This window comes from Equus asinus, chromosome 14, assembly GCF_041296235.1.
Source record: "Equus asinus isolate D_3611 breed Donkey chromosome 14, EquAss-T2T_v2, whole genome shotgun sequence".
NCBI classification, from domain to species: Eukaryota; Metazoa; Chordata; class Mammalia; order Perissodactyla; family Equidae; genus Equus; species Equus asinus.
The window spans coordinates 28309616-28583322 of record NC_091803.1 but is presented as its reverse complement, the minus strand read 5'-3'; the positions used below and the strand labels follow the sequence as shown (position 1 = coordinate 28583322).

The window sequence follows — 273707 nt, the reverse complement described above, 5'->3', positions numbered from 1 at the left end:
TGGAAGAATGAAGAACCACTGTTACCTTTTCAGTAAATAACATCCAACCATAACCCGAATCTCCTCAACTCGTCTCTTTCTTTCTTCTTTGTCCCCAGCACTATGTATGGTGTTAAATACTTTTTCCAATGAGTCTCCAATGTCATTGTCTTTGCTCTGGCTGTTGTCCTCTCTCTTACCCTGTTGCACTAGCTTCCTCACTGGTCTCCTTTCTCCTTCTCCTCTTTCCCTTCCTCCACAATCCTCACTCCACCTTCCCCCAGACTTGTGTTCCTAAAGCACCAGTTTTCTCAGGTTTCTGCATAGAAGGGCTCCCCAAATTCTACTGCAGAGGTCCTCCAGCTGTGATCCCCCCAAACTGGCACAGAAGCTTTCTAATGATGGTCTTCCCCATATGAGAACAAAGCCAATCAATGCTGCCTGTCTCCAAAAGTTGGTCTTCACAGTCAGTGGTGGTCATATATTTGTGTCCTGCCATCTTGTGGTGGTTTGGGGAGTATTATGAATCCTAGTGTGTCCAAAAATGCAAAAGCAGTCAGAGTTTTGAAAAGATTATAAGAGGAGATGAACAAGTATAATGAAAATTAAAGAACTTACAAGTAACGGTGTGGGAAATGATGCCTCAAGAGATTTTCAACATCCTACAACAAAACTGTCTCTTTTGGGGAAAGATGGCCATGAGTTTATGCTAAGCAAAACAAGTTGAGAGTGCTGCTTTTAAAGTTTTTTAAAGCTTTGAAGAACCAACCTACTCCTTCTATTGGATGGAAATGCATCCAGGGGCTTCTGAGTTAAACACCACAGTCACTCTGGACTTGAGAACATGTGGATCTATACACAGCCATTCAATACCTAACTTAAAAATAAAAGCTGGGTAGAGTTTTTCTGCTGCTAAGAATCAGATATTGTCTTTTTCCAATCCATAGACAAAAAATGTTAAGTTAAAGGATAAAACTGCCAGTGTGTTAGGTCTCCCCTAAGAATTTTTCTTCCCTCTTGGAATTCTCTATCACCCCGCATCTCTACCCGCCTGTTAGCAAGATTGCCCAAGCGTCACATGTCAGAGAAGCCTTCCCTGAGCCCCAAGCACATCTCAGAGACCCCGTGCCTGTGCCCGGCTCCCTCTATGCTAGCCCTCACCAGATCTAGCAGAGCAGAGCACTTTGATGAACTTCCTCAAGGAACAGCTGGGCAGGGGTTCAAGCGGCCACTCCAGCCCGTGCATCTGCAAGTATCCAATGACCATGTGAAATCCAAGCTGGCTGATTTACAGATGTTCACACTGACAGTAGACAGGTACCTGGTAGGTGCTTAGAAGAATTTCTGTGCAGTTCTGAACATTTATTTGCCTGACAGGTGACCCAGGAGGTGTGGTGACATTCAGTGCACTGGGGCACACAATGCACTAGGGCAAGTGTCGGCAACTCTTTCTGTAAAGGGCCAGACAGTACATAGTGCCACACGGTCCCCGTGACAACTACTCAATTGTGCGGCTTAGTGCCGGACGGGGCACCAATAAACCTTTTTCATAGAACAGGCAACAGGCCAAAGGTGGCCGACATATAGACTAGAGAATACCGGGAAAGGAGGCCCATTTCAGGATGAAGTTCAGGAGTTCAATGATAGCAGGACATTTAAGGGAGACGTCCAAGGCAGAGATCAATGTAAGGATGAAGAGGTGCCAGGGCTGGAGGCAGAAAACTGGGAGCCATCAGCCACGAGGTGGTGTTATGGGGCTGACATCACCTAGGGGTGTGGTCTGAGAAGAGAGGAGACCAAGGACACTTCCCTGTCCCAATACAAGGGTGGATACGCAATATCACTTCCCATCACGAGGGCCCTGGAAAGGCAGGGACGTTATTGTCTAACCTCCCTCAACTCAAACTTTGTACAAAGAGGCTCCTTTTTAACTTGGGGCTTTCATTCCCTTTTCCAAGATAAGTAACTTGAAAGTTTCAGATTCACAAGTGAAAAAGAAAACTTCCCACTGGCTAGAAAATAAGGCAATTCTAAAGCAAAGTGTCTATCGACTTTTTCATGTTTTCTTTTTACTGTGAAGTCTTTTACACTCAAAAACTTCTAACCTACATGCAAAGTACGATGAGTCACGATAAAACACACGTCCCGTCCCCATCTCAAGAAGCAGCTCATTACCTAAACACGACTGTCCAGGCTTTCACATCGGGAGAATTAGTCTCCAGAGCAGAGGTCAAAGCAGGCAGCCCAAGGCCAGAGAAAGCTTGCAGATATGTTTCCTTTGGCCTCCACAGGGGATTTTTCTTTTTAGTTGACAACATTCAAATGTCAAGAAACTTTACGTGGAAATCAGCATTCTGGGGGATCGGTGAAAATGGGAAGATGTGGCTACATTGTGTGAACATTCCCCATGGCAACAAGTGGCTAGAGCTGAGAGCAGCCAGCTCCTGCAGATGGACACGGACCCACTAGCTCATCACAGTCCTCACTCACTACTGTCTTCTAACCAACCGCCCACTTCACTTCTTAATTTTACCTGCCCTGGCACTGGAGTCTGTGGCCCCTGCTTACAGAATATAATTGTGGCTTCCAACTTCCTGGAGTATGGGAAACAGCATTAAAAGTCTAAAAAGTTCACAGGCTCTGTCTATTGGAACATTACTGAAAGTAAGACGGGTCCATCTCCCTTATCCAGCATTTTGAAATCTAAAGGACAAGTTCTTTTTATACCTCACTAGGCAGCGAAACCAGACCTGAAGTAACACGAAGCTATTTATCATCTTTATGTATTCCATTCGGTGTGAGATACATTCATATATTTTGCTACAGAAATGCTAACATGTTTGGCTAAGGGCTGCTGCCCCAGACCCTGCTGGAGACATTATATAAAAACGACATATACACATTATTACTTTTCCAAAATCTGAAAAATTCTGAATTCTGAAACTCATCTGACCCCAGAGATTTTAGATAAGGGACCGTGGGCCTGTTGTACTTTTAATATCTATGTTGGAGAAAATACACACACACAAACACACAAGGCAGACAGAAGTGCAATAATATTTTTAAATGAATTTTCAGTGGATTAATTACTGTGGCATCTACCAATATGTGAGAAACATAAATAGAATGATGTATTCAAATCATCTGCAGTCTGACAGGAATGTGAGGTGCACATACTGATTCTAGGGCCCTGTGCCCGAATGTCCAGTCCCTGAAGGGTCTGCCATGCCCACAGTGGGAACGGCAGCCACAAAGGGAATTCCAGGTTAGAGACACATGCTGCCTTCACATATAAGAATGATGCTGTATGACCACATCCTTTTAGGATTCATTTATTTCTCAGTAAAAGTGGGTTTTCACTTGTCTATACATACCCTGTTTGATATTCTAGGACTTCACACTATGTCAAGTAAATAAAAGGCCCGGGAAGATCGGATCAGAAGGAGCTGCAAACATCCTAGATTTCTTTCCACTCCAGAACATGCTGCTAACCCATATTAAGCGTCAGCTGAATGAAATCCAGCTGCAAGTGCTCAAACGGTCCAGGGGGAGGAGATGTGAGCCTCTAGGGATAGAGTTTTGCTTAATACACTATGGTGGGGAAAGGAATGCAAAAACCCAAAAGTGGGGTTTGCCAGGGAGCCAGAACCAAGCAGCTGTTTGGGGTTTCCCATAGCCCTGACTGTTTGTTTATGTACAGCCGCTATTTACACACTTTAATTCCTCTGATTCAGGACCAGACAGTTGCCGTGTTACAAGAACACATCAGGATAATGAAAGTCTGGCAATGAGGGGCTATTCTTTGCAGAGACAGAGCGGACTTCATCCACATATGCCAGTCTCTACAGATTCTGATGTTGCTGCCTTTGCACGAAAGTCAGCTAAGGCATTTTCCTGACGCTCAGACTCAGTCCTCGCAGGGTGGCCTCAATTTTGATGACAGAGACCCAGTTAAGTCTGATGAGTTTCCTTTCTATGAACCATTGTCAGAGTAACTATAACTGAGAAAGGACTTAAAAAGGCTTCATTATACCGCAGTTGAGAAAGGAATTTGGCCATTTCTGTGACATACAACATTTTAAGATAATAATTAGAGTTATGACTGATAACATTATATCAGGACACATCAGATTTGTAGGAATTTCACATAATTTCTAGAATATTTATATACCTATGAAGATACAACATAAAGAAGTCTAAATGTTATTTCTTATTTGAACATGCCGCCCATGTAATTTAACTTATTGAATAAGCCTAATTAGTATCATATCCCTCTTTCTATAAGGAGAGAGAATGAGTCCTTAAGATGTTCCAGGGATCCTCTGAAAAATCCCAAAGTTAACTAGAGGTCGAAAAAGACTTCATTTAGAATTTGATTTTCAGAAGTTCATCAAAAAATCTCAAATCAGTTTTAAAACCCTTGGTCAAATAGGATCATAGGTCACTGTGAGCTAATACTCAGTTATGCCTTCGACCATGGTGACAAAGACTTTCAGACAAATAGATAAAGTTAAATGGCCGCAAGAAAACCCTTAGCTCTCGCAATCAAAGACCTGATAAAAGCAACACGGGAAATGATTTTGAAAACATAAAATCCCTTTTTTGCCTTTTAGGCAGACTATCAAATGTAAAGAGAAGCCTTTCATAATCTCTTCATCAAGAGCAGACTAGAAGCCCAAGAAAACCTCATCCTTATAACAGTGAGAAACCCAAGTTTCTAATTTTGCACCAGCTTACTTTTGGTCTTAGAAACGCTGACTTAATTAAATTCCTTCAATCTTTGCCAGCTTGACTAGGCGGAAAACTTCTTTTCTTGGGGTTCCTTTTCCACAAACCTTCAGAGACTTTCTTACTCATATTCAGAGTTTGTTCTTTCCTCTTTCCCATAACCACTTTGACTTTAGGACCAATTTACTTTCTTAAAACATCTCCATTCCTTATACTTTCTTTTACTGAAAACATACATTTCCTTATAGCATAAATTTTTCAGTGTGGCACAAGACATGTTTACTAATAGACCCAAACATCTTTTAGGTTTTTTGTTTTTAATCAGAAGCTGAAAGTAGATAAACCTATGTTTAGTAATTAATGTTTTACTATTTTATCTTATCTGGAAATGATCAAGATACTCAATAAATTTCTAGCATTTAACTTAATTTAGTAAAACTCTAAGGTTTCAAGTTACCAAGAGGTTTTGAAGTTATTTTTAAGTACTTATACCATAACACATGATTATTATTAAAAAGTTCAGCTAAAAACTTTTATCTTACTTACATCATTTACTTTACTTGTTCCTAATAATTTTGTTTACATTACCTACAAAAACTTAATGAGACATTAGACAAAGGCAGCCGTCACTTTTCTGCCGACAAATTTTGTAGCAGAGATAATGTAAACTTGTTTGATTTTTAGTAAAGCTAGGTAGAACAAGTTTTCTATTTTATGCTGGTAACTCTCAGGACATGCCTATTTTAATTAACCCAACAAACTTAGACAAGCTTTTATTTACCAAAGATTATTTTATATCACATTAACTTGACAAACATTTAGATTAGTTTCTATTGTCGACGAAAAATAATCCATAACCAATCTATAAATGAAAATTTTGGTGAGTTTATTCTGAGCTTAAATCTGAGGATTATAACCTGGGGCCTTTCTTCCCGAAGGAAGAAAGGGCACCAAAGAAGTGGGGTGCACAGACTGGTTATATACCCCCAGAGAGGATGTTTCACATAGGATTGAAATGTCCCTTTTACAATAGTCGTGAGACTGCTCTGTCGGCACAGAGATTGATGGAAACAGCAGGTAGGTCTGCTGTCTCAGTGAACACAGCAGGGTGGCAGTCTGTTGTCTCCAGCTGAGTGGCCACAGGTGAGCTGGGTGGTCAAAGGTGAGTGCAGCAATCAGTTCCTAGCCTAAGGAAAGATGCTTATCCCTAAGAAAATGCTAATGTGGGGGGAAGTTGCACCTTTTTCTCAAGGGCCTTTGTTCTGGCCACAGGAAATGTCTAAGCAGATATACAGTGCGTGCTCAACAGCCACAGTCAGGCCCTTTTGGAAAAAACAAAGTCAGGCCGAATTACGTTTATACCAAATGGCTTCCTCATGTATTCCAATATACCCTATTGCTTGCCATTTTTATTTGTCATTTCCCCCTTTTGATCTCTAATCTTTTGATAGAAAGCATTTATGATCAAAATATTATCCCTCAGCCCCAGGGTGGTTGCTGCCTGCCCTGGGTCCATCATGTCCCTCGGTGCTAGGCTTTGAGCTCATTTATTTGCCTAGCTGACCATGTTGGGGGGAAATAGTGGACAAGCATAGAGTTATATATATATTAACAGAGGAAGTATTTCATGTCATGTAATTTCCAATTAATTTTAGATTGTTGCACAAACATTGTATATGTGCTTTTCTATGACAGTTCACATTTACATTGTATATGATTATAGAACAAGTACAGTAACGATAATAACTCAACATATTTGAAAGGATTAGTCTGAAATGAATTCTTAGTCATAGTCCCTGTCAGAAAAGGAAATTTGTCCAGGGTTATAAGACAGATCGACCATCTCAAGCCGTTGAGCAATCATTACTTTAGTTGGTATGCTACTCTTATAACACTGAGTAAAGAAAACAACAATTAGTTTGAATATTATGACCAGTACAAGGATTCCAATAAATAATAGAAATAGGAATTCCAATCCGGATCAAAAAAGGGAACTGATACTGAAAAGGGAGCCAACGAAACAAATCAAACTAGGTGCAGGATCGCATAAGGCATCCACCTGCTTCTTCATGTGCTTTAGCAGAGATGACACATTGGAAGATTCATGACGTATAAAAGCACAGCATTCAGTCTGAATGATTGTCTATGTACCACCTTGGGATGCAGTAAGAATATCTAAAGGCATTCTGTTTGGAAGGACAGGCCTTCTCATTAAAGACATTTCAGTATTTGAATAAGGTTATTCCTGCTTGACTATCATTAAAGGCTTCTTGAGTAAATTTAGTCAGAGCTTCCAAATGTAATAATGACATCTTTTAACTGCAAAGAAGAAGCAAATATAGCTGCAAATATAGCCATACCAGTGTAACACTGAACAAGCCCATCTGGCCTTAAGAAAGGGAGATTGACATCAGGTTTTAACTCAGCCTGACTCCTTCCCTGCTTTTAAAGGAAGCTCAGTGTGCAGTGTCTTAGCCATACAGGCAGTAGCCAAGGCCAAAGATTTGTTCCACATAACCATTGAGTTCCATTAGGGGTCACTCGATAAATTCCTGGCCTTCAAGATCAGTCTGTTCCAAATTAATCACTTTAAGTATGATAGCATTCCAAACAAATTATAAAATAGGTATACAGTTTAAGCATAACAAATGTTTAAATGAGGAGATATAAGGTTGGGAACACAGGCCTGGTCCGGAGTCTTGGGACAGCTGTCTACAACAGATGTCGTCTTCTTCTCCTCCTCGTACGGTCCTTTCCAATAGGGCTGCAAAGAGTCTTATTTGATGTCTCTTTCAATAAATAAATTCTTCCGGTTACAGTCCATGATCTTTAAGTTCTGGGACTTCTCTGTGAAAGAATCAGCTACAAATCTTTCATTTCTTTTAAGCACCACAATAAGACCATGAAAAGAATGTAATACATCCCTTAAGCAAAGCTGGTTCATATATTTCTTCATCCAATTGCATAGGCTGTTTTATTATTATTTCAAAATGAGACAGCCAATGTTTATAAAAAGTATAGATCTAAGATTAAAGAGCACTAGCACAAGAGCTTTTGGCCGTGAGAGAGTAAATGTTTCCGAAAGCTTGCCGATTAAGTTTTGGTTGTGCCGTTAGTTCCTTTTACCAATCCTGAGGATTGAGGATGGTAAGCACAGTGGAAATGCTGCAATATTGGCCAAACATTACAAACAGATTTGAGTTCCCCAGTCATTATGTAACTCAGTAGGAATTCCCCAAACAGGAATTATTCTCTCTAATAGTAATTTACCTACTGTTAAAGCCGTTGCTCTTCTGCAAGGAAAGGCCTCAATCCAATGTGAAAACCTGCAAATCATTACCAAGATGTATTTATATCCTTGAGATGGTGGCATTTGGACAAAGTCCAATTGCCATACCTCAAAGGGTCCCTTAGGAAGGGGAAAGTGGCCTTGTGACCCATGGAGTGGGTTTCTTATTGGGCCCGAACCACATCTGCGAGGGGGTGTCAAAAATTCCCCCTTTTGACTGCCATATCTGTTTCTCTTGTTCCGTGGCAATTTCTTGAGCCTGTAGAAGGAAATCTTTTACTGGGTTAGCAGAGTTAACAAAAAGTAGCAGGCATTCTTGAGGCTAGACAGTGTAACATCCTCACTTATCATTTAAGTAAGACTCATTTGTAAACCAAATTAAACAATAGAATGCAGTCGTGGTCTTCTCTCCCTTGTGATGTTGGAAGCAAGGTAACAAGGTTAATGGTTGGAGCAAATTATAAATTAGTTCCTGCGTCCAGGGGGCAGACAGTCAAGAAGACTTCTAGCTGTCAGAGTCAAAGCATCTTTTTGCAGCTTGATAGGTCTCTGATGACGTCATCAGGCATTCAGGTGTCTTTGTGAGTGGCTTCCAGCTTACACAGCAACAGACAGGAATCTCTCTTAAGTTTCTATCAAGTCATTCAGCTTCAGTTTGCAAGGTTTCAGGAAAAAGAGCATGTTCAATTCTCAATGATTCCAGATGAAAATGAGGGAAAATTGAAAACATTAGTTTGGAGGTTTGTAACCAGATATTTCAGTAGAAGAATTCAGGATCCAGTCCAGCTCACAGGTAGAAAAAGCCTCAAAGACAATTAACAGAACTAGGATCTAATATCCACAAATGTGCATTATAGTTTTTTCACTGAAACATAATTCTTCTGTCTAAAATCACCCTCATTTTTACCAAAGATAGTCAAATTAAGACTAATTGGTTTGCAATATAAGTTTAGTTTCAAGAAACTTGGCCCAATTATTTACATAAGTGCAGCAAGAATAGCAATTGATCAGATAGGCTCTTAAATTTCCTTTGCTGGAATTTTTATGAGGAATCTCAGATTGAACTGTAAAGACGTCTCGAGGCCAGGAAAGCCAAGCCAAGGATTTGTGCTATCAGGCCTTGCCTGCAATACCTTAGATTTGGGTGAATTCCTCTCTTCTTGAGGTCCCCCAAAATATTCCGAGGTTCCTTGCACCTGCCAGATAAGCAAGCTTCCTTACTTACCAGGTAAGATTGCTGGAATCTCTCTGTAAAGCAAGGTACCAGGCCCATTTTTCCAAGTGGCTTTATTTCCAGAAAGTCAACCTTATTCCTCAAACGCAGTATTGCCATATCCGAGTCTGTATGTTTCTCTCAAATATGACATTCCAGTCAAAGCTTGGCAAGATAACCAATGTCCTGTTATAAGGAGAACAGATTCTTATTGAACTTATGCAAGTAACTATATTGCCGTAAAATAACCATACTGACAAAGAGTTTCCAAACTCTCGAGGGATCAGGTAGGGAGAAAAAGATAAATGTCTCAGTTTTGCTCACAAAGGTATAACTTCACTCAATTTCACTAAATTGCTATAAGTCATAGCTAGCATAAGAGAAAAGAGAAAAATATTTTCTTGAACCTGAGAAAACAAAGCAAAACATCAAAAAATCAACAATATTTCAAATAAAAGTCACAAAAATTATCACCCTCAGTTCATTCAGTCCTGTATAATCTGTTCTTGATCTTAATCTTCTGTTAGCAGTTTTATGAGGTCATCAGTTTCTCCTTTAGATTTCTGTAATTTCTTACCCAGTTCAGTTTTACAATCTGAAAGTTTATCAGAAAACTGTAATCGAGAGTAAGTGTCAGAGTCTTTTCCATGAATGTCTCTGAAGATAAGACATATTTGCAAAAGCAAAAAGCATCAGAGTAAAACAGCAACTATCTGTAAGTGGACAAAAGACTCAAAAGGGCAATTGACAAAGAAACTTGGCTACTTCTGTGACGTGCAACACTTCACGATAATAACTGGAGTTATGACCGAGAACCAGGACAGATCAGAATTTTAAGAATGCTATATAATTTTAAGACATCTATATCAATAGCATTTACCCACATGATACCACTTAAGAAAGATTATCATCGCTTATCTGATAATGCTTCCAATGTAAATTAACATACTAAATAAGCCTAATTAGTTTAGTATTTTCCGCCTTATAGGAAGAGAGAGCAAATTTCTTTGAGAAATCTCAGGGGCCCTCTGAAAATCCTCAGAGAAATTCTCTTCCTTCATTCAGGTCAAAGGAAAACCTTTATTTAGGACTTGAATAATTTTTTTTTGAGAGAGAAACTTGTCAAAAATATCAAAAGGTTTTTAAAACACTTATTTAAACAATGCTCACTGTGAAACAATGCTTAGGTATCAACAGCAAAAAAAAAAAAAAAAAAAAAAAAAAAAAGCCGTAATAGAGAGACCTCTGTCTTTTGCACCTAGGAAACATAAACACAGATACAACAAAACATAGATCTTTTGTAAACTTACTCAGAAGGAAAAACCTTTTATAATCTCGTTATCAAGAGCAGACTAAGAGTTTAAGAAAATTATCCTTTTAAGAGAGAGCCAAATTCTAATTTTTGTACCAGTTTACCTTTTTTCATATTAAAACCCATTTACTTAGATTCATTTCAATCTTAACCAACTTGACCAGGTACAAAACTCTTTCAGAATTTCTTTCACAAACCTTCTATAACTTTCTTTTTGCCTTCAGAATTTGTCCCATGCTTTCTTTCTTCCCTTCTAGTACATTAGGACAAATTTATCTTTCTTAACCAACCAAACAAAAATATTTCCATTCTTTATACCTTCTTTACTGAAAACTTACTTTCCTTGAATGCAGAGCTGTTTTCCTTATTAATTTCCAATAGCTTTAATTATATATGTTAACTAGAACTTTTAACCATTAACAGACCCTAGTAAACACTAAAAAGGTAAGCAATTATGAATTGTCTTTTATATCAGCATTCTAAACACTTCATAATTTCTAGGAACACATCACTTTACAGTAAAAGGCCCAAAGACTTTTAGCATCTCTGCAATAAAAACCAAAAGCAGATAAACTTAGATGTTTAGCAACGTTTGTTCTATCCAATCCAAAAATTACCCAGATACTCAGATTTTTATCACTTAACTTAGCAGAACTCAAGATTGCTACCAAAAAGAATTTGGAAGCTGTTTTTTCCTCCTCCCCCCCCCCCTTTTTTTTTCTTCAGTCTTAGGAATTAATGATTGGCTAGGTAGTAGTTCCTGGAGAGGGGAGATGATAATCCTTTTCGAGATAAAGGAACTGGGTGGAATCTGAACTGCCTCTAGAGCAGTATTTCCAGTCTTGCAAGGATTTTCTAAGCACAGTTGCTCTTGATTTCCCAGAAACTGGGTTGTAACTCAAACTACATTCCAGGTTGATCTACCTGTCCAACTGCATCACAAAGGCACAGAGAAACCCAAGTTTTCGATTTTACAGAAGGTCCAGGTTCTGGTCAGGTCCAGCCTGAACTTAACCTCGACTTGGTGACAACAGAAGAGATGATGAGCAAAACAGACAAAGAAAAGAAGAGATCAGGCGTCGCCCTCATGGCCTTTTCCAGAGGGTTATCAAGATAAGAGTCACACAACAGTTCCTATGCTGGGCACACAACCCCAGCAGGACAGTTCACAGAATAAATCACACGTCTCCTACCCTTATAACTGATTCATGTTGACGAAAATAATCCATAACCAATCTATAAATGAAAATTTGGGTGAGTTTATTCTGAGCTTAAATCTTAGGATTATAACCCAGGAGAGTCTTTCCACAAAGGAACAGAGCACTCCAAAGAAGTGGGGGTACACAGGGCGGTTATATACCCTCAAAGAGGGTGTTTCACATATGATTGAAATGTCCCTCCCACAATAGTCACAAGATTGCCCTGTCGGCACAGCACTTGATGGACACAGCAGGTAGTGGGTCTGCTATCTTGGTGGGCATAGCAGGGGGCAAGTCTATGTCTCAAGCTGGGCGGTCACAGGTGAGCACAGCAATCAGTTTCTAGACTAAGGAAAGATACTTAATCCTTAAAGAAATGCCAACATTGGGAGGGGTAGGGAAGTTGCACCTTTATCTCAAGGGCCTTTGCTTTTGCCATAGGGAATCTCTAAAGCAGATATACAATGCATGCTCAACGGCCTCGGTCAGGCCCTTTTGGAAAGACAAGGTCAGGCCGAATTAGGTTTACACCAAATGGCTTCCTCATATATTCCAATATGTCCTATTACTTGCCATTTTTATTTGTCACTAGCCTCACCAACATTTTCTCCTGCTAATCTAAATTTAGAAGAGCAAAAAACTCACCACTCTTGCTTCCATTGGACTCTGTAGGCAGAGATCCTGGAGGCTGACGTGGTAAGAACTCTTACCTCTTGCCAGCTCTTGTCAGGGGTCCGGGATCTCTCAGCCGCAGCAGTCCAGGAGCAAGCAGTGCCCAGCCAGTGAAATTTTATCCTGCCCACTACGCCAAAACTGTAGGGGAGGAAGACAGTTCCTCTTCCCAAATGTGGGTTCGTCTGGCCGAAGAACGAATTAAATTCACATGAGACAGAAAAGCAAGAGAAAATTAAACAAAGCTTTATGAGGAACCATGGCCCGGGGCCTTTCTTCCCGAAGGAAGAAAGGGCACCGAAGAAGTGGGGTGCACATAGTGGTTATATACCCCCAAACAAGGTGTTTCACATATGATTGAAATGTCCCTCCCACAATAGTCACAAGATTGCCCTGTCGGCACTTGATGGACACAGCAGGTAGTGGGTCTGCTATCTCGGTGGGCATAGCAGGAGGCAAGTCTATTGTCTGGAGCTGGGCGGTCACAGGTGAGTGCAGCAATCAGTTCCTAGCCTAAGGAAAGATGCTTAATCCTTAAACAAATGCCAACATTGGGAGGGGGAGGGAAGTCAGTTACAGGAGGTTACCAGACTAGCACAATAAAATGCAGATTTAAGTTCTTGCCTTTGGTACTGATTAAGAGTTTCTAGAGAGAAGGGCATCTTCTTTCTTCTTCCTGGAACAGAGAGGGAGGCACATTTTACAGATGGAGATTTACCTTACAAATGTAAACGTGTCCTAACAAAGGGCAAGTTCCATTCCTCAGAGCCTTCTTCCCTGTCCCAGTTTATCAAAAGCAATCAGCTTCAAATAATCCTGATACCAAAGAGACATATCTTGGGGTGGCCAATTTCAGGTCCCTACACAACCAAACTTTCAATAAAACTATTGTGTAATTTTGAAGCCTTTGCTTTTAACTGCATGCACTTTTAAATGATAATATCAAGTCAGGACGTTCCTTCTACTGCCAATTGTAATTTCAAATCATCCTTAGTAATCTTGGTTCACTGGGATTAAAATTTACAAGAGAAGGGACCATATGTTTTCAACAGAAAACCAGCTGGAGATCCTGAGGGAGGAACTTCTCAAGGAACTTCAGGAAATAAAAGTCCCATGTTAAAGAAAAGGGGGCAAACAAAACAGTAAGAATGACAATAGGGAAACCCATCAATTATGTCAGAGTGCTCACCAAGCAGGGGGGAGAAAACTCTGCAAGGGAAGTCCTTCCTGGGGCAATGACCTTGAGCCAAAAAAGCCACACTGGCACTGAGACAATTGTCTCATAGGCAGTCAACCATCCCCAAAAAGACACTGAACTCAACCAAGTGGAAGGAGGTCAGAACCTGGGAGGGCTCCCGATTGCAGGAGCCACAGGTCCCTGGAAACCGTCAGCACAAGGGGCTCGTGTAGGTACCATATCCGGTTCCTGAGGATGCCGGTCCACAAAGGGGAGATTGCTTCAGGTCCTGCTCCTGGCACATGTATGTTAACGTCAAAGCAAAGAGCCATACTGAGAGGCAGAAAGGCGTTCATTTTGGGTTCAAAGAATTACAATTAGGGGTACACAGATTTGAGCAGCAACTGGAAATAGCATCCCACTGGGACTAAGAAACCAGGGCTTTTAAAGGCAAAAGAGGGAGATTTGCATTACAAAGAACATTAATTGGAGTCGGTGACAGAAACTTAATTTTGATTAAACATAATTAATTGCTAAGGCTGACTACAAAGAGGCAAAAGTCTGTCACTGTGACAAGTTGCAGGTTTATTGCAGGATTCTCAGAATATTTGAGTCTTGACTGAGTTCAAAAGATCATATTCTGCCCAATGAGGACGTGCATAAGACCCATTTCCATAATGGGTTTCTGGCTCCATTTTAAAGCCCTTAGACATAAGTGACCTGTTTTGTTTCCTATTTCACACTGGAAATGTTCAGTGTCTTCACTAGGGTCGTGCTTATCCGCAGGTATAGATATTTGTCAAAGCGTACTGAGATGCAATTTTAAGGCGGATGTGCATCACTATGTATAATTTAATGCAAATTGAAAAAAAACTGTGGCATGAAGATCAGCAGCTGAAGGACAACGTGACGGTATGGAACACATAGTAAAAAGCTCAGAGGCAATGGGTACTTTCTATTAGCACACCTGCTCACACATGTACAGGTGGAGGTAGGTTGGAGATGACAGCCTTTAGAGCAGCTATCATGGCAGCTGACAGTGAAGTGGCAGGAGTGGCACCTGGCACTGGGAAAGTCACTGAAGCAGAGGGAGAAGAGCCCAACCACGGTGGTTGGAAGAAGTCTTCTGGAAGAACAGAGGCACCTGGAGGGATGGGTGACTGTAGATGAGGTATTAGTAAGGTCCCAGGTAAGGCCTCAGAGTTTACGGGCACACCCTCCCTGTTGGAGGGCCCTCCCACAAGCTGGCATTGGCTGAGAATGCCTCATAGTGCTTTGACTCGTAGCCACATGCAGTCACCAGTGAGCTGACACCTGGTGGGACTGTCCGACTGGGCTGGACACTCTTTGCGGAGTGCACCAGGTCAGTGCTGTGAACCACAGCGATGGCCTTCTGGTTTGGTGGCCTCGGTTCCAGCTTAGGCCAGTCCCTTGGGCAAGTGGGCAGCAGTGTGGCTTCCCTCACCAGACACATCACTAACTTCACCAAAGATGTGCTGAGAAAGGGGACGCAAAAGGTGGAAGAATTCCCTGAGTCGGGGTGAAAGGAGACGGAAGCCATTCAGGCAACTGTACCACCCGAGAAGGAGAGACTGGAAACTCCAGCTTTGAGAGACACCAAAACTTTATAGGAAACCCTAGAGGAAGAAGACACAAGGCTTGCCTCCCTGAAAGAAGAAAACAGTCACCAGAAAGAAGAACTGGAGCGACTGAGAGAACAGGCTCCAGCCACACCTGTGGTTGACCCTAAAATGCTAGACGCTATTACACAACTAACATGTGAGGTCTCTGAGTTGAATGTGATAAAAGGTCATATGGAGGAGCAAACAAAACATGGTCAAAGGATAACCGAAGAGCGAAAGCAGAGGAAGACACAACGACTTCCGTCTTTCCTAGAGCAGAAACAGTAAAGGGATGATCTGAAATACCAGCACAAGCAAATGCATAGGAAACACACACAACTCTATTGAGCCAAACATGAGGAAATTGACAACTTGCAAAACACGACAGAACAAATCAAAACACAGTTGCCTGAAAAATCCCAGCACATTCAAACAGAACATTCTGAGATTCTTTTAAAAACAAAAGTTCAGGGTCTTACATAACAAGTGGAAGTGAAAAGTATAGTTTCTGTAAAGCTGAAAGCAAAAGATTAGAAACAGAAAGAAAAGAGCAAGAATGGGAGATGAAACTTCACATTCAAAAGACAATCCCTTTAACTGAGGAAGAGGATTGGGAGAACCCTTTTTCCTTTCACTTGCGCCCGGCGCCTGCATCCTGCTCCCGATTCCAAATTTCGCGGGGTCAACAACTGGCACCGCTACTTCCTCCTCACCCTGGGCTGGAGGCAGCACCACCTCCCGCTTCCCTGAAGGCCCAAGGGAAACGCACGCACCGAGGGGATCCCACCGGCTGGAAGCCCCTTTACTGATTTCCTCTGTCTGCACTTGGACCTCAAGGGTCTGCGCGGCGAGCCCTGCCCCCACGACCACCCCACGCCAATCCTTCCTCGCCCCCCACCTCGCCCCGCTGGAGCCCAAGGCTGAGAATCCGGTCCCAGCACCCGCCACCCCGCCGCGCCCTCCCCCCCACCGCCGCCGTCGCCGGTGCAGCCGCACGCGCCCCAGGGATGGGAGTGGTGGCTCCAGGCAGCCAGCACGCGCAACGGGGTCGCCGGCAGGACAGGAGAAGGCGCAGGTCCCTGCTCCCGGGGGCGGGGACCGGGCGGTGGAGACCCCGACGGGTGCATGGAGGGAGGCGGCCGCCCAGGGCCCTCACCTGCCCAGGCTCTGGTGGGCCCGCGGCCTCCCGCAGTGCAACGGCCACTTCCTGGAGGCGGCGGCGGCGGCTCCCCCGGCCTGCGGGGCTCGTGGCGCGCGAACCGGGACGGCCTGGCGGCTGCTGCCGCGCAGCCCGGTCGAGGCGGCGGCGGCGGCGGCGCCCGGCTCCCAGGCCCGCGGAGCTCGGGGCTGGCTGACCGGGACTTTCTGGCCTCTGCGGCGGCGGGTCCCCAGGCCGGCGGGGCCAGCCGCGCTGCCCCCGCGCCCCGCGCCGGGGCAGGAGCGCACGGCAGGCCCAGGGCGCGGCGCGCAGCCGGGCCTCGGCCGCCGGCCCCGAGTCGGGCCCCGAGGACGGCGTTCCGCCAGGCTCAGCGGGGCTGGGGGCCGCGCGCTCCACGAGGACCTCTGGGTCCTTTCCCCGCTCCACCGCCCGCTGGACGCATGGGGAAGACTCCCTTCCCCGACCAGAGCTCGCCCCGCGCTGACAGAAGCGGGCGCACAGCGTGCACGCGATGTGCCACACCCCGCCTGTGGCGCCCTAGAGCCCCCAGACTCCTCCCGGGGACCGGTTCTCCAGGCAGGGCCACAGGAAGAGGGGGGCGAGGCGGCGGGGCAAGGACCCGGGCGACTGTGTGGGGGATGGCAATAGTCAGGGTGCTCAGGAGGGTCGTGCTTCGGCGCAGGGGGCCGACGTGTGTCCAAACACACTCGTCGGAACTCTGCAGGTGGAGGCGGGTCCCCACGTACCTTGGCCCTCCGAGTGTTCTCCAAGCCGGCTGGGAAAATCCCCGGACGCAGGACAGGAGGGAGCGTGGGAGGCGCTTGGCGGCAGTCAGAGCCCTGGGTCCTTTCTGCCCACACGCGCTGCCACGCGCACAGGTGGCGGTGGTGTGGGGATGGCGGCCTTCAGCGCGGCGGTCCTGGCGGGCGGCCCCAGGGGGCAGGAGGGCTGCCTGGCCGCCGGGGGCGGCACTGAAGCAGAGGGAGAGGGGACCCACCGCCGTGGTGGGAAGCCCTGGGGATGAGCGGAGGCCCACGGGGCTGGCGGGGGGGGGTGGGGGGGGGAGGAGCGGGGCGCGCGCTCAGGAGGTGGCCATGGGTGAGGGCCAGGCGGCAGGCCTCGCGGTTGCGGGCAGCCCCTCCCCTCCCGTCCCGGAGCCCGAGCCCAACGGTAGGAGCCCGCGCCCCGCCCAGGACCCGCCCAGGACCCGCCCCCAGGCCGCCAGCCCGCCGGTGCCTAGCAACGCCTGGCTGTGATTTGACTCTTAGCCTCGTGCGGCCACCGGGGCCCTGACACTTGGCGGGACTGTCCGACTGGGCTGGACGCTCTTCGCGGAGCGCACCAGGTCAGTGCTGTGACCCGCAGCGATGACCTCCTGGTTTGGTGGCCTTGGCCTCGGCTCCGGCTTAGGCCATTCCCTGGGGCGAGTGGGCGGCAGTGTGGCTTCCCTCCCCGCACACCTCTCTGACTTCACCAGAGGTGTGCTGAGGAAGGGGACGCAAAAGCTGCCAGACTTCCCCAACTCGGGGAGAAAGGAGACGGAAGCCGTTCAGGCGACCGGACCACCCGAGAAGGAGAGACCGGCAACTCCAGCTCGGAGAGACACCGCAACTCTGCGGGAAACCCTCGAGGAAGGAGACACGAGGCTCGCCTCCCTGCAAGAAGAAGGCAGTCACCTGAGGGAAGAGCTGGAGCCACGGAGACAACGGGCTCGAGCCGCTCCTGTGGTTGACCCGAACACCCTCGACGCCGTGACACAACTAGAATCTGAGGTGTCTCAACTGAAAGGGATCGAAGGTCACCTGGAGGAGGAAACCCAGCATCCTCCAAGGACCACTGAAGAGCAAAAGCAGAGGAAGGCACAACGCCTTCCATCTTGCCGAGAGCAGAAACGGCAAGTGGGCGATCTTAAGGAGGCGCCCGAGCCCATGCCTAGAAAACGCGCTCAGCTCTCTTCAGCCGAGGAGGAGGAAAGCGAGACGGCGCAGAACACCACAGAACACATCCAAACCCCGTCGCCCGAGAAGACCCAGCCCGTGCAGACAAAACCTGCTGAGATTTGTCAAGCAGCAAGAGTTGCGGGTCTTCGTCGGCAAAACGGAAGTGAAAATCATGATGTAACCAAAGCTGAAACCGAACCTTTAGGAAAAGGGAGAGAAGCAGCAGAAAGGGAGATGAAACTTGGGACCAAAAAGACGATCCCTCTGACCGAGCGGCTTGAGGAGCTGGACGAAGATGAGACCGGGCCACGAACTCAGACGATCCAGCCGCAAGACTGGGAGAGCCAGGGCCTTCCGGGTCGCCTAGCTTCGGCTGCCTCCGTCCAGGATGCGGGGGGCCTCCAGCAGCAACTGCAAGCCTATGCTTTGGAAAGGGAACGAGTGTTGGCCGTTTTCGACGAGAAGGTGAGGGAAAACAGCCACCTGAAAAGGGCGTATCACGCAATGATGGACCTGCTGGTGGCCAAAGAAGCAGAGCTCGGGAAGCTGCGAGGCGAAAATCAGACACGGCGCCCTCGATCTGACAGCGGCGGTGAGGACATGTTTCAAGAAGCGATCCGGCACTTATCACGCCTCGTCCGAGCCAAAGACATTGAAATCGGTGCCTTGAGCCAGAAATGTCAGACTTTACTGACCATCTGGCAAACGTCCGACGCCGGCCATGAGGTTCGGGGCGTGGACGCGAATCAGCTGGAGGAGCTTCTCCGGGAACGGGACACGTTGAAGCAGCGGGTCAACGTGCTGGAGGAGTGGCAGCGGCTGGTGCTGACCGAGGTGCACAATCTGCAGCGGGAGTCATCCCAACTTCAGAAAGAACTCCCACCACTCGAGGCACGGGCCTTAGTGGACAGCGAGGAGAAGTGTCGGCGACAGATGCACTCTGCCGCCCCGTTCCCCCGTCCTCAAGGGGATGCGACCCAACTCCGGCTCTTGGGGAAGAGACTGGCACAGATGCAGCTCGGCCTAGAGCAGCTCTGCAATGCCAAGGAGGTTCTTTTGGGTCCACCTGACCTCACGTCACCACAGCCGCCCGCCGCATCGTCGCGGACTTCCGAGGCAGCCGGCTCTCAGGAGGCAATTAAGTCCGAGGCGCTGGGCGAGTCTTCGAAAGGGCCGCCAGCAGAGGTGGAAGCCTTAAGGAGAGCCACGGAGGAAAAAGACGCAGCCATCAGAAGCCTCCAGGAGGAGACTGAGAGACTGTCCGAGGCGATGGCCGCCACCTCGGAACTGGAGAGAGAACGACAGGCGCAGACGGATTCCGAAATTCAGCAGCTCAAGGAGAAACAAGAGGCTTTACAGAACACGCTGGAGGACAAAGAGCTCTTAATCGAGGCGCAGAGGGAGGAATTCCTTTCTCTGAGGGAAAACCTCACGACCCAAGCGAGCGAAAACCAACTTTTGAGGCAGGCGGTGAGAAACCTGAAGGAGAGAATAGTCCATCTGGAAGCGGATGTGTGCCAAGTCAAACAGGAAAATGCAAAGCTGCTGGAAAGGTCCAGGGAGAAGGACACCGAAAACCAAGCCTTACAAGAGACGAACATGCGCCTCTCTATGATGCTGAGGGAGAAGGAATTCGAATGCGTCTCCGTGAAGACGAAGGCTCTGGCTTTTGAGTGCCTCCTGAGAGAAAAAGAACAGGGCCGGGCTGGGGAATTAAGCCAGCTTTTCAATGCAGTGACCTCCATGCAGGAAAAGAGCATTCTCTTTCAACGGGAGAGAGATGAGGCGGCGCTGGCGCTGAGACAGGAACGAGTGGAAAACTGCGCCCTCCGGGAGGAGGTTCACCTTTTGCAGGACAAGGAAGCGTGCTTAAGCCAGGAGCTGGGGAGGTCTCGGACGCAGGCTTCAGAATGCCAAGACTCGCATCTCCGGGCAGCGCGGCTGGCAGAAGACAGAGCGGCTCAACTCAGGAGGAAAGTCACGGCGCTAGAGGAGAGGCTCCTGTCATCTTCCCACGCCATGCAGAAGGCGAGCCAGCGGGCCGCTGCCCGGGTCGGGTCCCTGCAGGAACAACTGACTGCGGTCACCGAGCAGAAAGAGGAGACTGCCCTCCAGCTGTCCGCCTCCCGGGAAGCAGAGAAGCAGCACGCCGGAGCCCTGGCCAACCTGAAGGTGGTCCTGGCCGAATGGATGCAAAAGGCAGACGGTCTGGAAGGGAAGCTGAGGTCGCTGCAGGGACGGCTGGAGAGAGCGCAAGCCGCCTCGCGCCTGCAGGAGGAGCAGATCGGAGAACTGCAGCGACAAAACGAGGCCCGACAGGAAGTGCTGGAGGACGTCCAAAAGAAGTGGACCGACTTAGTGAGCACCCTGGAAGGAAAAGCAGACAAGGCCCTCCTGAGAAAGCTCTTCACGGACGCCTTGCAAAGCGCCAGACACGAACGCCGGGAAGCGTTCCGACGGATGGGAAGCACCCTGGGTGTGGAAAGGGAGGAAATGGAGCAGTTGCTGCAGGAAGAGCAGGGCGGCCTTACCGGATGGGGGACCGGGCGGCTCGGATCCCACAGTGCCCCCGACACGCCTCGGAGACCCAACCCGCAATCCCAGCTCAAGAGTTCCTTCTCGGAGCTTTTTGTGAATTTTCTAGAAGCTGAGTCTCAGGGAGCTTCTCCACCACGACAGCTCCCCGCTCAGCCCAGGAAGCGTCCCGAAGCACCCACCAGGAAGAGACTGGCTAAGAACGTACCACCTCTTCTGAGAACCGCCCTCGCAGCCACCCCCAGGAGATCGGACAGGAATCCCTGCTCCCCAGCCGTGTCTCTCATCAACCCACCCGGCCCCGGAACCGGAGGGTCTGGGCACCTTCTCTTAGACGCCGTGACCGACGTCGTGCCCACGGGCACACCTTGGCTTCTGCCACCCGCCAAGAGTGCTGCCGGGCTGCTCCAAGGCCTGTCCAAGCCCTAGAGGCTCCCCAAGCCGCAGAGGAGACGACGGCCTTTTCAGGAAAGCCGGGCCCCCGCTGGGGGTTCCTTAGCACAAAGTGGCCTTGTGCTAAAGGTCACAGGTTTCTCTGTGGCTTTACTCGAGCTTTCAAAGAAATAGCTATGGTTCACGCTTTCAAAAGGGTGTCACTGCAGGTAGTCACCCAACTTAAAGCGGACGTCACTTCTCAGGAGAGCAGGCGCGGCACGGGTGGGATCGCAGGCTGTGGGCCAAGGACACTTCCGATTCTATCACGCTGTCACTGTCTCCGAGGACCTGGGAGGGTGGGGTGGGGGGTGGGGGGTGGGTCTGGGAGGTGGGGGGGTGGGGGCGGGGGGCGGGGGGCGTGGGGGTGTGGGAAGGGTGGGGGTGGGGGGAGGGGGCGTTTATTGAGCTTTCCCTCGGGGAGCGGGGGAACCTAACTTGCCTTAGTGCTGCAGAATCAGAAAGTGTGCAAGGGCGCCCACTCCCGGGACAGTAGGAAGAAAGAGGAAGGGCACCAACGTGCAACGGGCATCCAAACTTCACAAGGAAAGCTTGGTTTCCCCTGGCTCGGCTCGGTCCTCCTCCTCTTTCCACTGCCTGGGAAACCGCCCTCGGGTGCTCTCCGGCCTCTGGGACAGACAGGAAACCTCCTAAGCACGGGAGGATCTTATTCCCTGACTCGCTTTTGGTTGAAAAGCCAGTCACCAGACCTCAGAGATCTTTGCAAGGGTTTATAAACTGCATCTTGTTGTTTTCCAAAGCAGCGGTCTGTGGTCTGTGGTCCGGACGGACACCGACTGACTGAACCGGCGCATCGCGATGGGCATGGAAGCCGCTTCTGCCTGCAAGCCCATCAGAGGGCCGTGGTCAACCCCCCCCCCCACCGCCCCGTTTCCTCAACAGCCCCTCCAAATCTCCATCGCCCGCCTCAAGCGGGATCCTCCTCATACCGTTCGGTACCGGAAGAGATCAGAGGCCAGCTAGTCAAGAACTCTCCGTTTCCCGCACCTCCCCCACCCCCGTTTGAACGTCCCTCTATTTCTCTCCACCCACCCCTCCCCTTTCCCTTTGGTTTTCCAGGAAGAGGGATTCAGCTTGGCAGTTCCAGGGTCCTGGCTCCACGTGGGGTGCCCTGGGAACCATCTGCTCAGCCTCCCCCAAAGATCTCATTCCCTCAGTTTGCCAGCTGCTTTCTCTTCGGCCCGTCTCTTTCCTTAATCCGCTGAGCACACCCAAGTCTCTCCCAGCATCCACACCTCTCCTTTCTGCTCCTCCACCACCGCCTTCTCTCTCTACCTTTCACGGCTAAGCTGCTGCCAAAAGACCTCGACTCCTCGACAGTCATCCAGTCATCGCCTCGTCTCTCACCGGCTCCTCGAAAGACTCCCGGAATCTCGTCACCGTCACGTCCTAGCAAGAGGCCAGTGCACGCCCTTCGGTTCCTTCGTCTTCCTAAACTCTCTGTGGTGTCTGAGGAATGCTGCCCACGTCTTCAGTCTCTGCAAGTTCTCTCCACCCTCTTTCTCTGGGGGATGGCCCCCTCCCCAGGTGCCCTTCCTAACCTCAGACCCTTCTGTCTCACTTTCCTCTGCGGCTTCTCCTCCCGACCACTTCTCAAAGGGTTCTGTTCTCGAAGGCACGGCCTTCAGGGAACAGGAACCCCTCGGGTCTCAGAGCAAGCTCATGTGCTCCTACGATTTGACTCGCCCCCGGATGCCCAGGGCTTCTGAGTGCGTACGACTGGCGTCACCCTGCCCCTGACTCCACGCTGCTTTCTCTAACTGTCTGCTGGACGCACCTCTCAGGATGTCCAAAGGCTTCTCAAAACCGACACGTCCAAAAGGGAGCCTGGTATCCTCCAACAAAACCCTCCCCTTCCTCTTACCTTCATCACCTCAGAAGACCTCTGCCCATCTCATCACCCGAGACGAGAGGCCTCAGGGCCACGCTTGAGCTCTCTGTCTCACCCACTTCGCAGCCTACCGACTCCCAAAGGGAGCCGAGCGCCTTCCCTTCTTTGCCGTCCCCACTGCTCTGCCGCATGCCTTCCTGTCTCTTGCACGCAACCAGCCCAGTAGACTCCTTACTGATCTTGCCGGCTGGCCTCCGGGCACACCGCCCCCCAGCTCCCTGCTTGAATCCATCCTCCACACTGTTGGGAGGGTGACCCAAGAGGAAAACCCTGCCATTACTGACACGGTGCCCGGCCCCCACAGGGGTGGACGTGGGCAAGAAAGTAACCAAAGTTTCTGAGGTTGTTTTGCAGAACAACAGGAAGACGGCAGATCAGAGAGCAGCTTGATGGCAGCACCCCGGCCCCGGCCCGACCGGACATCGTGCAGAGGCTTGGACCAGCTGAAATGACGGATCGCCCACTTTCCGCGTCAGGGACGGAGATCCTCGGCGTGCAACATGTCGAACCCCACTGACTTCGCACTTGTGACCCACGAAGAATTACGAGCGACAGTCGCACCTGAGCAGAGGACTCTTCAAGCTTCACCCCCAGCGCTCTCGTGGTCCCGCCCCTACCCCGAACCCCAGATAAATGCCCCAACGTTTTGTTTTCCCTTTGAGGAGGCGGGTTTGAGTTTTACTCCCACCTCCTTGTCTGGCCGCCTCTTGATCATAAACCTCTTTCCTTGCTGCAACCCTAAAGTCTCACTGATTGGCTTGGCTGCGAAATCGGGTACCCGGACCTGAGTTTGTGAGTGGTCCCATCGCTTCCCTGCTTGAAAGGAATCCAGGGTTCTCCACTGCCTGCAGGCCAAACTGGAGCAGAATCTCCAAGGCCTCGCCCCTGCAGCCTTCCTCCCTGCTCCTCACCCACACGCGGGCCACCCTCCCGCCACGTGGGACTCTCTGCAGACCCCAAACAGGTTCTGACTCAAACGACTTCAAGCCCATCGAGCCTAATCGTAGCAGGGTAGTTCCTTCAATCCAGTGCACACCAGATGTCTTTAATTTGCCTCTGCCTGACCTCGATGGTGAGGGATGGATTCCTATCCACCTTAGGTTGATGGGGATTTCCGAACACTGCACAGGTGAGTTCAATGGCAATTTCTTATTCGTTTACACAGGCAGCCTATGGGAGGACACTCTAAACCATGTGGAACCACATAGGAAAGTGCACTTGGGGAGAGAGTAAATAGGCAAGGCGGTGGGGGACAGTCTTTGTAGCAACAGGAGAGTTGCGGTGTCCCCTGGTTCCCACAGGAAGGTGGGACTGGCTCATTTGAATAATTTCACAGGTGAGCAGGGAACTTGAAACCACTACTTGGGGAGCACCCATGCCTGCTCCCTGTGGTGGAGGGGTTGTTTGGCGAGGGGATCTTATCTCTGGGAGCTGTGGAGGAGGGAAACTTGCAGGTAGGCCATTTGAGGCCCTCTTCGTTTACCAGATTTCAAAGCAACACTTCATATTGAATCTTCATCTCAGGCCTCATAGTACAGTTGTCTCTCTGATGCCTTGACATCGTGTTACACCCTGGTGATATCTGACACATTTAGGGAGGAGGAGAAATGATTCCCTGGGAAACAATGTTGGCAGTAGACCAGGAGAGAGAGGGGGTCATCGACAACCTTGAGTGTATGAACTTTCATTGATGTTCACTCGCTTGATCCCAAGAGAATCCCTAAGCAGCCAAAGGTTCTGTGGGAGAGGTGACATCCTGCAGCTCCATCATATTTGGCAATGGAGGGAGGACAGGGGAGGGCACGCCATCTGGCAGGTCGCACATGCCACAGGGCCCAGGTTTGGATCCATCCTGTTGCAAGGAAGCCTTGGTAACCTTCCCGCACCTGGTTTTGTTTTGTTTTGGTTTTTTTTTTTGAGGAACATTAGCCCTGAGCTAACTGCCGCCAATCTTCCTCTTTTTGCTGAGGAAGGTTGGCCCTGAGCTAACATCCATGCCCATCTTCCTCCACTTTATATGTGGGACCCCTACCACAGCATGGCGTGCCAAGCGGTGCCATGTCCTCACCGTGGATCCGAACTGGCGAACCCTGGGCCCCTGAAGCAGAACGTGTGCACTTAACTGCTGTGCCACCGGGCCGGCCCCATCTTCCCACACTTGTTGGATGCTACTTCCAGGACTAAAGTGATAAGAGGCAGCTGGGGATGGAGGCTCAGCATCTGGGAGAGATTCTGTTTCCAGGAGAGGCCAGTGCGTGGCCAGTAATTGCTGCTCTAATACGGCGGAATGCAGGGCCAAGGAGGCAGGCTTCTTGCATCAGGAACTCACAGACAACTTATGCACGTCCTGGGTTTTCCAGAGACTCCAGGAAGCATGAGAGGAGGTTGCCGAAGCCTCTTCCCCACAAGAGTCTCTTAGGGCTCTAGTGGGAGGGCCTGTTGATTTTAATTTGGACAGTTCCTAGAGTCCTTTGTTGGAGGGGGTCCCCACTGAAGCTGGGCTCATTTATAAGTCACAGCATAAATGGCCTTAAGTAAAATTTGTAGACAAGGACTATATTGCCTCCAGAAGCAAAAAGGGATTACATGATATTGGATTGTATGTCCTTCACAAGTGTGTCAAACAAATGTCCTCGAAGGAGGAGGTCACAAAGGTCATGTCATGCCTGTACTCCTGGAGAAAGAGGGATCCGGTGAAGGTCTTGTCTGCAAAGACTGCCTGTGAGAGCAGAACGGCTTAGTCCCTGTGGGTAACAAGGCAAAAACATGTCCCCTCAGAGGTGATGGCAAACTGTGGCTGGGAGGATGTTGAAACAGGCTCTGAACAGAGCATATTAACCAAATCTGTAACAGCAAAATATTCAGCCACGTGTAAATGTAGTTGGGCCCAGGAGGTTTAAGTGTACCAGGATTTATTTCCATCAGATACAGTCAGACACAAAGATACAGAAATAACTGTCACGAAGGAAGAAGCTTTCTCTCCTCACAGATTCCGAGCAACAGAAGGCAGGGTACACCATGGAGGGCCACACAGGGCAGCACCAGGGTCGGTCAGGAGACAGAAGGAGCGAGGGGAAAACGTGGGCGAGAGCCTTTCGTGTGGATTCCACGGGAAGGAAGGAGTGAGGCAGGGTGAGCAGGTGTTGGCTTGGCTGGTTTGAATCATTTCAGTGGGCTCAGGGCACAGCAGTGTCCCTGGTTGTCTGGTCCCCGTCCCTGGGGTGACGAGGGCAAGGGAAGAGTGGCCCAGAGTGGAAGGGCCTGGGAGAGGAGGGTGTTGAGGGTGTTGCCTCTAGATGATTACGTATGAAAGGATTGCTCAGAGGAGTCATTTACTATCTGTAGCAACTAGTTAACCCTGGCGGGGCAGTTCCTCCAAGGTTGCTGAGGCCTCAGATGTCAAAGCCTTAAATACAGAAACTAGAAAACATGCTCATTTCACTAGGTATAACCATAATTTCAGCCCTTGTGTAAAGTCTATGAAGGTTTCCGAACTAGGGCATGTTAGCAGATGTTAAAGTTAGCTCAGAAACTATGTTGTGGAGGCACAAAGGCCAGTTAGAACCCTTTATCTTTTTGCCATATAAATCAGTCTAGTAAATTTTCAATTTCTAATTGGGCCAAATTGTGAACCTTTCTGGAATTAGTTCTTTTGTGTGATTGCTTCCTCCGCATGTATCCAGGTTTCTCTCCTTTATTTATCTTTTGATTGGTCTGATGGTCACAGGATGCACTTGGGGCTGGGGCAGTGTCTTTCTGCTCTGCTCTTGTTTATCAGTTTTCCCTCCAGAGAGGCTCAGGTCGGGAGCATCAGGGTTAGGGCCTCTCTCACAGCAATGGTTGTATTTAAGTCAGGTTTGAATTAACACCTTCACTGTGCCACAGGGGTGCTGTGTATTGTTTTCCTCATAACCCTGAGGATCAGAGTTTTGTGCCATCCCGCCTTAGGTGACAGGGTGCAATGGAGGAGCCCAGGGCCCCCACCATGCAGACGTTGAGGGGTGGAAGCCATCTTCTGCTGCAGCCGTACCTTCTCCCCACTGGGCACTGCTTTCCTCCCCCCACCTTCTCTCTGTACTTATTCCCTCGGGATATTTTTGCCTGGAGAGTCACAGTGTTTGTGTTTCTCCATTGGATGACATGTGGGCAGACCTTCTGGGTGGTTATGTGGAAAGGAACCAGGTGTAGGGCCTCAAAGACAAGTGTCCTTTTCCTCCAGGGAATGCCAGTCAATCTCCCCAGTGTTGAAGTCCACATCCAGGAGGTCATTTTGTCTATGGCCAAGGTGGGGGCCTCAAGCCCCTTGATGACCAGATTAGTCCTTTGGCATGCTGGTCAGGAACAACGCTAAGCACAGCCCAAGTGTGCTGGTTCAGAGTTTTGCATTGGGAGAGCAGTAGAACACCACACGCTCCCCCATAGACACTTGTTTGTTTTGATCTGTGCCTGGGCCATGGGCTCCCATGCTCATGGACCTCGAAACCCTTATGGGTCTGGAGAGCCCCTGACAGCAGCATGATGAGCAGCAGCACAGGAGATGGGTGAGCTCACTGCCTTTGCCTGAACAGCACTGACTCAGGAGGGAACCAGGGAGTCATTCTGAAATCTTCGGGGGGTCATGGCCTTCTCCTTTCCTCAAGCCAAACAAGGGGTCATCCCCAGGACTGTGCTGGGGGGACACTTTCCCAAACAGTGTCTCTGTGATCACCCCAAGCAGCCACTGATGGTCATCAGACTAGACACAGTGACTAAGGAGCATCAGCCTGAGATTCAGGAAATGGAACTCAAGCATCCACCAGTTAGGAGGTTGTGTTGTCGCTGCCCTCTGGTAGGAGGCTGGGAGACCACCTGCCAGACACAGGCCACACCTGATGGCACCTCACTCTGGGATAGAGTCAACTAAGAATAGGTCTCGCTTTCTGGGGAAGAATGAGACACTGGGGTGTGGAAGAGATGGCAGCATCCACTTGAGAGAACAGAACATGAGCTAAAGCCCAAGCTGGCTGGCAATGGGCCCTCACTCCCCAGATAGTAACTGCTGCCAACGACCCCGATAGTTAGCAAAGGAGTAGTTAGTGAGCACTGCCCAGGTGTCCTCAGGTGAGGTTGGGCCATCCTCCTTGTGATGCCAACTGTTTTAGTCACCTCCACTTCACTCCATTGGTGAGAGGGAGATTTCTACCCTAGACTCATGGGGGTGGCTAAACACAGTACACTCGACAGTGGACAGGTGGAATGGACAGCAGTCTTTTAGTTTATCACACATTCTCACAGCCCGGGAGGAGGACAGCACACACCATGCAGGGCCACACGGGGACTGCACTTGAGAGCTGACTGAACAAGCAGGGGTTTGGGTAATAAGAGGACTCTGTGGTAGCAAGAGGGTGAGGTGAGCCCTGGTTCCCACAGGAGGGTGTGATAGGCTTGTTGGAATGATTCTGTGATAGGGGACTGAAGCCTGAGGTCAGGAACAAGCAGGCACTGTGTCTGCTTCCTGTGATGAGAAGGGGTGTTTGGCCAGGGGACCTTATCTGTGGGAGAAGAGGAGTGGTGAATTGCAGTTAGACTATTTGAGGTCCCCTTGATTTATCAGATGTCAAGACAGGTCATAATATTGAATCTTAATATCATGCTTTATGTCACAAGAAGTTATTAAAAATAATTCTTGGGTCTGGTCCAGTGGTACAGAGGTTAAGTTGGTGCACTCAGCTTCGGTGGCTCAGAATTCACCAGTTCGGATCCCAGACACCGACCTATGCATCGCTTATTAAGCCATACTGTGGTAGGTGCTCCACATACAAAGTAGAAGAAGATGGTCACAGATGTTAGCTCAGGGCAAATCTTCCTCAAAAAGAAAATTAAATTAATACGTAATTCTTCCTAGAAATGATAATTGAGTTCAGCAACATGCTAGGATAGAAAATAAACATGTAAAAGTCAGTTGTATTTCTATGTACTAGCAATGAACATGTGCACAGGATACCAAAATTAAAAGTACACTTGGGATCACTAATAAAAATAAAAGACTTAGGTGTGAATCCAACAAAACATGTCCAGGACTTGTATGGCGAACTCTACACAACACTGATAATAGCAATGAAACAGCTAAATAAGTGGAGAAAGATACCGTGTTCCTGAATTGGAAGACAAAATATAGTAAAGATGTCAATTCTCCATAACTGTTATACAGATTTAATGCAATCAAAATCCAGTAAATTGGTTTTGTAGCGAGAGACAGAGTAATTCTAAAATTTATACAGAAAGAGAAAGGAATTAAAATAGCTTAACTCTGACAAGGAAGAAGCGGGAGTAATCAAGCTACTCAGTTTCACAACTTATTATACAGGTACCGTGAGCAAGACTGTGTGATATTTGCAGAGGGACTGACACATAGATCAATGGAACTGAACAAAGAACCCAGATATAGTCCCAACAAATATGCCCCACTGATTTTTGACAAAGGAGTAACAGCAGTTCAATGGAAAAAAGTTGGTCTTCCAAGAGACTAGAGCTACTTAAGGCCTGGGAGCAAATCACAGGTCAAAACTTAGGCAAATGGAAACACAAGGAAGGAAGAAAATGGTTGACTGAGGTACTACCAGGTGGTGATGGAAAGGGAGGGATAGTTGGCGCCTAGCTCAGGAGTAAAGTTGCAACTACCCAATGACAGCTTATTTCATCTTTCTGAATTTAGCTGCTTCTGATTGACCATTTCCACAGGTGCTGGTGATTTTCCCGTCAGCTACCACACTCCAAACTCAGGTCACCGCTAATTGTGCATATGGTACCCCAGACTCCGTTAGCCTTCCCATTAGCATCATTCTCAGGCTATATGAGATGGCAAGATGGCTCTCAGTAGCTTCAAAGGTACATCCTCCCAGGTTCAAGTCTGGCCAAAAAGAGAGCTCTTCTAGACTTAGTAACTCCTGGTTTGGTTCAGCTCCTTGGATTCGTTCAGATGGGACCCACCTGGTCACCGCCCTCCCCCACCCCAACACACACATATACACACTCCTAAAGTATCACTGGGGTGTTCTGGGTATCATTGCCAGGCTGCGGTAAGGTTCTGCCCCCCGTGCCAAGCATGGAGCCTCACGTGATACAAGTGGACTGAAAGGAGAGTTTAGTTCTTCAGAATAGACTCTAGCTGTTGTTCGAGAAGAAAGCAATCCTGGACAGCCAAGGCAGCAAATGTCCACTTGAGCCTCTTGGGAAGAAAGGCCATGGTTCATGCCCAGCTTTCTCTCCCAACATTAGTGTTCACAGGGATCGAAACTCCAGTTTCTCTTTTCTTGACTTCGTCAGAGGAGGCAGATTAGCCGGCAGCCACCTTCTCTGGCTGGGACATTGTTCATGGCTCCCCCAGTACAGTCGCAAACTTGGAGGCATCATGCAGCTTGAGATGGTTAAGCTCACCATTTCCAGACTCTACTGCTATGTCCTAAAGTTTCAGCCCCTTGATCAGGAGCTTAAATGGAATGAGCTGGCCCTGCTTGAGGGAAGCCTTTGGGGTGGCCCCGCAATGAAAAACTGACCAGAGTCCTCTGAATTACCAGTTTTTCTGAATCAGAGGCTCAGCAAAGAACACAAGAATTCTTTGCTCATCGATCAACAGAGGTGTATTGGTGCATCTGCCTCCACCTTCTTCCAGTCCCCCTCAGCCTCCCCATCTAGACCAATGGGATCCTAACCTTCTACTGTGTGTTGTTGACACTTCTTACCCACTCACACGTGTGGACTGTGTATGCTGCCGAGCCCGACGACTATGCTTGTTCAGTGGCTTGCAATACCCTCTAGGCTGAGGATGAGTCAAAGAAAGTGGTGTATTTCATCTCCTAACCTCTCCCCATAGCTAAACTGCCCCACCTCAGCCTCGCCCAAGGTCATTTCTACTTTGCCTATCAGTGACACCCATCCGTTCCTCAACTGAATGAATAGTAAGCAAGCTTTTAATATCTGATCTCACCCCTAGGGAGACAGGGGTCGTGGGTTTCTGTTGTTGTGGTTGGTTGGTTGGCTGGTGTCCATGTCCGCCAACGGAGGGGGGGCGGGGCAGCGGCCGGGGAGCGTCTGGGCGGCGGCGCGCGCGAGGAGAGGAGCGAGGAGAGGAGCGCGCGGCTGCTGGGCCGCCGCCGTCGTGGGAGGCGTCGGTGAGAGCCGCGCGTGCGGAGCCGAGCCCAGCCCGGCGGAGTCGGCCGCGCTCTGCTGCTCTCTCCCGGGCCGGGCTCGTCCGTGGACGCCGCTCCGTGTCCGCGGTGGGCACAGCAGCCCGGGCCCTCCACAGCCACGGCCGGCCGCTAGCCTGAGGAGGCCCTCCTTCAGCTCCCGCTCTTCCTGCTCGCCGGACGCGGACGACCAGGGCGCCTGCGAAGACGATTCCGTCTGGGAGAGGTACCCGGGGGCGTGGGCCTGGGGGCTGGTGGGAGGCGAGCGTGTACCCGAGGAGCAGGCTTGTGCGCCGAGAGGTGCCCGTCAGGTCGCGGGACAGCTGTGCGGCGCGCGGAGCGAGGGGTCTCTTCGTGCGCTTCACGCGTTCGTGGAACGGGCGGTGTGTGCCGGGCACGGGGCCAGCCTGGGGACGCGGTGCCCGGGAGTCGGGCGCCGAAGCGGCCCCCGTGGTCTTGGCTTCTTGGAAGGACAGACGCGAAGTCGGTAAGCACACTGGTCTCGCTGCGTTCTGAGGAGTGCAGGTCTCCCTCTTTTAGAGGATACGTGCCATTGGGGGTTTTCATGAAGCCTGTTGTGCGCCTGAAGCTCAGGCCGGCTCAGGGGAAGCGGCCTGTCGAGGGCCACATAATATCTGTGTGCAGAGCCAGCGCTTTCCAAAGCCCTTGACTGCGCAGAAGTCTACCCGTTAGTGGTGCCGTGGGGGCTGTCCGGGGAGCACTGTGAGCACAGGTATGTGTCCCACACTTGAAAGTATGGAAAAGAAAGCGTGAGGCTCGAGGGTGCTCCCGTTCGTCCCGTCCTTCCGCAGAAAGTCTGGAGAGTTGACTTTGTGACGAGTCCTTCCTCTCCTCTGGTCGGTGCGTGTTCAGTGGTCTGGACACTTGGTGAGCAAGGCTGACAGGGTGTTTGACGTACTGGACCTCACAGCCTAGTTGGAAAGGACAGACAGGCAGCAACTGATTACCTGTGAGATATGTAAAAACAATTTTGTGTTGAGTGTTGAGAAATACAGCATTTACTGTTCGACTTTGCGACTTAGGCAGTGATGTTTAAGCTGAGAGCCGATGCCTAAAAGAAAAGGAGGACTTGTGCGGGAGAGCGTTCGGACAGGGCAAGGGAGGAGTATGGCCTGTGAGAGGAGCTGAAAGCGTGCCCTGGAGACTGGGGTCGCACAGGGACTGTAGGGTGGGGAAAACAAAACTTTTCGATTAAGGCTGGCACTTTCTATAGGTTTTTGGAGACTAAGCGTGGTGATTCAGAACGTGGACTCTGGAGCCAGACTCTGTCAAATGGGTCCTAGCTCTGCCACCTACGGGCTGTGTGAACTTGGGCAAGTTACCGTACCCTTCTGTGTGTCAGTTTCCTGATCTGTAAAACGGGGATGATTATAATACACACTCCATAGGTGAGTGTAAAGGTGAAAGGATATTTCGTATCCGTAAAGTACTTAGAGCAGCGTCTGGCCTTTAGTAGGCCTTAGGAGAGGTTGGTTAAATCAATGGATAAATGCATACAGAAGTGTTAAAGGCTTGGAGGCTGTCCCTGGTGGAACGTGTGAACTTGAATGGATTACACCCAACTTTGTTTCCTTTCCAGCTTGCGGTTGCTACTGACCGCATCTGTAGCACTGTGGAATTAGAAGTAATCTCTCTCAAATTGGCTGCTATTGGTAAAAGAATCTAATGCTGTCAAAATTATCCCAGGGAAATAAAAGCCTTTTCAGTAGCATAGTAGGGTTAGGCTTATTTAATATGTATTGCTTACATTGGTTTGTTTAGTATTTGTTGGTAACATTTTTTTGGCAAAGCTGCTTGGTTAAAAAAAGTAGATTAGCTGTAAAATAGGTCAGACACAGAGAAAAGCAGAGAGTTGTGTAAGCAGAGCACGCCTTTCCTTGACTCTCTGTCGAGAGCTTTTGTGATTCCAGCTGCTCTCTGCCTCAGACACGATGCCCTCTGCATGTCCAGTCATCTAAACGGTGCAGGGTCTGGAACCGTGGAGAATCGAAGGCAGTGCAGTCATGCTTTGCTTAACAGTGGGGATAAGTTCTGGGGAGTGTGTCATGGTCAGGCAATCTCGTGATCGTGCAAGCACCACGGAGTTCCTAAACCTAGATGGCAGAGCCTCCTACACACCTAGGCTCTATGGGACTAATCTTATGGGACCCCCGTTGTTGACTGAAACGCCCCGATGTTGGGCATGGCTGTACTGCCCAACTCCAAGGGCACATAAGTGTAGCCTGTGGGGCTTTTTAAAAGAACGGAGATGCTCAAGGCCTACTCTGGACCCACAGACTCAGGATCTACTGGGATGGTTCCCGGCTTTAAAGACCAGACATATTCCTCATCTGGAGACATTTCATCAGCGGTTTTTCACACTGGGTTTTCCCTCATCTGAAAAAACACGCAAAGAGATTGTGAGGATCCATAATTAGTGTTTTAATACATTTTGCAGGACTCAGTGTTTTTCACGTTCTGTGATACTGTGATCTGCATCTTCACTGTGATGTGTTGAACCTTTAAATCTTGTCAAAAAGTCATGTCGTTAAATAGAGAATCCTTATGTGAATTACAGGCAGATTGCCATCTTTCTGCTTCCGTCTCCTCACCTTTAAAATGGGGAGAGTAGCGGTAACCCAGCTTTTGGATGTGAGGATTAAATGAGGTAGTTGGTGCAAAGCAGTTAGCACAGGATCTGGCACAAAGTGAAGCCTTCAGTAAACTATTATTATTATAGTAGTTTTGATTTCCCTCCAGTCGGAATATAGTTTAGTTGAAGTTAGTGACTGTGTCACAGCTGTGTCTCAGGCTGACGTCTGCCGCCCTGAGCTTAAGCCATAGAAATCCCTAGAATAACTTTTCAGAAGCCTGTTAGCCTCTTGAGGCTCCTACACTTCTTTATTTTATTTTATTTTATTTTATCTTATTTTATTTTTATTTTATTGCAGTAACAGTGGATTATAACGTTCTATAGCTTTCAGATGTACATTGGAATATATTTCGAATTCTGTGTAGATTACATCATGTTCACCACCCAGAAACTAATTATAGTCCATCACCCCACGTGTGAGCCTCATCGCCCCTTTTGCTCTCTCCCCTCCCCCCTTCCCCTATGGTAACCACCAATCCAATCTCCGTTGCTCTGTGTGTGTTGGTCCTTGTTTTTTATCTTCTGCTTATGAGTGAGATCACACGGTGTTTGACTTTCTCCCTCTGATTTATTTCACTTCACCTAATACCCTCAGGGTCCATCAATGTTGTCACAAATGGCCGGGTCTCATCATTTCTTATGGCCGAGTAGTATTCCATTGTGTGTATGTACCACATCTTCTTTCTCCATTCCTCCCTTGATGGGCACCTAGGTTGCTTCCCAGTTTTGGCTGTTGTGAATAATGCTGCAGTGAACCTAGGGGTGCATGTGTCTTTCTGCATTTGTGTTTTCAAGTTCTTTGGATAAATACCCAGCAGTGGGCTAGCTGGATCATATATATGGTAGATCTATTCTTAGTTTTCTGAGGATACTCCATACTGCTTTCCATAGTGGCTGCACCAGTCTGCACTCCCACCAGCAGTGCAGGAGAGTTCCCTTCTCTCCACATCCTCTCCAACACTTGTCTCTTGTCTTGTTAATTAGAGCCATTCTGACCAGAGGGTGGTGACATCTCATTGTAGTTCTGATTTGCATTTCTCTGATGGCTAATGATGTTGAGCACCTTTCCAAGTGCCTGTTGGCCATCCGGCTATCTTCTTTGGAGAAATCACTGCTCAGATCTTTTGCCCGTTTTTTTTAATTGGGTTGTTGATTTTTTTTGTTGTTGAGATATATGAGTTCTTTCTGTATTTTGGATGTTAGCCCCTTATCCGATATGTGGTTTGCAAGTATCTTCTCCCAGTTGTGAGGTTGTGTTTTGGTTTTGTTGATGGTTTCCTTTGCCGTGCAGAAGATTTTTTTACTTTGATGTAGTCCCATTTGTTCATTTTGTATTTTGTTTCCATTGCCCAGTCAGACACGGTACTTGAAAATAGGCTGCTAAGACTGATGTCAAAGAGCATACTGCCTATGTTTTCTTCTAGAAGTTGCATGGTTTCGAGTCTGACGTTCAAGTTGTTGTGGGTGGGTGGTTGGTTGGTTGGTGGTTTTGCTTGCGTGTGTGCGTGATCTGAGGTTCTTCAAGTCTAAGTCTGTGCATTCCCTGGTACCCAATAGGAGATGAAATACACAAGCATACTTCTTTTATTTATTTAGAAAATATTTTACCATAAGTCCAGTACAAAATGCGTTGTGAGCCTCTTCAGTATGCACAGTTGTGAAACAAACACAAGTGAGCAGAGCCCAACTTGAGAAATCGCTGGGGTGTCTCTGTCCTCCTCCCCCATTCCCGTTCTTCGGTCGGCCAGTGTCCTACCCTCCCCGCTTCCTCAAGGTGACAGATCCTGGTTGCTGTTTTTCCCCCCTCATTCCTTTCCTTTTCTGTGTAGTATTTTTCCTCCGTGGATGTATGTTTCTCTAAACGACATTATTATTGCTTGGTTTGAACTTTACCAGAATGTCCTATTTCTTTCTTTCACCGGATATTCTGTTCCTGAAATTCGGCCCCTGATGCTTGTAATGGGTAGCTCTAGTCCATTTTCACTGCTCCCTAGTTTTCCGCACAGTCCTTGCTTCACAACAAAGGCGAGCAGCTGTGCGAAGCCCACAGCACAGTTCCCGCCGTGAGTCAGCGCTCAGTCAACATTTGTTGAATGGAACTGAGCGCGGACTGACTGTAAACAGCGATGCTTGGTTCCCCAGGCTGCATTCTCTGTCCTTCGTGCCAGGGCCAAGGATCCTTTTTAATTCATTTTGAGTTGATTTATGTGCATGGTGTAAGTTAATGGTCTACTTTCATTCTTTTGCATGTGGCTCTCCGGTTTTCCCAACACCACTTATTGAAGTGACTCTTCTTGCTCTATTGTATGCTCTTGGCTCCTCTGTCGAATATTAGCTGTCCATAAACGTGTGGGTTTATTTCTGGGCTCTCAGTTCCGTTCCATTGATCTGTGTATCTGTTTTTGTGCCAGTACCATGCTGTTTTAGTTACTAGAGCTGCTTAGTATACGTTGAAATCAGGGAGTGTGATACCTCCAGCTTTGTTCTTTTTTCTCAGGAATCCTTTCGCTATTCGGGGTCTTTTGTTGTTCCATATAAATTTTAGGATTCTTTGTTCTATTTCTGTAAAAAATGCTGGAACTTTGATAGGGATTGCGTTGAATCTGTAGATTGCTTTAGGAAGTATGGACATTTTAAATATGTTAATTCTTCCAATTCAAGAGCACAGAATATCTTTCCATTTCTTTGTGTCTTCTTTGATTTCCTCCAACAATGTTTTACAGTTTTCGGTGTACAGATCTTTCACCTCTTTGGTTAAGTTTATTCCTAAGTATTTTGTTATTTTTGTTGCAATTGTAAATGGGATTGTATTCTTAATTTCTCTTCCTGCTACTTCGTTGTTAGCGTATAGAAACACAACCGACTTTTGCCTGTAGCGGATCAGAACACTCAGCCAATGCAGGCTGACAAGTAGCCTGAGGGCTTGTTGTTGGGTGGGGCAGGTCCCTAGGGCCGCCTGCCTGCCCTGGCTGAACTGGATTCAATCTGTGCTCTAGTGGGTGTGGCAGCCCCCTGGGCTAAAAAGCCAGGGGAAGAACCTCAGTGGTGTCTGCTGGGGTCTGAGTTAGCACACCTGGACCATGTCAGAACAATAGCCCCCAGCAACGTCTCAGTGTCAGGAGAGGTCTATTCTTTCACCGAGATGCCCCCAGAGCCCACCAGGTGAGTCTCTTTTCACCAAAGGACTGTCAGCCTTCTCTCTGGTGATTTTAGTTTGCTGAGACTGGTGAGTTTGTGCATGGGTCATTTAAGACCCGACTCTTTTCAGTTTTCATCTGATAGCTTTTCTGGGGGTGTTCCCTGCTGCAGTTAATAGCCAGCGAAGCCAGATACTAAGACCCTCGTCTCAGTTGTGCTGAGTCTAAAGGATGCTTTTAGTAGTATTAGCCCCTGCTTTGGACCTCACCCCTCCAGGGAGGGCTGCATACCCTAGGGTGGCTCCCTCCTGGCCAGCTGAGAAACTCCACTGCTCCCAAAGGTGACTTTTTTCTCTCCAGCTGGAATTTCTGGCCCTTCTGCCTTTGTCAGGACTGTCCCTTGTTGTGGGGGTTCTTTTTATCCAGTTTTCAGTTTTCTATACAGGGTAATTTTCCCAAAAATAATTGTAACCTGGTTGCGTTCATGGGAGGAGATGAGTTCAGAGTCTGCTTACACCGCCATCTTGACAAGATCCGCCACTTCTACACTTCTGTTACTTCTGTTTTCATTTTCTCCCTCCTTTGGTACAGAGCCCATCTGGGGACCCTATTGAGGTCATCTGTCTCATGGGGGTTGTGAGGATTAAATGTGGAGTGCTTCCAACAGTACTTGGCACACAGTAGGTGTTCAAGTTTGGTAGTTATTGTCATGACCACCACCCCCATCATCCTCAAACCATCACCATCGCCATCACCATCACCATCATCATCATCATGGCCTCGTGCTGTCACTCCTACAGTCTGATAGTTAGGACTCTTCAGGTTGGATACACTAGATTTATGCCTAAGAATTCCCCTTGTTTCAGCAGATATCTGTTGAGTGCTTACCATGATAGCTAAATTCTCCCCACTCCCCATTGTCTCGTCTCCTTATCTTACCATCATGCTGCGACCCTAAGTCAGCTCTCCACTCTTAATTTTTTTAACAATGACCCCCCAAAGCCTCACAGTGTCCTTGAAATTACCACTCCATAATCGCCAGCCTCCTCTATTTCCTCAACCTCTTCTTAGCCCTTCCCTCCCTCTCTTTGCCTTGGCCCTGGCCCTGCCTACGGAATATCCTTTTCTTGAAGCCCTGTCAAGTGGTGCCTGCAGATCTCAGGATTAGGGGGTATGAGATTTATGTCCTCTCTGCTCTTTGCCCTCCCACACCATTTCTTTGAGATCCATAGTCCCCAGCTGGAGCACCCTCTCCTCCTCATTACTCTTTTCTGCCTAATTAGTCCCCTATTTCATTGAAGACTTGATCGCCTGGCCCACAGCTTTCCTCTCTGCCTCAATTCTGGGTGTCATCCTAGTTGACTTCAGTGTGCATGCGGAGGAGTGAGCCTGCACATGGGGTACTCATTTTCTTCAATACCTCATCTGTACTGCTGACCTCTTCTCATCCACCTGTCCCCATTCCCACCATAATACCCTGGATTTGCATCCTGATGCTGCCCCACCTCACAAATGAGCAGTGCAGCACCCTCCAGCCCTGATCTCTTCTTTCCAGCTTGCTTGGTCACTTAATTCAGCTGTGCCCTCAGCATATTTTTCCTCAGGCCCTCCATGGTGTACTCTATCCTTTAGATGCTTCCTCTATGCTGTTACCTCTCAGTTGAGCTTGGACTTCACAGTCCATCCATGATTAATTCTCTTGGCAATGCCTTCCTCTCCCTTGCCCTTCAGTCCCAGTAAACCCAAAACCAAACTACCCATTTTTGTCTTGAGTACTGGAGATAGGACTCAGAGCAGGGCAGCTGGGTACTACTTTGAGTTCATGTCATCCCACCTCCCCTGTGCCCTCACAGAGCCTGACCATTCTAGTAGGATTCTCTTGTCAAGTCACTCTCCCATGCTCCAGAATATTTAATTCAGACGTTTTCCACAAACTTGTTATTTACTCCCCCCAACCCTTCATTCTCAGGATAATATGGGTGATGTTTTGAGTATGCTTAACATAGAAAATAGAAGCCTTCAGATTGGAACTCCATTCACTTCCTCCAAGAAACTTAACCAACCTATCCTACTGTTAGAGTTGCAATGTCCTCCAGCAAAGACCACCAGAAATACATCAGTAGGCAAACCAGTTGGGTTTAATTACTCTTTGTAATGAGGGAGGCCTCACATCATGGGGAACTCTGGGGCCTATCAGGATGAGGGCGTTAGAAAGAACTTACAGGATTTGGGCTTTGGTTGGATAGTTTGGGGAAGGTTCAAGGAAGCAGGGATTTGCTCTGGACTGGGTGCTGATGGGAGGCAGGGACAATTCTGTGATTGTGTAGCTCAATCAATCCTTTCTAGAAGGAGTTGTGACTAGAGTGAGACAAACGCTGTAATTCATAAAGAAGCCACAGTTGCTCGCTTCAGGCAGGAGAGAGGGATGTTTGGTATTTTCTGGATGGCACGACGGCCTTGTGTTTGTCTGTTTAGGCAAAATGATGAAGTGGTCTTGTTTTGTCTCACGTCATCCCTGTTGCAGCGTGACCTTGTGCTGGTGTCTGTGAGAAGTTTATGTCCAACAGGTGAACAGCATGGCTTGTGTGAGCACGAGGCCGGCTTCTAACAACAGGAAAGCCTGGCTCATGGTACCGGACCAGCTCCTGGATGTCAGCACTGCTTTTCTTCTTTTCACAGAGGAGGAAGTGTTTTAAAAAGATAAATAGGTGTTTGCCAGGCAGGAGAAAACAGCATGAGCTAAACAGGATGCAGATCGAAGCAGAATACTGGGTTAGGGGACGTTGACATCGGGTGGGGGAATGGGTGGCAAGAGAGAATTCCATTGAGGTTGTCAGAGAATGAGATGTAGAAGGTCTCAAGGCTAATGGAAGGTCGTGAGGGTTTTTAAGTGGAAGAACTGACATGATCTGGTGTGTGTTGTAGAAACTCCCAGCAGCTGTGGGGGAGATGGGGTGGTGACAGAGGGAAGGTCTGTGCTCTTTTCCGTCCCCACCGCTGCAGCCCTTGCTCAGGTCTGTTCTCTCACCTGGTCTATTGCACCACGGCCTTGGTGTTGGACCTGCTTCTGGTCTAACCCCCTCCCCCAGCCCAGTGATCATGCTGTGGCCAGGGTGATTTAGCAGAATCACAAATCTTATCCTATCACTTTGTCAGTTACAACCTTTGATGCCCCATCAGCCATGAGGTAAAAACCTACAGGACGTTGCATGACACACCACACCTTTCATCATCTGATCATGCCACCTCGATACCCACTGCCAGTTGGGAAGATCCATTAGGATGTCTCAGAATGATCTCAAATTCATTATTTCCAAAACTGTGCTCTTGCATCATCTTCGCGTGTTCTCCTCCTTGTTACCCCACCCCAAAACCCAGTGAATGGGGCCGTTGTTCATTCAGTTCCCAAGTACCAAATGTAGGAGTCAGCTTGGAACTGCCCTTTGGTGTACCACCTTATGCGATCAATCACCCAGACCTGTTGATTTTATTTGTTCGATATTTCTGGAATCTACCTCCTTTTCTCTACCTCTGCTTCTGCCATCTCAGTCCAAGCTAAGATCACCTGTGGTCTGAGCTATGGCACTAGTCTGCTGACTGAGGACCCCAGTCACTGTTCCCTCCTCCAAACCCATATCTCATAGTGAATCCAGAGGTTTGTAAAGGGCATATTTTATCCTGTCACTCCCTAGTTTACTAGCTTCTTGTGGCTGTTGTAAAAAGACCAAAGTTCCTTATGTGGTCTCCACCGCCCTGCCTGCTCTGTCCTACTTCTCCAGCCTCCCTTCACACCACTCCTCCCTTTCCTAAGGGGTCCTTTCTGTTCTTCAAATGTGCCCTGTTCCTGCCTCCCTTGGCGCCTGTCAGCACAGTTCCCTCTGCCCGCAATGCTTTCTCCCACCCTCCCTGCCGCAGTGGTTCCACGTATTCTCTCAGATGGAGGCAGCCGCTCAACACTCTTTATTGAGTGCCTACTCAGTTTCTGGAGACAGTGTTCTAGCATGGATACAGAAGTGAACAAAACAGACAAAACTGGAGCTCTTAGGCAGCATTTATTCCAGGAGGGAAGACAGCCAGAAAGACAATAAGGAAAATATTTGGCGTGTCAGGTGGTGATAGATGCAGTAGGAGTGTTGGAAGGAGTTGTGACTGGAGATGGGAAGGCCAGGGAAGGCCCCAATGAAGTTAATGCTGGGGAAAGACTTGTGGAGGGTGAGGGAGTGAGTCCTGTGGATATATGGGGTAACGGTGTCCAGGCAGAGAGAACAGAGAGCAGAAAGGCCCTGAGGCAGGAGCTGGCCTCCCCTGTTCCAGGAGCCACAAGGCCAGCCTGAGTGAGATGGAGAAGAGTAGCAGATGGAATCTGGGTGGCCATGGGTACAGATGCTGCAGGCTCTTGTAAGGCCCTAACTTTTCCTCTGAGGTAGGCACCATTGGAGGATTTTGAACTGGAGAAGGAGGTGACGTGACTTGAGTTTTCACAGGATCACGTCAGCTTCTCTGTGGAGAATAGGCTGTAGGAGACAAGGCTAGAAAAGGGAGATGAGTGAGTGGTACTGGAATATTCCAAGTCAGAGATGCTGTGGCTTGGATCAGGATGGTAGCAGAGCAAGTTCTGAGAGTCTGTCAGATTCTGGGTCCATTTTGAAGAGCAAATGAGCTGATATTATGTGCTGACAGACTGGATGTGGGGGAGACTGAGGAGTCAAAGATGACTCTAGGGTTTTTTGGTTTCTCTCAGATATGGATCCCTCAAGGAGGCCTTTCTGACACCTGCAGTCAAGATCTTGCCCCTGTTATATGTCCTCATGACAGTCTGCATTGCCTTGGTGGTCATCAGCTCAGTTGTAATTCAGACATACTGTTTCATGCTTTTCTGTCTAAAAGTTCTTGGTCAGCCGTAAGAATCTCCGCGGCCTCTCGAGGAACCCGAGGCTGCAGTTCCCCGAGAGCATAGCGGTGACCCTGCGTCCCTGTCAGCGCACCTTCCAGCTCTGAGAAGGTCAGAAACGTGTGGGCGGGGCCCCAGGAGTTCTCCCAGGAGGGTGTCCCTGTCCGCAGTCCACCGCCAGAGGGGGCTACAATTTTAAATGGGGTTGTCAGGGAAGGCCTTTCTGAGATGGAGACATTTGAGCAGAGACCCAGTGGAGTGAGGCAACGAGTCACACAGATATCTGGCAGAACACTCCAGATATAGGGAATGCACTTGACACTTAGTAAGTGCTCAGTAAACACCAACTCACAATAATGAGACAGCTCTACAAACGGATGGCATTTAGTCAGACATAAAGGCAAAATTCCTGTCCATGATGATAAAATGCTAAAGGAGCATTGAAGCCTGGAGTCTCCAAAGCATTTCAGGAAGAGATAAAAACTGTCCTTCCTGGACTGTTTTCCTTGCCTCTTGAAGTCCTCAATGACGTTTTCCAGTGAAAAGTTAGATGCCAGTCACAGCCTGACAAAACATACAGTGGAAATGTGAACAGCTCTTCTCCTTCGTTTATTCATCACGTTAGCTCTTCACAAGAGATCAGTACACTTAGAGGGTAAGGAGGCAAGAAGTGGGAAGTCAGATTAAGAGAAGGTAAAGGGCTTATTGGAGGTTGAAGAATAGATACGTGCGTTGTGGGGAGTGGGCTCAAATGAAGACTGTAGACTCTTTGCCTGGGGCTCTCCTCATTTAAATAGTATATTTACTCATTTGCTAAACCCTTCATTCATCCCTTTGTTCCCCGTTTACTGTATCACTCCTAAGACTGAGCATCAGTGGGACAGAGATGAATGAGACATTCCTACTCCCAAGGAGCTCACAGTCTAGTGGAACACAATGGCTCAGAGAACTGAATCGCAGGGTCTTAAGTGGCATTGTAGAGTGTTTAAAGAGCAGAGGATGTGACAACCAATGCAGCCAGGGAATTATGAAGGAACATTGGCATCAGGTCTTTAAGCATGAGTACTATTTTGCAGGAGAAGGAAGGATCAGTGTAGGGAAGGTGTTTCAAGTACAAGGTACATAAAAACTGTGTTGGGGATGATGACAAACCAGTGTGATAGGAGCATTAAGTATGCAGTAGTTGCCAGGGAGGAGGCTGGAGGGGTGGCTTGGAGACAGATCGTAAAATCTTTATGTGCTAAGCTGAGGAATTTGGAATCTAGACTGTAGCCTATAGGGAACCAGGAAAAAATATTTTATTGGTTTTCCCAGCATCTCTTTTTGGATCATTCTCTCCCATTTAATAATTATGTTTCCCAAATCATAAGGGCAAGGACTGGATCTGCCCCATCCTCAGGTGTAATTTAAGCCAGACTATGAGAGTGCTTTAGATCTTTGGCCACAGTGATTGGTTCCTGAGTGGCCATGTGACCCATTTTTGATGCAGTTTTTAGGAAAACGTTTCCTATGGAATTGTTGAGAGTGGTGTAGGCTAGACTGCAAGCGGTCATACAAATATCATGTGAAAAGAATCCAAGAATGATAACACTCTTGTCATGTGAAAAGAGATGAGTGGAGGTGAAATATTGGAAGACAGAGAGGGTGTGGGAGAGGGGATTGGAAAAGAGCAAACTTACTGTTATTAGTAGGCTCCTGGATGCAGCCATACCTTAAGCCAGTCACCTTTTGGAAATCTCAGTTACATGAGCCAGTACATTCCCTTTAGTCCTTAATGCTGTTTGAGTTGTGCTGTCTGTCACTTCCAGTTAAAGTGACAGATTAAAGTGGAGGTTAAAAGTTAGGGATTCAAGGCAAAGTAGGAAATGATGAGACGTAGGTGGAGGAATTAAGGATCATACCACAGCTAGTATTTCAAATTTACAATAATAACAATAACAATAACAATAGCAAGCCTATTGGTGGTCAGGGAACCACACCACCCATCTGTTGATTGTCATACTGCATATTGCATACGGCTGTGTTTTGCGGTGATGCTGAAAGCTCTGCCACTGGTATTTCAAATACCCGCAGGGGCACCCATGGCAGACAGGTTTCAGTAGAGCTTCCAGACTAAGACAGACTGGAGAGAAGGACGTGCCCACCCACTTTCAAAAACATTGGCCATGAATAGCAGCGGAGCATTGTCTGATAGAGCGGGAGAAGGGGAGAGGATGGCGCAGAAGGAGGGGCAGGGTTCCCTCTGCTGTGCTCAGGGGCGGGAGGAGTCGAAATCCACTCGATGGCACTGACAACAAAAATTGGGCTGTTTCTTTTTGCCAGTTCCTCTTTTAAACTTCCTGCACATATCTTCTCATTTAGCCCTCAGACTGTCCTGACAGGTGGGTGCCATCACTGTCTCCATCTGAAGGATGAGGGAACTCAAGTGCAACGAGACGCAGGGAGAGACTACCTCAACTTTCTCCATGAAGCCAACGCCTTTGACCAAGGGAACAAGGGGAGGCGATATGGGTAGAAATAGAAAACTTAAAAAAAGGTGGAAATCTCTGAAACAAATACAAGGGACCTGGCCAAAAGAGCTGCCCAGGGGAAAATAAAAGGAATGACTAGCAGAACTGAAGGCCTAGTTGAGGTTAGAAACTAGAAATTTACAGAGATCCCAATCTGCATTCTCTGCCAAGAGCACCAGAGCAGAATAAATGCATGACGGGATTCATCCTGGCTTGGGGACTGGTCTGTGAGTCCATGATTTAGACTCAGTCCTCGGATGTGCTGCCTGTGGCATAAACAGTCCCCATTTTATTTTTCTGCTTTTTCTTTCCTCTCAGCAGGATGGCCAGTGTAATGAAAGCCCTTATTTCCAAGGCCCTTCCCCTAAGCATTCCCAGAAGCACATCCTCTCCCCTGGCACCCTTTATAGGCATTTCTACTGGGATAAAAACTAAGGAAGTTTTTCTTCCTTAAATGATGGAAAAGAAGCCATCTTCTGCTCCATCAGAAAGTCTCACCTTTGATCGTCAAAGCCACAGTGGAATCTGCAGCCATCGTCTTGAATGCTACGTGCTCTTTCCTCTCGGGATGGAAGGAAGCAAACTGATTGCTAAATATTGCTTTTTCCATGAGTTATCAGAAGGAACACACACCACTTTTTTTTCCTTTATATCATTTATTGTAGATTTTTTTTTTTTTATCATCCTAAGGCTGTTCCCGTGATCTTAGGAACAAACTGATGACAAAAGCTCAGCCCCTAAAGACATGTACATTTAAGGAGGAAATATCCTTTGTTACAGAGACACTGGTATAATCGAGTTGCAAGTGAAGATGTGGCAGAGATGGATCTGCCAAGGGGACTGGGGCTGGCTGAAATTTTTTAGGGAAGAAGACTAAATCCTCCCATCCAAGACGAAGCTGTGCGAAGTGCTGGGTCCTGTCCCAGCCTGGCCTCTGCGGGCCCACCGACAGGACAAGCAGGATATGAAGCGATGTGCTCTCGACCTTTCAAGAACCACAATTTGTCATTTCCCCAGCCTGGTTCCAGCCTAATCCTGCAATTCCAGCTTATGTCATTCCCTTTTTTATAGGACATTTTGTGTTTCTTCCAGTTAGGGCGACGTTAAAAAAGAAACAAAAAAACTTAGCTGCAAGTTAAGAAGTTAGTTAGAAATTCTCAAAAAGCTTAATATCAACTCTTGTCTCAAATTCAGACCTAAAGGAAGGAGATATCCAGTATCTTCTACAGCCCAAGATCCCTTTAATAATCAAATTCCAGAACTTAATGTGTCCTGGGAAACCATCCTATCCCTTCTTGCTTACTGGCTGGATTGCTTCTGTACCTTTCCAGACAGAAGGGCGTCTTTCTCCTGTTAAAGCTTCATGAGAACAAATAATGGGACTTCTGGTTTACAACCTTTCCCTAACACCTAGCACAGCTATGATACATAAGTGCTTGCCAAATAAATGATGGAATGGAATAAGTGGTGGGAATTTCACAGCCCACTTGGTTTGCTTTAACAATCACTGCTGCCTAAAATTTCCTTCTTGGGTCTAATTTAGTTGATTCTGGATAGAAATGATTCCCAATGAGCTCCTTGGGACTTCATGTTGCCCCTTATCCAAAGGTCCCTCTCCTGGTTGACAGACTAAATGCAGACTTGGCAAAGAGCAATGGAAAGCTATGTGTACCGGCCAAACACACACGCAGGCCTAGGTCCTCCTAAAGATGTGCTCCTTCCAGAACTCTGGAACACTCTCAGCCCAGCATGGTTACCATCTCATAAGGTGGGGCCTCTGACTTTGGGTACACCACTAGGAAAGGCTGAACTGCACTCAGAGGAGGTGAGCCTGGGGCACATTCAGAATCAAGCATCAACTCAACACTTGCTTCCTGAAAATTCTCCCTGTTAGCATTGGTAGAAGCATCCCATTTCTGAGATTCACCTGTTAGGCAAGGCTACTTTTGAATACCCTTGGTTTGTCTTCTTAATCTCTGAGGTGAGGATAGTGGAAAGTACACTGGGTTAGAAGTCAATTGACCCAGGTTGGAAACCCGGCTCTTCAGCGTTACATTAAGTGAAACAGGATGCTGCCAAATTTTGTGTCTATCAAATGAAGACAGAAGACACGAACTCTGAGGGTTCTTCACACCAAATTTCTCAGCCCCACTCTGGACTCCTACATCAACTTTTTCTAGTTCTCAGAGCACCCCTAAATGTTCCCCCTGATTTTCCATTGCCTTTTTTCTCTGTATGGCCTACCCCGGAGAAATGCTACAGGACCCAGGTTCCTGAGGCAGATGGAATAGATAATGTGGCTCCCTGTAAGGGGAGGCTTGTCTCAGTAGAGACAATGAGATATGTGGGCATTGGAATACGAGCAAAGAGCAAAAAATTAATTAGGGAAATAAGCTGTCCAGGAAAGATCCATGGAGGAAACCTACAAGGAAGTACTTCCTGGAGCCAGTGGCTAATGAGAGAGGTGTCTACTGCTCTGGGTCTCAGTGTGAATGTAAATCTTTATTTAATTTTGGACAAAAGGCCAGGGAATGGGTTCACGATGCTTGACACTTGCCAGTGAAAAGTGTTAACCCAAATAAGCTCCATGACTCACATTCAGTCCTACTTATGCCCCACAATTATCACAGCAGGGTATTATGAGCCTACTCAGAGCCAGAAAGAAGCTGCGATGAAGATCCTTCTGTACTCCAAAGACAGTAAACTGTTCTAGCTCTAGTCCACTCATGGCCTCAGGGGTGAGCTCCTCACTGGTCATTATTCTATTTCAAAATCATCCTTTTCCAGGTGGTCCAGAATGATTAGATGGAATCAGAGCTATTCAAACTGACCTTTTCTGGGCTTTGAGAAAAGATTCTGAAAATATCCTTTGAAATCGTGTTTACTGCTATTATTCAGGGCAGGCTGTCCTGGCACTTCTCTCTCCCACTAGCCCCAGGGCAGCAACCTGTTTTGTGGCTTTCCTTTGGTCATTACACTGCTGTGGAACTTTAGGAAATTCCCTTAAATTCTCAAACCATGGCAGTCCCCATCTGTAAAATACAGACCCTAACCTAAAGGACAAGTCTATATCATCTTCTAATCCAACTTAAGATGTGTGAGTGTGTAAGCATGTTTTCATCTGAGCTATTATTGATTTTAGCACATTTTCAAAGAAGTTGGATTTCTATTGGTTTTGTTTCCTTCTCGCTGTATGTGTCAACAAGTAGCTGACAGCTAAGTGAAGAGGGTTTTCATCTGACCTTGGCCTTAGACAATGCCAAGGAAGCTATGGGTGGTCTCTGGAAGGATTTATGTTCCCTATTAATGACTTGGTTATAGTCATTTAAAGAAAAGACCACAGCAGCTTCTCTTCTGAGAAAAGATTATCCGTGATAGCAATGGCCCTCATGCACACTTTTCTTTTTCTTTCCCCAAATCGCTGCCGTATAGCATTCTTAATCACCCAAACTTGTACTTTTTACATCTTTCATTTTGCTAGTGTCTACTTCTTTGTGCTTTAGTCTAACTCTGGAGCGTGAGAATAGTCCTATGATTGAGGCAAAATGCTGCTGAGGATGGTCTTTAATGCCGCAAGGACTTGGTGGCCTCTCCTTTGCCTTTGTTAGTTATCACCACTCCCCCCCCACCCCAGTTTCATGTTTCCACAGCACCCTGGGCATCCCCTCTGGTAACTCTGTAAACCTCTACCGTACCTATTTCTTTCACGTCCATCTTCCCTACTTGGCTGGGAGCCCTGTTGAAGCAAGTCAGCTTTGCTCTCTCCACATCTCTTTCAATTGCCACTTGGTCACTCTGTACATATTTGTGGAATAAAAGCCTGAATGAAACATGATTGACTCTACAGCAGTGCTGTTTTCCTGTACCAGGGACACTGGAGATTCTTGCCTGTTTTCTATCAGTGGACACACATTTCATACATTTTCTCGGCCTTTATTTCCTACCTTGATGACAGATGATGTACTATTATAAGATATTTCACTATTAAAAAAGGGGTTTTATGTACATCTTATATGTGAAAATGACACATCCTTACCCCCCTGAGAAGCTGGAAATCGTATGAACTCATCTCTCCCCGCCCCGATTTGTTACACAAAGAACCTGAGGAGATTCCCCAACCCCACTTTATTTTCAGAAACGTGTGAGACCTGCTCCCAAGCACCTGCCCTGGTTCTCACTCTTATTTGTCTTCCATCTAAACTTTTAGGAGTCAGAGCTCCAGGTACAGAATTCACAGCCTGGAAGCCTGAAAACTTCGCCCCTATTGCCATCTCAAGAGGATCTGCTTGGCCCTGTGTGAATGAGCCTTGGTGCCTCGTTGTATCTAAGAGAACCTTGAGTGTGGAGCGAGGGAAAGGCCAGAGTGAGAACCTGTCTGTGTGTGGGGTGGGAGGAGGGTCCTGACCCGGGTAGGAAGAAAGTTGTGTATTTGAATGCCTGAAATCCAGCCAGGTCAGTGCTATGTATACAAAACTTTGCTTCTGGCCCTAGCTTTGAGAAAAATCGGCGGTGCTTCACTTTCTCTTAGCATTTTCATAATTGTCCAGTTTGAGTAAAGACATACCCTTGGAACACTATAAAGACATATTGTTCTGGAAGGGGTATCTAATCTCCTCCCTTCTCTCTTCCTCCTTCTTCATCTCCTTCATGATCATGATTATGATCATCATCTTCATCACCATCTCCTCCTCTGCCTCCTCCTTTATCTTCTTCATGATCATCATCAGCATCACCATCATCATCATCACTTCATCACTATCTATTGAGTCGATGAAGTGTTTTATTCTTTTCACATGTCTTTTCATCTATTAATTCATTTTGGTCATTACAGAAACTCTCTATAGTAAACCAGTAAGGATTAAATATGCCTATTTTAGAGATATGAAAATTAAGGATCAGATAGATAATGCTACTTGTCCAAGACACAGATAGTGGCAACAATAAACCCAGCTACCTTCCTCCTGACAGTAGTCACACAGTTTTCTTTGGGAACAAGGAGGTTGAGGATGGAAAATGAGAAAGGGCAGGAAAGACAAGCAGCTGGAAGAACCAAGGTATTGAGATTGTAAAGAAGTGAGGCTCAGATTAGGACTCCTGGTCCAGGGTACTGAGCAGGCCACTCTCCTGAACTTAAAATTTGATCTGAGAGGCCCCTGAAGGTTGCAGGGAATTCTCAGTGAACAGCCACATCTCTACCACTTTGAAGCTGTGGTTTTCATATAGTCTAAAGATAAATGGGGCTGCTGAATGTATTTGTTATTATCGTTGCTATTTTTTGAGCTGGTAGGCCTAAATACAAGGTCAAGGCTTACATACCTTTGAGGTATAGAACGATACTGGCAAAAAGAGATCCATACAGGAACCATGACAGCTGCACCATTTGGAAGGTTGACTTCTCCCTTTCTTGTCTCTGAACCACATGCAGCAAGCTTTCCAGAGCTGTGAATCATCCATTCAAGGGAAGGGAGGAGAACAGAAAATTAAACATAATTATGCTTTACTAATTGAAATCAAATACAAAATTCAATCTCCTATGAGTTGCAATGCTCATGTTTAAGTAGGGTGGAAGTATTATTAACCTGACTCTATTTTAGCAGGTTGACTTAGCTTTTCTGGATAGGAAATAATTCTTTTGTTGAATTTCCCTACTGAAGAAGGGGACACGGCTTAGTGGCTCACTCTGAGTCACAGGGATCAAGCTAGAGCAGACCATTGTGGAAAACAGAACTTAAACATGTCAGGTTTGCATTTCTTTTCAGAACCATGAGCTTTCAACCATATCGCCAAAAAGACCTTTAAAATAAAAATCCTCAAGATCTCAAAGCTTAGGCTTCTGCTCGATTTCTCCAGAGAATTTTAGCCTACGGTTACATGCAAGAGTGTATGAATACTTTAAGAGGGATCCCCACTTTTATTTCCCAGGTCAGAATGGCTTATTAACCATCAGCCAACCATATTAAAAATGGATTTGCTTGTCATATTTATGTGAGGACACGTACTTACTAGGTTTGTTTATACGCAGCACTTAAGGTCTTGATGTTCTGGGTTTACGGGGACAGGTAGACAGCCAGGGAGGTGGAAAATGGAGAGTAGGTGTGACTGAGAGGCTGAGTCAGTGTGTGTCTATTCAGGATAGAAGAGATGAAGCTAGCCTAGAGTAATGGTCATTCTTAGCTGGCATAAAAGCATCTGTAAAGCTTTCCTACAAGAGATGCTCCTTTGACCCCCTAAGGGATAATCTCACTCCTTACCTAACTGCCACTGAACTCCAAAAGAGCCCATGTTCATCCAAGGAAGCCAGAAACCCTGAGGGCCACTTTTCTTGGAAGTAATCCCCACAAAAGCATAAAAGGATGGGAGGGAGGATGAGAGGACAAAGAAAGACACAGGTAAGACTTTCTTCCAGTTGTTCTCAATCCCAGCTTCCATAAGCATATTTTTGAAAGGACGGATGCCTGGGCCCCACCTAGAGATTCTGATTCCTCAAGAAGTCTGAAATGGAGCTCAGGAAGCTGTCGCTTGAAAAGCCACACAGCTGACTCTGGTGTGTAACTAGACCCACTCCTTTCTCTGCTCATAAAACAAGGCCCCAAATGAGCCAGCCCACAGGACACTCTTCTGAACAAGAAGGAATTTTCTTCCTTCAAACAGGGGTATGTGTGTGTGTGTGTGTGTATTTTTATCTATATCTTCTTTTACTTTGGTAGTGAAGGAATATATGTTACTTTCAGTTCAATATCCACTTTCTTATCTGGAAAAAAATTATGTTTAAGGTTGTCCCTGACTCAGGCCTGTCAGTCCATTCCTTGCCGGGACTGGTTAAGATAAGGAGAGCAGTACCCCTTACAGGGACCACTTACTTTGTGCTGTTTCAAGAATCCTCCTGCCCTGCAGACAGGATTCCCTGGAAGATTCTCAAATCTGCGTCTTTCTCGCCATATCAGAGACGGGATACTCCCAGAATTCGAGGGATGGGGGTAGGTGTGGGGATGGAAGTGACAACACAAACACGCCATCAAAACCCGTTAATCAGGTTGCATTAAGCTTTATAACAACACGGTTTTCATTTAGCAGGAGAAATGACAGTTTAATAACAGCTGAACAGATTACCTCCCCCACTCATACATATTTCCAATTTTACTAGAACAGTTCCCAGTTTTGGAGATCTCTGCACAGTGCTTCATGTCAAATGCTGTGTTTTGATGGAATCGAATGAATGGAAGGGACACTTTATTCAGCAGCCCTTGATGGGGTGTCTGCAGACAGCCCTTGTGCTCCCCCACCCCATAAACTGCATCTGACAAATGGAGTCAGCCCTTTTGTCACTGCCCCAATATGTGCCAGCTCTGAAAACAGCAAAGGAAGTGTGAGACGACTGTGAGGGGGGAATGGTGGGGCAAATAGAAGACAGGTGACTGGTCCCCTCCTCCTTGTGCTGCTAAGGGTTCTTCATAACAAAAGATATGCCAACTTTCGGGTCCTTGCCCCTCTGGGAACCCTAAAGGACAGAGCCCACCCCAAAAGCATGACTCAGAACCATGGTGCTGAGAGAGGGTCTTCAGATGCAGAAAGCTCCCACCAAGAGGACTGGCTTTCTTTTTTCCCTCCCAGATGTGGCACTCGTCTTTCCCAACTTCAGGGCTCTGAGGTCAGCTGCAAGCACACTGCTCTGAGAGCAGCCCTGCGGGCCTCAGTGTAACACCAGGGCATATGCTGGGCTTCTCCACAACCTGGGCTGCTCATGAAGAGAGAGACTCAACCCTCCTTAGAGGGCTCTTAGAAAGAAGGCTTCCAGGGGTATTGGCTTTTTTTGGTGAGGAACGTGCATGCCTCTGCCTTCATAAGATGAAGAGAGAGGAAGTCGAAGGGTTGTGGGATGAAACCTTTAAAGAGAAGGCTAGACACACCTTAGAGGGAGGACCTTGCTCCTTCGGAGTCCTGGAGCACTCAGCCACAATTAACATTCTGGGGAGACGCCAGAGCGGACGTTTATACAGCAGGGGCCTGTGCCAGACACAGGGCTAGAACTCAGGCTTCCCAAAACAAAGTGAGAGCCCCCAAAGGGAGACCTTCCTTTCTTTTTTATCACCTAAACATTCATGGCACTGTCTCTGACCTTGACAGCTATTTGTTCCGTCTTCAGACTCTATTAACTAGCAGAAGACGAGAATTAGCAGTGGATTCTGGTGGCCATCTGGTCAACCAGATGCTGCTGGTTCCTCTATGAGGATGCCATGGGATCCATCCCTTTGCCTAAGCCAACAGCATTGGAAGTATTCCTTACTGGATAAAGGAGGAGATCTACTTGGCACTCTAGCAAGGCTGAGGTTGCAGACCCTGGGAGATTCAGGACTCAGGTAAGGAGCCTTCCCTCCACATCTCTAGCCTCATTTGTCACCCTCTTCCTGTTTCCACTTCAAATCTTGGCCAGTCATTTGGTAAAACATCATGTTGAAGGGTTTGTAGAATTTCCGCAGTCTGTGGATCACATCTGGGTCGATGCGGGGATGAGTCCGACCTTTGCTCTTGCCTAAGCACCTCGGGGCACTGCTGTCTTCCGGCTTCTTTAGGCAAGGGAACCCCTTGGTCTTGTTGAAATAGAAATGTTTCTCAGTCACAACACGCTTGAGGCCTAGAAAATCCTGTATTTTGGCCATTTCCCCAGCGGGGTCCACTATGAGCCGCTCGCCACTGACGAAGAGGATCTGAGACAGCGGGAAGTACTGGAGCCAGTTTTCCAGGTGCAGAGCGTAGATCCCGATTTGAATGGCGCTCCAGGAGGCGTCCATCAGCCCCAGGGTCCGGTTTTCGAAGGCAAGCACCTCGAAGGTGGGGATCTCCGCTTTCTTTGACAGTGTCTGGGTGTAGTCAGAGATGGCCCTGGTCACGGGGTCTCTCACCACCACGATGAGTTTGATGTCCTTGGCCATGGAGTGGATGCGCTTGGGAGCCTCACTGGTCACAAAGTAACTTGGCGTCTTCTCCATGGTTATCTGTCTATCCAAAGTCTTAGGCATCACATTTCTGGAAGAGGGAAGAAAAGGAAAAACCCTGGTTATTCCTATCCAGAAATATTTTAACTTTGGTACGAAATGTGTGAGATAAATAGCCTAGTGGGGAGCTACTAGATAAAATTCATTGATAAACACTTGGAAGTTCTTTTTAACTATATGTCTCAGTATAGTTCTGACTATAGTATTATCAGAAAAGGCAGCAAAAGGCTTACGCGTTCATTCTCGGGAACCTTATTCACCTGGCATAAATTGCCGCTCCTCCTCTGACCAGTTATGTTTAACCCAGATATACTCTTAATTTCTCTATGTATTAGTTTTATAATCTCTGAAATGGAGATAATAACACCTACTTCACACGGCAGTGTAAGGATTAAGGGAGATCATGCTTGTAAAGCGTTTAGCACAGAATCTGGCATGTCTACGAGCTTAATAAATCAAGGATATTATTATTGCTGTAGTGGCTTTCTGAAAATGTTTGAGCTCAACAAGACCTCAAAGATTATCTAGTCTAGGGATTGGCAGACTACAGCCCGCCTTCTGTTTTTGTAGGGCTCGCAGCTAAGAAGGACTTTTAATCTTTTTTTTTTAAAGATTGGCACCTGGGCTAACAACTGTTGCCAAACTTTTTTTTTTTTCCGGCTTTATCTCCCCAAACTCCCCCTGTACACAGTTGTATATCTTAGTTGCAGGTCCTTCTAGTTGTGGGACGTGGGACGCTGCCTCAACGTGGCCTTACGAGTGGTGCCATGTCTGTGCCCAGGATCCAAACCCTGGGCCGCGGCAGCGGAGCGCGGGAACTTAACCACTTGGCCAGGGAGCCGGCCCCTAGGACTTTTAATCTTTAAATGGTTGGGAAAAACCCCCAAATAATAATAATAACATTTTGGGATGCGTGAAAATTATACAAAATTCAAATTTCAATGCTCATAAATAAACTTTCATTGGGACATACCTACACTGATTCCTTTATGCGCTGTCTGTGGCTGCCTTTGCAAGGCAACAGCAGAGGGGAGTAGTTGCAACAGAGACCATATGACACACAAAGCCAAACATATTTACTATGTGGTTCTGGAAGAAAACGTTTGCTGACCCGTGACCTAGTCCAAAGGCATCATTGTGCAAATAAGGAAACCGAAGCCCAGATATAGAGAATCACACGGGCTTCGTGACCTCAGGAAATTGAATTACATCCTCGAGCCTTATTATCTTCATTTGTAAAATCCTCAAACTTACCTCAAGTTCAGGTGAGACTAAAATAACATATAATATGAAAGCATCTAACATAGGTTTGGTTCTTTTTTGGGATTTCTTCTTTCTTTGCTCCCAAAGTTCCCCAGTGAGCCAGTGGCAGACCCCACACTGGGGCCCACGCCTCTTGGTTTCCTTGCCCAGGTTGCATTTCTAAACCCGCCCCTCCATCCTTGTTCACCTTCAGAGTGGCCTTGTCTTATCTGGAAGCTTCAAGATATTGAGGGAGTTTGATGCTCTTCGTCCCCCAATCCCGATGTGGCAGGCCTGTCACCGACACAGCGAGGCTCAGGTCTATGACACAGTCAATCTGCTATAGGCACGTGCAGACCAACGTTGATTGACGATAAACCTGTTCAACACCTGTCAGGGCAGCAGGCCATCTGCCCCATGCGCTCCATTAAGCCTATTCATTTCCAAGCCTTGCACCAAAGTGCTACGTTTAGGATTACACAGGTCCTCTTTGTTACGACGACATGCTTTTAAATGTCTCAGCTAATAAAACTTAATGCCGACGCACATCCCTCAGCTTCCTCTACCATAATTAAATTTATTTACTATTGCGTGTGTGGAGAAAGAATGACTTTTCTTTTATCTCTAATTCACATGCTCTGTCAATAATTAATTGCTACTGGGTTTTGAGCTTTCTCAGCAAGCACTTTTATGAGGCAAGAGGAATTTGCCTGGTAGAGAAATTCACACAGAGCTGGAAGTCATTAGTGTATAACAGCTGGGCAGCATGAAGCTTTCAGATCAAAGCAACAGCCCCGGCCGGAATCATGCTCGTCCTGGACAAACATATTCTCCAAAGTATTTTGCGTGTCTTTGCGTTTGTGAGTCTGTTTTGCTCTCACCAGATTTAACTGTCTCATTTGGAGGGACAGGCCCAAGGAACATGGCCTTGGAGAGCCACATCTGCTCTGACTACCCATGTCACCTGGATGAAGGTACTCAACCCACTTTGAATCTCAATTTTCTCATCTACTAAACAGGGCTAATAAGAGTCCCTCCCTTACAGGATTGTAATGAAGATTAACTGTGATAATGCAGGTAGATCACTTAGCATAACGCCCAATTAATGTCAGAATTTTTTTAACTTAAGCCAGGTGCACCAGATCATTGGCACAAAAATTCTTAGAGAAGAGCAAGGAAAAAATATTTACATTTGACTAAATGGACAAGCTGAACAATCGGAACTAAGGAACTGATCTAGCAAAAAAGTATATTCTGACTCAAGCTAATATCATCAACCACACTTTCCGATCTGGAGGCTGGTGACCAACGAGGGACCTTCTATTAGCTCAGCTGGGACTGAAGGAATACACTGATGTCCTACTTTTATTTCAATGGAAGCAATGTATTCTCGTACTATGGAACTCATGTCATATTATGAAAATATTAAATAAATGTTGATGCAAAAAATACCTGAAAATAGTTATTTTTGCACGGCCCTTTCCAGATTTTAGTCCCTCAGATGTATTTTAGCTTGTATATTTTTTTTTTGCATTTTTGTTTAGCGCAGGAGCAGCTGCTCGGTTTTTCTTCCCATTCGTTTCTCTGCTATTCATCTCTTAGACCTCAGTGTTTGTCTTTACCCTGTGCCCTGTTTGAATTTATCTCCTTCACTTCAGCTAATTGCCACAGTCTCTCAAGATCTTTGTGTATCTTGGGACTTTTATCTGAAGCAACTAGGATGAATTGGTACCCAGCCTATAAGCCAGTGTGTGTAGGAGAGTAAGTGCATGCCTAGCCCAGTGCCCAGTGCAAAAGGGAATGAGAGGAGCTGAACTAACTTTGATCATCATGTTACAGATGAATTAAACCATGCAATTTAGGAGAGCTCCTCCATTTGGGGCACACATGGTAAGACCATCTCATTGAGCCAAGATACAACTGTTGTGGCATAAATTACCCAGGATTTTTGCCAGTAAGAAGATACCCTTAAGCTTCTCAAAATCTGTGAAGTAGCAGTATCCCTTCCCAAAACTGATTCTGAATCAGTTACATTCATTCACCCATTGGTTCCATAAATGCTCGCTTCCATAAATGGCAATATAATAGTGAACAAAACAGACATTGTCCTTTCTTCCACGGACCTTCCAGTCTAAGTACCACATCAGATAAACGTAGAGCTCTTTATAGCATCACATAAATAACTATTTGAATCAACAGAGCAGGCATCATTATTATTCCAGTTTTATAGAGAAGGAACCAGGCTCAGAACCTAAAGATATTTTTCAAGGTCTCACTGAGTGCGTATGTCTTTGGTTTCTAAGCTCAGTGGTTTAGCAAAAGTCACTCAATACCAGCGTCAGTGCCTAGCACTTATTCCTGGTAAACAGCAGGTGCTCAGTAAATATCTGTTGAATGAATGAACGAATGAATGATGACAAGCCATTCATCTCCTGTCCTAAGGCGAGGCTTTTGTTGAGATTGGCTTTGTTGTCTTAATCTGCCTTTTCTCAGCCCTTATCCCCTCGCCAGTCTTCTCACCTGGCCCCTCCATCCAGCTTCTATTTCTATTTCTACACCTCTCCCAGTCTGCCTCTTCCCCAAAAACTAAAGGACGCAGCTCTCCTACTGGATGAGACCAGGGCAGGTAACAGATGGTGGAGGGCGGCCATGGAAAAGACACTGGGTTTTATTCTATATGTGATGAGAAGCCACTGAAGAATATAGAAATGGACACTGTGATATGATTTACATTTTAAGAGATTTGTTTCTGGCTGCTTTGCTGAGAATGGACAGAAGTGGGCCAAGAGTGGAAGGAAAGCCATCTGCTAAGAGGCCCTTTCAGGAGAGCAGGTTAGAGATGGTAGTGGCCCGGATGCAGGGATAGAGGGCAGCGTGGTAAGAGGTGTGCAGAATTGGGATGCATTTTAGAAGTAGGGCCAGCGGTCCTTCATGATGGGTGGGATGTGTGTGCAAGAGAGAGAGTGTCACGCAGATGACTCCAAGGTTGTTTGGCTGAGCTAACGTTTAAACAGTAGTGCAGTGTATTGATGTGGAGAACACTGGGAAAGAGGCAGGTTTCGGGGGAAGGTACCAAGTCTGACTTTGGACTTGTGATATGAGATATCTGTTCCATACCCAAGAGGAGGTATTGAGTAATCATCCTGATACAGGAGTCTGAAGTCCAAGGGAGACCCAAGTTGGAGATGGACATTTACGTCATGTGTCCACTGTCCACCTGCCAGGGACTAGGGAGAAGGAATGTCTGACTCTCTACCTTCGCCAGTAGAAGAGGGGACCTGACCGTTGCCTATTTTGGGAGGAAAGGTATTTAGATGCTGGGCGTGCAGAGAAATTTTAAAAAATCCAATCACAAAGATTTTCACTAATTCTTTTTCATTCCCAGAGTCCTTGATAACTACCTCTACACAGAGCTTAGAATAACGTCATAACGTGATTTGTTCCCATGTCCTTCATGACTAGTCTCAGTTCTTCGAAGGCACGGGCAATGTTTTATTCACCTTTATGTCCCCAGGGCCAACAGTACCCGCCCCATGGTAGCTGCCCCATAACGCTCTGCGTTATTGGCTGAAAAAATGAACGGCATTCAAATAGGGACGTGGTCCCTGGCAGCCGGGAGAGCCGGAGCACTTTGCAGGGCATGGCCCCTCTAAGGAGGTTCTGCACACGGGGGTTCGGCGTTTGAGTTCCACGCCATCCCCGTCTGAAGACCATGCACTTCAGCGTGCACCATATGGTGAGAAAACACGACATCTGGGCTTGGAACAGCTCGTTAACAGTATCTGGGGTGCTCAGAGCAGCCGTGACATCAGCGTCAACACACAGTCCTGAAGCGAGAATCCTTCTGCAGGATCACACAGCTGCTCTCACAGCCCCGAGTGTTTACGAGACACTCTCCAATTCGCTCGCCCTGCCCCCACCCCGCTCCACGGAGCGGGGCGCTTTGCTCAGCACAAGCCCGGTCCAGGTGTGGGTCAGCATCTGGCAGCCTCACAGGAAACCACAATAACGGTAGTAATCATGACAATATTTATCATACATCATTTACTGACTGCTCACTCCGTGCTGTGTTTTGTGGTTGAGAGTTCAAATTCTGACGCCAGACCAACTCCTGTAAGCAGTTTCAGACATTGGACTCCACAGTCTAGCGCTTGAGAACATAGACTCCAGACTTACTGAATTTGGATCCACGTATTAGCTGTGTGGCCCCTGGCAAATCACTTAACCCATGCAATTTGTGTCTCAGTTTCATTATCTGGAAAACAGGCATGATGTTAATCATACACATTTCATAGGGATTTTATGAACATTAACTGAGTTAATATCTGAAAAAGGGCCTCACGTACAGCAGGTTATCAACACATTAGCTGTTAATTTTTGTGTGTGTGTGGAAGATTGGCTCTGAGCTAACATCTGTGCCAGTCTTCTTCAATTTTGTATGTGGGATGCCGCCACAGCATGGCTGATGAGTGGTGTGTAGGTCTGTGCCCAAGATCCTAACCCTTGAACCCCAGGCTACCGAAGTGGAGTGTGCAAACCCAACCACTATGCAACCAGGCCAGCCCCTAGCTGTTAATTTTTAAAACAACTTTCTTAAGAAGGTGCTACTGTTACCCCCACTTTAGAGATCAGCAAACTGAGGCCCAGTGAAATTATTAATTTGCCCAAAGTCACAAGAGGTGGAGTTGAAATTCAGTGCCAGCTCTGCCTCACACCACAACCCAGACTCCTAGTTACTGCCCAACAATGCTTAACCAGACTAGAGAGGCTCAGCAAGATTACACAGCTGGCCCAAGGTCACTCTGCTGGTAGGTGGTAAAGCTGAATCTCAAAATGAGACTCATTATGTGTGTTGTAAACGTGGGCTGTCACCGACTTATTATTGGGAGTTACAGAAACCCAGGCCAGAATCCCTAGAAATTCTTGCCAGATCAAGCTACATCGTTCAATTTGTGATCTCTCTCCGGGGCCTCCTCCACTGAAGCAAATGGATACCATCATGAATGCCGAGGGAGAAAGCGATCACCCGTGTTAGATGTTAAGTGCTCATTCTCTCCGGAAGGGTCAGCGGCACGGCTTGCCTTTGGCTTGCCTGAATTAGAGGTACGTGGACACCTCACATTTTCCCAAATGCATTATCCAGGGGAACAAATGGTGCATAAATTAGCAATATTTTCTGAGTCTTCCTGATGAACTGTAACCCAAGAGAGTGGCGGTTAGAACAAGGGCAGGAGGTAGGGCCATCTCCTCTGCACTGAAGAAAGAAACTCACTCAGAAATTCAATGGAGCACCTGCTCAGCTGCCAGCTGAGCAAGGCAGTGTCACGTGTTGTCCCGGCTGAACCTTGCAAGTACTGATGGTTCACTGAACCCATTGTAGAGATGTGGAAACTGAGTCAGAGAGACACTGAACCGTGTCCAAGGACACACAGCCGGGACCTGGCCCTGCCCAGTTCTGTTGGAAAGTTCATTGTGCTTTTCAAACCCAAATTCATGAATCCTGGAATCCCTGAAGGCAAAAAGCCAAACTATTTGCAAACTACGTTTCTTCTATAAAGACACCAGAAGAGCAGCATGCCTGGGGCCGCATGGCTCTCAGCCAGACTGAAGCCGAGGGAGAAGGGATGTTGAACTGATGCTCTGACCTAACAACTAACTCACTGAGTGAATTTAGGAGGAACTTTCCCTCCTGGACCTGTACAAGCAAAGGGCTGTGTTAACATGAATTCCCTCATTAATTCTGTCGAGTATTTATTGGTGCTTATTATGCAGCAGGTGTTGGGTATAGAGTGAGATAAAGCACACATGGTACCTGCCCTTCAGTAGACTAGAAGTTCTTTGAAGGATAGGCCTGAATATCCCAGCTTGCAGAGTGGTCTGTGGTTCACATGGGGCATCTCCGTGGTGGGCAGACATCTTTCAAAGAAATCCTATCCGCTGAGTCTCAGCCGCATTCCTCTGTGCCCATAAGAGGGAGGAGGGAGAGACAGAAGCAGGGGCAGGGGAGAGGAGAGGAGGAAGAGGAGAAGCAAAGGCTGAAGGAGATGAGAAGGGAGAGGAGAAATGCAGACCAGAGGGAGGAAAGAAGTGAGGAAGAGGAGGAGCAGGAGGAGACAGGGAAGATGAACCTGGGCTCTGAAGATACGCAAAGAATCTAAATGACCGGAAAAGAATGAGGAAAGCGTTCCAGTTTTAAATGACACACGACCAGCAGGTCTCAGGCGTGTTTGCTGTTTTAAAGTTTGGGCCAGGCAGGTACAGGTATGTTAGGACTAGAAGGTTTGTGATGGTCTTTGTGAGAGACACTTCGCTGAGGTGGTAAGAGCACTAGCCCTACTAAAGTAGGCTGAGAAGGGAGACACTCATTGTTCCTCATATTACCAAGGAGTAAACTGAGACTCAGAGAAGTTAAGTGCCTTGTCTAAGATCACACAGCACATATGTGGCAGCGTTGGGATTTGAAATCCAGCAGAGCCTGGGCTCCTCACCACATTCAATATGATAAAAGACTGGAAGGTCCAGAGTGGAGCTAGAGCATGGAGGACGGGATAGGACAGCGACCTCCGGTGGAGAGAGGAGGGTGCAGCAGGCATTCGTACTGCGGGAGAGAAGCCCTGGTATCTGCAGGCGTGGACGTTGAAAGGGTCTTGAGATTTGGGAGCTGGGATGTGGGAGAGATCAGAGAGATCCATATTTAGGAATTTCCTGCCTAATGGCTTTGACATTCCCAATGACAGAGGAGTAAGGTCATCTGCTAAGCTTGAGGCCTCGGGAGTGGGGTTAGAGGACTCAGAGAGAAGAGAATGGAGCTGGATGAAATATTAATGATTTACGGATTATGGTGACCTGTTGAGGAACTTTCCTGTGTTTTTGCCTCTGGAGACTCATCTGGAAGAAAAGGCAGGCCACTCATCACGACTCTCACTCCACCACCATCAGACATCCCTGTCTCCACAGAGGGTAGCCAGTCCTTTATTCCCAAGGCTTGGCTAATTTGGATCCCCTGGGGAGGGGAGCAGTTTATGCACAGACTGAAAAAATATCCGAGTGCCCTGGACAAACCCATTGACTGAGAAGCCGTTACGTTTCAAAGACCTAGGCCTCCCCCGGGGTTCCTGTCTCAGTGCTGTCAGCACTGCGGGACGGAGGGTTCTTTGTTGTGGGGGGGCTGTCCTGGGCACTGGAGGATGACGAGTAGCATCCCTGACCTCGACCCCCTGCATTCAGTAGCAGCCCCCAGTCATGCCAACCACAAATGTCCACAGACATTGCCAACTGGCCTTGGGGGTCAAAATCACCCCCAGCTGAAAGCTGCTTGTCTAACCAAACTGCCCGGGTGTAAATTTGGGCACTTATCATATGTAAGGCTTTGGACAAATTACCTAACCTTTCTGTGCCATTTTATGGGTGAGGATGATAATAATTGTGGTAGCAGTAGTGCATATCTCATTAAATGAGTTCCTGTACATGCCGCCTTTATTGCCTGACACATGATAAGCACCATCTAAGTGTCTGCTATCATTGTTGTCGTGGGTGTTACTCCACTGAGACAATGAATCTGCAGTAGTCTGGAGGCTGGGTCCCAACTCCTGGAATGGAGAACATCCGAAATTACTGAATACACTGGATCTGGGAAAACTGTGTAGGTGTTTGTGTGGATGGGTGCTATGTGCCGAGTCTTTGAAGACCTTCCAGCCAAGCTTGGCACAGAGAGGGTGGGGCCACCAACAGTCAAATCCCATATGCCCAAGATTGGGGCCATTTCCTATGTCCCTGGGCTGCTCCACAAGAGGTGTCACAGGTAGTTCTGAATAGTGATCAATAAAGGACTTCTGTTCAAACTAGCCATATGGGTTTCAAGCCAGGTTTAATTTGTATTAGAACAAAAAATTTTCTTGAAACCCAAGGGTCAAGGAGTAATTTCATCTGTTTGACACAAGAGAATTATCAACGGGCATTGAGTGCCCAGCTGAAGCTGGAAACCATAATTTGAGCTGACAATTATCTACTCAGTGCTCAGGGGCCAGGTGTACATTCAGGGATTGTGCCAGGCAGGTGTGGCAGAATGACCAGAAACAAGGAAATTGAGGATGCCTGTGAGCATTTGAGCCTTAGGCCATATTCATGTCTCAACTAAGTGATGACTGGAGAAGCTCGGTGGGAGCTGAGGGACAGGAAGACAATGGGCAGCAGAAAGCACTAGAGGTCTTTATGCAGACGTTGGAAATGAAGAGTTGACTACTTTTCTGGGTGTAATGTGAAGAAAGCACTGAATTCTCATATTTTTTCCTGATGATCCTACTAAGGCAAAAACAATACAGATGGATTTCTGAAGATATTATCACAAATGAATAAGGTGAGCGTGCAGGGCGTCAGTAGATGACAGCAATCAGAAAGGGGGAGAGAGGAATATGAGAATATAGTTCACTCTGGGAGGAGAATTTACTAGGAAAAATGATGCCTGTTACTCTCTTCTGAGGACCTCGAGTGTCCTGAGGCACTTGGGATGGAACTGATCTCAAAGAATCAGAAGGTAACGACACTGCCTATCCTAGGTAGTCTTTTGTGGCCAGAGACACAATACAAGACAAATAAAAATGGGAAGAAAGGAAGACCCCTTTCAGGCCACTTCCAGCTCCACAGCAGATTGGCTCACAGCTTTTCAAAGGTATCTCTTATTTTCCCAAATGAGTACAATAAGGACTTCATTGTTTTTTGTCAATCTCGTGGTGTTTTCACTCCCTGAGTAGTCAGGAGCTGGTCCCACAGAATATTAAGGTTCTCATATCCATGTTCTTGCCTCAGGACCCCAAGAGAAATTGGTCTGGTGGATTCAGGCTCGCAGCACCTTCTCTGGAGCTCAGAGGAGGTTTAGGTGTCCTGGGTGTGTCCAACTACCCCTGGAGGGCGGGGAAATGCCAGTCTATCGCGGAGGGCTGAATGCCTTCACTTCCACGTCCTCAAGTGATTTCCATATTGACCTCTCATATTATACATGTTTCCCTTCATGGGATCTAAGTTTTGGAACCAACTTCACTTATCCAAATAATTATATATTTATTATTTAATATTACATATACCAGAACTATGTACAATTGCTTATTAGGGTTTCTTCACAGGAGAAAATAAGGATCACTACACTGAAACAAATTTTAGCCAAAAACAAAAAGAGAAAAATATTCATTTGTTCATTAATTTGTCAACTATAGTTGACAGGCACTGTGTTAGTATCGGGAGAGAAAATGAAGAAGATCTCGCCATGAAGAAGTTTGCATTTTTTGAAATAGTAAAAGTAGTTGGAAAGGTCTACCCTCATCTCTTGGGATTCACAGAGGTCCATGAGTTTTAGGCTGGGAATCACTGGCTGAGGGTCAACTCAATTCCAGGGTCCACAATCACCTCCTTTGGAAGCTTGTAAGCGCATGTTCATCCGGACCAAGATGTGTGGCTAAGCGCTGGACTTCGGGGTTCCGTCTCTGGACTGTACTCGCTTTGAGCAACTCACTTAATGTCTTTGACCCTCAATTCTGTCATCCATCAAATTGGGACAATAATATCTGTTCATTCACAAGAAAAGGTTTCAGGCATCCTGGCGCAGAGCTAGTACTGGTAATACTAATTAGTGCATGTGCTCTCTTGTTATTACTGCTAGAGTCACGTAGCACACAGTAGGTACAAACAAACCTATTCGCTGAGTGATGGAGAACAGCCCTGCTCAAATCTGAATCTATATGCCTATCACAGGCTGCCTCACATATGCACCGCTCTGTAAATGATGACTCTGGGTCTCACAACCCAACTCTCAGACGGCATTGATAAAACCCACTCTTAGAGCACCAAACAGCTTCAGTTTGGCATAGAGTCCAATGAATTACTAGAAATCTCTTTCTCCTTGCTACCCGCAGTTGCCCAAGCATTGGGGAAGCCTCACTGCTGAGCAGACCGTGGCCACATTATAGGGCCTGTGCCTCACGTTGCACAAATCGTAGGCATTGCTTTCATTTCTCCCTGTCATCCCTGACTGTTCCTGGCACGATCATCCGTCTCAGCATCAGTAGATCACCATGTGACAGAAGCTAACTTGTTCATATGGTTTGATTTAGAAAACACATATGGACAGAAAGCAACTCTGAAGTCAACAATCCTGTAAATGAACTCGTGATTGAGTCATCACCATTGAATCTACATTTTTGAAAGGTTTGTGTGTGTGTGTGTGTGTGTGTGTGTATTTATTAGAGATTTTTATTGATTTAGTTTATTATACCCAATGTTTGGTATCTATAGGGATGTGCAAGTCCCTTGCAATAATTCTCAAGCCCATAGCTTGGGAAGCACGGTTCTAAAATCTACAGCGTTGCCTGCCTGCAACCTCAGCTTCCATCAGCGCCTTCTTACCAACAGCTCTTCCTCCAACCCTTTCTCTTTTGTTACTGGACCATCTCACCCCAGAGGTTCTAAGACAAGATGCTCCCTGGTTTTGAATTAACGAGATTACGGAGCATACGCTTCGCCTGCCCCTGACTGGGGGTTTCACCCAGAGTGTGCTTCTCTGATCCTTTATTCACACTCATTCAAAGAGTGCCCCACCGCAGAACACCAACTTCGATTAGCGGGGTTGTTGTATTTTCTCTCCTCGGGCTCAGTGTTTCAAAGGGCAGATGCCACAATTAAATGATGATTACGGAGATGTCAGCATGTCTGCACAGGCACCTCGCGCTGACGATTTAACAGACAATGACAGGAGAGGGCTCCTCCCGGGAAGCCTGTGCTCCAGGTCTCTCTACCTCATGCTTCACTCTCAGCTGTGTGCCAGCCTGTCACCGCCTCAGGGATGCTGCCAGCCCCGCTTCCTTCTCACCTGCATCCTGCTGCTGATCCAAGCCCTGCTGGCTCTTGCCCAGTCTGCCTCTGCCTCTGGCAACCCTGTACATGTCTAAGCCCTACCGCCTCTAACTGTGTGGGTCACCATAACGCTCAGCCTCGAAGTGACGAAGGTGCTGCTCTTCATGAAGCTGACTGCCAAGACGCCAGGTTCTCACTCAAGCCTTGCCTTTTCTCGGATTACCCTGTGCTTTGTTCCACCTGCCTCTCAGGACACTCGCATGTCCTTGTGGTGGAGGCCCATCACCATCTGCTTGCCTAGAGCGTCACTGGTGGACCATTTGTGGCCCCGCCTCCTGCCCACTAGGCAATGTCCCTCAAGCCGCTGCAGCTGACACTCGCCGTCTGCCCCCGGGAGCCTGGCTCTGTCATCCTCACTCTAAAGGACTTTGGGAAACCCATTTAACCATCTCCAACCTCCGTTTCCTCATTGTCTACAGTGGAGATCACAGGCAACACCAATCTCAGAGTGTGTTTTCTCAAGACTGAAAGGGCTGGTGCTTATGATGCTGCTATAGACTGAACATTTCTGTCCCCCCAAAATTCCTACACTAAATCCTAATTTATGTGTGATGGGAGTAGGGGGCGGGGCCTTTGGGAGGGGATTAGGTCATGAGGGTGGAGCTCTCATGAATAGAATGAATGTCCTTATAAAAGGGACCCCAGAGAGCTTCTTGCCTGCTTCTGCCCTGTGAGGACACAGTCAGAAGATGAGAAGACAGCGCTCTCTGAACCAGCAAGCGGGTCCCCACCAGACACTGAATCTGCGAGCACGTTGATCTTGGAATTCTTAGGTTCCAGAACTGTAAGAAATAAATGTTTGTTTAAGCCACCCAGTTAACGGTATTTTTGTTACAGCAGCCTGAAGAGACTAAGACAGACACACTTAGTGCAGTGCCTGAAAGGAATCAACTGCTTAGCACAAGTGTTCATTATTACTGCTGTCACCAGTGAGGCCCGTTTCTTCACTGTGCATTCTCAGAGAACACCATCTCAGGACCTGTGCTGACAGTGAGGTCGTTTGTTACCTCATGTGCTTCCTTAAAACAAACTTTGCTTAGTAAATCATTTGTACGTATTTCTTCCTTGTGAGTCGAGGAAGCTGGTCAGCTAGACAGATAACGCTCAGTCAAAGCACTTGATGTTTTATTGGTGAAAGGGTTACCCGGTTCGACTCATGCCTGGCCACAGAAACTTGTAAAATAAATCGATCAAGATGGAAGCATCCATCCATATGAAGGACAGGTACGAATGGCGCTATGAAGAACAATGTTTTGTCACACTGCCATGCACCAGCTCCACTGTTTGGTTGCAACTGAAATATGGTGTCGAAGGAAACTTGAACTGTCAGCTGAGAGAATGCAGCCTGGGAGCCCCTACTTCCCGACGTTTGGCCAGGATGCCAGGACAGCCTCTTCTATGAGGTAAGAGCCTTCCGTGTTGTCCTTGAGATATTTCCTACATAAAGTTGCATCCCCAAACTAAGATCTCTAGCTTCAATGATGTTAAACTACAATCATAAATTAATTAGTGAAGCCTACCGTGCCTGTATTTAGACCTGACTTTCATAGCTTGGGGCGCATGAAACACTAAACAGATTTTCAAACCAATCAATCTGATCATCTAACAGATGGAGAAATGACAGATAGATAGGAAAGAAGATCAGCGCACACCTAGAGAGATACATACACACACACACACACACACTATGTTATGAAGATTGAAGATTCCTATGTTATCTGATATTCATGCACACCAATCCCCTACAGAGTGTCTCCCTCTGTCTCTGTCTCACATACACACACTCACACTCACTCACACACACACACACACACACACTTCCCTCTGATCTTCCCATAATTGATCCCTTCTCACGATTCAGGTGTTGGCTCAGACATGAGGCACTCAGAACTCAATCCCCTTCCCCGGGCGCCATCTGAACATCACACTCCTTCACACCATCCTCTTTTGTTCTCTTCATAGAGCTGACTGTTACCTGGAATTATCTTATGTGTTCATTTTCTCATGTACAGTCTGTGTGTCCTCCTAAAAAAGCACGCTCCAAAGAAGGAAGGCAATCTGACACTTTGGTCTGCTGCCATATCCCCAGCACCTCACACAGTGCCAAGAATCAAACGGGTCTCAATAAATATTTGCTGAATGATGGAAGAAGTAAAGGAAAGAAGGAAAAGAGGGAGAATAGTTGGAAAGAATAAAGGAAGGAAAAAAGGAAGGAAAATGAGCCCAAATTGAGGCACAGAATTACACCCAATCGCTTTCCTCTGCACACCACACCGCAGCCTCCGCCCTTCCCCATCAGCCCAGCTGTTATCCACTCCCAGTCTTCCCAACCTCAGGAAAAGGCACCACCATCCACCCTGTCACTCAGCTCAAAACCTAGGAGCCATCACTGACTCTTCTTGGCCTCACCACCCATAGCAATCCAATTACTTAGGAAGCCCTGTCTGCTGCCTCTATTTCTAAAACATATTTTAAATTTAACCCCTTCTCGCCCTCATTCCATCATCCCTCTGGCACTTCCCAAGTCCACAGCACTGCCATCTCTTGCCTCTTCTCTGTCCTGTTCCCTTATATACCATTATCCACCCTGAGCAAGAGTGAGTTTTCAAAAGCTTGTATTAGCTGAGAGGGAGGGGATGCAGCATGGCGGTTAAGAGGGTGGACTCTGAGCCAATTGCCTTGGTTCATACACTAATTCTGCCACTTGCAGACTGTAAGGCATATTATTTAACCTCTGTGCGCTGAGTTTCCCCATCTAAAAATGGAGATTTCAGTGATAACAAAAATATTTCATTGGTTCTATTGACGATTGAGGAGTGAGGAGTGAATTATACATGAAGGCCACTTATTAAATCTACCTAAACTTTAGCTATAATTATTATGATTATCATTATGATTACATCATTCCCCTGCTTAAATCCTTTCAATAATCTCTCATTATATTAAAAAAAAAAAATCTAGCCTTCCTTTCATGGTCTATAAGGCTCTATATGAAATGTCCTCTAAACTCAATCTCATTTCCTCAAAGTCCCAGCAACACTTGCCTTCTCTCTGTCCCTCAACACTCCAAACTCCTTCCCTCTGCATTTGCTCTTTCCTTATCCTGGAATAGTCTCCCCCAGATCTTTGCATAGCAGGCTTATTCTCATCATTCAAGTCTTATATCAGGTGTCTGGCTCTGTGCTGTCCAATATGGAAGCCACTAGCCACATGTTTCTATTTAAATTTACATTAATTAAAATTAGATAAAGTTAAAGATGCAGTTCCTCAACGACAGTAGCCACACTTCAAGTGCTCAATAGCTACAAATGGCTAATGGCTACTGTGTTAGAGATGCAGATGCAGCATATTCCATCATCACATAACGTTCTACTGGATAATGCTGCTCTGGGAAACCATCTCCTGAATAAACCATTTGCTATACTGTTTGTGACATCTACATACCACTTAAAAGTCATGTCTCAGAGAGGCTTTCCCTGGTCATTCCACCAAAAATAATGCCTGTTGCAAGTCACTCTCTATCCCACTGTTCTGCTTTCTCTTCGCATTTCGTGGCATTGGTCAAGATCCGGAATTTTCTAATGTACTTATTGGTACACATGATTTCTGATGCCTCTCTACCTAGAATTAAGCTCCACAATGGCAGAACATTCTCTTAATCACTAGGTATTATGTCTATCTATAATGGGGCGTGATACATAATAGGTGCTTAATAATGAACAATGAAAAAATGAACAACCCTCCGGATATGCACATTCACATTTTCACACACATAGACGCTCATTTCATACACCCAAAGAGGCCAGAAGCAGAGCAAGGGAGGGGAAGTCGGTTCTAATCTGGTGGTAGGTAAGCCTCCATCTCTTTGTCTGCAGGTGGTGAGAAGGTAGGAAGGCTGAGGCTGTCCTGCTGATGCTGCTGATGCTTACTCTTGTCCCTGGCCAGGGCGGCAGGCAAAGTAGAACTAGTTAGAGCTGGTGAGACCTCAACCACGAAATGCACATGTAACATGGAATCACGTATCTCCAGTCTTCGGAAAGGCAAAGCAGAGGAAGAGTTGGGGCTGGAGTTTGAACCGAAGCTCAGTGCTAGAGTTCATGCCTGAGGTCACACGGCAGGTCAGGCACAAACTTAAGGATTAAGAACAGGGACGGCAGCTCACTGCAGGGCTCAGACTGTTCCTTCTTCAGAGCCAACCACCTCCCAGGAGGCTCCATTCTCTGGAGAAGAAACAAGTTGAACTTGCTGCTTTGTTTGTGGTTGTGGGGCTGGAGGCCTGTATCGCCAACAATTTTTCCATCTGCAGTTCTGCTGCAAATAGATTGAGACCCTGAAGTCCCCACACCAGTGATCGCAACTCTGGAGGTGCATTAGAATTCCTTGGGCCCCACAACTGGGGATTCTGATTCAATTGGTCTGTGATGGTGCCTGGTCAGTGGTATTATCTGAAAGCTCTTCAGGGGATTCTAATGTGCAGCCAGGATTTAGAAACACATCACTAAACCAAATTGCTTGAAAGACAAGAGCACCTCTTTTCCATCCCTGTAACCGCAGAGGACAGGGCAGGGCTAGAACTAGACCCATGTTGTTCCATGAATAGATGGACAGACAGACCGGAGGACAGGTGAGATGGTTAACTTTATGTGTCAACTTGACTGAGCTAAGGAATGCCCAGATAGCTGGTAAAACATTATTTCTGGATGCGTCTGTGATGGCATTTCTGGCCGAGATTAGCATTTAAAGCAGTAGACTGAGCAAAGATTGCCCTCCCCGAGGTGGGTGGGCATCATCCAATCCATTGAAGGCCTGAGAAGAACAAAAAGGTGGAGCAAGAGTAAATCGCTCCTTTGGTCCGAGCTGGGACATCCATCTTCTGTCCTCGGACTTCAATGCTCCTGGTTCTCGGGCCCTTGGACTCAGACTAGCATTTACACTATCGGCTCCCCTGGTTCTTAGTCCTTTGAACTTGGACTGAATTATACCACCAACATTCCTGGTTCTCCAGCTTGCAGATGGGCAGATCATGAGACTTCTCTGCCTCCATAACCCCATCACCAATTCCTATAATACATCTTTCTCTCTGCTTCTCTGTCCATCTCTCTGTCTTTCTCTCTATATCTACATCTGTATATTAATAGCTGTATCTATATTTATATCTATATATTATCTCTATATTTCTATGTATATATGTGTATATGTATATAGGGAGAGAGAGATGTCCCCTTACAGAGCTCAACACACATTTGATATGCTGCCTGGGGGGACAGACTTCCTCGTTCCCTGCCAACCTCCATGGATATGTTCTCAGTAAGACTCAAAGCTGTGCCCCTTGAGTTGGGATAGATACACTACTCTGATTCTAGGGGAATAAAATGTTTCCCTTTTGGGGTCAAAATGAATGGCCTAGTGCAGAGAAAAATAACTACCATTGCCTCCTCTCTGGATAGACGTTTCCCCAATTCCCACGGCTGCCCACCTGCTTTCAGTCACCCCTGGCCCTCCTTCCTCATTCGTCTCCTGGCTTCCCACTGCTGCACAGAGCCCTGTGTCTGAGCTAAAGTCTTCTTTTGGGTGAGTGCATGTGCATGTGTGGGAGTGTGTTAACACAAATAGTATCATACCCTATTTAGCATGCTAAAATTTGGGTTTTCTACTCAATAATACGTCTTGAGATCCTTCCATATCAGTGCAAATTTCATTTAAAAATGCATGTTGAGGGACTGGCCTGGTGCTGTAGTGGTTAAATTTGCACACTCTGTTTTGGTGGCCCAGGGTTTGTGGGTTCAGATCCCGGGCGTGGACCTGCACACCACTCATCAAGCCACACTGTGGTGGCACCCCACATACAAAACAGAGGAAGACTGGCACAGGTGTTAGCTCAAGGACAATCTTCCTAAGCAAAAAGAGGAAGATTGGCAAACAGATGTTAGCTCAGGGCCAATATTCCTCACACACCCACACCCACACACACACACACACACACACATGCATGTTGCACTCTATTGTATTTGCAAACCACCGTTTATTTAGTCATTCCTCTGTAGAGGGTCCTTTAGTTTGAACTAATTTTCTATTATGACAAATAAGGCTGAAGTGAGCCCCCTGGCATGTGCCTCTGTCTGCACATATTTGAGTACTTCCGAATATGCCCCTAGAGAAGTCGGATTGTTGGGTCCTGGGAGTCTGTGTCTAAAGGCTTTAATGGAGACTGGCAAGTCACCCTCCATGGTGGTCGTGTCAAATTCTGCTCTCACTCACCATGCATGGGAGTACCCATGTCCCCTCACCAGCTCTTAATGGTACTGAACCTCTTAATGTCCACCAATCTGGTGCCAATAACCATCATTCAGGACTCAGCCCAAGTGTCCTGTTTTCCCAGGGTGACAGGATGCCTCCCTGCTCTGGTCTCTGCTCTATTTCCGATTGACCCATCACACCATATGGCACGCATGTGTTTCCTTGTCTTCTCCACTAGCCTGTGAAGTCCTTGGGAAAAAGGCCAAAACAGACTCCCAGGAAAAGTGTGCTTAGTTGGACCAGATTAACCCCCCGCTTTTTCCAGATGCTACAACACGTCTTTGCCAGGAGTTCTTGTGCCCCTGGCAGCACCAGGAACAGGTGGAGTTTCACATGAACTTTTGGCATCAAGAAATATTTATGTGAAAATAATTATGCATGGAAATTAATGTGGTTCAGTGTAAACGAGCAGAAATAGGAGAGACAAAACTCAAAGGAAGGGTCTGCTGGCAAGAAGAAATATTATCCAGGCCCTGCATTTCAGCTCCTGAGTGAGGAGTGCTGTATTCTGGCCACAGTCCTGCCACACGCCTCCCACAATCTGCATTTGAGCCTCTTAGAACTTCTTGCCATTTTCTGGGTACACTAAATTTGGTGGTGTCTTGGATTTTGCATATCATGTTCCAACTTCCTAAGATGCCCTTCCTTTCCTGCCCACTGTCTGGGCCAACTCTTGTTCATGGCATGTCTGATCCAAAGGCCTTCTCCTATACAGCTTCCCTGGAATGCATATATAATATATATGAATAAATACATATGAATCCATAAATTACTGATGTCATTGCATCTATCTGTGTGAAGCCCCCCACCATCTCAAACATTGCCGGGTGTTGTGCCAGAAGGATGGATGAGAGAGAAAGAGGGAAAGGATAAGGGGAGGAAGAGCAAGTATGTGAGCTTTCTAGAACATATCACATTGCCAATGAAATGATCATCCTGGAAATGATTTTCATCATTTCTGCCAATTGACCAAAACTCGTCCTATGATCCCCACCCACCTGCCCACAAGGGAACAAGCAGGCTGAGAGCTGCTAGAGAACTGCCCTAAAGAGTAAGAGAGTAAGACACTACTCTACTGAATGCCGTGTTTATCATTCTCCCATGGGTGTATATATCATATGTTGCATTTCTAAATAATATGCTGTTTTGCTGTTTTTTGAAAAATGTCATAATGTTCTATTATGTTAATTTAAAAAAAATAAGCGATATCTTTGTAAAAGTGTATTCACACTATTGCATTTAGTGTTAGTCAACTCATTTTTACTGCTGTATTATATTCCATTGTGTGAATATGGCATTATTTATCCGTTCTTTTGATGATGGGCACTGGGATTGTTTCTAGACTTCTCATTTATAAGGAATGCTGCTGTGTAAATTCTTGTGCATGCCTCCTGATAGAAAAGGGCAAGAATCTCTCGAGGGTATTTTCCAAATAACAGAAATGCCGAGTCACGTGCTCTGTGACACTCACCCTTAGAAGATGATGACCCTTTGTTTTACGAAGTGCTTGGAGCAAGTTACACCCCTCGACCTGTGCAGAAGAGTTCACATTCCTCTTCCTCATGAGACTTAGCTTGTGCTACTGTGCTAATTTGAATTTCTCTGAAATGAAGAAATCAAATGAAAAGAGAGATCTTTTTTCTTTATTGGTGACTTGTGTTTCCTCCTGGCTGAAACATCTATATCTTTTGCCTATTTTTCTATTAGATATTTGTCTTTTTTTCCTTTTGATTTTTAGAAGTTCTGTGTACATTTCAGGTGCTACTCCTTTCTCCATTATATACATTGCAAATATCTTCTCCCAGTTTATGACTTAAACTACCCTCTTTATGTCTTTTGATGGTCAGAAGTTTCAATGTTAAAGTATTTTAATGTATCAATCTTTATTTTGTGGCTAACACTTTTGTTTCTTGTTTACAAAATCCTTCTCTACCTAAAAAGCTATGCGGCTCTCTGGTGGAAGCCTGATCTAAGCAAGCAGAGGAAACAGTTAGTGCAAAGATCCTGAGGTAGGAGTGTTCTCAGTGTGCACACAGACCAGATGGAGGCCAGTATGGCTGGAGATAATGAGAGAGGGAGACCGTGGCAGGAGATGAGATCAGAGAGGCAGTGGGCAGCCTGATGATGAAACTTATTCTGAGTGTGATGGGAAGTCCTTGGAGTTTTTTGAGCAGAAGACTAAGTATCATGATCTAAATTACAATTTTCAAGGACCACTTGACCTGATGGATTGGAACTGACCGCACCCGGATGCAGAAGCTGGGAAACGTGTGAGGAAGCAATCGCAGCAGTGCGGGTGAGAGATCACAGTGAGGGTGGGGAAGTGGGCAGATTCTGGACATATTTGGAAGAAAGAGCTAAGAGAATTTGCTGATGGCTTATATGTAGAGTGTAAGAAGAGAGGTGACTCCAAGGGAATAGGCCCAAACAAGTGGAAGAGTGAAGTAACTGTTGACTGAGTTGGAGGAAGACGTGAGAATAGACTTGGGGGTGGAGTGGGGAGAAGGTCAGGAGCTCTGCTTCAGACATGTTATGTCTGAGATGCTGCGTGGACATCCAGATGGAAATGTCAGATGAGCAGGGGGTATATGAGTCTGGAAGAGATCTGGGTGGAGAAATATTTGGGTGTTGACAATATACAAATGTTATACACTAGAGGGTATATAGAGATAAGAAAAGGTCCAAGGACTGAGTCCTGGGACCCTTCTACATTGACCTTGTGGGCGGGAGGTGTGGGGAGATTGAAATGCCAGGAGATGAGCCTGGGAGAGCAGGTGCCTCCAGATGGACAGGACATTTCTTGCCCAGCTCTGTGCCAATTCTGCATCCCAGGTCTGTGATACACTGTCAGGGAGCCAGTGCTGTGCTTGGTTGCTCCCACCCATCTCTTCTTCCACCCCTAGACGAGTTACTAGCACTAGTAAATATTTGCTCGGGCTCATAAATGCATAATGCCTACCACACAAACCCCAACTGCCTGTAATCGAGACTCAGGCACGTGCAGAAAAGATTGTGCATGTGGAAGATATAAGTGACACTGTAGCCCGAGGTTGCTGCAGGAAACAGGGCCATGGAAATGGAAATTGCATCCTGCATTTACTACCAAAACAACCTGCCTCCTTTGCCACCACCACCCTGGAAGGTAGAAAGAATTCGTTGTAAATATTTTACAGTTGGTAATTTGCTGGAGTAAATCACAGTGCCTTTTGCGAGAGAGTGCACTGGAGAGTGCGAGTTTCTTTTTCTTCTAGGTTATTTGTGATGTCATCTTCCTGGTTTCATATGGCATTTAATTTAGTCCTCAACATGTTTATGTCGTTGTAGTCTAAATTATTCTATGTCTCCTGGGTGGGCTGGAGCGGTGGGGTGGGACGGGAAGGGGGCAGGATCCCTCTTAGTGCTCCAGGATTAGGACCCATTGGGCACCAATACTCATCTCCCAGCAATTGACGCATTTATTTACTAAGCAATTTCTGACTCATCACTTACCAGATACTCTGCTAAGTCCTAGAAAATGAGGAGCAATATTGACTGTCCCTGTCATCAAGGAGTTCACTGCCTAATTGGGACACCTCTGGTATCTAAATCTTACTCATATCTACTAATCTTACTCATATTTACTAATATCTAAAACTTACTCATATCAACATATGTTCACTCAATGTTTACTGAAATCTTACTGTAAGGCAGGCACTGTTCCAAGTGATTTACAGGATTAAACTCATTTAACCCTTACAACAATCCTCTGGGGTGAAAATTACTTTTATCCCTATTTTACGGGTGAGGAAACTGAGGCACAGGGCAGTTAAATGACTTGTCCAAGGTCACACAGCTGGCAGAATTCCAATAAGGCAGCTCCCTTAACCACTATTCAATGCTACCTTTTGATATGCAAAAAACCAAGGGGAAGATGGTTAATTATGATTAAACATCTATTACATATGCTTTATGATGTAGATTTAAATTTAGATCTATGATGCTTTATCATGTAGATCTGTGTTAGGTGACTTCTATGACAACAAATCCTTTCATTTCTACTTCTAGAAAATAAGCTCTAGGATTTTACCAAGAAAAATTAGGCTCTGAGAGTGACCCCCCACCCCAGGATACCCAAATAATATGCCACCAGGCTGAGATATGAATCCAGCATTTTCTGACTCTCTATGCCATACTCTTTCCATGCTTCAGGGTGATGAGAGTTGATGTAGACCAAAGTCTGTTCCAGGCACTGTGAGGTCAGAAGAGAGAATAACTAACCCTGAGAGGGTGAAAGGGGGCAGCTGGTCTACACTGTGAAACAAAAAAGAACATTTTAGCTGGTCAAGGACTGTAATGGCAAAAAAGGCAGCAGAACAGCACGTGCTCATGTGAAATAGCAGTCGTGGAGGTTTCTGCTTTCCTAAGTTCTCCCACACAGGGCATGGCCAGTCCTGCACACAGCAGAGGCGGGGAGATTAAGTAGGAAGGTGACGCAGCAAGGCTGAGGGGAGAGGGCGTGGGGATAGTTCCCGTGACGTCTTCCCTTCTCTCCCCACCTGTGCCAGGATATCAGGCCCTGAAGAGAGGTATCTGGTTTCACTTTCCTCCTGCTCTCTGATTTTCTGTGAGTTTCCAAGCAGGTCAACGGTTGGGCCTTTATTTGCCCTCATTGTTAAATATTCCCAAAGCTGCTCAAAGGCAGGGAAGGGCTGAACGCCCTTCACACGGCATTTAAACTTCACATGGCATTTCCATCAATGTTCAGCTCTTGGCTTTTCCTTCAACTTATACACATGCTTTTTGGTCCATCTTTTCGAACACTGGTTTTCAACAAGTGAGCAGAAATGTTTCCAGCTAACCATTGTAAAGTGGAATTTACTCAAAGGACGTGTGAGGTGACTCATCAGGAATAGCTTGGGAACAGGCCTGGAAGAGACAGGAAGTGGGGGAATTCTGGGAACAGAGGCTGCAGGACCTGATCCAATAGTCTCGTTAGGCACCACCATACGGAGGGGTCCGACTCAACTGTCTCCTTTCTCCTTCATTATCTCCTTCTTTCTTTCCTTCTTTATCTCTTATTCTTCCTCATCTTTCTCTCCCTCTTCTCTTTTTCTGTAGCACTCCTCTAAAGGTCCAAATTCCTGGTAGGAAACCTCCGACTGTTCTAGTTTATCATCCAAGTGAGTGACAGTCTCGAACTACAAACAGTGGGATAGAGGCGATTCCCCGTGCGCAAACTGGGGCACTTTTAACCAGAAGACAGGGTTCGAGGAGATATCTGAGCAGGGAAACAGAAGAAGTATGAAAGCAAACCGCACGCAGGAAGGCTGAAGAAAGAGCAGGTGCAAAATTCTTCAGTGCAAGTGTGTCTGGCGTGTCCAAGGATCAGGGAGAGAGGGGGCAGTGTGACTAGAAAGAAGTGTGATTGGGAGAGTGGGAGGGGATGAGAGCAGGACAGTAGCGGTGGCCAGACAACGTGGAGCCTTGCAGGCCACTGGAAGAAGTGTGGATTTTCTCTTGACGAAGTGGGAACTATTAGATGGTTTTGAGGAGGGGAAGGACACGGCCAGACCTTCACATCTGAAAGATCATTCTGATTGCCAAGTGGAGAAGCAGCTCTGGGGTAAGTGTTAAAGAAAGAAGACCAATTAGGAGGCTACTGAAACCATCAAAGTGAGAGGCGGTGGGGGCTTGGACAAAGGTTAAATGTGATGGGGGTGTGATGAGATGTGGGGGCTGCAACAGAATTTGCTTGTAGATGGATTCAAGGCATGAGAGAAAGAACGAACCTGGCATGGCTCCAACGGTCCTGCCTTAAATAAAAGGAAGAGTAGAGCCAACATTTTCTGATAAGAGGAAGACAAACAGAGGAGCAGAGTTTGGGGGCGCTGGTGAGAAATGAAGACTTTGCTTCTGGACATGTTAATTTTGAGGTGCTTCTTAGACATCCCAGTGGGAATGTTGAGCAGGCAGTCAGATCCACAAATCTAGAGTTAACAGGGCTGGCCTGAGAGCTATAACTTGGAAATCAGCACAGAGGAGGTATTTAAAGCTTTGAAACTGGCTGAGCTCATAAAGGGAGCAGGTGAAAATAGAGCAAATGTCTGAGGACTGAGTTCTGGGGATCGCTGGGAGCCTCGGCTACAAAACTCCCCAAAAATGGATCTGCTGATCCTTCAACAAGTGGAAGCGGCACAGAATGGTCATATTTCGGTTACTTACTAAAATCAGAAGACTGAGTCCAATTTGACTCCAACTTACTTGGCCTCCTGCCCTTTATGAGCCATGTCAATCACAAACAGGCAGGGCCACCACAGGCGGTGTGCATCAAGCCTGGAGACACAGTGGAGACGGGGATGGATGGTGGGAGAGGGGCTGGGTTCTCAAGCCTCCATTAGGGCAGTCTGGTCCCTGACAGACTGCGATAGGGTGACTGGTTAGGAGTACCAGAGGAAGGGACACCTTCAAACAAGATAATACTGAGGTCTACAAATGACTTAACTGAGCCCGTTTATCTACACCGACTACCATTAATGAGCAGCCCACGGAGTGGTCAGGCCAGGAAACTCACACTGCCTTTGAGGAGTTCTAAATCTAATTAAACGTATTGTTCTTTTTTTTTTTCCTTTAAACCACTTTTATGGCATTTTAAGAATCTAAACAATATGTTTAAAATCATTACAATTTAACTTTGCATTTCTAGTTTGTATGTGTGTGTGCGCGCACGCATATTTATCAAATTTGCACATTTTATGAAAGATGGGTTTTCTCTGTATTGGTGTGGGTGTTTTCTTATATTTTAGCTACTTTTAAACACTTTAAGTAGTTTTTAGTGACACTGATAAAAATCTCTTCTTTAAAATTTGGTTTCCATGGATAAAAAGAATAGGACATACAAATGGATGTGAAACACTCAGGGTATTGAATTGTAAATGATATGGTCATTAAGTGAATTTATTGCTGGGCAAAATGGTGTTAGAATAATTAAGCTGGGGAGGTTTTGATTAACCATGTACCAGAAGTCTCATTCATGGGGATCAAATTAAGTAGCCAGACAGATTCATTTGAAGGAATAAAGTCAACGTACTTATAGAGAAGATGCCTGGGGATGTAGGAGGGGGACTGGGTAGAGAAGTGCCTCCTAACCGAGATGGCCAGAGTAGCCCTGTCCATTCTGTGAGGCCAGTGGGGAGTTTACTCTATACACACAGCCATCAACAGTTTTCATGGCTATTTTGTGGGCTCCAGAGTCAGACCTTTTCCTTCCTTAGTGAAGAATTGTGATCCCCTGAGAAGAAAACTGAGTTGGAGTCACATGGATCTAAATTTGAATCTAGGGGCTGGCCCCATGGCCGAGTGGTTAAGTTCGCCCGCTCCGCTGCAGGCGGCCCAGTGTTTCGTTGGTTGGAATCCTGGGCGCGGACATGGCACTGCTCATCAAACCACGCTGAGGCAGCATCCCACATACCACAACTAGAAGAACCCACAACGAGAAATATACAACTATGTACTGGGGGGCTTTGGGGAGAAAAAGGAAAAAATAAAATCTTAAATTTGAATCTAGCCCCTACAATGTGTTCTCTGGCATTTTACTTTATGTCTTGGGCCTCAGTTTCCTCATTGATGATGGTGATAATAATGCCTATTTTACCCTACTGTTGTGGAAGTTAAATAAGGCAATTATACAAAAACACCCAACTCTGGGTGGCTGAGTTAGGCTAGCTACTCTCCAAAACCCATTTGCTCCTTCTCCTGGGCAGATGAGTAGACTACATTTCCCAGCCTGCCTTGCAGCTGGATGTGGTCACGTGACCGAGTTCTAGCCAACAAAATATGAGCTAAAGGGACGCGTTCACTCTCAGGTCTGCCCCATAAGCATTTCCCACTCATGATCCTCCATGTTCTTTCCTCTTCTACATGGTGGATGTTTACAGCCAGAGCAGTCTTGGAAGCTGGAAGTTCAAAATGGCAGAGCCTCCATCACGGTGGGCTTCTGAATCACTAACCTTTCCTCCCTTGCCCCATAACCTCCAATCCCCTTGACTATTTATGTGAGTAAAAAATAAACTCCTCCTACGTTAGCCTGCAGCAACTGATATAGACAGAATCTGACATCTAGTATGTGCTAAATGAATGTTTATTTTCTTTCACCCTTATCCTCAAGAAAGAACATGAGCAAATGAGCTAAAACCCAGAGAGAATAAATCACCTAACATTCTACAAGGGAGGTGGCAGGTAGACATAATGCACGGCGACTGTTGGATGGAGGTGGAATGTATTTGTATTGTGCGTACCAGATCCTGAATGGGATAATGAGCCTCATGCTGCCCAAGGGACAGCTGCTTCAAGGAACGGCATTTTACTTTGTTTGATTTGTTACCATGTGAGGAAGTGGATAGGAAGAAAATGGCAACACCAGGGGAGAAAGAAAGAGAAATGGAGGTGGTACTGACAAGAAACCCAGAGGCTTGTCCCTGAAGCAACAGAGAGAATTCAGAGCACCACCTTTTGCAAGCCTGGGGGATTAATGAGAAATGCTCCGGCAGGAAGGAAATATCAGAACTAGGGATCCTGGTTGATGATGACGCCAAATACCTTGGAGGCCTTCTTGATAAGAAAAATCCTCGCTGTGACTGAACCAAAGGACCTTACAGAGACTGGATTTTTGCATGACTTCAGGATTTCTAGTGTCATGGGCCAGTTTTAGAATTGCTATATTGACCCACTCACCCTCAATTTAACCACTTTCTAGATCCGTAAATTAAAAGTGCTTGCAGGTGGGATGTGCTTTTGTATCACACAACTTTTTTTCCCCTTATATCCTTGGAAGAAGGGAACTAATACCAAAAGAGATGTAATACGCTCAGAAAACAGCCCACATTACTGCAGTTGGGCTCTACTGTTGGGGTCACATAAGAACTTCTTGTCTGTTAAGAGAATACAACCCTGAAACAGATTTCGAAAGGAGATAGAGAGGATATTGCAAAAGGGAAAGGGTGGAGGGCAATCACAAAAGGAATATAAGGTTGTTTACTTGGTTATGAAAAAAATAAGAAAGAAAAATATCTGTGTGATCACAAAGTAAAAAGCATATATCCATCCATCCATCAATCCATCCATCCATCTATCCATTCATCCATCCTTCCAGCATCCTTCCATGCATCCATGCATCCATTCAATAACTACTGATTGAGGACCTTCTATACCTAGGTACTATGAAAATAAATGCAAAAAAATGAGGAAAATTAATCAGGAATCATGTGGAAAAGAAAGAGAGGGACATACTGATTATTCAAATATGTAATCAATGTAATGTCTCATTTCACCCATTTGTTTAAGTTCATTCATTTATTCCACAAACGATTACTGAGCACTGGCCGGGTCCTGGGCACTTGGATGATGGACATGTTCTCTGCCCCCATGAAACCTACATTCCAGTGGTGACAGGGGGTGTGGTGGTACAGACCATGAACACATGTAAACACACTGCAAAACAGAGGACTAGTAAGTTATAAATTTTAACGAGGGAGGTGGTCAGGAAACATGCCTGCTGGGGTGACAGACATTTAGGCTGAGATCTGAAGGAAGAGGAAGCTGACCTCAGGAAAAGTCAAAGGCAATAGTGTTCCAGGTATAAGGAACAGCATGTGTTTGGGCCCCGAGTCAAGGAAATGGAGTAGCCAGCTGGCCACAGCATTTCCGGCAAGGGTGAGGGTTACAACATGAGGCTGGAGAGGACGGCTGGGTCCAGGTGGGGCCCAGGAGTCTGTACTTCGTTAGAAAGCCCTCTAAGTAAAGCAATGACTTGAACTGAGTCCGTTTTTAAGAGTCCACCCAAGCTCTGTGGGGGGCCTGGAGATGGGAGGGTGAGAATGGAGGTGAGGAGACTACTTAAGGAGAAAGAGAGCAGCTTGGCCTGGGGGTGGGAGAGGAGATGAGGAGGAGTGAGAGGGCTGGAGACATATATTGGAGTAAGCGGGGTCTGCTGACAGGCTGGATATGAGCAGTGACGGACATGGTGACGGCAAGGAGGACCCCCAGGCTTCGGACATGGGTAACTGAGCAGACGGTGGTGCCGTTGTACAGAACAGGAAGACTGCTAAAACCGGCCCTCATCGCCCAACTTGAGCCCCAGCTGAGCTAGGGAGCTGCCATTGCTCCATCCGCAAAATGGGCATGATAATACCTTCCTTAACCACCTCACAAGACCATTAAGACTATTAAGAGGATCAAACGAGCTAATGTGATAATAATGAAAATGCTAACAAAGGAGTTACGGGAAGAACAAGGCTCTCTATGATGCCAGATGGCGGTTCAAGTAAATTTCTTTCAGGCCTGTACTAATGATTCCAGTTCGGTAGGGGGAGATTTATGAGGCAGGAAAACAATGCAATGGGACTAATTTTCATAAATCAGAGTGGAAAAGTTGTCTCATTATTGTACTTGCACCACGGATCGGGAGCAGGCGTAAGCGAGGGTGCAAATGAGAGACTCAACCACACCCTGAGGAGCCCTGCAGTCCTCAAAATCTGGGGCAACTGAGTCAGTCATCTTTAGAAGCCTCAGGGAACTGAGAAGACACCTGCTCAGGAGCATGGATTTGGAGGATCTGAGAGGCCCCCATAGCATTTGTGGCAGAGGGTATACGGGCTTGTTTGAAAGACACTGCCACTCTGTGACCTTGAAGCAAGTACCCAACATTTAATACTCACACCTTTTCATGCATAACACCAGGAATAATGATGCCTTCCAGGCACGACTGTTGTGAGAATGAGATTACGGAATAGATGGCAAGAGCCTTCCCCCAGATACCACCAGAACCCTCCACAGTTTCTGCACTTTCTCCTTCACAGGGAATCCCCTCTCTTCACTGAAATAGGTCTATCCCCACATCTTTCACTCTATCTCATCTTTCTAACACTTATCACCATTGACTCATGAACATGCTTATTTATTTACTGTCTGCCTCCCCCGCTAGAATCTAAGTTCCATAAGGGCAGGGATTTTTTATCTCCTGCTCACTGCTCTCTTCCCAGTGTCTGGCTCATAACTGGCCCTCAGTAAACATTTGATGAATGGAGAATAAACGAAAGTGAATAAACTTCTCGTGGCATCTGACGATGACAGACGTTGAGTCCATGTTGGCTTTGTCTTTTTTATTCCCCCACTGACTGTCAGAGCAATGTTTGCTCCAGTTCATCCCAGATCTGTCCTTCATCTCAAGGTTTGAGTATAAGAATGGAGTCTGACTGCCTGGGTTCAAATCCTAGCTCTGCCTCATACCAGATGTTTGACTTGGAACAAGTTATTTAACTACTCTGTATCAACACTCTCCCTTCTTTCCTTTACCCATCAACCAATCCATCCATCTGTGCATCTGGATATCCATCCATCATCATCCACACATCCAAACTTTCATATGTATATCCTGAGAATTCATCCATCCATTCATTCATTCAATAAACATTTACTGAGCACTTACTATGTGCCAAATCCCATGTCATATTCTAGAGAAGCTGAGTACGTAAGTGTGATGCTTAATTTCATGTGTCAGCTTGACTGGGCCACAGGATGCCCAGGTATTTGGTTGAACACTATTTCTGGGTGTGTCTATGAGGATGTTTCTGGATGAAATTAAATTCGAATTGGTAGGCTGAGTGAAGCATATTGCCTGCCCCAATGTAGCTGAAGGCCTGAATAGAACAAAAAGGCTGAGTGAGAAAGTACTCCCTCTGTCTCTCTGCCTGACTGTCTTCAAGCTGGGACGTGGTCTCCTTCTGCCTTTGGACTTGGATTCAGACTGAAACTTACACCATTCATTCACCTGGTTCTCAGTGCTCCAGACTCAGGCTGGAACTTACATCATCAGCTCTCCTGGGTCTCCAGCTTGCTGACTACAGATCTCGGGACTTCTCCGCCTCTGTAATGGCATGAACCAATTCCTTATCATAAATCTCTCTCTCTCTCCTCTCTCTCTTCCTCAATCTCTCTCTCTCAGTACATAGAAAGACAGATGATAGGTAGTTAGATAGATACATAGATACACAGATAGACAGATAGATAATCTCCTATTGGTTTGGTTCTGTTTCTCTGGAGAACCCAGACTAATACAATAAGACAATGTTTCCATCGCAGGGTCTAAAGCCAGGACCTGGAGCCTCTACCCAGCCAGGTCTGAAACAGTAGTGACTGGACATGGAGCAATGGGAGCCACATTGCTTAGCTGTGGCAGGTCTCTTAGTCACATTCTTATGATTCCTGGACAATCAAATTTACATTGCCTCTCACTGTAAACCAAACAGAGCTGGGGACGGTCCCGTGGAGAAACCTGTTATGGCCAATTCTCTGCCATGTTTTTTCCGCCAGGAGAAACGCAGCCATGAATGGGGTCAGGGACATGACAAAGACAGGTCCTAGAACAACACCTCAGGAGGAGAGCACTAGAAGTCACAGAATATCATTTCCTGTGCCCCCCGCACCCCAAAATCTGGCTCCTTTGAGCGGACCCAGGTTGCCCCATGCAGTGTTGCTCAGAGCATGTTAATAATTGCCAAGGACCTCAGCTCGGCATTTCCAGATGTCATTGCAAACCTCCTACCTCCTGCTGCTTTATCCCTTCTAATTCTACGATGTGATCCTCCAGTAGAATTTAAGCCCCAGAAGGGCAGGGTTTTCATCTCTCTGTTCAAGGCTGTGTCCCCACACCTAAAGCAGTGCTTGCCACATGGCAGGAGTTCAATAAATATTTCTTGAAAAAAATACATTCTTGAAATTTTTGCTTTCTTGATCCCACTTTTATTTGGAGTCCTTGGTTTGAATTCTCTAGAGGTAAAGTTCTTGGCACACAGTGGACACAATAAATACCAATTTCTTCTCCTCTTTCTCCTTACGTGTTCATGGTATCGCAGGATTAGCATCTGGGATTTTGGAATGGCAACCTGAATGTTTCATTACTAACTTCGTTTTGGCATCTCTTCAGGGTATGGCACCTTCCCTCTGTGCCTGTATCTGGGGGTCAGTAGCTCTCTACTTCAGTTCACCCTTTGCACAGCGGTCCCCAGCAGCAGAGTCCGGAAGGAGGGCTGGGCAACACGGTGTATCTAAGGTGTCAGGAAACCAATGCCCAAGGACATGAAAGGTGGGCTACAATGGGCCTTGAAAAGGCAGGAAGCAGCTGGCTAGGTTCTTCTCTGCTACTTGAAAAAAACAGTGTGTATATGGATCTGGTCAGGCAAGATTTATATCCAATAAGCATTCATTGAACATCTATTATGTGCCAGAGCCTATGCTAGATGTTTTCAATATATCCATTGATTAATCCACTCAACAACACACCTGCTAACATGTATTAAAGTTACGGAGGCTTAGTATTACCATAGATCAAGATAAACATTGCAAGTAAGGAGAAACGCATCATCAATCCCCATCTGTTCCTCTTCTTTATTAGGGACTGGTTAATTATCTGGAAGGAGAATGGTTTAAATGTCTAGACACCTGCATGTAGACATTGCTGTTGCTTCTCTCTTTAGTCTAGCTTGGTGGTTCTCAAACTTTAGTGTGCCTAAGAAACCTTTACAGGGTTGTGTAAATAAAGCCTCATAGACTGTACTTTATGGGTGATTTAAGGAATTCTCAAGGGTAACGTTGACTCTACATGCTGAGTGAGCCTGACGTCCTCCCTTCAGGACCTAGCCTGTTGACCTTGAGGCTCCATGCTATCACTTCCTCTTCCCACTGTGGGCTCCTCACAAGTCCCATGACACATTTTCAGGCCAGGGTGAGGGGGGACCAGAGTGGTGAAGGATCTCCCAGCCCTTTCTGGCATCACGCCACCCCTTCCTATACCTCAGTGTTACTGATTTTCTTTGTTATGGCTTGTAGGCTTAGCATCTCCAACTTCACATCTCTTATGACTATTTACGATTGTGTGCCCTTTGGATGATGGTACAAATCTTCCACAAGGCCCCCTGGGGTCTCCACGGGGAGGGCTGCAAGTGGCAGTGGAGGATTCTCAGGTCACCTTTAAGAAGCTAGGTGCGGGGCCAGCCCCACGGTCGAGTGGTTAAGTTCACACACTCTGCTTAGGCGGCCCAGGGTTTCACTAGTTCGGATCCTGGGCGCAGACATGGCGCCGCTCATCAGGCTATGCTGACGTGGTGTCCCATGTGCCACAACTAGAAGGACCTTGAGGATGATCCCATTCCCAGGGGAAATCAGGGGCACCCCTCCCATGCTCCTCTGCAGAAGGAAGGAATGGCCAGTTCTCCAGGAAGGGCTCTCTGCATGCCCTGTATACAATCGTCCCCAATGTCTGTTGGCCCACGTACCTTGGGGCATTCTGGACAATGTGGCACAGCTCAGCAATTACTGACTTTTTCAGGGTGGATGGAAGGATCATAAACATCCCAATGCCAGGAGGTTTCATGTGATTTACTCAGCTCTTCCTCTCAAGGAAAACACTGGCCCTACAAGTGGATTCCATTCCAGTCCTGCTCGTTCCAGCTGTCAGGTCTCGGGAAAGTTTCTCTACTAATCTGAGTCGCAATTTCATTTCTATAAAGTTGCCTACAGCAGAGTTGTGAAAATCAGGGGAAAGGAAAAGAAGGTACTAACATTAAGTACCTACAATATGCCTAATATTTTATATATATAATTTCATGGGAGGCCTATTAACAATATTATAAAGTAAAAATTAATAAAAATAATGATAAGAATGAAAATGTATTGTTTACTATGAGCCTGGTATCAGGCCAACTGTTTTCTATGCATTTTCTTAAATGGTTCACAGGGCTCTATGAGGTAGGTAGTGCTATCTGTTTACAGGAGAAGACTGAAGCACAGAGAGGTTAAGTAACTTGCTCAAAGTTGCACAGTCCAAACTTTGGGAGCCAGGACTCAAACTAACAATTCACTGGCTCAAAAACCTATGTATGATAAGCTATCTCATAGTACCATTGTTCCCATTTTGTGGATGTGGAAATTAAAGCTAACAGAGACAAAACAACTGGCCTCACGTGACACAGCTTGTAAACAGCAGATCCGGGGTCTGCCTGCTCCTGCAGCACACTGTCTCTGCGAGTAAATACAACCAAGCGTGTCAATCCAGCAGACCAATGCCTGGCCTGAAAGCAGCACTCAGCACACGTGAGAATCCTTTCTTCTTTCCTTCAAGCGTCCTCATCTTTCTATCTGCTCTCCAGACACTCTCTGCAGCGACACTTTGCATGGTGTCTGTTTTTGCAAACCCCCCCTGACCTTTCCGGCTCCTGCGGCAGACCCTCCTGCTCCACCAGCTTGAGGACAGACTGCGGGAGTCAGGCTGGACACACCTCGTCTCGGTACTGGCAGGCCATACCTGCTCTGCTCTCTGCCGCCACAGGCTGGGGGTAGCTCTTTGACCTCCCAGCTTGAAGAAGTCAACCTGCACAATCTGGAGATGCAGATGGTCCCATTCTGATTTCTAGGGGTCCTCAGGTTGCTTCCTCAGACACGCATTCTCTGGGAGGGGCTCAGGGGTGCCGGCTATAGGCCTTCTAGGAGCACAGTGGGGCTGGGACCACCACGTTACACCTGCTCAGAAATCTCCTCCTGCTTGGCACGTGTGTGCATGTGTGTGTATGCATGCACACACACACACACACCACACACACACACACACCACACACACACAGACATGAAGCCCTGCAGGAACCCTGGAGCAACTCTACAGGCAGACAACAAACAATAGGAGACACTACTGTCCTCTGGGCAGACTTTCATTCAGGGACCAAGAAGCTTCTGCTGCTGTTTCAAGAAGAAACAACAAGCCAGAAGAAAATGGCTTGATGAATCTTGCAGAATTTATAGGCTATATTTTGGATGGTCTGACTTAAAATATAGCCTACATAGCTCAAGGAAAAACTAATATTGGGGATCCTTGTGGAAACTCCAAATAGAAAGGCAGGGAAAATGAGAGGCTGAGTGACTGCTAAGGAGGCGACAAGGCACACTTGCTTCAATGCCGGGGCAGATAAAACACGCCGACTGAACGTAGGAGCCACGGCTCCCAGTCAGTGGTGTGGGTTTCAACGTGCAGCCCCTCACACGCACAGTCACACGCCCCAGCTCCTCCCCTGTTCAGCCATGCAGCGTGACTGACATGGACAGGTTTGGGGAATTTGTACCCTCAGTCAGAGTTGTATAGGGCTCATCAGCATCCCATTCACTCCACAACCAGCCAGCCACTACCACAACCAACTAACCAACACAAACAACCAGCCACTACCACAACCAACTAACCAACACAAACAACCAGCCAGTACCACACCAACTAACCAACAAAAACAACCAGCCACTACCACACCAACTAACCAACACAAACAACCAGCCACTACCACAACCAACTAACTAACACAAACAACTAGCCAGTACCACAACCAACTAACCAACACAAACAACCAGCCACTACCACAACCAACTAACTAACACAAACAACTAGCCAGTACCACAACCAACTAACCAACACAAACAACCAGCCACTACCACAACCAACTAACTAACACAAACAACTAGCCAGTACCACAACCAACTAACCAACACAAACAACCAGCCACTACCACAAACTAACCAACACAAACAACCAGCCACTACCACAACCAGCTAACCAACACAGCCAGCCACTACCACAACCAAAGAATTAATGCAAACCAAGAACCAACCCAAGAATCAGCCACCACCACAACTAACCACACACCGTTACAGCCAATCAATCACGACGACCAACCAATCATCATACAAAACCAACCCCCACCACAGCCCACCTTCTCAACCGTCCAGCCACAACAACCAACCAGACAACACCACAAATGGCAGATTTGGAAATTAAACCCAGGCACTCTGGCTTGAGGCCAAACATGTATCCATTAAACAAAAATACTCCGAATGATAGGTATCATGTACTGAGCACCTACTCATTGCTAGGTTCTGTGCTAAGTACTTCCTATGCATTGCCTCACTTAACTCCTTGTCATCCCTAAAAGGAAATACTATGATCTAATTTTTTAAGGTGGAAAAATAGGGGATCATGGAGTTAAAGAGACTTGCTGAAGGCCACAGAGAATGTTCTGTTTAAAAGAGCAATAAGGTTTGTCTCGGGGGCTTGAAGCTGCCTTGGGGCATGACCACCCCCAGGAAGATCTGTTCACTTGGTGGGGACCTCTCATCAACACCATGCCTGTGCTGAGCCCCACGGTAGGTACTGGGAGAGGCAGCCCCCACGGTAGGTACTGGGAGAGGCAGCCCCCACGGTAGGTACTGGGAGAGGCAGCCCCCTATGGTAGGTATTGGGTGAGGCCCAAGTAACCCTGCATGTTCTTGCTGAGTGTGCCAGACCACAAGACTTATGTGACACTGCTTGGATACTGAGCCATTTTTATAGCTGGTCACCCAGGCAACTTAGGAGGTCAAGGCAACCATGGTGTGGCTACTGTGTACCTGCTTGTACCCAGAGGAAGGGGCAGCCTCATTGATGCTTCCCTCTGAAGGTGCTGGGCCCTTGGCCTCAGGTTCCTCGGTGGCGGAAGAGCATGGGCGGACTCTACCTGGGCCATCGCATCATCCGTGGGACTTGGGAGCAAGGGAAACCCACGTAACGATGTTGATGCTCCCACTGTTTGCTGTGCTGTGAGTAAGAAGCTGTCCCACTCTGACCGTGAAGTCTCCCTGTGTACTCTCAGGGTTTCTCTGTGCTGTCCTCCGTATGGTCCTGTCCTGCCCTCAGGGAGCTTAAAGTCTAATGAGAGAGACAGACATAAAATCCAATAACTAAATAAATGTTAAATTATAATAGTTACAAGTGCTGCAGAGAGGAAGCTCAGAGAATTGTAAGCGCCTGTAATTTAGGGATGTGACCTGGCTGGGGGAGGGGAAATGCTTCCATGAAGAAGAGCTGCAGCTGAGCTGAGGTCTGAAGGATGAAGGTGTTGACTAGAGGAACACGTGTCCCGTGGATTGTGTGGCCAGAGCGAGCAGGATGGACTGAATGTCTGGAGAGGGCCAGTGTGGCCGGAGCAAAGAGACAAATGGGGAGGCCGGGGCTGAATTTTCCAGGACCTCAGAGGAGGCCAAGTTCATGAAGGATTTTATCCCCATCTGGAGAGAACTGGGACGCATTGCAGGATTTTAAGCAATGGGGATGTGAGGGGTATAATCAAAATTATTTTGTGTTTTTAAATCATCACTCTGGCTACCATGGGGAGCATGGTTTGGGCAGAGTAGCCAGAGTGGAATGGATTGAAGTGAGGATGGATGTGGTCAAAGCTATTGCAATAGTCCAAGCAAGGGATGTCTTCAGCTTGGCCTAGGGTGGCGGAGATGGTGACAAGCTGAGAGATCTGAGAGTTATTTAAGGGTTTAAATCGGGGGCCTGGTGATGGCTTTGATGTTAGGGGAGCGAGGAAGCCAGAGGTGTTAAGGCAGGTCCTGGGTTCGGGGTTGGCTCAGCAGAATGACAAGAGTTCCCTGGTTCTGTTAGGAAGCCTTGAGTCCCAGTCCCAGTCCCAGATTGTCCCTTAATGGGAAGGAAAAGGCCCCCGCAAACCCATTATTTACTCTCCAGCGCAGCTTGGCGCTGGCTCTAACCAAGTCAAGCAGATCGAAATCCTATTCATTGTAAGTAAGGACATCTGAGCCGCTCAGAGGTGCCCACTCCGCATGGCCACGACGTGCCTGCCGCTTACTTGAATGGCCACATCACATAAACTCAAGCCCCATCAGGAGCTCGGGAGAGAGACGTCAGCACACTCTTAATTACCCGGCTCTTCCAGGTGTCACAAAATAAACAGATGCGGAAACTGGAACCCCAAAGTGTTTAAAGAATAATTAATCAGCACGTTCCACATTACAGGCTTGGAGAAAATTCCTTTTCCAACCGAGGTGCTCCGGGGGAAGAAACTGTTCGCTTAACAATGACAGTCGGGGGAAAGCATAGGGGAGGAAGGCGACCCCCAGGCAGTGCCTACTCTCCATCTGGGCCATACGTGCAGATGCTGGAGACCCAGCTACACCACAGTCGGGTTATCAAAAATACAGAAAAAAGACCTAAACGTGCACTTACGAAAGATGCAATTGGGGAGTAGCTGGTGGTGAGAGAAAGGAGGAAGAAATTAATATTTATTAAGGTCAAAGGGCTTTCTGCACTTCATTCACTCAGCAGGTATTTCTTGTACACCTAGTAAGTGCTGGGCATTGTTCCAGGTGTTTGGAAAACAGATGCAATCCTTACCCTCGTGATGCTGACTGTCTAGTGGGATGTAGAGATAAGCGCCCAATGATGGAAGATAAGCACATAAATATGCGATACACTCGCACGCCATTATAAGGTCTATAAAGAAATATGAAACAGAGGATAGAGAAGGAGTGTGCTATCATAAACAGAGCAATGAGGAGCTGCCGTGTGAGCAGAGGCCCTGAGGGATGCAAGGAAATAGGCGTTGGGATTAACTGGGAGTTGAGCATTCCAGGCACATCCCTGATAAACTCCATTTACTGCTCACCACCAGCACGTTTTATGAACCCATTTTACAGATGAGAACATTGAAGGCCAGGGGGATGAGTTGATGTGCCTTGGGTTGTAAAGCTTGGGATTGGCAAAGCTGAGGTTTGAACCTGGACTGGCCTGACTTCAAAATCAGCTCTCAACTACCTGTCCGCTGTTACAGTTTATTTAGGTTTCCATCAGTCAATGCAGGAGTTCAGCTCCTCAAATAAGTAAACATGGGCAAGGCTTGCTTAAAGAACTGGGTCTCAACTGAGAGGGAAAATGGAGGAGAATGAAAATGGACAAGACATAGGCCCCCGAGGAGAGGAGCGGGGGTCCCCATTGCTACCTGGATTCACACACGCACCCTCTAGGAGATTCAGTTCTCTCTGCTGCAAAATGCGCCTACCTCCTAAGGTTAGGAAGAACATGCAGGAGATCAGAGCTGTAAACTCCGCATCAAATAAATGACAGCTGTGACAATGGCTGGCAGTCTGTGACTTGTTCTTTGAGCCCCAAGCCAAATGTCACCCCCTTAGTGAGATTTTCAGGATCCCGCCGACCAGAATTAATCTCTCCTCTTCTCGTTTTACAAATCACTATTAAAGTATTTATTTGTCTTTAAAGAGATCCATAAAGTGTGCTTTTCAGAGGATGAGATTAGAATCCAATCTCCGTGTAGGACAAGATTGCACTCTTTGTAAAGGCTGCTGTGAAGGTGAAATAAAATAGTGCACGGAGAGTGGTCAGCACAATGTCTAGCATAGAATGAGTGCTCAATAAATGTTTGTGGAATAAATAAATGGACAAAATCGTAAGAACTTATAATGTTTACTACGTGCTGGACACTATTCTAAGTCACTGCATGTATTAACTCATTTAAGCCTATGAGATAAGTGGGAGAGTTTTGTTCCATTTCATAAACATGTTCTTAACCAGTATACTATACTGCCTCTCGCGTACAAGAAGAGAAGTTATCGTCTCTTGGGTGCCATCCTAAAGTTCGAAGACTAAGGACACCATCACACAGATATTTCTTCTAACTATGTCAGAGGCTCTAGAGACCCCCAGTCTGATGTCAAGTATCGGAATTGATGCCCCATATTCTGTACTAAAGGTATAACCACCAGCTCATCAGCCAGAGGGCAAGATTCCAGATGGCAGGTAGAAGATGGAACCTCCCTCTTCTAGATTACCTTATTCTCCTGAGAGGTAATAACCCCTCATCTACAATCCTAGGTAGTCTGAGTCGGAGTGGCCCTAATAAATAGTTCATCCAAATATTTTCTGAGAGCCGAGGACACAGAGGCCCAGAAAGGAAAGACACTTGCTCAAGGGCACATGGGAAGCGAGTGGCCCATCTGGGCTGAGAACCCAAGCCTTCTGGTGCTGAGGTTTCTACACTACTCTGTGCTGACTTTCTCACACAATCCTTTCCTCCATGTTCGATTGTCCTTCCTTCAGTTACATCAAAACCCAAAGAAAGCCCTGGTACCTTTATTTGTTTTGTGGTCCCAAGCCCTATAAGTAACTGATAATATATAATAGAACTTATAGATAGATGCAAAAGTAATCAAATAAAATAATTAAAAACATATTATGTAAAGATAGGTTAATTTGCAACTGGTCGGTGGTAGCCTTATGCTTACCTCAAGGTATGATAGAAGTCTGGCACTGCCCCTTGGCCAAAATAGGAATGCAGTGTCCTACATAGTGATGCATGATGTGCTATGTAAAGCTCAAGACTGCCCTAGAGGCATTCTGTGGCATCTTGTTTACCATGTTTATTAAAATTATATAGACTGATAGTTGGCACCTGATTTGAGCAGTTCCACAACCTGGCTTTGCTATGTGACCAGCGAGGAAGAGTGAACATGTGCCTTGAGACAGAAGTATCCTGTAAGGTTTGTAATCTGAAGACGGGAGAACACAGGGACTGAGGCAGGGTCCCCAGGTGCACAGAGCAACTGCGAAAAGACTAAGGAAACTGCTTCTGGAGGTCTCAAAGCACTCTGACGTCTGCCCATGCTTTCTGTATCCTGCTGTACTACCCACTTCACCTTTATTAAACCCTTATATTAGCACATCTTATTAAAAAAATCAGAGATAGCAAAGGTGGGGCCCATCAGAGGAGAAGGTGGGAGAGGCACTTGGCCCAAGTCACACATTGCCATTGGCCTCATTTGAGACCTCTGATGACTGTTGTGAATGAGGTGATATGTTCAGTAACAGTGATAGGTTAACATGACCGAAAAAGAAAGGGTGCCTTCCAGAAGGGCAAGGATTAGAGGGAGGAAAGTGAAGTGCGGGGGGCACAAAACTGAAGGGGGCTTGATCCTGAGAGTGTGTGCTTCCTGAACTTTGACCCTTGGGTGCCTCACATGCTCCACCCTAGGCCCAACCCTGGTGCACCCCACGATTTAAACCTGAGTCCTCCGACTGGCCTTTGGTGTACTTTTAATGAATGTGTTTGTAAATAAACCCTCTAATTACCTCATGAAGAGCACGACTATCTTGCGTCATATTTTTATTAGTAAAAGCATTAAATGTAAACATTTGGTAAATGCCACCATTTTATAACCGTTTTGGCATTTCACGATTTTTTAATACAGCAAAAGCCTCCAATAATGCCAGTGCCCTGGGCTTCTCAGCACTGGAGATTCTCCAAGCAGAGAAGCACCTTCTCTTCGCTCTGGAGCCTGCTTTGGACTCATGCCTCAGCCCCTCCCGCCCTGCCCGCCCTCCTCACCCCTAGAGCCGCACTACGGCCTCAAGCCCCCTCCACTTCTCTCTCCCGCAGCCCCTTCCCCGTGGCCTTCCGAGCCTGACCCCGTTTCTCCTCACCCCTCATCTCCTCCCACGGACCTTCCCCTCAGGTTTCACGTGCCTCCTCCTCAGATCACAAAGAACTTCATCTCCAGGGTTTGTGAGCCCTGGGTAGGGCACCTATGGGGCCTCATGCATAATTAATGACAATTCAGCTACACATGTTTTCTATGAGCAACTCAGGCTCTTTTAGGACTTTTTTAAACACACTTTGCAATTCGCCAAAATTCTGAGAGGCATTTAAACAGGAAAAATCCATAAGAGCACAGAATGTCTGAGGTTTCTGGAAGGAGGCTTTAATGAAGAATTTCTCCCCAGAGGAGCATTTCCTGAAATGCTTTTCGCTCTGTACCACAAGTTTCTCTAGATGAGTACAAGACTAAATCACAGGTCTCCTCAAAAACAATGTCAATGGAATACATTTTAAAAAAATGGTCCCAGGTTACCATAACAACCAAGGTTCCAACATCATGTTGACTAACTGCAAAGTGATACGATCAGGAAGACCAGAGCAGAGAACAAAAGTATCAGGTTGCCATAGCAACTGAATATACAGAAAATGGAGTTGTTTCAATAGGGAAGTTTTCAGCACCAAAGAAAATGTAAAGCATTCTTCCAGGGTGAATGGTCACCCAGGAATTTTTTACATTGGTCAAGGGTTATCTCATCATTTTGTTGGGTTGGCAAGGCTTTAAGAGAGAAGCTGTATCAGTTAGCTATTGCTGTATAACAAATAATCTGAAAAACCTAGCGACTTTAAACAACAACCATTTATTTTTTCTCGTGAGCCTTTGGGTTGGCTGGGAAGCTCTGCTTACCTGGACAAGGCTCGGGTTATCTGCGCCAGGCTCATCTGATTTCAGCTGGGCTTGTTCAAGATTCTGCCGTCTGCCAGCAGGTCAGCTGGGGGCTGGCTAGGGTAGGAAGGCATCAGCTCAGATGACTCAGATTTGCTCCTCTTAGTATTCCACCCTCTAGTGGGCTACTGCAGATTTGCTCTCATGGTAGTGCAGGGATCCAACGAAAAGCCAAATCTCAGAAGACCTCCTGAGCCCTTGAATCAGAACTGGCAGGCTATCACTTCTGCCACATTCTATTGGCAAAAGCAAAGCACAAATCCAGCCCAGATTCAAAAGGTGTGGAAATAGACTCCATTTCTTAATGGGAGAGACTGCAACGTCCCATTGCAAAGGATGAGGGTAGAGGCAGGAGTGAAAAATTGCAGTCATTTTTACAAACAGTATACCAAGACGCCAACTTTAACATACAACATTCCCTCGAAATCACATGCAGAAGTTGAACATGCAGAGGTCAAATGATCTACCTACATATTAAAAGGCGTTTGGCTCCCAGAGAGCAAAACAATATCATAAAATGCCAAATTAGAGCTCATGTATTAGACACGATATTTGACAATGTATTTTCAGGATTTTGTACTTATTCTTTAATTTCATTTCCTTCCTTCAAAATGGAACAGAGTCAAGTGACCACTTGAGCCCAAAAGGGCATATAATTGAGGCTGGATACGAGATTGCCTGAAATGCTCATGCATCAGCTGATGGAGAGAGGCAGTTTGCTGAAGTGATTGAAAGAGTGGGCTTTGCAGTCAGATTGTCTGGGTTCAAACTTCCAAACTCTGACTGGTTACCTGAACTTGGGTAAGATGTTGACCTTTATGATTCCCAGTACCCTCATCTGTAAAATAAGGGTGGAATATTTTATTGATCTATTTTATTGACCCTAAGATATACTTTTCACTTCTTAATGTCTCTGAAACTGGGGTGCACCATACAATCGATGCCATGTGAAAGTCAGACATAAAAGTGTTGTGCATCCAACTGATGGCATCTTAGATTCAGTGAGATTCAGTGACTATGGCAGGGCCTTCCTCAGAGGGTTGAGTTAATCTATGCTGACTGATTAGAACAGTGTCTGTCCCCTGTAAGAGTTCTCAATATATGTGAGTTATGATGAGAGAGAGGAGGAAAATTCATATTTGGCATATTTGTGGGAGGTTTAGGAAAGCAGACATACAATGTCTGTGCATTTGAGTTGTGCACAGTTTGAATATCTGAAAGAGAAGGACAGCCTGCCTCTGCTCCTGCAAGGTGTCTTTTCGGGAGAAGTGAAGAAACTGAATCTCCTTGACTACCGACTAGTGCCAGCAGCAATTTTTCCTGATTGCACATAATTTTCACATCAACCCTGGGAAGACACTATCATCTGCCCATTTTACTGAAGAAGAAACTGAGAATCTGTGACGTGGGGGGAAAATGTGCTTAGGGTCACAAAGTCAGTTAGTGGCAGAGAGAAACTGAACCCAGGCATCTCTGACTCCAAATTGTCTTCATTCATCTCCCCTGGCACAGGAACAAGCAGAGAGGGCGGCGCGAAGGAGTCTGTTATTTCGGTGCTCAGAATTATTGTGTTAAATATCAAGGAGGGTGGACAGTCAGTCAATGCTGATTCAGAATTTTTCTCTAGAAGCTGCTCAGAGGCAGTAATCTGGTTGGAAGTGGGACTGGAGACTTGCTCTGTACTATGGAATGAACACTTGTGTCTCCCCAAAATTCATCAGTTGAAATCCTATAGGAGGTGAGGACATCGGGAGGTGATCAGATCATAAGGGTGGAGCCCTCATGAGTGGGACTAGTGTCCTTATGAAAGAAGCCTGAGAAACATCTCTTGTCCCCTTCCACTATGTGAGCATCCAGCAAAAAGACAGCAATCTAGGAAGCCGTCCCTCGCCAGAAACTGAGTGTGCTGGCACCTTGATCTTGGACTCCCCAGTCTCCAGAAGCGTGAGAAACAAATTTCTCTTGTTTATAAGCCACCCAGTCTACGACATTTTGTGATAGCAACCCGAAGGGACTAAGACAGTCCGGAAACAATGTTTGTACAGGAAGCACTGATTGCATGTTTGTTTGGGGGTGGTTTGGAAGTGTTGTCAATAGAGATTATGAGGGCCAAGCTACCCCTCAGGGCAATCATTGCAGCCTGTAAAATGCTACTGAATCCCCTCTGCCTCTCAGATTCATGTGCTTATGAGGACCTTTCTGCCCAATCAAACTCCTTGGAGTCCCCATATGTCTTTATCCATGTCTGCGTCCCTGCTGATTTATTTGCCACATAAAATTTGCTGATGCCTCAACAATCCCACAGGAATTCATTCCATCTACAGACCTAATGTCTAAGGAACAGACGTCCCTGAACTTCATATACTGCAAAGGGATCTCCTTCCTTTGGTCACAGAGAGAATCTAGAGTGAGACTCTCATTCCAGTGTGAGGAGCAAGAAATCATTTGGAACTCTGCAGAGCCAACTCGGCAAGAGGAACTCAGCAGTGTATTCCCAGTGCACTTCTGCAGGTGCATGCTGTTTTTCTGTAATTAACCTTTCACGTGTCTCGACATTGCAGCTGCTCGTGGTGAGTCTCATCTCAGCTAGATTTCCACTTGCCTGAGGGATGGGTTCCTGTTGGGAGTCATCCAGGTTTCTTGCAGATGCTCAGTGATTGAGCAGATGGCAAGAGGAAGGAAAGGACAGAGAGACCAAGGGAGAGAAGGAAAGAAGACGAAATGGACCAAATGAGGAAGAGAGGAAAACTTTCCACCTTTGTTCATTTTTGATGTAGAACATTTCATTTCCTCAATTAACAAAGATAATACAAAATGACACAGGGATGGTATTCTTTCTCTCAAGGGACTGTCTTAGTCAGTCCGGCCTGCTCTAACAAAGTACTACAGACTGGGTGCCTTATAAATAACAGACATTTCCTTTCCACAGTTTTGGAGACTGGAAGTACAAGATCTGGGTGCCAGCCTGCCAGAATCTCACCGGGTCTGGTGAGGGTCCTCTCTCTGGTCACAGACCACCAACGTCTCATTGTATCTCCACATGGCAGAAGGAGAGCAAGCGAGCTCTCCCGCGTCTTCTTATAAGGGCACCAGTCCCATTCACGAGGGCTCCACCCTCATGACCCAATCACCTCCCAGAGGCCCCACCTCCTAATACATCATATTGGGATTCGAGTTTCAAGATAATGAATTTTGAAGAGACACAACCATTCAGTCAATAACGAGGACCATCCACTAAAACGTTTACGTCTCTTGCAGAATGAATGTCCTTCCCTTCACCTCCCATTCCCTCTTGATTCAGAAGTCTGTAAGTATTTTATTCTGTCTTGTGTTAGGCACTTACATATCGGTTTGCCAATATTTTGTTGAGGATTTTTGCATCTATGTTCGTCAGTGATATTGACCTGTGATTTTCCTTCTTTGTGTTGTCCTTATCTGGCTTTGGTATCAAGGTGATGTTGGCCTCAGAGAATGTGTTAGGAATATTTTCATCTTCCTCAATTTTTTGGAATAGTTTGAGAAGAATAGGTAATAAATCTTCTTTAAATGTTTGGTAGAATTCTCCTGAGAAGCTGTCTTGTTCAGGACTTTTATTTTCAGTGTGGTTTTTGATAACAGTCTCAATCTCTTTACTTGTGATTGGTCTATTCAGGTTCTGTATTTCTTCTTGATTCAGCTTTGGGAGGTTGTAAGAGTCTAAGAATTTATCCGTTTATTCTAGATTGTCCAGTTTGTTGGCATATAGTTTTCATAATATTCTCTTATAATATTTTATATTTTCGTGGTATTTGTTGTATATTTTCCTCTTTCATTTCTGATTTTATTTATTTGAGCCTTCTCTCTTTTTTTATTAGTGAGTCTAGCTAAGGGTCAATTTTGTTTATCTTCTCAAAGAACCAGCTCCTTCCAAACTGGTTCTTTAGAAGAGAAATGCATTATCTGATTTATCATAGTCCCCACCACTCAGACAACACACGTGTAATCACCAGTGCCACTCCCTCGTGTATGTTACCCATCTAGCTTTTTATACATTTCAGTAGTGAATCTAAATGAAGCCCTAACACCTAATTTAAGAACATTTTCTCCTTAAGGCATATCTTACTTGTGTTTTAGTTGTTTCTTTGAAGAAGTATGGGATGTTAATTGTTAATAAGGGTAAGAATGTTCTAATTTACCGGGTACCCACAGTTTTGGTGGAATCCTAGGGGTTCACAATCGGCTTCCAACCAACCCCCTCTATCTCCAGCCCCATTCAGACAGCTAGGAGTTTTCTCACAGGAGTGGAGTCATATTAGATGACCTCCAACATCTTTTCCAACTCAACTCAATATGGTTCTGTGAGCATCTCACCCACTCGCTTTCTCCCTATCACATCTCATGAAAGGCTGAGCATGGTCTTAGCTGAAAATTGATGGGAAAGACGGAATAATCAGCAGCTAGTCGACGAACTGAAAGGGTTGGAGAAGATGTCAGGAATGATGGAGACAGTTAGATCCAGCTCTAAGCTACAAGAGAAAGTCAGAGTAACCAGGAGCTCTGTAAAGTAGGGACATATTCATGGAATAGGGTCAGCATACGGTGTAGGAGTCTCAACAGTGTGTGAAGCATGGCAATGAAGATGCTTCAGAGATTAGGCAGGTAGGTAGGTAAATATCAAGTCAGCTGGCAGGGCTGCAGGCACCTAGCCAAAGTTCCCGTATAACTATCTCATTGCTGGGGGCAAAAAGAGATAGGTAAGAAGAAAGCAGGTCTTCATTTGACTGACAGCACCGAGGAGGTTATCAGGGCAGAAATCTAGATGGGAACAATGAGCCAGATTCCCATTTATTAAAGTTTATTGTGCACTAGTGACTGTGCTAAGCACAGTGAGAAAGTTATTACTACTCCCATTGCACAGATGAGAAGACTAAGGCCCAGAGGCAGGAAGCTGCAAATTAGCACTGGATCCAGGAGTTGAACCAGATCTATCTTATTCCAGTGTTCCTTCTCTAACTTCTCTGAATTGGATCTGAGAGGTTTGGTTGGATTTGGATTTGGGGAACCTTGCTCTGTGATAGAAATTTAACGATTGGATAGTGGGTACATGTTCCTTTAATCACTCAACATTCAGTAACCTCTTTCTCCCATTTTCTGCCCACATACTTCAGGTAGAATGCCATCGTCAATTCCAGAAGGAGGAACACATGACCCGACTTAGTAGATTAGGATATTTCCCCTCTTTAGCCCCATGATGATTTGTTCAAGGATAAGCATGGGACCTGAGCCAATCCGATCAGGATGAATCTCAGGAATTTTGTAGGAGCTACTGAGAGGGAAAAAGAGCTCCTTTTTCCCGTGCCGTCTGAACCTGGGAAAATTTGAGGCTAAAGCTCCTGGTTCCATCTTGTCACCATAGATCAGAACTGATCAGAGAATGAAGTCAACACAGAGAGGTGAGCCCTGAGATGGAAGGAGAAAGAGAAACAGAAACAGGGTCTTGATGATATCATTTGAGCCTGAGTCAAACTGCATTTGAAGCTGCAATGACTCACATTCTTCATATTCCCGAGCCAATAAGCCTCTAGCGGCTTAGCCCAGTGTGGGCAGGTTTTCTGTCACTTACAATGGAAGAGTCCTACCCGAGTTCTGGGCAAGAGGTAAAGTTAAAAGTATGCCAAGTTCCAAATGATCTGGCCAGGATGTCCTAAATCCACTCTCCTTCTGGTCATAATTGTTCCAAGATGCTGGTGAGCAGCCAAGATGGTGGGTGGAGGTCGAGGTGAGCTTGAAGAAAGAAGAGAGGTGTGGAGACTTGGAATTAGGTAAGAGCGGATGTTCTCCACCACGACCTAACAGTGCACTTTACGCCAGTACCATACCGTTCAGCAGCAAGTGCACGCTGTGTAATAAACAATCTCCTGTTAGAGGGAGGCAACACAGTTTCCGTAATTATGCTCAACTAATTTATTAGAGCTTTTTGAGCCGGCACAGGCATCTGGCTAAAGGAGTCTTAGGAATAATTTAATTAGACAAAAAAAAGAAGAAAAAAGGTAGGAAAACTTTTGACAAATTTTCACATCAAAAATTGTCCAAAATACTGCGTTACCATGGGGTTGGGAACAAATGTGCATTTTGCCAATAAAGAATTTGCTCAGAAACCAAGAACAGAGGAGTAAACAGGTCCTTTAAAGGATGGGGACATGTAATAAATGGTGTTCCTCAAGGCTCCAAGATAGCACTTGTCTTACAGAACATCTTTATAAAAGATTGAGGATTCATTGTAAAGTAGAAAACCCCAACACGTGGCTAACGGTGAATTCTTCCAGTTAGTGAGAAGCCAAAGGGAAGAGAAAGGGATGCCAACTAGAAACCCCAGCCACTCAGTAATCAATGACTGATCAGTTAATTACAAATCCAAGCTGATCAATTGCAGAGTGATGTTTGAAACTACTCTGCTGTTGTGGGTATTTCTAGACTAAAGGGAACTAGAAACTGTGGCTTTATTCCTCAATAGAGTATCTGGTAGCATGCTGAACACATGCTGGGTGCTCCATCAATATGTGTTAGTTGTTATACCAGATTTCAGATGACAAATATGCCATACCTTGGCTATCTCCCATCTGGTGGCTAAACAGAAAACTGTCGAGAAAGGGCCCCAGCCCCTGTCACGGTGAAGTGTCAGTGTTATGATTGATTAGCAATGTCTGCTATGGAAAGAAAGAAGCAGAGGGCAGTGCAAATACGTTGAGCGTCTAAAGACTGTCCCGACTGCGAGCTATGTGAAAGCAGGAAGCAAGATACTCAAGCAGGATTGTACTTCAGCGACTTAATGGCCACCAGGAAATTCTCAGAGCGAGGGAGGAAGACATCAGCTATTGCAGAGCTGAAGGGGGTATACTTCGGTGGAAAAGGTTCCAACTAACGTGTCACTGGTGTTTATCCCACGTGATCGGCCACAGACACCCTTAAAGACGCCAATGAAAGGGGGGCATAGGTCAAGTTCAAATTGCTGCACCTACTTCCCAAGGCCTCTGGTTCCTTGGACCTCTTAGGCAGCTTGAGTAGTCATCCAATCTATCTTTTTTCGGGGGGGGGGGGCAAGGCTGGGTTTCTCTGAATTGGCTGTAAGGAAAACCCCTAATGCACAAACTCAGGGCTCTGACAACAATCAACACAATCACAAGGAACATAATAATAATAATAAGAAGAAGAATTTTATAGATTTCAGAATGCAACGCATTCACCTTCCTAGAGTAACTCTTTTAATCCTATCAAAATCCCAGTAAGGTGTGATCACTGTCACCATCTTCACAGCTCATGCTGAGAGTATTTGTGTGTTCTGCCTGCTTCACATGGTGAAGAATGGAGCTGGCAACCTAGCAAATATTAGGCATGTTTGTGAATCAATGAATTAATGAGTGACTTGGTTAATTAAGTCAGCTTTTCTGACCCAAGGTTAGTACCTTGCCTATTTTTTCAATAAGGATTGAAAGGATCCTTCCCTCCCTATTCTGTTCCTTGTTAAGAATAAAAGATAAGGATTTTGTGAAAACAGTTCTGCCTCTCCTGGCCTGGTAGTTTTCTGTAAGAAAACCAGATCTCACATCTTATGGCCAGTATTCAAGAAAAAGAGAGAGAGAGAAAAGGAACAGCCCAAATAGCCCAGTATTCATCATCCTGACCCTGTGACTTGGACCAGGCCTTTCACTGCTTCCACATCTTCTGCCACTGTCTCTTTATAGGTTCCAGGTGTCTAGCTTTGCCTCATCCTTTGAACTGGAGGCTAGGATTGCTTCTCTGCTTCCCGGTTTGATGCTGACTTGAACTCATCCTTTGGATCACACTCTTTCAACCTGCTTCAGAAAGGTCTGGCCCACAAGGCCTCCCACCTCAGCCCACGCCTTCACAGCCAGAATCCCCCCACCCTGCAGCTTTGAACTTGGAGCATGAATGGGGCCGAGCAAATGATGCTCCCCCGACACTTGTTCATTTGAGCCCATTGTCAGGACACCAGGGCCCAGATCTGCAGCTCTGGTTCTACCATCTCATTCATTTCCCCTCCCTCTTTGGGCCTCAGTTTCCCCATCTGTACAGAAAGGGCCTGGTGAAATGTTCTCTGAGGATGCCTCCAAAACCAAGATTCTGGAATTATCTGCTTTCATGTGGAAGAAAGCAGAGGCAAACAATGTAAGAGAAGTGATTTCCAGGCCCCCTGAGCAGGCTCGATTCTGCCTTAGGGAGTGAGAGGGCAGAGCAGGAATGCAGCGATTCTTCAGCGCTGCTAGAAGCCCAAGACGTGATGGACAGGAAAGGATCCTGTAATCACAAAGCAGGAGAGAGCACAATCCATTAAGACCTTTTAGCCAAAGCTGCCGCGGAGCTGTCCACCTCCTGCTGCACTGTGAGCCGTGTCACTTCCCGGTTTTCAAGGCCAAGGAGCCCTCTCATGCTGGCCCCTTTAGCTTGCTTATGTTGCTGCCCTGCCCCAAAGCCCACATTTAAGCCAACCAAAAGGCCTGCATGAAGCAATGCAATTTAAAAATATTACCATCACTTGGAACCTGATTTCTTTTTCTTCTTTTGACAAATGTACAATCTCCAGGGGTTGCTCTGAGCTGATGCCCAGTTGATGCCCAGCTGATGCCCAAATAACTAGGACAACCCCTCGATCGGCCCCTTCCTCCACAGATGGGGAAATCGGGCTTCAGAAAGGTTTGGTGACTTGCTAGAAATCACACAGCCACAATTACATAGCTCAGAGAACATCTGTAATTCAAAGCTCTAAGAGGGCCATTTTCTGGCAATGACTTGTGGTGCCTCCCACTTTTCACAGTTAAATTCCTCCTCCTCCGTCAGGACCTGCTTAAATGCCCCTGTCTCTGGGAGGACGTCTCAGATTGCCATCAAACTATATCCTAATTCTCTCTCATACTTTCTGGGCAGGACTGTGCTCTTCTATTTTGGAGCCCCAGTGAGATGTGCCCTCCAACTCAAACAGGCTCCACAATGAGATGGAGACCTCACCTGGTCCCAGGCCTCTGCGTCCTCCTCACTCAGCCAGATGCGGGTTCAGATCACTCTGCCTGTGTGACACTGGATAAATTACTTAATCTCCATGGACCTTGGTTTTCCCACCTATCAAATGGGGATAATACCAACTTCACAAGGTCATTATAAAGATTAAATATGACAACATGATGTGAATAACTCAATAAAGTATACCTTGTGCTAATTATAAACATGAATACATCGTATAATACTAATAATGATCCATGTATTGAACTTGTTATCTCTAGGTATTTGCATGACTGAGAATGCCAAGTTGATAGGTTGAGCTGTGTTACCATGATAATCAAGAAAAAAACAATAAACAAATAAATATCTGTGTGTCATGGCTCATTATTGGGGGAAACACATGGTGCCCATTGTGATATTTTTAAGAGGCTGGGTGGAGGGCAGTGGCAGAAGCTCCATTTAGTGAATAAGAGCGGAGGCCGAGAGCTTCAAATGGTGAGCACAGCTGGATAAAGAGCCTGGTCCCAGAGAATCCTGCCCGAGCACCCTGCTTTGCTCCCTTGAGCTGGCCTGCGGAGCGCGGAGCAACTCCGAGCCCTCACTTCCTCACTATGCATTCATGGAACCCGTGGCCACATTTCCTGCCCTCAGCTCAGGCATTCTCTTGAGCCTTTGGACTCTGATGGGATCTCTGCCCTAAAATAATGAGCTGGTGCAGACCCACTCCAGCTTCCCGTTCTCAGCATTCTATGTTATTTCAGTGAAGATAGCCATTCTTCTTGTGTGACCCTTTCTTGACCATTAGCTCTCAAAAATTTCCACCTTGGCCCATTGGCCACAGTTCTGATCATTCGGCTACCCAGTTTTCCTGACCCCCTGCTAGAAACTGACAAGGATTCATGGGACAGAGGCATTTAGCCTTTGCACTGGTAGGTAAACTGAGTCAATTCAGAGGGCAAGTCAATGTGAAATGACAAGAGATAGCATCCTTCTGAAAAATCAGGGATCTTGATTCTCTCTTTCTTTCTGTCTCTTGGAGGTGAAGATTCATTAAGATGTAAATCCAACCTGTCAGGTATGGTATTGTGTTTATACTCTGGGGGGATCTTTATCAAATGCCTAGTGGGCCTGAACCATGTAGACAGACAAGCCAGGTCATCTAAAACTCCTGGCCAAACCGTAAAGCTTCACTGTCTACATGAATCAAATCAATCTGATGGTTAGCACGTCACTTTCTTCTGGTCTACATATATTCAACTGTTGGGAATTACAGTTCACTAGGATGTTATTCTCTCCAAGAACATCTGAGATGGAAGAAACAGAGCTGCCATGTGCATCCTCACATAACGGCTCTCTAGAGTGGAAGACATTTAGTGAAGGGAAAGTGACTAGGTTCAGAGGATTCTGAAGTGAGAAGTTTGGGGATTCTCATATGGAAAATTTTTCTCCAGATCTATGACTTGGGCACATATTTTGCAGCCTTAGCTCAGTCAGCGGGTAACACCTAGAACAGGGCTGCTGCCATTGGTCCCAAAGCAGTCACACCTGAAGCTTCCCTCCCTGATAGCCCCTGTACTGACCAGATCATCGTGTTCCCCAGCCCCCTTCACGATGACCAAACACTGTGCCTGAGTTTCCCCTAAATCACCAGCATCGCTTGAATGCCTGCCATGAACTAGGCAAGGGACAGCGCTTTGCAACATCGCCTCCCTTACCATCATGACTGAGAACTGAGCCTCGGAGAGGCCAACTCACTCAGCCAAAGAAAGCCACACAGCTTCTCAACACCAGAGCTGAGATTCTTGGCTGGTCCAGCTTCAAAGCCCGTGCCTTCCTCTTTAACCTCAGCAGGCTGCCTCCCTGCTGGGAGCCCAGCCCCTCTCATTAAGGATTCACATTACGGAGCAATTGTGGATGATCCAAAACGACCAACTCATCAGATTTAGGAAAGGATAATGGGGATGTGGCAGGGCTGAGTAACTCTGAATTCAGTCTCATAGGAACAAAATAGAACGATCAGATCTAATCTTCGTCAGGTCCTCAGAGAACATCTAGTCCAGGGGTTGGAAACGTGTGTGACTTCAGGGGCCAGCTATGAGAAACTGGGGTGTCAAGATTCTCTGCTGAATGGGGGAGCAGAGGTCTTTCTGAGGTTAAAGGTAGGGGCTTTCACAAATATTTGCTTCTCTTGCTCTGGGTGCATGGTAGGATCCTGTGTCTCCACCTACTGAAACTCAGGCATGGCCATATGACTTGCTTCGACCAATGCAATGTGGTAAGAAGTGATGTGTCAACTTTAAGAGCCAGAGCATTTCCTGCCACCCTCTCCTTTCTTTGCTTCTGTGGTAGCAGAAGTTGTGTTACAAGGGAGACTCCATCAGCCCCGATCCGTGAACCCCTATGCTGGGCAGTGCACCCCTGCTGACACACAATAGATGTTTTCTGAATGAGGAATAAACATTTAAATTACTGAGATTTTGTTGTCATTGTTACTGCAACGTAACCTAACCTATACTGTTATACTTGCCTAAGCATCCACAGTAAATGATAATAATAATGATGAATATGGAAATAAAGAGAAAGACATAGAAAGACAGACAGATAGATGACTATGGTGCTTAAAAGAATAAAATATACACGTTAGATTTTGGGTTTTGGGTCTTCAGGCAAGTAAACTGGGTCCAGAGACGTAAGTACTTGACCTGGATCGTGCACAGGGACGTCCGTGGTGGTCCCCAACCTACAATCACGATCTCCTTGTCCCAGGTTGATGAGAATCACACTTCCTAAAGTCTCAGTTTTGTTCTTTCTGGGAAAGAATGATCCACGTTCCCTTTGCATGTTCTGGAGTCAGGTATATTTATGTTTCTCTCTACAATATTTCTATGACTTTGGAGTTTCATGCTGGATAAGAATAGAAACAAGTGCTAACATTAATTAGTTATTCTAAGTTCTGCGATATGCATTTAAAATGACTTATCTCACTTCATTTTTGTAAATGAGAGACCTCAGACTTCCACCTGCTCGCACAGCTCTTTATAGAAAAACAACATGCTGTCGGGGATTTATGCGGGGATGTGTATTTCTGAGGGATGTGCTTGATGTTGTCAGGATATCCATGTAGATGGTGGAGCTGGCGGGGTGCCTAGAGAGAATCTTCTACAGATGGGGAAACTGAAGCCCAGAGAGGCGAAGAGTCTGCCCAAGGTAACACCACAAACTAGTGGCCTAGAACTTGAGCCCAGGCATCCAGTCGTGCGGTCTGCTTCACTTTTTCCAGCAAACTTCATGGAATCATCTGAAGGCAACTAACACATGTTACATATGATGAAAGAGTTAGAGGAGCTAGACAAGCGTGTTTTTAGGAAATCAGAAGTCCCTATCGCAAACCAGAAACTCTCCACAGAGACAAAGGTCTCTACCCAGAGGCAAAGCAGCAGGGAGTGCCAGGAAGAACATAAACACGCGTTCTGGCTTCAGGGTCTGGGAAGCACTGGGAGGGTGGGGACCATGGCAAGGCACCTGTCCCCTGTGAAACGGTCTGAAGCTCCATGCTCCAGCTGTCACCGTGGAGTCATACAGCGCTGGCATTGCCAGATCTTTTGAGTCTTTCAGAATAAGTCAGAATTCTGGATCTTCTGGGTTTTGTTAAAAAAATATGCAGTCTCCTGACTTTTAAATGCTGCCACTCCCCTCTCCCCCCCAAAAAAGCATTGTGTAAGACAAACAGAAAACTTTTCAACAACTGAAAAGCAGAAGGCTGGGTGGGCCAGTTCAAGGCAAAGGGAAGGGGGAGGAACAGAGAGCAGGGGATCCAAGCGTCAGGTCCTGTCTGCTAACAGCCCCTTGCCAACACATGCAAGGTCTCTGCCTTGGGCCAGGAAGCTAGAAAGGATCTGTTCCCAGCTGCCTCCTCTCTGAACTCATCTCCTCCCAGTCTCCCCATCATTCACTCAGGCTCAGCCACATGGACATTCTTGCCGCTCCTCAAACACACCAAACTCATTCCCACACAGCACTACTGTGGACTCAAGGTTTGCGTTCTCCCAGATTTGTATGTTGATGCCTCAACCCCTCATGTGATGGTATTTGGAAGTGAGGTCTTTGGGAGGTGATTAGGTTTACATAAGGTAATGAGGGTGGAGTCCCCATGATGGGATTAGTGGATCTTATGAGAAGAGGAAGAGACATGAGAGCTTTCTCTCTCCAGTTGAGAAGGTAGCTGCCTGCAAGCCAAGAAGAAAGCCCTCACCAGGAACCAAAATGGCCAACATCTTGATTTTGGACTTCCAGCCACCAGCACTGTGAGAACCAAATGTCTGTTGTTTAAGCTGCCCTGTCTGTGGATTTTTGTTACAGCAGCTAAACTGACTATTACAGGCACCTCTGCACCTGCTGCTTCCTCCACCTCCACCTCACAGTACAGGCTTCACATAGCTGCTTCGTTACTCCATTCAGATCTCAGACCAACTGTCACCCGGGCAGGCAGGCCTTCTACGGGCTTCCACTTCAAAACTGCCTGCTTGTCATCACTCCCATCACCCTTCCCCTCCCTGAACTTAATTTGCCTGCTCGTTTATGTGATGCTATTTTTGTTTATTTCTCATCTGTCTGCCCCAGTTACAATGTAAACTCGTGGAAGCAGGTGGCGCATCTTTTTCATTTCTGTACCCGCAGTGCTTAGATGAGCATAGACAGGAATCTCACTATATCTGTTGAAAGAAAGAGGAAGAGAAGAAATGAAGAAAGGATGGAAAGAAGGAAGGGACGAAGCATGGGAGGGAGGGAACGGGAGAGGAAGGGAGGAAGAAAAGAAAGAAAGAGAGAAAAAGGGAGGAAGGAAGGGAGGGAGAGAAAGCAGAAAGCGGGGTAGTAAAAGAAGAGACTAGAGAAAAAAGCACCGAAGGAGGCAGTGGAGATCGGGTGGGGCACGGCACAGCCACATGGAATCCTGGAGGGAGTATCGGTTTTGGTCGGACCAAACTGAGTTCTATTCACATCTGTCCTGTTCCAACCCAGGAGATCCTAGACTTGTCATTTCACCTCTTTAAGCCTCAGTGTCCTCCTGGTCAATAAACACAAGAACGCTGACCTCCCAGGGTTTGTTCTGAGATTAAAAGAGACACCCCATGAGAACATACGATTAGCCTCACTTGCCCTGCGAAGGTGGGTTTCCTGGAATAAAGCTCATCCTTGTCAGAAAGCTTGCGGGAAGACAGCTGTGTTCTGGGGGGAAGAGAGTCTAGGAAATCTGCATATGGCTCCCGCAGTTGTCAGTCTCTGCTGGAGGTTTGCGGGGTAATTAAAGGCACAGTAGGCAGGTGTCATTAACTTGTTAACCTGAAGCTTTCTCCCCACCCCCACCTCCACTGGAAGAGAGACGGCAGGTGGGCTCGGATGAAGTAGGTCTGCCTTAGCTTCCTTTCAATTATTCTCCCTGGAGCCCTGCACATTTGTTGGGCTCGTTATTAAAATTCAGGGGCTGCACAGTTTTAATCCACAATACCTCTCCCAAGTGAACACACAGTGGATGCCGGGCTCCTTAAAACTCTCTCTTCCCAAAAGGAGAGCCCTGCCCTTCACACCACCTGGTCTCCTCCATCCCGGTGGCCCCTGGTGCGGAGCCTTTGTAACATTACCAGCGAAACCGCCCAAGTTATGCAATGAGGTCTTCTGAGTAGCAGCTCTGTCTTTTACATGCTTGGAAGGCTGTAAAGGCAAGGATTCTCTGAATGGCACTTTTGAAACACAGAATGTAAGGCTCAGGGTAATAATGCTGAACACATGCCTTCGCACAGTTGGCAGAATGTGTTCATACACCTCAGCTCATTTATCACCAGGGCTGATAAGCGGGGTATGTCTCAGCCCACTAGACACGTGAGGAAGCGGAGGCTCAAAGAGTTCAGAGAACTTGGCCGAGGGCACCTGGCCAGTAAGAGGTGCTACTGGGAGTCATGGGCAAGTCTCCGATCTCTTAGCCAGGACCCTGTCTGCCTTAATCCCTGTTGTAGCTACAGCACCTTGCACAGAGCTTGGCACATGGAAAGTGCTCAATAACTCTTTCTTGGTAACTATTTGTTTCCAGAGAAACAAGCAGAATTCATACCATGATGTACTTGTGAGTGTGTGGATGTATTCAATTCTGCCTGGAGAGAGAAACGAAGCCACAGCCAATCTTGCTAACTCATCTCGGTTGATGGGACAATTCCAGGGTATGAGAAAACACACAAACACACACACACACACACACACACACACACAATGACATCATTCGCCAGATCATTTTCCCAATAGTTGTCCCCATTTCCTCCCTCCTTTTCCTTGCCTTAGCCCATAACAGTATTCCCAGGCTTCAGGCTTTTGCTTTCCACCTTCAGAATTTTTGCCATGGCTTATAAGAGTTATTTTCCTATTTTTCCAAGATTTTATTTAAATTAATTCACTTTTTAAAAAGACTTGGTTACATCCAAGTAATAAAGGCAAGTTTTATATTATTATTGCAAGTGGAAACCCAGAATCACCTATCATAAATGAAAGGCAAGCATGAAATTAAATAAGATTAGAACAGACTGTTCTCAAATGCAAGCTAGATACTATTATCTTCCAAGGCTCCTAGGCTTCCTCTTTGCTTGATAGGGGACATTAGCCAAAGTGAGAGAGGTGTGAAAGACATATTAGCACCAACTGAGATCCTCTCCTTGAAAAACTGAAAGAAAAATGAAAAGGGAATGACTTCCTTGCTGTGGAATTCAGTGTTATGTAATGTTGCATCCTGGTACCACTTAAAACCTTGTGCCACACAATGACGCGTGTTCATGTTCACACACAATCAGTGGTATGTGTTCCATACATGGAATAGTGACCTAGAGGAGGATTAAGTCCCAACTCCTCCACGTGGCATTCCAAGTGTTATGCCATGTGATCTAGTCTTTATCCACAACCTTTTTCATGGTGCCACTTAGACATACCATTGATTCTAGCCCATTAGGGGCTGAATTGTGTCCATCCAAAATTCATATATTGGAGTCCTAACCCCCAGTACCTCAGAAACCCACTGTATTTGGAGACAGGGTCTTTCGGGTTTTTTTCCCCTACAAAAATGTTGGTAGCAATGTAGGCAAAAACTGGATAAAACTCAAACGTCCATCAACAGGAGAAGTGATAGACAAACCATTGTATATTCATATAATGAATGAATACTCTGCAATAAAAACAACCAAACTATAGATAAGGCAATAACATGGATAATCCCTCCAAACAGTATGGTCAGCAAAAGATTCTTATCAAAAAAATATATATATATATTTTTTTGGTGACGAAGATTGGCCCTGAGCTAACATCTGTGCCCATCTTCCTCTACTTTTTATGCAGGACGCTGCCACAGCATAGCATGATGAGCAGTGTGTAGGTCTCTGCCAGGATCAGAACGTGTGAACTCCAGGCCGCCAAAATGGAGCACAAGAACTTAAGTGCTATGCCACAGGGCCGGCATCCCAAAAACTATTTTTAAACACTGGGAACATATCCATTTTAATGTACCTTTCTAATACTCCTGTGTGACTCTATTTCCATGAAGTCTCAGAGCAGAAGAGTGGTTTCCTCTTTGAGATATCTTGATAGGAACCTGCCCGCGTTGGTGGAAATGTTCTATCCATTTGTCTGGCTGAGAGTGACCAGGGCTGATACATTTATCCCATCTCACTGTACGCTTTTTATGTTTATAATTTTAACATCCAAAATAAAGTTAATTATCTTTTAAAACTAGAGAATTCTCAAAAACAATATTATTTTAGCTCTTGGTTTTACTCTGATATATGGATTTTTTTACTTTTGTGTATTCTGGAGACAGGGTCTGTAAAGAGGTAAATTAAGTTAAAATGAGGTCATGAAGGTGGGCCCTCATCCCATATGACCGATGGCCTTATAAGAAGAGGGATTAGGACACAGATGCCTACAAGGGAAGACCACGTGAGGACACAGGGAGAGGGCGGCCATCTACAAACGAAGGAAAGAGGCCTCGAGAAACCAGATGCAGACACCGCATCTCAGATTTCTAGACCCCAGAACTGTGAGAAATACGCTTATTTGGTTTAAGCCACCCAGTCTGTGGCACTTTGTCATTGCAAACCTAGCAAACTCATACGCAGTCAAGGCAGAAGCTGCAGGGCTTCCCAAACTTGGCGTGTTCTCCTGACACCCTGCCTGTGTCACGTCCGGTTGAATCAGGAGCCATGCCCCTCTCCAAGCACCACTGCGAATGCCTCCTTCTTCATGAGATATTTTCCGATCATCCACACCAGTGTAATCTCTGCTTTTGCCCAAACCCCGCAGCCTCTGTTCATGCTGTTCATTGTCCACCATGGACTCACCGCTTTCCATCTTTTTCTTCTCATCATGAGCTTCTGGAGCACGAGAGTCTCTGTTCTACAAGAGGAGCTTAGTAAATCCATCTTCAATAAGATGGAATTAAGTAAATGAAATAAAATGAGCCGCCTAGAGACTGGAGGATGTGAGTAAAGGCTGAGAAAACAGGGGCCTTGGAGAGGAGATCCCCACTCGGATTCTGTCTGCCTCTGTTGTTTGCTACCTGTGTGACCCTCAATGACTTGTGAAGCACCCTGAGTTTTCGTTTCTCACCTGTAATGCAGGGTTAATAACAGCACCCTGCGACGCTGTTTGAAGGATTAAAGTAGATACTAGGGACTTCCAGGGCAAGCTACCAGCTGGCAAATGACTGGATTCACTTTCTACCAACTTTCTACTGAAATATACATGAAACTACACACACCCATAATTGCAAAGTTGCTGCAGTCCTGGGAACAAGAAATACAGATCAAAATCTTCCGGGGTCCTTGAGGAATTTCCGCTAATCAAAGAAGGGAGGGGTCCCTGACGCAGAAAGATAAGGCCAGGCCCTTCTGTTACAACTTCTCCGCCACAGGAGCTTAGAGCCCAGGGCCCTGTGCCAACCAGAGGCAGGGGGCTCCGCCAGCCGTGGGAACTCTTTCAGGAGGTGCCTACGGATACTTCCTCCTCCCTTCCTCTAATAAGTTCATGACCGTCTGTACTCATGCAGGACTACAATGCTCAGTTGAGGAACACAACCATCATGTCACTTCCCTTAAGTAGGAAAGGAAAGGGACAGAAAAATCAGAGCAGCTGCGGTTTTCCATACTTATTTTCTGGCAAGAAAGGGAAACAACAAAAACATATATATATGTATATATATATATAGCTACATATATATAGTTAAGAGATAAACTGAGGCATATTAAAAATTTTAAGACTTTGAGCAAAAATCAACCTGAATGGGGCAGCATCCAAGCTAGCAGAAAGAAAGGAGTGCTGGGGAGCTGTAGCAAATGAAGGACTTTTCTAAGCAGGAGGGAGTGGGAAGAAGTTGTACTAGGCAATCAAGCAGGTCAGTTACTGCACAGTTCCTTCACCGAGGGGACAGCAGGGGTCTGTCGGGCTGTGCTGACGACTAACTAGTGCTGACCAGGTGATTCCTGATTGGCTGGTTTAAGATTCCACGTCTGGCAGAGCAGAAACTGTAATTAAGTTAAGTCTCGGTTTGGTGACGTGGGGCTGAGCATAAGCGACTCCATTTTGGGCCCGTTTTCTTGTTTTTAACAATATTATACACACACATATATAAACATACACATATATACACACACAAACACATAGATTTCTCTGCATGAAGCAGAGACAGCAGATTCCCCCTGAGTCTTAAAGAAACATACTGGCTAAGTGTTTGATGATGCCAGAAATTTGGTTCAGCGTGGTGAGCATCAGAGAGAGAAGAGAAGGTCTAACAAGAAGCAGAAGTCCCATGCAGCAGGACTGAATGAGGGCTTTCTTGTCTTTACACAAGGAAATGTCTTCTGAGTGCAGCCAGAGCTTGCCCAGCAAGAAAGAAGGACGCAGCACTCACACAGCACAGGTGGAACACGGCCGGGAAGAAGACACACGACAGGGAACAGAAACACATTCTTGAAAGCATACGTTTTATGGTCTCTATAAAGTTTCAAAAACAAAAACTCAAACGAAAGAAGAAATAAAGCTGAAATGATAAAACAATGAACTGAAATGAAAAGTGTTGTTTGAAATAAGCTAGACTATATGGAAAACAAAAATAAAATAAGAGGATTAAAATATGCATTAGGTGTGGTAAAGGAAAAGGTAATCTTCAATGCATAAAAATATAATCATTAATGCGAGAAAAACTGGGATGGTATAAAAGTGCCAAGAAACAGCAACAAAAGATGAAAATGTTGAGAGATGAAAATGAATGAATGGCAGTTGTCCTGAGGAAAAGGCCAGAACACAAAAAATCAGCATTCAAAGACTGGGAAAGATGCCGTGCTGCGTAAGTTAGACACGATGCCTGCATTTGCAGAGCTCATAGGAGCTCACCGTCTAGTGGGGTACCTGGCAATCAGGTACAATTCGCCAATGAGGGCAGTCTACACTGGTGAGCCTGCTCACTCTCCATCTTCTTATGTTCTCCAAGTTCGAGTGCTGCGTTCGACTGAATCACTGTTTCCCAACTGAATCCTGAGGGACACTCTTTGCCATGCTACCGACTCCGCTGCATAAAAACAGTTCTCTGGTCAAATAAGTTTGGGCAAGAATATGTTAAACTAAACTAAAAATGGATTTTTTACTACAGAAATTTAATGCTAAGATGCATTATGAATTTTGAAGACCGTGATGTATTATGCTGTATTTTCAAATTCGGAAAGAGTAGAGGTTATTTTTTTCTGGTACTTTTGACCACGATGCCAGCCTCCTGTCTTTTTCATCCCTTGTAAGAGCTACTGACATCTCTCAGACACGGTTGAGAAATGCCAAGGTAGACAGTGAGCAAGCAAATGCCAGCATCATAATCTGTCAGGCCCTCACAGATGCACCCTCAGAGCTACACCCACGGCCTTTACAGCGGCTTGATATACAAATTACACACTCACACAGGCTGGCAGTGTCTTTTGCCAAGTCATGGCTGGGGAGACCACAGTCAACCTTTCAGCGAACGTCGAGCTCCACAGATTGGTCAGCAAGCAATGCTGTCCTGGACCTGAAGTGCCTCAGTTTACTTTTCCTGCCACTCTAGTGCCTATGACCACAGGGCATGGGAAAGCCCTGGGCCTCGGCTTCAGAGTGGCTGTGGCTTCACGGGAACATGGATGATCTGTCCCTGTGGTACCACAGCATCACGTCTGCCTGCGATCCTGCTCTAAACCAGCAGCCTCTGTTACTGCCAGAATCCAAGCATCATCCCCCCTGGCAGTTCTTCATGCCAGGCCCCACCCACTGGACCAGACTCCTGAAATGCTGAAATGGACCTGAATCCCTACTTTCTCCATCCCTAGTTCAGCCTTCTCTTTTTATACGTGGCCCATGTCAGCCTCTGGACAGCAACCACGATGCACTGATGGTCTCCCACCTGAACTCATTTGTACATTTCTGCCTGTTCCTCCTTCACCCGCTCTCTTCCTGCAGAATGGCTTGGCTGCTCCTTGGAGCTCCTGCAGGATCGATGTATCAGTTAGAGCAGCTCTAAGGAAACATCTGGTGAGGGGGAAACAGGACTCACTCGAGGCAATTACCAGATGTAGGAGGCACTGCCAATTTCCACAACCAAATAATGCACTGCACCAAGCTCCAAGGTAGGAAAGGGCAGAGATCCTGGAGCCAGGCTGCTGAGGTTGGAATCCCTATAACACCACTTACTAGCTGTGTGATTTGGGGCTCTTGATTGAACCTCTCTCTGTCTCAATTTTCTAATCTGTAAAACGGGGCTACTAATGGATCATGGAGGATCCAAGCCGAAGATACTGAAATTGGTTAAGAGGTTCTTGCGTTAATCCAGACAAAAGACAATAAGGGTCTGAACTGAGGCAGTGACAGGGAGGATGAAGCTGAGGAGACCGAATTAGAAAGTTATTTCGGAGGCTGAATGGCACAATTTGGTACCAAGCGACCATGGGGGATCAGGCACGAGAAGAAGGGGACAGGTAGGAGGAGAGAGAAACCATTTAAGTGTAGCTCCTAATTTTTTTATGAGGGCAGCTGAGTAAATGTGGATGCTATTAACATTGACAGTTCACAAAAGAGACATATTTGCTGTGTGCGTGGCAGGGAGGGGCATATTCCAGAGAGTTCTGTTGTAATGATGACATATCTCCTTTCATTTTCATCACCACACTGTGGTTCCAATCCTCAGATGACGAAAGTGTGTCTGCAGCCTGACATTTGTTACCTCACTTAATCCTCACACGAGCCCCATGAGGTAAACGTGCTGCTATTATCTCTGTGGTACTTGAGTAACAGGGTAATTGAGTCTCAGAGAGGTAAAGCAACTTTCCCAAGATCACACAGCACCTTGGCTGGGATTTAAATCCAAGAGGATTGGACTCCTTGAGCTATCAGCCTTCCAGTATTGCACACTGCCTCTCAAATACACTCTTCCAGAGAGGCGTCCTAGATATTTTCATCTGTGCAGTCCTCCTGCATGAAATAGTTCAGATTCTTCTACCTAATTTTCATTTGAAACTCTCCTTGTATACTCTAGAATTTGTCCCAGCTAGTGAAAAGGTGTTTTACCATATTATATATTTGTCACAGCTGCTCTATAAACCTGCATGTGTGCACTGTGTTGGCACGGTGTGGTTTCTGTGTCTAATTACAGCGTTGAAAGCTACTACATGCACAGATAGATATGTCTATAGAGATCAGGAACACAGAGCGGTTCCCCTTTCACATAAAAGTGCATGTGCTGTAGAGGAAGAATGGCATATTTTTAACTCTTGAGCACTATTTGCTTAGCTGATAGCTAAGTGAAATGAGGGGGTGTTAGAAAGCTGTGAATAATGTTCAATATGAATATTATAGGTTACCTGGGAAAAAGGGGTTTTACAGTATAAAATGATACTGCCAAAATCCAGCAAAAGGCTTAAAAGTCCAAACCACTCTAAACATTCATTTGACTCAATCGTGCAATTTAGAACATTCCATTTCCCCAGAAAGAAGTCATTCCTGAGAAAAACTGTGCAAATGGAATGTAAGAAGGAGAGAGAAGAAAAAGTAAGATTGCAGATCCACAATGAACAGCGTCCACTTTCATCTTTTGGGAAATTTATTTCTATCCCTCAAAAAAAGAGAGCCGCAAATAATGGTTTTCCCGATGAAACCACCCCAGCTGCATCATGCTAAAAAGCTTTCAGGAGGGAAGCAGTAAGTAAATTCAACTGTTCAGATGCATTTGGATGTCATCCTAAAGCAGCAGCCCCAGTAATCGCCGCGCCATCAACAACTAAAAGGATCCAGACTATTAGATGTGGACAACAGAGAAATAATGGATGCTAAAGAGGTCGGAAACAGAAATGATGGCATTCACCCACTACATAGCTTCAAAGCGGATGACGGGAAAATGGAGGCTCCATTTTCTAACTACTGAACTATTAAAACACACACACACGCACACACACACAGACTGATAAATGCCAGTATCAGTTTTATCACGTAGGTGGTTAAACAGTCACTTTCTCCTTCAATATTTTGAAATATACAAGGACTTTGGTCTTCTTCTAATTTCAGAGTTGAAGAGGCAGGACGGCTTCCTTCTCTGCCAACATGCAGACTGGGAAGATTTGATGCTGGGGCACCAAAGGTTCCAGAACCTTGGAGGCAGGATGCTGGAACATAAGGCAGGCAGGGACGCACAAAATGTCTATCCGTGAGCTTAAAGAATTTTTGGATAAGAACCAGTTCTGCTTCTCCAGACAAGCTTTTTTACTTGCCAAGAACATTATGCTTCGGTAGCCCAGTGATTCTTGCAGTAAGGACCCACGAAGTCTGCTTACATCAGAATCAGCTGCATCCCTTGTTGAAATGCAGATGCCCAGGCCCCAGCCTACTGAAGCAGAATCTCTTGAGGTGGGGCAAGGATTCTCATGCCACTGTCCTTGAGACTTAGCATGGTAATTAATGTGACCAGATGTCGTGGTTTGACTGGGACAATCCAAAATTCCAAGATCTTCGAAGTATTATCACATAGACTAGGGGTCCACAAACTACAGCCCATGGACCGAATTTGGATGCCATTTGTTTTTGTAAATGGGTTTTAATTGGAACACAGTCATGTTCGTTCATTTTTGTCTTTGGCTGTTTTGACCCTACAACAGCAAAGGTGGATAGTTGCCACAGAGACTGTATGGCAGGCAAAGTCTAAAATATTTACTATCTGGCACTTTACAAAAAAAAGCTGGTTCACTCCCAATGTAGACCAAAGGTTTTCAACCATTTCTGCACATCAAAATCACGTAGGGATTTTTATAACACCACTTCCGCAGACCTATTCCCAGAGTTTCTGAATCAATTGGCCTGGGGTAGGACTGGATATAGCTATCATTTAAAAGCCTGTTGAGGTGATTCTAATGCGTGGCCAGGAAGAGGCCAATTGCTCTAAGGGAGACTGCACATACTTTGGAACCAGGCTGAAAAGATTCTGCTCCATAATCCCTCCCTTCATAATCCGGCTGAGTGTCCTTGGGCAGCCCGTGTAACTTGCGTGAGTCTCAACTGCTTTATCTGTAAAACAGAGCTACCAATAGTCACTTTGTTGGGCAAGGTCTTAGGAAGATGAGAGACAATATACACACACCTCCCGAGACAGGGCTTAGCATCCTGTGAGACTAAATAAATGGTACTGGCAGTGATGAGGAGGATGATAATGATGATAACCATGACAGAGGGTAATGCCTATGGCTTCAATAATGCAATTGGATATACATTCATTAAGCACTGTGCTCTGGAAGGGGAAACCTTGATAAATAAGATGTGATGACCACCTGAAGGAGCTCACGGTCAAGTAAAACAAACAGGCACGTAAGATAGTGACAGCAAGAGAAAAGAAAAACGGGCCAAGAAGATGGAAAAACGAGTCACAAAAGAGAAACTAAATTCTAATAAATATAGATAAACAGGTAAACTTCAGCAATAATCAGGGAAATGAAAAACAAAACTCGAATGAGACATTTTCTCCCAGCAAATAGGCAAATATTGAAAATATCCCACTTTCCCAGAAGCGTAATTTTTACAGGCTTTCTAAAGGGTGAATTGGCAGGTTAAAATCTGCACACTTTTCAAATCCTCTATTTCCCTTCTAGGTATGTAGTCTGGAGAAACACATATGCTCTAACAGACCTGTGTAGGAACTTTCACTGTGGCATGGCTGCAGCAATGTGAACCATCTAAATACCCATAAGATGGGGAATGGCCAACTAAATCTTCATGATTCCATTCTATCTAATTCAATGCTAAAGTATTTTTTAAAGTGATTTAAATGCATACAGGTACAAAATGGGCAATCACCCAAAGCACTCTGGGTCAAAGATGCAAATCATAGAAAATGCCAGAACATAGGTATAATAAAGCACACACATGCACACTCAAAACAAAACTTTACTTTTTTATCCCTGTATGTGTATGTAAATTCCCAGACAAGATTACTTCTGGAAAGGAAAGGTAGATTCTGAGAGTAGCCTAGAGGAGATCTTTCACTTACTGTATTGTCTGAATATTTAATAAAGTGCATGTATTCATGTACTGCTTATGTACATCTTCAAAAAGAAAAACACCACCGGACAATAATTGAATGTAGTGAGTATTGTTAGAGAAGTATGTGTAAAGTATGATGGGGGAGCCAAAAACAATGCTGCTGGGGTGGGATGGAGAGGAGGAGGTGCCGCAGAGATAGGGTAATGCTGAGCTAGGCCTTGAAGGAGAAGATGATGGTGGCATCCCAGAAAGAGACGGGACCATATGCAGGGGCTCAGAGGCATGGCATGTATGCTTTCATTCATTCATCCCATTATTCACTCAACAAACATTTGTGGAGTGTCACCTCTGAGCTCAGGAGTGTTTCAGGTGCTGGAGACACAGCAGGGAACAGACAGACAAAGGTCCCTGCCCGCACGTTGCTTCTCTTCTAGTCTGTCTAGATAGATAACATGCAAGAAACAATCAAGATGCATAGTGTGGCGGGGAGTGCTGTGTGGAGAATAATGCAGGGAAAGGAGGTGGGAGATGCTGCGGTGGGAACGGGGTCCCCTACTTTAGTTGGGGTCACCAGAGAAGATTGTGCTAGGAAGTAGCATAAACAGAGAGCTGAAGGAGCTGAAAGAGCTAGCCACGGGGACAACCAAGGGAAGAATGTTCCAGCCACAAGGACAGCAGGTGCAGAGGACCCCATGCAGGGCTGAGCTTGACGTGTCCCAGCGACCACCAGAAGGACAGCATGGCTGGAATGGGTCAGCAAGAGGACAGAGAGACGGTGGATGGAGGCTGGGATGTGTCATGCAAAGCTTTGTGAAATGTGGAAAGGATTTTGACTTTTCCTCTGGGCGGGGTAGGTGGGGATGGGGAGCCGTCACCGTAGGCTTTTAAACTGGGAAGTGGCTTGATTCGTTATATGTTTCAAAGATACCTCTGGATGCTCGACTGAGAAGACTCCAGGGGGCGAACGTGGAGGCAGGGAGACAGTTGGGACCCTCTGGCATTTGCAGGGTCTGCTCAGGGCCTGGGCAGCTGAGTCACAGGGCGCTGGGTCACTACATACAGGGGTGGGAACACGGAATCTCAACAGCACGTGGACATCACTGGCCTCTTCCTCGGGTAGCAGCATCCTGATGCTCTTTGACCGACCTGCCTATACCCTTGCAGGACCCAGAGGAAGAGTACAAATGAAGGGCCATATACCACATGCCCAGGGATTTGAAAGTTGTAAAGCAATCTATTAAAGTGTCATTTAAAATATGTACTATCCTCCTATCTTCATAATGACCTGGAAGGCCATTTGGAATCCTCTGACTTCTCAGATTTTCTTGCCAGAATATAGCAGCATGGGGAGAGCTGGCTCCTGGCTTATGGCTCCCGGATCCCTACCCTCAGCCTGTTCCCCACTTCTCTTCCTACTCCCAGCTCTGCCCATCACTGTAGTGGCTTTTTGTACGTGTGTGAGTACATCATAACCTGCACAGTGAAAATGGGTGGACAGCAGTCTTTACATCCCCTCTGGCTTTCATGTGCCATGTGCCCTCAGGAGGACAGATCCAGGGAAGAGCCAACTTGGGCAGGGAAGTCCAGGGTCTCCGCGACCAAGAGAATGGTCCAGAAGGGAGGGTGCAGGTTGAGGTGGGCAAGTGCCCTTGGCCTGTGGCCTCCTTATCCCCTGGGAAGACGTGATGGGAGAAGGACTAGAGAGGAGACTTCTAGGGTGGATGACTCAGTGCAGGGATGTTTTCTGCATGGGCTTAAGAATGGCGCTGCCCTCCGCAATCAAGCCGGCTGAGCTTAGGCCACTGCTCCTTACCCAAGGGACGTGGGACACCTTGGTTGGTATTTCTTCTAAGAAGCAACACAATGTTCGTGGGAGGTGGTTCTTAGGAATTTAAATCATGAAAGGACGGGTTGAGGGAAATGTCTTGGAGCTGGTTTGTACCAGCCACAGGGTCTTGAAGAGATTGTCGCTTAAGTCCTATTCTCTGGATTATTGGAGGTCTCCTGGTTCCAGTCCTTTCTTAGGCTTCTTTGATCAGCTATGCCTTCCATTCCGTGAGCTTTCTAAGGCTTGCACCATTCAGAGATAGTTACTGTGCCTGTAACCAAGAAACCCTACACGATGCAGGCCGTGTTACAAAGAATTCCATGTGCCACATTAGAGCAGTTGAACTTTAGTCTGCAGAAAATTGGAGGCTTTTAAACAGAGAGCTGGCTTTTTTTTTTTAATGTCTCTAGAGAGACATGGAAGATGGGCTGAAAGGGAAGAAACTCTGTCTGGCCTTCCTTGCTCCTCCAGCACTTCGAACGGTGGATTAAACAGAGGCACCTATTATGAAATATAAGTTCAACTTCAAGAAAGAAAGAAGAAATCTTCAGGGTAGGTAGGTGAGAGAGACACCAGGAGACTGGCGATGAGCAATTGAGCTCATTTTCAGGCAAGAACAAAGATTCAAGGCTGACTCCCAGGAGTTAGAGATCGGGCAGTACAACATCAAATCCCAGTTCAATTCTAGAAGACATTACAGAACAGGTGGTTTCTGAGCAGGGAGAAGCCAACGGAGGTTCAGTATGAGCAAGTCATGCCAGACTCCTGTCAGCCCCAGCCTGCTCCTGTGTAGCTCCATGAACTGGAAGTCTTCAGCAGTCAGATGCATATTAGGTGCCTTGGCCTCACCACTAGTGTGGTCTTACTAACGCTGCCCTAAACTTGATATACGTGCCCTGATTCCACTCAGTCAGCTTTTCCCTAAGCCTATAAGGTCTCTTAGTCTCTTGCTGGAACCAGTATCTCAGCCCACCTGTACAGGGTCTTGAAATCCTGTTAATCCCTTGCAAAGTTCTTCCTTGAGAAAACTCTCCCTTGAGAGACTGCCCTTGTGGTGGATGTCTGCTGTCTCTCCATGACCAGCATCCACTTCCCCTTGTGCTGTAACAGCTTCGTATCTGGCCTTGATAAAGGACCCTTCCTCCACTCCCACTTCCGTGCTCAGCTGGGGGGAGCTCACTTTGTCTCCAGCTCTAGAGCCTATCTTTATCATATGAGCCAGGAGCCACCACTGAAGAGTTTTAGTATGCCCCTATGAGGACAGAGTCAATGGCAGGATGATGTGATCAGAGATGCATCTGGGGAGAATCCCTCTGGGTGCAGGGTGAGGAAGAAACTGCATGCAAGAAGACCAGCTGGAAGACTGCAGGGAGTTTTGAGGAAAGAAATGGCAGTTTGGACTAGCATATTGGCAGGAGGTGGAAGAGAAGTAGATCGACTCGAGTGACTTTTGGGAATTACAGTCAACAGGCTGGTGATGAATTGGATATGGGGGATGGAGGGAGAAAGAGATGTCACAAATGATTCCTAAGTTTGCGCTTTGTGCAAGTGAATGGATCATGGTGACTTCACCGATAGAGGGAAATCAGAAAGACAAGCAGACTCGAGGAAGGGAGTCATGAAGAGCATGGCTTCAGTTTGGAGCATTTTGAAACACCTAAGAGAAAGTGTTAAGAGGCAATTGGATATACAAATATGGAACACTGAGGATGTGTCTGAGTTGGAGATATTAACTTGCCAGTCCACGTAGAAAGCCAAAGATGTGCATTCTATCAGTGAGAGGAGCAGAGCGAGCCAGAGACCAACCTCATAACTGCCCGCTCTGTGTTCCCTCCGACAACTCTCTCTTTCCATCTTACATTTATGCTCTTGGTTTTTCTCCCTCTCAAAATGCACGCACCCATGACTTGTTCCTACTTAAACCCAATCTTACCCCCCTGCTAATTTCTGCAGATGGTATTTTGACTTTGTTAAATATTTTTCATGGCAGAATCCTAGCAATGCCTTGCATAGAGATGGCAAAAGAGATCTGGGCAGACGATGAGGCTAATTCTATTTTGTCTTTTATTGGTTCTTGAAATGGAGACACCAGGCATCTGGAATCTGAAACCCTGTACTCTATGCGTCCAGACCTCCTATTCCATACTTCATGAAGCATCTCCAGTTTGGGAGATTACACATTAGGACAGGAATGGATGAACTAGTTTATGTCCTGTGGACAAGGGTCCAGCACAGAGAGCAGGCTGGAAGCCATGCAGGATGGGGAGCAAGGTAACTTGGGGATATTATCTGACTTATTCCATGTGGTCCCAAGAATAAGGGCAGGATCCATGACTTACACCTCTTGTGTTCTTGGGCCAGGACAGGCCTGTTACAAAGCGGGCTTCAATAAATGTGTGTTAATAACTCTGCAGATGATGAATATACGGAGCAGTGATGAGGCCTGGCTGAGGATGCTGAAGATGTCATTCAGACATCCTGGCACATTACCCTTAAGTGCTGCCTCGGTGGTTGGGCATCTGCACTTAGAACCCAGCAGAGTCTTGCCCCTGATATCAAGATATCCATGGGCCTGCCTCCCGCCGTCCCTCCCTCACCCTACCCTCCGCCCAAGAACCTGTGGAATTCAGTCAGACACCAGAGACTCCAGGAAGGTCCTAGAGAAGAGGCGATCAGGGGTGAGACTCTCTCAATCATTTATTGCAGCTCTCATTGGCTTTCCTAGAATCAGCCAGAGCTGAAATCTGATTGTGGAACCTGGGATTCTGGATTGCGGGGGTATGGACCCAGGGAACATTTATTAAGCAAGACTATATGTAATGTCCACTTAATTCTCACTGCACACTGGCGTTCTTATTACTTTTGCTTAGAGATGAGGGAACTGAGGCTCAGAGAGGCTGAGATTGTCCAGCCTGCAAGCAGTGGAGCATGCATCAAATCCAGACCAGCCCAATTCCACAGCCTGTGTTCATTCCAAGGACTCGTCACAAAGTCAACTCTCCAGACTTTCTGTGGAAGGACGGGACGAACGGGAGCACCCTCGAGCCTCACGCTTTCTTTTCCATACTTTCAAGTGTGGGACACATACCTGTGCTCACAGTGCTCCCCGGACAGCCCCCACGGCACCCCTAACGGGTAGACTTCTGCGCAGTCAAGGGCTTTGGAAAGCGCTGGCTCTGCACACAGATATTATGTGGCCCTCGACAGGCCGCTTCCCCTGAGCCGGCCTGAGCTTCAGGCGCACAACAGGCTTCATGAAAACCCCCAATGGCACTTATCCTCTAAAAGGGGGAGACCTGCACTCCTCAGAACGCATCGAGACCAGTGTCCTTACCGACTTCGCGTCTGTCCTTCCAAGAAGCCAAGACCACGGGGGCCGCTTCGGCGCCCGACTCCCGGGCACCGCGTCCCCAGGCGGGCCCGTGCCCGGCACACACCGCCCGTTCCACGAACGCGTGAAGCGCACGAAGAGACCCCTCGCTCCGCGCGCCGCACAGCTGTCCCGCGACCTGACGGGCACCTCTCGGCGCACAAGCCTGCTCCTCGGGTACACGCTCGCCTCCCACCAGCCCCCAGGCCCACGCCCCCGGGTACCTCTCCCAGACGGAATCGTCTTCGCAGGCGCCCTGGTCGTCCGCGTCCGGCGAGCAGGAAGAGCGGGAGCTGAAGGAGGGCCTCCTCAGGCTAGCGGCCGGCCGTGGCTGTGGAGGGCTCGGGCTGCTGTGCCCACCGCGGACACGGAGCGGCGTCCACGGACGAGCCCGGCCCGGGAGAGAGCAGCAGAGCGCGGCCGACTCCGCCGGGCTGGGCTCGGCTCGGCACGCGCGGCTCTCACCGACGCCTCCCACGACGGCGGCGGCCCAGCAGCCGCGCGCTCCTCTCCTCGCTCCTCTCCTCGCGCGCGCCGCCGCCCAGACGCTCCCCGGCCGCTGCCCCGCCCCCCCTCCGGGCGGTGGACTGCGGACAGGGACACCCTCCTGGGAGAACTCCTGGGGCCCCGCCCACACGCTTCGGACCTTCGCGGAGGGGGAAGGTGCGCTGACAGGGACGCAGGGTCCCCGCTACGCTCTCGGGGAACTGCAGCCTGTGCTCCTCCCAAATGCTGGCTGCCCCAGGAAGCCCATAGTGATGTGGTTCCTCCATCCCTTCGAGTCCCCTCCTGCCTCCTTGTGACAAGAAAGTTGCCCGCTTGCTCCCCCCAATGGACCCCTTGATCCTGAGGGGCTGGGGACCTTCACTTGGTAATCTTGAGCTAATTTAATGGCTAAATGTCTCTGGTCCTATTTCTGTATTTACAAAACAAGTACAGCGACCAATTTTACTGTGCCACTGGGAGGACAGAACAAGAAAATGAATGTAGAAGCATTCTGTGTATTCTGAACAACATCCATAGGAGCCTCCCACAACAGATCAGAGCTCTGCCCGGCTAAAAGCTGCAATTAGCATCTCAGTGCCAACCAGCTAATGTGGGACAACGTAGGCTGGGGGTCCTCAACACCCATCACAATCCAGCCTCTACCCTCTCTCCAGGTGCACCTCCCACCAGTGTCCTCTGCACACCCAGTGACAAACACCACTCGGATGTCATGAGCACAGGGTGCTTCCCTATGCCCATGTGTTTCACGCATGTTGCTTCTCTGCCTAGAATGTCCTCTTTTTTATGACCACATGGGTAAATAAAAGCACATAGGATCCCATTATTTGAAACTGAGAAACAGTTCAACTCAAAGTGAAATAAGAAAAGTTAAAAGTGAATGGACAGGTTTGTGTAACTAAACAATCCATGGGTAACATTTCAAGCACAACTTGACCCAGGGTTCAAATGCTATTGCTGGGCAGAATCTCTCTCTCTCTGTTTCTTGTCTCCCATTTCCTCCATCTGGATTCCATTCTAACTCCCTAGAAACTCACCACCCAGTTGCAGCAGTTCCTACACCTCCTTTCTCTCTTGTCGGCAATCAGGTAGGCAGATGTTCAAATTCCCTGTTAACCCAAACACAGTCCCATAAAGGTATTGCCTTCTCCCTACTTGGTCTGACTTGGGTGGCCAGAAGACAGATGCCCTGACTATCTGCATCAGTCATGCATCCCACCCTGAGGTTCAGGAGATGAGTCAACTTCATGGAAAGCACAAGGCCTAAGGGATGCTCAGGGTCTCATAATGCCAAATGCCAAATACCGGCAGCAAAAAGCACGGCTATCTGCTACTGCTACTCTGGCAACCATACTCTCCGTTTGTCTCATGGAAAACTCCTATTCCTCCTTCAAAAGCTCATTTTGTTAAAAGTGCTTATCACAAGCAAAAAAGAAAAAAATGTTTGTAACTATGTATGTGATGAATAGTAACTAGACTTACCGTAGCCATCATTTTGGAATGTATACAAATATCAAATCACTATGTTGTAAACCTGAAACTAACATAACGTTATATGTCAATTATACCTCAATTTTTTAAAAAACTCATTTTGCCTCCTATGTGAAATTATACAAGGCTAGAAAAGCAGCCACTGTATATTCTGGACTCCCATAGTGATTTATAGAAATGCCTTCTGTAGAATTTATCCCATTAGACTGTAGCGTAACCGAGTCTGTTGCTGGGAGGGACTCAAGAGCAGACACCCAGCCCTATTCATCTCTTTATTCCCCGGATGTAGCATGTTTCCTGGCACAGAGAAATGCTTAGTAAGAGTTGATGAATGCATGACTATCGATATATTTTTGAACTCAGTTTTTTTATTACCTTTATCAAACTGCTGACAATATTCATCTCGTGGTCAAATTCTCTCAGATCTTATTTTTTTTCCCCTTTTACATGTATACATTCCAAATTGGTTTTTCTTCTCACTGGGTGAGCAAGCAATTCATATTTTAGACCTGAAAACAAGACTTTGCCTAGCCCCTACTAAATGTCAGCTTACTGGTCTCTCTCAAGCTTTCCAACTTGAGCAGATGGTTTTGAGTCCTGATTTCATCATGCCTCCACAACTGTTATCCTCAGCTTTGTATGATCTGCATTTCTGAGTCGTAGGCCTGCTAGGTCCTCACCAGATCACCTACCAGAATTAAAATGTTTGGTAGGACAGAACTGAACACAGAAGATCATTAGAGGACCTACGGATCACGAAGGGAAGTTCTCTCTCGTGCAAAAAGAACTGTGCGTCACATCGCAGGGTGTGACCAGCTGGAAATCCACGTAATGATCGTCAACTGAAAACATCACCATCTTACCAACAGGGGCATCATGGAGAAGCTCCCTGAGTTATTCAGCAGAAGTCAAGAGATCCTGTTGTACCAATGTGCTTTGTGGGTCACATAAAAAATTTTTTTTAACGAGTTGACATTTTTCTATTGGGAGATTTCACATAAAGATCTCAATTTCTGGCTTTTAAGAAAGCCCAAGGGGCCAGCCCCGTGGCACAGTGGTTAAGTTCACGCACTCCTCTTCTGCAGCCCAGGGTTTCACCGGTTGGGATCCTGGGCGTGGACATGGCACCGCTCATCAGGCCATGCTGGGGTGGCGTCCCACACAGCACAACTAGAAGGACCACAACTAGAATATACAACTATATACAGGGGGTTTCGGGGAGAAGAAGAAGAAGAAGAAAAGATTGGCAACAGATGTTAGCTTAGGTCCCAATCTTAAAAAAAAAAAAAATCCCAAATACCTGGCAACAGGAGGCCCAGGCTACGAAAGGGCAGCAATGGGCTGACGCTCAGTTTTGAGGGAAAACATCCTCCAGTTTGCCACAGTCTGCATCCAGCCTCTGCATTTACCTGCCTGGCCCATATCAGCACTGGAATTCACAAACCCTGCTCTTGGGCATCTCTCTAACGCACTAAATTGACTTGGGAGATGGGGCTTGGGAGATGGCCATGTCCAGATTCCCATGCATATACCTCAACCAAGGCGCAGGTACGAGAGCAAACAGCCCAAACAGGCCCAGCATCGAAGAGCCCGCGGTGCCGCAGAGCCGACTCTGACTTTTCTAACAGAGCCGATCATTAAGGTTCTTTCTCATGAAGAGATAATCCTGCCCTGTCCTTTCTCCATTAGATGGGATCCTGTCCCTTGGAGCCACGCTGTAAACCGTGGCCACTTCTTCCACAGGCCGGCGCATCTATGTTTTGAGGGCTTTGCCTCCTAGCTCCCTCCGGGTGAGAGTGAGTCTTTCCTTTTCCCATGAAAATAACCTCAGTCCCTTCAATCATTTTAATGGGTAATGGTTTCTACACCCTACCTATCAGCTGCTCACCTACTCTGAACTCATGAATGTCTGGCAGTATTCAGAGGGCAGAACAGCATCGAGAGCTGAGCAGGGGCAGACACTCAAAAACAAGTCAAAAAGATATCCACCGGAGAAGCAATAACCTCCTGCCAGGAATTATCAAGGAGTCTCAAGGTTGGAAGGACCCTCAGGAATCACCTGGCTCTTTCTAGGACAAATGCAAAGAGCTCAGGGCACTGGGAAAACGGGTGTGAGTTACCACCCTTGAGGCAGGCAGAAGAAACAGCAGATAGACGCTGACAACGCATGACCTGGTGACAACAGCCAGACAGTTCACAAGGCAGGGTCACCCTTCAGCACAGCATCTAAGATTTGTTTTCTGCCCTGAGACACAGGAGAAATACAGATTTTTCAATGGTGCTAAACCTCACTTGAAACGCAACTGAAGGTGGAAAACCAACGCAAGATGCCTTTGCTTGAGCTGAAGCTCCACCTGGGAACCAATTATCACCAGGAAGAGTGTTAGAGAATTAGGGAAACTAACCTTTTCTAATCCGCTGTCTCAGAAACCTCTCGGCAGCCAATCAATAAGGGCTGTGGTGGAGGGGCACCTGAGAAGTCTCTCTTCACCTTCACGGAAGTAATTAAAGCCAGTTTAATGAGACTGCCTGAGAGCTGGGTGTCTGAGTGCAGGAGAGCAGACAGCAGCGTCGAGTGAGGAGAGCCACAGGGCCTGAGTCCCCAGAACCTCTCCTGCAAAACGTGGAATGAGGAACTCTGCGAACAGGCCCCTGAATAAACAGAAAGGCTAGGACTGCCTGCCGCAGTTGACAGCCAAGGGAAGGAGAAATAGAAAAGATCCACGTTGACTGAGATCTCCTTGTTCCCAGCTTCGGAGAGAACTCAGCTTCTAATTCTCACCCTCCCTTTACAGAGTGATGGAAAGCGCTCAGGTTTAGAAATGAGCCTGCGCTGAATTTAAAGGCCAGTCCTGCCACTGACAAGCTGTTCTATCTTCAACAAGTCCCTCCACCTTCTTAGCCCTCAACTGCCTCTTCTGTAAAATGGGACCGTAACAGTACATACCTCTGAAGGATTTTGCGAGAGGTAAGTGGGATCGTGCATTTAAAGCGGCAAGCACAGTGTCTGGCTCCCGGCGGGTATTTAATGTATGGGGTCTGGTCATCAGCTGTTGTCATCCCTCAGAGTCTCAGGTTCCTCATCCAGGCAAAGAGAGTAATAACATCCCACACGAGGATGCTGTTAGGTCGACATGAAATGCAGAATATGAAGGTCTTAAGTAAGCCCAGCAGGAAGCAGCCACAAAAAAATGACAGCTCCTAGTCTTTCTCTGCAGATGGGACATCAGCAAAGAATTATGAGGTGGGAACCTGCATTACAGAGTGGATACGCTGCAATTTGGGGGGGGTGCAGGGAGCAAGGAAAATCGGGGGAATGAACTTTCAATACAGGTTTCGCTCCTTTCCTTTCAAAAACCTCCGCTATAGGGAAATAGCCTTTGGAGAACAAATCCCTTCCAACAGAATTTTTTCCCCACATCCACCCGTTGGAAGCGGTGAGGTGGCCTTCTGCCATGATACCTCCCAGAGACAGAAAGCCTTGAAGGCAGAGCGGCAGCAGCCAGGGGTGCTGGCGGCCCCCACACAGAACCATATGGCTTGCTCCACGTCCCAGATAAATTACCTTTTGGCACGGAGCTAAACAAAAGAACTCAAAATAATTCTGCACTTTAATAACAGCCTCCCTTTCTGCAGCACTGTCTCCACCAAGCAGAATCCATCTGCATATGCCTGTGCCAAAGGCACCCTGGTCAGCTGCCTCGTGATTTAAGACCAGCCACTTCTTGTCTCCATCCTACATAATAGAGTCAGTCACATTTTATTGCCAAATGGCCCTGGTAATGCCTCTGGAACTGCCCATCGAAGGTGCTTTGGCTTTCGGGAATAAAGAACAAATCTGAATTTCACCAAGATAAACTTGTGACTGGGTCAATACATTGAATGGTTATCGTTTGTGGCCTGCACTTTATCTATTTTCAGGCCTTGTTCCTGCAAGGAAATAAAAATGTATTACCTGAGTGCATAAGAGCCACGGGCCTGAGGGAGGGGGCACATCCGTGAGCTGTTTTCTGTTGAGCAGGGGCAGCAGAAGGAGCAACGTCTTCAGGGCTGGTAGAAAAAACGCAGCACGGATGGGTGGGAGGCAGGCAACAAAAAGAAGGAAAATCACTGACTCTGACACCACCTTTGCATCTTACAAGCCTTTTTTTCAATGGGTGACATTCGATCCACCAAGAGTTTCAAGTGATTAGCCTCATTTTACACAAGGGGAACCTGAGGACCAGCAACGGAAAGGGGCTTTTTCCAGGTCACCTGAGGATTCCGGATCTCAGATGGAAACCATGCTTTCAGTTCTCTCTCCTTCTAGACACGGGGCAAAGTCACACTCTCCTGCCCTCTTGGAGTTAGGTGTGATCTGTGACTCATTTTGGACCATGGAGTGTGAGCAAAAGAGAAGGGTGTCATCTCCAGGAGAAGCTTCGAGAGCCAGAGTGCAATTCATGACTTTCTCTCAGCTGTGACAAAGCCAATATTCCAGACAATGGTGGCTGCCCCATCAGCTGGGTCCTGGAGTGAGGAAATATGAAGCGGAGCTCTGGCCGAGCCATGATGGACACAGAGCAAAAACGAGAAAGAACACTCTGCTGTCTCACGCCACTGGGATCTGGGCACTGTGCGCTATAGTGGGGTAAGCTCGCCGCCCCCACCCCGACCCTCAACTCCACCGCTGGGCTTTTTGCTCCACTAAGCAAAGCCAGAATTGGCTCAGGCACCCAGATCGAAGTTCACAACTTTTCTTTGGCTCTCCTTCTTCCATTAGGAGTTCCTCCATTTTTTACCCCTATTTGGTAGAACAGGAAATTAAGTTTTGGAGAAGTCACTTGTCTGAAGATACAGCTCCAGCAAGTAGCCTCGTGACATCTCCTTTAGCATCAGAGCCCCTCTCAGCTGCTTCTCCTTTCACTTCCTGTTCCCCACCTCACAGGAAACCAGACAGTCTAGTGATCAGTGGCAGAGGCTGTGGAGTTGGCCTGCCTGGATTCAAAGGTGACTTTGAGCAAGCATCTACCCTTTCTCAACCTTCATTTCCTCATCTGTTAAAGGGGATGCCAATAGGAACAGCGCCTATCTCATGGGGTTATTATGACACGTGTACAAGTGCTAGCACAGTTCATGGCACACATTAAGCACGCAATGTATGCTCACCAGGACTCTCCTTCACCCATCCAGCAATGCTTTAGTACTCCTAAAGTGGGCCAGCTTTCTTTGGGCACAGTTACTGCTGGCTCTCCCGCTGTGCCCAGCAGCCTGTACTGCTGAGATGCCAGCAAGCCTGGCCCTAAACCTCAACAAGCGCAGGAGGGGGACCCTTGCAGTAAGTCCCCTTGGGGGAGCATGGGCAGACGGCTTCTGGCCTTGGGCCAAGTTTCCCCAAAACTTTATCCTCCATTGCTCATTCCACCTCACAAACTATAACCATATGTTTTAACACTGTTATCATTACTTCCAGATCTCTAAAAACTTTCATTCCTTTTTCTGCCATCTTCATTAAATATTTACTGAGTGCTTGAATATGCCAGGCGTGGTGCTTGGTGGTCGGAATATAAATGGCAATTCAGACACAGCCCTCAAAGATTCACAGTGTAGCAAGGGAGGCAGACCCCTGGGAGAGAACTCTAAAATGCTCTGATCGGCACTTACAATAAAGGATGTATATATAGGGGGTGATGGGAGCATATTGCTTTATCAACAAATATTTTTCGAGCACCTTATTCCGTGTCTGATACTTTGCTCAACATTGGAAATCCAGTGGTAGAAAGGCCAGGCATTATCCATTCTCAAATGGAGGGTAGAATCTATTATTTGTGCCAGCATCCTTCTCCCCTATTTACTGCCTATGCCCAGTCTATACGGCTTTGGCATGGCTGACTCCACTCTATGACTCCAAGGATGGGTTTATAATCAAGGCTTGGGCAATAAGAGCTTGGTTACAGTCACTGGCTCAGGAGTGGAAATATGATCCACGATGTCCATTGAGGGTCAGCACCTGGACGTTCGCTGGAGCTACTGAAAAAGAGATGATCTCATTTTGCTGGGATTCCTATATTGGTAGGATATAAGCCTGGAGTGATCAATGTATTTTATCAATATTTAGGGAGGACCAGGCTGAGGATGAAACCAGCAGATAGGAAAAGAGAGGCAAGAGATGGAGAAAGAAAGATTTCTCTTGACATCCTCTTAGCCAAAGTCATACTGAATTATACTGGATCTAGCCATACTTGAAGACATTAGTTATACCTTGGACATTTTCAGTTAATTGACCACTTTCTTGCTTAAGCCAGTTTGAATGGGTTTCTGTCACTTTCAAATGAAAGAATTCTACTATACTAGGCAAAGAAAGAGAAAGTAGAAAGTTCTGTGAAGAGAGGACAGCATTTCCTAGACCAGGACTTAGCAAATCTCATAGCAGGGTTGGGAAGTGAATTTCACTTCAATGTTTCTGTAGCAAAAGGATCAGGATAGGAGCGGCTGGAGTTTTGACAGGGCTGACCCAGAGACGTCTATGGGAAGTGCCGGGTCCACCCAGGCCTCATCCAGAAACACTGACATCTTTAGGGAAGACCACTGCCCCGGAGCAAATGTCATCAAACAGGGCCATATTCTTGCCTTCTCCTTGTCAGACAAGCTGAACTCAGCTGTTTCTTTTCTCTTCCTCCCTGGCGCCAACCTTCTAGGTGGTCACCCTGGCCCAGCCTTCGAGATTATAGTGCTGAACACTGAGCTTCCCAGTGCTTCCTTGGAATGAAGCCCAAGTCACCTGAGACTCGTGGCCCCAGAGACAGACCTTGTGGGCACGTCTTCTTGAGGGTCTTTGATCCTCACTGGGGCAAGGGGTCCAGGCAGGGGGGCTACCACAGTGGTGGGCTGGGGTCTGAGATTAGAAGGCAGAAAGCTTGGGGGGATAGTCCTGGCTCTTTCTGTATGCCCTTGAAGATGACCTTTAACCTTCCTGAGAAAGTTTCCTCACAGGTCATCTGCCAAACAGGGCTGCTGTCACCATCTGCGTCCTTTCTAGTTTTTCTGCAGTTATTTCCTTCTTTCACTAACTCTCTTGAGTTTTACCACGCTTAGACACAACACAAACCATCCCCACCCCCACCACAGCATCACCTTTGCACCTGACCTTCTCAGGTTCCTTCCTGGCTCCAGTAAAGGAGGCCTGGACCCTTGTACCTCAGCAATGCTCACACCCCAGGGTGGGCCATGAGGACCCCCAAGTGGGTGCATTCCTCATGGCCCTGTGGGAAAGCTGGAGCAGAGCCTTTGGGGTATAATGTTTGAGCCCTGGGACACTGGACCAAGAACCTCTCAAAAAGTAGGAAGAAGGACAATTGCTACACCCAAGTTCGTAAGAAGACGTCAAGGGAGATCAGAGAGACCAGCCTGAGGGAAAATACCGAGGTTATTAAAATGACACGGCTCCATCTTGGGGCAAAGTACAGGAGGCCACATGAATCCTTTGCAGGGTTGTTATATTTGAAAGTCTCCTATTTAGAATTCTGGATCTACATTATCATAGGGGCTCTTGTTTGCTGTTATTTTGTTTGTAATTTGGGGGTTTGTTTTGTGCCAGGCCTGGTATGACCAATCCTTTTCACTTGAAAACTGGGTCCTTTGATGCCTGTTCACAAAATTGCAAAATTAAGTGTGCATGTTCCTTTCTCAGGCATTAGAACAGAATTCCTTTACTAAGCTGGTAAATTTTCTCCACAGAGCAGGCTGAAGTTTGCCACAGGCACGTTTTGCAAGGTGAACCCACACATTATTGGTGGTTTGTGCTCAGTGGGCAGCATGGTATGGGGTGGGAAATAGGGCTGCTCCAAAGTTTTTCAAGAGACAGGGTGCCATCGAGCCAGGTGAAGCTCTGGATACTGATGGGGAAAGAGCCCACCTACCCTCGCAAAGTGCGTAGCTGCAGCCACTATGCAGCAGATGCCTTAGGGGGGAGGGGAAGCTGTAGATCGGCATTGGCACCCCATGTGGAGGGCAGGAAACAGCATGAAAGCATCCATGGCATTCAGGGCCATGGCAGGGAAAAGGCCACTTAGTGCTCCAGTGATCCCGCTGGACTCAAAGGCCTAAGCCAGAGGTTGCAAACTCGTGTCCTGTGGGCCAAATCTGACCAGCAGATATGATCTGTTTGTTCCACACGTTTCTAACTGACGAAGCAGGACAAAGGCTTTGTCTTTTCTGCTCAGCTATAGGCTCAGCATCTAGAGCAGGATCTGCCACATAGTAAGTGCTCAGTAGACACTGAATTGACGCATGAATAGAAAATAGAATTATGTGATTTTAAAATAAACATCCAGATTTCTAGCTTCTTTTCAAACAACCAGGAAAATGAGGGAAACAGAAGAATTAAGAAAACAGTGAGCTGGGGCTAAGCAGCAGCTGTTCCCTGAAGATAGAAGCTACTCTCTTCATCTTACCACAGTCCTTATCACTCCCTATTGCCTCATACTGGGCCCACTTCATTTCTGCACATCACCTGCCAGCATGTAAGCATTTATGTTTGCTGACCTAAGCTGCTGTGACAATTTTCCAGGTTGTCTACCCTAGTTCCTGAAGAGGGTGCAGCCAGAGAGCCCGGGTTATCACTCGTATTACTAGCCCCAGTAAAATTCCTTCTGAGAGAACTGAGTCCTCACTTATTCTGGTGTCTCCAGGCCATAGGAGGACAAAATATCACAAACCCATCCCACATCTCGCTCTTCCTCTGCTTCCAACAGTTCAAAAATGTGGAACATGAAACCTTCAAAATTCAAAAGAATCTAGTTCAGTTTTTCTAGTAAGCTCTCAGGCAGTTCCCCCCGGGCCCCAAAATGCTTTACAAGGCTAAGTTTGTTATCACTACCTCATATGCCACTGGGCCATTGGCTGCCAGGAATCAAGTGGGAAGGAAATCACGCAGCTGATTGAGCTGATCAGGAAAATTAAATGACTTCACACTAAATTAATCAAAGATCTTAAAGTATTCTGAATGGTCCCATTCCTTTCAGAGGGTCCCCAAAGTAAAAGCAATGGGGGACACTCACTGACAAAATCACAAACTAAAGTCTAAAAGGTGCAGACCTATTGAGATCCCAGGGAACCCGGGAGACACGGTTCTTGTGGACACACTGTCAGCGGCTGCGAGGCATTGAAGTTCTGTGCTTAAGAGAATGGGTTTCTCAGCTACACAGAACCAGGTCTGAGGCCTGGCTCTGTCACTTACTATCTGAAAGTCCTTAGCCTCTCTTAGCCTCAGCCTGCCTATCTGCAAATGCCAACAACAAGAGAAGTACTTCGTCCATTGAAGTGGAAGTTAAATAGGGATTATGGGGTTTCAATATTAATATAAACACTTAGCAGAGCATCCAGCACACAGCAGGTGCTCAGTAAATGCTAGCCATGCTATTCTTAAAGCTTGCCCCAGATCAGGAAATAAACTGAATTCACGCCTGATTGCAGTCATGCATATGGACTGTTCTAGTCCGGCTGCCATATGCAGGCGTTCTGCTAAGCCCCAGGTAAGAGAGTGGTCTTGGTGCTTAAACTCTACTTGGAGATACATATGCATAAACGACAATGACCAGATCATCATCAGAGTACATGCACAGCATGTGAGGAGCCTGGAGGACAGAAGGACTCAGCCAGGGGGAGTCCAGAGGTCACACAGAGGCAAATCTAGAGACGCAGAGAGACCAGTGGTCGCCTGGGGTTGAGGGTGGCAACTGAGTTGAATACAAAAGGGCTTGAAAGATCTTTCGGGGGAGAAGGAACTGTTTTAAACTGGACTGTGGTGATCGTTGCACTACTATGTAAATTTGCTAAAACCACTGAGTTGTACACTGACAACGAGTGAATTTTACTTGTTTGCGTGTGTAAATCACATTTCAATAAAGGGTTAAAAACTACAAAATGTTCACAGAGGAGGTCAGCTCACATTTACGCTAAGCCTGCAGGATGGGCAGGATTCGTACGTGGAAGAAGGATTCGGTGCCCCCGAAAGACAGTGGGCACTTGCATAGGAGTGAAGGCAGAGAGCCAGCAGAACTTACCTACTCAGGAAGCAGCCGCGTGGCAGGTGGCAGGAGAGACGGCTGGAGAGGCTGGCTGAGGCGTCCCGTCCAGTATGAAACTCAGGGCGTGGGGCTTCCCTCGGACAGAGACACAGCCGTACTAACCCGCCCTCAGCACGGCCTGGCCTCTGCTGTTCCCATTCCATCTCCTGCACTAATGGTGAGCTTTGGCTTTGCAAAAAAAAACCATCTGAGCTCACTGTTTGAAAGCAGAAATCCCCTCACAGGATATGAGAGCAGAGCAAAGTGTTTGACTTCTCTGATGTTTCCCCAGTCGAAGCTTCTCCTTCGCTGGTACTTAGGGGATTTGTAGCTTCTTTGTGGAAACCGCACAAGAGGTTTCTCTGCTTAATCCCCAGATCTTTAGAGTTTGAGCTGCATTCGGTTTACGTTTCAAGAGTGCCATGGTGTAATCTGTGACAGTGAGCTTCAAGCTCTCTGAGCAGGAAGCGAGCTGGGAGAAATCAAGGTGCCCGTAAAGGTCTTAAAGACGAGAAAGCTGAGGCCAAGAGCAGCACCTTTCAGGGTTTCTGGCCAGGCCTCAGTTTCCCTTCTAGCTGGCCCACATGCCACCTTAGCAGACAGGATTATATTCTCTGACCCCACCCTCCTGACCTACAACGATTGGATCCCTGGGCCCAGCTGGACTATTCAGATGACCTCTCCAAAGAGTTCAGAACTGAGCTGAAGAATGTTCATTCTTCTGGGCTGGTCAGTGGACTCGCACCCATGTAGGACTGGGAGCTGTGTGTATCCTGAAGCATTGACACCTGGTCGGGAGAAAGTGATGCAACTGATCTCCCCACTCCATCTTGACTGCTGTCTGGTTTCTGAGTGCAGTTTTCTGTGAGGATGGGTTCACTTTACTATACCCTTGGGATTTATTAGATGCTCAGTATGCTTCTAGTAAATTCTTATATTTTTCTAAAACAAGTTGCAAATGGATTCCTTTCACTTGCAATCACAGTGTCCTGAGTCAGAGAGTGGCTTGCCGAAATCACAATGCAAAATTAACACCAGAACCCTTCTGTCCTGCCTGACCAGGGGTCTTGATGTTCATTGCCCAAGATGTCAGAGGTTAGCTGCTCATCAGTGCGGGCACCCACACAGAAGTCACCGGACTGTTCCCAGAAGCAGATTCCTTTCGAGTCCAACCTGAGAAGGACTGCATTTCACGAAAGGGGAAAAGCTTGTAGACGGAAATCGCAAATCCAAAGACAAGCCAGGAGAGGCAGCTAGGGGTCCTATTTGCACAACTTTACGGCCACCGCAACAATTTTGGTTTTGCTTAAATGGGTTAGTACAGGAAAATGGGTTGAAATATGTAAAACACAGAACAGCACCTTATACAAAACAACTACTAGTTACTATTAGTAAATGATAGTGATTCTCATCCCGAGGGGAACGGTGGACACTTGAAGGATTTTTAGCATAAGTAACATCACTTGTAGATTTGGAAAGGTCCCCTGGACGTGGGGTGGACAAGGGATGGGTCAAGAGCCTCCGAGGGTACAGGAGGCAGACAAAAGGCTGCTGCCATCCTCAAAATGAGAGAGGATGGTATGTTTAACTAGAGTGGTGTTGGTGGATACAGAGAGAAGCTGAGAGGTCAGAGAGAGACTTCAGGGGTAAAACTGACAGGACGTGGTGATAGACTGACCACGTGGAATAAAGAAGCAAGCAGCTCAGGGATGACTTTTAAAGTTTGGATCGAACAACTGAATGGCTGGTTGTGTCATTTAACTGGCACAACGAGCACTAGAACAGGCCATCTCTGCCCTTGGTCTGTAACCTCCGTTCCCCGTCCCCTGACGTCACAGCCACCTCTGATTCCCAAGCTTGCATTAGATTTGTAACATTACAGGTGTGAAAATGGAACGTCAAATTCTTCTCACTCCGTCTCAAAGAGAATGGTGAGACAGTTAGAAAGGACGAATTCCTCAGACTTAAATGCCTCTCACTTTTCAAAGACTCTTTCTAGAATTTCAAATACACTGGGCCTCCCTGGGCTCTACTGGCTTTTACCGTTTACATTTCCATGTTGCAGCTGAAAGGTTGGGATTTGGGGTAAAAGCCTGCAAGAAGACAAAGTAACTAATATTTGCTCAATCCCTATTATGTGCCTGAAACAGGCTAAATATTTGCAGCCCATTAAAATGCTGCAAGGTAAGGATGGTGATCTAAGTATCACAGATGGGAAAAGTGAGGATCAGAGGGGCTCAGTAACTTACCCAGGATCACACAGCTTAAATGCAGAATTCAAACCAGAATAGTTGACTCCAAAGCATAGCTCCTTTCCACGACAACCTACGAGACCCCTTTAATGATACCTAAATGGGCCAACAGTGAGGCACTCGGAGTGATGCTATGCATGACACTGAACAGACAATCCTTTCTTCAAGGCCCAGTTTAAGACTGTGGCTTGGGCAACTAAGCTAATCTTGACTGTGATAAGAGCAGCCCAATTATCATCTTCCAGTATTTGTCATAACAAGAATCCCCTGAACACAGGTCAGCAAGCAACAGCCGGTGTGCCACATCTGCTGGCTGCCATGTTTGCAAACAAAGTTTTATTTCACACTACAGTGGCAGAGGTGAGTAGTTGACAGAGCCCACGCAGCTTGCAAAACCTAAAATACTTGCTATCTGTCCCTTTACAGGAAAAGGTCAGCCAACCTCTGGGCAAGAAACATTGTTCCATCGTCCACTAAATGCTGTTTGAAGCCAGAAGGTAACAAAGAGGCCGGGAGGGGGCCAGAATGATACAAAATCATCAATAAAACCATACTGAGAACGGTGATGGGTAATCTTGTCCACTGGACGGGGCTGGGGAAGGGATGCCCAGATACCTGTAGAACATTATTTTGGGGGTGTCCGCGAGGGTGTTTCTGGAAGGGACTAAAGCAGACGACGGAGTAAAGAAGATCTGCTGTCAGCACAGCGGCTGGGCAACTCCACTCGGTCAAGGGCCCAAACAGGAAAAAGGGGAGGGAGGGTGAATTCCCTCTGTCTCTCAGAGCTGGCAGGTCCATCGTCCCCTGCCCTCGGACATCCGAGCTCCTGGTTCTTGGGCTTCAGACTCAGACTGAATTCCACCAGCTGGTTTCCGGGTCTCCAGCTTGCAGGTGGCAGAGCACGGGACTTCTCAGCCTCCATGACCACGTGAGCCAATTCCCATAACAAACCTCCCCTTAAATATGTCTCTATATATCCTCTTGGCCCTGCTTCTCTGGAGAGACCTGACTAATAAAAGCACTGTCACATGCGCTCAGTATGTCTGCTCCTGTGCTCCAGGCTAGGCACCAGTGAGACAGGGACTCACCCTTGGCACCTGGGCACCTATTACCACCCGCCACTGGAGTAGGTTCTGGGAGAGTGACAAACCACACAGTCGGGTGAGATACATCCTTCATAATCTCCACTTCAAAGGATTTACAACTCCATGGGGTATACAAATTATGACAACACAGTGTAAGGAGGGCAGTAAGAGAGTCTAAAGACAGCAGGGTTCCAGGGGAGGAGGCAGAGAGAAGCAACTAGCTCTTTCCATGGAAGATGATAAAAGTTTCCCAGGGTGACACCTGAACGGGGTGCTAAAGCATGGTTTGCTGAGGGGAGAAGAGGAGAAAAGGTGTGCGAAGCAGAGAGCTGAGGTTGTGCAAAGGTCCTGAGGTAGGAAATCATTTAGCATGTTAAACCAACAGCACTGAGCCATCCTGTGGCTGGAGCAGACGAGACACTGAAGAGAGAACAGCAGAGGATGAAATTGCAACATGGTAAATTAAATGATGGGTTCACTTCTAACTGTATCAATCCTGGTTCAAATCCTGGAGGTAGGATCGTGGTCGGTGACTTCCATACCCACCTTTCAGAGTCAGTGTGAGAGCCCCAAGTGAAAATTCATTTAAAGCACTTAGCACAGTCCCTGCCATGTCATAAACACTGACTATTCACTTTTATGATGAGTAATGTCCTGCACACTAACCGCTCTTCACGAGCTGCAACATTCGGCCTCCACGGACGCTGTAAACGGCGGAGAGAAAAGTATCAGGAAACACGCAGCCGTATGAAATGTATCAACATAGGCTGCAGCGCAGAGTGTGTTCCACTTAAAAGAATGGGCTGAGCTCAAACCCAGGTACCACCCCTCCCCCACTGTGTAGCCTGAGAGAGGTTACCTAACCTCTCTGCACCTTTGTCTCCTGATCTGTAAACTGGAGATGCTAACAAAAGCAGCCTCCTAAGCTGGTTGTGAGGACAAGATGATCACGTGACGCACCCAGCCCAACGCCTGATGTCTAAGGAGTGGTCAATAAAGGCTGGCTATTCACTTCTCCTCAAGGCCATCATGACGGGAGTGAAAGGAGAATATGTTTTCTTTCTCGCACTCTAGGAAGGCCCGATGGAGGAGCAAAGGCTTTTATTCATCTCTTGGCAAAAGCACTTTAGATTCTAGACATCTCTAGTAAAAGCAGAGAAAACTATTCACCGGGTGGGAGGCATCTACGAATCTGGAAACTTCTAAGTTCCAATCCAATTTTAAACACTCTGTCCATCATCTTTCCTGGAAACCACTGGGTTACCAATGCAACAGTACTTCCTAGTCTGCATTTTGTTCTTAGAAATGCAGCAAAAAAACCTTGGCATGACCACCAAAACCACGGCAATCAACTAGAAGGGAGAGGAAGCGGCAGGACAAGAGTCCACGGGGGAAGGACCGAGGAGAGGAGAAAGCCCGCATTCGCTGACCTCTCCCCACTCCCCGCTGTTGTCAACAACCTGTGAAGAATATCAGGTCTGTCCCCAGGCTGGGGGGAATTACCCGCGGAGGCCCCTTTCATCAGCTAGGAGAGGCATCAATTAGAACACTGTTTGCTTGTTGGAAGAATATAATCCAGGCTGCTTTTCAAGCACCAACAGCTAAATAGGTGCTTATTTAAAAATCAATCTAAAAGTCAAGGTTTCCTTTTCAAATCCTTTCCATGAAGGAGCAATGGTGGCAGAATAGAGGGATAAAGCTTTGAGTGGTCCCAGCTGCTGAACACGCGCATCTCAAGGAGACTGCCACGGATTTCAGAGCATCGCAGATAGAAACGGATTGTGAGAGGCGAACAACATGTAAAACACCAAGATCGCCAGCCACTCAGAGGGCCCCACCACGAGAGTGAGGATGCCTGGTCCTCCCGGCACCAATGAGCAAGAGGTTGCTCCCCAAGCCTGAGAGCCAGAGCCGAAGACAGCAGAGATAACTGCTTGGTAAAGGGGAAGATGGAGGGAGACGGCAGAAGGATCAAACCTCCATGCCCTGCACGCACAAGTGCACACACAGGATGGATGCAGGTGTGCGCACACGCACAGGCACAGGCACACACACACACACAGATCTTCCCCCAGGCACAGATAAAAAGTAAAAGGGTCTAGGAAGATCCAGCAGGACTGATTTTGCTCCTGGGAGCGATCTTCTGTTTGGGGGGAACCAGCACGCTGATTTTCACCGTCAATCCACACTGATGTCAGGTGAGTTGGAATGCCCCTTTCGCGTTCTGACCAAACACAGATTTGAACCTGTGAGCACAAACTCAAATGCCTACAGGTGTCAGGGAGATCACATCAGTAAGTGCAGTGGGCCAGAAGTCAACAATAGGGAGCGATGGGGACTGTGGCAAACTAGACAGCCCCTGTCTAAAGGAAGTGCCACACTCAGCACCAGGAGTCTGTGACCGGGTAACACTGGACTCAGTGTTGTTCCATCTTTTGATTTTTGTTTTCTAAAGAAGCCAGAAACCGAGATCTTTGGGTGAAATATCCCAATTTTAAAACATTAGCCATTAACTCAAAATGGTCTTAAAACTCTCCGGGCCAAACAAATCAAATCTGATCTCTGATGTAAACACATCCCTTCCCTCCACTGAGAAGTGTCCCATGATTGCAGGTTGGAACCCAGCCTATGATCCAAAATACCCTGGCCAGCGGGCGTGCTTGGTTTGGCCCACACTATGGGTTTTATTTTGTTTTGTTGAAACTGAACTAAAATTTAAATTGAAGATATTGTGCATAAAATCTTGACTTGTGTTTCTCTCAAATGACGAACGCTGACAACATGGCGCACCCTCCACACACGTGGGGACTGGATGGCGCTGAGTCACAGCTGCCCCCAGAGGACGCACGCTCACTCTCGAGGTCACCAGTATTCCCACCAGGCCCCCTTCACTCACTGTCACACCTGCCTGGCCCCACTGGGCATCTGCCTTGCAGCCCCTGACAAACCCTAAAGAGAGGAGAGGAATTGTCAAGAATGCTAGCCTAGGGGGCTGGCCTGGTGGCCAAATGGTTAAGTGCGCGTGCTCCACTTCCACAGCCCGGGGTTCGCAGGTTCAGATCCCAGGCGCAGACCTAGCACCGCTCATCAAGCTGTGGTGGCGTCCCACCTAAAGCAGAGGAAGATTGGCAACAGATGTTAGCTCAGGGCCAATCTTCCTCACCAAAAAAAAACAAACAAAAAAAAGAATGCTGGCCTAGTGTAAAATTCCAAAGGGAGGGAAGACGTTTTAGAATAAGGCTGTGAAGACGACTATGGCATTGCTTTATCCATAAGGATAAATATTTGCCTGGCAATTTGAGAAGCTAAAGTCCCCTGCACCGCTCAGAGAAAGTGTGCTATGGGAATTTAAAACCAGAAGGGAAAGTAAAGGTAACCGAGTCAGCTATTTTTTACCCCTTGCAACTCATGGAACTTCTTAAGGTTGATTTACAAACTCTTATTTTGAAAACCTTCTCTTTTTTTCTGTCAGTTCATATTTCTCCCTTTTCCCAGGAAGTTACAGTATGGGGAAGTCAAAAGAATGCAGGATGCCAAGTCAGGCAGCTCTGCGCCAGACAGGCTGTGCCCACCTGGTGAAATCGAGGCACCCCCGCCCCCCGAGTCTGACTTTTTTTGTCTGTAAAATGGGATGATGAGACCCTCTTCCATCACAGAGGTACCACGAGGATAAGATGAGGCAGTGCACACGGAAGCACATTAGACTGTCACCGTCTGCCATGAGTTAGCTTTCATGTATCATCTTTTGCACCCATGCCTCAAATGCAGGCTCTATGAAGTCGTGGGTTTGTTTTCTTCATCACTGTACCCCCCGTGCCTGGCAGATATTAGGCATTCAAGAAATAATTCTTAATTAAAAAATGAGGTGTGTGTACATAGATGACTGATAGATGGAACAAAAAGTAGATGAGAGAGAGAGAGAAGTGACAGATGAGTGAGTGAGTGAGCAGGAAAGACAGACAGACAAAATTATCACCACTGACACTCTATATCTCTCCTCTCTGGACACTGACCTAGAAAGTTTGGCCACCGTCTGCCAAGCTCTTTTGGCTGCAGTAACTAAAATCCTTATGTAACTTATATCCCACTCTCTTGCCCCTGGGTGGACACACTCCTTCCACAAGTGACTCTATGCTGAAAGGTCCCTGGTATTTCACTGAAGGAGATGAAGGCATTACGTGCCTCCTGGGTACCAGATGCTAGGGGAGGTACCTTCCTCACCTCATCCTCACAACCCTGGGAGGGGGCATTGTTGTTGGTCCAGCTCACAGCACGAGAGGTGAGGCTCTGATTGGTTAATCAAGCTTCCGAAGACCACGCAGCTCAAGTGGTGGTGTCTGGTTTTCAATCTCGCCCTTTGACCCAAATCCAGAGAGATTCCCACATCCCTGACAGAATAGACTAGAAGAGCCAGGAAAGGTGTTTGCACCATTCTGGGATTCTTGACTTGCTATTCAACACACGTGCTCTTCCTGGTCCCACTCTCTAACACAGCAGCCAATTAACACACCAGCCGTTAACCAGTCTGGTAACTTAGCTTTGAGCCAAGCCCTTGCCCCTGACAATAGATACTGGGAGTGTGCAAGTCAGCCACGGTCCACCCATTTCAAACTCCCCCTCCCAGCACTGCCCACTTGGCAAAGTAACATGGCTTTGTCTGAGTTGGTCACTGACTGGACTGGAACAGAGCATCTGACTCAAAGAAGATACCTCCATAGGTTGGCCAACGATTACCATGAGACTTCGTACAGAGGGCTCTGCCCACTAGGGGGCGATGGTACTTAGTTAAGCCAACAGGATGCTCTCTCTGGACTAGTCCAAGTAAATTCACTGAGAGACGCAGAGAAGACAAGAGCCCACGCAGGGCTAAAAGGGACAAGAAGATGGTCACAACCTTGAGCTGAGGATGTTTTCCAGTCCCGAGTCCTACTCGCAGAGGGTGGAATTAACACCCAGGGAATCTCTCTGGTCAAAGCACTGACAGCCCCTCTTGCTTCGATCTGATTTAGAATCTGGCTCATGTGCTCTCACCCCAGCTCTAAGCCCGGTCTGAGCTGGCCCCTATTTTAGGGACATTCAGGGAATCAGCATTTTCAGCCCCAGTCCAGGTCGAACAATGGCAAGCAGCAATCAGCTGCTCAGAACTGGGTCTTGACAAGCCGAACCCCTTAGAACAGCTTCTCAGCAGCGTCTATGGTTTTTCATAACGTCTTGGCCCACCAAACAGGAACATCTTTCCGAATGAATTCAGTGGAACAGAATCTCATGCCAGGATTTGTTTCCTTTTCACACACACACACAAAAAGGGTCTGCTTCCACGGATCAAAACATAACTTTTAATAAGGTTACGGCCTCCGAAGCCCAGGGGCTGTGGCCTTGCTCTCTGCTATTTCACAAAACATTTCACGTGGACTCCACTCTGCCACGCTCCAACGGCCCAGAGTATTCACAAGTATGGCTGTGCTGCCCATCTCGGCTATTTATTTCTTCCCCTCTCTTCCATCCTTCCTCTTAAGCTATTTCTCTTCTTTTATGTCTAAGCTTTTTTCCAGGTAAAGGAGACAGCTGTCAGGATCAGAAGGTGGTCTCTCGCAAGGTTACTCTTACCTCAAATAACACCGCGGCGAGTTCATGCACACGCAGCACTGAGCAGAACTATCTTCTGATCTCTCGTTCTTCAGCAGAGAAGCGATTTCACCAAGATCTACGCTCATGGCCACGGAAGCTGCCCATATAGCAGGGTGCAAAAAAGGAACCCTCTGAATCTAGCATTCACCACGCATGGCTACATTATGCTCCCTCCATTTGCCTGTCCATCAAGCTAATGCCAGTTTGAATCCCCAGCTCCAGTATCAATGTGCCATCCCTATTCTAGGGGCAGTCAACGCTAGATGTCCCACAGAAGTAAGCCAACGATACGCGCCAAGTTGGCAAAGGCAACTGTGATATTTTCAAACACTGGCTGGCACAGGCATGAGTGATGACAGGACTGCCTACTGGGGAAAACACACACATGCACGTGTGCACACACGCACACACAAACACACAAAGGGTGTGGTTCAAATCTCAGCTTGGGTACGAAGCCCTGGATGGTCCTCAGCCTCTCTGCGCCTCCGCCTCCTCGTCCGTGGAGGCACTCCCGTTCTGCAGCAGGCACTGATAAGCCCTTCGCACCCTCGCTGCCTTGCAGCTCTGCAAATCACCTCCAGCCCAGGTGGACTGCTGAGCTCCAGGCCGCCGAGTCCAGCTGCCAGTGGGCACCTCCCTTTCATGTCCCAACATGTCCTCAACAGAATGCATCATCTTCCCCCACAGACCTGCTCATCCTTCTGTGTCTCCTGCATCACTAACTGGGACCTCCTTCTACCCAGTCGCCTGAGCCAGAAGTCAGCCTGGAAGCTGCACTCTCCTTCACCGAGTGCTTAGAATCATCGTCATTTCTTGACCCCTCCCCTTCTTTCCATCCCGGCTTCTGCATCTCTAATTCAATCCAGCCCATCACCTGTGCTAGTTTTCAAACTGTTCTTCCTGAATCTTTTCTTGCCCCCAACTAATCCATTCTCCAGCCCCACACAGCTAGAGTAATTTTTCTAAACATTCCAATCTGAGCAAGTCACCACCCTGCTTAGAATCTTCAGTGGCTCACTACTGCCGTCAACCTAAGAGACCATCTGTTTACGTACTGCGGCTTAGGAAACCCTTCATCGTCTGATCTTCCTCACCCCCTGCACCCTCACTTCTTACTCCTCCTCCTTGCTTTTAAGATCCAGGCACAATGAATGTCTTTCTGACACCTTGATTTGATAATTAGTTGGCAGAATTAGTGACTGCGACCCCAAAAGTCTTCCATGAAATTCTTCTTTTTGTGATATATTTATTCAGAGAGTAAATGGAACAGAGAAAACTCATCCTATCCAATCTCTACCTGTCTTCCCAAAGCTGGTCTGAATCATTCTCTGGTTTGGAAGCTTTCAAACAGTCCCAGATTTAATCTTAGGATGAAAAAAGAAAAGAAAATGGAAGCTGTGGAGTAGATTTAAAACTTCTAGTCACAGAAACACAGTGGAAAAGCCATTTTTTTTTTTAACCATCTAATGCATAATGACTTTGGGACTTCCTTCCATACATCTTCGGCTGAGATCACTGCTGACGGCAGCAGAACCAGCCCTTTCTCACTCTGCCTTCCAGCAAATGGTCTAATCCTCATTGCCCACCAATACTACCACTGTGTGTGAGCCAAACAGCAGAGGAAAACAGGAAAGACAATTACATTTAAATCTAGTCCTCCTTAATCCCTACCAGTCCTTTTTTTTTTTTGGCACTGAGATGCTCTTCAGTCTAGTAACAAACATGATTCCTGTTTAGCACAGTGTGAAGCAGGAATGTAATGCAGATCTGTTAGCACTATTCAGTTACCTGATGACATTTCAAACTCCTGAAAGGGGACTCTAAACATAGATTACTAACAAAAACCCTGAGTGCTTTGTAATTATTCGTATGTCATTCCTACATAATCAATGTCACTCACCAGTAAGGGTACTTGTTATTTTTTGGTTCTGAAGCATTGGTGCTCTGCCACCACAGGTTGAGAGGCCTGTCCTGCATGGAGACAAACCAAAAGTCTCGGCCTGTAGAAGGCAGCAACAGCTCAGGGATGCAACAGGTGCTGTCCACAACCCATGGTGCTGAAAATGAACCATGTCTCTGCCTTCGGAAATAGCACTCTCGGCTATGTGACCGTCATGTCCGCGGCCTCTACTGGCCAGAAATCTATGGAAAGAGGAGTAATGCTAGTATCAAAGAACAATGCAGAGAGTATTTTTCCACACCAGCCATCAATTTCTATCACTGTGTTCTGATTAACTGTGATGGTTAACATGAACTTTTGACTGACAGCTTGATCCCCTCCTTGCTTGCTACACGCCACATGCTCTGATCACTGGCAACACTTCCTTCCTCCTCAAGCAACTTCTATGCACTCATATCTCCATGTTTTTGTGCACAATGATTGCTTTATTCAAGATGCTCTAATCTCATTCTTTGCCTAGCAAATTTCCTTCAAGGTCCAGATGACAACCTCCACAAGTCATTCTCTGAATTTCCTCAGCCACATTCCTTTGCTGCCCTATAGCACTTTTACATCATATTATAACAGTTGTAACAAAATTCTGTGTTCAAGTCACTTGAAAAGACTTTTTCTCTGACCAAACCAGATATTGTCATAGGCACTGGGGATTCGATAAGGAGCAAAGAAGAGGCACTGGCCTTAAGAAGCACACAGACTAATGGAATAGACATGGAGTAAGCTTAGAATCAAAAGGTAGGTCCATTGAACAATGTAGCATATGTAATAACCAACTCATGCATGATAAGAGGAATGAAGAAATGACTTAATCAGAGGAAAATGCAGGGGAAAGGCTGTATGCAGTGGATAGTTTATGTTTCAATATTTGCCGAACACAACATCTGACAAATTGTCCCATGATATTACAGAAATCAGATGAAGAAATTAAAACCAAATGAAACAATGGGTAAGACAGGTCAGAGCTTATTTTTATCAAAAGCATGTAGATTAAGGGCTGGCCTGGTGGCATAGCAGTTAAGTTCATGTGCTCTGCTTCCGGTGACCCAGGGTTTGCTGGTTCAGATCCCAGGCGTGGACCTACGCACTGCTTATCAAGCCATGGTGTGGCAGGGGTCCCACAAAAAAGAGAGGAAGATGGGCACAGATGTTAGCTCAGGGCCAACGTTTCTCAGCAAAAAGAGGAGCGTTGGTGGTGGATGTTAGCTCAGGGCTAATAGTCCTCAAAAAAAATGCAGATTAGTGAATCTCAAGTTTTAATGGTATACAAAAGACTACATATTATATGGCTCTTTTTATATAAAATCCTACACAAGGTAAAAATAAACTGACATAAAGTGTATTTCTTGGGGCCACAGTGGCGGAGGGGACGGTAAGGGGCACAAAAGAACCTTCTTGGATGATGGACATGTGCTGGACATCTGGATGGTGCACTTGACTGCACACATTCATCAAAACTCATCAATGTCACACTTAAATTTTGTAAATTTTATTGAATGTAAATTATGCTTCGATAAAATCAATTTTAAAGGGAGTAATCAAATATTGAATGTGTATAAAAATAGAGGACATAGCCCAGGGTTCTGCATCCTCAATAAGCATCTCTAGCAAATCGGATACAGATGGTCTGAGAACAAACATTTCAGAAATGCTGATGGACTGATCATCTACTCAGAGCCACACTCAGGAAGACCTCTAGCTGTGCAACGCATGAGCCAATGCTTGACCTTGTTCAAAATGTTATCACCAACACATGTGTGGCCAAGACTGACAATGCGCAACTCACCTTCTCTCCTTCGCCTTTAGTAACAGAAACCTTATTTTTATCTGGGTACATAGCTCCTCAGCCAAAAGACTGTATTTCCCAGCCTCTTTTGCAACTAGACATGGCCATGTGATTAAATCCTGGCCAATGAGAAGCATTTTTCAAGATTTCAAGGAAAACTCCTTTAAAAGGAAGGAATTTGCCTTTCTTTGGCTCTTCTCTATTCCTTCAATTAGAATATGGATGCAATGGCTGGAATACCAGAAGCCATCTTGAACCCTGAGGCAACATATTAAAGATGGAAAAACACCTGCTAAAAGGAGCCTGAGTCCCTAATGGCATGGAGAAATTACGGACTACGTTAGACCAAGCCTAACTCTGGATTTCTTTTATTGAAAACAAAAATAAACTTCTGTCCTATTTTAAGTCACTGTTATTTGGAACGTTTCTGCTATATATATAGCAGCTGAACTTAATCCTAACTCATATCTGCAGCTTACCAATCGTGCACTTCACATCAAGCTGGTTGCTTATCCAGTGTGCTGGGCAGCAGAACCAAACTTCAGGCAAATGTCTAGACCCACTGAAAAATGCAACCATAAAAGACATTTGGTCAAAATCTCAACAAATGAAAAAGTATGTCTCCTAGGGGTCTTAACTGACCACAGAACTCAATATCAGTCAACAGTGTGATGTAGCTGACTTAAGAAAGGTAATTCAAAGTCAGGTTATATTAATGGAGGTAGCGTATAAACAACAGAGAAGATGAGCCTTCTAATAGGCTTTGCAGACAATAGATAGAATATTGAATTCATTTCTGCACACTTCATTTGAAGAAGAATGCTGGCAAAATTGAAGGGATCCAGGATGCAACAGAGAGAGTGGGCAAGTGCCTAGAAAACGTCAACCAAAGAATTTAGACTACCTAACCTGAAGAAGGGAACCCTGAGATGGGATGATACAGATGACGGGAAATATTCGCAAAGCCATCATGTTCTAGAACAATAAGACATTCTGCATAGCTACAGAAGAAGAAAGTGGAGCAGGATGTGAGAGTCAGAGGGAGTCAGTAGTACAAGAAGACCCATCAAACCAAAGAATGAGCTGTCTTAAAGGATATCAACTTCCCTGATACACTGATTAATTGATTTACACCTCATCTTGCTCCCAAAATAAATATCTAACATTTTTAAAGTGATTATGTGATAACACTATTCTGAGTGCTTTAGATGTATAATTCATTTGATTCACACAACACTCTTAAGTAGTTACTAATATTATCCCTATTTTTATGGATGAGCTAATTGAGACAGAAAGGTCAAATAACTTGCCCGAGGTCACACAGATGAGAGGATGGGTGCAAAGCCAAGATTCAAAGACAGAGTTCTAGCCCTCGGAGCCCATGCATTCACCACCAGAAAGCTACACTGTCTCTTTCACGCTGAAACATGCAAGGTTCCCATGATTGCCCCATTACTGGAGCACATCTTAACAGTTAACTGTCTGAGATGTTGAGGTGGCAACTGGGAACTGTGGACCTCTCTGGTACCTTCAATGACCTGGGGCTTCGGGGAAGCTCACTGGGATTCCGGTTTTGTGGAACAGTTGATATCCTGGGTTTGTGACATGTAAACTTTGATGTGAAGATAACACAACTGGAAGGTGGTTCAAGAGAAGCGTTAGATTTCAGAGGAACATATTTGTCAGAAAGGTCAAGGCTAGAGATAAAGAATTCGAAACCACCCTTTGCATATGTGACAACTGAAGCCATGAAGCATTCCCATTTGAGAAGGTAGGAAGCAGAGACAAAGGAAGGCAGATGCTAAGGCTCAAACCATGAACCACACACTGTACACAGAGAGCAGAAAGAGAACCCAGTGGCTGATAAGCATGGAAACAGCCTAATGCTACAGAAGATAGTACATGAGCCTTTCAAAAGGCTGAATGACTGAGAAGCATGACAGACCTCTGTTGCTTTTACTTGCCCAGGTTCCATTCCCCTTTATTCTTCTAACAGCAACCTACTTTCCTCTGGGAGCCACCCCTCTCTGTCATGTTTTCCTGGTGTAGTTGACCCCATTCCCCAGAACCCAAGGTTACTCATGTTTCAGACTTGGCCAATAAGCATAGCCTATTCTCCTGATCACCATGGTTGGCTTAGGGTGAACATAAGACCCAACTGGGTCCAATCCAAATCAATGCTGAAACTTTTCATAGAATCATTAGTAAAGATGCTTGCTCTTTACCACCCAGGGTCCCTAAGCCAGTAAGATGAATGCATAGAGCTGCTGGAAACATCTTTGCCGCTGTGAGAGAACTTGGCCACAAATGAAGCAACATGAAGGAAAGAAGAGCCAAGGGACTGACTGGGGGGCAGGGGGAGCATCTGCACACTCAGACCCAGCTATTTGAATATTTACACAAACCTCCTGATTTTCCAGTTATGTAGGCAAATAAATTCTTTTAGTTGGTTTCTGTCACTTGCCACTGAGAGTGATGGCCAACATATCACCACTATGCTTCAGAGACACCTTATCAGAACACGCACTTCTTTATGTATCCACGCCTCTCTAGAACACCACAAATTCCTTGAGAGCAAGAAACGTGCTTCCCCCACATGGCAATACCTAGTACAGGGCCAGACACATTCACGGTAGAAACGAACCTCACTGAATGAAGCTGAATCCACTAAAGGAAATAATACAGACAAGAGGACATGAGAAGCTGCAGAGCATATTTTACTATGATTTCACACAAAGATGATACAATAGCCTCTTTTCACTTTTAAAACTTGATTGAATCTGAAGTTCAGTCAAGTTCACTGAGAAGAGCTCTTCATGACTGAGGACTTTATATGGCTACATAGAGTCCTACCAATCTGGACCCATTGCTTTTTTTTCCCCTCCTCTTTCTCGAATGCATCCTTTAAGGAAATGCAGTGCTGCTACTTAAAATCAAATCTTGGCAAGGTAAACGCTTTCCTTAACACAAAAACAAAACAAAAAAGACTGAGAAGTACATCATTTAAAGTAATGGAAAAAAAATTTATGATCCATCTCTGATGTTCAAATGCAAAATGGAACGGAAAAATGTCTGTGTACAATGAATTTTGCAACATTTGCTAAAGTCCTGCATGGGAAGGAAAGGAGACAAATGATTCAAAAATAGAAATCTCTTCAATTCAAACACCTTTTGCAAAAGTAAAGCGCACACACACAAACCGTATAGTGTAATCAAAAATGTAATAGTGACAGATTTGAGACAGAAACTAAAAATCTAGTAATAAGAAAATCTCACCATATCTTTCAAATATATTTACTCATACATTCTTTCTTTCCATGGATCTTGGTAAACAGAGAGATTAAAAAGTAAATATTGGTGGGAGCGGGAAACCCCATCCACTACAGCAATTAAGAATGTAGGTTTGGAAGGGCAGGGAATATGTGAGTCCCTGGCTCTACCACTGTGTGACCTTGGACAAGTCATTCCACCTCTCTGAGCCTCAGTTTCCTCATCTGCATAAGGGGTAACATAGTAGTGTCCTCATAGGTTGCTGGGATGGAGGGAGAAAACAGCATGGAAAGTGCTTACCACAAAGGAGTGATCATTGTTTTAACTATCCTTTCATTTTGCATGGTTTGAATCAGCCACCACAAAATCAACAAGACTCTTCTACATGAAAGGAGCCACAACCAGAATACCTAGTTGCTAATCGTGGCTCTGTTTCTAATTACTTGTCACTTTGACAATTCACTTTGACAATGATGAGCAATGTCACAGTTCCTTAGGAAACAGGAGCAGGAATCGCAGTCACTATGACAGCCAACTATTGGTGAGTCTTTTGAGTTGCTTGTTCCGTGTTTTTTTAAGCATGTCACTCACTAAAGAGGAGACAGGGAAAGTAGGAAGATACAAATAGCTGCTGTCTAATTGGAGGCTTCAGATAACTAGCAGACAATTCTAAGTCTTCATTTGTTCATTCATTTATTCAATAAATATTTATGAAGTGCAAGGTTCTTTCCTGGATGCTGAGGATACAGCAGTAGACAAAACAGGCAAGATCCTTGCTCTCCAGTAGTATATGCACTAGTGGAAGGACACAAACAAACAATAAGGAAGTAAGCAGATAAACAAGGTGACTTCAGGCAGTGGCAAGTGTACAACAGTAATAAACGAAGTGGCATGATAGAAAGAGACCAGGGCTGGAGGAAGCAGGGGTGCAGCCTGTGGATGCAGGCTGTGCTCTGAACACTTCCAGAGGAGACCATTCATGCTGTGAGTAAGTGAGAAGAGGGAGACAGCCAGGCAAAGCTAAGGGCAAGAGCCACAGAGGTGCAGCTTTTCTTGAAGGGGGTGCTATTGGCATATGGAGTGGGGTTTTTTTCTTATGTGGGTCTGTGCTGAGCGTTGCAGGACATTCGGTATCTCTTGACCCCACCCACCTAATATCTCTATGGAAGGTCCCCTCTGTAGTCACTGGGGCAGCTGAAAATGCTCCCACTCACTTCCCAAGAGGAAGGGCCATAACTGCCCCTGTTGAGAACCACTGATGAAGGAGAGAACAAAGACAATGACCCTGAGGTAGAGCGGAGCGTGGGCTTTTAAATTAACAGAGAGAGACAGCCAGTGTGTCTGGCACACAGTGAGTGATGGGGAAAGAGGGAGAGCTGAGCTGACAGTCATAAAGGCTTAGCTGTTGTACACTGACTTTGCATGCTGCCAGCCGGGAAGATTTTCTGGAGGAGACACAATAAGCAGAGGACAGAAGGCATAGTTACCCACACACTTTCTGCACATATCAGGAAAGGGCATACAATTCAGCGAGCAATATAAGGTTTGCTGTCCTGGTGCTGCTATTAGCAAAGATGGGAGAGCAGAGAAAAGTGAGCAAGATACCATATTTCATCAATCTCAAATGGATATTTTTATTCACATTTCAACCTGTCTGAAATAAAAATGTGTCTCGTAGTCGTCATGACATATTATTACTGCCTGGGCCTGTGCACCAAAACCAGTAACAGCCTGGAAGAAAATCCCGGGGACCATAAGGAGCACTCTGCAAAAAATGCTGCAAGAGCAATGGCCTTGATGGAACTATGAACAGTACTATGAAGAGCATGCCAGGGAAGGACACTGCAACCTGGGGGTGACTTAGAGTCGAACGCCGAAAAGGAAACTTGAGGAATACATGAACCAACTCAGTGCATTTACTTTTTCCAATACATGAATCACAAGAGTGATAGAAGATAATGTCCAAGCATAGCAAGGCTCTTTCAGTAAATGCAAAATGTGAAAATTCTAAATGCAAAAGGATTGTTATGGTTTAATTGGCAATGCTTTATTCCTAGTGATCACACAAACAAGAGTGCACTGTCTAGATTCGAGGCAATCTGAGAACACTTACTGAGTATCCAGTGAGTGCTAGGAATCTCATTTGTGCAGTACAGCAAGTAATCTCACAGCAACCTCCTCAAAATTCATATGATGAATACTACCTCATAGATGTTAATAAGCGACTTCATATAGCACAGTTTCTTTTCTCCCTTCAAATGAATCATACGCAACATTTAAAGAGCCAAGGTCATTCTGTAAGGACATTATGACCAAGAGTGGTCACATCCTCAACGACATGCTCTTCTAACACTGTTCTGGACCACCGCTCCAGTTAGCTCCCTTACTATGCCTTTGTGATGGTTAATTTTAGGGGTCAACTCGACTGGGCTAAGGGATGCCCAGATAGCTGGTACAACAGTGCTGGGTGTGTCTGTGATGGTGTTTCCAGAAGAGAGGAGCATTTGAATCAGTAGAGTGAGTAGAGAAGATCTGCCCTCACCAGTGTGGGTGGGCGTCATCCAATCCGTTGAAGGCTTGAATAGAACAAAAAGATTGAGGAAGGGCAAATTTACTCTCTCTGCTTGAGCCGGGACATCCATATTCTCCTGCCCTCAGACCGCAGCACTCCCGGTTCTTGGGCCTTCAAGCTCAGAATGAACTACACCATCAGCTTTCCTGGTTCTCCAGCTTGCAGATGGCAGCCTGTGGGACTTCCTGGCCTCCATAATCACATGAGCCAATTCTTTATAATCAGTCATTAGCTTTCTCTCTCTGTCTCCTATTGTTTCTGTTTCTCTGGAGAACCGTGACCATGACAGCCTTGGAAAATATCTTTTGACTTCTGCTCAGACACCATGAGGAGGCCTATTTGGAGACAACTCTGAGGCATGAAGGGATGAAAGCTTAGACTAGGAGAGACGGAGGGGCCTTTGTGAGAAGCACTGCCAAGTTGAACTTAGTGACTAAGGAAATTAAACTTAGTGACTAAGGAAATTAAACTGGTCCAAGATCTTAGGCAAAGACTTGACCCATCAGAGCCTCTCTGCCTAACTTTTATTCTTCCATCTTGTAGTAATTAGTGCCCCAGTTTTCCTTTGGGGACATCCCTCCCTCTTCTTAGTCTGTGTTGTTTGGGGCAGGCCGCCTTCCCCCTAGCTCCAGGGGCGGCAGGAGGCCCAGGGCTATGGGATGCAGCCCAACTGGGGCCAATGAGAATCAGTCTTGGAACGTCCACTGAGTCTACTAAGAAAGAAGCATTCCCTTTCCTCTGCTGTGAGCAGGCCATTTCGAAGTAAGCCTGGAACTATTGGCAGCCACACGTAAGGGACACCTGCCTGAGAAGGAAGCCAGCACAGAGCACAGCAAAGAACTGGAGAGAGACGGAACACTGATGGTTTTGAGGCTCTGGGTGCAGCTTGGCCTGAAACCTCTGGACAATGTTGGTTTTTCACTTAGTTGAGGAAATAAATTCCTTTGTGGGTAAAGGGGATGTTACTTGCAACAGACAGAGTCCTGACTTAATCGAAACACCACAGACTACTATGTCCTGTAATGCTGATGGCCTAAATGTTGGGGCAGGTGGAGCATGCTGGCTTCTTACCTAGGCTTGGAATGAGACTTCTTCTGCAAGAGCTCAAGGGGCTGGTGGCCAAGTTCTTCAGTGCACGGACATCGGGAGTGCACTCATTGCAATACTCTGCTGAGGGTTTTCTAAACCAACGGCTCGTTCAGAATCCGCAAAGCACACTGCATTGTAGACAGGCTCTTGGTAGGGTCAGCCCTCCATAGCCTGGCGTGGGTGTCCCAGGGGCAATGATGTAAGACGCACAAGAAAATTCCACTGGGCCAAAGTAGCCATTGGCCCCCTCACCTGCCCATAACAAAGCCTGAAATCCCCACCATCAGGTGACCCCTTCAGCTTCTAGCACTCTCTCTCTCAAAGACTTCTGTTGGTATACACCTGTGTCACACGGGAAAGGCCACCTGAACTCACTACCTCACCTGTCCTGATCACGCAGGTCTGCTCGTGACACTCGCTGCGGCCTCCTAGGGAAACCAGAAAGGCCTGGGATGGTCCGCTTGCTTGTGGCTGAGTGCTCCACCATACTGTAAATTCCTTCAGAGGGCAAAGTTGTATCTTTCCTGGGCCCCGCTGTACCCCGGCACCTCATACAGTGCCGGGAACAGAAGCACACAATCCGCATGTGTTGAGTAAATGGTTGTATGGCAAGCAGCCCTGGGCTTGGGAGTTAGGGGCCTGGTTTCCAGTCCTCGCTCTCCCCCAAGCCTACATGCTCACAGTCATGCTGTGCCCCTCTGAGGGCCTGAGTCCTCATTCCAACAAACGAGGAGGTAGGCCTCTGAGACCTGGCTGGGAATCCTGCACCGATGGGTTTGTTTGGCCTATCCTCTGATTTTATACATTTGCAACAATCTAAAAAACAGGGAGGGGACCAGTTCCGTGGCACAGTGATTAAAGTTCCAAGCACTCCACTTCAGTGGCCCAGGTTCACAGGTTTGGATCCTGGGCACAGACCTACACCAATCATCAGCCATGCTGAGGCAGCGAATCACACACAAAATAGAGGACGACTGGCACAGCCGGTAGCTCAGGGCTAATCTTCCTCACCAAAAAAAAAAAAAAAGAGAGAGAGACCTGGGAGATTTCATAGAAAAGTTCATATCTCTGGTTTTTCTTGAGAAACATAAGCTCTGACAACACTGAGCCCACAGTGCAAAGGGCAGCGACGGGCCAGAAAGGAATCAGGGCTGTGTCTTTGGGTGGGGCCCCAAATCTCCCAGCAGCCACAGTCCCATTGCAGTCCTGCACCAGCACCATATGTCGGCTGCCATTTATGATTACATGGCCCTATGTCTTTTCTTTTAGTAAATAAACATCTATAAAGACATACCAACAGAGCCACGTTTTAAAAAATTTTGAGAGAGAGCACATTTCTTTGTAGGAGTGAACTTAATCTTCACACACTTAATAATACAATCTATCATCCATGTAGCACTTATTATACATGCCAGCTACCATTCTAAGCACAGTACATTTGCTTAACCCATTCAATCTTCAGAGTAACCCTATGAGATAGGTACTATGAGTATCTAGATTTCAAAAAAGAGGAAACTGAGGCACAGAAAGGTTAAGTAATTTGTCCAAGGTCACACAGACAGTAAGCAGCCAAGCTAGGATTAGAACTTAGGCAACCTGCAAGAACCCATTACACACCACTGCCCAGTGCATCTGAGCTCAAAGAACCCAGCCTAACTCACACGCAGACTGCTGCAGTCACCTGTTCACTAATCTGGTCTCCCCCGCTTCCCCACCATTTCTCAGAGGGGGATGCTGACACCCAGAGGTGGGAAGTGATTTTTTCCCCAAAATTCATACAAAAAACTTGAGACAAGACAGGAACCAGAATCCAAGCCAAATGACTTCCAGCCCACTGCTCTTTTTTCAACACCATGATGTTTAACCCTGGACCCTAGACTGAAGTCAAAATCTCATATAGCTTCTTTCTGCACCAAAAGAATTGAGCCATTTGAGAGAGTTTCACTCACTGCTTTGTAACATGTGATGCCCGTGACCAGGCGTGATACTCGGGGACACGGGGAAACAGCCCCAAATACAGAGGGATGTCCAGCGTCAGCTCATACAAAGCGTCCACTGGCAGACAGGTGACTCCCCTGTCACCCTGCACCAAGATGCTTGATGAGGAGACTATCCAACAAGTCCAGTTATCTGAACCCAGGTTCAGGATGGAGAGAGTCAAGATTACTCAGTTAAATAATAACCAAAGAGGGGCCAGCCCGGTGGCGCAGCGGTTAAGTTCGCACATTCTGCTTCGGCAGCCTGGGGCTCACCAGCTTGGATCCCAGGCACAGACCTACACACCGTTTGCCAGGCCCTGCTGTGGCAGGAGTCCCACGTATAAAGTAGAGGAAGGTGGACACGGATGTTAGCTCAGGGCCAATCTTCCTTAGCAAAAAGAGGAGGCTTGGTGGCAGATGTTTGCTCAGGGTAATCTTCCTCAAAAATAATAAGAATAACCAAAGATAAAAAAAAGTGTATCTCACATCACCATTTTTTTTAATAATAACATGCAGTGCTTCCGTCTTGATAAACTCCAGAATATGTCATCTACTGTCTCCATTTCCCCATGTCCTAGAGGAAGAGGAAGCCTAGGTAGAAGGTTCTAGAAATTCCCTACATGGGATGGATCTCAGAGACCATCTATTGGGAAGGCACCTTTCACCCATAAACTTACAAGGTAGGTGTCGTGATCCACGGCTGCATCAGAATGTACTACTTTTATTATTACTATGAATGTTGCCAACAATAACGCTGCCATTGTACGGCTGTTTACCGTGTGCTAACCACCTTGCTAAAAGCCTTCCGTGCTCTATCCTCCTAATCAGCATCACTATGCCAGGAAGTAGGTACTATTGCTACCCTCGTGTGACTGATGAGAAAACGGAAAGCCTGAGAGGGTAGATGACAGGCCCAAGGTCTCACAGCTAGAAAAGAGCAGGAGCAAGACCAACAATTAAAACACACGGCTTCTGATAACCCAGCTGCAGTGCCTCCCTCCGGAAAACTAACTGATCCTACCCAAGCAGGGGGGTGCCTTTGAGGTTTTGTTGTTGTTATTGTTAGATCGGTCGAGACTGCACAAGACTATTGGCAAAGCCATTTCTTGAGGCTTCTTCAGGGTGTCAAGAGCTCCATGGGATCACCCAGGTTCAGACCATCCTTTGTGACAGCCAGAATGTCAGCTGAAGGTCAATGGGTGTCACTGAAAAGCTAGAAAAGGAAACACCTGTTGCTCTCCTGGGCTTCTTAGCATGAAAATAATCATGCATTTCCTACAGTTTGGTGGCAGATTTACAAGGGTCAGCCTAAGAGATGGCATATCAAGGTGGCTCATCAAATGAGTCGGTGAGGATGAGAATATCAATTGATTTGAGCAGACATGTGTTGAAAGGACTCATACAATGTAAAAAGGTAGCCGAAGTAAAGTGCCTCCAAAAAGCGCGGCCCACTTGGCAATTTTTCCTGATGCTCACCTGGTCCCTAGGGTTTGGGAGGGCAGGGAGAGGAGTGAGAGGAAGACGAAAGGAGGGGGGAAACTACAATATTTGTTTTAAAGACATAAGTTTGAAAAACAGAAAGCCTGATCCAGTTGCTGTGACTGAAATGTTCCCTGGATTCCGAGAAGGCAGGCCATCTCTAGTCACATCGCTTAAGGATTTTGTGACATTTCTCTATCCCAATCTTGGATCAGGAGAGGCCAATTGGAAGTGCAGCAAAATGATTACACTCCCTGCTCCTTTGAAACATTATGAAAAGGTTTCTCCCTCCAAAGTAGGTCCTAAAAACATTGTTTACTCACTGTGGGATGGCCAAGAGAGAAGTGTAAATCTTCTATTAGTCCCAAGGAAGTTCTCAGATTTGCATATAATAGAAGGAAGCATCTTTACGTTCTCAGCAGCTTGGACTTGCCTGACCTCGAGTCGTGTTGGGATGGCAGCGCATGTTAAAGGGTCTGCTCCGCAGGCGTGGGATGCCCAAACCCTGCACATTCCAAAGAAAGGACTGGCCCTTGACCATGTGCTGGAAGATAACCTCTGAGCCCTTGGAATATGCTGCCTGATAAGAGTGTCTCACTGGACCGCACCAAATAGTTTATGCAAACAATGTGTTTGACAATGAGAAGCTGTTTCTGTTTTCCTGGCACCCTGGGCCAGCCCATATCAGCTTGACCTCTGGAGGGTGGAGGACCTGGAGACTGAGTGGCTAAAGTCAGTCATGTGGGCACTCCAGGCCTATACAAGTGACCTTCAACACAATTCCTGGACTCCAAGCCTCAGAGAGCTTCCCTGATTGGCAACACTCAGCACGTTTGTCACACACCACTGCTGGGAGAATTAGCACTGTCTGTGCCACTCCACTCAGATGGCACAACTGGAAGCTCGGGTCTGGTTTCTCCTGGCCTCTGCCCAGCGTGTCCTTTTCCTTTGCTGAATTTAGTGTGTATCCTTTCACTGTAATAAACTGTAACTATAACAGCCCAAAATTAACCCTTTGTCCCTCTTTCCAGGTTAAAATACTCAGAGAGATCATACACCTGTCCCAAGTAGATCTTTATAGGTTTAATAAACATGTGGCTAGACTGGTCCCCACTTCTTCTAGCAACAGAACCCTTGAACACCTCATCTTCATGGGGAAACTATTCCCTATGGTCTCAATGGGACTAGCCCTGGTTGCTTACTCCCCCCACCACTCCAGGCCAAACGGGTGGCTACATCAGCCAGGCCCGATCAGGGTACTACACAACGGCAGCTTTAGGAAGGAGCACATGACCCAACCTGGACCAAAGGCATCTCCAGGAATTTCTTGCAGAAGCTCTTAAGAAAAATTATTTCCAAATCACTATCTACTCTAAGTTTTGTGTAGCCTCATTATTAGTTATCCCAGTTATCAGACGTCACAAATGTGAACTTACATTTATAAGTTAAGTACTTTGTTCAGTGTGCCCAGACATCTTTAGATCAGCAAAACTGTACTCATGAAAATATGGGTCTACGCTTCTCCTTTGGAGGCAATCCATCACAGAATCTTCCTGGCCTTTGGGAACTCAGCTTTTCTTGAATGTGCAATTATTTCATACGGGTCTTTGTGGTGGAGCCTTATGTGTTTTAATGGAGAAGTTATTTCCTTCTCTATGGTTTACTATTGCCTTTGGTTGAGAGTATTTTTACGTGAATAGAGCTAGCTGAAAATTTTCAAGAGACCAAGAAAAGAGACTATAAAATTTAGAAAATTTTATATTTCTGGAATTTTCAATAGCATTTACAATTCAACACAATGCAGAGGAAAACATTACACTAGAGACTTCCGTAATGGGGTTTAACAATTCTGTAATTTGGGGGAAAGCATAAACCTCTCAATTTAAAAAAAATGTATTACTTCCAAAAGAATTAAATAAACATATAATGTTTGTCTCGGGTTGCTGCTTACCATCTTGCCTAAAATGTAGTGAGAAAACCTATCTGAGAATGAGGCAAGGTAGAGACAAACCCGGCAAAGAATGGAAAGAGACAGAGACCTTGTCAAATCATTCAAGCCCCTGGATTCAGCTTTTCCTGAAGCCACTTACCCCAAAGACTTCCTAATTACATAAGCCAATAAAGCATCTTTTTTTGTTGATAATAATTGAAGCTCAATTTCTATCATTCACAACCAAAAAAGTATTGCCTAATTGATGTGTTGCTTTGTTTCTCTGTAAATATGCTTTACACATTCTTAAATAAAGATTGGAAAAAAAAAAAAAGCAAAGGCAGACAACCCTAACTAGTGAGTGTTAAGAAAAAAAAAATCAACTGCTTGCTTTTAATGAATGGCACCATGGGCTGAAAAGCTCCCTTAGTGAATTATAATTTCAGACTGAAATTCCCAAGACAGTTACAGAGGAGCTTGTCAAACCGCAGAAACCAGTGGAATCAAGACATTACTTTAAAGATCGTTGGTTCAATCAGTTTCAGAAATAGCATCCATTATGTAAACCCAAAACCTTTAAAACTGTCTAACGTACAACCCTGGCAATCTCTCATTCACCTAAAGTCTCAAGGCCCCTCTCCTGACTCAATTTAAAACTAAAAATGCCTGGTGTGACTTACAAAAGTTAAAATAATTAAGTCATGTTATGATGGCAGGAGAACTCCAGGGAAAGTGGCCAAATCGCAACGTAGGGAGTTTGGCGGGGTCTGCCAGAACAGTCCTGCCTTCTCCAGTGCCTTCAGCTCTGCAGAAAAATGGAAGGCAAAGCATGCCCTCGGCATTCTAAATACCTCAGTCCCTCTCCACTGCAAGCAGCCTCCATTCCTACTGTGGGCTCAAGAAAATGTGAGAAGGAAAGCCCCGAGAGCCTGCCCCCTTCCATACCCCGTCCCCTTAGTGGAGAAGGCTGGCTGCAGGTACCCCAGGAAATCAGACTCTTCTCCTCCTTCGGCTCATGTCACAGTAGACCAAATTCTGGAATCGGTTTGGATTATTCTCTGGAGAGCTACTTAAGATCCGCTTCAGGGTTTGAAATCCCTCATTCAGACATAATCTTGAAATGAAAGACGATTTGCTAATGAAAAATGCATTACAGCTTTCTCTGTAGGGCCTTCCGTACTGATAGGCAGGATAAAAGGAAGGAATTGAAGGAAAATGAAGGAGAAATGCAAAGGAAAAGGAAAATTAGGAGAGAGAGGAGAGAAGGAGAAGAAGAAATTTATCATGTCACACACTCTGCGTGAGGGCACTTTTTAAGGGCCACTTCATTTCACCCTCACATAATCACTTGCAAGTAAGTAACACTGAGCCCATTCTGCAGACAAAAAAATGGAGGCTTGGTGATATTAAGTAACTTGTCTAACGTCACACAAAGAGGATGCAGCGGTTTCTGACTCAGAGATACAAAAACAGGCTCCAAATAATGTTGCTCCTACAGTGCTCTCGTGCTTCCTCTGAAGGGTCTAACACAGACGTCTGCTCCAGAACCAAAGCATTTTAGTGGGCGAATGGGCCCTACGGAGATAATATAACCTCATCAGAAAAGAAACAGGGATTTAAAAAAAAAGATGAAAAGAAAAGGAGAGAAAGAAACAATTTAATATGACACCCAACAGAACTAGGATGGGGCAAGGCAAAGCCAGAAGCCAATTTTTCTAACTCTCAGGTCTTACTCAATCCATCTGACCAGAACCTATTATATAAGTATAGTTTATCAATATGGATCAAATAGGGGACTGCCTCGTTAATGAGCGAAAGGCTGAAAATTTTCCCAACTTCTGGAAAATGTTCATTGGGAACAAATGGGAAATTTATTGGGGAATTCTCTTTTTCTGCCTCAATGTTCCTCTTTCTACCCAGCTCCTTTTGCTGTTGTTGCAATGTATCTGGGAGGTATTTGCCCCACGCTCTTGCAACATCTGCAAAGGGGGAAAACTCTAACCTAAAATAGCACACAGAAGCCACAATTCTGACAACTACAAAGGGTACGGGTGTGCCAGTTACTTTCCGAAATGAGTTTAAGCCAGAGTCACAGACTGGTAGCCGGCTGGCTGTATCCAGCCCACAGGTGGGTTTTGTTTGTCCGCAGTGCTGGCCCACACTGCACTCGGAAGAAATTTCCATCTGTTGCCAACATTAAACACCCGATAATTTCACATCAAAAACTGGATTTCCAGTTTGTCTCACCAAATGGAAGATCTGATAACCCTGATGCCACATTTGCACGTGGAAAAGAGTGGCTGCCCCTTTAGACAGAACATGTGTGTCCCAGTTTCTCCCCACCTGGTCTATTTCACTCATTTATACAATCGCTGTGGGCCCAGAAGGCATGTGAGTTGGTGACCCTTGGTTTAAGAGGATAAGCAGATGTAGACTGCAAAGCCAATCATTATTAGACTTTTCCTAAAAACACCCCCAATAACAGACTCTTCTCTCAGTATTAAGACAGCTGTGACAGAAGGTAAGGCATATGAGACCAAAAGGATTTGAGAAATGGAAAAACCCAGTAGTTGAGTCCATTTGGATTTTTGGTCTAGGATACTCAATTTTTGCTTAGAAAATACATTCACTTTTATTATTTCATTTATTCCTCTCAACAATCCTGCAAGGAAGGAATTATTCTCAGATAAACAAACTGAAAATGAGTGATGTTAAATCAGTTATCCAACCAAGATCATCTAACTAGCAAGTTGCAAAACCCAATTTTGTCCAGCTACAAACACCTTGCTTTTGAAATAATGAAAGAACACTCTGTAAGGTCACAAGGCCTGTTTCTACCTCAGGGCCTTTGTACCTGCTGTTCCCTCTATTGGAAACCTCTCCACCTAGATCTTCACATGGAAGGATCTTACTCTTTCACTTCATTTACATCCCCTCCACAGAGAGGTTTCCCCTAACCATTTGACTTAAAATAATATCTGTGCATGCACACACACACACCCCAATTACTCTCTAGACTCCTGCTTCTCAAAGTGAGGTTCAGGGATCAGCAGCATCAGCATCAACTGGGAAGTTAGAAATGCAGAGTCTGAGGCCCCTCCCCAGACCTGCTGAATCAGAATCTGCATGTTAACAACACCTCAGGTGATCCACGTGCATTTCAAGTTTAAAAAGCAGTGCTCTACAGGAGCCCTGCCCAGTGGAAATGCAATGGGAGTCACAAGTGTCATTTTAAGTTTTCTACAGCCACATTAAAAAGGTTAAAAGAAAGATCATTTGTTTGCTGTCTCCCCTACCGCCCTACTAAAAGATGTCATTTCCACAAGAACAGGTCCTCCCTCTGTCTTGTTCTCCACTTTATCCCCAGTACCTAAAACAGTACTGGGCACATGGTAAACGGTATTAAGTGTTTGTTGAATGAAAGAAGGAAAAGATATTCTAGTACTTTCTGTGCGGCAGCGTGGTACAGGGAAAGAAACCAGCACTCTGAAATTGGACAGATGTGGTCAACTCAACCACTGACCAGCTGAGCAACCTTCAGCAAGTGGTTCACCCTCCGGGAGCCACCTGGAGTGTAAACCAGGAATGTTGCTGTTTAACTCACAGCCTCATCATGACACCCCGATGTGATAACATGTCTGTGAAGCACCAACCACCACAATCACAGGCATTCAATCAATGCCAGCGCCTTTCCATTGTCCTCTTTCATTCTCTCCAAATACCACATGTGAATAACGCTGCTGACCACTTTCCTCTGTGTGGCATGAGCATGACTGAAGCTGGTTTCCTGAGTTATTTTCCCCCAGCCAATGGGACCTGCGTATTAACTGCTACCACTGCAGACAACTGGAAACCGTGGAGGGTCACTTCTCATCACCCTGGAGCTGAGTGGCTCCCAGAGCAAAGTGGTCACGGTTACTGTTCAGTCTGTCAACCACGAGGGAGGCCACAGCTCGAGTCGTCTCTGTCACTTTGATGAGTTCTGCTGTGGCAGCCAGTTGGCCTGCCACAAGGTCCCATCCCTTAGGAGAGTTCAAGGTCTCTGCCCAGCCAGAGTGTATCGGCTCATACTGAAAGGTGTGTCCTGGCTTTACCCTTTTATTTGGGGGGTGGACAGAGGAAGGAGTGGAGGGTTTAATCTACTCCTAATTATTAATCACTGGCCTCTGTCCATCCACCAAGTGAGGCTTGCTTCTCCATAGCTTTAACACACACATCCTAATCCATCAGTCCATCCTGCCCTGAAAATCCAATGCACATGTTCTCATCTCAGATGTGTCTTTGACTCACGTTAGATCAACAGCACAGGAGAAAGCAAAACCCAGATTTAGATACAGCCTGAGGGACACCAGAAATAAAACTGCTAGGGCTGCCTAGTTGGATATGAGGAAACCCCAAGCCAGCTGTGCCGAGAGCAGCCCCAATTTGTTCTCGCTCTCCCTCTTGCTGAAAACACTACCAGAACAGAAACACTAGCAGATTTAGTAGGTTATTGGGAAACACACTGAAAAGAAAAACAAAAACAAAATAAATATATGGGGGCAAATCAAAGCCTTTAATTAACCTGTGGATCTCTAACCAGTTAAACAGTAGAGTAAGATTTCAGGCAGAATACGCGGTATAACCATTTAAGTAGCGATGCCACCACTGAAAAGACGCAGTTGCACCAGGGAACCAAGAGGAAGGGTTTCTGTTACTGGTTTGAATCAATGCCACTGTTTCCTTTTCTACAATAGAGTGAGGTTGTCATCCCCTCTTCCTACATGGGAGAGAGAGGAGCCTGAAGAGGTGCAGCAAGTACAAATCCCACAAATGTCCTCAAAGCACTGCTGTCCCTCATAAGGCTGGAGAGCAGTCCAAGGCCAGTGCCAGCCCACTCGGCTCCTGCAGGTCCAAGGGGTTTCTGGGAGTCTTCTCAACACCCAGGTTTGGGTGGCTAATGATTCCCTCTATGTTAGACAGATTCTCCTCCCGCACTTCCAATCGGCACCACTGAACATAAGGGTCTCCCACAGGCAAGTCACTGGGCTAGCAGATCGAGGACACAGAGACACCGCATGGTCCTCTGAAGTGAGGATCAAGAGGATCCAGTTCTGTCCACACCTCTCCAGTGGAACAGTTCTACAGGTGGCTACCAAATACTGACACCCAATACCACAAGGCCCAAATACCACAAGTGATGGCTGAGAGTACCACAGAGCTGGAATGACATCTTCAGTAGCCATGTCATGACAGCGAAGCCAGTTCATACCTTCCTTTCCCAGCTGCAGTGTAAAACAACGTGAGAAAATCTGGCATCTTCTATCCTTTCATTCAGAAAATTCTCCAGACCCTACAATAGGACTTCCTGACACGCACTCCACCACGCACACGTCATCAACGTTATTTCAAGTCACCTGAATCAAACACCCCCATCTCTATTTCCAGCTGCCACAAAGCAACACAACACATGTTGGAAAGGTCTGATCTTCAGGCCTTCCTCTCCCCCAAAGGGCATCTGACACTTCTCACAAGATACACAGCTTTAAAATTAGAACTGGAAAACACCACACTGACCCTCATAGGGCTGAAGCTACCCCACAGCAGAAATCAGAACATTCCTACAACCAACAATTAAACAACCGAAACCTTCCCAAACATCTCCTTCCTTCTCTAGTTGGCTGTTGTTGCATTAATCATCCTGACACCTTTTTAATTATAATCTCAAACTCGAAGCCATGACTTGCAATGTTATAAATACTGATTTTCCAGTTCAAGTAGGCATTGACTGGTTTCTGTTTTGATAGGAAGGGGCTGTTTGCAGCCTCCTAAAATGTTGCAATTAGTTCTCTCTGTTGAAACAGACGAGACACTAACAGACACATTTGCTGTTTCCATTTAACCTGCTGGAATGTTTATGCCTAAGTGTACTTTTCTCAAGCTTTGAAAGCATAAGGCGTATTTTCTAAAGGGGAAGAAATCAATCAATACATATTATATATTCATATATAATAGATATTATATAATACACAACTATAGTAATATATATTATTATATAATACACATTTACTATATATTTTTGAAGTTAGGTTATTTCTAAAACTTTCGCAGGCTGTAATTTAAACTTAGAAAGCACATCTCTTCAACAGCAAGGCAATTTGTCAGGAAACAATCCTTATTTTACCTATTGGCCTTGTGAAGATGATAATACCACTTTAGCTGACAAAGCCTGTGTTTGTCTGACAATTCTAATTAATTACTGAGACGCAACAGAGATGGGACCAGCCATCCAGATGTTTTTCAGAAAGAGATAAAAGGGGGGTGGGGGGAGCAAAGGAGGTTTGCCTTTTGGGCTTCTGCTCCAGTGTTTTTTAAATGTTATGGCGGGCAAGAAAGCCGGATTACTAATTTATTTTACCTGCACTTAACTTTCTACTCTCCTCTCCTTTCCCTCACCGCTGGGAGATGGTGGAAGAGAAGGGAGATGAACATCTCACAAGACAGAAGCTCTAATCTGTTGCCAAGGAGGCGCCCGTTAGAACGGGCAAGGGTGCAGGATGTAAAAACTCTTAGGGCACCGACTGTCGTGCAGACCTTGATGCTCCTGATGCCAAAGCAACCCAGGGTTGCTGGAGATGGGGAACATCCTCAGTCTTTTCTAGCAAGCCAAAACTCACCAGCATCATCTTTTTAACTGTTCCCTGTTCATTTTGCTCTAACCTGAAAATACTAAAGTCGGATTCCAGACACGCAAATACGTTTGAGGGCGATTTTGAGAGATTCCAGGAGACCTCAAAGCCCTTCAGTCAATCTAGCTATCCTGCTTCATGACTTAGCGTCCCCAACGCAGCAGCGCAGAGCTCCACAAGAGCCTGGGCTGGGAAACACCCCGCGGGCACTTGGGCTGGGGATTCCCAGGCGTGGAGCTAGGCAGCTTCAGAAAGCACCTCCCTGGGTGAGGAGCCTGAGGCAGGCAGGGCAGTGTGACACCAGCTCCCCTAGCCCTGAAATACAGTGATCCCTGGCCAGCCTCCAGCCCTCTCCGCGCTCCCCCGAGCAGCCCCGCCAGGGTCCGCAGAGCCCTCGTGGGGCGAAGGGCTCTCGGGGAAGTGCCTGGATGTCGAAGGGCGTGGGAAGCCGCAGCTTTCCCTCTGGGTCTTCCCCACGCATCTATCCCCTGCGCCGAGCCCAGTGTCCTACCTGTACCACTCCAGCCCCTTTTCGTAGTTCCTGTCGAAGAAGTGTGGCTCTACGCCCACCGCCCTCACGTCCGGGTGGACTCGGATCGCCTCCAGCAGCACGCAGGTCCCTCCTTTCTTGACCCCGATGATGAGCGCCTGTGGCAGCTTCTTCTCCCCATAGTCAGGGGTGCTGAGGCCGCCGCCCCTCTCGCTGCTCCCGTTGGCCGCTCTCCGGCCTGCGAGTTCCTCGTGGGTGGTGCTGGACTCCTGCGCTTCGCTCTCCAGCAGCGCGCTCTGTGCCGTGATCATCTCGCCAGGGGCCAGCGGGGTCCGGAGCCAGGTGTCCCGAGCGCCCCCGCCGCCGCTCGCCAGCCCCCAGCCGTCGGCCCCGGGGGCAGCGGGCTGCTCGGAGGGCTCCGGGGGCTCCCCGCGGCTCGCGTTGTCCGGCGGCGGCGCGGGCGGCTGCGAGGGGGTGCCGAGGCGCACGGGGGGCGGCAGCAGAGAGGGTGGCGGCGGGCTCGGCGGGGGCTCGGCGGCGGCGCGCGGCGGCTCCTGCAGCGCCAGGGGGAATTGCAGGGAGCCCGAGCCGCCCAGGAGGCTGTAGCACAGGTAGGTGACGGACAGGGACAAGGCGCACAGAAAAAGCAACTTGCGCGCCGGCGGCCACTTAGCAGAGGCGCTAGGCGGCGGCGGCGCGGCGAGAGGTGGAGGCGGAGGCGGAGGAGGTGCGGGCCACGGGGCCGTCGCGGCGGCGGCGGCGGCGGCGGCAGCCCCCGGCGCTGCCCGGACATGGTTTCAGCCTCCGCCACCGCCGCCGCCCAGCCGTCCCGGCTGCATGAAGCGACGCCGCTGCACCCCCGGCCCTGGCCGCTGTCCCGCTGCGCCGGGGGAGAGCCCGGCTGCATGGCCCCCCTCCCCACTCTTCCCGCGGATTCCGGGTGGCCCTCCACCACCCCCGAGGGGGGCGCACTAACCCGCCGGCTGCACCTGCTCCGTCTGCAGCGCCCCGCTTCGCCGGCTCCGCCGCGGCTCCTGCTTCAGCTTCTGCCGCCGCGCTGTTGCAGCCCAGAGTTCCTTCCCCGCTGCTAACTTTCTGCCGGAAAAGAGGAGAGGCGCGGAGGGGAGGCGGAGGGGCACGGGCGCGCGCCCCGCGCCGCCGAGGGAAGGGGGAGCACGCCTCGCGCGCGCCTGCGCAGGGGGACGCGGAACGGAGGCGTGCGCTAGGGCTGGGGCACCCCGCCCCGCACCACATTCATGCTGGAGGGATTCCCCGCCCAATCCCGGGTGCTTCCCTTCCCCTGGGAGCCTGGGATGCCAGTTTCTCTTTCCCTCTCCCGATACTTTCAGAGATGTAGACCCCTCAGCCAGAACCGAGAGCCCCCCCCCTGACATGGAGCATGTGCCCTGTTCTTCACGGTGCCCCCCCAGAGTGCCCTCATACATTTATGTTACTTGCCTGGATGCTGCTAATGAGGACACTTCCCAGTGTCCCTTCTCCCTCTTGTCCACAGATAGTCCTACTTAAATAAGAGACTCTTGAAAGAACGGAACCCCGTTGGTGAAATGTTAGGCCCCACAACTGATGGGGAAGAGGTGATTTTGGGGGAGAGGAGCTTTGTAGATTTCTCACTTGGGCACTTACCTGTTTTGTTCTCCATCCAGGTTTTTTCTGGGAGCAAGTTCTTGAGAAACCTATAATGAAAAGTAGGAGCTGTCTACATAGGGAGAACTCAGACTTCGTTCAGCAATTCCCTGGGGGTCTGGAGACTGGATAGAATACTTTTTTCTTTTTCCATTGCCAACACCCATGCCCATTCAGGCCTATGTGAGTTTTTACAATGCTCCTCCCAACTGGTCTCCAGGCCTCCAGCGTGCCTCATTTCTCTTCATCTTCATCGTAGAGGACAATAGCAGATCAATGTTTCTGAGGCATGGCTCCACCAGTGCCCTCTCTGATGCAGAAACCTTCCTCTCACTGCCTACCTGATAGACTCTAACTCTCTGCCTTAGCACTCAAGGGTCCCTCCGCCTTTCGTGTATCCCACAGTCCTGCCAAACCGAACAGTACCCACTACCCAAAAACACACATTGCATTCTTCTCTTTCACCTGATCAGATGATGGAGTTGAAACAAAGCCATCATTTGCTAGTTAAGTGACTTTCAGACAGGTCATTTCACCTCCCTGACCCTCAGTTTCTGCATATGTATGTGATGAATAGTAAGACTCACCTCATATTGTTTTTATAAAGAATTAAATTGACTTAGAGAGCATATGCAAAAACAGCTGGCTCCCTGCCTGACACGCTGCAGCCACCAATAATTATTTGGACCTAAATATTGGCTCATGCCATGCCCTGCTTATTTTCCTATTAAAACCTTATCCTTGAAAAATAGGCGTGTACCCTTTCTTAAAAACCAGCCCAAAGTGTAAACTGAAGTTCACTTTCCTAAGCCGCTCAGTGACATTTATAACGCCAAGTCTAATGCCTTAGATCGTTTTTTTTTTTTATAAGCAAAAGAAGCTAACTCTGCCTAACTTCAGTTTGCTTATTAAAGAAATTGACTAGAAGGATTTATGGTAACTCACATAACTGAAGGGAATTTTTGAGAAATCAACAAACAAAAAGCAAAAATAAGCTTTGGAAGGCACAATAGAGCATAGTGTATAGTTATTATTACTGCCGTTCACCAGATATTGTCAGCTCTTCTCTGGCCCACAGAAGGGATGTATCTTCTTGGCCCCTTAAAGTCAGATCTGACTCTGTGACCCTTTGGAGAATGAAACTTGAGCAAAAGTGAGGTTGTCTCTTCTAGACAGAACCTTTCGCAAACAGTGGGAGTGTGTTTTTCCTGCCTGGCAGTTGTGCAAGAAGTTGGATCGAGCCTCTTTTAGCTGCCATCTACTCAATCCTCTAGACTGAGGAACAATAATACAGAGCCAGCCCCTGATGACATGGAGCACAATCGAGAAATAAACCTTGGTTATTTTTAGCTGAGACTTGGGAGTTTGTTGTGAATACAGCACAACATGGACTATCTGACTGATGAAAACATACATATTATCAATTTCCTCTGCTGTTGACCAAAATGACTTCAGTGAGCCAATATTAGAATTCCTTTTCACAAAGGTGGATAAGTGACAGAATAGAAGCCTACACTGTCCCAGTAGTGTAGACAGATACCATGTCTTATATATAGCAAAGATATTTCCTCATTTTGTCCTTTACCTGTCAATAAAAAAGTATATCTATAGAAATCTGGAGGTAAAGCTCCAGACAAAACCAACATGGTGACAATGAGGAACATTACATACTTGTAAAAGGAGCAACAGATGAGAAAATAATAATAATGGCCGGGAACTTATAGAACCTTGCATTGAAAAGGATCTCATATGGAACTCAGGAAATATTTATAGCTGAAAGCACTACATGACAAAATCTGGTGGATGGAATTAAACAATACTTAGAAGAAAGATATCTTCAATATACTTATCTAAAAAGAAAAATTAGAAACCAATGAGCTACTTATTCAACAAGTTAGACAAAGAGCAAGACAGTAAAGTCAGGAAGAAAGGAAATGATAAAGATAAATGCCAAACCTTTGTTTCTATTTATTTGCTCTTTATTTATTGCTATGGACTGAATTGTGTCTCCCCACAGGATCTTTCTCCCTCCAATACAGGATCCAGTCCAGACTCAGGTTTTGCATTTAATTGTTGTGGCTCTTTAGTCTCCTTCAATCTGGAAACAGTACTTAGCCTTTCACTGTTTTTCATGACTTAGGCAACTTTGTAAAACACGGCAGGTTATTTTGTAAAATGTCCCTCAATTTGGGTTGGTCTGATGTTTCTTCACGGTTAGATTCATGGTATATATGCCTGGCTAGAATACCGTAAAAGTGATGCGTGCGCTCAGAAACTTACACCCAGAGACCCACGAAGGTCATGTGCCCACTCATTAGTGATTTTAATTTTTCTCATCCGATAAAATTGTCATCTAGTTTCTCTACGTAATTAGTATTATCCACTTGTAACTAATAAATTCTCTGAAGAGAGACAGGGCCGCGCTTCCAGGAAGAGTCGTGACAGAAGTGAGACTGCGCCATTGACCTTGCCCGCAGCCTCGTGCCGCGCCGCCACGGCCGCCGGCTCCGAGGTGGGGGGGAGACGCGGTCCCTCCGGGAAGCCGCGGCACCAGGTCCCGCATCTGAGAGAGGCCGGAGAGGAGGGACGGAGGCTTATTCCTCCGGCCCGCGCGGACCGGACCGTAAGGAAGGAACGGGCACCCTCGGCACCATCCTCCAGAAGGCGCCTGACGCCCTGGCCCACCCTCAGGGCCCTGGCCGGCGGCAGGCGGCTCCCCACGCGCCTCGGCTCGCCCCCGAGGAGGCCGGGGAGTCCCGCCCCCGCCCCCCCCCCCGACCCTGGCTGGAGGAAGACCCCCCAGGGCCCGCTTCGGGAGTCTCCGCGACTCCTCAGCAACTTGTGGACGGCTCAGGGCTCGGACGGCAGCGGCCAAGCCGCCGAGGGAGGCGCCTCAACCTGCGCAGAGCCCGGCACGGGGGTCTCCGGGCCACGCGCCTGCGCAGAACCGCTCTTTCGGCTTCTCTGCAGGCAGCCTCTTTCCTCCTGCACCCGACGGCCCAGCGGCCCGGCGGCCCGGCCCAGGCTGCACAGAGGACGCAGCCCGTGGGACGTCCGGCCCGAGAAACGCGAGGAACGCTCCAGTGGCCTCGGCCGGCTCGGCCCTCGCACAGCCGAGCCCTCGCGCACATCTCCCCATTCCACGCAACCCAGTCAAAGGCCAAGAGGTGAACCCGCCCTACCAGGCAACTCCGACTCTTCCGGTGACCTTACCGCGTGGGGCAGGTGGAGGCGAGGGGGCACGGCTCAGAGGCCCCCCGGCCGCAGAAGGGGGTGGCGGCCGGGGCGCCCGTGGCGTTGGGCATGCCGGCTGCTCCTCCCGAAGCAGCAGGCCCGCTGGACCGCACGCTCACCTGCAGGACACAAGGGTGAAGGGAGGGTGACGTGGCCCACGCGAGCACCGGCAGCAACAAGAGCTGCAACCCACGGAAGCAGGGTCAGCACCCCACCCGGCCCCCTCCCCTCCACCAGGTGCCAAGAGAGCGGCACCAGGGCCAGACCACTCCACCCCCGCCACGGCGGGCCCGCCCAGCCGGGCGCGCAACCCACACCCCACCACGGGCAGGGGCCACCGGCGCCACGCCTCCCTGCCTGTGTCCGCCAAAGCAGAAGAGCAAGGGCCCCTGTCCCACACAGGGCCGGCAGAGGCCACGCCCAGGGAAGGCAGGGGCAGGTGCCAGGCAGACAGGCATCTCGGGCCAGGGGGCCGCCCTCCGCCCTCCTCCCCACCGCCGCCACCCCAGAAGCTTGAAGCTGGTTGGTTCCCCCTCCAGAAGAGAGAGGAGCACGGACAGGGATGGAAAAGCCCACGCCCCAGCTCTGGAAGCCGAGCTCCTCCTTGGGGCCGGGCTCTGCCTGCCAGCCCTTCCACGGCCCGTGCCCGGCCTCTGCGGCCCTCCCTCGCCAAGGGGTCGTCTCCTCTGCGCAGCGGCTGCCCACGGGCGCCACGGCCTCCGGGGAGGGGGCCCTTCCCGGGCTCCCGCAGGGCAACGGGGACAGCGTGCTCTGAGAGGAACGCGGGGACCTGCCAAGCTCGGCCAGGCCCAGCGCACCGCTCTGGGGCTCGGCGCTCGCAGGGGAGTCCCCTTCCCAAGTCCCCCTCCCAAGTCCCCCGGGCCAGGGGGACGGGTTGCGTCCGTCGCCAACACGCGAGGCCGGGGGGGTGGGGGGGGGGACCCTTCAGAACCACAGGACCAACACAAGCCGTCTCATACGGCACTCAGGAAATATTTATAGCTGAAAGCACTACATGACAAAATCTGGTGGATGGGATTCAACAATACTTCTAAGAAAGACACCTTCAATATACTTATCTAAAAAGAAAAATTAGAAACCAACGAGCTACTTGCTCAAGAAGCTAGACAAAGAGCGAGACAGTAAAGTCAGGAAGAAAGGAAATGATAAAGATAAATGCCAAACCTTTGTTTCTATTTATTTGCTCTTTATTTATTGCTATGGACTGAATTGTGTCTCCCCACAATTCATATAATGGAAGCCCTGACCCCCATTGTGACCATGTCCAGACACAAGGTCTTTAGGAAGTAATTATGGTGAAAATGAAGTCATAATGGTGGAACCCAAATCAGATAGGACTGTGGCCTCATCAGAAGTGGAAGAGAGAATTTCTTTCTGTTTCTTCGCACACATACACACACCCCGCCATCTGAGGACTCAGTGAGAAGGGGACCTTATGCAAACTGAGGAGAGAGCCCTCGCCAGAACCTGACCATGCTGGCATCCTGATCTCAGGCTTCCAGCCCCCAGAATTATGAGAAAATAAATTTCTGTTAAGTCACCCACGCTATGGCATTTTGTTATGGGAACCCAAGCTAAGACGCTTATCTTTCACAGTTTGTTCCTAGATTCTGGTACCAATTCCAATGTGTGTGGGGTTGGGGGTCGCGGGAGTCCCCCACACCAACAAGCAATTCTTGGGACACCAGCTGGGTGTCCTACAATTCGACTCGATTCTGACACTATGTACCCAGAGACAGCATCACACCCCACAGGTTAAGGGTTCGGTCCCATAAGACTGCCCCCACTGCAGGTGCCAACAGCAAGTCTAGGTTGGTGCCTATGCGTCTGAGCAACTGGCTGTCAGTAAGAGGTTCTCAAGACTCTCTACTCTGGTTCGACGAATTTGCTAGGGCGGCTCACAGAACTCAGAGAAACCTCTTACTTACTAGATTACTTGTTTATTAGAAAAGGATATGACTCGGGAATAGCTCGATGGAACAGACGCATAGGGCAAGACACGGGGAAAGGGCACTGAGCTTCCACGCCCTCTCCAGGTAACCACTCTCCCAGAACCACCTCTCTCCCAGGACCTGCACATGGTCACCAACCTGGATGCTCTTGGAAATCTGTCCTTTTGGGTTTTTATGCATAAGCCCCCAGACTCCTCCCGGGGACCGGTTATCCAGGCAGGGCCACAGGAAGAGGGGGGTGAGGCGTCGGGGCAAGGACCCCGGCGACTGTGTGGGGGATGGCAATGGTCAGGGTGCTCAGGAGGGTCGTGCTTCCGCGCAGGGGGCCGACGTGTGTCCAAACACACTCGTCGGAACTCTGCAGGTGGAGGCGGGTCCCCACGTACCTTGGCCCTCTGAGTGTTCTCCAAGCCGGCTGGGAAAATCCCCGGCTGCAGGACAGGAGGGAGCGTGGGAGGCGCTTGGCGGCAGTCAGTGCCCTGGGTCCTTTCTGCCCACACGCGCTGCCACGCGCACAGGTGGCGGTGGTGGTGTGGGGATGGCGGCCTTCAGCGCGGCGGTCCTGGCGGGCGGCCCCAGGGGGCAGGAGGGCCGCCTGGCCCCCGGGGCCGGCACTGAAGCAGAAGGAGAAGGGGGCCCACCGCCGTGGTGGGAAGCCCTGGGGACGAGCGGAGGCCCACGGGGCTGGCGGTGGGGGGTGGGTGGGGGGCGGAGCGGGGCACGCGCTCAGGAGGTGGCCATGGGTGAGGGCCAGGCGGCAGGCCTCGCGGTTGCGGGCAGCCCCTCCCCTCCCGTCCCGGAGCCCAAGCCCAACGGTTGGAGCCCGCGCCCCGCTCAGGCCCCGCCCAGGACCCGCCCCCAGGCCGCCAGCCCGCCGGTGCCTAGCAACGCCTGGCTGTGATTTGACTCTCAGCCTCGCGCAGCCACCTGGGCCCTGACACTTGGCGGGACTGTCCGACTGGGCTGGACGCTCTTTGCGGAGCGCACCAGGTCAGTGCTGTGACCCGCAACGATGGCCTCCTGGTTTGGTGGCCTTGGCCTCGGCTCCGGCTTAGGCCATTCCCTGGGGCGAGTGGGCGGCAGTGTGGCTTCCCTCCCCGCACACCTCTCTGACTTCACCAGAGGTGTGCTGAGGAAGGGGACGCAAAAGCTGCCAGACTTCCCCAACTCGGGGAGAAAGGAGACGGAAGCCATTCAGGCGACCGGACCACCCGAGAAGGGCAGACCGGCAACTCCAGCTCGGAGAGACACCGCAACTCTGCGGGAAACCCTCGAGGAAGGAGACACGAGGCTCGCCTCCCTGCAAGAAGAAGGCAGTCACCTGAGGGAAGAGCTGGAGCCACGGAGACAACGGGCTCGAGCCGCTCCTGTGGTTGACCCAAACACCCTCGACGCCATGACACAACTAGAATCTGAGGTGTCTCAACTGAAAGGGATCGAAGGTCACCTGGAGGAGGAAACCCAGCATCCTCCAAGGACCACTGAAGAGCAAAAGCAGAGGAAGGCACAACGCCTTCCATCTTGCCAAGAGCAGAAACGGCAAGTGGGCGATCTTAAGGAGGCGCCCGAGCCCATGCCTAGAAAACGTGCTCAGCTCTCTTCAGCCGAGGAAGAGGAAACTGAGACCGCGCAGAACACCACAGAACACATCCAAACCCCGTCGCCCGAGAAGACCCAGCCCGTGCAGACAAAACCTGCTGAGATTTGTCAAGCAGCGAGAGTGGCGGGTCTTCGTCGGCAAAACGGAAGTGACAAGCATGATGGAGCCAAAGCTGAAACCGAACCTTTAGGAAAAGGGAGAGAAGCGGCAGAAGGGGAGATGAAACTTGGGACTGAAAAGACGATCCCTCTGACCGAGCGGCTTGAGGAGCTGGACGAAGATGAGACCGGGCCACGAACTCAGACGATCCAGCCGCAAGACTGGGAGAGCCAGGGCCTTCCCGCTCGCCTAGCTTCAGCTGCCCCCGTCCAGGATGCGCGGGGCCTCCAGCAGCAACTGCAAGCCTCTGCTTTGGAAAGGGAACGAGTGTTGGCCGTTTTCGAAGAGAAGGTGAGGGAAAACAGCCACCTGAAAAGGGAGTATCACACAATGATGGACCTGCTGGTGGCCAAAGAAGCAGAGCTCGGGAAGCTGCGAGGCGAAAATCAGACACGGCGCCCTCGATCTGACAGCGGCGGTGAGGACATGTTTCAAGAAGCGATCCGGCACTTATCAAGCCTCGTCCGAGCCAAAGACATTGAAATCGGTGCCTTGAGCCAGAAATGTCAGACTTTACTGACCATCTGGCAAACGTCTGACGCCGGCCATGACGTTCGGGGCGTGGACGCGAATCAGCTGGAGGAGCTTCTCCGGGAACAGGACACGTTGAAGCAGCGGGTCAACGTGCTGGAGGAGTGGCAGCGGCTGGTGCTGACCGAGGTGCACAATCTGCAGCGGGAGTCATCCCAACTTCAGAAAGAACTCCCACCACTCGAGGCACGGGCCTTAGTGGACAGCGAGGAGAAGTGTCGGCGACAGATGCACTCTGCCGCCCCGTTCCCCCATCCTCAAGGGGATGCGACCCAACTCCGGCTCTTGGGGAAGAGACTGGCACAGATGCAGCTCGGCCTAGAGCAGCTCTGCAATGCCAAGGAGGTTCTTTTGGGTCCACCCGACCTCACCTCACCACAGCCGCCTGCCGCATCGTTGCGGACTTCTGAGGCAGCCGGCTCTCAGGAGGCAATTAAGTCCGAGGCGCTGGGCGAGTCTTCGAAAGGGCCGCCAGCAGAGGTGGAAGCCTTAAGGAGAGCCACGGAGGAAAAAGACGCAGCCATCAGAAGCCTCCAGGAGGAGACTCAGAGACTGTCGAAGGCGATGGCCGCCGCCTCGAAACTGGAGAGAGAACGACAGGCACAGACGGATTCTGAAATTCAGCGGCTCAAGGAGAAACAAGAGGCTTTACAGAACACACTGGAGGACAAAGAGCTCTTAATCGAGGCGCAGAGGGAGGAATTCCTTTCTCTGAGGGAAAACCTCACGACCCAAGCGAGCGAAAACGAACTTTTGAGGCAGGCGGTGACAAACCTGAAGGAGAGGATAGTCCATCTGGAAGCGGATGCGTGCCAAGTCAAACAAGAAAATGCAAAGCTGCTGGAAAGGTCCAGGGAGAAGGACACCGAAAACCAAGCCTTACAAGAGACGAACATGCGCCTCTCTATGATGCTGAGGGAGAAGGAATTCGAATGCGTCTCCGTGAAGACGAAGGCTCTGGCCTTTGAGTGCCTCCTGAGAGAAAAAGAACAGGGCCGGGCTGGGGAATTAAGCCAGCTTTTCAATGCAGTGACCTCCATGCAGGAAAAGAGCATTCTCTTTCAACAGGAGAGAGATGAGGCGGCGCTGGCGCTGAGACAGGAACGAGTGGAAAACTGCGCCCTCCGGGAGGAGGTTCACCTTTTGCGGGACAAGGAAGCGCGCTTAAGCCAGGAGCTGGGGAGGTCTCGGACGCAGGCTTCAGAATGCCAAGACTCGCATCTCTGGGCAGCGCGGCTGGCAGAAGACAGAGCGGCTCAACTCAGGAGGAAAGTCACGGCGCTAGAGGAGAGGCTCCTGTCATCTTCCCACGCCATGCAGAAGGCGAGCCAGCGGGCCGCTGCCCGGGTCGGGTCCCTGCAGGAACAACTGACTGCGGTCACCGAGCAGAAAGAGGAGACTGCCCTCCAGCTGTCCGCCTCCCGGGAAGCAGAGAAGCAGCACGCCGGAGCCCTGGCCAACCTGAAGGTGGTCCTGGCCGAATGGATGCAAAAGGCAGACGGTCTGGAAGGGAAGCTGAGGTCGCTGCAGGGACGGCTGGAGAGAGCGCAAGCCGCCTCGCGCCTGCAGGAGGAGCAGATCGGAGAACTGCAGCGACAAAACGAGGCCCGACAGGAAGTGCTGGAGGACGTCCAAAAGAAGTGGACCGACTTAGTGAGCACCCTGGAAGGAAAAGCAGACAAGGCCCTCCTGAGAAAGCTCTTCACGGACGCCTTGCAAAGTGCCAGACACGAACGCCGGGAAGCGTTCCGACGGATGGGAAGCACCCTGGGTGTGGAAAGGGAGGAAATGGAGCAGTTGCTGCAGGAAGAGCAGGGCGGCCTTACCGGATGGGGGACCGGGCGGCTCGGATCCCACAGTGCCCCCGACACGCCTCGGAGACCCAACCCGCAATCCCAGCTCAAGAGTTCCTTCTCGGAGCTTTTTGTGAATTTTCTAGAAGCTGAGTCTCAGGGAGCTTCTCCACCACGACAGCTCCCCGCTCAGCCCAGGAAGCGTCCCGAAGCACCCACCAGGAAGAGACTGGCTAAGAACGTACCACCTCTTCTGAGAACCGCCCTCGCAGCCACCCCCAGGAGATCGGACGGGAATCCCTGCTCCCCAGCCGTGTCTCTCATCAACCCACCCGGCCCCGGAACCGGAGGGTCTGGGCACCTTCTCTTAGACGCCGTGACCGACGTCGTGCCCACGGGCACACCTTGGCTTCTGCCACCCGCCAAGAGTGCTGCCAGGCTGCTCCAAGGCCTGTCCAAGCCCTAGAGGCTCCCCAAGCCGCAGAGGAGACGACGGCCTTTCAGGAAAGCCGGTCCCCCGCTGTGGGTTCCTTAGCACAAAGTGGCCTTGTGCTAAAGGTCACAGGTTTCTCTGTGGCTTTACTTGAGCTTTCAAAGAAATAGCTATGGTTCACGCTTTCAAAAGGGTGTCGCTGCAGGGAGTCACCCAACTTAAAGCGGACGTCACTTCTCAGGAGAGCAGGCACGGCACGGGTGGGATCGCAGGCTGTGGGCCAAGGACACTTCCGATTCTGTCTGTCACGCTGTCACTGTCTCCGAGGAGCTGGGGGGGTGGGGTGGGGGGTGGGGGTTGGGTCTGGGAGGTGGGGGGGTGGGGGCGGGGGGCGTGGGGGTGTGGGAAGGGTGGGGGTGGGGGGAGGGGGCGTTTATTGAGCTTTCCCTCGGGGAGCGGGGGAACCTAACTTGCCTTAGTGCTGCAGAATCAGAAAGCGCGCGAGGGCGCCCACTCCCGGGACAGTAGGAAGAAAGGGGAAGGGCACCAACGTGCAACGGGCATCCAAACTTCACAAGGAAAGCTTGGTTTCCCCTGGCTCGGCTCGGTCCTCCTCCTCTTTCCACTGCCTGGGAAACCGCCCTCGGGTGCTCTCCGGCCTCTGGGACAGACAGGAAACCTCCTAAGCACGGGAGGATCTTATTCCCTGACTCGCTTTTGGTTGAAAAGCCAGTCACCAGACCTCAGAGATCTTTGCAAGGGTTTATAAACTGCATCTTGTTGTTTTCCAAAGCAGCGGTCTGTGGTCTGTGGTCCCGACGGACACCGACTGACTGAACCGGCGCCTCGCGATGGGCATGGAAGCCGCTTCTGCCTGCAAGCCCATCAGAGGGCCGTGGTCAACCCCCCCACCCCCCCGCCCCGTTTCCTCAATAGCCCCTCCGAATCTCCATCGCCCGCCTCAAGCAGGATCGTCCTCATACCGTTCGGTACCGGAAGAGATCAGAGGCCAGCTAGTCAAGAACTCTCCATTTCCCGCACCACCCCCCACCTCCGTTTGAACGTCCCTCTATTTCCCTCCACCCACCCCTCCCCTTTCCCTTTGGTTTTCCAGGAAGAGGGATTCAGCTTGGCAGTTCCAGGGTCCTGGCTCCACGTGGGAACCATCTGCTCAGCCTCCCCCAAAGATCTCGTTCCCTCAGTTTGCCAGCTGCTTTCTCTTCGGCCCATCTCTTTCCTTAAGCCGCTGAGCACACCCAAGTCTCTCCCAGCATCCACACCTCTCCTTTCTGCTCCTCCACCACCGCCTTCTCTCTCTACCTTTCACGGCTAAGCTGCTGCCAAAAGACCTCGACTCCTTGTCAGTCATCCAGTCATCGCCTCGTCTCTCACCGGCTCCTCGAAAGACTCCCCGAATCTCGTCGCCGTCACGTCCTAGCAAGAGGCCAGTGCACGCCCTTCGGTTCCTTCGTCTTCCTAAACTCTCTGTGGTGTCTGAGGAATGCTGCCCACGTCTTCAGTCTCTGCAAGTTCTCTCCACCCTCTTTCTCTGGGGGATGGCCTCCTCCCCAGGTGCCCTTCCTAACCTCAGACCCTTCTGTCTCACTTTCCTCTGCGGCTTCTCCTCCCGACCACTTCTCAAAGGGTTCTGTTCTCGAAGGCACGGCCTTCAGGGAACAGGAACCCCTCGGGTCTCAGAGCAAGCTCATGTGCTCCTACGATTTGACTCGCCCCCGGATGCCCAGGGCTTCTGAGTGCGTACGACTGACGTCACCCTGCCCCTGACTCCACGCTGCTTTCTCTGTCTGCTGGACGCACCTCTCAGGATGTCCAAAGGCTTCTCAAAACCGACACGTCCAAAAGGGAGCCCGGTATCCTCCAACAAAACCCTCCCCCTCCTCTTACCTTCCTTTCATCACCTCAGAAAACCTCTGCCCATCTCATCACCCGAGACGAGAGGCCTCAGGGCCACGCTTGAGCTCTCTGTCTCACCCACTTCGCAGCCTACCGACTCCCAAAGGGAGCCGAGCGCCTTCCCTTCTTTGCCGTCCCCACTGCTCTGCTGCATGCCTTCCTGTCTCTTGCACGCAACCAGCCCAGTAGACTCCTTACTGATCTTGCCGGCTGGCCTCAGGGCACACCGCCCCCCAGCTCCCTGCTTGAATCCATCCTCCACACTGTTGGGAGGGTGACCCAAGAGGAAAACCCTGCCATTACTGACACGGTGCCCGGCCCCCACAGGGGTGGACGTGGGCAAGAAAGTAACCAAAGTTTCTGAGGTTGTTTTGCAGAACAACAGGAAGACGGCAGATCAGAGAGCAGCTTGATGGCAACCCCCCGGCCCCCGCCCGACCGAACATCGTGCAGAGGCTTGGACCAGCTGAAATGACGGATCGCCCACTTTCTGCGTCAGGGACGGAGATCCTCGGCGTGCAACATGTCGAACCCCACTGACTTCGCACTTGTGACCCACGAAGAAATACGAGCGACAGTCACACCTGAGTAGAGGACTCTTCAAGCTTCACTCCCAGCACTCTCCTGATCCTACCCCTTCCCTCTGGAGGCAATATAGTCCTTGTCTACAAATATTACTTAAGGCCATCTATGCTGTGACCTACAAATTAGCCCAGCTTCAGCGGGGACCCCCTCCAGCAAAAGACTCTAGAAGCTGTCCTAATTAAAATCAACAAGCCATCCCACTAGAGCCCTCAGAGACTCCTCTGGTGAAGAGGCTTCGGCAACCTCCTCTCATGCTTCCTGGAAAACCCAGAACGTGGGTAAGTTTCTGTCGGTACCTGAGCAAGAAGCCCGCCTCATTGGTCCTGCATTCTGCAGTATTAGAGCGACAATCACTGGCCTGTTCTGGAAATAGAGTCTTTCCTGGATGCTGAGGCCTCCATTCCCAGCTGCCTATTATCACTTTAGTCCTGGAAGCAGCACACAACAAGTGTGGGAAGGTTACCAAGGCCTCCTTGCAACACGATGGATCCAAAAATGGTCCCTGTGGCATGTCCTACCTGTCAGATTCGGTGCCCTCCCCTGTCCTCCATCCATTGCCGAAAAGCATGGAGCTGCAGATGTCACCTCTCCCAGAGAACCCTTGGCTACCTTACTGATCTTATTGGCTGCCCTCTTGGCCCCCCTTGGATCCATCCTCCACACTGTTGGGAGGGTGAACTAAGAGGAAAACCCTGCCATTACTGACACGGTGCCCGGCCCCCATAGGGGTGGACGTGGCAAAGAACGTAACCAAAGTTTCTGAGGTTGTTTTGCAGAACAACAGGAAGACGGCAGATCAGAGAGCAGCTTGATGGCAACCCCCGGCCCCCGCACGACTGGACATCGTGCAGACGCTTGGACCAGCTGAAATGACAGATCGCCAACTTTCCGCGTCACAGACAGATCCACGGCATGCAACACGTCGAACTCCACTGACTTCGCACTTGTGACCCACGAAGAAACACAAACGAACGACAGTCGCACCTAAGCAGAGGACTCTTCAAGCTTCACCCCCAGTGCTCTCCTGGTCCCACCCCTACCCGAAACCGAAACCACAGCTAAAAACCCCAGCATTTTTCCTTTGAGTTTTGCGTAGCTACTCTCACCTCCTTGTCTGGCTGCCTCTTGATCATAAACCTCTTTCCTTGCTATAATCCTAACGTTTCACTGATTGGCTTTGCTGCAAAATCGGGTAAACAAACCTGAGTTTGTGTTTGGTTTTATCGCTTCCCTGCTTGAAATAATTCAGGGTTCCCCATTTCCTGGAAGCTGAACTTTAGCTGAATCTCCAAGACCTCGCCTCTGCAGCTTTCCTCCCTGCTCCTCACCCACATACAGGCCACCCTCCTGCCACATGCGATTTTCTGCAAACCCCAAACAGGTTCTGACTCAAATGACTTCAGGACCATCTGCCTTATCATAACAGAGCCCTTGCTTCAAGAAACTACACACCAGAAGTGTTTAATTTTCCTTCTCTTCACTTAGATGCTGCAACTCTCACCCCCTCTCAGGTGATGGCATGTCTGAATGCTTAACAGATGAGCTCAACAACAGTTTATTTGTCAAGTAAAGTAATCTCCCGTCCCAGGGGAATACACTGCACTCCATACAGAGCCACACAGGGAGAGCTCTTTGGAAGAGAGTAAATATGTATGGCTATGGGAGCACACTTTTCAGTAACAAGAGGGTGTTTGTGACCCTTGGTTCCTGCAGGAAGGTATGATTGCCTTCTTTGAGTAATTACACAGGCTGATAGTAAACTGGAGCCTACTACTTGTGGAGCAACTGTGCCTGGTCCCTGTGATAAAGGGGTCTTTTTGGTGAGGGGACCTTAACTGTGGGAGCAGAGAGGGTAGGGAACTTGCAAGTAGGCCATTTGAGGCCCTCTGATTTGACCGGAAGTCAAGGCCACACTTAATACTGAATCTTCATTTCAGGCCTCATACCAGAATTGATTCTTTGATGCCTTGACATCAATTACACCTTGGTGATGACTGAGACTTTTAGGGAGGAAGACAAATGCTTCCCTGGAAGCACAATTGGCCAGAAAGGAGAAGTGGTCATCAGCAAACTCAAGTATATGAACTCTCATTGACGTTCACTCGGTTGATCCTAAGGGAATCTCCAGGTACTAAGCGACCTGGGGAAGGGGTAACATCCTCCAGCATCATGGCATCTGGCAATGGAGTGGGGACAGGGGAGAGCACCCTTGCCAGCAGGTAGGACATGCCATGTGGCCCAGGTTTGGCTCCATCCTGTAGCAAAGAGGCCTTGCTAACTCCTGAACTTGTGAGGTACTGCTTCCATGACCCAAGGAATAGTGGGCAGCTGGGTATGGAGGCTCAAGGTCTGGGAGAATCCCGAAGATCCCAGTGCATGACCAGTGATTGCTGCTCTACTATAGTATAATGCAGGGCCAAGGAGGGCGGTTTCTTGCATCAGAAGCCCAGAGACAGTGTATGCACATCGTGGGTGGTCCAGAGGCTCCAGAAAGCGTAAGAGGAGGTCGCTGAAGCCTCTTCACTGAAGGAGTCTCTGAGGCTCTGACAGGAGTGCCTGGTGATTTTAATTTGGACAGTTTGCAGAGCCTTTTGTTGGAGCGGACCCCCGCTGAAGGTGGGCTAATTTATTTGTAACAGCATAAATAGGCTTAAATAAAATTTGCACGCAAGGGTTATGTTGCCTCCAGAACCAAAAACTACTAAAAGATTGTGGACTTGTATGTTCATTACAAGTGTGTCAAACAAATGTCCTTGGAGGAGGTCATAAAAGTTGCATCATACCTGTACTCCTGGGGAAAGGGGGATTCAGTGAGGATCCTGTCTGCAAAGACTGCCTGTGAGAGCAGAATGGCTTAGGTACTTGTGGGTAACAAGGTAAAAACATGTCCTCTCAGAGGTGATGGCAAACTGTGGCTGAGAGGATGTTCAAACAGGCTCTGAACAGAATGTATTAACCAAATATAAAATAGCAAAATATTCAGCCTTGTGTAAATGAAGTGGGATCCCAGGTGTTTTAAGGGTACCCAAAATTTGTTTCCACTAGGTACAGTCTAACACAAAGATATAGAAATAGCTGTCATGAAGAAAGAAGTTTTCTGTCCTCACAGATCTTGATCAACAGGAGGCAGGGCACACCGTGGAGGCCCACACAGGGCAGCGCCAGGGTCAGTCAGGAGGCAGAAGGAGCAAGGGGAAAACGTGGGTGAGAGCCTTTCTTGTGGATTCCACAGGAAGCTAGGAGTGAGGCGGCGAAAACAGGTGTTAGATTGGCTAGTTTGAATCATTTCAGTGGGCTCAGGGCTCAGTGGTGATGCGGGGTCGGTGAGCCGAGGAGTCGAAAGAAAGATTTCTTAGACTCTCAAGATCTGGCAGTAGTGCTCTTTTATTTAGAGAATAGTGTGGAATAGCATGGGGACAGGACCCATGGGCAGTCAGAGCTTCTGCTGCCGCCGCTTCTGCTGCCCCCGCTGGCATGGGGACAGGGCCCATGGGCAGGCAGAGCAGCTGCTGCTGCCCCCACTGGCATGGGGACAGGACCCATGGGCAGGCAGAGCTGGTGCGTGGGGACAGGACCCACGGGCGGTCAGAGCTCCTGCTGCTGCCCCGAGTTGAGGGTTAGGGCTAATTTTTATAAGGCATGGGTACGTGACTTATTTTTACTGGAGAAAAGAAAAGATGATGTAAAAAGTCATTAAATGATTTCAGTGCAGATGCGGTCATATAACTTTAGATACGAATTTGGCCATATAGATCAGCATGTAGGTGAGGATGCCCTGGGCTTCTCTCCCTGGGGCGGTCCTAATTCATACCATAAAAAAATCCACTGGGTCGTATAGTTTGGCATGTAGGCCAGGTCACCTTGGGCTTCTCTAGCTGGGGCAGCCTTAATCCACATCAAGTGGTGTCCCTGGTTGTCTGGTCCCTGTCCCTGGGGTGATGAGGGCAGAAGAGTGGCCCAGAGTGGAAGAGCCTCATAGAGGAGGGGGTTGGGGTGTTGACTCTAGATGATTACCTATGAAAGGAGCGCACTGAGGAGTCATCTGCTATCTCTAGCAACTAGTTATCCCTTGCAGAGACAGTCCCTCCAAGGTGACCAAGGCCTCAGATGTCAAAGCATTTAGTACAGAAAGTGGAAAACATGGTTACTACACTAGGTATAACTGTAATTTGAGCCCTGGTGTAAAGCCTTGAAGGTTTGCCAACTGGTGCGTTTTAGCAGATGTTAAAGTTAGTTCAGAACCAGTGTTGTAGAGGCAAAGGCCAGTCAGTGCCATTTATCTTTTCACCATATAAATTATTTTAGTAAATTTTCAATTTCTAATTGGGCCAAATTGTGAGCCTTTCTGCAATTCGTTCTTTTGTGTGATTGCTTCCTCCACATGTATCCAGCTTTCTCTCCTTCATTTATCTTTTGATTGGTCTGATGGTCACAGGATGCACTTGGGGCTGGGGGAGTGTCTTTCTGCTCTGCTCTTGTTTATCAGTTTTTCCTCCAGAGAGGCTCAGGTCGGGAGCATCAGGGTTAGGGCCTCTCTCACAGCAATGGTTGTATTTAAGTCAGGTTTGAATTAACACCTTCACTGTGCCACAGGGGTGCTGTGCATTATTTTCCTCATAACCCTGAGGATCAGGGTTTTGTGCCACCCAGGCTTAGGCAGCAGGGTGCATGGAGGAGCACAGGGCCCCCCCCACCATCCAGACATTGAGGGGTGGAAGCCATCTTCTGCTGCAGCTCTACCTTCTCCCCCCTGGGGACTGATTCCCTCCCCCCCACCTTCTCTCTGTACATATTCTCTCGGGACATTTTTGCCTCTAGAGTCACAGTGTTTGTGTTTCTCCATCCAATGACATGTGGTGCAGACCTTCTGAGTGGTTACGGAGAAAGAGAACCAGGTGTTGGACCTCATAGATGAGTATCCTTTTCCTTCAGGGAATGCCAGTCAATCTCCCCAGTACTGAAGTCCACATCCAGGAGGTCATTTTGTCTATGGCCAAGGTGGGGACCTCAAGCCTCTTGATGAAAAGATTAGTCCTTTGGCACGCTGGTCAGGAACAACACTAAGCAAAGCCCAAGTGTGCTGGTTAGGGGTTTTACATTGGGAGAGAAGTTGAATATGAAATGCTCCTCTACACACACTTTTGTCTTTTGTCATCAGTGCCTGGGCCATGAGCTGCCATACATGTGTACCTCGAAACCCTTATGGGTCTGGAGAGCCCCTGACAGCAGCAAGATGAGCAGCAGCACAGGAGATGGGTGAGCTCACTGCCTTTGCCTGAGCAGCACTGACTCAGGAGGGAACCAGGAGTCCTTCTGAAATCTTCCTGGGCTTGTGGCCTCCTTTCTTTTCTCGAGCTAAAGAGGGGGTCATCCCCAGGACTGTACTGGGGGTGTACTTTCCCAAACAGTGTCTCTGTGACTGCCCCAAGCAGCCACTGATGGTAATCTGGCTAGACAGAGTGACCAAGGAGCACCAGCCCAACATTCAGGAAGTGGAACTCAAGCACCCACCAGTTAGGAGGTTGTGTTGTCACTGGCCTCAGGTGCGAGCCTGGGTGACCGCCTGCCAGACACAGGCCACACCTGATGGCACCTCAGTCCAGCATACAGTAAATTAAGAATATGTCTTGCCTTGTGGGCAAGAATGAGACATTTGGGTGGGAAGAGATGGCAGCATCCACTTGAGAGAACAGAACACAAGCTAAAGCTCAAGCTGGCCGGCAATTGGCCCTCACACCCGAGATGGTAACTGCTGCCAATGACCCAGTTAGTTAGAAGAGGAATAGTTAGTGAAAGCTGTCTGGGTGTCCTCAGGTGAGGTTGGGTCATCTTGTTTGTGATGCTAACTGTTTTAGTCACCTCCTCTTTACTCCGTTGGTGAGAGAGAGATTCCCATCCAAGACTCATGGGGATGTCTGAACACAGAACACAGGACACTCGGCAACAAACAGACAGGATGAGCAGGAGTTTGTTAGTTTATCATGTATACTCACAGCCTGGGGAGGAGGACAACACACACCATGCAGGGCCACATGGGGATCGCACTTGGGGGCTGACTGAACAAGCAGGAGTTTGGGTAGTAACAGGACTCTGTGGTAACAAGAGGGTGAGGTGAGCCCTGGTTCCCACAGGAGGGTGTGATGGGCTTGTTGGAATAATTCCGTGATAGGGAACTGAAGCCTGAGGTCGGGAACAAGCAGGCACTGTGTCTGGTCCCTGTGATGAGAAGGGTTGTTTGGCCAGGGGACCTTATGTGTGGGAGAAGAGGGGGCAGAGGAGTGGGGAATTGCAGTTAGGCCATTTGAGGTCCCCTAGATTTACCGGATATCAAGACAGTTCATAATATTGCATCTCAATATCATGCCTTATACCAGAAGTAGTTATTAAAAAAGTAATTCTTCCTAGAAGTAACAATAGAGTTCACCAATGTCATAGGAAGGAGATAAACACACAAAAGTCAGTTGTATTTCTGTGTATGAGCAATGAATATGCAGACAGCAAAGTTAAAAATACACTTAGGATCACTAATAAAAAAATACTTAGATGTAAATCTAACAAAACATGTCTAGGACTTGTATGCGAAAAACTACACAACACTGGGAAAAGAAATCAAAGATCTAAATCAGTGGAGAGACAGATCATGTTCATGATTGGAAGACTAAAGGCAGTAAAGATGTCAATTCTCCCCACATTGATATAGAGATCTAACACAATAAAAAAAACCAGTAAGATTTTTTTGTAGCTATAGACAAAATAATTCTAAAATTTACATGGAAAGACAAAGGAACTAAAATAGCTAAAACAGTTTTGCAAAAGAAGACTAAGTGGGAGCCATCAGTCTACCTGGTTTCACAACTTATATACAGCTACAGTAACCAAGACTGTGTAGTATTTGCAGAGGGATAGACACATAGATGAATGAAACAGAACAAAGAACCCAGAAATAGTCCCAACAAATATGCCCAACTGATTTTTGACAAAGGTGCAATAGTAACTCAATGGAAGAAAGATAACCTTTCTAACAGACTACAGCTGTTTAAGGCTTGTTGGGGAAATCAGGCCAAAGATGGAACCACAAAGAAGGAAGATAATGATTTGAATGAGGTGCTAGGATGTGGTGATGGGAAGTGAGGGGTAATCTGTGCCCAGCTCAGGAGTAAAGTTGCAATTGCCAGGTGACAGTTTATTTCATCTTTCTGAATTCTCCTGTTTCTGACAGACCAGCTCCATAGGCTCTGGTAATTTTCCCATCAGTTAACACACTCTAAACTCAGGTCACCCCTAGCTACGCATACAGTGCCTCAGACTCCATTAGCCTTCCCATTAGCATCATTCTCAGGCTATATAAGGTGGCAAGAGGGCTCTCAGTAGGTTCAAATTTACCTCCTCCCAGGTTCAAGTCTGGCAGGAAAGAGAGCACTTCCAGACTTAGTAACTTTTATTCAATTCCTGGGATTCATTCTGATTGGACCAACCTGGTGAAGCTCTGCACACACAAAAGCACATACATACCCTGGAAGTATATCTGGGGTGCTTTGTATGTGCTTGACAGGCCTTGGTAAGGTCTGCCTCAGTGCCAGGCATGGAGCCTCACCTGATCCAGGTAGACCGAAAGGAGAGTTTAGTTCTTCAGAATAAACTCTAGCTCTTGTAATAGAAGCATGAAATCCTGGACAGGCAATGCAACAAATGTCCTCTCTAGCCTCTCCGGGAGAAGTTCCATGGTTAATACACAGATTTTCTCTCCAAATATTAATGTTCATGTGGATTGTAAACTCCAGTCACTCTTTTTTTGACTTTGTCAGAGGATGCAAATTAGGTGGCACTGAACTTTCTCAGGCTGGGACACTGTTCTCGGCTACCCCAGAGCAGTCACATATTTGCAGACATCATGCAGCCCGAGACGGCTAAGCTTGCCACTTCCAGATGCCTCTGCTAAGTTGTAAAGTTCCAGCCCCTTGATCAGGAGCTTAAATGGAATGAGCTGGCCCTGTCTGCAGGAAGCCATTGGGGAGGCCCCTCAGCGAAAAACTGACCAAAGTCTCTGAATCACCGGTTTTTCTGACTCAAAGTCTTGGCAAAGAACACAAGCATTCTTTGCTCATCAATCAACAGAGGTATATCAATGCATCTGCCTCCACTTTCTTCCAGTCACCCTCAGCCTCACCATCCAGAGCTATGGGATCCATACCTTCTACTACGTGTTGTGACACTTACTACCCACTAATACCCATGGACTGTGTACACTGTCAAGCTGGAAGACTGTGATTGTTCAGTGGTTTGCAATACCCTCTAGGCTGAGAATGAGTCAAGGAGAGTGGTGTATTTCATCTTATCATGACTCCCCCTGGCTAAACTCCCTAACCTCTGCTTTCCCCACTGTCATTTCTACTTTGGGTATCAGTGAGCTCTTGTTTCTCCATTGAATAGCTTTTAATATCTGATCTTGACCCAAGATATGTGTATTGGGTTTTGTTGTTATTGTCTGTTTGTTTTGCTTGTGTGTGTGTGTGTGTGATCCAAGGTTGTTAAAGTTTGAGTGTATCTATTCCCTGGTACCCAACAGATAATGAAATGAAATATACAAACATACATCTTTTTTTATTTACTTATAAAATGTTTCATAATAAACACAGTATAAAATATATGTTGTGAACATCTTGAATATGCATAATAATGAAACAAACATGTGAACGCACCCCAACTAGAGAAGTCATTGAGTTGTCTCTGTACTCCTTCCCCATTCCCATCTTTGTCTTCCAGTGTCCTACCATCCTCTCTTACTAAAGGTCACAAATATCCTGATTCCTGTTTTTCCCTTCATTACTTTACCTTCCTGTATAGTATTTTACCACATATGTGCATTTCTCTAAACAATATTAGTTTTGCTTGGTTTGAACTTTACAAAAACTTTATATTTCCTTCTTTCACTGAATAGCATGTTCCTGAAATTCAGCCATTGATGCTTGTAACTGGTAGCTCTGGTTTATTTTCGGCGCTACATAGTTTTCCATTGTATTACTTTTCCACACATTCCTTCCTTCACAAAAAAGGCGATTACGCGTGGGAAGCACGTAGCACAGTACCTGGCGCAGATTCGGTGCTCAATAAATATTTGTTACATTATTGAATGAGATTGAGTCCCGACTGACTGTAATGCTGACATTTGTTTCCCCAGGCTGGATTCTCTGCCCTTCGCCCTAGTCCCGAGTATCCTGCCAGCTCTTCCGCCCTGAGTTAATTGCAGTTATAAAATTTCGTACCAGCAACAAGAAACCCGGCGGCCTGCCTACGCACCTAAGACTACAATTCCCTGAAAGCACTGCGGTGATCTTGCGTCCATTTAAGTTTACGTTCCTTCTGGGTGAACTTCCGGGTTATGTGGGCGGGGCCGAAAGAGTTCTCCAATGAGCTCGCCTGCGGACGGAGCGGGGCGGGGAAATGGTCCGGTGAGCGTCTAGGCGGCGGCGGCAGCGCCGACGAGGGGACAGCTGCGGGGCCGCCGTGGTGGGAGGCGTCTCTGAGCCGCGCCAGCCTAGCCGAGCCGGGTGGAGTCCGGCCGCTCACTCCTGCTTTCTCCCGGACTCGTTCGTTCTCCCGGCGTCTGTCGACGCCGCTCCATGTCCCCGCTGGGCACAGCAGCCCGGGCCCTCCACGCCCATGGCCACTAGCCTGAGGAGGCCCTCCTTCAGCTCCCGCTCTTCCTCCTCGCCCGACGCAGACGACGAGGGCGTGCGCGGCACCTGCGAAGATGCTTCTATTTGCAAGAGGTGCCTGGGGGCTGGGGCCTGGGGGCGTGGGGCTGGGGGGCCGGGGCCTGGGGGCTGGTGGGAGGCGAGGCGAGCCGAGCCTGTATCTGAGAAATAGGCTTGTGCGCCAAGAGATGCCCGTCAGGTCGCGCGACAGCTGTGCGGGGCGCGGAGCGAGGGGTCTCTTCGTGCGCTCACGTTCATCGAAGGTGCAGCGTGTGCCGGGCACGGGGCCAGCCTGGGGATGCGGTGCCCGGGAGTCGGGCGCTGAAGCGGCACACGTGGTCTTGGCTTCTTGGAACCAAGTCTTGCTGGAAAGACAGAGGTGAAGTAGATAATAATAATGTTGGTTTCCATGGGTTCTGAGGAGTGCAGGTCTGCCTCTTTTAGAGGATACATTCCATTGGGGTTGTCATCATCCCCATTGTGCACCTGAAGCTCAGGCCAGTTCAGGGGAAAGTGGCCTGTCTAGACCACATAATATTTGTGTGCAGAGCCCAAAGCTTTCCAGAGCCCTTGAGTGTGTGCACAAGAGCCTACCTGTTAGGGGGCTGTGTGGGGAGCATTGTGAGCACAGGTATGTATCCTGCACTTGAAAGCATGAAAAAAAAAGCATGAGGCTCAAGGGTACTCCCTCCCTTCCTTCCACAGAAATTATTGAGAGTTCACTCTGTGCCGGGCCCTTCCTTTCTACTGGTTGGTTGGTGGGTATTCAGTGATCAGGACACATGATGAGCAAGACTGACGTGGTGTATGACGTAGTGGACCTCACAGCCTGGTTGGAAAGGATAGACAGGGAGCAAATAAGTACATGAAGTAGATAATTACAGTTTTGTGTTGAGTGCTGGGAAATACAGCATTTACCATTAGAGTTCGTATTTTAGATGATGATGTTTAAGCTTAGAACTAAAATAAATAAATAGTGCAGGAGAGCATTCAGAGAGAGCAAGGAAGGAGAGGAACTGAAAGAATGCCCTGGAAGCTGGGTCCGCATAGGGACTATAGGGTGGGGAAAACAAAAGGCTGGCACTTTTTGTACGTTCTTGGAGACTAAGCAAAGCGCTTCAGAACATGACTCTGGAGCCAGACTGTGTCAGACGGACCCTAGCTCTGCCACTTAGGAGCTGTGTGAACTTGGGCAAGTTACTAAACCATTCTGTGTCTCGGTTCCCTGATCTGTAAAATGGGGTGATCATAATCGGTACTTCATAGGTGAGTGTAAAGATTGAATGATGTTTCGTTATCAATAAAGCACTTAGAGCAGTGTCTGGCATTTAGTAGTTGTTAGTAGTGGTTGATTAAATGAATGGATAAATACGTACATAGGTGTTAAAGGCTTGGAGACTGTTAGTGGTGAAATGTGTGGACTTAAATGGATTATACCCAACTTTATTTCTTCTCCAGCTTGCAGTTGCTACTGATCACATCTGTAGCACTGTTGAATTGGAAATAATATCTCTCGTATCTACTGCTATTTGCAAAGAAAATCTGAAGTGCCATCAGAATTATCAAAGCGAAATAAAATAGTTTTCAGTAGCACATTAGGGTTAGGCTTATTTGATATTGATTGGTTTTATTGGTTTATTTAATACCTGTTGGTAACATTTTTTGCAAACTTATTTAAAAATAAACTAGCTATAAAATAGTTCAGACACAAAGAAATGTACAGAGAAATAGTTTAACTAGAGTATGTTTTTCCTTGACTCTCTGTTGGATGGTTTTTATAATTTCAGCTCTTCTCTGCCTCAGTTTCCAATGCCCTCTGTGTCTACAGATGTCTGAACATGTAGGGGAAGTTTGGGTTTGGAACTGCAGGGAATCTAAGGCAGTTCCCAACTCACACTGCACATCACTGTTGTCTGTGGGGCTTTTTAAAAGAGCACAGATGCTCAGGGCCTGCGCTGGACCCACTGACTCAGAATCTTCTGGGATAGGTCCTAACTGAAAAGACCACACACGTTCGTCATCCGGAGGCATTTCATCAAAGGTTTTTTGCATGGGGTTTTCCCTCATCTGAAAAAACATGCAAAGAAATTGTGAGAATCTATAATATAATGTTTTAAGATCTTTTGCAAGACTCAATGTCTTTCAGGTTCTGTGATACTGTGATCTGCATTTTTACTGTAATGTATTAAAACTTTAAATCTTGTGAAAAAGTCATGTTATTAAATAAGGATTCCTTGTGTGAATCATGGGCAAATTACCCACTTTCTGCCTCAGTCTCCTCACCTTTAAAGTGGGGATGATAGTGGTAACCTACCTTTTGAATGTGAGGGTTAAGTGAGATAATCGATGCAAAGCAGGTAGCGCAGGATCTGGCACAAAGTCAAGGCTTCCATAAGTTATTATTATATTAGTTTTGATTTTCCTCCAGTCTGAATATTATTTGATTGAAGTTACTGAATATGTTGTAGCTGTGGGTCAGGCTGGTGTCTGCCGCCGTGAGTTAAGCCATAAAAATCCCTAAAGTAACTTTAAAAAAGCCTGTCAGTCTCTCGAGGCTCCTGCACTTCCGTTACTTCTGTTTTTGCTTGCTCCCTCCTTTGGAACAGAGCCTGTCTGGGGATCCTAATGAGGTCATCTGTCTCATGGGTTGTTGTGAGGATTAAATGTGGAGTGTTTGGCACACAGTAGGTGTTCAAGTTTGGTAGTTATTGTCATGACGAACCCTCCACCCCCATCGTCATCAGACCATCACCATCATTGTTGTCATGATGGCCTCGTGCTATCACTCCTACAATCTGATAGTTAGGACTCTTCAGATTGGATATACTAGGTTTATACCTAATAATTCCATTTGTTTCAGCAGATATCTGTCAAGCACTTACCATGATGCTAACTCTCCCCACTCCCCATTCTCTCTTCTTATCTTCCCTATCATGCTGTGCCCCTAGTCAGTTCTCTACTCTTTTCTTTACCCATGATCCCCCCAAACCCTCCCAGTGTCCTCTGAAATTACCGCTCCATAATCACCAGCCACCTCTATTTCCTCAGCCTCTCCTTAGCCCTTCCCTCCCTCTCTTTGCCTTGACCCTGGCCCTTCCCTAGGAATATCCTTTTCTTGAGGCCCTGTCAAGTGGTGCTTCTGTTTTCTCATACACTGCAGATCTCAGGATTAGCAGGTTGGAGATTTGTGTCTTCTCTGCTCTTTGTCCCCCGCCCCATTTCTTTGAGATCCATGGTCCTCAGCTGGAGCACCCTCTCTTCCTCCTCATTACTCTTTTCTGCCTGATTACTCCCCTATTTCATTGAAGATTTGGGTGCCTGGCCCACAGCCTTCCTCTCTGCCTCAATTCTTGCCATTATCCTAGTTGACATCAGTGTGCATGTGGAGGACCCAGTGGACACCTGGGGCACTCATTTTCTTCAGAGCCTCATCTGCAGTGCTGACCTCTTCTCATTTACCTGTCGCCATTCCCACCATGATAGCCTGGATTTCTGTGCTGAGGCCCTCAGCATCTTTTTCCATAGGACCTCCATGGTATTTTCTATCCTTTAGATGCTTCCTCTAGGCTCTTACCTCTCAGTTGAGCTTGGGGTTCATAATGTATCGTGCCGGAATTCTCTTGGCAATGCCTCCTCTCCCTTGCCCTTCAGTCCCAGTAAACCCAAAACCAAACTACCCATTTTTGTCTTGAGAACTGGAGATAGGACTCACAGAGCAGAGCAGCTGGGTACTATTTCGAATTTATGTCACCCCACCTCACCTGTGCCCTCACAGAGCCTGACCGTTCTAGTATGATTCTCTTGTCAAGTCACTCTCCCATGCTCCAGAATATTTAATTCAGACATTTTCCACAGACTTCTGATTTACTCCCCTGAACCCTTCATTCTCAAGATAATATGGGTGATGTTTTGAGTAGGCTTAACATAGAAAATAGAAGCCTTCAGATTGGAACTCCATTCACTTCCTCCAAGAAACTTAACCAACCTATCCTACTGTTACAGTTGCAATGTCCTCCAGCAAAGACCACCGGAAACACATCAGTAGGTAAACAAGTTGGGTTTAATTACTCTTTGTAATGAGGGAGACCTCACATCATGGGGAACTCTGGGGCCTATCAGGATAAGGGCGTTAGAAAGAACTTACAGGATTTGGGCTTTGGTTGGATAGTTTGGGGAGGGTTCAAGGAAGCAGGGATTTGCTCTGGACTGGGTGCTGACAGGAGGCAGGGATGATTCTGTGATTGTGTAGCTCAATCAATCAATTCTAGAAGGAATTGTGACTAGAGTGAGACAAACGTTATAATTCATAAAGAAGCCACAGTTGCTTGCTTCAGCCAGGAGAGAGGGATGTTTGGTATTTTCTGGATGGCATGACGGCCTTCTATTTGTCTGTTTAGGCAAAATGATGAAGTGGTCTTGTTTTGTCTCACATCATCGCTGTTGCAGCTTGACCTTGTGCTGGTGTTTGTGAGAAGTTTATGTCCAACAGGTAAACAGCATGGCTTGTGTGAGCACGAGGCCAGCTTCTAACAACAGGAAAGCCTGGCTCATGGTGAAGCGGGGTCAGCAAGCCGAAGAGTCGAAAGAAAGATTTCTTGGACTCTCAAGGTCTGGCAGTAGTGCTCTTTTATTTAGATAATAGTGTGGAATAACATGGGGACAGGACCCATGGGCAGTCAAGAGCTGCTGCTGCAAACATGGGTTGAGAGTAGGGCTAAATTTAAGGCATAGGTATGTGAGTTATCTCTTTACAAGAAAAAGGAAAGAATATGTAAAAAAAAAAGTTGTTAAAATGGTATCAGTGCTGGTGGGGTCTGGTTATTGGGTGGTCTTATAACTTTTAGATAAGAATCAAACGGGATTAAGTAAATGGCAGAAGCCACCACCTTAAATATTATCTTCAGCTAAAGACAAAGGAGGATGTTGGTGGTGGGGGGTAACCATGAGGTTACCAGACAAGTGCAATAAACAAGACTTAAGTCCTTAAGTTTCCAGAGATAAGGTCATCCCCCTTCCTCCTGGTGCAGAGAGGGAGACACTCCCCACAGATGGAGACTTCCTTCACAAATACAAATGTCTCTCATCAAAGGGCAAGCAAATTCCACTCCTCAGAGCCTCCTCATCTGCAGTTTTTAAAAGTAACCAGCCTAAAATAATCCTCATCAATGGTACCTGGCTAGCTCCTGGATGTCAGCACTGCTTTTCTTCTTTTCACAGTGGAGGAAGTGAGTCTTAAAAAGATAAATAGGTGTTTGTCAGGCAGGAGAAAACAACATGACCTAAACAGCAATGCAGATTGATGCAGAGGATTATTTGCAGAGGATTATATGCAGATTATGCAGAGTATTAGGAGAAGTGGACTTTCAGTAGGGGTGTGGGTGGCCAGAGAATTCCAGAGAGGTTGTCGGAGAAAGAAATGTAGAAGTCCCAAGGTGAATAGAAGGTCCTGAGGGGTTTTAGTGGAAGAACTGACATGATCTGGGGTGTGTTGTAGAAAAATCCCCAGCAGCCGTGCAGGAGATGGGGTGATGACAAAGAGAGGTCTGTGCTCTTTTCCTTCCCCGCTCCCATGGCCCTTGCTCACGTCTGCTCGTTCACCCGGTCTATTGCACCACGTCCTTGTTGTCGGACCTGCTTTGGTCTAACCCCCTCCTCCAACCCAGTGTTTATGCTGTGGCCAGGGTGATTTTGGGGAATCACAAATCTTTTCCTATCACTTTGTCACTTAAAACCTTTGGATGTCCCATCAACCAGAAGGTAAAAACCTACACGACGTTGCATGACACTACACCCTTCATGATCTGATCATGCCCTGGATACCCACTGCCGACTGGAAAACTCCATTTGGAGGTCTCAGAATGATCTCAAACTCATTATTTCCAAAACTGTCTTCAAGATCATCTTCATGTGCTCTCCTCCTCGTCACCTCCCCAAACCCAGTGAATGGGCTGTTCATTCAGTTCCCAAATGCAAAAGGTAGGAGTCAGCTTGGAACTGCCCTTACCCCGATGCGATCAGTCCCCCAGACCTGTTGATTATGTGTGCTGAACATTTCTGGAACCTACTCTTTTTCTCCACCTCTGCTGCTTCTATCTCACTGCAAGCTGAGGTCACCTGTGGTCTGAGCTATGGCACTAGTCCGCTAACTGAGGACCCTAAGTCACTCTTCCCTCCCCCAAATCCATATCTCCCACTGAAGCCAGAGGTTTGTAAAGGGCATATGTAATCCCTCATTTAATGACTTCTTGTGGCTGTGGGAAAAAGACCAAGGATTCCTGTGTGTTCTTCACAGCCCTGCCTGCTCCGTCGTACTTCTCCAGCCTCACTTCACATCACTCCGTGCTTCCCTTTGGGGTCTCTTTTGTTCTTCAGATATGCCCTGTTCCTGCCTTCTGTGGGGCCTTTCAGCACGCTGCTCCCTCTGCCTGCAGTGCTTTCTCCCAGCCTTCCTGTCTCAGTAGTTCTACATCATCTCTCAGATGGAGGCATCCATTCAACACTCTTTATTGAGTGCCTGCTCAGTTTCTGGAGACACTGTTCTAGTGCAGTTACAGTAGTGAACAAAACTGGAGCTCTGATGGTGCATTTTTTTCCAGGAGGCAAACAGACAGGAAGCCAAAATACCTGGCATGTCAGGTGGAGGTAGATGCAGTGGGAGTGTTGGAAGGAGTTGTCACTGGAGATGGAATGGCCAGGGAAGGCCCTGCTGACAAGGTCAATGCTGGGGAAAGACTTGTGGGGGGTGAGGAGTGAGCCCTGTGGATATCTGGGGAAACAGTGTCCAGGTAGACAGAACAGAGAGCAGAGAGGCCCTGAGGCAGGAGCTGGCCTCCCCTGTTCTAGGAGCCACAAGGCCAGCATGAGTGAGAGGGAGAAGAGTAGCAGATGGAATCTGGGAGGCCGTGGGGACAGATGCTGCAGGCTCTTGTAAGGCCCTAACTTGTGCTCTGAGATGGGAGCCACTGGAGGATTTTGAACTGAAGGAGGAGGTGACGTGACTTGAATTTCCACAGGATCGCTTCAGCTTCTCTGTGGAGAACAGACCGTAGAGGACAAGGATAGAACAGGGAGATGAGTTAGTGGTACTGGAATATCCCAAGTCAGAGATGCTCGTGGCTTGGATCAGGATGGTAGTGGAGCAAGTGCTGAGAGTCGGTCAGATTCTGGGTCCATTTTGAAGGTAGATTGAGCTGATGGAATGTGTTGACAGACTGGTTGTCGGGGGAGACTCAAGTGTCAATGATGACTGCAAGGTTTTTGGTTTCTCTCAGATGAGGAACCCTCAAGGAGGCCTCTCTGATACCCGCAGTCAAGATCTTGCCCCTGTTATATGTCCTCATGACACTCTCTGCATCGCCTTTGTGGTCATCAGCCCAGTTGTAATTCAGACATACTGTTTCATGTTTTTCTCTCTGACTAGAGTAAATGTGATACAGAGCAAGGACCATGTCTGCCTTAATGCCGTGTGCATTGTAGACGCATAATAATTTGTCAGATGGCTGAAGTGAAGAGGAACTCAGTGCAGATGGTCAAGATTACCTTTCCTGATGAGGTCTTAAAATTCGGTTTTCTGTTTTACTGGTTTTCAGTTATCTGTATGTTTTAGAAACCAGTCCAGGGGCTGTAAATCTGAAATTCCATTGTGAATATTATAGAGTTTAATTTGATTTTTCAATGGAATCGAAAAATGCCCCTCTTGACATGCAGGCAGGCCACAGTGTCACCTCTCAGGAAAGGCAGCCTTTTCCTGGGGGCCTCGGCCTTTCCAGCACACTAATCATATCTTCACAGCTGTACCCCAGAGAGCAGGGCTGAAGTTTTCATCAGAAATATTTTGACGACAGTGGCTGCTTCTTTCCTCCCTGGAGATGATATGTCACTTTAGAACTAGAACATTCTATTCAGGATAAATTAGCTGCCAAACTTGCCCATCAAGAAAGTCAAATAAATCGTGGATTTTTTCCCCTTTTTTAAAAAGAGGAATTAAATTTTGGAAAATATCTGTGAAAGATAATGATCTTAGATCTAGAATATTAGTATCACATCATTTTTTTCTCTTAAAAACTTTTTTTTTAATTACAAAAGTGAATACTTTTTCCCCACTCAGTAGCATAATATGAACCTATTGTATGTAGTTTCACAGAGATCCACTTCATTCTTTTTAATGGCTGCACGGTATTCGCAGTGTGGTTGTAATTTACTTGACTGCTCTTCTGTTGGATTTTTGCACGTGGTTTGAGTTTTCCTATGAGATGGATTTCAGGGGAGAAGTTTCTGTAAAATGGTTCTTGAAAGAGCTTATGTTAGTTTTCATTCCCATCTGTAGTGAATAAGATGCTAATCATCGAATATTCTTAGTTTCTTAAATTGTTTATCAACTGGCAGCTGGAAAATAATACTTCTTTTTAATTTGTATTACTATAATCACTAGTGAGGCAGAATTTTTAATCTGCTCACTATGATTGATATTTTCTATGTGAGCCCTCTCTCCATATCATTTTCCTAGTGGGCTGTTGTCTTTTACTTGTTTGGTTATTTGTGTTTTTATTATTGATTTGTAAGAACTTTTTATGTCAGGGATAGTAATCTCTTGCCTCTGTATTTGTTGCAGTATTTTCTCTCAAACTCATGCTTGTCTTTCAGTTTAGCTTGTATCGTACATTTCATAATACAGAAATTGTGAATCTTTACGGTGCAGAATCTGACAATTTAACTTTATGGCTTGTGGATTTCAGGTAATGCTTTGAAAGACCATATTCTCAATCATTCTAACATTTTCTTGTAGCACTTTTATGTTTTTGACTTTTATGCTTAGATCATTCATCTATCTTTATTATTTTATATATTATAAAGTAGCAGTCTAACTTAATTTTATCTCAAATTATTAACCAGTTGTCCCTACACCATCTATTGAATGGTCTCTATTTTCCCATTGATTTGAAACATCACTTGGATTATATATTAAATTCTTATATATATTTTAACACAGCAATACATTTGTCATTCTTGAGTTCCAGTTGAAATTGCTTTTTTTTCATTTTGATGCCTGAAAACTTTGACTCGCAAAGTTACTTAGTTGTGAATTGATTCAGAGCTCCCATAGCTTGTTTCACAGGGTAAGAATAGGTTTGTACCAGGGAATATCAGAATTTTTTAGTCTGTGTGAGCAGCTGTGCTCCAGGAAGAAAGAAAAGCAAGGGGTACTAACAAAAGACATGTGTCTGAGTCTGTCCCTTTTCATCAGGAAAGCAATAGCTTTATGGGAAACCCTACCCTGTAGGCTTCTATGTACTTCTCCTTAGCCAGAACTAGGACATGTGGCCCCACCCCTGGCTGCAGGAACGCGTGGGGAGGTGAGAATTTCTACTTGGGTAGATTGATACCTCAAACAAAATTGGGGTCCTCTTTGTAAGGAGAAAGGGGTGAGTGGATATTGAAAAGGGAACTTGGAGGGTCAACTACATTTCTCATCTTATCTTTTTTCCCCCCAAATTTCCCCAGGTATTCTTAAGAGAAATTGGGGGGTGGGAGGTGGGGGGCGGGGAAGAAGAGGGAGGTGGGAGGGAGGGGGAGAGAGGAAGATAATTTATATAATAAAAAGCTCAAGTTGTCAGTGTTCAGTTTGATGAGTGCTGACAACTGTATATATCTGTTACCACCACCAAAAACAAGATATAAAGTATTTCTGAAACTCCAGAAATTTGCCCTGTATCTCTTTCTGGTTAGTCTTCCAACCTCCACCTAACAGTCCTTTTTTGATTTCGGCCACGATTGATTAGATTCACCTATTCTTGAACGTCATGTCAGTGGAATCATATGGTATGTATTCTTTCTGTGTCTTCTTTCACTCAACGTGTTCTTTGAGATTCATCCATGTTGTGTGCACTGTCAAAGATCAACAAAGCCAGATTGTAGTTAAAGTGGTAAGGACAGATTTTAATCACTAATAACTACTACAATAAAGAAAAGACTCCAGTGTGAACTAAACCCAACTTTGATTTGTACAGAGGGCATTTTAAAGGGAGAATGAGGGAGTAAGGAGAATAATGAGTAGAGTCAGAGAAGAGAAAAATTACACAAAGTGGGAAGGAGGGATTGGTCCATGTGAAACCATCGGAATTTGCTACCTGGGAGACTGGGGCCCTGTCTTTAAGTGTTGGTTGGAACAAACAGTAAATGCTTTTGCCAGCGTTGAGTTTTCTTAGGCGGGCACTTCAAGGGGGACTAGCGTCATCCTAGGGGTGTGGCTTTGAGCTGTTAGAAGCTATCTTAGTGTTTGTTCAAGTCTTTATAGAATAAACCAAGTTTGAGGCCTGTCGAGAAGAGGGCTCAGAGGAGCCTGGCCAGGGTTTGGTCAGGGAGAGAACCTTTGTCAGTGTAAAGTAGTTTGCTCCTTTTTATGTTGTGTGAATATACTCTGATTAGTTCATCCATTCACCTGATTATGGATGAGTTGTATCCAGTTTTTGGCCATTGTGAATAGCCTGCAATGGACATTATTATATGTCTTTCATTTCTCTTGGATAAATGTCTAGGAGTGGAATTGCTTAGTCAGAGGGTGGGTATGTATTTTAATTGCCAGACTAATTTCCAAAGTGGTTTATCAGTTTACACCAGCAATATATCAAAACTGCCATTGCTTCATATCCTTGTTAACATTCGGTATTGTCATTGGGTGTGAAATAGCATTTCATTATGGTTTTAAATTGCATTTCCCTGGCAACTAACAATGTTAAACATCTTTCTGTGTGCTTGTTGGCCATTCCTGTATCTTCTTTTGTGAACTGTCTTTTCAAAACTGTATTTTTGATGATGTATACATGCACACGTGTATATATGTGTATGTGTATTGCTGTACATGTGTATGTATATACAAACAGGTACACAAACACGCTCACCAACAGATACACATGACGTAAACAACTGAAGTATTGGGAGAGGGGTCTAGATCAGGTGGGTAAGTAGGTTTGAAAAGCAGCAGAATGAAGTTCTCTGCAAGGTTGCACAGCTTGAGGAAACTACCTTAACATCTGTGTGTAAAGCAGTGCCTTCCGTGTAGGCTTGTTAGGAGGGTTATGTGTTCCTGTGTGTTAAGCGTTTAGAATAACGCTTGGCGCCTAGTGAGCACTCAGTGAGTGTTGATTAGAAGTAAAATGAACCAACCCAGCCTTGATCCTCATCAGCCAGCGAGCAGAGAGGGCACCTTCTCGTGCCCTGAACCCTCTGATGAAGGGATGCCTATGGGAGGCTTTTTCACACCTTTGCCATGAAATTCCCATTGTGGCAGTTGACACCCACGCAGATGGGACAGAGTCAGTAAATCTTTCTTGGATGAATAGATAGGGGTTGGGCCAGGTCAGTGTTTCCCACGGGAGGAATGTGAGATGGTTTTAGGCGGTACACAGACTGGTATTTTAAATTTAAATAATTAGGTATTTATTACAGAATGTGTTAGAAGAAGATATTTGGTAGCATATCAGACCTGAGTATTAAAAAAAAGGTAGTTGATTTCAAGACATATAAAATTGAACATGTGGTATGTGAATATCATGAAAATTTTTAGAGTAGTAGTGGATTGAATGAAATTGAGAAAATTTTTAAGGTCTGTCTAAATCTGAGATGTTTGATTCTTTGCATCTGGGTTTCAAACATGAAATTAGGACATACAAGTAGAAGGGATGTTCTCTGGGTTTTGGGAACAGAGGACTAATGGGAATGGACAGCAAACAAGATGCACAAGATCGTGGTATGGAGATAAGTAGTATTAGATTTTTGGTATCTACTCTGGACAGTCTTTATGTATATGTATATGTTCATTCTAGCAAAATTGGGAGCATCCTGTATATGTAATTTTGTATTCTGCTTTGTTCACCTGATGCGATAATTCCAGGTTCAGTATTCTTGTACAAAAATCTTTGTGTCCATTCTTGTTTCCTTAGGATAAGATCCCAGAAGTGGGATTGTTCTGTCATTGTGTGCACATGTTTTTCTGGCTTTTTGTACCTGTTGCCACGGTGCCTTGGACGTGACTGTGCCAGTTGATCGTTCTGGCGGCGGTGTTGAGTGCCATCCTCCTCAGCCCTCTCCAGCGCCAGCTTCTGTTAAAAAATAGTTCTGTTGCCAATTTGATAGGAGAAGTACTGCTCTCTGCTTTTGCTTTCATTGTGCTTTTTAAAAAATTATTGATAGAGCTGATATGTGTGTTCATTGATCAGTTGGATTTCTTTTGTGAATTGTTCTTTTTTTTTGTCTTTTGTCCTTTTTTTCCTTCTTGGATATTAGGGTTTTTTTCTTACTAATTTATTAGTCCTTTATACTGAAAGGATGTTAATACTTTGTGGTGTGTCGCAGATATTTTTCCTAGTTTAATATTTGCCTTTTATGTTTGTTACTGTTTTCTTCTTGTGAAGCAATGCTGTGTTTGATTGATTCTGTGACACATGTGTTTTTGCCTTTTAACTTTTTTGAAATCAGATGTGATTTATTCTTGATGTGTCCTGCAGTCACTGTCAGGTTGTGTTAGAGTTGCCATTACCTGTGCAAGTGGACATGGTCGTTATTCCTGGTGGCAGGGCTGGACCTCTGCAACCACAGCCCCTGGATGCTTTTGTCCCCATACCATTTAAGGGCCATTTGAAGAAGGGCACAAATCCTGATTGCTGTTTGAAAACCATCCATTGATACCTTCTGATGAGATCAGGAAAAGGTATCAAAACTTACAGAGTGAGGGGCAGCAGCTTGGAAGAAAATCTGAGAGAGAGATGATGATGGTCTCTTAAGAAATGCGGTGTCCCCAACACCCTCGATGGCATGAAGGTCGATACTGTGTGGAAACTCACAGATATCCTGAAAGTGAAGACTTAATCAACTTATTTCCCTCATCTTTTCCTTTTTGTGTGTGTACGAGAGAGAGATGACGGTCATCTGTTTAAAGAAGTCTAAAAGAGCTTTTTCAATAACCACAAAATTAAAATTCTAAGTGATAAGAAAAACTAATTGGCAGTGTATTTTCTTTCTTTTTTCAGTCTTACAATTGATTGCATTTTAGATATAATGAGATATGGCATGTGGTTGTTAGTGTACAAATTTTAAAAACATAGATACATTTTAAAAAAACCCAGAAATCTCAGAGATAATCATTAACATTTTGATACCAATTAGTCCTTCACTCCTTCTCTGTATTTACAGACATACACATATGACACTGGCAACCAGTTAGCCATTGATGATTAAGTAGCCAGGAACTAATGTTCTTTTTCCTTTTTGCAATTACTCATTATAGCTTTTAGCTGTTTATCCTACCCATTGTTAACTGTGCTGTTTAGGCAGTATGCTGACTCCCTCTAGGTTCCTATAGATAACATCTCCCTGGAGCCTGGGTCACCAGGGTAATGGGTGTTTAGACTGTTTTTCAGAATTAGAACCCCTTTGTCCACTCCAGGCCAGTTGAGACCACCAACTCATCAGCTGGACCCACACAGATATCTGATAGGTGACCTTTTCATGTCAGGAGGCTAAAAACTCCACCCTCACATCAGGTTCATACTGCCATTTTGTGAGCATGCGTCCTCTGAAGAGGCATGAAGTCTGACTGTGCATGCACACATCATCGATTACTTTACCTCTCCTCGCCTCCAGTGACTTATCTCCACATTTCAGACCACCTTGCCCCACTATCCCATAAATATCCTTGAGTTCCTATTTTCGGGGAAGTGGATTTGAGACTCATGCTCTTGCTTCCTCACGTGGCTGTCTTGTGATTAAACTCTCTGTTTGCTGCAATCTCGTCATCTCTGTATTTGGCTTTCCAGGTGGCAGGCAAAAGCGAACCTGGCACGGTAACACACGTATTTGTGGCACATACGCTACATATATTTTTGGTTGTACCTTTTTCTCTGAAAAGTGTATCTTGACCATCTTGCCATGTCCAGTTCTTTTAGTTTATGTTTTCAAGATTGGTTAGTATTTCATTGTGTGGATGCACTGTCATTTGCTCAGCTAATCGCCACTTGATGGCCTATAAGTCCTGAAACATGCTCATTAGCCTCAGAACTCCCATCAGCAGTGCCCAGCAGCACTCTCTTCCTTACTCTTTCCCACAGTGTGTTGTAAATCCTTTTATCTTGGCCAATCTCATAGGCAAATCAGTGAGGTCCTTTTTCCTCGAGACATGGACACCACTGGCAGTCATCTTGATTTGAAGATCAGAAAGAAACACGTGTTAGAAACACCAGGAAGCAGGAATTGTGGGAACTAGGATCAGATGTACTTGTGTTACGTCCTGTTGCATCTCCCCACCTTTTGTGCTGCGCATCACTGACCACGTCCAGCGTGCTGTTGAGATCAGTCCCAGGCTCCTGCCAGGCCCTCTGTGACCTCAGCTGGCTTCTCTCTCTAGAGTCCTCTCTGGTTTTTCCTGTTTTCTACTGTTCTCCAGCCCCCAGGCCTACTTCCCGATACTAGAACGCTCCCAGTCCATTCCCACCCCACAGCGTTTCTATCTGCTGTTGCTCCCGTCTGGAATGCCTTTGCACAGCTGACTTTCTCCAATTCCCTAGGACTCAACTCAGCATCCCCTTTTCAGAGAGGCCTTCCCTTTCACCTTCTCTAAAGTAGGTCCCTCTATCCTCCATACTGTTGAATCCTTCATTTGTTATAATCTCTTATTTATGTTTGTCTCTGTCCCTTGTCTGTCTTGTCGCCACTGTATCTCCAATGCCTGGCACTTAGCAGACACTCAATAAATATTGCTTGACTGAATCAATAGTATTTAATTGACTGATAATACAGAACTGAGAGGAATAGAAACTGCTCCTTGTTATCCAAGAGGCAATAATAAGTCTAGGAAGGAGAGCTTAGAGGGAGGCAAATTGACCAGCTTTTCAGCAGTTGCTTAGCAGTGGAGTGAGTGCCTTCTTTGTGGGGAGTAGTCAAGCAGTGGCTTAATACTGTTGAAAGCATTCTTGCGCTGGATATTGGAGTTGACTAGATCATTTCTGAGTCCGCTTCCTACCCTTAACCTGTTTGGTTTGTGTTCTCATCACTGCTCTACCACTCCTGCCTCAACTGCAGGTATGGCTTTTACCGCCAGATGGCACCAGAGGATTCCTTTGAAATCAGTGTTCATCACATGGCCACCAACAGTGAGAAAACACATTTCATTGCACTTAGACCCCCAACATGTGCTTGAAACAAAAGCTTCACGAAACAGTCTTAACCCTTACTATGTGTAATGCATGCTTATATTTTCCGTTTTACTTTGTTTTTTTAAATGCAGACTTGTATAGTATTAAACTGATTTCATATTAAAACAGCTCACTGTTGGAAAAGCACTGTTTTAGATCACTGAGCAGGTTTACTCTGTAAAACTCGTGGGTCTGCTGTTTTCCTTGAACATCTGGGCTTATAGCACATTGTGTCCCTTAGTGAGTCTTTGTGTGTTTCTGTGCTGAGTTCCTGCATCGAGTAGCTGAACACATGCTTCCTTATGAGTGTCTATGGATGTAGAAATATGGATGGAGAGACTGTGGGGGACATGTTTGTAGGGAAGTCAGCACCTATTGCAGTCAAGGCAGCAGCAAGCCTTGTGAGTAGATGTAAAGAAAAGATGGTATCTGCTTCTGGGGCCTCAGAATCCAGCTGGGTGAGATTCCATACACACACACACACACACACACACACACACACTCACACACGCCCATATCTTAATTTTCAGCTTATTTATCAAGCAACATGGAGATGAGTGTATTATTTGGGATCTCACTTAGGATGCTTCAGCCTGCAAGTAACAGAAGCCGGGCTCAAGTTGGCTCAAATGGTGAAGACGTTTATTATCTCACAAAGTATCTGTTGAGAGGTAGAGCAGGCTCCAGGTCCACAGGGGTGTGGCATGGCATTGCCTTAGGGATCCAGGTTCCTTCCATGACTTCTCAGTTGTCCCGGTGCTGGTTCCACTCATGGTTGCCAGAAGACTTCCAGTGGTAATCTGGGCTTCAGCTCCTAGGCTTGGAACACTAAAACCTTAATTCCTTGTGGTGTACACTGAGAGAGAGTTTAGGCTACCATAGCATTTTCCAGGTTGTAGCTATTTTGTTTACTTTCCCCTGGTTTCCCCACTATGACCTCCTTAAGGGACATGAAATGACTGGCACTTAACACAGAGTTGAGAGAAGTAGTTAGGTAGTTGTTAGTGATGTTTGCCAGATACTTCTGGGTCTCCCTTCTCTGGACACAGCACGTTTGGTTGAGTGGAGTTATCTGACTAGATCTGGCCAGTGAGTTTGCTAAGTAAATAAATAGTTGTAAGTGATCTGTGTGAAGTATGAGGTGAGGTTATTTGCTCTTTAGGCTTCTGGGAAAGGAATTAGCGACATGAGGAAAGAGAGAGGTAAGAAATGACCACTGTGGGAAATGTGATGGGCATGTATATGAATAAAAAAATGGATGGATGAGTATGTTTAAATTTGTAGAGGAGCACTATATGTGCATTGATTGGCCTTTTGAGGGAGATAATTTTCCTCTCAATCCTTGATCTGGCTCCTGGGAACCTGGCCTGAACCTGTTCTCTACTCACCTGCCTCCTTTTTCATCCCTTTCAGGTTTGCAGTAAGCATTGGCTACTGGCATGACCCTTACATCCAGCATTTTGTGAGACTGTCTAAAGAGAGGAAGGCCCCTGAGATTAACAGAGGCAAGTGACCATCCCCCTCCCCAACATCTCCTCATCAGCCGAGAGGCCTGAGGTTTTAGGGATTCATTCTTAGAGAGTTCCGGTGTGCACTCTCTCCACTAGTATATGGAGTGCTAATTTCCCAACATCCTCACCAACACAGTGTATTATGGAACTGTTGAATCTGTTAATCTGATACTTGAAAAATGTTATAGTAATTTTATTTTATATTCCTCCTATTTATGGGTAAGGTTGAAGATCATTTTCATATGTTTAAAAGCCATGCATATATCTTTTACTGTGAATGGTCTATTTTGCTGCCTTACTAAAGTGTTAGTCACAGTATTAGGCTCTGCAAATAATTTCCATCAAGGAAGTCAAAGAATTTGAGACAGGAGTGTGGCGTAGCCTCAGCCAGACTGAGAAACTGACCAGGTATTTCTTGTGTGTGCTGGAAATCTTGGCCCTAAGGATGGATCCTGAGGTAGGTTCTTTCAGAAATACAAAGAAATTTTGAAGTGGAGGTTCCTGAGAATAAGGACACGGTATTTCCTTTGAGCTGAGGGTGAATCCAGGCATCCGTAAGATTGGGCGAGGCCTGGCAAAGAGGCCTTAAGCCTCCCTCCTGTGCTCTTGAGGCAGATTTCCTTCGCAATGCTGCAGAGGGACGCACCATGGCGCTTGACTCTGTTCCTCGGGCAGCATGTCAGCCCTCCTTCCTTCCTTCTTCCTCCGCCTGGGTTTGCCTCTGTACTGGGGACCTGCAGCCCAATAGGAGAGTGCTTCCCAAACAGTGTGTGGTGATGATCTTTTTTCCCCAGTATCCAATCCATTGTGGATGACATTTCTGTAAAATACAATAAAAATGATTTACTAGAAAAATAAAATGAATAAGACAGGCAAAATACAAGCCCAAATTATTATTAGTAGATTCCACAGGCATAAGATTCCTCTGTCAAATTGCAATAAAACTTTTTTTTTTAAAGATTGGCACCTTGCGCTAACGTGTGTTGCCAGTCTTCTTTTTTTTTTTCTTCTCCCCAAAGCCCCCCGGTACATAGTTGTATATTCTAGTTGTGCCTCGGTTGTGCTATGTGGGATGCCACCTGAGCATGGCCTGACGAGTGGTGCCATGTCCGCACCCAGGATCCAAACCAGTGAAACCCTGGGCCGCCAAAGCACAGCATGCGAACTTAACCACTCAGCCACAGGGCCAGACCCACAATAAAAGTTTCTAAATGCCACTCTCAAATTTTGTTCTTGAAATAGTCACACTTAGAGCAGCCAGCCTTACAACACAGACAGACTTTATCTTCCTTTGTTCTTCTTTATTTCTCATGTCCTTTGCCCAGCTCCCCACCCCAGAGCTTAACAAGTCAATTTGTTAGACAAGCATTCCTCCCCCAATCTGTGATGCCATGTTACAGACACCGAGGCTCTAACCCATACAGGAGATGACAGGAACACAATAAGAAGTGTGGCGTTCTTTGCTTTGACACTCATCCATCCAATATCCTGACCTAAAAATACTATTTTCCATATGATCTTGCAATTTCGAGTTTTACCACAGAACTAAGTAGCTTTTACTATAGCTATGAAAAGGCACACTTCCTAGAGGAACATTTAGATCAGATGTTTTGATGTAAAATACTTGTCTTTCGTAAGTAAAATTATAGTGCATTTTATTTTTCTTAGGATAGTTAATTCTACCATTAAATAGATTGTACTTACTTTGGTTCAAACGGCTGAAAAAAAAAGAATTTAAAATTTGCTATTTCTCCTATAAAGTCACGGATAATCCACTGACCCCAAGGAAGGGCAGAAGTGCTCTGTTTGGCTCTCCTGCTGCAGAGAGCTTTGCAGGGATTATTTCTCATCGCTGAGTGACAGCTTGTTTCTGTCTCTCTCTGTTAGGATATTTTGCTCGTGTCCATGGCATCCGGCAACTTATAAAGGCATTTCTACAGAAGACAGAATGTCAGTGCCAAATTATAAACCTGGGGGCTGGGATGGATACCGCCTTCTGGACATTAAAGGTAAGTTAAAATTCCCCCTCTTCTTTCCCCAGTTGTTTAAATTTGATTTTGTGAAGATTTTCACCATATTCAAAACTTTTAAAACTATATTAAAAGGGATGCAGTGACAGCCTGTCTCCCACCATTGTCCCCACCTGCTTGCACACCCCCCACAACCCCCATCAGCCCCGTACTTTATCTCACCGGGGCCCTAGTGAAGGATATGTGGGTTGTTTCTCATCTTTTGCTGTTACAAACAGGGTTATAATAAAAATCTTTGTATATATTTCCCCCTGCATGTGTGGAAATATATCAGGAGAGAAAATTCTACCAGTGGAATTGCTGAGACAAAGAGCACATGCGTTTGTAATTTTGATAATAACTAAGATTTTATTGTCAGCATAGCAGTGTTTAGGTAAAATTTAGCTGGGCGATGACAATATGATACAAAGCCCTTTTGTAGCCAATCTCTGATTTGATCCTTTACCTGCTCTGTTAGGATTCAAGAGCAGGTGTAATTGCATTCACAGGACAGGAAACTTGGGTCTCATTACTGGCAGAAGCAGGATGAAAGCACTGGGCTTTGACTCCTGGGGTGGAATTTTGCCTTCAAACCTTTGCCCTACGAAGATTCCACTGATCATGTTTTCTTTTTTGTAGGTTTGTACAGATTTTTTTAGGGTCTTCTGTCAGGTCAGTCATGTGGCAGTAATGGGTATGTGCATTTCTCCAGATTTCTCCAGATGTACACCAAGGTAAATTAGAGTGTGTGGGCATAACGCGACCTGCATATCTGTTTTGTCCCTAATCAGCTCACCTGATAAGATGGTCTTTAGTCATCAGAGCTCCCAGCCTTTCTCTTACTCAAGCGAGAAGTCAGTGGCATCAACATGGTCTTAGTATTAAATGTTTGCCTCTGCATTCTTCATTTAGGATAAGATAACTAACATTTATGAGGTGCTTTTACATACATGGCCTCACGAATTAACATGAGATCTCTGTGAGAGGGGAGAGTTTTACACAGATGGGGAAAGTGGGGCTGCGAGAGCTTGTGTCTTCCCCCAAATTGCATATCTGGTGGCACTGGAATGTGGAACAAACATTGGAGCCCAGCTCATCGAACTCCAGACTCCTTCCCCTTTCCTCTACACACAGCCCTGTGGGTGTCCCAGGGGTTCCTTTCTGTAGGTTGATTGTGCCTCTGTAAGGCAGGGACTGGGGCGTAGCAGAAGGAACTGGAAGAGAATGCAGCGTAAGCGAATGTGCCGGGTCAGTGTTCACAGGGGCCGCTGGAGAAATCCCTCCTTTGGGCCTGACGCCCTTTTGACTGGTCACATGGTTTGGTTTTTTCCCCTGTCTTGCAAGTGAGTTAATAATTAATAAATCTGAGATCTTTATTTCTGAGCAAGGTACACAGAGGCTTACGTGCTCCTTCCAAGAAAAAGGTTGTCTGTCAGTAGTGAGGAAGGAGAAGAGCACAGGGTCTGAAAGTCTTTTGTGGAAGTTTTTTGTTTTGTTTGATAATCATATTGGTCTGAAGGGATTTTTTAAAATCTGAAGTTCCTTTTTTTTGAAAAACAATTATTATGTTTGCTCTTTTGGAGCAGAGGTTGCGTGGGCCAAATCCAGCCTGCCATCTATTTTTAGAAATCAAGTTTTATGGGATGCAGCCACTCCCATTTATTTCCATATTATCTGTGGCTGCTTTAGCACTGTGACTGCGGAGTTCAGCAGTTATGGCAGAGACCGTCTGGCCTTCACAGGCTAAAATACTTATTTCTGACTCTTTACAGAAAGTTTGCTAATCCCTGTTTTAGAAATATATGTGCTCCTATAAAAGAGTGAGGAAAATCTTGTCTGTTGGTCTTGTTGTCTCATGCACCTCCCACCTTGGATGGTCCCCTGGTTGCCCCAGCAGAGGCTTAGCTGTGAGTCAAGGCTTTCTGCTGTCACTACTGTATGAGTTTGGTCTGTATGATCTCAGGGGCCCAGGACTGGAGGGTTGAAGACTCCCATCTTCGGGCAGCGGGCAAGAATAGGGCAAGGGAGAGCCAGTATTGTCCCAAACAAAGAATAAAGAGTGAGTGAAACTCTTAAGGGGCCTCAGTTGTTTGGTGTCTCTTGAATTCTGTTTCTACAAACTGAAAGGTCAAGTACGTAGGGGAAGGATTGTCAATTTTGCTGGCCTGTGAAACGGTCGGCCATGTTGGATCTGCTTTGAGACTAAGTGGTACCCTTCCTCCTGGCTGCCCTCTGGTACTTATAGTCAGTCTTGGGTGTCTTCCCTACCTCCTTGAGACGTGTGAGCTACTTGGGAGTGGAGTGTCAGAAGGGCCTAGAGAATCACAGACTAAAAAGTGGAAGTATCACTTCCCACAGCCATTTTGCCCTTTTCTGAAAGCCGAGAAAGAGGATGTCTGTTTCTTAAAAGCTCCAGGTGTGCCTTTTGGAAGCTTCCCTTCCACAGTGCCCTCTTATTCAGAATCGTTAGGAGGATCAAGTGAGCTACTGCAGGGAAAGCTCTTTACAAAGTAAGAAGACCCGTTTGAGTTGTAGGACTCTGTGCTATCCATCATTCATTTGATTTTAATTCTTGTCATTGTACACTATCTTTAACTTTCCATACCCTGTGAGTAAAAGTTCTTGAAAGGTCTTGTAGAATTTCCTAGAGAAAGTTAGGAAACCCCTTAATGGGTTTCACTCACTCCTTATTCTTTACGACAATACCGGCTCTCCCTTGCCCTATTCTTGCCCGCTGCCTGAACATGGGAGTCTTCAACCCTCCAGTCCTGGGCCTCTGAGATCATACAGATCAAGTTCATGTAGCAGTGGCAGCAGAAGGCCTTGACTCGCAGCTAAGCCTCTGCTGGTGCAGCCAGGGGACCACGCCAGGTGGGAGGTGCAATTTCCACATATCCTCTAAACACGTCCTCCACGGATCTTCAAATAGATTACATAGCCCTACTCTGCTGATAGGCGGGAGCTCCTCTGATGTCAGAAAACTGTCTTGTTTATTCCCCGGCCCCCCCCCCCCCACCACCACTGCCTCCCTCGTACCTTCCTTTCCTTCCTCTCTTCTCTCTCTCTTTCTCTTACCCCATCCTTCCCTCTCTCCCTCCCTCTCTTCCTTCCTCCTCCCCCACCCCTCCAGATCCCCTAGGAGTTTAACTGAGGACCAGTGTCTGCATAGGGTGGGGCAGCTGGATCTCACATTTCTGACACTTGCCCTTAGGCGTCACCTTCCTACTAGGAAATGCTTGCTCATGATTTCTACTCTCATCATGCTGTCCCATCAGGGGGTCTGCTGCCCCTCCATACTGCTCTCCATCTCTTACTACTGTCTACATAAATGGTTCTCTCTCCTGCCCAGTTGCTCAGGGCAGAAACAAGGGTGCCATCCTTACTCCTCCTTTTTCTTTATCCCATCCTCTATTGAAGCCGCCACCAGGTTATGGATATCAGCAACTTTCTTTTTAAATAAGTAGTTCTGTATTTCTGGAATATAAGCACAGATGGAAGCAGGGATGTTAAAAGAGTACTAGGCCAGAAGGTGGGCAGGTCGGCCAGGTTGTGGAGCACCCAGCATCTTAGCTAAATCTTAGAGGTGGGAAGAGCTGCTGCAGGCAACATGAAGTGTGTCATTGAAAGAGATCAGAAAGGGAAGTTGTTATAGTCTGTGCAGTTGGGGATAGAGCTGAAGAGGAGAGGATGCATTCTAGGATAGTCAGCAGGCAGGGCTGAGTGATTGATCAGACAGGGTGGAGATGGAGAGAATTCTAGGATGACCAGTGGGTGACTGTCGGGAGGAGGGTATTGTACCAGCCAAGCTAGGGAAAGCAGAAGGGGGAAGCAGGGCCGTGTGTGTGTGTCTCTATGTGTGAGGTTTTCACAGTTTTTTTTTTATTGCAGCTCACAGTAAAAAATAAATGTATATCCCAATCTAGCACCCACATCTATGTACTGATGTCTGTAAATAATAAGAATACACACATGGTGCTTACTAGGTGCAGGCCCTGTTCTCTCACTCCTGTATTTCCTCATTAATCCTCACAACCCCACGAGGTGGTATCATTTTCTCTACTTTTCAAATGAGGAAGCCTTGACCCAGGGAGTTTAGTGACTTTCCCAAGCCCTCAGAGTGAACAAGTGGTGGAGCTGGGATTTGAACCCTGTCCGCCCGGGCTGCAGAGTCCCTGTCCTTCACCACCCCAGTATACTCCACTGTCAGAGAAAAAAATAAATATATTACAAAATAGTACTTACCCTCACCTCATGTGATGCTTTCTGGTATTTGCTATTTTATTTCATTTCATCCAAAAGATTCTGGTCCAAACCCACTACACTGATTTCCTGACCCTCTCTAATTGGTCTCAAGCTGCTTACTGTTAACATCCTACTTCCGGAGTGCCTCCTGCTGCTCCCCACTCCATCCCAGTGGCCACTCCCCCAGTTCTGGCTGCCTATTACTTCTTGTCTGGACAATCACAGTAACCTCCTAATTTTTTCCGCCATCTGTTCCTCATACTGAGACCAAAGTAATTTAGAAAATATGTTTCTGACCATATCATCCTCTGATTTAAAATCCTTAAATACCCCATTGCTCTTCGGGCCTTGGTACTTGGTTTGTGAGGATGATCAGTGAATATATGACTGAATAAATAATTATAAAGATAACTGTGTTTTTTCTCAGGATGAGGGTCTTCTCCCAAGGAAATATTTTGAAGTTGACTTTCCGGTGATAGTCACGAGAAAGCTACACAGCATCAAGTAAGTGTGGCTTTGGCCAGAACAAAGCCTGGTAGAATTCAGAACCAGCCTTCAGTAGACAGCAGGTCTGAGTCCCAGAGACCTCATTTTAGGGCCCTGCTCTCCTCACTTGCTTTCTTGCCCCGAGACCCTCATTCCAGTGTGTCTTGCAGTCTTCAAAATGAAAAATACCCTCCCTTGTGACTCTTCTCTCCATTAATGTAACTTCTCTCAACACTTAAAAAGTGACCTATCATAGTTTAGTAATCTGAATTAAAATTCACTAATGTGTGTTTTGTTTACTTCTTTATCCCAGGGCACAGAAAGGTACCTGGTCCAGAAAAGATATGTAGTAAATACTTTTTGAATGAATGAATGAATGGGAAACTGAACTTAATCATTTATTATATATGAGATATGTGGGGGCCATTCTGAGTCGAGGTTTCAAGGAGTTTGCAAAGTTGTAGATGATGAGTTTGCTCATCTTTGCCGAGAGCTTTGCGTGTTAAATGCTTCACTTGGATTGTCTCATTCAATCCTCAGAGCAGACTCGTGAATTAGATGCTATTATTAGCCCCTTTTTACAGATGAGGAAACTGAGGCTCAAAGAAGTTAAGTTAATTTGCCTAAAGTCACCTGGCTAGGAAGGGGTGGAGCTGAGCTTTAAACCCTGACTTCAAGCCCAAGGTCAAGGTTTCTCAGTACAGTCGTGTGTCCCCTAACAGTAACAGGGATGCGTTCTGAGAAATGCATTGCTAGGTGATTTCAGTGTCATGTGAACATCGTGGAGTGCACTTACACAGTCCCAGATGGTGTAGCCTACTATACACCTGGGCTATATGGTGCTCATATTGAAGGACCACTAGCACGTATGCGGTCTGTAGTTGACTGAAACGTTGTTATGTGGCATGTGACTTAGTTTTAACCTGTACTCCCTCCTTTTAAAATCATTTAAATAAAATTCTAATTCTTATATTTAAAAAAATTTTAATAAGCGTGAAAGTTTCTACCTGTCCTTTAGAGATGTCTAATCCTCACAAACTGGAAATATTTTTCAATTTTTTTTTTCTAGTTTATCCTAGGAATATAAGTTTTTTACCCTTTCCAAATATAAAATTATATTTTACATTAAATAGGCTTTTTGGATAATATATGGCAATTCTAGTGCTCTGGGAACTGCAAAGTACTACTAAGCTTTTTAAAACTCTGAGTGAAATAAGAGTAAGTAGGCTCTAAATCAAGGCCAGACACGGTTTCCTGGGGTGAAAACCACAGTGGAGTTTGTGTATGGTTATTGGTATAATGAATTTGGCTCTCCGATTTCTGATTTTTTACATATTCTTCATTGAGGGAGTTATCACATAAATGTTACTGAACTTTAGGTCTGAGTGAAAGTCAATTTTTGTTATCTGTGAGAAACAATAGCTATCTTAAAAATTTTTTTTGAGAAGAGGCAAGAAACTTGAGATGACCTGAAAAACGCTGGGACATTTGGAAAATGTGTGCTAGCCTATCTGTAGCTATTTCTAAGTATTTCATGATCAGTTTGCAATTTGACATCAAATTCTGAGTGTAATGCTTAGCTGACCTAACCTGAGACCTGTATCCGCTGGATTTTTGCTGTACGTGGTCAAATGTAATTAAACAGAAGGCCTTCTGTAGTGGCCCTTGCTTTGAACAGTAGCAGTATACAAATCCCATCTCTGTAGTGGGCCTCTGCATTTTTAGAGTAAATGAGCTACTTGTCTTACCCTTCTCTCTCCCATCTTCCCATAGATTCAAGTCTCTCCTATCAAAACCCATTTTAGACTTACATTCAGAGGAGACACTTCAAATAGGTAAGTATCCTTGACCTAAGTGATACAGTACAGACTATGTAACTGTTTTGGCTTTTTCCCCCTTTTCTTCTTAAAGATGGTCTGTATCTGTGGGCATGTGTGTGCGTACACACGATGTCATACAGCATGTACTTCTGCTGATACATTTAGACTTTTATTGCAGTTACCATGGAGGAATTTAGAACAGTTTCTTGTATGACTCTTCTTAAATGTCCATAGCTCCCCAATCTTAAATCTTTTTAAAAAAATTTAAATTAGCTGCCTACATTTCAAAAACAGGAGATTTTTCATGAAAATCTTGATTTCCAGCTTTCCTTGGAAAAGTTACATCTGGCAACATTAGACCCGAACTCCTACGTGGCAATAATTGAGCAGTGGCCGCCTCGTTTGGAGGGGTCGTGCGTTCTCCACTTCTGTTCCCACCCTTCTCCGTTGTCTTATACCTTACCTACTTCCCTCACTTCTGTTACCTCCTCAGCCCCTGCAGTCAATTTTTCCCCTCAAGTTTTAATTATGAGTGTTTCCAACAACACTTTCCTCATCTCTAAGCCTTTCAACTTATGGAAAACCTCTTCCAGAATCTTCCATCATTTTCAGTCTGTGTCTGACAGAGAAGTTCAAGGGGCTTATGAATAATTCAGGCCAGAAAACATGCTTGGAGAGGATGGTCGTCTCGGATGCTCGATACAATAACACAGAAACATCAGACAGCTCGATAAGCTGCCTTTTACACACAGCCACAGTGCTTCAGTCCTTCTTTCCTTCTGGTGATGACATTCACAATTAAGTTTTTACAGAAAACATCTCCCCCATCCTTGGTTTCCCTCATACAGTTGGAAGTAGAACCTATTCAGGCTTTGCCATTTGCTGGCCTCTGCTTTTCCATACTTTCACTATCATAATTTTCTATATATTTGGTTAATATTTGTGTCAGAATGGTTATCTGTAACAAAAGATCTAATACTTCGCATTCCTTTTGATGAAACAACGTAGAATAGAAAGTAAAGACCCTCCATAATCTCACCCACCCCAAGAAGATAACCACTATTCAGTGTCTTCTCCTACAGATGAGCAGTACACCCAGAGATAGATAAATAGATGCACACATAAATGTAATCCAGGGCCCGGCACGTAAGAGTTTCCATAGACTTTTGTTGAATGAATGTATATACACATCGAATAAATATATGTTGTAGTTCACTATGTATTTGTTGAATGAAGGACTCTAAACTTAGATTTAAATGTAATTTTAATAAACAGTGAATAATTTATACATACTGTTTTGTAACTTGCTCTTTTCACACCCAGTAAATCATGGCTGTCTTTTCACATCAGCATATATGGGTATACCTCATTATTTCTAATGGCTTGTAGTACTCCTTTGTGTGGAAATTCCATTTTTAAAAATCTGTTTCCTACTGATGGTCATTTAGATTGCTGCCTTTTTTATGTTTTTATATTAAACAGTGTTGTAGAAAACGTGTGTGTGTGTGTGTGTGTGCATATTTGCAGGAATTGTTTGCTCAAAGAATTGCCCATTATGAATTTTAGTTACTGCCCGACTGTTCTTCAAGATCCTGTTTACTAATTTGTATTTTCACTGGAGTGGATGAGGATTCTCTTTCCCTACATTCTCACTTACACTGCGTATTATAATTTTTTAAAATTTCTACTGATCTGATAGGCTGAAATGATGTCCTGTTATTTTAAAATTTTATATAACTTTGAAAGGTATTGAGAGGGAGTATCTTTCCTTAGTTTTATTGGCCATTGAGATGACTTTGTACACTTCCTTTTTATTTTCTTTGCCCTTTTTTTTTCCAGTTGCATTGGTTCCTTTTCTTTTCAATTTAGAGGAACACTTTATAACATGAACATGTGTTTTTGATGAAGGTCCCTTGTCAACCTTTTTATTGCCGATTTTGTGTGTGTGTGAGAGGAAGATTGACCCTGAGCTAAAATCTGTTGCCAATCCTCCTCTTTGCTTGAGGAAGATTGTCACTGAGCTGACATCTGTGTAAATCTTTCTCCACTTTATATGTTGGATGCCACCACAGCATGGCTTGATGAGCAGCATGTAGGTCTGTGCCCGAGATCTGAAACCACAAACCCTGGGCTGTCGAAGCAGAATGTGCGAACTTAACCACTGCCTCACCAGGCTGGCCCCTTATTGCAGATTTTTTTGTTAATCTTTTATTTATTTTGTAACTCTATGTTTATGTCTCATGTAGGCAAATTTTTCAGTCTCGTCCTTTATAGTTTTTGATCTTGCCGTCATACTGAGAAAGAATTTGAATAAAAATAAATAAAATAGAAATGTGAATGAAAATTTGAGAAAGTGATGGGTGATAATAAAACTGACAAAAATTTCATTTAAAAATTACCCTAATTTCATCAAACCTCTGAGGCTGTGATTGTGAGAATCAGCACTATTTATCAATAAAAAAGAAAAAGTGGTGACAAATTAAACCGATACTGTAACTGAACTCAATGGGTTCATCTCTTGGTGAGTGTGGAGCCAAAAAGTACAACCAAGGCAGAAGTAGGTGAAGAAAAGTTTTATTGCTTGCACAAGCAGTGGAGACCACCACAGAGAGAGCTCCCAAAGCAGCGCGTCCTCTAGCTCAGTGCCGAGGAGACTTTATACACAGGAGAGCAGAGGAAAACAGGATGTAACAACTGTGTTCATTTTGGGTGCATGCGTAGTAGGCAAAAATGCTATCACATACATGCATGATCTGAAAATGGCTGCTTGGACCCTCCTAGCGGAGGAGAATTTAAGACACTAATATGTTTAAGGTAACTTTAGGACACTTGGAGCTGGAGCATTTTGCAGGGATCTTGCTGCAAACGTGTGAGTTTCTCTGCAAGATAGCAACATCTGCAAACTGGGGACATCAGTTTCTGCAAAACAGAACACATAGTTTCTTCTTGTCTGAAAAACATTTGACAGACCGTTTTAGTTCTTGATCAGATCCTCAGTAACCCTTTCTCTGCCTGGCTCCCTGGTCACAGTACCTCACTGACTGGTAGAGGCATCCTGATTCCAAAAACATTAAAATATGAAAAAAAAAAATCTGCATCTTAGAATTGATAATGTATTTTTTAAGCTAAAATATGCACAGAGTAAAAAATTAAAAGTATATAAGTGGACACACAGCAAAAAGTAAGTCACAATGAGTTCTTAAAAAGTAAATCAGGTTCCATTACTCTTTCTTGAAACTTCCCACTGGGTGGGACCTGGTGGTTATTCGGGCCTGTCTGTGCCTCCTGATTTTATTTTCAGTCACAGTAACCGATTGGCCACACTGTCCTCCTGCTGTCCTCTGAGTGTGGCAAGCTTGCTCTCACTGTCAAACCTTTCCACTTCCTCTTCCCTCAACCTGGAACTCTTTTCCCCTAATCTTTGCTTGATGAGCTCAGCTCTGCTGCCGTGTCTCAGCTCAGCTGCTGCTTCCACAGAGAGGCCCTCCCTGACCACCCAGCTGAAGACCGTCTCCCTCCTCCTCTAGTCTGACTCTCCTCTCATCACCCTCTTTTAGTTTCTTCATGGCACTTAATACTCGGACGTTATCTTGATTATTCATTTGTTCAGTGATTCATTGTCTCTCTCCCTCGTCTAGGGAGTAAGCCTCATGAGAGCAGGGACCTCTTCTGTCTTGTTCATCACCGCTTCTCCAGCGAGAAGATTGTTGACTGAATAAATATATACCTGAATGCTAGAATGAATGAATGTGTTTGTGTGTTTGTAATCCATCTCAACTCCTTTGTGGAATTAGATGAACATAAGTACAGTCGTGCACCACATAAGGACATTTCAGTTAACAACAGACTGCATATATGGTGATGGTCCCATAAGATTAGTATCATATAAGACTAGGTGTGTAGTAGGCTATACAATCTAGGTTTTTGTAAATGCAGTCTGTGATGTTCACACAATGAAGTCACCTAGTGACATGTTTCTCAGAACATACCCTGGTCATTACGTGATGCGTGACTGTAAAAGGAGCAACAAATAAAAGCATTTCAGAGTGGTAACAGGCAGTTCATCAGAGCCTTAGAAGGAGAAGCTATCTAGGGAGAAGATTGTCTCAACAAGGCAGGCTTAGGGAAGGAAGGAGCATGCAAGGAACTCTAAAGGCCAGTGCGGCTGCAACTGGAGGTGGAAGAGGTGCACAGTTCCAGATGAAGCTGAACAAGGTGTCAGGTGCTGCACCACGCAGGATCTCCTGGGCCGTGCTAAGAATTCCGGACTCCCTTGTAAGGGAAGTGGGAAACCTATTATACACTCCCACAGGCTACTTTGTAGCATTTCCCACACTTGTCCTTGTTCATTCTTCATCTCCCCTGCTGGATTGTAAAGCCCATGGGGGCAGAGACCATTTCTTTTTGTTCATCTGTTTATTCCCAGCACTTGGCTCAGTGCCCAGGACATAATGAGAGCTGGGTGGACAGATGGACAGATGAACAAGCAAATCTTCTATATGGTCTGGAAATCCACCTGAGGCTGTCTCCATTTTACAACCTTTTTTTTTTTTTTAACTAAAGTGTTCTAGGAAAATCTATGGACCTAAAAGAACACCTGGCAATCCTGAATAATAATAGACTATCATTGAATGAGATTGATAGGATTCACTGCGAGTCAGCAGCATGTAGAACGCATCTCTCTTGAAATGCTCACCTGGAGGTGATGGAAGACATCGCTACTTGCATGCACTGTGGATTCAGTGTGTGGTACATTGTGTAAATCTTCCACTTTCTCATGAACCTCTTCTAGGCTTGAGCTTCATGAAGCAGATAATTAAAGCTTGTATGAGCTGTTGCAGCAAACCACTGCTCTGTAACAAACCACCACAAAGCCTCTGGCTTAAGACAACCACCATCGATTGAGCTCACAATTCTGCAGTCTGGGAGTTTGTGTTGGGTTCATCTAGGTGAACTCCTCAACTGGGCTTGTTCAAGCACCTGCCTGGATTGAATCACTTGTGGACTTGTCTCCACAGAAGACCCCCACCGTGTACTAGGCAGGGAGCTGGGCCAAGGGGCTCCAGCCTTTCTTGGTTCACTGTGCCCTAAGTGTCTCAGAGAGTAATGTTTCCATGGTGCCCCTAGGCCAAAAGACACATCAACGGTTCTGTTTGTTAATGACTTGGGGTCAAACATTATAAGTATTTATGTCCTCACAATTTACTAGTCACTTGAAAAAAACTAACACATGCAAATTGAAACAACGGATACTATTTTTATTTCTGTCTTAAATAACCACAGTTCCTTCTCCTGGGATGTGCCCCTGTTGGGCACATCATGGCTTCACCTTGGAGTCTGACTGAACACCACCTGTTCCACAGTGATGTTCCAGCAGTACTGGCTTTTAATCACAGCCACATCTGAGTAAACAGCTTCACAGAGGTGTCATTGAAAGGGATGCAGAGAAGGATAAAGTCGAAACTGTGATTGCCTTGAGCTAGTAGTTTGCTTACAGCTGATCTGTGTTGAGTGTCTCTGTGTTTCCCTCAAACACTTAAAATATCCTACTATGCCCTTGTGGTTTGCTCTGCCACCCCAGGGCACCTCGGTACAGTTTGGGAACCATTGAGCTCAGCACTTTGGCACTGCCTTTAATCCTAACCATAATCATCTGAGGTTGGCGTTATCCACATTTTGTGTTTGAAAGAGAGGTAGTCTTGAGTAGTAATGTAACTTGTCCAGAGGCATGTGATTAGGAACTAGCAGAGTAGAAATCTGGTATCAGGGCTGTTTGAGACCAAAGCCCAGCCTGCTGGGATTCACTCCAAAGAGAGCTTTCATCTTGGGAACTATGTCCTGGGTGAAAGCCACAGCATGTTAAGTTTCCCTATCAGATAATGATTAGGACTATTTAAGGATTTTTAAAATTTTAGTATTGACTAGTAGTCTTTGAGTTTTTGTGTGTAACTCCATTGTAAGGTTCTCAACCTCAGCCATATTGACATTTGGGGCTGGATAATTCTCTGTTGTGGAAGACTGTCCCATACAATATATGATGTTTAGCAGCATCCCTGGCCACAAGCATCCCTCAGATGTGACAACCAAAACTGTCTCCAGACATTGCCACATGTTCCCTAGGGACACGGTTGCCCTGATTGAGAACCACTGCTTTAATGCAATAATGGCCAAGCCTGAGTAATGGGATTTTCATAACTGTCTTTTCATTCTGGCTGTGGGTAAATTTGTTCTTAATTTTTTAGCCATATTATGGTGTTATATTTTCAAGGCTTCTCCTCCCTCTCAAATCCTCTTAGTATTGATTACAAAAAAAACTACAAGTAGCAACACAGAAGTTTTAAATCAGTGTTAATTGGCCCTCCAGTGTTAATTGGAGATGAGTATGATCTGTTCCTTTAGAAAATTCTTCTTGTATGAGTATCACACAAAACACTTTCAACCCCGCCCCCCGTTTCTCTTATGAAATAGAATATAAGAGAAAAGGAAGGGATTGTGCATCTCACTTTGGTGAACAAGTTATTTGAAATCCCAGCTCTTAGAAACATTCCAAATGCACCAGTGGATTCCTGTTGTTCCCGTGTTCTCCTGCCAGTGTGAGATTTTATAAAAATGGCATATTTTCTCAGAATAGTAAAGCTCCTTCGAAACTTGCTCTGAGCCTGTATCCTCTCCCAAATACATTCTGTTGCCGGCAAAATAAGGGTAAGGCATCTTTTGAGGGCAGATACTGGGTGTACTATTTCTGCACAGCTTGAGTAGCTCCTGACTTCAGAGGGTCAACGAATCTTGGTGGGGTGTGCATTAAAAGAGCCATCAGATTCTGTCATTAAAAGAGACCTTGGAGTCATCTTGTAGTCTGCTTCCCGTGAGGTATGCCAGCATGTTGTCATATATGGCTGCGCCACTGCCGGGTGGCGAGTGCGCAAGTCTCCAGCCCCTTCCGCTCTGCTCTACCTTGCGCTCAGTCTGTAAGAGAAATCATGACAATGTGCCATTTTTGTTTTCCGTGCTACCTTTCAATCCTAATCTCTGAGTGAGATTTGTCTCCCCTGAATTGCATGGTCCTGGGGAGCTGCATGCTTCAAAATTCTGGTGTTTTGTTTTGGTCAGGGATGGAAAAACTCAGTAATACATGTTACTTGCAAGAAGGCACAGATCATTATTTGCCTTCATAACAGGGCAGACAGGTGCCTCCATATTCTTTGTATTCTTTGTATTGTTTTCCAGACTTGGGTGTTGTGGCACCCCGGGGCTGACTTTGGATTTCCCTACTTGCTCTTTAGTGCTTTCCTGACATCTAGCAGGTTCCCAGGAGGTGCTGCTTTTAGCTTATGGTGTGTGGCCAAATATACTTGAATCAGCCAAATGGGGTTCTCGAGATCGTAAGTGAGAACCTGCTTACATGCTATTGTTTAGCCTTTTCCAAATTTTTTGCTGTGGGTCTCAGAGCCAAGAGAACCTGAGTTGTTAGCAGTGATACAGAATGGCTGTTGGATGTTTCAACTCCTTCCAAGGTTTGTACACTTGAGGAAGCTGAGTGAACAGTACTTGGAGTAAACAGTCAAGCAGTTTTCTTTCTTTTTTATTATAATCTTTTTTTTTTGAGATTTGATTGAAAAAATTTTCAGCATACATAAAAATACTGTGACTAGATCAATGAACCTCCCTGTACCCGTCACCTAACTTTATTGCCAATTTCATTTCATCTGTACCGTGGTTCCAAAAGTGTGGTTCCAGACTAGCAGCATCAGCACCCTCTGGGTACTTGTTAGAAATGCAGATTTCTACTTTTGGAAAATCTACCAAATCAGAAACTCAGGAGTGGAGCCCCTCAATGTGTGATTCTGGTGCCTGCCCCAGCTTGAGAACCTCCATATATTACCATTCCATCCAGTCTTCGCTGGAATATTTTAAAGCAAAGGTTATTTTATTTGTAAATAGTTTAGTACATAAACTATTTTCTTTTAAACATAGTATCTCACAGATTGGCACAACATTTAGAGAGCAGCCTGCTAATCAGCACCAACATTTAAATAAGCTTACCCTTTATCTCCTAATTCCACTTACAGTAACCTACTTTTTTAAAATTTAAATATATCTGGTACACAACATTGTGTAAATCTAATGTGTACAACATGTAAATTTGACACATTTACATATCATAATGATTGCCGTTGTAGTGATAATTAGCACCTCTGTCACGTCACATAATTATCATTTCTTTTTAGTGTTTGAGATAATTAAGATCTAGCCTCTTAGCAGGTTTGATGATTATAATACGATATTGTTGTCTGTCTTCACTATACTGTGCAGTAGATCCCTAAGACTTATTTACTGCTCCCTGCAAGTTTGTACCCTTAAATAGCATCTCTGTCTTAGGCGCTGCAGTGAGCATCCTGCAGATACATCATGAAGCACCCGTCCGGTCATTTCTTTAAGATAGGTTACTGTGCACTTCCTTTAAAGAAATAATTAGACGGGTGCTTCATGATGTGTCTACAGGGATGCTCACTGCAGCGCCTTAGACAGAGAAAACTTGGCAATGCCACGTCTAATAGTGAGGGATCAGCTAAGTAAGTTGTTTTATCCACTCAGTGGAATGCCATGAAATCATTACAGAGAATGACGTCCCTAAGTTAAGTAGGAAAAGGAGTTTTCGAAACAAGTATTAAGTGACCCCATTTTCTTTTTTCTGTTTGGCGGGTATGTGTATGTGTGTGAGAAAGAGAGAGAGAGGATGTGTTTGTGTTGTGTTTAAGCACATAAGAAAAAAGGCTGGAATGTTATATACCAAAACACTAATAGTTATCTTTGGAAGGTGTGACTTTGGTTAATTTTCACCCTCCTCTTAGCTATTTTTTTCTTATGACGAGCATATATTTTTATAATGGAAAAAAATAATAAAATTAATTTTGAATAAGCCATATCCATTGAAATGATAATCTCTTCTTGATTAATTTCTGTTGAAATTATCTTTTCTTGCATTTGCAGATGGACAAATGTTGGATTCAAAGAGATATGCTATTATTGGAGCAGATCTCCGAGATTTACCTGAACTGGAAGAGAAACTAAAGAAATGTAACATGAATACACAGTGAGAATTTTTTTTTAACCTCTTATGCATTTGTGATTTCATGCTAATATGAGATAAAGCCACTTGGAAGTGCAGCATGATACCTGTGTCCTATTTTTTATTTTTTTTACCATTTTTATTTTTATCATTTCATTGCTACTTAGAGTAGTTTTCTGAAATTTTTTAGAAGGAATGTTTCTCAAGTCTCTTTTCACATTAGAATCACTTGTATTGCTTTTATAAATTTCTGATGCCTAGTATCATAAACAAAGTTTGAGAGAACATGATTGTATGCATAGAACCATATAATTGTAACATATAAAGAAAGGATCAGCATTCAGAATAAATAAAGAACAGTTATTGAAAAAAAAAAGTCCCATAGAAAAATGGGCAAAGGATAGATGACCAGGCAGCTCAAAAAAGAAACTGAATAGCATATGAAATACATATTGAACCTCCATAGTAGTCAGATGAAATTCTATTTTACTCTCACCAAGTTGGCAAAAATGTAAAAGTCTTGACAATATCAAGTGTTGGCAAGGACACTGGGGAAAGGAATGGTTATATACCAGTGGTGGAAGTGAACTCGGTACAACCATTGTGAGAAGCAATCTGGAAGTATCTAGTAAAATTGCAAATGTGTGTACCATATGATATAGCAGTTCCGCTTTTGAGTGTGTCCACTTTGAGAAGGTCTGTATGAATGTACAAGGAGGATGTTCATAGAAGCCACTGTTTTTAGTAGAAAATTGGAAACAACCTGAATGTCCATTAGGAGGAGAATGGCTGAATAACATGTAAATTGCATGGCCTAGATGAACATGGAAAGAACTCAAAACCTTGATGTTAGTTAAAAAAAAAAAAATCAAGTTGCAGAGTAATATGCACAGTGTGATACCAATTATGTAAAATCAACCCCCCAGAATACTATATTTTCATGATTACATATACACATCACAAAAGTATTTTTAAAATGGACCAGAAGGGTTCCCACCAAATTCTTGAGAGTGGGTAAACTTTGGGGGAGCAGAGGAGAGAAGTGAGATATGTGGTTTTAGCATAGAGATGCTGGTCAAAATCAGATTGGAGGTAAAAAGTGGGAGGTAAAGACAAGTCTGTAAGTTCTACTGTAGGTGAAGATGACACTTTCAAGAATATTCAAAGTGAGTAACTCAAGGGAGAGGTTTAAGGGGAAGGTAAGGTCAAGGGAATGTTGGTTTAAAGAATAAATTGAAGGGGGGCTGGCCCCGTGGCCGAGTGGTTAAGTTCGCGCGCTCCGCTGCAGGCGGCCCAGTGTTTCGTTGATTCGAATCCTGGGCGCAGACATGGCACTGCTCGTCAGACCACGCTGAGGCAGCGTCCCACATGCCACAACTAGAAGAACCCACAACGAAGAATACACAACTATGTACCGGGGGGCTTTGGGGAGAAAAAGGAAAAAAAATAAAATCTTAAAAAAAAAAAAAAGAATAAATTGAAGGCAAAGAATCAGTGGCAAACGATGAAAGAAATTAGCAACTCAGGAAATCATTGCTAGAGAAGAAGGGAGGGAGGGGATGTAGAGCACGGACTCTGGTTAACTAGCCTTCCAGGGATGAGAAAGACCCCATTCTCCTGAGAGAGGAGGGAGGAGGGCAAATACAGGTGAGCTTTGGGCAGTAGAGGGAGGGAAGTAGGGAGTTAAAACAATCTTTCTAACACGTCTTTCATTAATGTGGTGATGGCTTTCGTGTCTGCATTTTGAAGTTCTTGTTTAGGTATTCAGCCTAGAATCATCAACCAGGTTTTCATTGTTAGGATTTACATATCCACTGCCTAAATGTTAGAGACAGCTCTAATTGACCCAGTGCTGTCACTCCAGCTTTATTTTCTGAGTCTGTCTCACTGTGAGTGTTCAGAGAGCAAGGTCAATATACTGTAAAGAGTATTTATGCCTCTTTTATTCTTTGAGGAACTCCTTACACTGTTCACAGGTTGCAGTGTGTAGTGTGTGCTTTAAGCAGAAGGGAAGTGTTGACGTTCAAGGACACCAGTGGTTTTCTTGGGCACGTTAGTGGTTGAAGTTGATACTGGTAAGCCTGGAGCTCCCTCTGAATGAGCGGAGCACGAGTCTTGGAATCTTTATCGTGGTTCCGATCTGACCTCTCCTGCTTGTTAGTTATTTCACAGGGGCTGTTTAAAAAAACAATAAAAAAGCTCTTTGAGCTTTAGTTTCTTCCTTTATGAAGTGGGATGAAAACGACCTCACAGGATGGTTTTGAAGATTAATTTAAGTCATGCATATGAAAACAGTTGAACAGAAACTGGCGCATAATAGGCACACTCAGTAAGTTCCATCTGAATCCAGCTACAGTTGCAGGAACCACTGTTTTGGCAAAAGCGCTGAAAGATCAGGAAATAATCAGTTATAAACCAGGTAGCTCTTGATAGGGAAGTTCGCCTCACTTTTGGAGATCTACAAAATGGATGAAAAACAATTGATATGACATTTGTGTTATATATATTTTCCTTTATGAGCTGTCTTTTCTGTCAGTTATATTTTGAAAAGTATTAGTCCTGTTTTTAATATTGCTAATGGCTACCTGTTAAAAATATTTTGTAAGCATTTTTAACTTTTCATTTTCAAATCAGATCTACAAAGAAGTTGTAAAAATTGTACAAAATATTCCCATATAGCCTTCTTCACCTAGCTTTCGCACGTTAATATCTTATAACGGTTACCTTTTGCATTGAAAAGATTCTTGAAACTGTATTTCTCTAATTATCAAAGTCTTAGATGAGGTTTTTGGAACTTTTTTTCACTCATTCACTTTTTCTGATCATTTCTATTGATATAATGTGGGGTTTTAGACTTAGATTATTGTTAATTTTAAAAAATATTATTTTTAATGTTTTTCTTTCTGATTTCTAATTTTGTTTGCAACTCAGATTTAATTCTCTTTCCTCTGAATTTAGTGCCTTCAGTTTTTTTGTACCATGGTACAGTTGGGTCCAGGAAGCATTTGGATACATATATTTTTAAAACTTAAGTTATATAACATTTCACTGGCCAAAAAAAAGGAAATGCAGATAAGCAAAACAGGGGACAGTTGGTACTGTTGGGTCAAAGCCAGTGTTTCCTTATGGGCGGCCTTTCTTTCTAAGGGTGTAGTGATCATGAAGCCAAGTACTGAGGTCGGCTGGACAGGTGTGAATTCTGCTGGGAACATACACTAGACTGTGGCCTTGGACAGCTTACTTCACCTCTGTGAATATCAGTTCCTCCTTTGACAAATGAGGATAATAATAGAACCCAACAATAAATGTTAGCAGTCAATGATGTTTGATAGTTATTTTTAAAAACATCTCTGAGCAATCATTGATTTGTGTAGTTTTAGCTGTTGCTGATGGTTCCTAGAAGAGCAGATAAAAATAATTCATAATCCTAATACCCAGAGATAACCACCTTTGTCAAAATTTATATATTTTTCTTTAAAACTTGATCATGTTATGCATACAATTTTGGAACTTTTAAAAGCAGCAAATCTCTCTCTCTATATGTATCTGTATATATGTGTCTATGTATACATATATATTCACTTATTTATTTATTCGTTCAGTCATCAAACAGTTGAGAATCTCCTATGTACAGATATTTGCTATAGAGCCATGAACAAAACAGCTTGCCTTATTGTGTGAGAAAAAGACACATTAAACAACTAATTACAATCAACTGGTTAATTACTCTTGTTGTACCTGCTTTGAAGAAACATGGGGGGGCATATAATAGGCCACTTGAGTCTGGAGACTACAGATAGCTTTCATGTCAATAAATACAATTCTAAAACACCATAAAGAAGCTGCCCAGCAGTCCATTGGGTGGATGTACTATGTTCTTTTCAAGTAATTTCTTGTTGGGCGTTTGATTTCATAAAATTTATCTTCTAAGATCCCCTGCCAATAAAAACAGACAAAAATAACCCACTTTTTTTGTGGGAGAAATAGCAACTATCCATGAGGAACATCAATATTTAGGGAAAGAGAGGGAAAGAGGATCCAGTGAAGGAGTTAGAGAAGGAGCAACAAATGAAGCAGAAATAAACCAATGGAATAGAGTTCTAGAAACATGGACAAGGCAGTGTTTCTTTAGGCTTCACCAGTCCTGTCAGCACTGACCCTGTCCCAGATAGTCGAGTAGGGAAAGGTAGAGAAAATTACTCTTCCTTCCCCAAATCTTGGAGTAAGATAAAGAATAAGCAAGCTGAAAGAGGAGCGTACCCACAAGTTATGTCCAGTTGGCTTGCATGATTTGGGGCTGCCGGAGTTCCCTTTCAAAAATTAAGGCTTTTAAATGTTTCTGTAGGAGTTTGTTGCTTTTTTCCTATTTCATAATTCGTTCATCACTTTGGGACTAGTACATCAGAATGCATACTAACAAATAATGTAATTTCTTGAAGATTATTCATATTGTTTTCAATTCTTGATGGTAAAAGCATGTAAGAAGAATTAAATTCTAATTGACTATCAATATTTCAACATTGTTTCATTTAGCTCTTGATTTGTAACAAATCCCTCCAAATTCAGTGGTTTAAAACAACTCACAATATAGTTGCTCAGGATTCTGTGCATTGACAATTTTGGCTGGGCTTAGCTGGGGTGGTGGTTCTGCTGGGAGCCAGGCTTAGCTGATAACTCCTGGGGTTCACTCACCTGTGGACACTGGACAGGTCAGCTGGGAGCTCACTTCAGCTGGGCTGCCTCATTCTCATCCATGGGGCCTCCCCTTTTAGAGCAAGTTAGCTTGGGTTCATTCAGATGGTGGTTTCAGGTTTCCAAGTGCAGCAAAAGAGCAAGCTGTAGTGTGCAAGTGATTTTCCAGCTTCTGTTTGCATTATGTTTGTAACTGTTCTGTTGGCCAAAGCAAGTTATATGACTAACCTAGATTCCAGGAGAAGGGAAATACGCTCCACCTACTGAATGGGAGAATCTGTAGTTTCTTACTGCCACGGTGTGGGTGCACAGTAGGGGAGAATTTGTGTGTCTGCCGTATACGTTAAACACATTTTCATAGGCTAGACAAATCTTGACTCCTTGCTCACCTTTTTACAGTATAAAATTTTGGGTCATGGTAGTATTACACTTGTATTACTGCATTGACTGACAGTGTCCTTGCTCAGTGCTTCTGGTTTTCCTGGGGTATGAACTGTCCTGCCAGTACTGCAACATGTGTACAACTAGAGGGTCCTAATTTGATGAAAACATATTTACGTGCCCTTTTTTTCTTCTCTTAAGATTACCGACACTCCTGATGACTGAATGTGTGCTGGTTTACATGACTCCAGAGCAGTCTGCAAACCTTCTCAAGTGGGCAGCCAACAATTTTGAGACTGCCATGTTCATAAACTACGAACAGGTAAAAGGAAGCACAAGAAATTTGTATTCTGCATAGAACTTCTGTGATGGCTTTCCCTCTCTGAGCATCCTCAGTATATGTTTCCACTTACTCCTCCGGCCTCCGGCCGTTCACATAACTCCTGTATTAATTAATGGATTCCAGCAAGCCCAGTACCCCTGATTTCTTGACTTCCTGCAAACTTTTATCCAGTTTTTGGAACTTCTAACTGGGCCTTTATGAAAGTTTTTTGAGTTCTTATTTTGCTGTTATATTTACTATGCAGTCATAGACCTTGATGGAGGGAATTTTGGCTGTTATCAGTGTAGGGGTAGCAAACTCAAATGCCTTCAGAGGCAGGCAGGTGATGCAAATGGAGGAAGTTGGCCAGGTGTGGGATACTGTGGAGTGGTGCGGACTATGGTGAACTGGTGCACCCATGTCCCATTTCATGGGAGCAGCCACTAGTCACTTCCAACTAATTGATACCTTGTGGGCCTGTGAACCTAGAGTTGCCAGAACTCCCGATTTTTCAGGAGAAGTTGGAAATGTAGGATTTTAAGTAAAATTTCCTAATTTCTGAAATCACTGACTTTGGTCCACTGGCTACCTGTTTGCCTCTTCTGATCTAGTGAAGAAAGGGTTATATTTTGGAACGTTGGAGTTATCCAACTTGGGTCCAAATCCTGGCCCTAGTTCTTATTATTGGCTGTGTGACCTTAGGCAGGATTGCTTGGTGGTTGAGGGGTCCATGCCGTGGAGGTAGACTGCCTAGCTGTGTGACCTGGACAAGTTACATAACTTCCCTGTGCCTTTTTCCTCATCTGAAAAATGAGGATAATAATAGTTGCTACTTTATAGGTTTGTTATGAGGAGTAAATGAGTTAATATATGGAAAGCATTTACAGGGTTGCTCAGCTTTAAGTATTAGCTATTATTTGGATCTCTCTGAGCCCCAGTTCTTTGTTTTTAAAGGGATAAAAATGCCTCCCTCTCTAGCTATTACAGGAATTCATGAGATGTACAGCAGTGGGCACATGATGAGCTCTGAATACACTGTAGCTGTTTTTATTGTTTATTTTAGTTTTATTGATTTTTTTTTATCTCATTTTATTTTATTTTAAAATTTTATTACAGATAAGTGCAGTAAAGGGCCTTGCCCAGTGTCATGTAATTATGGACAGATCTAGGGTTGACCTTGGTCTCCTGATCTCCTTCCCAGCCCCCGCCCCAGTCCAGGTTCCTGTCTAGGTGGTTCTGGGTAGGTTGACTTTTCTTCCTTCCCTCTCTTTAACTGGGGACGTTCCTCAGACTCAGTCTTCAGTCCTTGGTTAATGGATATAAAGGTAGCTGACCTCATCGGTCTTTTTTTTAAGATTGGCACCTGAGCTAACAACTGTTGCCAATCTTCCATTTTTTTTTCCATTTCCTTCTTCTTCTCCCCAAAGCCCCCCAGTACATAGTTGTATATTCTAGTTCTAGGTCCTTCTGGTTATGCTATGTGGGACACCGCCTCAGCATGGCTTGATGAGTGGTCCCATGTCCGCGCCCAGGATCTGAACTGGTGAAACCCTGGGCTGCTGAAGCGGAGCTCGCAAACTTAACCACTCAACCACAGGGCTGGCCCCAGTCTTTTGTTTTTTGATGTGAATAAATCCTGGGAAGCTGTCTTCGCTTTCAGAATATCATTCCTGGGGAAAATGAATTCTGCTTTCCATGTTTCCTCACATTTCGGATGAGTACTGCTTCGTTCACTTTGCTTCATTTATGTATTCTTGTATTCAACAAACGTTTATTCAGTACCATATGGAGATGGTGGATTAAGTGAATTTTGACCACAGACCCTGTCACTTTAGAGCAGGCCTGGGGTTATGCCAATATTCAGTATGTTGTCCACAGCTGTGCCTAAACTGGTTCAAATTCCACTCACCACCTTCACTTTGCAAATAATAAACATTTAACTTAAGTCAATAATTTTCTAATGAATACAAAATCATCAGCATCTTCACGTATACTAATTGCTTACATGCCTTACATTATTTCCTTAGTAGTAGTTTAAAGTGACACAGGGGGCTGGCCTGGTGGTGCAGAGGTTAAGTTCGCATGTTCTGCTTCAGTGGCCTTGGGTTTGCCACTTTGGATCCTGGCTACAGACCTATGCACTGCTTATCAAGCCATGCTGTGGCAGGCATCCCACATATAAAGTAGAGGAAGGTGGGTACGGGTGTTCACTCAGGGCCAGTCTTCCTCAGCAAAAAGAGGAAGATTGGCAGCAGATGTTAGCTCAGGGATAATCTTCCTAAAAAAACAAAATTAAAGTGACAGAACCACATGGATGATAATTTCAATAATGATAATGATAGCAAATTCTTAAAATCTTATTGCTATATAGCAGGTGCTATTCTATGAATTTTAAATATATTAACTTATTTAATTACCACAGCAACCCACAAGGTGGGTACTAGTACTACCCTGGTTTTACAGGTAAGGGGACTGAAGCACAGAGGGGTTAGGCAGCTTGCCCACAGCCTCACGGCTATTACGTGTCAAGCCAGGATTCAAACCCAGGCAATAAAATGATGGAGTGTGTGCTGAGAAACACCCTTTTCTCCTGAATGAATAGTGTGCAATCTGATCATTAGTGCCACATAAGCCTTACTCATCAACCAAAAAAGAATAGCATTGGTTCTTGTCTTGTATCATTGTCCTGTGAACTCTGGGAATCATTTTACATATTATTAAAGTGATGAATTTTTGATACCTTATATATGACAAAATAATAATGTGTATGCTACTCTAGTGTACTTAATATTGTTTTGTGACATTTGTGAACATATATAGATTAATTGTGGATTTTTAAACTAGTTTTTGTATTCAAAAAGTAATGCCACGTGCAGGAAAAAAAAATCAAATAGTGTAAAAAGGTAGACAAGGAAAAGTAAGTCTCTCTCCTACGCCAGACCTTGGCGTCTAACCTGGGAAGCAACATTGCCATATTCCAGAATTTTTCCATGCATATATAAATGGAGAGAGAGAGATTTTTTTCCCTAAAGGCAGATAGGAGCATACTATACACATTCCTCTGTACCTTACTTTTCAAGAGTTTATCTTAGAGATCTTTCCGTCTGTCTGTCTATTTATCTTCCTTTCCTGTTTTCATGGCTATATAGTATTTCATTACAAGAACGTGCAAGAATTTTTTTTACGCCAAATGATGAGTAAATTTTTTGCAGATTCTTCTTACAATACGTAATGCTACAGTAAACATTCTTGCATCTTTGCATACACGTGTGAGTATATCTGTCGAACAGATTGCTGGCAGTAGAATTGTTGGATCACAGGCTGAATGTTTACAGTTCATGTGCACTGCCCATTTGCCCTTCAAGGGACTGTGCCAGCTTATGCTCCCATTAGCACTGCTCACAGGGTTCTGTTACCTGCACTAGGTGTTATCAATCATCAGCCTTGACTGGTTAGAAATAGGATGTTTTTGTGTTATTTTGCATATTTAAGAAACAAAGAAACTCTTATGGCAATGCCTAGCCTCCTCTTTTCCTTTCCCAGGTGAACATGGATGATCGGTTTGGGCAGATCATGATTGAAAACCTGCGGAGACGACAGTGTGACCTGGCGGGAGTGGAAACCTGCAAGTCATTAGAGTCGCAGGTCAGAGAGCAGAGACTGCAACATCCTCTTGTACCATTAGCCAACCGAGAAATGGCATCCTCCCTTCACAGATAAGAGAATGTGAGAAGCCCTATTGAGTGCCTGCCTACACAGGCAGCTAGGGCTCCATGTGGGCCGCTAGTTCATCATGCTAGGAAAATCCAAGCCCTGTGCTGCCGTCTTGGTATGGAAAATGCAAATTTACATGTCTTACACCCTATTGTTCTAACTTTTTATTATGCAGTTTTTCAAATAACATAAAAGTAGAGGGAATAGTAAAATGAACATCCATGTCCCATTAGCCAGCTTCAATAATTAATAACATTTTGTCAGCATTGTTTTGTTTATCCCCCAAATTTTTTTGGTAGTGTTGTCTTTGGAATATTTTAAGGCAAATCACAGCTAGTATATCATTTGCCCCTTAAATACTTCACTGTGATTCTCCTACAAGTAAGGACTTTCTTCCCCCGAGGATAATGGTAACACCATTATCATACCTTGGAAATCGACAATAACTCCTTCATAGCAGCTAATACCTAGTTCATATTCAGTTTTTCCCAGTTGTTTAAAAAAAAATGTTTGTAGTTGGTGTGTTTAAATCAGGATCCAGACGTGGTCCACACTTTGTACTTGATTGATATGTCCCTTAAATCTCTTGGAATCTATAATAGCCCCCTGTTCCTTTTAAAAAAATGTCGTTTTTTTGCTGAAGAAACACCTCCCTCCCCACCCCCCATTGAAATAGGTTAGTTTTTACATCTTACATCACATTACCACTAGAGCACTTTGAAAAGCTGTTGCTCGTAGAAAAGTTTCTTGCTTTATTTCTCTTTACATGTACGTTAGTGAGTTTTCCCCCATTATAACAATTCATGTTCAATATAGAAAACTGGACAGTAAAAAGAAGAAAGATGTTAGGGGCCAGAATGGGCTTTTGAAAGAGGAGTCATCTAAAAGAAATTCTTGTGTGCTTGAAGAGCGTCCTGGATTTGTACGACAGTGCTTTGTAGTTCTTGTTTCTTTCCACTGCACATTTTAGAAAGAACGGCTCCTGTCAAATGGGTGGGAAACAGCATCGGCAGTCAACATGATGGAATTGTACAGCAGATTACCTCGAGCTGAAGTGAGCAGGTATGGGATTGGCCAGAGTTAGCTCCGTGATAATTAACTCAATTAAAGACATAATTTTCTGTATCCTTTAATGTAAAAAAAAAAAACCCCAAAACCCTAACTAGACTTATTTTGAAACAGGTTAACCTGTTAATGTAGATTAAACGTTGATAGCACCTTGAGAGTATCTCATTAGCTGTTAGCTGAGATAGGGTTTATGCCAAAACAGATTATTTTAGTCAAAATAAGCAGTTACACCTGGAAAATTCCCAGAGCAACCTCTGCAGTGGAAATTTTGCATAATCCCTGTGTTGTGCAGTGGGAGGAAAATGACCTTGCCCAGGGGCTCCTAAGTGGGGGGATGTCTGCTCGCAGATTTTTAAATGGACTTTTTCTCTCCTTCTAAAAGAAATACATACCCATTGTTCTAAAACAATTTCCAAGCAATGTAAAGTACATGAAGTATGAAGTGGCAGTGCACTCTGGAGCTGCACCCTCCAGCGATAGCTGCTGTTAATAAGTTGGGGTGTATTCTTTTTCTATGTGTATGTGAAGATAAATATTGACTGAAATGTATATTTCTGTTTTGAATCAGTGGATGCATGTTACACATGTTGGTCTGTAGACCACCTTCCCCTTTGTTAAACTGAACAATAGATTGTATTTATCTTTACATATCAAAATGTTGAGGGTTATCACATCTTGTTTGATGATGCAGAATATTTATATTGATATGTGGATATATTATAGTGATAGTAATAATTTTAAAGTAATTAAAAAGTAATGTTTATAGCTGAGCATTTAGTTGTGGCGTCTTATTTTTTATTTTGTTTTACTTTAGTTTTCCTGTTAGAAACAACTCTAGAGGGAACATCACCATATATGTCTCTGGACAGTGTTAGTGCCAGCTTAATTCTTTTTTTATAATTACTATTTACTTCCTGATTTGTATTTCCTTTTGCCTTTGGGGACCTTAGAGGTAGAGCTTTTGGTCTCTTGCAAGATGAGAAGAATTTTTGGTCTTGCTTTTCCACAGAGCTTCATATTAACTTTTAGAAGTATCACTATTTTTTCCAAGTATGTTTGTCAAAGCCTTGAAGGTTTGTGAAAGTGCTGTCTCCACATGATCAGATCAATGCTTCCTGGATTCTTCTAGAATTTTCCTTTCCCACAGGCTGATTTTCATTTGCCGCTTGTCAAGACAACTGTTTTGAATAGCCCTGGCCTGGCATCTGTAATGGAAACGCTGTAACAACTCCTCTAGATACCCAGGGAGGAGTCTGTAACTGGCACAGCCATGAGGGGAGCAGCTTGCTTCTGGGTAGTCATTTGTCTCATGTTAACATGGCGTTTTGTAGACAGCAACATGGATCCTTAACAGAGCCAGAGGCGGGATGGGCTTTCGTCTGTCTTCCCCATGCTGAGTAGTCTTCCCAACTCTGTGTGTGCCTCATAGTTTGTCTGCATTTACCAAGAGCTTTTGCTAGATACTGTGTGTAAGGAGAAGTCCAAGGCAGGCCTATTGATTCAACAAATGCCGAGTGCCTACTGTGTGCCATGCACCGTTCTGAGCACAAGAGTTACAACAATGATCAAAACAGGCCAAAAGACATGCCTGCCCTTGTGGAGTTCACATTCTAGTGAGCAGCTTCACAATCTAGTGTCTCCTGAGAGTTACACTTGGTAGTAACCATCCTGGAGCTTTCGATGTGGCGCTTGTTTTTTCCACAACTTGGTATTAGGAAATCTACCTTGGATGCCTTCTGATTAGTTGGGAAGCAATCACAGTACTTTGTAGATAGGCATTCTCACTTCAGATGTGACCCTTAAGCGTACGTACCAAGACAGAAATGAATACACAGGTACAGAAACATGCATGTGTGTACACCCCGCCACACACACACACACACACACAAACACACAGCCTGGACAAATGGCAGTACTAGAACGTTAGCGATAGCTATTGTGAATAATGGGAATATCAGTTATTTTTTATTTTCTTCTTTATACTTTTTGGAAATCTTGAATTTTCCCCTACAATGTGCCCATATTTCCATATTTAAATTAAAAGAATTTTAAAGCTATTTCCGTATGTCCATATTTTTCTGTGTGTCTATATATTTAAAAGTTTACTTTTAAAATGCTTTTTTGAAAAAGTCATGTAAGCACATGATAAAAAAAAAATAAAAACCATGGGGCTGGCCCTGTGGCCAAGTGGTTAAGTTCACGCGCTCTGCTGCGGCGGCCCAGGGTTCGGATCCTGGGCGCGGACATGGCACCACTCATCAGGCCACATTGAGGCGGTGTCCCATATGCCACAACTGTAAGGACCTGCAACTAAGATATACAGCTATGTACTGGGGAGATTTGGGGAGATAAAGCAGGAAAAAAATAAAAGATTGGCCACAGTTGTTAGCTCAGGTGCCAATCTTAAAAAAAAAAAAAAAAACAGAATAAAGTAGTATAGAGTAAAAACAAAAACCAAAACACTCCTTCCCAGTCATCCTTACTACCTTCTCTCTCAAGAGACAACCACTATTACTAATTTCCTCTTTATTTTCCAAAAGTAATCTGAGCATATGCAAGCATATGTATCGCCCACTTTTTCTTTACGTAGACAGTAGTGTCCTATGCACATTACTTACTAAACAACTTGCTTTTTAAATTCTGTAATATGTCTTAGAGGCTGTTCCGTGTCAATACGTATAGACCTACCCTGTTCTTTTATATGGCTGCACAGTATCCTCTTGTATGAATGTGTTGTAATTTATTCAAACATCTCTTCTAGTTTACGGTTTTTTGCTGTTACTACATTATGGCTATGATGCTGCAGCAAATATTCTTGAACATACATCCTTGTACACATATAGGGTAAATTCTTAAAGCAGAATTGCTGAATGAAAGGATGTACATTTTAAACATTGATAGAGATGATCACATTACCCTCCAGAGAGTTTGTACTGTTTTGTGATCCTACTAGCAATGCAGGAGAGCACCTTTTTCCCATGTCTTTGCTAAAATGTATATCAGCCTTTTTGATCTTTGTCAATCTGTTAGCTGAAAATGCATCTTGTATTTTACTTTATTTTTTCTTGTATTGTAATTTACATTTCTTTTCTCATAAATAGCACTGAAAACCTCTTGTTCTTCCTTTCTGGTGAACTGTTCTTTTATCCATATATTTTTTTTTTTTTAATTTTTTTTTTAAAGATTTTTATTTTTTCCTTTTTCTCCCCAAAGCCCCCCGGTACATAGTTGTGTATTCTTCGTTGTGGGTTCTTCTAGTTGTGGCATGTGGGACGCTGCCTCAGCGTGGTCTGATGAGCAGTGCCATGTCCGCGCCCAGGATTCGAACTAACGAAACACTGGGCCGCCTGCAGTGGAGCACGCGAACTTAACCACTCGGCCACGGGGCCAGCCCCAACTTTTATCCATATTTTAAATGAGTTTTTAAAGTTTTTCTTACTGAAGTATGACACCTCTTAATATAGCAAAGAAATTACCCTTTGTTATTTGTATTGCAAAGATTTTTTTCTAGGTTGTCATTTGTCTTTTGACTTCTGTGATGATATTTTTTATTTTTTTCAATAAAAATAAGTTAAAATGGAACCACACCATGCATACTATTTTGTAGCCTGCTTCTTCTCACTTAGTATATCATGAACATCTTTCCATATCCATAACTACAGGTCATCATGTTTATTTTTAATCGTATAAATTTATATTGTTCTATTTTTATTCTCCACAGAATAGAGTCGCTTGAATTCCTGGACGAAATGGAGCTTCTTGAGCAGCTCATGCAGCATTACTGCCTTTGTTGGGCAACCAGAGGAGGAAGTGAACTAGGTACATGACTTTACTTTTGTTGATTTGACCTAGAAGTGGGGAAGTTTTCATCTCCAAAGAATGTAAGACATAAGTGGAGCTTTCAGCCTAGACAGATCTAGAGGATCTTATGCATCTATCCATGAGCATATCCAGAGAATTAGCTGTTATATCATCTGTGTTTTATAGCATGAGAATCAGGGGAACTGTTTAAATAAACCACATGTATCAAAATAAACAAACCAACCAACTACCCACCCAGTAGAGGTCTGCTGGGGAATTTCCTCAGCTGGTAGGGAAAAGACCTTGAGAGTGTAAAGTGATAATCTCAATAAAAGTAACCAATGTTTGTCTTTTTAATCAACATTTAACCAGGTTTACTCGATGTTAAAAACACTTCATTATCTCTCTAACAAACTCATGCAGCTGTGGGTTGAATAGCTCCCTCTCATCCCTTATGATTAAGCAGAAGTTCCCTGGCCTGGCAGAGTGGGGCCATGGAGAGAGAGCGTGAATCCCTGTCTCAGTGTTTCTTGTTACTTGGTCTTGATCCAGTTCCTTCTTTACAACCGCCCCATGTTGATCTTACTTCCCCAGGGCTTATCTCTTGGGGTCTTGCCAGCCCTGTGGAGACCATTTCAGATTCCAGTTTTGGCCTTTAATGTAGTAGTTGCCCTTGAAGCTTCGTACAGATGTGTCCAAATGACATACAGCCTTAGGCGGGTAGCTAATACAAAACAAAGAACTTATCAGAGGCGAGGACTGTCTCCTATATGAAAATTCCAGGTTGGCCCAAGGCTATTAATCATCCCCCTTGGGCTTATCATTCCACTAGTTTATAAATTACCCAGCTGTGCAGTTCAGCCCACAAAGTCCTTTTAAACTTTTTTATTTAAAAATCCTGTATTAGTATGTTTTTATTTTGTTATCCTCCCCTCAATTTGAAAAACAATATAATTTTTAGTAGAGACTTTGGAAACTTCTAAAAAAAGTATGATGAAGAAAAGAAATTCACCTGTAAGCCTGTCACTCAGTGATAACCTCTAATAACTTTTTCCTTCCACTCTTTTTAGCTATTGTTTCATTTTTAGCAGAGTCGAACTTACATATTTGTAACTTTGATTCCCGATCTTTTCAACTTAATACTATAAGTACTTCCCCTTACTATTAAAAACTCTCATTGAGCATAATTTTAATGGCTTTATAAAAATTCTTTCATGAGGCTATGTCCAAATTTACTTAAAGTTTCTCACACTTTTGAAAATGCAGGTTGTTTGTAATACTATTGAGTTAATTCTGGTTTTTATAAAATAAAAGTATATAGAATATTTTTATGTAGGGGGCTTCTTTTGTCCCCACTTTCCTTCTGGCTGCTTTGTGATATCAGTACTTGCATGTGTGGTGAAGAACTGTCTGCAATTGCTCCAAGTTCAGCATTTAAAGGATCGACTTTTAGCATTAACTGCAAAGAGCCCACAAACTGTACAATGCTTTCTTAATCCCTTTAAAATTACCTATAAACAGAGTCTTGTCCAACCTCTGGTTTCTGTCTGAAGTCTCATCTTACAAAACAGAAGACCAGAGCTGCAGTGACCAGATGTGTGGCCTGTGCCCCCGAGCTGGTCACTAGCGTCCAGGAGGGTTGTATTCTCCCACCTCTGACTATTTTCTCTGCTCTACGCTGTGAGCGTTTCTTAGCAGCATTTGTGTGTTTCCTCCCCTCAGGTTTGAAGGAGATCACTTGTTAATCTGTTCAAGGCTCATGCTGAGCCAGAAGCTGAAGCCACTGATGCTCCCAGAGTGGATATGCCACGTTTCCTAAGTGATGGCGAGGCGTCGCCTGCCAGCCCCACCCCGCACTTGGAGAGCCCTCTGTTATTAGGGTTGTCACACCAGTTCTTGTTCCTGTTGACTTGTCCTTTAAATAAATCTCAGTTGTCAGTTGCCTATGTGTTGGTCCTCTGCCGCTTGTCTGCTGCTCATTCTCGCTCCGCCTGGGAGGGCTCTGGTTCACCTCTATACTAGTTGAAACCAAAGATCCTGAATCCTGCTTTGACCCTGGCTTATCTGTGAGTCAGACTCAGCTCATACCTTTGTGTCCCTTTTGGGATTTACTTCCACGTGCTCTTGTTTGTAGCACCTGACCTTGCACCTAGCACCCTGACACTTAGCCTTCACCAGATGCTGGAGCTCTTCTGTGTTCGCGTTTCTGCCTTTGCCAGACTAGCCTGCTGAAATCCTCATTCATCTCAGTTACTGTGGCAGACTGAATGGTGGCCCACTAAAATGTTCACTCCTGATACCCTGAACCTGTGAATATGTTACCTTATATGGCCAAAGGGGCTTTGCATGTGTGATTCAATTAAGGTTCTTGAGGTGGGGAGATTACCTGGGAGTATCTGGGGGGGCCCGATATAATCACAAGGGTCCTTATAAGGGGAGGCAGGAGGGTCAGAGTCAGGGGAAGGAGGTATGATGCTGGAAGCAGAGATTGGAGTGATGTGCTTTGAAGATGGAGAAAGGAGAGAAAGCCAAGGAATCTGGGCGGCCCCTAGATGCTGAAAAGGGCAAAAAGACAGATTCTCAGAGCCTCCAGAAGGAACCAGCTTTGCCAACACCTTGACTTGAGCCCAGTGAAACTGATTTCAGGTTTTTGACCTCTAGGACTATAAGAGAATAAATTTGTGTTGTTTTAAGCCATTAAGTTTGTGGTAATTTGTTACAGCAGCCATAGGAAACTCATACAGTTGTGATACAGATGAATAGTGCCCCCAGAGTGCTTACCCCGCAGTTCGGAAACATAAGGCATAACCACACCTGTGGACCTTTTTGGCTATGCGGCTGTGGTTCTGAACCTGAACCTGAACCTGCATATGCAGAATGGCCATGAGAAACCCGAAATCCCGGCCCTCTCCTCTCCTTGAGAGATAACAGCCCCTTCTTCGACCACATGGACTCTCTCTGTCAGTGTTCTCTAGAGTGTGGGCTGTGTACCACCACACAACAGCATGCCTCTTGATGGGAGCGGACGCACTGATACGGTGGGAAATGACACTGAGTCGCTCAGTGAGAAACTTAACTTCCATTTTAGTTATCTTTCAAGTCTTCTTAAGTTCAAGGAGAAGACCTCAGGCTGGTTCTGGTGTGTCTTTAACACTTCTGTAATGTTCACTAATCCAATGTTTTTGAAATCCTGGGACCAAGTCATTAATGAATGGTGAATCCACTTAGTGGATCAAGTCCATTATTTTAAAAAGATATAAAATAGAATAGACAAGGACATATTACAGCACTTTACCAGTGATGTGTAAGGGTGAATGAAGATTGTTTTTTGAAACTTGTTTCATTTTTACATGTGTATACATGCACTGCGTTAGCATGGTTTTGGTTTTGATTTCGATCACAAGTTAAGGTCAGAGTGTTATAGCTCTTCACTGAGGCAGCAACAGTATCTGGCTGAAATTAAAAAAAACCTTTGGTTCAATTATATTTCTGTTTCTCTTTGTATTTATTTTTATGAATTACTTTCTGTTCAAGGCAAATGATATTGCATTACTATTGATGGTTGTGTTATAAAATATCCCTTAAAGTACCTATCAATTTCATTTTAAAACTGAGTCCATTTGGGGGCCAACCCGGTGCACAGTGGTTAAGTTCACATGTTCCGCTTTGGCAGCCTAGGCTTGCTGGTTCTGATCCTGAGTGTGGACCTATGCATGGCTTATGAAGTAGAGGAGGGCGGGCACAGATGTTAGCTCATGGCCAATCTTCCTCAGCAAAAAGAGGATTGGCGGCGGATGTTAGCTCAGGGCTAATCTTCCTAAAGACAAAAAAAGTGAGTCCATTTAAAGAGAGTTACTAAGAAAATAATAGTAGAAGCACTACAAGAATGTTGCAGGAATCATGGAGGTGACATATTTGGAAACGCTGAAGTTGAGAAGCACCACATGAGGGAATGGTTGACCCAGCATTTTACAGTTTCTCACCAAGGGTTGGCTTTCAGGCCCTCTCTCAGCCATGCATCCTGTAACTGAGACATGCATGCTGAAGTGTGTTTTTACCTTTTTTGAATTAGAACTTGAAATTCATTTTCCCCGTGAGTTATTGCCACTCACTGCCTCTTTTCTTCCACCTGTTCACCTCAAACCCTTTGTAATGTCTACACACACTAGTTAACTGAACCCACTCTTTGGAAGGACGTCAGTGACATTGATACCATCACATCCAGTGACCCTCACTCAGTCCTTGGCTGTCCCAAGTTCTTGGCAACATCTGACATGGGCCACCATCTCCTTGAAATGTTTTTGCTGCCTCTCCCTAGGCCTCCTGGACAACCCTCCTTCTACCCTTTTCCTGCTTCCCATATCCAGCGATTCCGCTTTTTACCATAACCCGAGGAATTGGTCTTCATGGATCACCATTGGCTTTTCTCTTTCTTTTAAAAATTTTTTTCTTGGGGTCGACTCCATGGCCGAGTGGTTAAGTTGACGCGCTCCGCTTCAGCAGCCTGGCGTTTCGCTGGTTCGGATCCTGGGCACAGACATGGCTCCACTCATCAGGCCATGCTGAGGCAGGGTCCCACATAGCACAACCAGAGACACTCACAACTAGAATATTCAACTGTGTACTGGGGGACTTTTGGGAGAAGAAGAAGAAGAAAAGAAAAGGATTGGTAACAGATGTTAGCTCAGGTGCCAATCTTTGAAAATTTTTTTTTCCTTTTATTGTGGTAAACTATAAATAACAAAATTTGCCATTTTAACCATTTTTAAGTGTACATCTCAGTGGCATTAAGTACATTCACATTGTTGTGCAACTATCTCTACCATCCATCCTCAGAACTTTTTCAACATCCCAAATTGAAATTCTGTACCAATTGAACACTAACTTCCCATTCCTACCCTCCGCCACTGGTAACCACTACTCTACTTTCTGATTCCATGCATTCTCTTAGGTAACTTATATCTATGGAATCATACTATATTTGTTTTCTGTCTCTGGCTTATTGTATTTAACATAATGTCTTCAAGTTTCATCCATGTAGCCTATATCAGAATTTCATTTGTTTTCTGAGGCTGAATAATATTTCATTGTATGTATATACCACGTTTTGGTTATCCATCCATCAGTGGACATTTGAGTGTTTCCAGCCTTTGGGTACTGTGAATAATGTTGCTAAGAGCATTGGTGTACGAATGTTGGAGTTTCTGCTCTCAACTCTTTTCAGTATATGCCCAAAAGTGGAATTGCTGGATCATATGGTAATTCTATTTTTATTTCTTTGAGGATCTTCTATACTGCTTTCCGTAGTGGCTGCACCATTTTATATTCCCATCAGTAATGTACAAGGATTCCAATTTCTCTGCATCTTCACAACACGTGTTATTTTCTGGGTGTTTTGTTTTTCTTTTTGTTTGATAGTAGGCATCCTAATGGGTGTGAAGTGTTATTTCGTTGTCATTTTGTTTTGCGTTTCTCTGTTGATTGGTGATGTTGGCCATCTTTTCATAGGCTTGTTGGTCATCTGTATATTTGTAGTTTTAGGTCTTACATTTAGGTCATGGATCCATTTTGAGTTAATTTTTGTATATGATATAAAGTAAGGCTCCAACTTCATTCTTTTGCATGTGGATATCCAGTATTCCTAACACCATTTGTTGAAGAAATGTCCCCACTGAATGGTCTTGGCATTCTTCTCAAAAATTACTTGACTGTATATGCAAGGGTTTATTTCTGGGCTCTCTATTCTATTCTACTGTTCTATTTGTCTTTATGTCAGTACTACACTGTTTTGATTACTGTAGCTGTGTAGTAAGTTTCTAAATCAGGAAGCATGAGTCCTCCAACTTTGTTCTTCTTTTTCAAGATTGTTTTGGGGATTTGGGGTTCCTTGACGTTCTATATGAATTTTAGGATGGGTTTTTCTATTTCTGCAAAAAACGTTGTTGGGATTTTGGTAGGTATTACGTTGAATCTGTAGATTGCTTTGGGTGGTAATGACATCTTGACAATACTAAGCCTTCCAATCCGTCAATATGGGATGTCTTTCCATTTATTTATTAAAACCTTCTTTAATTTCTTTCAATGAAAGTTTGTAGTTTTCAGTGTACTTTAGCCTCCTTGGTTAAGTTTATTCCTAAGTATTTTGTTCTTTTTGATTCTGTTCTATTGTAAGTGGAATTTTTAAAAATCCCTTTTAGGATTATTCGTTTTTAGTGTATAGAAATGCAACTAATTTGTGTGTGTGTATTTTGTGCACTCTTGGTGAATTTGTTTATTCTAACAGTTTTTTTCGTGCAATATCCTATATATAAGATCGTGTAATTTGGAACAGAGATAATTTTCCTTCCCTTCCAGATTGGATGCCTTTTCTTTCTTTTTCTTGCCTAATTGCCCTGGTAGACCTTCCAGTACAATATTGAATAGAAGCAGCAAAAGAGGGAATTTTCTTTTCCTGATCTTAGAGAAAAAGCTTTGTCTTTCACGGTTGAGTATGATGTTGGCTGTGGGTTTTTCATAGATGGTCTTTATTATATTGAGGTAGTTTTTTTCTATTACTATTTTGTGAAGTGTTTTTTTTCACGAAAAGTTATGAATTTTGTCCAATACTTTTCCTGCGTCAATTGAGATGATGTGCGTTTTCCCTTCATTTTGTTAATGTGGTATATTACATTTATTGATTTTTGTATGTTGAACCATTTTTGCATTCCAGGAATAACCCCACTTGGTCATGGTATATAGTCCTTTCAATATGCTGCTGAATTTGGTTTGCTAGTATTTTGTTGAGGACTTTTGCATCAATATTCATAAAGGATATTGGTCTATGGTTTTCTTGTAGTGTCACTGTCTGGCTTTGGTGTGAGGGAAAGGCTGACCTCATAGAATGAGTTAGGAAGTCCTCCCTCCTCTTCAGTTTTTTGGAAGAGGTTAAGAAGAATTGGTGTTCTTTAAATGTTTGGTAGAATTCACCACTGAAGCCATCTGTTCTGGACTTTTCTTTGTTGGGAGGTTTTTAATTACTGATTCAATCTTCTTGCCAGTTACAGGTCTTTTCAGGTTTTCTGTTTCTTCATAATTCAATCTTAGTAGTTTGTGTGTTTCTAGGAATTTGTCCATTTCGTCTGGGTTATCCAATTTGTTGGTACAGTTGTTCATAGTACTCTCTTATAATCCTTTTATTTATGTAAAATCAGTAGTAATGTCCCCACTTTAATTTCTAATTTCAGTAATTTGAGTCTTCTCTGTTTTTTTGTTGCTGTAGCTCAAGGTTTGTCATCTGGTTTGATCTTTTTGAAGAATGAGCTTTTGATTTTATTTCCTCTATTGTTTGTCTTTCTCTATTTCATTTGTTTCTGCTCTAATCCTTATTTCCTTCCTTTCACTAACTTTTGGTTTGTTCTTTTTCTAGTTCCTTAAGATGTAAATTTACCTTGTTGATTTCAGGTCTATCTCCTTTTTTAGTGTGTGTTTACAGCTATAAATTTCCCTCTTAGCACGTATTTCACAGCATCACGTATAGTTTTGGTATGTTCTTTCATTTTCATTTTATCAAGGTATTATCTAATTTCTCTTTTGATTTCTTCTGTGGCCCATTGGTTAAGAGTGTGCTGTTTAAGTTCCACATATTTCTGAATTTACCAGTTTTCCTTCTGCCGTTGATTTCTAGTTTATTCCATTTTGTTAGGAAAAAATCCTTTGTATGATTTCAATCTGTTAAAATTTTTGACCTAATTTTGTGGCCTAACATATAGTCTATCCTGAAGAATGTTCTGTGTGTGCTTGAGAGAAATGTATATTCTGCTGTTATTGGTTGGAATGTTCTGTATACGTCTGTCACGTCCAGTTTGTTCACAGTGTTATTCAAGTCCTCTGTCTCCTTGTTGATCTTCTGTCTGGTTGTTCTCACCATAACCTTTTGACTCTCAGAGTTTGTCTCAAACTCTCTTTCCCAGGCTGCTTGCCCAGGTCCCTGTCCTACACCTCCTCTTAGATGATTCACTGGCTCCTCAAACTCAACATGTCTAAAAAATACATCTCTTCCCCCTCCTAAATATCTCTGCCTTATGGCTCTGCTTTCTTTGCTGGTGGACCCCCACTCCACTCAGAGACCTGAGAGTCACTCACTCCCTGCTTTTTCTTGTTCTCCTCATCAACTGGGTGGCCATGATCTGTTGATAGACATCTCTCCTGTCCTACTGCCAGCCTGACTCAGTCATCCGTTGTCTCACACCTAGTCCTTTTGGGCTTCATTCTTAACTTCCCGCATTTCTTTATACCACCACCAGCCTGTCCTTCTCAGTCCTGCATTTACAGTCTTATTCTCCAGCTGACTGACAGTGGGCCTTGTCTAAGGCTAGTCTCTCTCCTTGGACTGTGCTTTCCCTGGATTTCATCCCTGCAGCTCTGCCCACCTTCAGTCCATCCCAAATGCTGATTTCCTTTTCCCTTTCTCCCTTTCATCCTTCTTTTATTATTATATTGAATACAAGTTGAGCAAGACAGACATGGTATATGCCCTTAAGGAGCTTCCATTCTTCTGGAGAGGATGGACAGTTAAATATGCCTTGCCATAAAGCTGGCAAACATTATGTGGGAAAGCCACGGCCTCACCTGACCAAAGCAGCTTAGTCATTCGCAGCTGGTGGGAAAGCTTTCCTGAGGCTATCTCATACAAGGAGATGAGGAAAGAGTACCCTCAGCTGAGGGATTAGCATATGCAAAGAGCATGCTTGTATGCCACCCATGATCACTAACTGGTTGTATATTTGTGTTTCTAATTGCTTTACTTATATTAACGCATTCTGTCCTTATAACAACACTATGTCATGTTCTGTTTCTGTTTTTATTTTAAAGATGAAGAAATAAGGGCACATGGAAATTTTGCAATTTGTCCAAAGTCATATAGCCAATAAATGATGGAACTGAGTTTGAAACTAGGCAGGTTGGCTCTAGAACTTGTGCTTTTGACTGCTACATTATATATATATATCCCGTCTCCTCTTGCCCCAAGCAGCACATAAAAATCCCCCATCCTCACTAGTGCTTGTGGATGTGGTTGCCCTGCTGTCTCATTTCCTTATTTCTGATAAGTTTCCACATTTATCAGATTGACTTATTTCCCATTTTTGGGCTGCCCTAGATGCCGCTGATGCTGAGTGATCCTTTTTTCCAAAAATCTTACAGTTCTTAGGGAGGCTTTTGAATATTTAGCAGCAGAAATGGCTGTAAAAAAAAAAAAAAACCTCAAAACACCAGCGGGTATCTAGAATGCTTTCAGTCTCAGTGATAGAGTATTGATTGAAGAATATCATCAAGGACCTGGGTTTGCTCTATGTGCTCTGTCTTCCTCAGCATGTGGCCTTTTAATCTTTTGCTGTTGCCTTATGATCATAAAGTAGCTGCTAGAGTGCCAGGCATCACAACTGCATTCATGGTAGGAAAAAAGATGGGTCTTACCTTTTTATCCAGAATAAAATTTTTCCCACGTGTGCTCCAGTATATTTTCCCCTATATCTCATAGTAAGAACTAGGTAGGAGTGCCAGATAAGATACTGGATACCTAGTTAAATTTTAATTTGAGGTAAACAACACAAAATTTTTTTAGTGTAATTATGTTTCATGGAATATTTGGGACATACTTATACTAAAGTCATGTGTTGCTTACCTGGAATTCAAATTTAACTGGGTGTCCCCCATTTTTATTTGCTAAATCTGGCAACCCTAGAACTGCATCTACTTGCAAGGGGGGCTGGGAAATAGAATATCTGGCTTTCTGCCTTTTGCTAATGCAAGATGGGCAAGAGAGAAAAATTGGAAAGCTTTTAGATCATTAGTTCCCCAAGGTGGAGTCATTTTGATTGTGTTTGCTCTACTTCAGAGAATATGTTTGTATGATGTCAGAAAATTTATGAAGTTCAAAGGAGAGTCCAACTATATTTTTATCTTAGAGTTTTTTACTTTTTTGTAGGGAAGGCATGGATGGTCAGGAATAAAATATCTGTTATGGACAGGATATATGTTCTTATTTTGGTTTACTTTTTCGTATCCCTCCTTGTTCCACAGAAGGAATTGAGGTGGCTACAACAACACAAAAGGCAAACATAACTGCTTAGGGGGGCTTGAACATGAGTTAAACAAAAACAAAAGGCCCACAGTTGTGCATATCTTATTGCCTCACACAGGTACTGGAAGTGGGCTACAAATTTGACTCTCTCCCAGTCCTCTCAAGGATTGAAACATGATTTAGTTTCCGTAAAATTGCAAGCCAGCCTCCTTCTCAAGAAAGGCACAACTCTTCCTTCCCAGAGGCCCGAGGAGCTTTTCCTGAGCATCCTCAGTGAGATCCCTGCAAGTGCTGTGGGCCTGGATTTGTCAGCTGCTGCTCCAGGGTTCCGTGATGCAAGCTGATGATTAATACTGAAGTGAAATTCTGTGGGGCCGACACAACGCAGTCCAATCATATAGCTCTGGGACGCTGGATTTATGGCAAGAGTAGAATTTAGAAAATATGGAAAAAACAGGACTGCAGAACTGATATGCCTAAATAATGTCCTGAAAGCTGGACATTTTATACAAGATTCCATGACAGGGAACTTGAGGTCAGATCCTTCGGCAAAGACCTGGACGTCAAATTGCCCTAGTGGTTGAGGTTCAAGTGCTTTAAGAGCCAGCCAGGTGGAGGGGCTGAGGTCTTCACAGGAAAACGCAAGAGTCCATTGTACAAAAGGCAGAGCTTCGTTCTGAGGTAGCTGCAACAAATGTAAAATGGACCATTCCACACCCCTCCTTAAAAATCCCCAAGGACCCTTCTTCCCCTTGGTATGAAATCCAAGTCCTTCTCATGGTCTACAAGACCCAAGACCCTGCATGGTCTGGTCCCTCCTCACCTCTCCTACTTCATCTTGTGCCACTCTCCTCTTCCCATGACACTTCTCTAGCCCTGCCTTCTTTCTTTTCCTTAACCTACCAAACTCTGCCTCTGCTGGCCTTTGCACTTGCTATTCCCTTTTCTGACTCAACTTTACCCCTTAAAGCTTAGTTTAAGCATCACCTCCCCAGAAGGACTTTTCCCCATCACCTTGTGTAAACTTTCCTGGTGGTTGTAACTTCGCATCCTGTTTGTTGCTTTTGTGGTCCTTGCCTGAACTTGTCATCATTTTTATCCATTCCACAAGTATTTTTCAAGCACTGAGAGACAGTGAAGCAAACAAACAAATAAACCAAAATAATTACAGTGCTAATTAAGTGCTCTGATGACTCAAGGTAGTCATAGTGTGGAAGATGGTGTAATCCTACCTGTACCAAGACATTTGATTTATAGCTACTCTAGGAAAACATCCTTGGGATTCGGATGTGGGGGACTCAGATGCTATCATGACACATGTTGGTCTCTTGCTTAAATTTTGTCAGCTTGAGGATCAGCACGAGAGAGGGAAAAAGATGCCTCCAGTACCAACAACTCTTGAAATAATGCAGGCACTGTTTAAGTGAGGCATCTCTCAAGGCCGGATCACCGATACCTGTTGGACCCCTGGAGGGTAAGACAGATGTCAGGGAATAAGATCCAAGATCTTGCTGAGCTCAGTGCTGGGAAAATCATCTTGCTCTGTCTTGAGATAGAATTTGCTAAACTCTGTGATTAAGTGAGTAATAAAGAGACCTGGGAGAGTTCTGGGAACTCAGGTAAGGCACATTGTTCTGGTTTTACCCATTGTTCTGGTTGTTTCCAAGTTGTGGATAAGTTTTAGTGCTGGTTGTCTGAAGACTGAGGGGGCATTGTGGCTTCCAGAGGGCAGAGGGGAGAGAATTCAGAGACATAAGGAGACGGGCCCCCTTAAGGAAGAGGTAGGGGTGGTCCTTGAGGAGTAGGAATCAGGGATGGGCCTTAGGAATACCCTGGTGAAATCATGCTAAAAGGAACATTACAGGAAACCATGTATAGGAAAAGGGCAGCTTTCTCCTTGGTGCTGGTGATGAAGTGTGGTAGGTTGCAAAGAATGGCTATGAAGTCTTCTAGAGTCTCTCTCCACTCTTTGAATTGAGAGTGGTCATATGATTTGCTTTGACTAGTGGGACAATAAGAAACAAGACCTGAGCAGCAACCTGACAGGTGCTTGTGCCCTGGATTCACCTTCTCCTGCTGCTCTCAGAAACCATGTGGCGACCATGATGTGAGTAAGCCTGGCCTCGTCTGTTGGATGAGAAGACCACGTGGAGCAGAGGTGGGCTGTCCCAGATGAGATGAGGCAAGAGATGAGGCCCTCCCTAGACCCAGACCCCAGCCAACTCAGCAGCTGACCGCAGATGTACAAGTGAGCCCAGATGAGATCAGCCAAGCCAGCCCAGACTAGAAGAACTGCTCAGCCAACTCGCAGAATCATGAGCTCAATGAATGGTTGCTTTAAGCCACTATGGTTGGGGATGGTTTATTACCCCTCTGTAGCTAACCAATACTGTTACCAGCTCTTAGTTAATATCAACCCTGATACTGGTTCCCCTACAGTGAACCCAGCATATATGGGTGAAAACTAAAAGTGCTCATTTCCAGTTCCCTGGTTCTTTAGTTACCCTCATATACTCCTTATACTGCTTAACTCCTTATATTCCTTATACTCCTCAAACTCTGACTCCCTGAGCTTTACAACCAAATAGAAGTTACAAGTTGTTAAAGTCCAGATGGCTTCATGCTGAGTTCCCACTAAAGTTGTGGCTAATCACAGGACCTTGAAGTTCTTTTACAGAGAAACTAATGTCCAGAGACTATCAAGAAACCAAAGCTTCCCAGACCCAACTCCACGACTTCCTGACGTCAGTCTACCTTCCATCATGGAGACAAACAGCCAAGGACACTTGTCTGAGAAATCCTTTGTCTCCTCCACTGTAAGCAGCCGCAAACACAGGCTGATGGGAAAATGCTGACCAAGAAGGCCACAGCCCCCCTCCCCTACCTAAAGCCCCGAATAAAAGCCTCTACCCATTTCTTAACGGGGAGCTTGCAATTTTTGAGGTACTAGCCCTTGCTTTGCTCCCTCTGCCTGGCAAAGTAAAGCCTTTCCTTTTCCACCCAAGACTCTGTTCTCATTATTTGGATTGGCATTGGGATCAGAGACCAAACTTTGGGTAACAATGCAGGTTCCGGGTGTGGGTTGGGAGGAAGAAGGCAATTATTGGGTGATTGGTTCCTTCATTAATGCTTTGTGCCAAGCTGTGTGCTAGGAATAAAGATTTAACAGTGGACATGGCAGACATGGTCTCTGAGCTCACAGAGCACCATCTAGCAGTGGCCCCAGATAGAGAGCCTGGCTATTTCAGTGTCTTGTGGCAAGTCCAGGAGGGTGCTATAGGAGGTGCTGGGAAAGAGACAGGTGAGTATGCTGAGACCTGAGGATGTTCCAGGTGAGTGGGACCCGGAGGGGGAGTGGTGAAAGAGGGAAGGAAGTTTCTGACTGTAATACAGTATGGAATGATTGAGAAGCGGAGATGAGTCCCACTTGGCTGGAGCAATGTGCTTCCGAGGGGCACAGATTTCCTCTTGGGAGTCACAAAGTCTTCCCAGGAGTTTTACAAGGATACTTTTTCAATTTTTTTTATTGAGGTCTTATTGGTTTATAACATTGTGTAACTTCAGGTTACATATACATGATATACATTATTCTATATCAGTTTCTGTATAGACTGCATCTTGCTCACCCCCAATAGTCTAGTTTTTATCTGTCACCATACACCTGTGCCCCTTTACCCCTCTCACCCTTCCTCCACCCCCTTCCTCCCTGGTAACCACTAATCTGTCCTCCTTATCCACGTCTCACAAGGATGCTTTTAAGGGATCCCTTCCCAGCGGAGGTTGTGTTTCCCCCAAGGGTTCAAAAATTGGGTCTTGGAGGGTGGTTTGTAGCACTCCAAAGGGCTGCACTACATAAACAGATAGACCATATATCTATGGTATTAAAACTTAATAGAGGGGGTGATTAGGAAGGAAAAAGTCTGAAAGTCTTCATGGTGGGGAGATAATGAAAAAGAAACTGTTTGAAGGGCATCCATTTCCAGATCCTCACCTCGTGTGATCCACTCCCTTTCCCCATTGCCCTTCTCCCACTTCACAGAACATAATTCTCGCTCATCCCAAATCTTCACTGGTGTTTTGCCCTGGGAATTAAAACCTGGGTTGGGATACAATTAGAAATACTGAGGTGGGCATTGAGAAAGTGAATAATAATAATGACCAAGGATCAAATTCTTTTTTAGGTTTGAGAAGAAGTCTTTGCTTTCAACAAAATTGAAGGGGAATATGATAGCGTTGTCAGCTTGATTAAAATTTTTTTAGAAGAATAGACACTGTTATTTTTGGCATATAACTCTAAAGGTGTTCAAAGAAGTGTGTAGCATTGCTATAGAAAACCGCTTACAATCCTCTTCTATTTATTTTTGTGAAAGGTCTCTCCATGCCTATATCTATAAAAAGGAAAAATGGAAATCGAATTGAGATTGAACACTGTCTCCTAGAAATAAGCTGTAGTCATCTTGGGATATATAAAGTCATTGAATAAATAAGTAAAACCTGCTCTATCCATCTCATTAAAAGATACATTTCCAATAAAATTTTCTTTTATGTTTAATAACTATCAACATTTGTAGTATAGTTGGGTTATATTGATCAATTGTCTATTAATAATAATTGTAATGATAATTCAATCCAGAAGGGAATAAAATGAGCATTTAGACCCAACAGTCACATAAAATGTATTAAAGTATTAATTTCTCTCTCTGTATATATACGTATAAAAATATATATGCTATGTGCTGTGTATAATATAGATATGATTTTGTTTGGGAGGGTATGATAGGGTGATCAATAAAAACCTTTTGAGCTTAAAAAAATCTAGGGTAGGAGGTTAACTAGAATGAAAATACAAGTTCATGGAGTAAAAGGAGCCACGTAAGATTTCCAACTTCTGGAGATGAGCTTGTTTGTGCATTTTTAAAACAGATGTTGGGTAGATAAAAAAAGTCATGATGGTATTTGCATTCCACTGTATACCTTTAAAAGAATTACATGATGGTTTTAACTTAAAACTACAACATTTATAATATACTGGAAATTACGTTCTTTGCAATTATAACACACACAAGTATATCCTTTAAAAATTTATACAAAAGTGCTCATGCCCTACACACTATACTTTACCTTGCTTTTTTCACTTAATAAAACACTTATGTTTTCATTTAATAAAAAATTAGTGGTGTTTCCGTATGAGTACGCATGGATCAACCTCATTTTCATCAACTACATAGTATTTCTTGGTTTAGATCTAGTGGAATATATTTAACTGTTGATGGTCATTTTAGTAATTTCTAGTTTTTTGCTTATGTACAATGCTGCAACGGATATCTTTGAACAACTGTTATGGAAAGTTTTTGTGCATTTATTTGAAGGGTGAATTTTTAGCAATGGGATTGCCGGATCAGAGGTAGTGTGCATTTCACATTTTGAAAAATGCTCCCCCAATTTTCTCCCAATAAGGCTGTACTTTCCACCAGTGGGATTTGAAAGGATCAGTTTTTCACATCTCTCTCAGCCCAGAAAAAAATATAAGATGCCCAATTGGTAAGAAATAGCTTGTTTTGATTTTCATTCCTGTAACTATGAATAAGGTTAAGCCGTAATGAATGAGATTGAGCAACTTTTCATATGTTCATTAGCCATTCCTTTATCAATGTTCTGCCTGATTAAAAGAAAGAGTTGTCCTTTTCTTATTAATGTATAAGGACCTTGTCAATTAAAAAATTAATTAGCCTATGTCTGTCATACGTGTGGCAAATATTTTCCTAGTTTCTCTGTTTTTTGTCTTTGTGTGTGTGTATTTTGTCTATACATAGATGTTTTGTATTTTTTAATTAAATTTTAATTACCTTTTTTGAACTGAGCTTTTTATTTTGAGATAATTGTAAATTCACACACAGTTGTGAGAAAAGGTACTCAGTGATCCAATATGTGCTTTACCCAGTTTCCTCCAATGGTAACATCTCACAAGCTATAGTACAATAGCACAATCAGGATGTTGACATTGATACAGTCAACACACAGAACAGTTGCATCACCATGAAGAGCCTTCATGGCGCCCTTTTATAACCAGACACATCCCCTTCCCACCCCCACCTCTTCCTCAACTTGTGACAACCATTAAATTTTCTCCATTTCTGTAATTTTGCCCTTTCAAGAATGTTTTGTAAATAGAATCATACAATATGTAACCTTTTGGGATTGGCTTTTTCTCATTCAGCAAACTCTCTAGAGATTTATTCATGGTGTTGCATGTATCAATTATTTTCATCATATCATATCGAGGGTACATACTATCAACGTGACATATCGCTGTTGATACTGACTTTAATCACCTAGATTCTCCACTATAACTTATCTTCTTTTATCCCCCTTTCCATACTGTCCTCTTTGGAAGAAAGTCACTACACACAGCCTACACCTTAGGAGAAGATAGTTATTACTCTACCTTCCTGAGGGTAGAATTTCTACAAAAATTACTTGGAATCCTCCTGCATGAGAGATTTGTTTCTTCCTCATTTATTTATTCATTCAGTCATTTATTTATGTCAGTATGGATTCATGGATATTTATTTCATACTTTGTCTTATAATCCAATGTTACTTTATTTTGTCATGTAGGTTTTTAAAAAACTGTCAAACCGTTTTCCAGTTTGACAATGTGCTAAACATTCTGATCAGAAATGTATGAGTGATCCAGTTTCTCCACATTCTTGCCAGGATTTGATGTTATCACGTTTTTTCTTAAATCTTAGCCATTCTGATAGGTATGTAGGGATGACTCATCATGGTTTGAATTTGCATTTCCCTAATGCCTAATGATATTCAACATCTTTTCATGGGCTATTTGCTCTCTGTGCATCCTCTTGAGTGAATTGTTTCCTCACGTCTCTTGCCCGTTTTCTAATTGGTTTGAGTTTTGGTTTTTTTTTACTATGGAGTTTTGAGAGTTTTTTATATAGTTTAGACATGGGTTCTTTCGCAGATTTGTGATCGAAAATATTTTCTCACAGGCTGTAGCTTGTCATTTCATTCTCTTAACAGAGTCTTTTGGAGAGCAAAAGTTTTATTTTGATTAAATTTAACTTATCAATTTTTACTTTTATGAATCATCATATGTGTCAAATCTAAGGACTCTTTGCTTTGCCTAATGCTAGATCCCTAAGATTTTCTTCTATGTTTTTTTCTACAGTTTTATAGTTTAAGAATTTTCATTTAAGTCTGTCATCCATTTTGAGTTAATTTTGATATCAGATGTAAGACTTAGGTTGAGGTTCTCTTTTTTGTCTGTGGATGCTCAGTTACTTCAACATAATTTGTTGAAAAGGTTCTTTCCTTCACTGCATTGCTTTTGCATCTCTGTCAAAATTGTCTACCTTTTTTGGTATATTCTATGTGTCTTATGTCCTGTTCAGAAAGGTCTTCCAATTTCAATGGTAAAAATTAATTAATCCACATTTTTATGTATTTTTTAGATCTAAGTTTTTGCTCTATTGGAAAGTTAATTTCTTGTAAGAAGAGGTAATGATCTAGTTTTCTTTATTTCCCCAAAAGTTAGCCCATTGTCCTACCATCCTGTTACTCCCACCGATTTGAAACTCTACCTCTATCATAAACTAAATCCTTAAAAATATTGGGGGCTATTCCTAGGCCCTTTATTCAGTTTCAGTGACTTGTCTGTTTCTTCTCCAGTTCTAAACTATGTAATCTATTTTAATTATTGTTATTTGGTACCTGGTAGCGCTAGTTCCTTCTAATTCTCTTATTTCTCAGAATGCTCCTGGATATTCTCACGTGTACTGTCCCTTAGGAAGTTCATTGGCAGATTTAGTTACTATCCCCAATAGATTCACTCTCTCCTTCCACAGTGTTGGGGAGGCTGAGGAGGGGAAGCTGCTGCCCAGCCTGAGACGACATTTCCCAGCCCCCCTTGCATCTCAGCTGTGGCCATTTGACTAGTTGTCACCAACGGAATGTGTGTAAAAGTGATGCAGGTCACATTTGGCGTGATGTGGCTAAGAAGTGGGTCTGTTTCTCCATCTTTTCTGTTTCCTTGTCTGGCAATCTTGGAAGCCAAATGTTAAAAATCGTGGGGACACAAGATGGAAGCAGCTCATCCCTGAAACACTGTTTGGACGGCCCCCTGCGGAACGCTCAGGAGTGATAAAAAAATCAACCGGAAAAACAAACCACACATTTAATGCGTTTAGCCACTGAGATGAAGGGTTTATGTGTTACAGCAGCTAGTGTTATTTTAACTAATATATTTAATATCATTTTACCAAGATCTCCCAAACTCCTGTTGTGTCTTACTTAGGGTGGCATTAAATTTATGACTTAAAGAGAAAACTAACATCATTACAATATTGAACATGATGTCTTTCCATTTAATTAAGCCTTTTATGGCCATCAGTAGAATTTAAAATATATATTTTATACCATCCAAAGATAGTGACAGTTAATATATATCTTTCAGATAGCTCTCTGTGCAGTCACATATTACATATGCATTTAATTTTACCTAAATGGAATCATATGATGCATGTTGTTTTATAAACTACCTTTTATACTCTGAAATTTTTACAATATGTAGAAATATCTACCATAGAGATGGGCAATTTTTTTCTTAAAGGGCCAAATTTTAAATATTAACTAATATTTTAGACTTTGTGGGCTAAGAGGATATTATGTAGGTATTTAATAACCATTTAAGAAATGACCTGGGGGCCAGCCCCGTGGCCGAGTGGTTGAGTTTGTGCGCTCCGCTTTGGCTGCTCAGGGTTTCGTCAGTTCGGATCCTGGGCACTGACATGGCACTGCTCATCAGGCCATGCTGAGGTGGCATCCCACATAGCACAACCAGAGGCACTCACACCTAGAATATACAACTATGTACTGGGGAGATTTGGGGAGAAGAAGAAAAGAAAAAAGATTGGCAACAGATGTTAGCTCAGGTGCCAATCTTTAAAAAAAATTAAAAAATAAAGAAACAACCCAAGTGTCCATCAATAGATGAAAGAATAAAGAAAAAAGTAGTGTATATATATATGTTCCGTATAAGTGGAACATATGTATATTCTGTAGACAATGGAATATTATTCAGCCATAAAGAAGAATGAACTCCTGCCATTTGTGACAACATAGATGGACCTTGAGGGAATTATGCTAAGTGAAATAAGTCAGACAGAGAAAAACAAATACCATATGATCTCACTTATATATGGAATCTAAAAAACCCCAAAAGGAAAAAACCAAGCTCATAGATACAGAGAACAGATTGGTGGTTGCCAGAGGTTGGGGGGGCGGCGGGGTGGGAGGGGAAGAGAGAAATAGGTGAAGCAGATCAAAAGATACACACTCCCAGTTATAAAATAAATAAGTCATGGGATGTCATGTACAGCATGCTGACTATAGTTAATCATACTATATTGCATATTTGAAAGTTGCTGAGAAAGTAGATCTTAAAAATTATCACAAGAAAAAATTTTTTGTCACTATGTATAATGACAGATGTTCACTAGACTGGTGGTGATCATTTTGCAAAATACACAAATATTGCATCATTGTGTTGTATACCTGAAACTAATATAATGTTGTATGTCAATTGTACCTCAATAAAAAAAAGTATGAAAAAGAATTTAAGAAATTAACCAGTTAAAATGTAAACGCCTTCTTAGCTTTTAGTGAATAAAATAACAGGCAACTAGCTAAAGTTGGTCCATACCTCTAATCCACATAGTTCGCCAACCTCTAATCCACATCATCATTTAAATACTACTTACTTAAGTAGTCACCATTAACATACATTCATCTTGCCTCCATATTAATTTGCTATTATAAATAGCGTGACAATGGACATCCTTGTCTGTAACTCTTTTCACACTGATCTGTTTACTTCCAAAGGGTGAGTCCCTAGAAATAGAATTGTTGGGCCAGAGCATATGATATTTTACTCTTTGATACATATTGTCAAAATATTCTCATTTACATTTATATTCTCATCAAGTATGTACAAGAGAGCCCACTTCACTATACTCTTGTCAACACTGGATATAATCCATCTGGTATTTGTCAGTCCAATAAGTGAGAAAAAATGATATCTCATTGATATGCTTACACTAATTTCTTTGTTTAGCTACTATGACCATCTTTTCACCGATTGTTGTGTGTTTATTATTTATGAATTCCCTGAGTGTGTCTTTTGCCCATTTTTCTTTGTGATTTTCTTCACATTGATTTCTAAAAGCTCTTTATGTAGTAGGGATTGCAACACTTTATCATTTGTATGCAATATTTTCCCCAAGTTTTTCACTTCTCTTGTTTCTGGAAATCATTTTTCTTTTCTTGTTTAGAATTTCTATATTTTATCTGGTTCAGGTTGATAGAACTTTTTCCTATGTAATAGATGTCTAGTGTTCTTGTCAAGTCTCTCCCCTTTCCTGATTACAAAAATATTCACCCGTGTTTTATTTTAGTGCTTTTATGGTCTCTCTTTACATTTCAACCTTTAGTTCATTTAGAATTTATTGTGAGGTATAGAATGAGGCAAAGATTCATCTTTCTTTGTTTTTTTAATAAGGCTAGCCAGTTTCCTGAACATATTTAGATATCTTTAACCACTATTTTAAATCCCAATATAAATTTCCATGCATATATTTGGGTATAATAGGACTCATTAAAAAAACCCTACCAGCTGTCAAGGAACTGAGCATTTTGGTTCTAGCAAATTATTCACACTTGCCATTAAATGAAGAATTTCTTGCAAACAAGATATGCCTTGTCTTTAACTGGAAACTTTTTTACCTGATAGCAATTTGTATATCAAAGATAAAATTGTTATTATTCAGGCTGATAGGATTGTTTGTATTTTCCCTGAGCAGAAAGATAAAATTATTTAGAATTGAGAAATATGTATAGTTACGCCAGGGCTGTATCTGTACGCTATCTGTATGCTGTCTGTATATATGTGTAACCATGATTATGAAAATAAAATAGTTTGTAGAGGGAATTGCCAAACCTGAAGAGTTTAAAAAAAATTGTAAGATGACATTTCACCAAATTTGAAGAATAAAAGAAGTAAGGCACTATCTTTGGAAGCAGTTGGTTGAATTCTAGCTCCACTGTTCACAAGTATGTGGTCCTGGGCACGGCCCTTCTCCTCTCTGGGCCTCAGCTCCCTTGTCTGTAAAATGGGCTAATAGTTATGACACTTGCCTCACACCGTGGTTGTGAGGACTGAATGAAATAAGTGAAGCCAGAATCCACTGTGCCTGGGGTTAGGCACCGGCATCCAGGTGCCCTCTGACCTGTGGTCTTCGTTAAACCCTCTTCTCATCTTACACTGACTCCTCCAACTGGGTTTTACTTCTATTTCTTACTTATGAAGCCAGCCTCTGACTACACAGTACACTTAGCTAAGCCCTTGTCCTTTTGCTTTGTTCCTGTCCACCCCTACTCCATTACTCCTGAGGTCCTGCTCCCATTTATGTCCCTTGACTTCCAGTCTTGCTCCAACCCAGAAAGTCCTGGCCCACCCATGGGTGAAACCTTTTAGTTCCAACCAGAGATCACCATGTCCTTTGAACCCTCGACTTGGGCTGCTGGCTGGGGTCCCACTTGGTCCTGCCACCCTTCCCTACCCTTTAAGGATAACTAGGATACTTAATTCTCACCAAGGCATTTGCATTCTCCAAAAAGGATGATTAGGATTGCTTTCCGAAAAGGACAACTGCTCTTACTGTTGGAATTTCTGGCATTGTGACAAAGGGAGCAGAACTGTCTGTTGGCCCAGGGTCAGCTCATCTTGGTGGCAGCCATAAACTCCTGGGCTGTTTATCTGAAGGTGGCTTTTGCCCTCACATTCTGTCTTATGGAACAGTTGTTTATGTGCCTGACACATCGCCCTGATTTCACTCTAAAGTTTATGAGAGATTATCATTTACTCATCTCTATTCTGGATAGACAGGTGTGCCACAGGATGACTCAGGTGTTGCCCTATCCCCCACCCGCAAACAATTGTCTGTGGTCCTGAAATGCAAAGGAAATGTTTGCTTGCTCAGATTTCAGAATTGTAAAACAAATGGCAGCTGTGGAAGAAAAGGGAGTGTATTAAATGGGGTTCTTTTTTTTTTTTTTGCAAGGACAGAAACTCAACTCCAACTGGCTTAAGAAAGAAAGAAAAAGATCATCTGGGGGCACAATATAGATATCACCAATCTCGTTCTCCCTCTGGGCTCTATTTTCTTTCGCATGGCTCCATTCTCTTTTGGCTCATCCTTCATGGTGGCAAAGATGGCCGCAGGCAGCTCCACGTCTATAGCCTTCCCCTCAGCAACCCCAGAGAAAGGCCACTTCTCATTCTCTAAAATCTCCAGAGAAATTCCTGGAACTGCATGTTAATGGCCTGACTTGGATCATATGCCCATCGTTGAACAGTCAGGATGGCCTGGGAGATGAAATGTCTGATTGGATGAACCTAGGTCAATGCCAAATCCTTTCAGGGATGAGGACGATAAAGTTAGAGGAGCTGAATGGTGAGCGGAAGTGTGTCAGCCCTACCCAGGTTATGTGAACAGAGAGTGGAAGACCTCTGGTTTCCCCAAGGAAAATCAAGATGCTGTTACCCAAGGAAGGAGGGATCTCAAGCAGACACGAATGCCAAATATCCAATATGGTGACAGAGCAGGAGAGAGGGCAAGTGTGAGAGAAAGATTGTCAGGGAAGCCAACCACCGATGCAGAGGTAAAAGATATTTTTGTAATTTTAAGAAAAGTGACTTTTTTCAGCAATTGAGAAAGAATTATTACACTAATGTTCATAGCAGCATTATTCACAATAGTCAAAAATGGAAATAACCTAAGTGTCCGTCACCAAATGAATGGGTAAATAAAATGTGGGTATGTATATATTTATATAATGGAATATTATTCAGTCTTTAAAAGGAAGGAAATTCTGACACATGCTACAACATAGATGAACCTTGTGGTGATAATGCTAAGTGAAATAAGCCAGACACAAAAGAACAAATATTGTATGATTCCACTTATATGAGGTCCCTGGAGTAGGCAAATTCGTAAAGACAGAAAGTAGAATGGTGGTTGCCAGGCACTGGGAGGAGGGAGGAATGGAGAGTTAGTGTTTAATGGGTGCACAGTTTCGGTTTGAGAAGATGAAAAAATTCTGGAGGTGAGTAGTAGTGATGGCCGTACAACAATGTGAATGTATTTAATGCCATTTAACTGTATACTTAAAAATGATTAAAATGATAAATTTTGTGTTGTGTATATTTTACCTCACTAAGACATTAAATTAAAAAAAAATTATAACTGAATCTGAGAGAAAAGAAACCTTTTGCCCTGTGCCTCCTGACAAGGCACTCATCCTAGACTTTGCCTGGTGCTCTGCAAACAGCAAAGGTCATTACAAATTTACTGGATACATCAATATAGCAACTTGAGATGTTTTGGTCTCATTGCCAAGCCAGAAATAATTTCTGAGCAAACACTTGACCACCATCCCCAAAATGCCACAGCACGGTGCTGAATGTCTGGGTCTGTGCAGACCCCTCGGCATTGTCTCCCTGGGCTTCATCATCACCTTGTGGGGGTCAGGCAGAGGCGCTTCCCCAAATAGCCAAAATCCTCTTTTGTTCTCAACCAATTTTGCCCCCCAAGAGACAGCTGGCAATATCTAGAGACATTTTTGGTTGTCACAACTTGGGGTGGTGGCTGCTGCTGGTGGGTAGAAGCCAGAGATGCCACTGAACGTCCTACAATGCACAAGACAGCCCCCACAACAAAGAACTACGCAGTCCTAAATGTCAATAGCGCTGAGGGTGAGCCAGCCTGGGAAGTCCTCTTACGTCTCCAAGCGCTTACACATCCTCACACAAGCATGCGCACACACTAGCACACAGGCACCCCCTCACCTATACTCTCCTAGGGACCTTCCTGATCTTTGTTAATTTTCAGTGAATCACAAGAAGTTTATAGCATAAAAATACATTTCTAAAATTAGATTCTTGCTCAGTATCCTTTAAATCAAAGGGCCATGCAATAAATTTGCCTTGAACTTAATTTTGTGCCTCGGGTTCTGCATAACAGGGCAGAGACGGATAGAGCAAGGAGGAGCAGCATTGGGATGCAGTTGTATCACAAACAAGGACCAGTTTACTCTCCTTCCCTAACGGGCTCCAGTAGGCCATTGGACCACAGACAGATGTAAATCAGCCAGTCAAGCCTGATGTAAAGACAGGCTTTCTGGAGGTTGGAGGTGAGGAAGGGAATGTATGTTGTTTGGGAAAATATGTTTAATATAATCATACAGTTTATTTTGAGAAATGACAAATATTGTCTTATGTTTCTAGAAAGATGTTATCACTTAAAGAATGTTGCAGTTTGGCACTTTTATTAGAATCAGAAGTTAAAATTTCCATTTGAAAAAATTCTCTTTTAAAACAAAGTCAGAAAAACAAAAGCAAAGACGTTTCGTTGCTTTACTTGTCCCACTCTTGCTTTTATTTACTTATTCTTTTTTGTTTCGCTTCCTTCATTTTTATTAAGGTATAAATGACATATAACATTATATTAGTTTCAGGTGTACAACATAATGATTCAATGTTTGTATACACTGCCAGATGATCACCACACACACACAAAAAAATAAGTCTAGTTACCATCTGTCACCATACAAAGTCACACAATTTTTTTCTTGTGATGAGAACTTTTAAGATTACTCTCTTGGCAACTTTCAAATATGTGCTACAGTATTGTTGACTACAGTCACCGTGTTGTACATTACATCCCCATGACTTATTTGTTTTGTAACTAGAAAATTGTACCTCTTGACCCCCTTCACCCATTTCGCCCAGCCCCCAACCCCTCTCCCTTCTGCTAACCACCAATCTGTTCTCTTTATCTGTGAGGTTTCTTTTGTTTTGTTTTGTTTTTTAGATTCTACATACAAGTGGAATCATACAGTATTTGTCTTTCTCTGTCTGATTTATTTCACTTAGCGTAATACCCTCAAGGTCCCCCCGTGTTGTCGCAAAATGGCAAGATTCCGTTCTTTTGTATAGTTCAGTGGTATTCCATTGTATCCATAGACACCACATTTTCTTTATCCATTCATCCATCAGCGGACACTTAGGTTGTTTTCGTATCCTGTCTATCGTAAATAATGCTGAGATGAACATAGGGATGCATATATCTTTTCAAATTAGTGTTTTCATTTTCTTTGGGTAAATACCCAAAAGTGGAATTGCTGGATCATAAGGTAGTTCTTCTTTTAACTTTTTGAGGAACCTCTATACTGTTTTCCATGGTGGCTTCGAGGATGTGGAGAAAAGGGAACCCTCATGCACTGTTGGTGGGAATGTAACTTGGCGCAGGCACTCCTGTTTTTAAACATTTTACTTCTGTGTGGATGAGTTAGACACAGCCAACTTTTGTTTTTTAGTGTTTTCTTTTTTAACTGAGATTTTTATTTCAATATTTTATTGAGATTTTTAATGCAAATTAAAAGCACAATAGCATACCATTATGCGACTATTAGAATGTCTCAAATCCAAGGGACTGGCCATGCCACTGTTGGTGAGAAGATGGAGAAACTGGAAGTCTCATACACTGCAGGTGGGGATGCACAACCACTCTGGAAAGCAATTTGGCAGTTTCTTGAAGGTCAAATGCACACCTACCTTCCACTCCTAGTTGTTTACTCAAGCGAAATGAAAGCATATATCATTACGAAGACTTGGACAAAAATAATCATAGCAGCTTTATTGGTAACATCCCCAAACTGGCAAGATGTCCCTCCGCGGATGAATGGCTAGGCAAGATGTGGTATAATCGTGCAATAGAATACTACACAGTAGCCAGAAGAAACGAACTTCGCACAACATGGATCAATCTAAAATAAATACGCAGACTGAAAGAAGCCAGATAAGAAAGAGCACATACTGTGTGATTCCATTTATATAAAATTCTAAAAATTCAAGCTAATCTATAGCGGCAGAAAACAGATTAGTGATAGCCTGAGAACAGGAGCAGGGTCACGAGGAAACTTTCGGTGATGATACAGACGTCGCTGTTTGGATTGTGGTGAAGGTTTCGTGAGTGAATACATGTGTCAAAACATCCATTGTTTAATATGTCTTTAAATATGTCTAATTTGTTGTCTGTCAGTTATATCTCTTTAAAGCTGTTTCAGAAATAATAATTTTTAAAAACCCAAATGAATCTGTCCAAAGATATTTCTGGCTTCTGTTTTTAGACAGTTTACCTATTAAGAGCATAGGCCCTGGAGTCAGCAAATCGATTCTGACGCTAGCCACCTATGACCTTTAGTGAGTTGCCAGGTTTTGTGCTTCAGTTTCCTCATCCGCAAGCTGGGAACAATACCTGCCTCACCGGATGGTTGTGAGGAACCGGTGGGGTGACGTTTGTTAAGTGCTCAGCACAATGCCTGGGATAGAGCTTGCTGACTGTTAACCTTTGCTGTTATTGTTAATTTCAATCACTAGAATAATAAAGGGCATAGTAAAGTCTTCTGATTTTTAAAGACAATTTCCAAATGTGCATAATTTTCTATTTTATGGGGATAAAATGTTCCAGCCAACAACACAGAGACTGAATTCAATATTCTCTTCCTAGAGACCATAGCTTCACCTACAGATTTCCTCTTGGTTATGTCCAGAGAGTAACTTGCTACAAACAGAGTGGTTTTATTTTTAACTTTTTATTGGAGTATAACATACACACAGAAAAGTACACAAATCATAACAGCTTGATGGCTTTTCACAAAGTGAGCTCACCCTGCAGCCACCATGCAGATCATGAGGCAGAAGGTGGCAGTGTCCTGGAAGTCACCCGGTGTTCCACCCCAGGAACCGCCTCCCAGAGCTAGTCACGTGGTCAGCTTTGCTTATTTCTGGATTTTATACTGCACAGTACGTGCCCTCTTGTGTCTGACTTCCTTCGCTTTGTGAGCCTCATCCAATTGCTAACCAGCGCACACGATTTACATTCTCCATGATGCTTTCTCTTTTACTTCCTTTAAAAACATTATCATATCTTTGTTGAGACTTGAAAGATGAGTAAGATTTTCCCAGAATTAGGGAGCAATTTGGGTAAAAGAAATAGACTGTCCAAAGGCTTGGGGGTGAGTAAAACTATGGGATGTTCAGGACAGTGAAAACAGGCATTCCTTCTGGAGTAGTTATTTCCTGCTTAGTTCAACTGCTTTCATAATTATGACCATTCATGTAGTTCCTAGGTTTTTCTACGATAAACAATGATGAAATCAATGTTCCCGGACGTATGTGCTCACCTACAGGAGCTCTTATTTCTATAGGATAAATTTCCAAACATGAGTCTTCCGGCTCTAGGGGTATATGAATGTCAATAAATATTGCAAGATTGTGTCACAAAATAGTGCAGCAATTGACACCTCCACCAGCAATGAATGAGTTTGCCTACTTCCCCCATCTTTGTCAGCATTGGATACTGTCACTTTAAAAAAATTTCTGTTCTGTTGCTTTATTTTGAATTATTTTCTGGCTTTTAGAGATGAATTGTCCTTTCGTGTGTGTTGACCATCTGGATTTCCTCTTCTGTAGGGGTATTTTTTTTTCAATTATTTTTAATTGCAGTAACATTGGGTTATAACATTATGTAACTTTCAGATATACATCGTAATATATTTTGAATTCTTTGTAGATTACACCATGTTCACCACCCGAAGACTAATTAAAATCCATCAGCACACCCATGTGCCCACTCGCACCTTTCGCCCTCCTCCCTCCCCTCCTCCCCTCTGGTAACCACTAATCCAATCTCTGTTCCTATGTGTTTGTTTGTCGTTTTTATCTTCTACTTATGAGTGAGATCATACAGTACTTAACTTTCTCCCTCTGACTTATTCCACTTAGCATAATACCCTGAGGGTCAATCCGTATTGTCACAAATGGCTGGATGTCATCATTTCTTACGGCTGAGTAGTATTCCATTGTGTATATATACCACATCTTCTTTATCCATTCGTCCCTTGATGGGCACCTAGGTTGCTTCCAAGTTTTGGCCGTTGTGAATAATGCTGCGATGAATAGGGGTGCATGTGTCTTTATCCATCTGTGTTTTCAAGTTCTTTGGACGAATACCCAGCAGTGGAATAGCTGGATCATATGGTAGATCTCTTCTTAGTTTTCTGAGGATACTCCATACTGCTTTCCATAGTGGCTGCACCAGTCTGCACTCCCACCAGCAGTGTACGAGGGTTCCCTTCTCTCCACATCCTCTCCAACACTTGTTGTTTCCTGTCTTGTTAATTAGAGCCATGCTGACTGGAGTGCGGTGATATCTCATTGTAGTTTTGATTTGCATTTCCCTGATAGTTAATGATGTTGAACATCTGTTCACGTGCCTGTTGGCCATCCATATATCTTCTTTGGAGAAATCTCTGTTCAAATCTTTTGCCCATTTTTTAATTGGGTTGTTGGGTTTTTTTTTGTTGTTGTTGAGACGTATGAGTTCTTTGTATATTTTGGATATTAACCCCTTAACTGGTATATGGTTTGCAAATATCTTCTCCCAATTGTTAGGTTGTCTTTTCGTTTTGTTGATGGTTTCCTTTGCTGTGCAGAAGCTTTTTAGTTTGATATAGTCCCATTTGTTTATTTTCTATTGTTTCCTTTTCCTGGTCAGACATGGTATTTGAAAAAATCCTGCTAAGGCCGATGTCAAAGAGCATGCTGCTTATACGATCTTCTAGAAGTTTCATGGTTTCAGGTCTTACATTCAAGTCTTCAGTCCATTTTGAGTTGATTTTTGTGTATGGTGTAAGATAACGGTCTACTTTCATTCTTTTGCATGTGGCTGTCCAGTTTTCCCAACGCCATTTACTGGAGAAACTCTCCTTTCTCCATTGTATGTTCTTGGCTCCCTTGTTGAAAATTAGCTGTCCATGGATGTGTGCCCCCACTAAGGTCCCCACTTCTCCAGGAGGACTGCACACCTTAGGGTGGCTCCCTTTGGCCGGCTGTGGAGCTCTGTGGCTCACAAAGCTGGCTTTCTTTTCTCTCCAGAAGGAAGTGCTACCTCTTCGGCCTCAGTCAGGACTGTCCCTTGTTGTGGGGATTCTTTTTATCCAGTTTTCCGTTCTCTTTCTGGGGTAATTTTTCCAAGAATAGTTGTAACCTGGTTGTGTTCGTGGGAGGAGGTGAGTTCAGAGTCTGCCTATGCCACCATATTAACGAGATCTGTAGAGGTATTTAATTTGGTTATTAGAGAAAAGAGCAAAACCAAAAGAGAAAGAAGAGGTGGGAACATTTTGATTGTTCACACGGAAGAAGCTCATGGTGCCAAGCACCCTGGTAAACGGTAGCTATGCTTACTACAATTTTAGTTGTTGTTCAAAATATGCAGATGATGAGCAGAGGCCCCCTTACTGGTCAGACTTAGTGGACTGCGGCCTCGGTCCAGTGACTTTCTGGCTGTGGAGAGTTCTGAAACAGCGCACACATCTGACGTCTAGTTACCAGGGGCTCAGCAGACATCAGCATTTGATCTTGATGCTGCAGGGAGGAAAGAGGGCGCTGCGGCTTCTGCGAGGAAGGAAAGTGCTCAGGTTAAACGGAACCTACAGTCTGAGCAGACCGAGAGGAGCCGACTAGACTCATTGTCAACAACTCAGTTGCCTGAGCTCCAAGAGATCATACACTGAACACAATAGCAGAGCTGCTGAGATAGACAGAAAGCCAGTTGCAGAAGCATGCGAGGCTCTGCTTTCAGTTTCTACGACTGTCCACAGAGTACACATCTCAGGACGAGCCTGAAGTATCCAGCCTCTGCATCACGAACAGTGGCCCCTTTCAAGAAGAAATTATTAACTAAGTCCCGTATCTCTGGAACATTGGAAGGGAGTGTATCAGCTGGAAATGTTGTCTGCTGCTGGTGACAGAAAACTCAGCTCCCAGACCCTGAAACGGAGGGCATGCATTGTTTGTTTCAGAGGTTCCCAAACTGTCTTGGTTCACCTGTTCCTGGGCCAACAGCAATACCTAATAGTTCTGTTTATTAAGTATTAGGCGCAAAAAACTTAATATTTGTGTCCTAACAACTTAGTAGCCATTTAAAAAAAAATACACATGCATTGAAAGGAAAAATATTTTATTTATGTTTTTATTACATTCTGAAATAGCTATAATTAACTCAATTTAGTTGAGTTTTTATTTTATTTATTTATTTTTTGCTGAGGAAGATTTGCCCTGAGCTAACATCTGTGCCAATCTACCTCTATGTTTTTATATGTGGGACACCTCCATGGCGTGGCTGCTGAGTGGAGTAGGTCCACACCCGGCATCCAAACCCACAAACCGGGGCTGCTGAAGAGGAGCCTGTGGAAATTTAACCACTCGGCCATGGCGCTGGGCACTAGTTGAGTTTTTAAATAACTTTCATTCTTAAATACTACCGTCACATATCATGGGATGTGTGTACCTTTGGGGCACTGCACAATTCTCAGACCTCGGAATCAAATTGGACATTGCCACCCTCATTTCCTCTTCCACGTTGATTTTCATGTGGTACTTGCTTTTTATTATAGCAACTCTCATATGACCAGCTTTGCCAAGATATGATGTCATTGAAAGGAATGTAAAGCCCTTTTTTCTTCTTCTTCTTCTCCCCAAAGCCCCCCAGTACATAGCTGTATATTCTAGTTGTGAGTGCCTCTGGTTGTGCAAGGCCTTTTAATATTAAAACTGTGGACTACCTTGAACTAGTAGTTTGCAAGTTGTATGATAGATATTGAACATAACTACATTTCCCCTGAAATTGAAAATATCTTACAGCCCCTCTATGAGTTCATGGCTCTCTGGTGTGCCCTGGTACAAAATCTGGGTACTTCAGGTTTATTTAACAAGAAGTCTGGAGTAGTTGGTCTTGGAGTTAATCTGGTGGCCTGGTGGTATTATCAATGATCTACCCTTCTGGCAAGTTGTACCTCATGGGCTCAAGATAGCTGCCATGGCACCAGCATCACATTCTTGCATGACAGTGCAGCCATCAATGCAAGAAAGGAGGGAAGGTTGGTGCCGGGATAATGTGACCTGCTTTTATACTCTGTCTGGAGCTGGTGGTGGATGGCAGACAAGTGCCTCCAGATGTGGAGATGTCTTGAACTGCTGCCATCTAAACAGGGATAAAAATTAGAGGCCTTGGTGATGTCAAGCAGATCTGGGGTTGGAAGACTGAAAAGTTTGCCAGTCAAACAATTTCTCAGGCAGAAACTATCTCCCTAGTCCATTGTATTCTAGTGGTTTTGGGAGACCAGTACCTCACATATGGAGACATTACGCCATGCAAAAATTCTTTTGTTGTGCAAATACATTGTTTTTTCTGAATGACATTCAGTTTTTCTCTGGAGAACCACTGGTTTTGAAGCTGCTGAGTCCAACCCTGGCTCTGTCGAGGGAGGGGCATGTCTAGAGGACTGATATCTAGTTGGCTCAGGAGGCAGGGAGGATGGATGCCTGATCTGAGATTTGAATGAGGATAAGTTGGCCAAGAGGGAAAAGAGGACTGCAAACAGAGGGAACAGCATGGGCGGGGAGGGGCGAGGGCGCATGGCTCATCTGACAAATTGTTAGGCAGGAGATGAGTCGGGTAGAACCCGCAGCCTAGGCAGCTGTCTCTGGGGGTTTGGTTTTGCTCTGAAAGCCAAAGCAGGCACTAAAGGGTTTTACGTCAGGAAAGTGTGGAGAGACGGACAGGCTGACGGATAATAACTACTATGTGGCAGAAATTTCTTGGTGCTCACAAAATGGCTTTCTTTTTCCTCCCGGACATACAGCTAGACTATGTTTCCCAGGCCCTTGTGTGGTCGGGTGAAGCCATGTGCCTGAGTTCCAGCCAATCAAATACAGATGAGAGAAACATTTGCCACTTCTAGGCCTAGCTCACAAAACGCTCCTGCACAACCCTCCATGTTCGCTCTTTCTCCATTTGCTCCCTGGTGGAGAAGATCTGAGGACCTAATGGTAGCGCTCCAGGAGAGAAGTAGCTGGGCTCCCTGACTCCCCATGCGGTGAAGAGCCTGCCATGGACCAGTACGTGAGCAGTGAATCAATTTTTATTATGCTCAGACATTGAAATGTTGGGGTTATTTGTTACAGGGGTTGGCCTACTCTGACTAATACAAACCATAAAAGTAGCTACTATTTATTGAGAACATGCTCTGAGTTGGGCACTGTGCTAAGTCCATTGTCTTCTTTAATCCACACAACAAGCCAGTGGGGATAGGTACCACCATTAGCCCACTTTTTTTTTTTGAAGAGGATTTGGACAGGGTGAGAGAAAGTCCACATCCTTGAGCTGGATGAAGACTGGGAGAAACTTTGAATGGGGATGGGAGCGGGGGGAACTAGTCCAGTCTCACTGACTTTTTTCTTTTAGTGAGGAAGATTGGCCATGAGCTAATGTCTGTTGCTAATCTTCCTCTTTTTTGCTGAGTGAGATAGTCCCTGAGCTAACATCTGTGCCCATTTTGCTCTATTTTGTATGTGGGAGGCTGCCACAGCATGGCTTGATGAGCGGTGTGTAGGTCTGCGCCTGGGATTCGAACCTGTGAACCCTGGGCTGCCAAAGCAGAGAGCGTGAACTTAACCACTATGCCACCAG

General features: G+C 45.5%; 2 protein-coding genes across 2 annotated transcripts; one reads left to right on the top strand and one right to left on the bottom strand.

Annotated features, from left to right (window-relative positions):
* Positions 1-51395: 51395 nt before the first annotated feature.
* LOC139040250 (heparan sulfate glucosamine 3-O-sulfotransferase 4-like) lies at positions 51396-171352 on the bottom strand. The gene is made up of 4 exons (XM_070485396.1): positions 171348-171352; positions 170093-170211; positions 169138-169897; positions 51396-53549 (listed from the first exon to the last, which is right to left on the bottom strand). The coding sequence occupies exons 1-4, from the start codon at positions 171350-171352 to the stop codon at positions 52913-52915; spliced, it is 1521 nt and encodes a 506-aa protein (XP_070341497.1). The 3' UTR covers positions 51396-52912.
* Positions 171353-192379: 21027 nt separating this feature from the next.
* LCMT1 (leucine carboxyl methyltransferase 1) lies at positions 192380-242924 on the top strand. Its single transcript, XM_044747035.2, has 11 exons — positions 192380-192752; positions 209276-209367; positions 211261-211382; positions 216052-216128; positions 217884-217945; positions 226922-227024; positions 232275-232395; positions 235939-236040; positions 237080-237171; positions 240899-240996; positions 242701-242924. Exons 1-11 carry the CDS (start codon positions 192643-192645, stop codon positions 242721-242723), a joined length of 1002 nt encoding a protein of 333 aa, XP_044602970.1. The 5' UTR covers positions 192380-192642; the 3' UTR covers positions 242724-242924.
* The last annotated feature ends 30783 nt before the right edge of the window (positions 242925-273707 follow it).

Bases quoted from the DNA above. Each gene is read 5' to 3' on its own strand.
- LOC139040250 (XM_070485396.1), bottom strand. The intron at 169,898-170,092 runs GTTAGTGCGCCC...ATGTCCGGGCAG, and splicing joins GGAGCAGGTGCAGCCGGCGG to CGCCGGGGGCTGCCGCCGCC. The intron at 53,550-169,137 runs GTAGGACACTGG...TCCCTCTTCCAG, and splicing joins AAGGGGCTGGAGTGGTACAG to AAATGTGATGCCTAAGACTT.
- LCMT1 (XM_044747035.2), top strand. From the start codon at position 192,643: ATGGCCACTAGCCTGAGGAGGCCCTCCTTCAGCTCCCGCTCTTCCTCC. The intron at 232,396-235,938 runs GTAAAAGGAAGC...TTCCTTTCCCAG, and splicing joins TGTTCATAAACTACGAACAG to GTGAACATGGATGATCGGTT. The intron at 236,041-237,079 runs GTCAGAGAGCAG...TGCACATTTTAG, and splicing joins GCAAGTCATTAGAGTCGCAG to AAAGAACGGCTCCTGTCAAA.